This window comes from Melospiza georgiana, chromosome 29 (assembly GCF_028018845.1).
Source record: "Melospiza georgiana isolate bMelGeo1 chromosome 29, bMelGeo1.pri, whole genome shotgun sequence".
In the NCBI taxonomy this organism is placed as follows: domain Eukaryota; kingdom Metazoa; phylum Chordata; class Aves; order Passeriformes; family Passerellidae; genus Melospiza; species Melospiza georgiana.
In genome coordinates this window covers 5,681,472-5,928,360 of record NC_080458.1, presented here as the reverse complement: position 1 = coordinate 5,928,360, position 246,889 = coordinate 5,681,472, and the positions used below count along the sequence as shown (strand labels likewise).

At 59.4% G+C, this 246,889-nt stretch overlaps 24 protein-coding genes and 1 long non-coding RNA gene across 42 annotated transcripts in view; 10 read left to right on the top strand and 15 right to left on the bottom strand.

Moving 5' to 3' along the window:
• Positions 1–4,181: 4,181 nt before the first annotated feature.
• TARBP2 (TARBP2 subunit of RISC loading complex) lies at positions 4,182–11,493 on the bottom strand. The gene is given in 9 exon segments (XM_058042207.1): positions 4,182–4,401; positions 4,993–5,185; positions 6,148–6,275; positions 6,350–6,467; positions 8,516–8,589; positions 9,044–9,141; positions 9,709–9,808; positions 10,255–10,424; positions 11,438–11,493. Coding segments are annotated over 9 exon segments (1,092 nt in total). The 5' UTR covers positions 11,491–11,493; the 3' UTR covers positions 4,182–4,243.
• Positions 11,494–12,839: 1,346 nt separating this feature from the next.
• MAP3K12 (mitogen-activated protein kinase kinase kinase 12) lies at positions 12,840–22,127 on the top strand. Its single transcript, XM_058042102.1, has 14 exons — positions 12,840–12,903; positions 14,219–14,550; positions 14,965–15,148; positions 15,795–15,986; positions 16,463–16,621; positions 17,202–17,360; positions 17,567–17,675; positions 18,394–18,503; positions 18,672–18,788; positions 19,222–19,359; positions 19,845–20,283; positions 20,489–20,559; positions 20,642–20,894; positions 21,949–22,127. Exons 2-14 carry the CDS (start codon positions 14,223–14,225, stop codon positions 22,039–22,041), a joined length of 2,352 nt encoding a protein of 783 aa, XP_057898085.1. The 5' UTR covers positions 12,840–12,903; positions 14,219–14,222; the 3' UTR covers positions 22,042–22,127.
• A 502-nt stretch (positions 22,128–22,629) lies between these two features.
• On the bottom strand, positions 22,630–36,389 carry PCBP2 (poly(rC) binding protein 2). 9 transcript variants are annotated; one of them, XM_058042143.1, is made up of 15 exons: positions 36,314–36,389; positions 34,217–34,334; positions 33,846–33,869; positions 33,700–33,732; positions 33,272–33,388; positions 31,935–32,066; positions 31,242–31,370; positions 30,773–30,847; positions 29,378–29,464; positions 28,259–28,300; positions 27,212–27,284; positions 26,750–26,788; positions 25,847–25,899; positions 25,131–25,300; positions 22,630–23,144 (listed from the first exon to the last, which is right to left on the bottom strand). In XM_058042143.1, exons 2-15 carry the CDS (start codon positions 34,283–34,285, stop codon positions 23,108–23,110), a joined length of 1,080 nt encoding a protein of 359 aa, XP_057898126.1. In that variant the 5' UTR covers positions 34,286–34,334; positions 36,314–36,389; the 3' UTR covers positions 22,630–23,107. The 9 variants fall into 9 exon arrangements, with proteins under 9 accessions (XP_057898126.1, XP_057898127.1, XP_057898118.1 ...); XM_058042135.1 differs by lacking the exon at positions 22,630–23,144 and adding an exon at positions 23,771–24,423; XM_058042144.1 differs by lacking the exon at positions 29,378–29,464.
• A 1,147-nt stretch (positions 36,390–37,536) lies between these two features.
• On the bottom strand, positions 37,537–43,248 carry AMHR2 (anti-Mullerian hormone receptor type 2). Its single transcript, XM_058042130.1, has 12 exons — positions 43,236–43,248; positions 43,003–43,152; positions 41,964–42,137; positions 41,197–41,283; positions 40,645–40,757; positions 40,100–40,324; positions 39,539–39,653; positions 39,243–39,403; positions 38,854–39,001; positions 38,637–38,773; positions 38,132–38,287; positions 37,537–37,662 (listed from the first exon to the last, which is right to left on the bottom strand). Exons 1-12 carry the CDS (start codon positions 43,246–43,248, stop codon positions 37,588–37,590), a joined length of 1,554 nt encoding a protein of 517 aa, XP_057898113.1. The 3' UTR covers positions 37,537–37,587.
• Positions 43,249–44,293: 1,045 nt separating this feature from the next.
• LOC131094552 (uncharacterized) lies at positions 44,294–45,561 on the top strand. 3 transcript variants are annotated; one of them, XR_009115684.1, is made up of 4 exons: positions 44,294–45,016; positions 45,123–45,188; positions 45,255–45,320; positions 45,406–45,561. It is a non-coding gene; the product is annotated as an uncharacterized LOC131094552 (long non-coding RNA). The 3 variants fall into 3 exon arrangements; XR_009115682.1 differs by having other exon boundaries at positions 44,294–45,059; positions 45,166–45,188; XR_009115683.1 differs by having other exon boundaries at positions 44,294–45,059; positions 45,166–45,235; positions 45,298–45,320; positions 45,383–45,561.
• A 931-nt stretch (positions 45,562–46,492) lies between these two features.
• SP1 (Sp1 transcription factor) lies at positions 46,493–59,637 on the bottom strand. Of its 2 annotated transcripts, none has more exons than XM_058042103.1 (6): positions 59,598–59,637; positions 58,494–58,588; positions 56,387–57,893; positions 48,645–48,813; positions 48,080–48,279; positions 46,493–47,050 (listed from the first exon to the last, which is right to left on the bottom strand). In XM_058042103.1, exons 1-6 carry the CDS (start codon positions 59,602–59,604, stop codon positions 46,734–46,736), a joined length of 2,295 nt encoding a protein of 764 aa, XP_057898086.1. In that variant the 5' UTR covers positions 59,605–59,637; the 3' UTR covers positions 46,493–46,733. The 2 variants fall into 2 exon arrangements, with proteins under 2 accessions (XP_057898086.1, XP_057898087.1); XM_058042104.1 differs by lacking the exon at positions 59,598–59,637 and adding an exon at positions 59,001–59,070.
• A 7,768-nt stretch (positions 59,638–67,405) lies between these two features.
• Positions 67,406–68,389, top strand: SP7 (Sp7 transcription factor). The gene has a single exon (XM_058042174.1). The coding sequence runs from the start codon at positions 67,406–67,408 to the stop codon at positions 68,387–68,389; it is 984 nt and encodes a 327-aa protein (XP_057898157.1).
• A 2,363-nt stretch (positions 68,390–70,752) lies between these two features.
• AAAS (aladin WD repeat nucleoporin) lies at positions 70,753–76,975 on the top strand. Of its 2 annotated transcripts, none has more exons than XM_058042121.1 (17): positions 70,753–70,922; positions 71,116–71,251; positions 71,510–71,637; positions 71,709–71,764; positions 71,885–71,976; positions 72,258–72,304; positions 72,674–72,772; positions 73,323–73,466; positions 73,592–73,712; positions 73,838–73,962; positions 74,167–74,227; positions 74,717–74,807; positions 75,150–75,243; positions 75,355–75,422; positions 75,524–75,605; positions 76,041–76,125; positions 76,719–76,975. In XM_058042121.1, the coding sequence occupies exons 2-17, from the start codon at positions 71,129–71,131 to the stop codon at positions 76,851–76,853; spliced, it is 1,551 nt and encodes a 516-aa protein (XP_057898104.1). In that variant the 5' UTR covers positions 70,753–70,922; positions 71,116–71,128; the 3' UTR covers positions 76,854–76,975. The 2 variants fall into 2 exon arrangements, with proteins under 2 accessions (XP_057898104.1, XP_057898105.1); XM_058042122.1 differs by lacking the exon at positions 70,753–70,922 and adding an exon at positions 70,938–70,970.
• Positions 76,976–78,742: 1,767 nt separating this feature from the next.
• MYG1 (MYG1 exonuclease) lies at positions 78,743–81,282 on the bottom strand. Its single transcript, XM_058042158.1, has 7 exons — positions 81,049–81,282; positions 80,577–80,689; positions 80,354–80,513; positions 80,004–80,153; positions 79,809–79,931; positions 79,418–79,599; positions 78,743–79,341 (listed from the first exon to the last, which is right to left on the bottom strand). The coding sequence occupies exons 1-7, from the start codon at positions 81,265–81,267 to the stop codon at positions 79,161–79,163; spliced, it is 1,128 nt and encodes a 375-aa protein (XP_057898141.1). The 5' UTR covers positions 81,268–81,282; the 3' UTR covers positions 78,743–79,160.
• Positions 81,283–82,247: 965 nt separating this feature from the next.
• Positions 82,248–90,971, bottom strand: VDR (vitamin D receptor). Of its 2 annotated transcripts, XM_058042154.1 has the most exons (9): positions 90,823–90,971; positions 88,459–88,589; positions 85,564–85,748; positions 85,328–85,455; positions 84,743–84,764; positions 83,949–84,073; positions 83,254–83,405; positions 82,843–82,959; positions 82,248–82,588 (listed from the first exon to the last, which is right to left on the bottom strand). In XM_058042154.1, the coding sequence occupies exons 1-9, from the start codon at positions 90,969–90,971 to the stop codon at positions 82,329–82,331; spliced, it is 1,269 nt and encodes a 422-aa protein (XP_057898137.1). In that variant the 3' UTR covers positions 82,248–82,328. The 2 variants fall into 2 exon arrangements, with proteins under 2 accessions (XP_057898137.1, XP_057898136.1); XM_058042153.1 differs by lacking the exon at positions 84,743–84,764 and having other exon boundaries at positions 83,949–84,120; positions 85,332–85,455.
• A 9,017-nt stretch (positions 90,972–99,988) lies between these two features.
• Positions 99,989–103,432, top strand: TMEM106C (transmembrane protein 106C). Of its 2 annotated transcripts, XM_058042189.1 has the most exons (8): positions 99,989–100,049; positions 100,497–100,747; positions 100,876–100,939; positions 101,304–101,463; positions 101,544–101,684; positions 101,830–101,879; positions 102,126–102,179; positions 102,502–103,432. In XM_058042189.1, exons 2-8 carry the CDS (start codon positions 100,555–100,557, stop codon positions 102,611–102,613), a joined length of 774 nt encoding a protein of 257 aa, XP_057898172.1. In that variant the 5' UTR covers positions 99,989–100,049; positions 100,497–100,554; the 3' UTR covers positions 102,614–103,432. The 2 variants fall into 2 exon arrangements, with proteins under 2 accessions (XP_057898172.1, XP_057898173.1); XM_058042190.1 differs by lacking the exon at positions 99,989–100,049 and having other exon boundaries at positions 100,456–100,747.
• Positions 103,433–105,123: 1,691 nt separating this feature from the next.
• COL2A1 (collagen type II alpha 1 chain) lies at positions 105,124–124,798 on the bottom strand. Its single transcript, XM_058042019.1, has 54 exons — positions 124,642–124,798; positions 122,727–122,927; positions 122,028–122,044; positions 121,786–121,818; positions 121,632–121,664; positions 121,457–121,510; positions 121,179–121,283; positions 120,793–120,870; positions 120,558–120,602; positions 120,422–120,475; positions 120,278–120,331; positions 120,124–120,169; positions 119,967–120,028; positions 119,818–119,871; positions 119,621–119,665; positions 119,425–119,478; positions 119,283–119,327; positions 119,111–119,164; positions 118,932–119,030; positions 118,738–118,782; positions 118,285–118,383; positions 117,875–117,928; positions 117,275–117,382; positions 117,058–117,111; positions 116,839–116,937; positions 116,200–116,253; positions 115,448–115,546; positions 115,312–115,365; positions 115,115–115,168; positions 114,855–114,908; positions 114,674–114,727; positions 114,541–114,585; positions 113,700–113,798; positions 113,508–113,615; positions 113,366–113,419; positions 112,920–112,973; positions 112,314–112,367; positions 112,178–112,231; positions 111,934–112,041; positions 111,771–111,824; positions 111,635–111,688; positions 111,045–111,206; positions 110,845–110,952; positions 110,314–110,421; positions 110,081–110,134; positions 109,887–109,994; positions 109,519–109,572; positions 109,305–109,412; positions 109,136–109,189; positions 108,911–109,018; positions 107,729–108,017; positions 107,277–107,464; positions 106,447–106,689; positions 105,124–105,820 (listed from the first exon to the last, which is right to left on the bottom strand). Exons 1-54 carry the CDS (start codon positions 124,796–124,798, stop codon positions 105,674–105,676), a joined length of 4,533 nt encoding a protein of 1,510 aa, XP_057898002.1. The 3' UTR covers positions 105,124–105,673.
• Positions 124,799–130,076: 5,278 nt separating this feature from the next.
• SENP1 (SUMO specific peptidase 1) lies at positions 130,077–140,658 on the bottom strand. 2 transcript variants are annotated; one of them, XM_058042114.1, is made up of 16 exons: positions 139,872–140,658; positions 139,155–139,227; positions 138,948–139,044; positions 138,342–138,516; positions 136,810–136,913; positions 136,304–136,539; positions 135,923–135,977; positions 135,737–135,775; positions 135,545–135,629; positions 135,042–135,194; positions 134,296–134,427; positions 133,627–133,830; positions 132,807–132,886; positions 132,314–132,398; positions 131,906–132,001; positions 130,077–131,283 (listed from the first exon to the last, which is right to left on the bottom strand). In XM_058042114.1, the coding sequence occupies exons 1-16, from the start codon at positions 139,944–139,946 to the stop codon at positions 131,221–131,223; spliced, it is 1,752 nt and encodes a 583-aa protein (XP_057898097.1). In that variant the 5' UTR covers positions 139,947–140,658; the 3' UTR covers positions 130,077–131,220. The 2 variants fall into 2 exon arrangements, with proteins under 2 accessions (XP_057898097.1, XP_057898098.1); XM_058042115.1 differs by having other exon boundaries at positions 138,342–138,477.
• Positions 140,659–141,075: 417 nt separating this feature from the next.
• On the top strand, positions 141,076–150,676 carry PFKM (phosphofructokinase, muscle). Of its 2 annotated transcripts, none has more exons than XM_058042098.1 (23): positions 141,076–141,280; positions 142,322–142,420; positions 143,194–143,267; positions 143,360–143,437; positions 144,384–144,573; positions 145,254–145,419; positions 145,497–145,541; positions 145,626–145,734; positions 145,825–145,920; positions 146,010–146,102; positions 146,198–146,323; positions 146,592–146,656; positions 146,740–146,803; positions 146,914–147,060; positions 147,643–147,713; positions 147,802–147,889; positions 148,318–148,470; positions 148,866–149,030; positions 149,132–149,193; positions 149,395–149,506; positions 149,631–149,730; positions 150,121–150,226; positions 150,319–150,676. In XM_058042098.1, the coding sequence occupies exons 1-23, from the start codon at positions 141,151–141,153 to the stop codon at positions 150,464–150,466; spliced, it is 2,487 nt and encodes an 828-aa protein (XP_057898081.1). In that variant the 5' UTR covers positions 141,076–141,150; the 3' UTR covers positions 150,467–150,676. The 2 variants fall into 2 exon arrangements, with proteins under 2 accessions (XP_057898081.1, XP_057898082.1); XM_058042099.1 differs by lacking the exon at positions 141,076–141,280 and adding an exon at positions 141,336–141,533.
• A 613-nt stretch (positions 150,677–151,289) lies between these two features.
• ASB8 (ankyrin repeat and SOCS box containing 8) lies at positions 151,290–153,672 on the bottom strand. Its single transcript, XM_058042180.1, has 3 exons — positions 153,433–153,672; positions 152,815–152,919; positions 151,290–152,224 (listed from the first exon to the last, which is right to left on the bottom strand). The coding sequence occupies exons 1-3, from the start codon at positions 153,547–153,549 to the stop codon at positions 151,592–151,594; spliced, it is 855 nt and encodes a 284-aa protein (XP_057898163.1). The 5' UTR covers positions 153,550–153,672; the 3' UTR covers positions 151,290–151,591.
• A 592-nt stretch (positions 153,673–154,264) lies between these two features.
• RNF212B (ring finger protein 212B) lies at positions 154,265–157,225 on the bottom strand. Its single transcript, XM_058042208.1, is given in 13 exon segments — positions 154,265–154,417; positions 154,905–154,936; positions 155,246–155,285; positions 155,361–155,393; positions 155,395–155,413; positions 155,512–155,557; positions 155,666–155,722; positions 155,841–155,893; positions 156,195–156,253; positions 156,256–156,312; positions 156,409–156,483; positions 156,584–156,636; positions 157,012–157,225. Coding segments are annotated over 13 exon segments (687 nt in total). The 5' UTR covers positions 157,112–157,225; the 3' UTR covers positions 154,265–154,354.
• A 1,617-nt stretch (positions 157,226–158,842) lies between these two features.
• On the top strand, positions 158,843–162,888 carry LOC131094422 (zinc finger protein 787-like). The gene is made up of 3 exons (XM_058042018.1): positions 158,843–159,258; positions 161,086–161,169; positions 162,089–162,888. The coding sequence occupies exons 1-3, from the start codon at positions 159,099–159,101 to the stop codon at positions 162,802–162,804; spliced, it is 960 nt and encodes a 319-aa protein (XP_057898001.1). The 5' UTR covers positions 158,843–159,098; the 3' UTR covers positions 162,805–162,888.
• Positions 162,889–171,043: 8,155 nt separating this feature from the next.
• PTGES3 (prostaglandin E synthase 3) lies at positions 171,044–184,870 on the bottom strand. The gene is made up of 8 exons (XM_058042198.1): positions 184,607–184,870; positions 177,083–177,196; positions 176,171–176,240; positions 175,593–175,691; positions 174,742–174,831; positions 172,738–172,800; positions 172,441–172,465; positions 171,044–171,907 (listed from the first exon to the last, which is right to left on the bottom strand). Coding segments are annotated over exons 1-8 (483 nt in total). The 5' UTR covers positions 184,609–184,870; the 3' UTR covers positions 171,044–171,887.
• A 1,807-nt stretch (positions 184,871–186,677) lies between these two features.
• NACA (nascent polypeptide associated complex subunit alpha) lies at positions 186,678–200,852 on the bottom strand. Its single transcript, XM_058042192.1, has 8 exons — positions 200,756–200,852; positions 200,304–200,375; positions 190,878–190,963; positions 190,697–190,774; positions 189,692–189,838; positions 189,446–189,574; positions 186,898–187,020; positions 186,678–186,805 (listed from the first exon to the last, which is right to left on the bottom strand). Exons 2-8 carry the CDS (start codon positions 200,371–200,373, stop codon positions 186,791–186,793), a joined length of 648 nt encoding a protein of 215 aa, XP_057898175.1. The 5' UTR covers positions 200,374–200,375; positions 200,756–200,852; the 3' UTR covers positions 186,678–186,790.
• Positions 200,853–201,695: 843 nt separating this feature from the next.
• PRIM1 (DNA primase subunit 1) lies at positions 201,696–213,532 on the bottom strand. Its single transcript, XM_058042151.1, has 12 exons — positions 213,423–213,532; positions 212,357–212,511; positions 212,174–212,280; positions 212,019–212,092; positions 210,154–210,290; positions 209,291–209,349; positions 208,166–208,275; positions 207,162–207,383; positions 205,167–205,236; positions 203,928–204,013; positions 203,331–203,429; positions 201,696–201,862 (listed from the first exon to the last, which is right to left on the bottom strand). The coding sequence occupies exons 1-12, from the start codon at positions 213,523–213,525 to the stop codon at positions 201,843–201,845; spliced, it is 1,242 nt and encodes a 413-aa protein (XP_057898134.1). The 5' UTR covers positions 213,526–213,532; the 3' UTR covers positions 201,696–201,842.
• Positions 213,533–214,467: 935 nt separating this feature from the next.
• Positions 214,468–217,520, top strand: LOC131094525 (retinol dehydrogenase 16-like). Its single transcript, XM_058042175.1, has 4 exons — positions 214,468–214,964; positions 215,573–215,831; positions 216,822–216,985; positions 217,140–217,520. Exons 1-4 carry the CDS (start codon positions 214,643–214,645, stop codon positions 217,355–217,357), a joined length of 963 nt encoding a protein of 320 aa, XP_057898158.1. The 5' UTR covers positions 214,468–214,642; the 3' UTR covers positions 217,358–217,520.
• A 591-nt stretch (positions 217,521–218,111) lies between these two features.
• LOC131094528 (retinol dehydrogenase 16-like) lies at positions 218,112–220,820 on the top strand. Its single transcript, XM_058042178.1, has 4 exons — positions 218,112–218,433; positions 219,428–219,686; positions 220,371–220,534; positions 220,600–220,820. Exons 1-4 carry the CDS (start codon positions 218,112–218,114, stop codon positions 220,818–220,820), a joined length of 966 nt encoding a protein of 321 aa, XP_057898161.1.
• Positions 220,821–225,945: 5,125 nt separating this feature from the next.
• GPR182 (G protein-coupled receptor 182) lies at positions 225,946–228,981 on the top strand. The gene is made up of 2 exons (XM_058042160.1): positions 225,946–225,966; positions 227,630–228,981. The coding sequence occupies exon 2, from the start codon at positions 227,638–227,640 to the stop codon at positions 228,733–228,735; it is 1,098 nt and encodes a 365-aa protein (XP_057898143.1). The 5' UTR covers positions 225,946–225,966; positions 227,630–227,637; the 3' UTR covers positions 228,736–228,981.
• A 5,008-nt stretch (positions 228,982–233,989) lies between these two features.
• ZBTB39 (zinc finger and BTB domain containing 39) lies at positions 233,990–239,629 on the bottom strand. The gene is made up of 2 exons (XM_058042112.1): positions 239,575–239,629; positions 233,990–237,332 (listed from the first exon to the last, which is right to left on the bottom strand). The coding sequence occupies exon 2, from the start codon at positions 237,237–237,239 to the stop codon at positions 235,110–235,112; it is 2,130 nt and encodes a 709-aa protein (XP_057898095.1). The 5' UTR covers positions 237,240–237,332; positions 239,575–239,629; the 3' UTR covers positions 233,990–235,109.
• A 5,903-nt stretch (positions 239,630–245,532) lies between these two features.
• MYO1A (myosin IA) overlaps positions 245,533–246,889 on the bottom strand; it is a 16,819-nt gene continuing 15,462 nt past the window's right edge. For both annotated transcript variants that reach the window (XM_058042092.1, XM_058042093.1), the window contains 3 exons: positions 246,328–246,480; positions 246,130–246,257; positions 245,533–245,685 (listed from right to left, as the gene is read on the bottom strand). In XM_058042092.1, the coding sequence (XP_057898075.1) occupies positions 245,562–245,685; positions 246,130–246,257; positions 246,328–246,480 (405 nt within the window). In that variant the 3' untranslated portion in view covers positions 245,533–245,561. The remainder of the gene's footprint in view (positions 245,686–246,129; positions 246,258–246,327; positions 246,481–246,889) is intronic.

Sequence of the window (246,889 nt, the reverse complement as noted above, 5' to 3'; positions counted from 1 at the left end):
TTCCTCACCTGGGGCCGGGTCAGGGTGGGTTTGTGTTGCTGCTCCTGCTCTCCCCTTTTTCCTCTTGCTCATCCCAGCTCCTCTCCGTGCTGCAGCCTCGGGGGTCTCTTGTTGGGGTCCCTCAGACCCCCAGACCCCTTTCCCCCCCTAAAGCTGTCCCTAAAGCCCAGCCTGGGCTCCCGGGTGTCTCCAGCACTCCCCGTCCCGACCAGGGAGGGCCCAGGTGAGGCCGGGGAGGGCTCGGGGCCGTTTTGGGGGGTCCCTGGGGGTCCTGCAGCCCCTCCTGTGCTGTGGGGCAGCCGCGGTGCCCATGCGGGGCAGGGGAGGGGGAGCTGAGCTCGGGTCCCCCCTGGTTCCCCCTTTGCTCCGGGGCCTCGCTGGCAGCGCCAGGAGGGAGCAGAGGCTGGGGAATGCGGGGCGGTGTTTGGCTGGAGGGCAGCAGCTCCCCCAGCCCCGCATCTGCCCCTCGGGATGGGGGCAGGAGCAGCTCCCCCTCCATGCCCCGAGCTCCCCGTGCCCGCATCCCCATCGCCAGTGCCTTGAGAATTCTGCAAATCCGGAAAGGGAGAGCGCCAAAGGGGCCCAGGGACCGGCGGGAGCGAGCGGAGCCCGGGTTCGGCTGTGCCTGGGCCACTCGCAGCGCTGGAGCTTCCCGTGCCCATTCCCCGTGTGTTTTACCCCAAAAGCAGCAGCCCCTCCTCGCTTTGTGACCGGTTTTGGGGCAAACGCCCCCGATCCTGCTCGGAGCCGAGGGGCGGCAGCCCCGGCCCCGCTCGCTCGGCAGCGCCGGGCGCCTGCACTTTGCTCTGCCCGGGCCCCGGGAATCCCGGGGGGCCGAGCCTTCCTCCTGTCCCTTCCTCTGTCCCCTCTCCTGTCCCCTCCCTGCGAAGGGCTCCGGGCTGCGGGCCTCGGGCTTTGTGGATTTTACCGGGGTTACGGGATAGGAGCGGATGCCTGCAGACCCCGGGGAGCCCCACGGCGGGGCAGCTGCTGCTCCCTCCCTCCTCCTCCTCCTCCTCCCTCTTCAGCCTCCAAACCCCGCGGATCGGGAAGAGTTGGTCCCGTTTCCCCCCGCCCCGGTGTTTGGTCCGGGATTCTTGGCCCGGGTGGGAATTGTGACATTTTGGGGCTCCTGGACCCGTTCCCGCTCTGTTGGCCCCAGAACGCGCCCGGAGGTGCCGAAGGGACACGGCAGGAGGGTCCTGGGCGCGCCCCCCACCCCCCCAGCTGCTTTGTGCCACGAGCTTTGACGATCAATAATGGAAGAAGCCAAAAAGGACCCCGAGTACCTGTGTAGTATCTTACCAGTCCATATCGACGCGTATACGCACCCATGTATCGTAGAGCGGCCGCCGCGGGCCTGCCCCGACCCCCGCCGCCCCCGAGGGACCCCCGGCCCGCCCGGGCTCCTGTGAGCGGGTCCTCACAGCCCCGCGGGGCCCGGGGCCGCGGGGGCACCGGGGGCGCGTCCCAGCCCGCCCGCCCTCGGCCGTGTCGTACCAAACATGTAACGTGCCTTTTATTTATGCTGCAAATATAACATTAAATATTACCCAGGAGCCGCCGGCTGCTGCCCTTTGTGGGGGGCGGGCTGGGGACACCCCGGGGTCACTCACTCTGTCCCTCGGACACCCCGGGGTCACTCTGTCCCATGGATACCCCTGGTGTCCCCGGGGTTCGCGGTGTGGGTGGCACCGGACCGAAGGTGACACCGGCTGGACCCGGGACGGCGTGGGGCTGTCACCCTGCCGCGGGGGAGCTGCTTGCGGGGACACCGCAGTGTCCCGGGGCGCCCTCGGGTGCGTTTTTGGGGCGATTTCGGCTGGTTTGGGGTCGGCGGAGCCGCGGGCGCGCCGTCGGGGCTGCAGGAGCGCGCAGCGGCCACGGGGGGGCGGCAGCGAGGCCGGGCCGAGGGTGGGGGGCGCGGGGGGCGGTGGGGAACCGGGGGGGGGGGGGGGGGTCCCGGTCTGGGGGTGATTGGGGAACCGGGGGGGGGTCCCGGTCTGGGAGCGATGGGCTGGGCCGGGCTGGGCGGGGAGCAGGGGAGGCGCCCCCGTCTCAGGGGGTCCTGGCAGGCCGGGGGTCGCGGGGGTCTCGCTCCGCAGCCGCGGCGGTGCCGGTTGCGGGGCCCGGGCGGGGCGGGAGGTGCGGGGCTCCCCCGTCCGCCCATCCATCCGTCCGTGTGTTCGTCCGTCCCCGGCGGCGGCTGTCGCGGCTGCTGAATGGGTTTCATTAACGGCGGCGGGGCCGGGGCCGCTCCCGCCGTCCCCCGGGACCCCCGGCCCGGCCCCGGTGAGCCCCGGCCCGGCCGCGCCGCCGGCTCCGGTTTGTGGGGGGTGCTCGGGGCTGGGGTCGGGGGTCGCTGCGCGGTTCCAGGGCCGCTGTGAGCCCCGCTGCTCCCCCGCCTCAGGCCGCCGCCGCCCTGGGAGCGCTGCTCCGGTCCCTGCGGCGCCCCGGCCGCGCCCCCGAGGCCGCCCGGCCCAGGTGAGCGGGGACGGGGCCCGGCCGGGGGCTCCGGGGGGCACCGGGGACGGGCTCGGGGTCAGCGGGAGGTGGGGAGGGACCGGGGGGGTTTGGGGGGCCGCAGAAGGGTCGGTGGTGCGGGGATGGGGTCCCCATCTCGTGTCCCTGTTCGGCCCATTCCCATCCGTCCGTCCGTCCATCCCCGTCCCTCTGTCCCCATCGCGTCCCCGGTGCGGATGAACGGTGCCGTGTCCCCGGCGGGTGGGGCTGGGGGCTGCAGGGGGGTCCCCAGGCCCGGCTCAGCCCCCGCAGCTGGGACCCCCCGGCGGCCCCGTGCTGGACCACGGCGACCCCGCAGCGCTTCGGCCGCCGCCGCTGAGCCCGAGCCCGGCCCGGCCCCTGGGGGGCTCCATCCGCCCCCCAATAAAGGATTTGTGCCCCCGCCCGAGCCCTCGGGGGCTCCATCCGCCCCCCAATAAAGGATTTGTGCCCCTGCCCGGCCCCTCAGGGGTTCCATCTGCCCCCCAATAAAGGATTTGTGCCCCCGCCCGAGCCCTCAGGGGCTCCTTCTGCCCCCCAATAAAGGATTTGTGCCCCTGCCCGAGCCCTCGGGGGCTCCGTCCGTACCCCAATAAAGGATTTGTGCCCCCACCCGAGCCCTCGGGGCTCCATCCGCCCCCCAATAAAGGATTTGTGCCCCACCCGAGCCCTCGGGGGCTCCGTCTGCCCCCCAATAAAGGATTTGTGCCCCCGCCCGAGCCCTCGCTCTGTTTCTGCCCCTCCCGGGCCCCGGCCCCAAGCAGACACCGACTCGGGGCGTACAAACCCCCCCAGCTTTATTCTGGGGGGCCGATGGCACCCGGGGCCCTCCAGAACGGGGGGCCAGGACGGAGGGGGGCCCCGGGCCCTGAGGTCCGTCCGTCTGTCTGTCTGTCTGTCTGTCCGTGCACCCGCAGCGGGGTCGGGGCGGTGGCCGCGGGTGGGGCCGAGTCCGGGGGTCCGAGCGCTGCCCGGGGGCGGCTCCGGGGGCAGTGCCCGGGCCCGGCGGGGATGGAGTGCCCCGGGAGGGGACGGATTGCCCCGGGAGGGCATAGATTGCCCCGGGCAGGGCTGGATTGCCCCGGGCACGGCTGGAGTGCCCCCCGGCGGGGCTGGATTGGCCTGGGCAGGGCTCGATTGGCCTGGGCAGGGCTCGATTGCCCCGGGCAGGGCTGGACTGCCCCGGGCAGCGCTGGAGTGCCCCGGGCAGGGCTGGAGTGCCCCGGGCAGGGCTGGAGTGCCCCGGGCAGCGCTGGAGTGCCCCGGGCACGGCTGGATTGCCCTGGGCAGCGCTGGAGTGCCCCGGGTACGGCTGGATTGCCCCGGGCAGTGCTGGAGTGCCCCGGGTACGGCTGGATTGCCCTGGGCAGCGCTGGAGTGCCCCGGGCACGGCTGGATTGCCCTGGGCAGCGCTGGAGTGCCCCGGGTACGGCTGGATTGCCCCGGGCAGTGCTGGAGTGCCCCGGGCACAGCTGGACTGCCCTGGGCAGGGCTCGATTGCCCCGGGCAGGGCTGGAGTGCCCCGGGCACGGCTGGATTGCCCCGGGCTGGTCTGGAGTGCCCCGGGCAGCACTGGAGTGCCCGGGCAGGGCTGGAGTGCCCCGGGCACGGCTGGACTGCCCCGGGCACGGCTGGATTGCCCCGGTGGATTGCCCCGGGCACAGCTGGACTGCCCCGGGCACGGCTGGATTGCCCCGGGCAGGGCTGGATTGCCCGGGCAGCCCTCGCTGCCCCGCGGGGCTCACTTGCCGCCGGCCATGATGCGCAGGTACTGCAGCGCGTTCCGGGCCGCCTGGGCGCGGGCGCCGTCGCGGGACGGGGCCGAGCCGTGGCACACCGTGGTCGGCTGCGTGGAGAGCTCCACCAGGCACTGGTGCAGCCCGCTGAGGCTCAGCGCGTCTGCGGGCACAGCGGGTCACCCACGGCCCCGGGCACCCCCAGGGCACCCGCGGGGCACCGGGCAGGGCTGGGGGGCACAGGGCAGGGCTGGGGGGCACAGGGCACAGTTGAGGGCACAGGGCAGGGCTGGGGGGCTCCGAGCAGGGCTGAGGGGCACAGGGCAGGGCTGAGGGGCACAGGGCAGGGCTGGAGGGCACAGGGCTGGGCTGGGGGGGCACAGGGCAGGGCTGAGGGGCTCCAGGCAGCGCTAAGGGGGCACAGGGCAGGGCTGAGGGGCACAGGGCAGGGCTGAGGGGCACAGGGCACGGCTGAGGGGCACAGGGCAGCGCTGGGGGGCTCGGGGCAGGGCTGAGGGGCACAGGGCAGCGCTGAGGGGCACAGGGCAGGGCTGAGGGGCACAGGGCAGGGCTGAGGGGGCACAGGGCAGGGCTGAGGGGCTCCGGGCAGCGCTAAGGGGGCACAGGGCAGGGCTGAGGGGCACAGGGCAGGGCTGGGGGGCACCGGGCAGGGCTGAGGGGCTCGGGGCAGGTCTGGGGGGGCACAGGGCAGGGCTGAGGGGCACAGGGCAGCACTGAGGGGCTCGGGGCTCACCGATGTCCAGGTAGCTGATGGCGAAGCTCTGCTCCTCCGAGAGCTCCTGCAGCAGCGCGCAGGCGCCCCCCGTTGCGGCGGCGCTGCCGCCCCGGCCCCGCAGCTGGCCCAGCTTCTCGCCCGCCGAGTTGCGCAGCGCGTCCCACGTGCAGCCGGGGGCGCGGCCCCGCAGCCCCTCCAGCCGCGGGCACGCCTGGGGAGCGGCACGGCACGGGGGGCTCGGGGACCCGCCCAGCCCCGGCTCCGCCCCGAGCCCCCCAGAACCACCCAGAACCCCAAACACAGGGGGCCCCTCCCCACGGCCTGCAGCAGGGGGCACAGGGGACTCGGGGGGCTCTGGGTGACCCAGGGGGACTCTGGGGACTGTGGGGTGGCTCTGGGGTGGCTCTGGGGGGCTCTGGGTGACCCAGGGGGACTCTGGGTGATCCAGGGTGGCTCTGGGTGTCTCTGGGGTGACTCTGGTTGACTCAGGGGTGAGTCTAGGTGTCTCTGGGTGGCTCTGGGTGACTCTAGGTGTCTCTAGGTGATCCAGGGTGACTCTGGGTGTCTCTGGGTGACCCAGGGGTGTCTCTGGGTGTCTCTGGGTGACCCCGGGGATGGCTCTGGGTGTCTTTGGGTGTCTTTGGGTGACTCTGGGTGTCTCTGGGTGACCCTGGGTGTCTCTGGGTGGCTCTGGGTGACCCAGGGGTGTCTCTGGGTGTCTCTGGGTGTCTCTGGGTGACCCAGGGTGACTCTGAGTGTCTCTGGGTGTCTCTGGGTGTCTCTGGGTGACTCTGGGTGACCCCGGGGATGGCTCTGGGTGTCTCTGGGTGACCCAGGGTGTCTCTGGGTGTCTCTGGGTGGCTCTAAGTGATCCAGGGGTGTCTCTGGGTGACCCAGGGGTGTCTCTGGGTGTCTCTGGGTGTCTCTGGGTGACCCAGGGGTGTCTCTGGGTGTCTCTGAGTGTCTCTGGGTGTCTCTGGGTGTCTCTGGGTGTCTCTGGGTGACCCAGGGGTGTCTCTGGGTGTCTCTGAGTGTCTCTGGGTGTCTCTGGGTGTCTCTGGGTGTCTCTGGGTGTCTCTGGGTGTCTCTGGGTGGCTCTGGGTGGCTCTGGGTGACCCAGGGGTGTCTCTGGGTGTCTCTGGGTGGCCGTTTCCCCCCCAGTGCCCCCAGTACCATGTTGAACTGGTCCTCCTCGCCCTCGGCCTCGCTGCCGTCGCGCGGCTCCATGGGCACGTTGTGGATCCTCACCAGCATCTTGGCGGCCGCGTTGCGCTTGGCCAGCTTCTTGGAGGTGCCGCTGCCTGCGGGGGGCCGGGGGTGAGCCGGGACCCCCTGGGACCCCCTGGGACCCCCAGGACCCCCGCGCCGCCCTCACCGATCTCCACGAAGCGCTCCACCCGGCACGTCATGGTGAACTCCTTGCGGTGCGCCGGCCCCGACTCCTGCGTCACCGTGTACTCGGGCAGGCGCCAGCCCTTCTGCACCACCAGCTCCTGAGGGGACACGGGGACAGGGACAGCGCTGGGGACACCGCCGTGCCACGGGGGGACAGCCCCGAGCCGCCATCGGCGGGGCAACGCGCGCCAAACCTGAGACAGCCGGCCCAAAACGGGGAAAACTGGCACAAAACGGGGATAACCGGCCCCGAAACGGGGATAACCGGCCCAAAACGGGGATAACCGGCCCCAAACGGGGATAACCGACCCAAAATGAGGATAACCGGCCCCAAACGGGGATAACCGGCCCCAAAACGGGGATAACCGGCCCAAAATGGGGATAACCGGCCCAAAACGGGGATAACCAGCCCCAAAGTGGGGATAACCGGCCCAAAATGGGGATAACCGGCCTCAAACAGGGATAACCGGCCCAAAATGGGGATAACCGGCCCAAAACGGGGATAACCGGCCCAAAATGGGGATAACCGGCCCCAAAATGCAAATAACCGGCCCCAAAACGGGGATAACCGGCCCCAAAACGGGGATAACCGGCCCAAAACGGGGATAACCGGCCCCAATGGGGATAACCGGCCCCGAAACGGGGATAACCGGCCCCAAAATGGGGATAACCGGCCCCAAACGGGGATAACTGGCACAAAACGGGGATAACCGGCCCAAAACGGGGATAACCGGCCCAAAAACAGGGATAACCAGCCCCGAAACGGGGATAACCGGCCCAAAACGGGGATAACCAGCCCCGAAACGGGGATAACCGGCCCAAAACAGGGATAACTGGCCCAAACGGGGATAACCGGCCCCAAAACGGGGATAACCAGCCCCAAAATGGGGATAACCGGCCCCAAACGGGGATAACCGGCCCCAAAACGGGGATAACCGGCCCAAAACAGGGATAACCGGCCCAAAATGCAAATAACCGGCCCAAAATGGGGATAACCGGCCCCAAACGGGGATAACCGGCCCAAAACGGGGATAACCGGCCCCAAAACGGGGATAACCAGCCCCAAACGTGGATAACCGGCCCAAAACGGGGATAACCGGCCCAAAACGGGGATAACTGGCACAAAACGGGGATAACTGGCACAAAACGGGGATAACCGGCCCCAAAATGGGGATAACCGGCCCAAAATGGGGATAACCGGCCCAAAACGGGGATAACCGGCCCCAAAACGGGGATAACCGGCCCCAAAACGGGGATAAACGGCCCAAATTGGGGATAAACGGCCCAAAATGCAAATAACCGGCCCCAAAACGGGGATAACCGGCCCCAAAACGGGGATAACCGGCCCCAAAACGGGGATAACCAGCCCAAAATGGGGATAACCGGCCCCAAAACGGGGATAACCGGCCCAAACGGGGATAACCGGCCCCAAAACGGGGATAACCGGCCCCAAAACGGGGATAACCGGCCCCAAAATGGGGATAACCGGCCCAAAACGGGGATAACCGGCCCCAAAACGGGGATAACCGGCCCAAAACGGGGATAACCGGCCCAAAACGGGGATAACCGGCCCCAAAACGGGGATAACCAGCCCCAAACGGGGATAACCGGCCCCAAACGGGGATAACCGGCCCCAAACGGGGATAACCGGCCCCAAAACGGGGATAACCGGCCCCAAAATGGGGATAACCGGCCCCAAACAGGGATAACCGGCCCCAAACGGGGATAACCGGCCCCAAAACGGGGATAACCAGCCCCAAACGGGGATAACTGTCCCCAAAGGAGGGATAACCCACCCAGAGCAGGAATAACTGTCCCTAGATGGGGCGAGCAGCCCCAAAAGGGGAATGACCGTCCCTAAAAGGGGATGAGCAGCCCCAAAATGGAATAACTGTCCCTAAAAGGGGATAATTGGCCCCAAAAGGGGAATGACTGTCCCTAAAAGGGGATAATTGGCCCCAAAAAGGCGGTGACTGTCCCCAGGAGGAGGTGACTGTCCCCACAACAGGAACAATGTCCCAAAAGGGACAAGAGCCCCCAAACCCCACCGTGTCCCCCCACCCCGGCCGGGCGCAGGGGGGCTTGGTGTCCCCTCGTGTCCCCTGTGGTGTCCCCTGTGGTGTCCCCTCCCGGGGGTGGCACCCACCTGCAGAGCCCCCACGGGGTTACACTCGGCCTGGGGGGGGGACACCGGCGCCTTCATCTCCAGGGGGGGGGCCCCTGTGGGGCACAGCGGGGTCAGGGGGCACCCACGGCTCCATTGGGGGGCACAGGGGGCACAGGGGGGTCAGGGGGCACCCACAGCCCATGGGGGGCACAGCGGGGTCAGGGGGGGCACAGGGGGGTCAGGGGGCACCCACAGCCCCACTGGGGGGCACAGGGGGGTCAGGGGGCACAGGGGGCACCCACGGCCCATGGGGGGGGCACAGAGGGGTTGGCGGGCACTGGGGGGGGGGCACACAGGGGGGTCGGGGGGCACCCACAGCCCCATTGGGGGGGCACAGGGGGCACAGGGGGGGTCAGGGGGCACCCACAGCCCATGGGAGGCACAGAGGGGTCAGGGGGCACAGGGGGGTCAGGGGGGCACCCACGGCCCATGGGGGGCACAGGGGGGTCGGGGGGCACTGGGGGGGGGGGCACACAGCGGGGTCGGGGGGCACTGGGCGGGGCACACGGGGCCCCCCTTACCTGGGCGCGGGCGGGGCCGCGGGCGGGGCCGGGGGGGGCGCGGCGGGGCCGGGCTCTGTGGGGGGCTCCGGGGGGAACGGAGAGCTGGGGGGGGGGGCAGGGGTCAGAGACACCCCCACAGGCACTGCGGGACCCCCAGAGCCCCCCCTGGAACCCAGAGACCCCCTCGGCATTACGGGGACCCCCAGAGCCCTCCCTGGAACCCAGAGACCCCCACAGGCACTGCGGGACCCCCAGAGCCCCCAGAACCCAGAGACCCCCACAGGCACTGCGGGACCCCCAGAGCCCCCGGAACCCAGAGACCCCCCCGGCATTACGGGGATCCCCCCAGAGCCCCCCAGGCACCGCCAGACTGCCCAGACCCCTCCCGGGACCCCCAAACTGCCCTGGGAGCCCCCAGACCCCCCGGAACCCCAAACTCCTCAGACCCCCCGTAACCCCCAGAGTACCCAGACCCCCCCAGAGTCCCCTGGGAGCCCCCCCCGAGCTCAGCAGAGCCCTCACACCCCGCAGGACCCCCCAGCCCCCTTTGGGTACCCCCTCCCCACAGAGCCCCCCAAACCCGGGTACCCCCAGAGCCCCCCCAGCCCCCTTTGGGTACCCCCTCCCCACAGAGCCCCCCAGAGCCCCCCCAGTGCCCCCCAGCCCCACCTGTGCTCCAGGGGCTCCAGCATGGCCCCCCCCCCTCTGAGCAGCCTCAGGGCCACCTCGGCCGCCTTGTGCTTGGCCGCCTTCTTGCTGGGACCCTGCCCTGGGGGACACGGGGACACTCAGGGACAGCAGGGACAGCAGGGGACACTGGGGACACTCAGGGGACATCAGGGACAGCAGGGACAGCAGGGACACACAGGGGACACTCAGGGGACAGCAGGGACACACAGGGGACACGGGGAGGTTTGGGGTCAGTGGCACAGTGATGTCCCCAAGGGGACAAGAGGGACAGGGAGGGGACAAGAGGGACAGGGAGGCCCAGGACAGTTGTGGGAGCCCCCCAAGTGTCCTGGGGGTCAAGGGACCCACTGGTGATGTCCCCAAGGGGACAAGAGGGACAGGGAGGGGAGAGAAGGGACAGGGTGTCTGTGGGGCTCCCCAGGGTCCCACCGGTGCAGCTGATGTCCCCGAGGGGACAGCAGGGACAGCAGGGACAGCAGGGACAGGGTGGCCCAGGGTGTCTGTGGGGGCTCCCCGGGGTCGCACCGGTGCAGCTGATGTCCCCGAGCGTGACGCGGAAGGTGAAGTTGGGCTGGTGCGCCTGGCCCTCGGCCTTGAGCAGGTCGTAGCCCGGGGTGCGGCCTAGGCGAGTGCCATACTCCTGCAGGAGGCTGATGGGCGTCTTGCCGGGGCTGGCCGCCACCATCTGCTCCAGGCTGCGGGGACACCGACACCGTCAGCGACGGGGACACGGGGGCACGGGCACACGGGGACACGGGCACGGCGGGGACAGGGACACGGGGGGGACATGGGGTGGCATTTGTGCGTGATGCGGTGACACGGGGACGGGGATGGAGCCCCAGCAGTGTGAGGGGAAGCGGTGGCACTGCCACACAGCCTGGGGACACAGGGACGCGGATGGAACCCCGGCACGGCGTGGGGGTGTGGCACTGCCAGCTGGGACACACGCGAGCCACGGCCGGGACACGGGCACGGGGATGGCAGTGCCACACACCGCGGGGACACGGGCACGGATGGCAGTGCCACACACCGCGAGGACACGGACAGGGATGGCAGTGCCACACACCGCGGGGACACGGGCACGGATGGCAGTGCCACACAACGCGGGGACACGGGCAGGGGTGGCACCGTCCCACACCGCGGGGACAGGGATGGCAGTGCCACACACCGCGGGGACACGGGGACAGGGATGGCAGTGCCACACACCGCGGGCACAGGGATGGCAGTGCCACACACCGCGCGGACACGGGCACGGATGGCAGTGCCACACAGCGCGGGGACACGGGCAGGGATGGCCCTGTCCCACAGCGCGGGCACACGGGGACAGGGGTGGCAGTGCCACACACCGCGGGGACACGGGCAGGGATGGCAGTGCCACACACCGCGGGGACACGGGCAGGGATGGCCCTGTCCCACACCGCGGGGACACGGGCAGGGGATGGCCCTGTCCCACACTGCGGGGACACGGGCAGGGGATGGCCCTGTCCCACACCGCCGGGACACGGGCAGGGCCGGCACCGTCCCACACCGCCGGGACAGCCCTGTCCCCCCTCCCTCTCCCCTCCCCGCCCGAGCCCGGCCTAGGCCGCCGCCGCCCCCCGCCCGCCGCCGCCAGCGCGGGGCCCGGGCGGTGCCGGGCAGCCCCGGAGGGCCCCGGCGGTGCCGGGCGGTGCCGCAGGGCCCCGGGCAGCCCCGGGGGTCCCGGTACCTGGGGAAGGCGCCGCCGCTCCGCCGGGCCCCGCCCGCCCCCTCCTCGCTCATCCCCGCCGCTCCGGCCGCCGCCCGCGCCGCCAGGGGGCGCGCGGCATCACGGGAGCGCCGCGCCGCGCTGGGGGCGATGGGAACTGTAGTCCGCCCGCAGCGCGCCCAGCCCCCGCCAGCCCGCCGGAGGACTACGCTTCCCATAACCCCCCGCGCCAAGGGGAGGGCGGGAGCGCGGAGGAGGCGGGAAGCGGGGTCACGTGGTGCTGGAGGGGCGGGAAAGGGGCCGTGCCTCAGTTTCCCCCGAGAGGGGTCAGGGGACAATGGGGACAGTGGAGACAGTGGGGGATAATGGGGACAGTGAGGGACAGTGGAGACAGTGGGGGGTAATGGGGACAGTGAGGGACAGTGAGGGATAATGGTGGTTAATGGGGACAATGGGGGCAGTGGGGACTGTGGGGACAATGGGGACTGTGCGAACAGTGGAGACAGTGGGGAATAATGGGGGTAATGGGGGATAATGGGGACAGTGCGTAGATGGGGGACAATGGGGACAGTGCGAACAGTGGAGACAGTGGGGGATAATGGGGACAATGAGGACCATGGGGGACAGTTGGGACATGGGGACAGCGGGGACAGTGGGGCAGAGGTGGCACGGGTCAGAGTGGGAGCGCTGAGATCACACCGGGAGCGCTGGGGATGGAGGGACACCGTACTGGGAGCACTGGGACACCGTACTGGGAGCACTGGGCTGGCCCCGGTGCCCCGTGTGCTGGTGTCGGTACCGGCGGGGTCACGGCGGCACCGGCAGGGCCGGGGCTGGAGTCCCGGTGCTGACGCCGGGAGGTGCCGGTGCCGGTGCAGGCCCGGGAGCGATGCCGGTGTCAGAGCGCAGGTCCCGCTCAGAATCTCGGCCTAGTTCGGTAACCGGGTCCCGGTTCGGTATCCGGGTCCCGCTGCACTATCCGAGTTCCAGTGCGGTATCCGGGTCCCGGTTCGGTATCCGGGCCTGGTGCCAGTCTCTATCCGGGTCCCGGTTCGGTATCGGGGTCCCGGTTCGGTGTCCGGATCCCGGTTCGGTGACCGGGTCCCGGTGCGGTATCCGGGTCCCGGTGCGGTATCGGGGTCCCGGTGCCGGTCTCTCCGCTGCGGCGGTTCCCGGGGCGGTACCGGGGTTCCGGTGCGGTCCCGGCCGGGTCCCGGTGCAGCACCGCGGTGCCGGGGCGCAGCCGGGGGGGCTGCCGGTGCCCGTGCCGGTCTCTCCGGTGCGCGGGGCGGGGCCGGGGCGGGGCCGTTCCCGTCGGGCGGGGCCGTTCTCGCCGCTCGCCCCGACCGCGGCCCCGGCCCCGGTACCGGCCCCGCCCGCCGGGCCCAGCCCCGCAGCACGGGCAGCGCCGGGCCCCCCCGGCCCCGGGACCCGCCGGGACCCCCCGGCAGCAGCGGCGCCGCCGGGCAGGGCCCGGAGCCCCCCAGGTACCGGGATGGGGAGGGGGCAGGGCCGGGATGCGCGGGATGGGGAGGGGGCGGCGGCGCCGGGGGGGCGCGGGGGGGGCTCGGGACCCCCCCATCAATCACCGGGACCCCCCCCAGGCCCGGGGGGGCCGCGCCCTCCCCTCCCCCCTGGGCGCGGGGGGGCCGGGGGGACCGGGGGGGGGGGGGGAGGGGATGCGCGCGGCCTCTTGCACGCGCGTGACCCCCCCTTGCACGCGCGCGTGCACGCGCCTGACCCCCCCATTCCCATCCCCCCCCCCCGGCCGTGCGCGCGCTCGTGACCCCTTGCACGCGCGCGTGCAAACGGCGGAGGTGCGTGTGCGCGCGCCCGCCGGGCCCTGCGCGTGCCCGCGGGTTCCCCCGGAGCGCGCAACCCCCCTGTGCACGCGCGTGCCCCCCCCAGCCCCTGTCACCCCCCCCATGTCGCGACAGGGCGCCATGTCCCGACACGACGCGCCGGCGGGGGCGCTGTTCCGCCCCCGCTCCCTCCTCCCGCGCTGCGCTGTCGCGACACGGGCCCGCCGCTGTCGCCTGTCGCCAGTGCCGCCCCCCCCGCTCTGTCCCGGCCCCCCCCGGGTCGCGCCCCCCGCTCCTGCCTCAGTTTCCCCGGGGGTGGGGAGGGGGGAGGCCCCATCCCTTACCGGGATGACGTCACCGTGTGACGTGATGTCACCGCGGGGGGACACGCGCGACACCTGGAGGGGCGGGAGGCGCCCCCTCCCCCGCGGGTCCCTCGGGGTGACGCTCGGCCCCTCCCCCGCCCCAACCCCCCAATTCCAGTGATGACATCATCGCCGGCCGCGCTGTTGCCATGGCGACCGTCCCCCCCCCCCTCCCGGGGACCCCTCGTGCCTCAGTTTACCCCGAGCGTGCCCGGGGCTGGCCCGGCGGGAGGGGCGGTGGGGGGGGCAGAGGGGTCACACGCGTGTTTGGGGGTCCCGCGGGCACGGGGGGGTCACACACGCGTGCGGGGTCACCGCCATTTCCGGGGGTGCCCAGGGCCCCGCTGCCCGCTCGCCCCAGTTCTGGGGGTGCCCCGCTGCCCCCTCACCCCAGCCCCATGGCCTGCCTGCCCCATCCCCGCTGCCCCGCGCCCCAATTTGGGGGTCTCCATCCCCGCTGCCCCCTCACCCCAGCCCCATGGCCTACCTGCCCCACCCCCGCTGCCCCTCACCCCAGTTTGGGGGTCTCCATCCCCGCTGCCCTCGCCCCCAGCCCCACGGCCTGCCTGCCCCATCCCCGCTGCCCCCTCACCCCAATTTGGGGGTCTCCATCCCCGCTGACCCCTCACCCCCAGCCCCATGGCCTGCCTGCACGAGACCCGCACCCCGTCGCCGTCGCTGGCGCTGCCGTCGGACGGGACCCCCGAGCAGGAGCTGACCCCCACGCAGTGCGTGCTGCGGGATGTGCTGCCGGCGCCCAGCGCGCCCCCCGAGGCCTGGCCCCGCCGCGGGGGCGCCCGGGGCCCCGAGCTCGGCCCCGAGGCCGCGGGGCCGCTGGCGGCCGACGCCGCCCACCTGCGCTGCCAGGCCGGGGGCGGCTTCCTCGAGGGGCTCTTCGGCTGCCTCAAGCCCGTGTGGACCATGATCGGCAAAGCGTACGCGGCCGAGCACAAGCACCCGCCCGAGGGTGAGCGCCGGGGCACCGGGGGGGCAGGGGGCACCGGGAGAAAGGGGTAAACGGGTAAAGAATGGGGGGAAGGGGTAAACGGGGGTGAGGGGGCAAAGGAGCTTCAAAGCAGGGTCCAAGGGCATAAAGGGGGGGTGTGAGGGGAAAAGAGGGGGTGAAGGGCAAAACCAGGGGTGCGGGGGGCAAAGGAGGGGTGTGGGTGTGGGGGTGCCAGGGCTGGGGGTACCGGGGGGCTCTGGGTGCCATGGTGGGGGTGCCATGTGTGGGGGTTCCAGGGGGCTGTGGGTGCCATGGGTGTGGGTGCCATGTGTGGGGGTCCTGCTGAGCCATGGGTGCCGTGGCTGTGGGTGCCATGTGCTGAGCCATGGGTGGGGGTCCTGCTGAGCCGTGGGTGCCCGCCCCCCGTGCCCGCAGACCCCTGGGAGGTGCCGTTCGAGGAGATCCTGGACCTGCAGTGGGTGGGCAGCGGCGCGCAGGGCGCCGTGTTCCTGGGCCGCTTCCACGGCGAGGAGGTGGCCGTGAAGAAGGTGCGGGACCTCAAGGAGACCGACATCAAACACCTGCGCAAGCTCAAGCACCCCAACATCATCACCTTCAAGTGAGAGGGGCTGCTGGCACCGCGGCACGGGGACAGCATGGGCAGGGGGACACTGCGGGCAGGGGGACAGCACGGACAGGGGGACAGCATGGGAAGGGACAGCACGGACAGGGGGACACTGCAGGAATGGGACATGGGCATGGCATGGGGCATGGAGCACGCTAGAACATGGGCATGGCATGGGCATGGAATGGACATGGCATGGACAGGGCATGGGCACTGCATGGGCACTGCATGGACATGGAATGGGCACAGCATGGATATGGCGTGGACATGGAATGGGCACGGCATGGACATGGAATGGGTATGGAATGGACACGGCATGGACATGGAATGCACATGGCATGGACACAGCATACACATGGCATGGACACAGCATGGACATGGAATGGACATGGAACGGACACGGCATGGACATGGAACGCACATGGCACAGGCATGGCATGCACATGGAATGGGCACGGCATGGACATGGAACGCACATGGCACAGGCATGGCATGCGCATGGAATGGGCACGGCATGGACACGGTGCCCAGCATGGGCACGGCCACAGAGGTCACGGCCACCGCGGCCCGGGGCACCGTGCTGGGTGTCCCCTGTGAGCCCGGTGGCCCCGCGGGCGCTGAGGCGGCGCTGTGCCCGCAGGGGCGTGTGCACCCAGGCCCCCTGCTACTGCATCATCATGGAGTTCTGCGCCCAGGGCCAGCTCTACGAGGTGCTGCGCGCCGGCCGCAAGGTCACGCCCTCGCTGCTGGTCGACTGGTCCATGGGCATCGCCGGCGGCATGAACTACCTGCACCTGCACAAGATCATCCACCGCGACCTCAAATCGCCCAAGTGAGCCGGGGACAGGGAAAGGGGCACCGGGGACCCCCGGGCGTGGGGCCGTGCGCGGGGTGGGTGCACGGCACAGCGGTGCTGGCATGGGACAGACCCGTGCCCGTGGTGGGGCAGTGTCCATGCTGGCATTGTGCCCACGGTAGTGCCATGTCCGTTGTGGAATCACATCCATGCTGGTGCCACGTCCATGGTGGCATTGTTCCATCTGATTTGTTTCCCGTGTCCGTGTGGGTGCTGTCCCGTTCTGTGTCTGTGTCAGTGCTGTCCCCTGTCCATGTCACCGCTGTCCCTGCCCATGCTGGCTGTCCCCTGTCCCTGCCTGCCATCCCCTGCCCTGCCCGTCCCCGCCATGCCATGACCCGCTGGTGCCCGCAGCAGTTGCATGCCCGCGGCGGTGCCGTGCCCGTGCCGTTGGCGTGTCGTTGGCGTGTCATTGGCGTGTCATTGGCGTGGCGCTGAGCGCGTGTCCCCAGCATGCTCATCACCTACGACGACGTGGTGAAGATCTCGGACTTCGGCACCTCCAAGGAGCTCATTGACAAGAGCACCAAGATGTCCTTCGCCGGCACCGTGGCCTGGATGGCCCCCGAGGTCATCCGCAACGAGCCCGTCTCCGAGAAGGTGGACATCTGGTGAGGCCACGGGGACACTGGGGACACCGGGGACACTGAGGGACACCAGGGACACTGGGGACACCAGGGACACTGAGGGACACCGGGGACACCAGGGACACTGGGGACACTGAGGCACACTGGGGACACTGAGGCACACTGGGGACACCGGGGACACTGAGGGACACCAGGGACACTGGGGACACTGGGAACACTGAGGGACACTGAGGCACACCGGGGACACTGGGGACACTGAGGGACACCGAGGACACTGGGGACACTGAGGGACACTGAGGGACACCGGGGACACTGGGGACACTGAGGCACACTGGGGACACCGGGGACACTGAGGCACACCAGGGACACTGGGAACACTGAGGCACACCGGGGACACTGAGGCACACCGGGGACACTGGGGACACTGAGGGACACCGGGGACATGGGGGGGCAGAGACTGGGACACGGGACAATGGGAGTGACGTGGCAGGGCCAGGGGACATCAGGGACTGCAGGAGTGGGGACGCTGGGGACACCAGAGGGGGAAGAGGTGAGGGGACAGCAGGAGGCCTGCGTGGGTGACGGGGCCCACGGGTGCCCACAGGTCCTTCGGGGTGGTGCTGTGGGAGCTGCTGACGGGCGAGATCCCCTACAAGGACGTGGACTCGTCGGCCATCATCTGGGGCGTGGGCAGCAACAGCCTGCACCTGCCCGTGCCCTCCAGCTGCCCCGACGGCTTCAAGGTGCTGCTGCGCCAGTGCTGGTGAGTGCCCGCGGGGCCACCCCGAGGGACACCCTGGGCACCTCTGTGGGCACCCGTGCCACGGGGGACCCCGCCACAGACAGGGTGGGCAGGGCAGGGGGGGACCCCTGTGCGCCCTTCTCTGCCCCTGGTCCCCAAAACCTTCAGCACCCCCAGAACCCCCCCGAGACCCCCCAGCCCCCCTGAGCGCCGTGTTGTCCCCCCAGGAACAGCAAACCCCGGAACCGCCCGTCCTTCCGCCAGATCCTGCTGCACCTCGACATCGCCTCGGCCGACGTCCTCTCCACCCCGCAGGAGACCTACTTCAAATCCCAGGTACCGACCCCGGCAGCATGGACCCCCTTCCTCCGGCTGGGCAGGGCCCGCAGTGCCCGCAGTGCCCGCAGTGCCCGCTGCCCTGGATGCGCGGTGTGGCCAGAGCCCGGTGTGGCCAGAGCCCGGTGTGGCCGGAGCCCAGGGTGACCAGAGCCCGGTGTGGCCGGAGCCCGATGTGGCCAGAGCCCGGTGTGGCCGGAGCCCGGTGTGGCCGGAGCCCGGTGTGGCCGGAGCCTGGTGGTGACCGGAGCTCGGTGTGGCCAGAGCCCAGGGTGACCAGAGCCCGGTGTGGCCGGAGCCCGGTGTGGCCAGAGCCCGGTGTGGCCGGAGCCCAGGGTGGCCGGAGCCCGGTGCTGACCAGAGCCCGGTGTGGCCAGAGCCCAATGTGGCCAGAGCCCGGTGTGGCCGGAGCTCAGGGTGGCCAGAGCCCAGGGTGGCCGGAGCCTGAGGTGGCCGGAGCCCGATGTGGCCAGAGCCCGGTGTGGCCGGAGCCTGGTGGTGACCGGAGCCCAGGTGGCCGGAGCCTGGTGGTGACCAGAGCCCGGTGTGGCCGGAGCCCAGGGTGACCAGAGCCCGATGTGGCTGGAGCCCAGGTGGCCGGAGCCCGGTGTGGCTGGAGCCCGGTGTGGCCAGAGCCCAATGTGGCCAGAGCCCGGTGTGGCCGGAGCCCGGTGTGGCCGCAGCCCGGTGTCACGGCAGCGCTGTCCCTGTGCCGCAGGCCGAGTGGCGGGAGGAGGTGAAGCTGCACTTCGAGAAGATCAAGTCGGAGGGGACGTGTCTGCACCGGCTGGAGGAGGAGCTGATCAACCGCCGGCGCGAGGAGCTGCGGTGGGGCCGTGCTGGGAGCGCTGGGAGGGGACCGGGGGGCAGCAGGGGCTGGCGGGGCACAGGGAGGGCGCTGGGTCGCTGTCCCTGTCCCTGCTGTCCCTGTCCCTGCTGTCCCTGTCCCTGCTGTCCCTGTCCCCCGCGCGGTGCTGACGCCACGCGTGTCCCCAGGCACGCTCTGGACATCCGGGAGCACTACGAGCGGAAACTGGAGCGCGCCAACAACCTGTACATGGAGCTGAGCGCCCTCATGCTGCAGCTGGAGCTCAAGGAGAAGGAGCTGCTCAGGTGGGTGGGCAGCGCCCGAACAGCGCCCCCAAACAGCTGCCCCCACAGATAACACCCCCAAACAGAAACTCCCCTAAATAACAGCCCCAAACTTCACTCCTCCCAAAGAACACCCCCAAAGAACACCCACAAATAACACCCCCAAACAGAAACTCCCTTAATAACAGCCCCAAACTTCACTCCTCCCAAAGAACACCCCCAAACAGAATCCCTGAAATGACACCCCCAATCATAACCCTCCACAAATGACACCCCCGAACAGCACCCTCAGCACCCTCTGTGCCCATCCCATGGTCACTCCCCGCCCATGGCCAGCTCTTTGTCCCCCCCATGGCGATCCCTGACCCCGTGGCCGCTCCCCCCCGGCCGTGGCCGCCCCCCGGGCCCCGCTTGCCCCGGGCAGGGCGCGGGTGCCCACGCGTGGCCCGTGCAGGCGGGAGCAGGCGCTGGAGAAGCGCTACCCCGGGCTCTTCAAGCCGCGGGTGCCGCGGGGGCTCCTGCACGGCAACGCCGTCGAGACCCTCATCAAGAAGCGAAACGTCCCCCAGAAGCTCTCGCCCCACGGCAAGCGGTGAGCGGGGGCGGGGGTCCCTCGGGGGGGCACCTTGGGGCGTTTGGGGCGGGGGGAGATGGGGGTAAATGGGGGTGCCGGGGATTTGGGTTGGGGGGCACGGATGTGTGGGTCCAGCAGGTGGGGGGGGTCTGGGGACCTGGCTGTGGGGTCGTTGAGGGGACTGGGAGGACGGCGTTCTTTGGGGTGGGGGTGTCTGGGCTCTTTGGGGAGGGGGGAGATGCTCTGGGTGTGCAGATGTGGGGAAATCTGGATTTGGGGTCGTTTAGGGGACTGGGGGTGTCTGGGTTCTTGAGGGGAGAAATGCTCCGGGTGTGCATTTGGGACCTCGGAGTGGGGGCCGGGGTCTTTCGGGGGGGCTCCGGTCCTGCAGACCCCGGGGAGGTGTCCCGGGGAGGGAAGGGGGCTCTGCGGGGCCGCGGCTGTCCCGGGGCGGCGGTGCTGGATCCCCTCCCACAGCCTCGCCCCTGTCCCTCCCGTGCCAGCCCCGACATCCTGAAGCCGGAGGTGCTGCTGCCCAAGCTGGACGCGGCCATGGCGCAGGTGGCGCTGCCGGGGTGTCCCAAGGGCCCCCCGTCCCCCGGGCGCAGCCGCCGCGCCAAGGGCCGCCACCGCAAGGCGGGGCCGCGGGGCGGCTGCGCGGAGCCGGGGCCCGAGGCCGGGACCCCGCGGGGCGCCCCCGCCGCCGCCGCCAGCCCCGACATCCTCGGCGGCACCCTGGAGGCCGCGGGCGCGCCCCCGGCCGCCGAGCCCGACGCGGGGCCCGAGGGCGCCTCGGGCAGCCAGGGGTCGCCCCCGGCGCAGCCCCCCACGCCCGGGGAGCCCGAGCGGGAGAGCGGCGCCGGCCGGGGCGGCAGAGGCGCGGCCGGGACGCACCTGACCCCCGCGGCCCTGCTGTACCGGGCGGCCGTCACCCGCGGGCAGGTGAGACCCCCGACCCCGCGGCCCTTTTGGGGGGGGGGGGGGCGAGGAGACCCCAGGGCCGTCCCAAAGTGGGAGGGGGGATGGATCCTTGGGGGAGGGGGCGTCAGCACTGCCGGGTCCCTGGCGGGGTGGGGGCGGGTCAGCACTGGGGGGTCCTTCCTGAGGGGCTCAGGAGGAGCCCAGGACCCTCTCCGTGCGCCCCCAGAAACGGGGCGTCTCGTCGGAGGAAGAGGAGGGCGAGGTGGACAGCGAGGTGGAGCTGCCGCTGCGGCAGAGGTGGGTGCGACCCCCGCCCGGGCACACGGGGAGCGCTGCGGGGGCTGGAGCCCCCTGCGCTCACCGCCCGCCCCCTGCCCAGGTGGCCCCCGGGGATGAGCAAGCGCCAGTCGCTGTCCACCTTCAGCTCGGAGAACTTCTCGGACGGCGACGGCGACGAGGGCCACACGAGCGAGCCGTCGCACAGCGCCACGCCCGACGTGGGCAGCACCAACACGGACGAGCGCCCCGATGACCGCTCCGAGGATCTGCTGTCCCAGGGCTCCGAGATCCCGCTGGACGCGGCCCCGCCCGACGGGCCCGGCCGCCGGCACGGGGGGCTCAGCCCCACCAAGGTGAGACCCCCACCCAGGGGTGGGCACCGGGGAGTGGGGGCCCCCCGAGCACCCCAGATGGGGTTGGCGAAGGGAAGGGGGTCCACAGGGCCCCCAGGAATGGACCCTATGGGGTGGGGGGGCAAAGGGAAGGAGGGCCCTTTCCCACAGGAATGATCCCCATGGGGTGGGGGTCCCCTGAGCCCCCCAGGTGGGGTTGGCAAGGGGAAGAGGATCCACAGGGCCCCAGGAATGGTGCCCATGGGGTGGGGGTCCCCAAGCCCCCACAGTGGGGTGGCAAAGGGAAGGAGGTCCCTGTTCACCCCAGAATGGCCCCCGTGGGGTGGGATTGGCAAAGGGAAGGGGGGGACCCCTCTCCCCCAGGAACGGACCCTATGGGGTGGGATTGGCAAAGGGAAGGGGGTCTGTAGGGCCTCCCAGCAATGGCCCCCATGGGGTGGGTGGGGGTCCCTGTCCCCAGGCATGGCCCCCGTGGGGTGGGTGGGGGTCCCTGTCCCCAGGAATAGCCCCCGTGGGGTGGGTGGGGGTCCCTGTCCCCAGGCATGGCCCCCATGGGGTGGGTGGGGGTCCCTGCCCCCAGGCATGGCCCCCGTGGGGTGGGGGGGGGGGGGGTCCCTGTCCCCAGACATGGCCCCCGTGGGGTGGGTTGGGGGTCCCTGTCCCCAGGCATGGCCCCCATGGGGTGGGTGGGGGTCCCTGCCCCCCAGGAATGGCCCCCATGGGGTGGGTTGGGGGTCCCTGTCCCCAGGAATGGCCCCGGTGCGGTGGGTGGGGGTCCCTGTCCCCAGGCGTGGCCCCGGTGGGGTGGGTGGGGGTCCCTGTCCCCAGCAATGGCCCCCGTGGGTGGGGGTCCCTGTCCCCCAGGAATGGCCCCCATGGTTCGGGGGTCCCTGTCCCCAGGCGTGGCCCCGGTGGGATGGGGTTGGGGGGTCCCTGTCCCCCAGGAATGGCCCCCATGGTTCGGGGGTCCCTCTCCCCAGGAATGGCCCCCATGGGGTGGGTTGGGGGTCCCTGTCCCCTGTCCCCAGGCCGTCCCATTGCCACACGTCCCCAGGTCTCCGAGGACTCGGACTGCGACAGCGCGGAGCTCGATCACTCAGGCAGCGGCGAGGGGCCCCCCCGGCCCACCGCCCCCCCAGGCCTGTGACCTGCGTGCCCCCACAGCCCCCCCCTGCACTCCCCCTCCTCACTTGTACAGCCCCAAATATTTATATAAATATCTATCGCTCTCTACTGCGGCTGCTGCCTTGGGGGAACGGGGCAGGGGGGTCCTGGAGCCCTCCGTCTGTGCAGGCCCTACTGGAGCTGCCCCAGTTCAGACTGGGGAAAATGGGGACGGGGGGTTTGTCGCTCCTGGAGGTGCCAGGGGAGTTGGGGGCAAGAGCAGAGAGGGAACGGAACCAACAGCAGGTTCCCATTTCAAACCAGTCTGGAGGGAAATGGGAAAGATCCCCCAAAAATTCATCTGGAGGGGCAGAGCTCCCTCGCCAGGACTGGTTCGCCCCAGTCCAGTGGGACTCCAAGACCCAACTGGGCCATACTGGGAGCACTGGGTTGGTCCTCCACCCTCGGGAAGGATCCCAAACACCAGCTGGGGTGGTTCGTCCCTCTCCAGAACCAAACTGGACCATACTGGGAGCACTGGGAAGAGCCAGGGGGATTTCAAATAAAGACTGAGACAGGCAGATCCATTAACCAAAATATCCTGCAGGTTCTATTCACAAGGAAAAGCTCCAGTCCATCTTTTTATTCAGTTTTTTTTTTTGAAAAATTTCCTGACGTTACAGAACTAAACTGAAATGTTTTTTTTTTGTTTTTGTTTTTTTTTTGCTTTTTTTTCGTTTTTCTTCCACTCTTACATGTCATGACAAAAACAGAAACTTCATGAGCCGAAAAAACGGGGAAAGGAGGGGAGAAGGTGCCGGGGGGTGGGGAGAGGAGAGAGAGAAGCTTTATAAAACTAAGATTTGGGGTTCAGCAATTTTAAGAGCTGAACGAAGGAATTAAAATGCTTTTAATTTGAGAAGGGGGGGAAAAAAAATTATAACCCCGAAAAACAGAACAAAAACGAAAAAACAAAAAAAATCGAAACAAACTGAACCTGGTGAGTGGCGCGAGGCTGGAGGAACCGAAAATGTACAAACTAGTTTAAAACCTGGGTCGGTGCTAAGGGGCCGCAGATGGATGGCGAGGCGGGGGGGTCCGGGGCCCCCCTAACTGCTGCCCATGCCCCCGGTCTCCGAGGAGAGCCTGCAACGAGAAAAGGGCGTCAGAGGGACCCCCCAGCGCCGAGACGGGGCGGGAGGGACGCCCTCGGGGGGCAGGAGGGGCCCCACCGGGACCCCCCTCGGGGGGGTTGCAGAAGCAGCCGGGGAAGGGAGGAGCCCCCCGCCCTGGAATGGTCTGGGGGGTCTGGGCTGAGCGCGGTGGGCTCTGCTGCGAGGGCTGGGGAGGGGGAGATCCACGGGACCCCCCGGGCGGGGCAGGGAGGAGGCAGCACAGGAGGGGGCGCAGGGACCCCCGGGCGGGGGTGCAGGGGACACACAGACACTGCGCAGGGTCCCTGGGCCAGCAGGGACCCCCGGGGCAGCCCACCCCCCAGCCCTGCCGTGGGCTCGGCCCGCGCTGAGCTTTAATGGGGGCGTGGGTGGGGGTGGAGACCCCCGGGCGGGCAGAGGGGACCCCCGGGCCGGGCCCCGCTGCGGCACACATCTACCAGAGCAGATTCTCACCGTGGCAACTTTATTACAGGTACAGACAGTTAAGAGAGGACAGGTGAGGCCCCCAGGGCACCGGGGATGCAGTTCCCCCTCCCCAAAAAAAAATCACAGAGTCCCTTCCCTCCCTCCACCCCCTATCCCACCCCAAACCCCACAGCTGCACCCAAACTACTCAAAAAAGAAAAAAATGGGAAAAGGAGGAGAAATGGAAAAGAAAAAAAAAATTAAAAAATAACAAGCAACAACTGGAGGCAGGCAGAGAAGGAGTTGTGACCGCTCACAGGACAAGGGGACACAGTCTCTCGGCCGGCAAGAACAGCTCTGCTGCTGCCACAGCAGCGCGAGCTCGGTACAAAGGAAAACTAAAAAAAAACCCCAAAAAGAATTTAAAAAAAAAAAAAAAAAAAAGAAAAAAGAGGAAAAAACTGTTGTTCCAAGTCTCCTCTCCGGGGTCCTGGTGCTGCCACCCCCTGGAGCAGGCTCAGTACGGGGAAAACCTTTGCTTCTCGGCTTTGAGTTTGTTAGTGACACAGGGCACGGCGGGCGCCGCGGCGCCTTTGGCCGCAGACACGACATTTAGCGCCAGGAGAGGGACAGGTTTCATGCCAAGCAGACTGGAGACACAAGGGGCGGTCGGAAGAGGGTTGGGGAGGCTGGAGGGCGCGTCGGAGGCCCCCGCGGTGGCGAGCGAGGGGGTGGTGGTGGAGGAGGAAGAAGAAGAAGGGGTGGAGGGTTGAGAGAGGTTGATGCTGAGGTGGTCAGGGATCGTGACGGAGGCTGCCTGGGAGGAGGGTTTAGCGCTTTCTAAACTGTAACAGAGGAGAAAAGGAAAAACAACAACAAAAAAAAAAGAAAAAAAAGAAAAATAAAAAAGAAAAAAAAAAAAAAACAAAACACGGGTGTGGGTGGGAGGGAAGGAACAGCACAAAATGCGAAAAAAAAGCACAGGACAAACAGCGAAAACGGCGCAGGAGCCGAGCTGGGGAGGAGGAGGAGGGAGGGAAGGAGGGAGGGAGGGAGGAAGGGATGGCGCTGCCAGGCCTGGCCCAGCTGCACACGGGACCCCCACACCCCCCAGAGGATCCCCCAGGAAGGAGCCAAAGTGCAGAGGAACCTCCAGCAGCAGCTGCTGCCGAGGGAGCAGGGACACAGCCCAGGGAGCCCCAAGCCCAACAGGCGGGAGATGCCACTGCCAGCTCCGGGCAGGGAGCAGGGACAGGGGACACCAACAGGACAGCCCAGAGCGGAGCAGGCGCTGCCAGCAGCACCAGCAGCTCTGCGACGGCGGCGGGGACAGGGCTGGGCAGCCCCTCCGGGCACCCCTGAGGGTGGCACAGCAGAGCCAGGCTCCCCCCAGCCCCTTCCTCACCCTGCAGCACCCCTGGGGGAGCGGGGAGGGGACGGCAGGCAGGGGAGGGCACAGGGAGGGCACAGGAGGGAGAGGGGACAGGCGTTGCCCTCATGCGGGGCACGGGCAGGGAGGGAGGGAGGGCACGGCAAGAGCAGCGGGACTCACCTGACATTGATTAGATACTGGGCCAGGCTGATGCTCGCTGCAGATCCAGTTATGGTCACCTGCCTGTCAGTAGAGCCTTCCACGGGGTTGGCAATCTTGATCTGAGCCCCGGACATCTGGCGGATCTCGTTGATCTTGGCGCCCTGACGCCCGATGATGCAGCCAATCAGCTGGGGAGGGACAGCAAACCGGGTCAGCTCGGCCTCATCCTGCCCTGCCACCCCCGGGGGGACACTGGGCAAACTCCTGCCGGGAAAGGGCTGTCCCGGCCCCACAGGCCGCCCAGGGCAGGGGGGCACGACACCGTCCTTGGAGGTGTCCAAAAGGAATGGTGAGGATGTGGCCCCTGGGGACATCCCCTTGGGGACGTGGGGACATGTCCTTGGGGACACAGGTCAGCGGTGGGGGACAGCTGGACTGGGTGGCCTTGAAGGCCTCCTCCAACCTCGACAGCTCCAGGATTATGGGATTCCTGGGAGTGGGGTGTTAGTTGGAAAAGAGGGAGTTAAGGGATTGAAAAAAGGCTTTTTTGCCTTGAAGATCACTGGAATGGGGACAAGGGACGTGGCGGCAGCCAGAGCGGCCTGAGGAGGGGGTTTGGATCGCAGCCACGAGCCCAGCACAGCCTCAAAGGCACGGACAGTGAGCCCAGGGCCCCTGAGAGGGGACAGAGCCTGGGGGCAGCCACCCCCCAGCCCAAGGCCCGGGATACTCACATCGTTTGGAATGGTGAGTTCATGGGAGGTGGTTTGGGCAGAGGCATCCAAACCTGCTCGGAGACAGAGAGAGGGGCCCAGGTGAGGCGGGGGCGGCCGGGGGGTGCAGCACCCCAAGTGCTGCCAGGGTCAGGTGCCTGGGAGGGCTCCGAGCCGGCGGGGGCACGGCAGGCTGGGAGGGCTCTCCCGCCCGCGCTGCTCCCCGGCCCTGCCTCCCTCCGGCACCCCAGGGCTCTCCCTGCGTCCCCTCCGTCACGGCGGGACAGCCCCAGGGCAGGGGCTGGCACCGGGGGGCTCCACCGGGCACTCGCCCCACTCCCACTCCGGGCCCAGCTTCCAAAGGCCACAGCTTCCCTCATCCTCCTCCTCCTCCCTGCCGCCCTGCAGGGCTGTGCTAAGGCAGGCACTGGCTGGGAGGCTGCTCACACCCCACACGGGGCTGAGCTCGTGTGCCTGGGGCGTTCTGAACACACTTTTCCAGCTCTCCCCCCTTCCCCAGCTCGCTCCCTGTCAGAGGGAGCAGCGGTGGTGGCCTCGAGCCCTCACACCGGGGCTGTGGCAGGGGGACAACACCCAGGGCTGTCCCCCGACTCCTGGGGCAGCTCCAGCACCTCCTGGGCCGGGGGCTGCTCCCCTCTGTGTGGTTTTTGGGTGTGGGGGCCACAGCTCGGGGCCCACGGCTCGCTGGGACAGCCGAGCCTCCACCCAGTCCTGCTGCTCTCCACTATCCAGCTGTGCTCCAGGGCCCAGGCAGCTGAGCCAGGCTGCACCTCCAGCCCTTCTGGGCTCCCCTCAACCCCCTTTCCTTCCCCCCATCCGGGCAGCATCTATCAGGGAGAATGAGACCCCGGGCAGCATCAATACACAACAGAGTAACTACAGATGGTGTGTTTGGATCATTACCCCAATAGCCTTTCACCTCTGCAGAGCTGGAGTCAACGCCTGTTAAGATACAAGTCACAATGAGTTTGGCTGTCTCAAGTTTAGTTTAGAGCCCCAAATGGGTAATTTTGATTTTCCTTTTTTTTTTTTTTTTAGGTGGCTTGGTTTTTTTCCAGCCATCTTAGCAAATCTGCAGTGAATTTGGTACAGCCAGCAGCGGCCTGCAGTGGGCCTGGAGCAGCCGGAGGGGAGAGAGCGGGTGCTGCGGGCACCAGGCAGGGAGGGAGGGAGGGCAACAGCGTGGGTGGGCGGACGGACGGACGGACGGAGCCCTGTCCCTGCGGCCCCAGACACGTCCCAAGAGCAGAGGTTACCTGGCCGGGCCCGGGCAGCGTTTGGGGTTAGGTTTGTGTGAGCTCGGCCCCACGCGGGGCTGGGCTGCGGCCGCGCGCGAACGCACACGGAGAGGAGGAGTTTCCATACCACTGAATCCAGTGTTGCCATGAGACATTGGAAAGTGTGACTGTTGCATTGCCAACTGGTGCAGCTTGGTCAGCTAAAGGAGGGACAGGGGAAGACAGGGAGAGGGAGAAAGAGAGAGAGAGAGAGAGAGGCTGGCGTTAGCCATTTCCCGGGGCCGGGGGCAGCACTCGCCGCGCGCACCCGCACGGACGCGGCCCCGCGCCCGCCCCGGCCCCTCCGGCCCGGCCACTGCGGGCTGGGGGCTGTGCCCACCCCCCCCCGGTGCAGCAAGGGCTGGAGCAGCGCAGGAACAGAAGCAGAGAGGAGCGGGAGGAGGGAGCAGGTGCCCGTGGCACGGCGGGGAGCGCAGGGCCCGGGCACGGAGCGCGCTCGGCTCTGCCGCGCCAGCCCGGCCGCCGCGGAGCCCCCGACCCCCGCGCCAGACCCCCCTCGCTGCCCTACGGGTGCCAGGAGCAGAGAGCAGCCCCTACGGGATGAGGATGGGTGCCAGAGGATGGAGGTGTCCGACGGCGCCGGCCGCTGCCGGGATGGCCCCTCCGCTCCCGGGCTGGGCCGGGGCCAGCCCCCCTCCCCGACTGCCACCTGCGCCCGCCCGCCGGGCCAGCTGTCCCCTGCCCCGGGAGAGCCACCGCGGTGACACAGCCACCGTGTGCTGGCTGGGGGGGGGGCGTTCTCGTGCCAAATTGAGGGGGGGGCGGGGGGGCAAAGGAAAAGCCAGAGCTGGTGTGAAATGCCAAGCCAGGGAGAGGTGGGTTTGGAAAAAAAATATAATATAATATAATATAAGGAGGAGGGAAGTGCCAGAGAGGAGTGGGGGAGGATCCAAGGAGAGATCTGAGGCCGGATGGAGCTGGCTGCAGGAGGGCCAGCTGAGGGGGGTGAGTGTTTTTTTTTGGAGGGGGGGAGGTTCTGGGGAGCTCAGATCAGATCGAGTATTCAGCCCCAAGCTGAGCCAGCTCGAGTGGAGAAAGCACGGAGAAAATTTTTTGGAAGGTGGGGGAGGAAAAGGGTGGATTTCAAGACAAGAAGTTGTAAATAAAAACTTACATCTGGCTGTGGAATGGCATACTGTCCTTGAATGGTATAGGCCTACAAAAGGAGGAAAACAGTCCTATTAACAACCATCGGACAGCCACCCAGGGACAGACAGATTTCAACTAGCCAGGAAGTCAGAGAGCCAAGGTGGAGAGTTCTCCGGGGCGAGGGAAGTGGGGCAGGAGAGGCGGGGACGGATAAATGCTGTCACAAGCAGTTTCTAGGCTGGCGGTTACTCGAATTGGCCTGACGTGGCGGGTACGGGGAGGGGGTGGGCAGAATCGGTGCCGTCCCCCCCCCAAAAAAAAAAGGTGGCAGACAAAAAATAAGGAAAAAAAAAAAAAAAAAAAAAAGGAAAAAAATAAAAACCAACAAGAGAACGGCTGGGATCTTGATGAAGATGTTATGGTGTGGTGAGTCCGACAATGCTGCTATCCCTGCGCCCCTGCGCAGGCAGGGAGGATCCAACGCCCCCGCCGGCCCTGCTGCTGCTCCTGGCCCCTCTCTGCCCCGGCCCGGCAGCTCCCCCGCCTCCCCTCCCATCCCCAAAAAAAAAGTTTTGCCCCGTTCCGAGTCCTCTCGTCACTCCACACGCCTAGGACAACGTCGCCGGGCAAGCTACAGGTCAGTGCTGGCGCTGGCTACCACTGCTCACACGGCCCAGTGCTCGGAGGGGAACGAGGCGAGGGCCTGACCTGCCACAACTCCGTGTCCCCAGGTTACAGGGGACAGCCACACACTGCAGACTCCTCCTGAAGCTACCCAGGAAGGGCGAGGCACTGGCTGGGGCCTGGCTGGCTAAGGTTCGGGGAGGTCTGGGGGGGCCGGGCAGGTGGGGGCGGGTGGGAGAGGAGGGGGAGAGGGGGGTACACAGCCTCACTTCCAGGTCACCGGAAGAACTGCAGCCCAGGCTGGAATTGGCCCAAGTTCGTTGCCATGCAGTGGCTGCCGGGTGGCCTGCGTGAGGAGAGGTTGGTGGGCTCAGAGTCCAGTTCCCAGTGGACAGGAGTCCACAGCACAAAAAGCCACCGTTGTCGGTTTTGGGGGACGGGGACAGGGATGCCACCCTTGTTGGCAGTCTCAGAGAGGCCAAGGATTGAACGGGCCGTGGAGACTGAACTCCCCTCTCACCTCCTGAGGTGGTCCCTCCAAGTCAGAGTTGAGGCACATGGATGGGGCGGTGTGGGGGTAGCTCGCACTGCCGCTGCTGTACCTGTCCTGTGGATAAATTAGAGGACTTCAGTCTCCAGGGCTGTCAATCCGAAACCTTTCGCTAACACCAAACTCAACATCCACATTAGCTCAGTGCTGATCGAGGGCTCGCCCTGCTCTACGCGTGACTCTGAGCTGCAGACAGAGAGCGCAAGGCCCACCGGGAGCGGGGCCCGGGGGCTGCTGCGGGCCTGGGCCGGGGCCGGGGGCGGAAAGAAGGAAGGAAGGGGAGAAGAGGGGCAAGGGGAGGGAAGAGATGCGTGGCTGTGGAAGCCTGCTCCTCACTGCTCTAACGGGGAAGGCGGCCGGCTCTCGCCCCGGTGGGCCTTGCGCTGCCCCGGGAGCAGAGCGGCGGGAGAAGCTGTCGGGCAGGCGGGAGGGGGGGCTGACCGGGTTCAGGTGGGGAGGAAGAGGCAGGGAGCGGGGCAGGGGCGGGGAGGAAGGGGACGGCGGCAGGTCCGTCCCCACGACAAGCGTGGCGGGGCTGGGAGGGGGCAGAGCAGAGTCAGGCCTGGCTCTCGGGGAGGCCGGCGGCAGCTACAGCCCTTCCCTGACCCCCTTCCCTGCCTACTGAGGCCCCCACTGACAAAGCCAGGCCCTGCCCACCCCGAGGGGCGTCCCTGGCAGCAGGAAGGCAGCGGATGCGTTGTCGCCATGGTCTCTCCGAGCGTTGGGGCAGCCCCGGGGGCGCAGGGTGGGAGCAGCTGACCCGCACCCGGGCCCGTTACAGCGGGACAGGATCCCAAGGGACACCTGTCCCCCGTAAGGTGGCTCGGGGCAGGGCTCGGGCCACTGCCCAGCTCAGCGCAGGAGGGACTAAAGCCCAGTCACCTGGCACTACTCCTATCTGGCACCCTCCCCTCCTGAGAGACGAAGCCTTTGCGCACCCCAACCCTACCCACGGCACAGGCTGAGCCTTTGCACCCCGAGAACCGGTGGCAGAGAGCAGAGAACCGCCAGCCTCCGGGCCAGTCACCCACAGAGGTCACAGCGAGTCCTTGGAGCCAGCCCGAGGCAGGGGGCAGAGCCTGGGTTAGGCAGCTCGGCCCCGTTCAAACCCCCACTGCCGCCACCACGCTGCCAAACCGATTTTTTTTTTGGCTGGTAAATTCCAGGAGTGTTTTCCAGCACCCTCTCCTCCCAAATCAGCCGTTTGTTTTCCGTTCCCTGCTGCCGTCCCTCAGCAGGGGAGGGGCCGAGGGCACAGCGTGGGTGACGGGCACGCGGAGCGGCCGGGGCGCGCTGGCAGCTCGCAACGACCCTGCCCGCCCTCCCTGCCCACCCCGCACCCCAGGAGCAGAGGAGAGGCCTTACCTGGCCGCCTGCAAAGATGACGGGAGAGCTGGATGGCTTGGGTCGGTACGGGATGGTGACACCCTTCGGGGGAGACTGTGACAGGCAGGGAGGACAGGTCAGACACCGAGGCCGCTGGCACCGACAGCCCCCTCCCCACAGCCCACAGGTCCTGCTCTGCACTTCCAGCTGGCCCTCTGGTGAGCCAGGGCAGCACAACTTGTTCCTCACCCTGGACACAGGGCCGAGGGAGGACACCCAGCAGCACGGCAGGGCCGTGGGTGACACCATGAGCTGCTCTCGAGGCCCTGCTCGACCCTGGCTTTAAGCCGCTCCGAGCCTCACCTGGATGAGGCTGTAATCCCCAGCTATCCCTTTATCCCCCAGCAGCTCCTTTCTTGTCCCTCCTCAGCACTTCCACCCCTCCAAGGGCAGCGGGATCCCCTGCAGCACCCGTGTCCCCGGGCACGGGCCCAGGGAGGGGCCCTACCTCAAGCATGACGACGCAGATCTGTTTGACGCACTCGATGATGGACTGTGGGATCCCAGCGATGGTGATGGCTCGCTCAGTCGAGTTGGGCAGCATGTCCCCTGCCACCTGGACCTGTGCCCCCGTGCTCTGCCAAGTCGAGGGGTAAAAATAGCCCGTCAGACCCTGGGCAGGGCTGAGACCTCAGCGATGAACGCCGTGCATGGTTATACAGAGCCAAACCTGCCCCCCCAGCTCCTCCTGTCCCCCAAAATAAAGTCCTTTAATCCCAGCTGGATACAATTCGGTCACCAGGAGCCTGAGGCAGCAGAGGGGGACCTGGCCTCAGCCTGTCCCTGTAACCCAAGCCAAGCCAGTCTCCATGCCAGCAGAGTTAATCCAACAGCACCCAGTGCTAAATGGCATGGCCAAGGGCAGTGCTGGCCCGGAGCCCATCTCCCTCTCCAAAATCTGGGAGAGGCTGGGGAGAGGGCGATCAGGAGCCATGGAAAGGGGGGAGCAGGAACCCAGGCTGTGAGAGACAGCAGCGGGCAGAGAAGGGTCTGGCCTGAGTCTCGGTGTGCCAAGCACTAAAATACAGGCAGCACCAAAACCTGCCAGTGATGCCACATCCCTAGGGCAGGGACAACACAGGGATTTGTCCTTGGGGCCACCTGAACCCCCCATGGGTCCCCCGGGCTGGGCAGCACGCACCTCTCGGATCTCCTTGATCTTGCAGCCTCCTTTGCCAATGAGGGACCCGCACTGGCTGGCGGGCACCACGAGCCGGAGGGTGACCGGGGGCCGGCTGGCAGCTGTGCTGTTGGTCATGGAGCTGCTGATGTCCTGCGAGGAAGAGGAGGTGTTGAGGGCTCGGCCCTGCTGGGACGGCACGCGCTGGGGCCGTGCCCGGCACAGGGACAGGGAGGTGACGCTGGCACCGGTGGCCAAGGCCAAGGTGACCTCGGGGCTTTCCCAGGACTTCCTCAGCAGCCCAGAAAAAACACAGATGTATTTTGGGGAAGCAGCAGCCAAACTCTGCTGCCTCACTGGAAATGGGTTTAGGCACCGGCCCAGGCCGGGTGCCACCTCAGCCAAGCAGGAACCGGCGCTGGAGGGGGACGAGGACGGGGCAGGGGGGCTCGGGGACGCCGCGGCTCCAGGGTCAGTGCGGAGCCTCCCGCTGCACCAGGGATCAAGGCAGCAGCTCCGGGAAAAACAATCCCGGCGCCGATTACAGCGGTCATGTGCTGGCAGGGGGAGGGGAGGCACAAGGCCAGGGCTCAACTGACCTACTAAAAGCAAAGCTTCAGCTCCAAGGCCGGTGCCCAGAGCGCTGCAGAGCCCGTGGAGGACTCCGGCTCCCTGCATTCGGCACAAACAGCTCCAAGCCCTGCAGCCTTTAACACTGCAGTGAGGGCAGGGGGGTTTGGGTCAGAGCTGCCAGCACAGGCTTGTTTCTCCCTGAGTAGTGTCCCAAATCTAAAGGGCAATACAATTTGTACCCCCACAGGCAGGGTGAGAGCCACAGAGCTCTGCCCCACAGCAGATGAGGAGCACTCCCCAACTCCTGCTACCTCCAATGCAGAAATATCAACACCACAGCTCGGAGAGCAGGCTCTAACACCTGCAAGATCCAGGTTATGTAGCAGCAAAATCTCCCCTGGAAGTCACTGATTTACAGGACCAGGGACACGATGCAGCTCCTCCAGCCCCACACAGCTGCAGCCCCATTTCCTCCTTGGCAGGGCTGGGGGGAGTTGAGCCCTGGGGTGTGCTGGGGGGAAGTGACACCAGCACCAGCAGAGTCAGGGGGATTCCAAGCCCTGCTCTGCCCCACGCTGTGGGCAGGAAGTCCCCGTGGGGCCCCAGCTCCAGCAGTGCCTGGACCTTGCCCCAGCACAGCACTGGACAAAGATCGGGGCCAGGCAGGGAGACGCCGGCTGCCCGTGCGGAACAGCGGCCCTGGGCCCCCGGGGCCTGTCCCGGGGTCAGCTCTGCCAGAGAGAAAGGACAACCAGAGCAGCGACTGCAGGGGGCCATGGACACACCTCTTCCAGTTTGTCAATGATCATCGCAAAAGCTTTGAAGATGGCGTTGGTGGGTCCCGCCAGGGTGATGATCCGCTCGGGGCAGTTCCCTTCCGAGATGTTGATGCGAGCTCCGCTCTGCAGGGAGGCAAACGCCACCTCAGTGCTCCGGGATTCCTGCGGATCCCCCGCCGGGGACAGAGCCCTCCCTCCTCCTCCTCCTCCTCCTCCTCCCCTCCCTCGGCTCGGGCAGCCATCTTCTCCTCCTCGGCTTCCTGCCGCGCCTGCCCACAGCTCCCGGCATTCCCCGCGCCATGCCGCCGCCGCGCTGCCTGCGGAGCCCGCGCCAGGCCCGCCATCCTGCCCCGCTCCCTGCCGTCCTGAGCCGGCTCCTCGCCATCCTGCCCCGCTCCCCGCCATCCTGATCCTGCCCCGCTCCCCACACTCACCTCCTCACGCATCTTCTTCACGGACTCCCCTTTCTGTGAGGGAACAGAGAAGGGAGAGAGGCGTCAGCGCCGCGGTGGCAGGCAGGGAGGGAGGGGGACGGGGAGAAGGGGAAAGGGAGGGCTAGGGGAGTTTGTTCCTCACTTACCTTCCCAATGATGCTTCCCACCTCCTGGGATGGAAACAAAAGCACCGTTAGTCAGCGTTTTAAAAACTCCTGGAGCCCCAAGCCTAAACTCGGCTCTTTTCACAGTCAAAACAAGCTCCGGAGCACTTGAGCTCTGCCCCTCAGATAACTGGGGTTTATCCCAATTGTGCTGATCTTGTTCCCACCTTAACTCCCATCGGGACGTTCTGCTCCACCCCAATAATGATTTCCTTTGCTGGCTGCACCCCAGGATCTGCCCAGGCACCAGCAGCACGTTCCTGGCCCCACAGCAGCTCCAGGAGACCCCACGGAAGCTCCCAGCCCACCCCGTGCCAGGCCAGGGCTCCAGGCAGGGGTCTGGGGACACGAACCTTGCCGTGCATGAGTAGCCGGATGGTGAGCGTGACATTGAGACCCCCTTCGATGACTCCGGTGTCCATGGTGGGCAGCGCGGGGTCGGCTCAGGCTGCGGCAGCGCTCGGGCCTCGGCTGGGGGGAGAGGGGCTGCGTCAGTGGGGGGCTGTTACCTGAGGGGCTCTGCCAATCCCCCCAGCCTGTCCAGGCAGGATTCCAGCCTCCCTGTGCTGCTTCAACCCTCAAATCGCCCCCTGAAGTGTTGGGATGATCCGTGTGGTTTGGCTCCATTCCCTATGAATGTTCAGTGCTGAACTGGCCCAATCCCACCTGGATCCAGCAACTCTTGGGGTCATGAGGGTCCTGCTCAGCCCCTGCCTCGTCCCAGCCCTGCTCCTTGCTGGGCCTTCTCTGAGGGACAGCTGAATACCTCAGGGTGACCCCCGGTAGCACTGGGGACACAAACGGTTCCTGGACACAACCAGGGATGCCGAGGGGGGCACTGAGGACTAATCGTGGTCCCTACAGGTCCGGGTAAGCCACCACTCCCTGCGAGCCCCACGCTCTTCCCAGCCCAAGTCTTCCTGCAGCTGCCCGATGGGAGCGGGCACCCCACTCGCGGGGGTTTGGCCCTCTGGGCAGCCGGGATTGTGGAGAAAATAAACGGCATCGGTGTTCCCGAGCCCGCGCGGGGCCCCTCGGAGCAGGTTCCGAGGCGATTCCCTCAGACCCAGATAAGGCCACATGAGCGCACGATCAGGTTTCAAACCACCTGAGTCGGCAGCGTTGCAAAACAGCCCGCCCGGCCTCAGCCGAGCTTTTCATAGGAATCCGGTAAATAAACTCCCATTTCGGCCCCCGCTTGTGCCCCATCAAAGTTTAACCACGGCCGAGGCAGGCCCGGGGCCGCGCTGCCTCGCTGGCACCGGAGGCTCTGCCGCGGCCTCCATGAGCCCGGTGCGGCCTCCCCCTCGCAACCAACCCGGTCCGGGGAGCGGAGCCCGGGATCGCAGCCCCGGCAGCAGGGCGAGGGCAGGACGGGCCCCGAGCCCGCCCGCCCCGGGGACAAAAGGGGCCGAGCGGCCCCGCCGGGGGTGAGGCGGGCCCGGGCCGGGCTCCCGGTGAGGCCCTTCCGCAGGGAAACTTCCCCGAGCTCGGCGCCGCGCCGGATCCCGCCGTCCCTTTTTGGGAGCTGAGTCCCAAACCCGGGGCCGTGGTTCTGAAACGCGCCCGTCCCTGAGGCGGGGACGCGGCACCGGAGCCAGCTCAGCCCTGCGGGAGGGACGTGGGGGGGGAACCGGGCCGGGGGTCCCGGCTCCGAGCTGGGCAGGGGGGAGCGCAGCGGCTGTCCCGGAGCGACCCCGAGTCGCGATGGAGCCCCCGGAGGGGCCCGATCACAAGGCGGGTGAGGGGGATCCCGGGTCGGGAGGTCGGGGCTCCGAACCCACTCTAGACCGGGGATCACCGTTCGGCTCCGGGCAGGCCCGGGGGGAAGCTCCCGGATGCCCCGGGGGGGCGGCGGCCCCGCGCGGGCCCGTCCGTGCGCCCTCTTCCCGCTCCGGCGGGGGGAAAACAACAGCGCGGGATGGCGGAAAAACCGGGCCCGGGCGGGAAAAGAAAAACTACTAGAATAGAATAAAAAGAAAAAAAAAAAATCAAAAAATTAAACTCCAAAAAAGCGGAGTAGAAAAAAAGAAAAAAAAAATCTCCCCACGCCCCTCGGGGCCCCCCCGCAGCCGGCCCGGGCGGGGGGCGGCGGCGCCATGTGACGCACGCGGCGCCCCGAACCCCCCCGGCCCGGTTCCGGCGGGGGGGGGAGCCGGGGGGGGGCGGCGGGAGGCGGCAGCGGCGGCCCCCGAGCCCCCCGGGGCCGTTTGTGCCCCCGGCCGGCGGCGCGGGGCGCGCGGGCCGCACAGGCCGCACAGGCCGCGCAGGCCGCGGGCGCCGTGAGGGCGCGGCCGGCGGGGGGGCGGCGGGGGGGCCGCGCTGAGAGCACGGCCCGGGGGGGATCGGACCCGGATGGCGGCCGGGGGGGGCGCGGGGAGCCCGCGGGGAGGGCCGGGGGGCGGCGGTGGGGGGGCGATGGGGGGGGGGGGGCAGGGGGTCGGGCCTACCTGTGTCGGCGCCGGTAACGGCGTTGGGCGAAGGGCGCTCCGGGCGGAGCGGGAGGAGGGAGGGCGGGAGGGAGGGGGGGGGAGGCGGGGAGGGAGCGCGGCGGGCGGGCGCGCGGGATGGCGGCGGCGGCGGCGCGGGCGCGGCTGCTCCGACTGCGGCGGCCGCGGGTCTGGGAGGGGGCGGCGGGCGCGGCCCGATTTACACCCGCCCCGACCCGGAAACGCACCGCGCGTGCGGGGCGGGACGGAGCGGCCGCCGCCCCACACAGCGCCCCCTGGCGGCCGGGAGGTCCGGGAGCGGACTGGGGGCGCTGGGGGAGAACTGGGGGACACTGGGGGGGCAATAGGGGGCAATGAGGGAGTAATGGGGGCACTGGGGCAGCTCTGGGGGAAATGAGGGTAAAGGTGAGCCAATAAAGGTGTGATAGAATTGTGTATGGGAGACATGGGGCAACTGGGGGGCAATAGGAAGGGCTGGGGGCAATAGGGGCACAGGGGGCACAGGCAGCCCCCCTCCCTGGGAGCATTGGGGTTTGTGACCCCCCCAAGCCCAGCCCCCCTCGGCGCGAAGGAGACGCTGACGCACATTGGGGTGTCCCAGAGCTTTATTGGGGGACAGCGGGGACACCCCAGGACCCCCTCGGCAGCAGGGGATGGGGGACATGGGGACAGGATGGGGGTCCCCAAGTGGTCCCAGGCGGTTCCTGGTGGTCCCAGAGGTTCCAGGAGGTCCTGACGGGTCCCAGGTGATTCTGGGGGTCCTGGGGGGTCCTGGGGACGCCTCAGTCGGAGCTGCTGGACGAGGAGGAGGAGGACGAGGACGAAGAGCGCTAGGGGGGACAGCAGAGCCATGAGCCCTGCACCGAGGGGTCTGGGGGTGACCCCCCGTGCCCCCCCCGGGTCCCCCCCACCTTGTGCCTCTTGTGAGCCTTCTTCATCCTCTTCTTCATCTTCTTGGCCGCCTTCTTGTCCAGCCCGGGGGGGAGCGAGGGGAGCACCCCCGGGTGGGGGGGCTGCGGCAGGGGGGGACCCAAGGGGGGACCCGAGGGGGCCAGAGGCGGCCCCGGGGGGTACGGGGGGGGCCCAGCGGGGTACGGGGGCTGCCCCGGCCCCCCCAGCGGGTTGGGGGGCGCCGCGGGCGGGGGGTACACGGGGTTGGGGGGTGGGACCTGGGGGGGGTACGTGGGGTTCGGGGGGTACGCGGGGTTGGGGGGGGGCGGCTGTCCTGGGGGGGAAAAGGAGGAGATTGAGGGGGGAGTCTGACCCCGGAGGGGTCAAGGCAGCCCCCCCAGTTTGGGGTGTCCCCCTGTACCTGCACCAGGGTTCCACATGGGGGGAGACTCCAGGACCTGAGGGGGGGCACGGGCGGTGAGCGGGGACCCCCCGAACCCCGCCGGCACCCAGGGGAAACTGAGTCAGGGGTTTGGGGGGCGCCCCCCGGGACTGCATGGGGCCGGGCGGCGGGGGGGCTGCGGGGGAGTCGGAGGGTTTGGGGTGCGGGGGGGATTTGGGGTGCGGGGTGCGGGGGACTCGGAGGGTTTGGGGTGCGGGGGGGATTTGGGGTTTGGGCTGCGGGGGACTCGGAGGGTTTGGGGTGCGGGGGGGATTTGGGGTTTGGGGTGCGGGGGGGGGGGTCCTGGGACTTCGCTCCCACCTTGGCTCCGGCCGCGGCCCCTCCCGGAAGGAAGAAGGGCGGGGCTTCACCAGGGGCGGGGCTGGGCTCGGGCTCCTCCCAGGGGCGGAGTCTCGTCCTGCCCCCTCCCGCCCCGTTCCCGGTGTCCCCCTGCCCTGCCCGTGCCTCAGTTTCCCCGCACGCACCTGGCGGGGGGCGGCCCCCGGGCCGGGGTCCCCCGGGGCCGGTGCGGGCCCCGCGGCCAAGCGCTGGAGCCGCTGCAGCGCCCGCTCGGCCGAGAGCCGCGCCTCGGGGTCCGGGTCCCAGCAATCCTCCAGCAGCTCCGGCAGAGCCCCCCCGGCCTGTGGGACCCCAACGACCCCGGGGATGTCACCCGGGGATGTCACCCGGGGATGTCACCCCCGAAGGGGGACAGCCCCCGGTGCCCTCGGCACCATCGCTCCAGCAGGGAGGGGACCCCAGGGCAGGGACCCCCCCAAACACCCCTGGGACCCCCCTCGGGTGTCCTGAACCACCCCGCACCCCCCTGAGACCCCCGGGGTGACACCCAAAGCACGGGCACGGCCCCCCGGGCACCCTCAGCATCCCCGGGCACCCAGGCTGGGACCCCCCCCTCGCACCCCCTGTCCCCCCCGGGGTCACCCCTGCCCGCGCCCACCCGGGGGGGTGCCGGGGTCGCGGGGCTCTGACCTGCGGGGTGCGGTGCCAGGCCGGGGGGATGAGCGGCCGCCGCCTCTCGTCCGCGGCCAAGCGGCGCAGCTGAGCCCCGCTGGGGCTGGAGCCCAGCTCGGCCTCGTAGGCCAGGCGGAACGGCGGCACCGGGGCTCCTGCAGGGCGGGACGGGGCGGCCAGAGGGGTCAGCGGGGCCGGGGGGCCGCGGGCAGCGCGGGGGCAGCGCGGGGCTCACCGGGGCTCAGGGCCTGGCAGCGGGACAGGATCTCCCAGAGCAGCAGCCCCAGCGCGTAGACGTCGGCCTGGCGCAGCGCCCGGCCCCAGGCCCGCAGGTCCAGGCTCTCGTCCAGGATCTCGGGTGCCAGGTACCGCTGGGTGCCCGCCTGCGCCACACCGGGCCCTGAGCGTGGGGCTCGGGGCCCCCAGGGCTGCTGGGGCCACCGGGGCCACCGGGGCCACCAGGGCCAGGGATGGGCTCAGCTGGCAGCCACAGCCCACACTGCCAGTGACATCAAAGGTGCGTGCCATCCCCAACCCAGGGCTGTCACCTCCCCATCCCATCCCATCCCATCCCATCCCATCCCATCCCATCCCATCCCATCCCATCCCTGTCCCCCCTGTCACCTTGCGGATGGCCACGCTGTGCCGGCTGCCGGCGCTGTCCTGGGCACGTGGTGGCAGCGCCAGCGCCAGCCCGAAGTCGCCGATGGCGCAGGTGCCGTCCTCCCGCACCAGCACGTTCTGGCTGCTCAGGTCCCGGTGCACCACGCTGGGCTTGTACAGCCCTGGGGACACCGGGGGTCACGGGGGGACGGGGCAGGGATGGGGCAGGGGGAGGAACCCAGAGCAGAGCCCAGAGTGGGACAGTGCAGGGGAGCCCCGGGCAGGGGGACAGGGGACAGCAGGGGTGCCACCCTCACCGTCACGCCACAGCTCCTGGTGCAGGAAGGCCAGCCCGCGGGCCAGGGACAGCGCCAGGCGCACGCTGCCCGCCCAGGTGCCCACGTGCTGCCCCAGGAAGTGGCGCAGGGAGCCCTGGGGACAGCGAGGGACACGGCAGGGGACGTGGGACGCCCCCCAGAATCTCCCGCACATGTCCCCCCACCGGGCCCCCATCCCCAGCGCTGTGCTCCCCAACCGTCCCACGCACCCCCGAGCCCCCTCAATCCCTTGCACACCCTGAGCCCCCCAAACCCCCGTTACAACCGAGGCCCCTGAGCCCCCTCAATCCCTTGCACACCCCGAGCCCCCCAAACCCCCGTTACAACCGAGGCCCCCGAGCCCCCACTACTCCAGTACCCCCCGAGCCCCCCAAACTCCTGTTATCCCTCCCCGGCCCAGTACCCCCCAAGCCCCCCAAACTCCTGTTACACCACCCCTGTTGCCCCCCACATCTCCCGAGCCCCGCAACATCCTGTTATCCTGCCCCAGTACCCCCCAAACCCCCTCCCCAGTGCCCCCCAGCCCCCGGGGTGACGCACGGCCGGGTAGAGCTGCAGCACCAGGAGCCCCCCGCGGGCCCGGGGCGCGGCCGCCCGGGTGTGCAGCAGCCTGGCCACGTTCTCGTGCTCCATCAGCGGCAGCGAGTGCACGGCGCGTTCGGCCGCGAACCTCCGGCGGGCCCCGGCCGCGAACGCCTTGATGGCCACGGGCCGCTGGCGCAGCGTGCCCCGCCACACGGCCGAGAAGCGCCCGGACTGCAGCACCTGCCCCGCGGCGGGGACACGCACGGGGGACGCGGCTGGCACCGGGCGGCCCCGGCACCCCGGCACCCCCACACGGGGACCACCTCTGGGGGTCCCTCAGCGCTGTGTGCCCCCCGGACTGGTGCCCCCTCTGCCATGGGTGTCCCCACATCCCCTCCCCATGTGGGTGCCCCCTCCCAGCATCACCTCCTTCCCTGCCCTCCCGCTTGGGTGCCCCCGTTGGGTGTCCCCTGCCCCGTTGGGTGTCCTTTGGCCCATGGGTGTCCCTCTATGGGTGTCCCCCGCCCCGTGGGTGTCCCCCGCCCCGGGGTGCCCCGCACCTGCAGGAAGCGCAGCGCAGGCAGGTCCGGGCTGGGGGGCTCCGGCGGGGGGACCCCGATTCTGCGCCCGCCCCGCGGTGGCTGCCCCGTGCGGGCCCTCGTCCAGCGCAGTCCTGGATGGGGGACACCAGGGACACCCCGATCCGGGGACCCCCCCACAGGAACCCCCCAAATCAGGGACACGGCACCTGGGGGCACCAGGGACCAACAGCCCCCTGTCGCCTCGCCGGGCAGGGGATGTGGGGAATGTGGCATCCCGGGGTCCCCGGGGGACACCGCACCCGGGACACCCCTCCCGGGACTCCCCACCCGGGACACCGCACCCGGGACATCCCACCCGGGACACCCCACCAGGGACACCGCACCCGGGACACCCCCCCCAAGGGAGTCACAAGGACACCGGGGACCCCCCGCCCCAGGGACACCACACCTGGAGTCACCCCCACCTTCACCCACTCTGGGAACACCAGAGATGTGGCCTTTGGGGACACCCAGGGGACGTGGGGTAGGGGCTGGCTGTGCCCGGGGGTCCCCCCGTGTCCCCGTCCCTACCGAGGACACCGAGACAGATGAGGAGGATGAGGAGGGGGCTGGCACCCAGCAGCCACAGGGTCCCCGAGGACCCGCCCCGGCCGGGCACTGGGGACAGAGACCGAGGTGACACAAAGCCCCTCGACCCCCGGGTGTCCGGGGTGGTGGTGGGGGACACTGGGGGACCCTGCAGTTTTAGGGGACCCTGCAGCTTCAGGGGACCCTGCAGCTTTAGGGGACCCTGCAGCTGCCCCTACAGCGCCCTCAGAACCCCAGGCTCCGCCACGGATCCCCCTGCGGGGAGATATCGCGATGTCACGCTCAAGATATCGCGATGTTACGCTCAGGCAGAACCCTTCTCCTGTTGCCGGTACCGTACCGTTACCCCCTGTTATAAATCACCCTGTTCCGCCGCTGATAAACGCCATTTCCCCGTCCAGCACGTTGGTGTGTGCGTGTGCTCGGTCCGTGGGGCAGGGCTGCTGCCACCGAGCCGTGCCCGAGCCGGGACGCCGCGGCCCCAGCGGCGGCAACACCCCCCCCACCCCGCCATGGGTCCCCCGAAGGTGCCGGGGTGCCCCGTGGGTCCCCTGAAGGTCTCAGGATCCCCCGTGGGTCCCTTGAAGGTGCCAGGTGCCCCGTGGGTCCCCTGAAGGTGCCGGGGTGCCCCGCGGGTCCCCTAAAGGTCTCAGGATCCCCCGTGGGTCCCTCGAAGGTGCCGGGGTGCCCCGTGGTCCCCTGTGTGTCCCCCAGCCCCGAGTGCCCCCCGGCACCCCCCAGCCCCGTACCTGGGCCCTGGCGGGGCCCCCCCAGCCCGCCGGTGGTCGCCGCGGTGCCGGTGGCGTTGCCGTTGCAGAGGTGGCCGTGGCACAGGCACAGCAGCACGGAGCTGCCCGGGTGGCCCGCGGGGCTGGGGGCGCAGGTGGCCGAGGGACAGGCGTCCCCCCGGCCCCCCCAGCAGCCTGGGGACAGCGGCACGGTCACCCGGGCCAGGGGACAGGTGGGACCCCCGTGGGACCCCCCCGTGCGGGGCAAGGGACAGGTGGGACCCCCGTGCGGGTCCCCCCCCCAGCGGCTCCTCCCCAGCGCCGCCGCAGCCGCTGCTCAAGGCCAAGGCCAAGGGAGCCGCTGGGGAGGGACCAGAACCTCCCCAATGCCCCCGGCCCGGAGCAGCCCCCGCTCCTGCCCCCCCCCCGGCTCGGGTCGGACCCCTTTTGCCTCCCCAAGACCCCCCCAGGGCAGCACCAAAGCCCTCGGTCCTGGCCCAGCCCCTTCTATCCCTTCAAATCCCCCCCTGGGGCAGGAGCAGGCTCTCCATCCTCCCCCAAATCCCCCCTGGGGCAGGAGCAGGCTCTCCATCCTCCCCCAAATACCCCCCTGGGGCAGGACCAGGCTCTCCATCCTACCCCAAATCCCCCCCTGGGGCAGGAGCAGGCTCTCCATCCTCCCCCAAATCCCCCCTGGGGCAGGAGCAGGCTCTCCATCCTCCCCCAAATCCCCCCTGGGGCAGGAGCAGGCTCTCCATCCTCCCCCAAATACCCCCCTGGGGCAGGACCAGGCTCTCCATCCTACCCCAAATCCCCCCCTGGGGCAGGAGCAGGCTCTCCATCCTACCCCAAATCCCCCCTGGGGCAGGAGCAACCCCTCCAGCCTCCCCCATCCCCTTCTGCCCCTCCAACCCCTCCCGGAGCAGGCTCAAAGCGCAGCCACCTTTCCCCTGCCCAGGCCGGGGGTCCCGGGGGTCTCCCCCTTTCCCCTGCCCAGAGCTGTGGATCCCGGGGGTCTCCCCCTTTCCCCTGCCCGGGCCGGGGGTCCCGGGGGTCTCACCCTGCACCAGAGCGTGGCTGCGGTTCCAGATGCCCACGCAGCACTGCCCGGGGGGGCAGCGCACGGCTCCGGCCGCCGCCCCCCCCGCGTCCCCCAGCGCGCCCCGCACGCTCGGGTGCTTGTAGGACACGCACGTCAGGTTCTGGGGACCTGCCGGGGGACACCTCGCACCAGGGGGGGCTCTGAACCCCCAGAAGGGACCCCCAGCCCCGGCTGAGCCCCCCAGCACCCACCTGGGCGCCCCATGGGAGCCTCCGCGGGGCCGGTGGGAAGAGGAGCGAGCGGGAGCAGCAGGAGCAGCAGGAGGAGGAGGAGGAGGAGGAGGAGGAAGAAAAGGAGAAGGAGGAGGAGGAAGGTGCTGCCCCCGCATCAGGGAGGAGAGAGCCAGGGTGTCTGGGGGGGGGGGCAGCCAGGCCTGGCCCCCTGCCCTGCATCACCCAAACGGAGCCCAGTGTCCCCTGTACCCCCTGCCACCCCCCAAAACCGGCCGTGCCCACCAAGGGACCCCCCCTCAGACTTCCAGACAACGCCAGCGACTCGTGTTTATTACAAAAAGAACTCGTCGTTCCCCATTTACAAAGGAGCCCCCCAAAACTAACAGTTTCATCTAAGTCTTTTTGTACAAAAAAATAGCACTTTGGGACCCAAAAAAAAAAAAATCATCCACCACCCCCTCCCCCCCAAAAAAATCGGCTTTGGGGGGGGAGGTTTATGACATCAGCCACCGGATTTGTGAAAACCAACCCCCCCGCCCCTCCCCTTCCCCAAATTAAAACAACAGAGATGGGACGAGATCAAACAGGGAGAGAATTATTGCCAGTTTGGGGGGGCTGGACCCCCCAGGACCCCCCCGCTGCATAGAGAACCGGCCCCGGCCCCCCGGAATGAAGGGGTGACAGTGGATTAAAGCTGGGGGAGGGGGCAGCCCCCAGAGCCCCCCAGCCCCTCTGAGGGGCGTGGGAGCGGAGCAGGGGGGGCTCACCCCAGCCTGACACCCCCTTGTCAAGGCACGTTTGTGTTTTGTGTCCCGGGAATGGCTGGGGGGGTCTGGGGGCTGCTGGGGGCTTTGGGGTGCCGGGAGCCGGGAGGGGACCCCGGTGCCAACAGAGCCAAAATGGGGGCGGTGGGATCCAGCTGCCCCCCCCACCCCCCGGCACTGGGAGCAGCGCTGGTGGTGTGGACCCCCCCATCCCCCCCAAAATGCTCTGATCCCCCCAAAAACCGCAGGGGAGCAGCCCAGGCTCTGAGAGAGCCCCCCGGGGGTCCCTGGGGCCCCCTCCCTCCCTGGGGTCCTTGGGGACAGTCCACGGGGAGGGAGGGGACACCGGGGACCCCACCCGGGACATCCCAGCGCCCGAGCCGGGCTGGGCTTTGGCACCTGATCCCCTCCGGGACAGAGCTGGGCTCGAGGGGCGTCGGGGTGGGGGTAAAATCACCAAATTGACCATTAAATTAAGAAACCTCCTGTTGTTTGTCCCAATCCTTTGTGGATTTCGGGCTGGGGGGGTCGGGGGGAGCTCATAGTGCTTCACAGGGTTATTAAAATACAAATGCTTAAAGTTTCCTATATAAAAATATACAAATGCAAAAATAGATATCAAGAGAGAGAGCCGGGGGGGGCTGGGGGGGCCGGGCCCTGCGCCCCCTCCCCGGGGAGCTTCTGCTGCCTTTCCTTTTTTTGCGTGTTTTTTACAAAAAAAAAAACCAACCCCAAATCAAAACAAGATTCCTGCTTCCCGCCGGCTCCCGGAGCTGCCGAGCGAGCGGAGCGAAGCTCGGGATGGAGATGGGGCAGCTCCTGCTGTCCCGAGGGACCGCGGCTCCTCCCCGGGCTCCTGGCACGGCTGGAGCTTCTCCCGGGACAACCGTGGGCAGCGGGACACGGGCCGGGCTGGGAAGCACCGAGGGGGCGTGGGGTGGCTGCTCTGCACCTGCCCTGGGGGGACGGGCGACAACAGCGCGGGGCAGGTGGGGAGGGATGGCCCGGGCAGGTGGGGATGGATGGCCCGGGCAGGTGAGAACAGCCCGGGGCAGGTGGGGATGGATGGCCTGGGCAGGTGGGAACAGCCCCGGGCAGGTGGGGATGGATGGCCTGGGCAGGTGGGAACAGCCCCGGGCAGGTGGGGATGGATGGCCTGGGCAGGTGGGAACAGCCCCGGGCAGGTGGGGATGGATGGCCCGGGCAGGTGGGGATGGATGGCCCGGGGCAGGTGGGGAGGGATGGCCCGGGCAGGTGAGAACACCCGGGGCAGGTGGGGAGGGATGGCCCGGGCAGGTGAGAACAGCCCGGGGCAGGTGGGGATGGATGGCCCGGGCAGGTGGGAACAGCCCGGGGCAGGTGGGGATGGATGGCCCGGGCAGGTGGGAACACCCGGGGCAGGTGGGGATGGATGGCCCGGGCAGGTGGGATTCATGGACCAGCTCCCATGCCGGGGGCTCCCCTCTGCCCCGAGCCCAAAACAGGAGCAGGGAAGTTGTGGGTCCCCTCCTGGGCCCCTGCCCCGCTCAGGCCCTGCTGGGCTCGCCCCAGAGCTGCTGCTGGGAACAATCCCAGATTTCCTTTTGCACCCACAGCCCCGCTGGGGACGAGCCCGGGCAGGGCAGCCGGGACGGGGCTGGGGCAGGAAGAGGAGGGTGTGGGAGGAAGAACGGAAAGGACCGAGCCCTCCCCCGGCGGGAGGAGCAGGATCCTGCAAAACCCTTTTTGGGGGTTTTTCTCCAAACTGTCCCTGTTTCCAGCTCCCTTTTTTTTGTCAGGAGCCACCTCCAGCGGTGCCACAACAAAACCCTCGAGTGTCCCTCGTGTCCCTGCGGTGCTTCCCCCTCGCTCCAGACCGGCTGAGCTCCGCAGATGCTCCTTTTTCCCGATTATTACTATAATTATTATTAATTCCAATGCTGGCTGTAATAAAAAAAATCAACTTTTCTCCCCCGAGGAGGCTCCAGTTGTCCCCCCAGGGCTGCGTCCCAGCCCCTCTGTCCACGACCTTCCCATGGAGCAACTCCACTCCCACAGTACAGGGAGCCTTGCCAAGAAAACGGCTGGAAAAAACCAAGATCCGAGAAAAAAAAATAAAAACAACACCTGCCAAGGCAGGGGAGGGCAGTGGGAGTCCAAGGGTGAAACATCCAGCGGGATCTCCCCCCGAGAATGCCAAAGGAATTACAGAGTCACCTCAAAGCAAAGCGCCGACAGCCCGGGCGGGGTCGGGGGCTCTGGTGGGAAAGGGGGTCGGGGAGGGAAGGGGAGCTCGGGCTCGCCCGGCGCGCCCCAGAGGGGCCGACCTGCTCCAGGATAAGGCATCAAAGGGACCACGCCATGGTCACAGCAACATCTCTCCTCTCTCAAACGAACACATTTTATATTTTTATATATATAATAATAATATAGAATCTTTTCTCTTCTTTTTTTTTTTTTGGTTTTTTTTTTTTCTTTTTTGTTTTTTTGTGTTTGTTTTTTTTTTTTTTTTTTTGTATTGTTTTGTTGGTATTTCTGTCGTTGGGTTCTTTTTTTGTTTGCTTTTTTTTGTTTTTTTTTTTTTGCTAAAAGGACCAAGGCATGATGACGCCAAGGGACCTCGGGTTGGGGGGAGAGGCAGGAGGAGGGGAGGAAAAAGGGACAAAAAAAGGGGGGGGGAAATCAAGCCAAAATTAAAAAAAAATATATATATAGCTCTGGCCTTCAGGTGGAGGAGGCGGCCGGGCAGTGCTGGAGGTGCCGCTCAGAAGCCTCAGAAGCCGTTGCCGCTGATGTTGATGGACTGCAGGTCGGCCACCTGCATGACGTTGATGCCGCTGCTGGCCAGGCGGGCGATGCCCTCGGGGCAGATGGCCTCCATGGCCACCATGTTGGTGGCGATCAGCGCCGAGGGCGTGGCGCCGCCGTTGCCCTCGGCCGAGGCCGCCGTGTCCATGGGGACGGCCGAGACGTTCATGGCCACGCTGGCGGCGCCTCCCTTCTTGTTCTGGTGGGTCTTGATGTGCTTGGAGAGGTGGTCGCTGCGCATGAAGCGCTTGGGGCACTCCGGGCAGGCAAACTTCTTCTCTCCTGCGGGGAGGGACAGCGCCGTGAGGGACGGAGGGGAGAAGGCTGGGACTGGGGAGGGGGTCCTGCCCTCTGAGAGGGGGGGTCAGGCCCTGGAGTGAAGACATGAACGCCAACACTGCAGGAGACTGGAATTTTGGGAAAAGGTTGGGATTGGGGAGGGGGTCCTGCCCTCTGAGAGGGGGCTCAGGCCCTGGAGCGAAGAATGAACGCCAACGCTGCAGGAGATTGGAATTTTGGGAAAAGGCTGGGACTGGGGAGGGGGTCCTGCCCTCTGAGAGGGGGGTCAGGCCCCGGAGCTAAGACATGAAGGACAACGCTGCAGGAGGTTGGAATTTTGGGAAAAGGTTGGGATTGGGGAGGGGGTCCTGCCCTCTGAGAGGGGGGGTCAGGCCCTGGAGCGAAGACATGAAGGACAACGCTGCAGGATGCTCGAAATTTGGGAAAAGGTTGGGATTGGGGAGGGGTCCTGCCCTCTGAAAGGGGGTTCAGGCCCTGGAGCGAAGACATGAAGGACAACGCTGCAGGAGATTGGAATTTTGGGAAAAGGTTGGGATTGGGGAGGGGGTCCTGCCCTCTGAGAGGGGGGTCAGGCCCTGGAGTGAAGACATGAAGGACAACGCTGCAGGAGGTTGGAATTTTGGGAAAAGGTTGGGATTGGGGAGGGGGTCCTGCCCTCTGAGAGAGGGGTCAGGCCCCGGAGCTAAGACATGAAGGACAACGCTGCAGGATGCTCGAATTTTGGGAAAAGATTCCTCCCCACAAGAATGCTCAGGCTTTGGAGGGGCTCTCAGCCCCAAGAGATCAAAGCCAACACTCCAGGACGTTGAAATTTTGGGAAAAGGCTGAGACCTTGAGAAAAAGTTCCTCCCTGTGAGAATGCTCAAGCTCTGGAGGGGCTCTCAGCGCCAAGAGCTCAAGGCCAACGCAGCAATTTCAGCTCCACAGATCCCTGAGGCTGCCCCACGAGCCAGAGCAGCCAGCCCAGCGCCCCCGGAGCCCCCCGGAGCCCCCCGGAGCCCCCTGGCCCACCTGTGTGCGTGCGCTTGTGCCGCTGCAGCTCGTCGGAGCGGGTGAAGCGCTTCCCGCACAGCACCCAGGTGCAGATGAAGGGCCTCTCCCCCGTGTGCCACCGCAGGTGCGCCCGCAGGTGAGACGTCTTGCCGTACACCTTCCCACAGCCCGGCACGTGGCAGATGTGCTGCTTCTTCTTGCCTGGATCCCCAGAGCTCCTGTGGGAAGGGAAAGGTTAAACATGGGGGAATTTCAAGGGATACGGGGGTGGAGCTGCTGGACTAGGATCAGACCTGTGGGACTGATGGGTTTGGGGAGAGCCAGGTCCTGTCCTTGGCTGACAGCAGCCCCATGGGACACGGGGAATTGGGGCTGCAAAGCTGGGAAAGGACCTGGGGGAGCCAGGAGGCCACGTGCATGTGGCACTTGGGGACACGGGTGGCACTTGGGGACACGCGTGGCCTTGCCAGGGCTGGGGGAACAGGGGGAGCTGACGATCTGAGGGACCCTTCCCAACCCAAATAACCCCATGAAACGAGGCCCCTTGGGGGCGGATGGGGCGCTCCTGGCAGCACAGCCTCACCTGCCCTCTCCCTCCTTGCAGTAGGGACAGGTGCAGGCTTCCCTCCGCGTTTTGCGGCCCTGCTGGGGCTGGGGGTCGGGGCTGGTCTCGCCCTCCTCCACGGCCGTGCTCTCGTCGCCCAGCCCGTCCCCGCTGCCGCCGTGCAGCCCCAGCTGGGCCCCGTGCTCACCTGCAAGGCAAGGGACAGGCACGTTACAGCGGCTCCTCACTGGGAACCAAAGGTGAATCCCACCCTTTTCCCTCGCCTTTCCTGACACTCCCCGGCCTGGGGCTCTCCCTGGACCTCTGCATTTCCCCCATTTTGGCCCAGGTCTTTAATTTATTTCCAGGGGCTGTGATTCCAGCCCCAAATCCACCTTTTTCACCCCAATTTCCTCACAGGAAGGACATGCTGTGGTCACTGAACGTGGCAGGTTTGAGACAAGCACACCTGGGGTTTTATGTCATTCCAGGGTTGCTCTCCCAAGGCCGGGAAATGAAGCTCCAGGCAGGAATTATTCCCAAAAATCCCATCTGGGGCTTTTCCTGGTGCTGTCTCCAGCAGCTCAGTGAGGAGGAGGAGGAGGCGGCAGGAAGGCCAGTGGGGCTGTCCTGGGGCTGCTGGTCACTCGCTGCCCTTTCCAAAGCTGGCACTCCCAAACCCCAGCCCACGATCCTTCTGGGCAGCCCTGCTGGGAGCAGCACCTCGGCCAGGCAGGGAAATTTCCTTCACCATCCCGGTTTTCCCCACAGGAGCTCCGAGGCAGGAGCCCAGGGGGGGTTGGAGGGGGACAAATTTCAAATGCCCCATGAGGCACAGGCTGGGCACGCCTGGAGGTGCCAGGAGGGAGTTTCACAACCCAGAGACAGCGCTGGGAATGAGGAAGAATTCCTGGCAGGAGCAACCTCCACAGTCCCTGCTGGTGCCAGTGCCAGCAGGCGTCGGTGGCGCCTGGGCAAAGCTCCACGAGGGGCAGGAGCCACCAGAGCAGATCCCTGGGGCTCAGGAGCCACCAGAGCAGATCCCTGGGGCTCAACAGGGACGGACAGGAGCCACCAGAACAGATCCTTGGGATTCAGGAGCCACCAGAGCAGATCCCTGGGGCTCAGGAGCCACCAGAGCAGATCCCTGGGGCTCAGCAGGGACAGACAGGAGCCACCAGAACAGATCCTTGGGATTCAGGAGCCACCAGAGCAGATCCCTGGGGCTCAGGAGCCACCAGAGCAGATCCCTGGGGCTCAGCAGGGACAGACAGGAGCCACCAGAACACATCCTTGGGATTCAGGAGCCACCAGAGCAGATCCCTGGGGCTCAGGAGCCACCAGAGCAGATCCCTGGGGCTCAGCAGGGACAGGAGCCACCAGGAAAGTGAAGAAACCTTCCCTAAAATCCCAGCTGAAGCTTCCCAGCACAGCCTGAGGCTCCTCTCTCACCGGGGAGAAGAGGCAGTGGGAGGCTGGCTGCCCCCAGCCCGCAGGGATCCAGGTTCCCTGGGAAGGGCAGAGCTGGCCTGCCGGGGACGCCCAGAGCTCCAGACAGCCCCAGCGGCAGAGCCCGGCCCTGTCACACACTGGGGAAGGGCAGCAGCAGCCAGGATGTCACCTGGCACATGCACCCCAGGACTGTCCCCTCACCCAGCTCTGGGCAGCACGGCAGCGCTGGGCAGCAAATGTGCCCTGCAAAGGTGACACGGTTCGAAGGCTGGCCCTCGGTGCCACGCCGCCCAGGATCCCAGGAGCTCCCCGGGCCCTCCCTGCAGCTCCGTGACGTGTCTGCAGGCACAGCCCTGCACGCAGCCGGCCTGGGAGGGGTTTGTAAGCTCCCTAAGCCAGCACCGACAGCTTTGTGCTCCAGCCGCGGATTAGAGACTTCCCCGGATGGGAAGAGCTGCTGGGGAAATTAAAAAAAAATAAAAGCAAGAAAAAAATAAAAGGAAAAAAAAAACAAAAAAAACCACAACTTCTCTCCCCTCCAAAAATCCCAAACCAGGAGAAACAAAAGTTCTTTCCCCAAAAATACAGCAGGAGAGAACCCAGCTAGGATGCCTTGGAATGGCTTCAATCCTCCAAGAGGCAAAAGCCTACACGGTGTTTTCTGGCCTTTTGGCCAGAACAAACCCAAATCGTGCTGCTGGAGATCTGTGGCCACCTCTCAGTGAGGCATAAACCCAGGGCAGCAGATCCTGGACCTGCAGGGATCATCCCAGCCCAAGCAGGAGCTGTGAAATCCCTGGCATACGACAGGTTCAGGGGAAAAGTGGGCAGAGAGGATAATTCACGTTTATTATCCCCCCTAATGCACATCCCTACTAAGACTAAAGCTTCCCCGGAGGCTCCACACTCGGGTCAGCAAAGCCCTCAAAAATACATTATTAATAGAGCAAGAGGAGGTTTAATCCCTGGAAAAAGCCTGGGGAAAAAGAGGGATTTTGGGAAGGCAGGCGAGGGGAGCTGCCCCTGGCCCAGCTCCACCTCTGAGACCCCCCCGGAACGGGGCAGTTTCTGGTGTCCCACTAAAAAACCCCAAACCCCGGAATCTTGGCTGGGGGATTCTCTGCAGACAAGGTGCTCCTTGTGCAGGAGAAAGCTGGGGCTTGTTTGCTTTATTTAGCAAACTACCAGGAGGTGAGAAATGCCCGGCAGGGAGGAGGGAGCAGCTCTCACACCCACCCCGGCCAGCCTCAGGCAGGGGAACAGACCCCGTGTTCATTTTTAGGGGAAGAGCAGGAAATAAAACCCAAAACCGACAGACCGGCGCTGATTGTGCAAACTGTGCACCTCTGGCAGCTGTGCCTGGGCAGAGGGCGAGGGGGGAGAGCTGGCACCAGGCACGACGTGGCTTCCTGGCACGAGGAAGTTTTCGGGTGAAAATAAAGAAAAGCAAAACCCGGGGACACGCAGCCCCAACCTCTACGGGTGTGTTCCTGAAAACACCTCCAAAATCCACATTTTCTAGCTCACAACTCGAGTTCTCCCCATTTCCTGCCTGGTTTTTGGGGTCACTGCCCTGCCCAGAACAAACCCCAGCTGCTCCAGACACACCAAAGAGCTGCACAAAGGGACAAAGTGGCTTTGGAACGATGTCCCCTTGGTTTTTTCCCATCTGATTCCCTCCCTGGTTTGCCAAACGAGTTAATCTGCACCAGGAGCTCATCCATGTAAATGAGCCAAGCTCTGGCTCAGCAATTCCTTGGAGATCGGGGCCGTGGAGAGGGAACCAGGGGATGGGGCAGGCTGGAAGCTGCAGCCCAGTGAGTAACTGGGCTTTAATTTGGACTCTGATGACTCCAGAGGCCACTCCTTGGGCAGCTCCTGTAATTGCTGGAGGTTTCTGTGCATCAGCATGAGCGACCCTTCCTTTGGAGAGGGGATAAATTGGGATGGAGCCGATGGAGCGAGGGAGGGGACAGAGCTGAGGCAGGGAATCACCTCATCATCCACCTTGCCAGATCCCTGAATCCCCCGGGATTTGCCAAATGCCTCTGTTGTGCTGCAGACTGACAGACAGAGCCCCTCTGTCCTTCAAATCCCTGCCCGAATGGTCACAAAACTGGGATGAAGCCTCCAGTCCTGCCTTGGCTGGCGTGAAAGCACCCAGAGCAGCTCACCCTGCAGCACAGGCAGCTCCCACCACGGCACCCCTGCCAGCCAGGCAGAAATCCCTGTGGCAGGAGGAAAATGCATGGCTTTTTCCAAGGTAATTCCAATAATTTCCAAGGCAAAGGTAATTCCCCAGGTGGGGAACCCCAGCCGGCGGCTCCCACCTCACCCAGCCTCCGCGCGCCTCTCCCTCACAGCGACCAGGAGTGGGAGCTTTCCTGGGCCACAAATCCCAAGTTTTTGATCCCAAGGAGGAACTGACGCCTGTATCAGCCCCAGGATCTAACCCAGGACGGGGTGGGAGGGGATGAGGAGCCGTCTGGAGGCTGCCGGCCGGGCCGAGGTGGGCGCCCACGCTCTGGCGAGGAGCCACGCGGAAACTCCCCCAAAGCCGGGAGCCAGGCCGGGCCTCCCGTGTGGGGCGATAAGCACGGGGCTCCAGCAGGGCTGGGGGCTGGCCCAGATAAAAGGAAAAGGCAGATCAGGGCCCAGCAGACGGGCCTGGAGCCGGGACCTCTCCCGGGAGGAGTCACGGGGCGGGTGCCGCACGCCCGACCCGTCCGACCGGCCCGGTGCGGCCGCCAGCCCTTCCCAGCCCCGCCGAGCCGGGCCCGGAGCAGCAGCAGGGACAGCAAAGGGAGCAGCAGCAGGGCTGTCCCCTCCATGGGGCCCAGCACCCACAGGCTGTCCCCTCCATGGGGCCCAGCACCCACAGGCTGTCCCCTCCATGGGGCCCAGCACCCACAGGCTGTCCCCTCCATGGGGCCCAGCATCCACAGGCTGCCCCCTCCATGGGGCCCAGCATCCACAGGCTGCCCCCTCCATGGGGCCCGTGTGTGGGGCACAACCTCAGCCAGACACAGCCGGCACAAGGCAAGCTCTGCCGGGAGCGCTCCCCTTCCTCCCAGGCAAACCCGGCGCTCTCTGGGGGCTCGTGTCAGCCCCCAGGGAAGGACACAGAGGGCGGTCAGCCCAGGAAGCCAGAGGGGATGTAAAGTCCAGCCTGGCCGGGATTCAGAGCAGGAAGTTTCACAATGCGCCGGTTTGTGCCGTGATGTCACGGCTGCGGTGAGACAAACAAGGGCCGCGCGTCACGGCAGGCTCGGCTCCCTCCTCCCCTCCCCGTGCCATGGGGATGCCTCACCCCGGCCCTGCCATAAGGCTGCCCTTAAAAACCAGCAAACAGCACACAATCGGGGCTTTGTGCCACGGCCCGACTCTGGGAAGGGCCCTGGAGCAGGGAGCCACGAGGGGATCGTGGCACACGCTGCCGAGGGCTCCTGCGCCCACCAGGGATGGTCCTGACGGCCCAGCTCCCCCACATCCTCACCCAAGGAGCTGGAAGGGAGCTCGTGCTGCCCAGAAAATCCCAACCCCACCCGACAGCTCCATCCAGCCCTGGAATCAAACATCCCAAAAGGAGGGATATCCCTTGAGTGCCCCCAAAACAAGGGGGTTTAATTCCAGTGCTGACCTCCCTGGTGGTCACCTGTTTACACAGCACATTCCTCAGCCAGGTATGTGCCAGGTATGTGGGGACAGCAGGGCTCTGCCAGGGACAAGGACATGGGGACAGAGCCACTATAAGGACACCGAGCTCAGAACAGCCCCTCCCTAGGGCAAAAGAGGAAGAGAAACTGCGATGTCACAAAATCGCCACCATCATCCCCCTCACACAGGATGTCCCCTCCCTGGGCGGGCTGGGGTGACACTGAGGTGGCTCTTGGACCCCTCTGAGGTGTCCCAGCCCCTGGCTGAGCCCCAGACCCCATCCCACCCCAGGAGGGTTTTGGGGTGCTGCCAGCTGAGGAAATCCCCCCTGGCTGGCTCTGGGTGCCCTCCCCAGGGGCACAGCCAGGGGAGGCAGAGCCTGTTTGCCCACATGCCACCCCTGGCGGCCACAGACCTGCCCCTGCCTCTGCTCCTTCCCAGCCCGGCCAGGGAGGAGGAGGAAACAGCCCCTGAGCCACCCCATTAACACAGAGTCACACCTGCACAGAGCTGGGCTCTGCATCCCACCCAGCAAGAAAAAAATCCGAGCTTTAAAGACCTTTTCCGGTGTTGTTTTCTCCCTGAGGGATTCTTCCCCTGTCAAAAACCAGGAGAAAACCTCATTGGCAACAGAGCCGAGGGGCTGGGAGGCACAGCCCCCCATCCCTGGGGCTCAGGAGGGGACACAGAACCCTCTGGAAGGGGCAGGACACGCAGCGCCACCAGCCCTGGTGGCACTGCCTGGGCACCTCCTCCTTCCCCAGGAGCACAAACCCAAGGAAAAGCAGCCCCAGTCCCTCCCCAGCCAGGGCTCATTTTCCATCTGCCTCCCCCGGAAGCAGAGGAGCTTTTCCTGCTCCAAAAACCCTTCTCAACTCCTTGCCCGGAGCAGAAAATTCCAGCGCACGTGGAGGCTTGGAAAGCTCTCAGGGATTTGGGGAGCGTTGGGAACAAATCCCTCCCTCAAATTCCCATGGCAGAGCTCGGATCCGGCGGGACGCAGGCCTGGGGGGCTCAGCTCCCCCTGGAGAGGGGCTGGTGGTGCCTGGGGGACAAAGGGACCCATTGCCACGTCTGAGGGACACGGCCAGGGAAAAGCTGGAGGCGAACCCTGCCCCTGGACGGGCGCCAGGACGCTCCGTGCTGGCCTCAGCTCTCCCCATTCCACCCCAGGAGCCTCCCGGACCATCCCACCGAGCTGGGGCTCCCCAAACAACCGCTCTGAACCCTGCTCGGGCTTTTCTTTAAAAATGTCCCCGTGTCACAGCGACAGTGCCAGCGCCACTCAGGGCTGGGGACAGAGCCACGAGGCCCCGCTGCTGCTGCTGCTGCTGCTGCTGCTGGGGAATTCTCCACGGCAGATCAAGGGCTGAGAGCTGCTGAGCTAAAAAAAGGGAGAGAAGAAGGAGGAGGAGAAAGAGGAGGAGGAGGAGGCGGTTGCATGGGTGGTCTCTAGAACGTTCCTCCCTGTTCCACCTCCGAGGGCAGAGCCAGGCACGAATACAGGAACTGGGCTCGCCCATGCCTTTCTGCAGCGCCTTCAAAACAAGGAAGGAGCCCGGGAGCCCCAAGGAACGAGCCTGGAAGGAGCCCGGGAGCCCCGAGGAACGAGGCTGGAAGGAGCCCGGGAGCGCCGAGGAACGAGCCCCAGCCGGGCAGGAGGCGCCCCTGGTGCGGGGATGGCACCGAGGGGACCCTGCAGGTCACCCGTGTGTCCCCCCGGTGCCAGCCCTGCCTGTGGGAGCCCCCGCGGGTCCCTGTGCTCCGGGAAATCCAAGGATCAGGCTAATCCCCAGGCTAGAGTGACCCGTGGCCTGCCTGCGAGCCAAGCTGCTGTAGCAACAGCCCAAAATAATGCTGCAAAACAAGCCCGGGGGAGCAGCAGCCGCCTCTCGCGAGAGGGAAGCTCGGGCTGGATTGAGCAACATTTTCTGCTGCCTCTCAACTGTGACTAAATCCAGCAACAGCCCCTTTTAGCCAGAGCCAGAACACAAAAAAAAACCCGGAAAAAAACTCCCAAGGAAAACAGTGGAAAAGCAAGTGGAGAGCGTTCCCAGAGCCGATCCCTCCTGCGGCAGCGGCCGAGCAGGCTCCAGCTCAGCTCCCATACTCCACATCCTGCTTTTCCCAGGCGTGGGACACGGTGGGGTGGATCCCTGGGGATCCGAGCAGGGTGCCCGTGCCCACGGGACCGGCTGGGCCACGCTGAGGTCACGCTGTCCCGCACCCAGACACTTAATGAGCCCTTTCTTCCGCCCCTGGGAGGAAATTCCCCGCGGCTCCGTGACTGTGTTTGTTTTCTCGGGCTTTTCAGTTAATCCCTGTGTTTTATGGCCATGACTCCTTGCAGGCTCAGCCAAGGAGCCGAGCTGCACTCGGGTCCTCAGCCCAGCCCTGACCCGAGGCTCCTGGGTGGCCTCCAGAGCAGGACAGTGGCACAGAACCAGGAGTCCCCTTTCTTCTCCACTTTGCCCCCACTGCCAACTCCCCCCTTTATTTCCAAGACTTAAACTCCCCAAAAAGGCCTTTAGTGTCTCCTGGTGATCAACATACTCCATCCCCAGGGCCAGCACAAGCCCCACCCCGGCCACCAACACCATTTGACACCAACCACGCCCAGCCCGGCCGGGCCGAGTCCAGCGTTTCTCCTTGGCGGGCAGCCGAGCACTCACCGGGGGCGTTGGCGATGGTCAGGGGCAGCCCCTGCAGCTGGTGCACCTGGATCCCGGACGCTCCCAAGGCACTGAGGTTAATAGTCTGGAGGCCCGGCACGGAGGAGAGCTGGGCGGCGTTGACGGTGACGGTGCCGCTGGGCAGGGAGGCGATGGGGGTCAGCGTGGTGCTGGTGCTGCCCGTCTGGCCCAGCGACACGCCCTGCATGGGGGCCAGCGTGATTGTCTGCGCCTGCGGGTTCTGCACCTGCAGGTTCTGCAGCTGGATGGTCTGCCAGCTCACCTGCCCGTTGGGACCCACCGTGGGCGTGCGGATGATGATGGGCCCGGAGTTGGGCACGGCTTGGAGCTGCAGGTTCTGCAAGGTGTCTTGGGAGATGGCTTGAGTGGCAAAGGTCTGGCCGGACAGCGGGGTGGTCTGGAGGGCTTGGATTGTCTGCCCTCCTTGGACCAGCTGTGGCTGGATCAGGATCTGCTGCTGCTGCTGCTGCTGCTGCTGTGACTGCTGACTCTGATCGCCCTCCTTCTGCTGGCCCGGCTGCAGGGCCACCCCCGACACCGGGGTCTGCAGAGAGTCCGAGCTGGGGACGCTGCTGGCCCTCTGGGGGGTCTGCGCCTGCACGTTGGTGCCCACCGTGGCGCTGGTGGAGAAATTCATGACGCCCACGTTACTGGTGGTGGTGGTGGTGGAGTAGCTGTTGGCGTTGGTGAAGAAGGCGCCCGAGCTGGCCTGGGACGTGGCCGTGCTGGCCGAGCTGCTGGCAGCCCCCGAGGTGGCCGGCTGGGAGCTGCTGTCCGGCGAGCCCGAGCTGCTCAGGGTGCCTGTCTGGGACGTGGGCGCCAGGCTGGCGGCCACGCTGTTGACCGGCAGCAGGGTAATGTTGCCGTTCAGGGCCACGGGCACGTTGGCCACGTACTGGGTCTGCCCGGAGAGGCTGTTGTTGGCCAGCCCCACGCCCTGGATGGGCACGGCCTGCTGCAGCAGGTTGGGCATGGCGATGAGGTTGCTGCCGCCCGCGCGGCTGGTGATGATCTGCTGGTTGGAGCCGGGGATGATCTGCAGCTGCCCCGAGGCATCCTGCTGCACGTTCACCTGCGCCGGGGTGGTGGCAAACTGCAGCTGCTGCCCGTCGATGGTCTGAAACTGGGGGATCACCTGGTACTGGATGTTGGGGATGACGCCCGGCAGGCCCGTCAGCACCTGCTGGTTCTGCAGGCCGGACGCCGAGGTGACCACGTAGGGCCCGGTGCTGACCGGGCGGCTCTTGGAGGCGTCGCCGCCGTTGCTGCCGTTGCTGCCCGGCTCCTTGGAGCCCGTGGGGGTGCTGGAGCCCGCCGAGATGATCTGCCAGCCGTTGGCCGACTGGGTGAGCTGGGCGGCGGCCGCGTTCAGGTCCAGCTCGCCGCTCCCGCCCTGCTGGCCCTGGGAGCTGTTGGAGTTCTCATTGGGAGACTCGATGCGGCTGCAGGTGGCTGCCAGCAGGGCCAGCGGCGAGGGCTGTGACTCCTGGGGACGAGAGAGGAGGAGTTACAGAGGTTGGGAGGAGGCCCGAGGGGCAGGCCCGGAGTGAAAAAAAAAAAAAACAACCAAACGGGGAAACAAAAAAAAAAAAAAAAAAAAGAACAACTTAATAAGAGAAAACAGGGAGGAGCGTACTCGGAAAAGATAAACACTCCTTCCTGAACAAACCCACCCACAGCCGGAAAAATACAACTGCCAGGCACAAGGCTGTCAGGCCGGGACAGCCTGAACCCACACGGAAAAGCGTTTTGGGAGGGAGCCTGCCTGGGAAAGCCAAGAGAGAAGAGGGCTCCTCCACCCCCAAGGCGGGGAATCCCCCTGAGGCAGGACAAACCCCCAGGAAGGAGGCTCATTCCTGGGCTCCCCGAGCTGGAGGAGGGCCAGGGGCCCGTGGTGTCAGGGGAGCAGGCGAACTGCGTGTTTCCGAGGAGAGCCGGGGAAGCCACGGGCGCTGCTTGGCAGCGCTCACCCTCCTCTTCCTGCCCTGCTGAAACGCTTGCCTGGGCCCAGCAAACAGCTCGGCCCGGGCCTGGACTTTGCCACGGGATCCCCGGGGCCAGCGGGGCCGATCCTTCCCCCGCTCACCTGGGCCTCCCCACCGCCGGCGCTGCTCGTGCTGCTGGCGTCGCCTTCGCCCTTGTCGGGCTTCACAGCCGACATCTCCTCGGTGCTCTCTTGGTCTGCGCGGGAGGGAAGTGACAGCCCCGGTTAGGGACATTTTGGGGCAGGGCAGCGGCACGAGGCTCGGCAGGCCCGGAGGGGACACGGCGGGCTGGCTCTGGGGGGCCCGTGCGCTGCTGGCGCGGCCGGGAAGGGGCTGCGAGGAGCGGGGAGCTGCCAAGGAGGAACTGGCAGCGGGACAGGGGGGGAGGACCCGGCCCTGCTCCAGGCGCGGCTCCTCCCCGGCCGCCCGGGACACTCCCTGGCCCCCGCCGAGGCGCTCCCCGGGCCTCCCCCTCGCCCTGCCCGCGGCCCGGGGCACGCACCTCCCGCGGATCCACCCCGGGATTCCCCCGCGCGGGTCCGGCCCGCGGGACGCCCTGCCCGGGCTGCCCCTCCCGCCACCCCCGGCGCGGGGGTCCCCGCTCCCACCGAGTCCTTCCTCTCCCAGCGCTCGGGAGCCTCCTCATCCTCCGCCGGCCACCGGGGCAGCGCCCCCCGCTGCTGCCCTCGCCCCCGGCGCCCCGCACCGGGGGCTGCCCCGGGCAGGGGACGCGGAGCGCCCCCCGCCCGCTCGCTCCTTCGCACGGCCCCCCCGCTCCCGGGCCCCGCATCCGCCCCCGCAGGGCGCCGTGCCCGGGAACGGGGGAAAGCCCCCCGGTGCCTGCGCTCGCAGCCGCCCACCCCCCCGGCCTCCCCCGCCATCTCCGCGCCCGATCCCCCGGGAGCTCGCCCCCCCCCCCCGCCGCCCCCAGCCCCGATTCCCGGGGCCTCCCCATCACTCCCCGCCGCCCCCTCCTCCGCTCCAGCCCTGCCCGGCGCGGCCGCCGGTCCCTCCCCCGAGGCCTTCCCCCCTCCCCCGGGTCCCTCCCCCGGCAGGTCCCCCCGGCGCGGCGCGGCGAGGCCCGGCCCGGCGGGGCCCGGCCCGGCGGGGCGGGGCCGCCTCTGGCCCCTCCGAGCGGGCGGGCGCCGCCGCCTCTGCGTGTGCCCGGGGCCCCGCGCGGCGCTCGGCCCCGGCCCCGTCCTTACCGCTCATGGTGCCGGGGCCGGGCCGGGCGCGCGGGGCGGGGCGGGGGCGCGGGCGGGCGAGCGGCCGAACCCGCCGGTGCCGCCGAGGGGCTGCCGAGGGAGGGGCCGCGCGCCGCGGCCGCAGCCCCGCGCCCCGCCCCCCGCCGCCCCCGCAGCCAATGGGCGCCGCGCGGGCCGCGGAGCGACGGGCGGCGCGGCCAATGGGAAGAGAGGGCGGTGCGGCGCGGGGGGAGAGGAAGGCGGGCGGGCCCCGCCCCCGGCGCCCCGCCCCGTGGGGGAGGGGGAGCGCGGCGGGGGCGGCGGCCAATGGGGGCGCGGGGGGGAGGGGGGCGGGCGGCGGCTCAGCCAATCGGCGCCCGCGCGGGCTCGCAGGGAGACCCCGTATGGGCGCGGCCGCGGCGGCGCGGGCCGCGGTGTGATGAACGTGCGCCGCCGCCAATGGAGCGCGGGAGGCGGGGCGTGGGGGAAACTGGCAGCGCCCAGCACCAACCGGCAGCGCGGGCCGCGCCGCGGGGCGGGAGATGAGCGGATATTGATGGTAGCGCCGACTAATCCCAACGCGGAGGCGGCAGCCGCGGCGCGGCTCGATGCCAATCAGCGCGCCGGTCGGTCTCAAACGAGCCAATGGGCGCCACGGGGAGGCGGGGCCAGCGGCCGGGCTGCGCCCTTGGGGGGACGGCGCGGCGAATGGCGGAGCCGGCGCCATGTTGCGTTCGACTCCCTCCGAGCCGGCCGGGCTCCCCCGGGCACTCCCGGGGCTCCCCTCGGCCTCGGTACGGCGGGTTACGTGCGGCCTCTTCCCTCCCTGAGTCCCCGCTCCTTGCCGCAAGCCGGCTCGGCCGTGTCACGACAGCCGCCATGGCGGTGCGACACGTCCTCGCGGGTCCGCGGCGCTGTGTGAACACCCCAGAGCCTGTCACGACATCGCCCAGCCCTGTCCCGCCACGGCGGGCGCCACAGCGAGGAGCCCGGACCGCCCTTGCCCCGGGAACGCGGCTTGGGGAGTTTGGGGGCGTTGCGGGATTTGCGGGTCGGGGGCCAAATCCTTCATTTCACATCAAAACAAGCGGTTTGGGGGCGAACGGGGACCGCGGCCAGCGACACTCCAGGGAGGGGACAGCAAGGGACACGCAGTGGCGTTCGTTTCGCTTTCCAGCGTCAGAACCGCCCCCCCGTCCGTGACCTTCCCATTTCCCGGTGTTTTCGGCCCAATTCCCGCCCCGCAGCCCGGGAAGGCCCCGCGGCCTCGCCCCCGCACCCGAAGGGGCTTGGGGACAGCCTGTCCCTGTTCTGTCCCCGTCCTGACCCTGCCCTGTCCCGCCCGTCCCTGTCCTGCTCTCCCCAGACCCTTGGAGTCGCTCAGTGTCCCCTTGTCACCTGCAGTGGTGGCACCTGGGGGCAAAAGGGCCCAGCAGGCCCTGCCCCAGGGCTGGGGGACACCGGGAGTGTCCCGGTCCTGTCACCGGGACTGTTCCCGTCCTGTCACCGCCTTGAGCCCCGCGGCTGCGCTGGGCTGGGCAGGTCGAGGGGGGCACGGCAGGACCTGCCCCCGTTAGACCCCCCCCGTTTAAACCCCCTCACCCCGTCAGTCCCAGCAGGATCCTTGTCCCCTCCAGTGACTCCCACCATCAGCACCCAAAGCCCCATCGGGACTCCCCCAATTAACGCCCCCAATTAACCTCTCATTTTCCCCCCACCACGAGACCTCCCCCCATTAACCCCTCGCTGCCCCCCATGGGGACCCCTCCCCAGCGTTCCCGGGCGCCCCCCGGTGGTCACGGCCGGGCGGTGCCACCCCCGGGCCCGCGGCTTTGCTGCCGCCTGGCGGGGGCGCCACGGCGGGACCCGGGCACCGACTGGCACCGAGTGTCACAACAGTGTCACCGACAGTGTCCTGTCACACGCCACGGCGGGACCCGGGCACCGGGTGTCACAACAGTGTCACCGACAGTGTCCTGTCACCCGCCACGGCGGGACCCGGGCACCGACTGGCACCGAGTGTCACAACAGTGTCACCGACAGTGTCCTGTCACCTGCCATGGCAGGACCAGGGCACCAACACTGTCACCAACACTGTCACTGACCCTGTCCTGCCCCCAAAAGTGTCCCTCGCAGTGTCCCCAAAGCCGCCCTGTCCTGTCCCAATAGTGCCCCCATCCCTGCCCTGTTCTGTCCCCAGCCCTGTCCTCACCCGTGTCCTGTCCCCGGGGTGCTCACATCAGGGTGCTGTCCTGTCCCGTCTCCCCAGCCCTGTCACTGTCCCTGCTCCTTCTGCTGCTGTCCCCAAGCCTGTCCTGTCCCCATCCGTGTCCCTGTCCCCACCTCCCCCTGGCCTCTCAGGGCACACGGGACGGGGACAGCGGAACCCTCAGCCTTGGACTGGGGCAAACTGGGAGCACTGGGGCGAGCCGGGGGGGCCCAGCCTGGGGTGCGCCACCCCCGCTGCCACCCCCCGATTGTCCCTCTGGGTCCCCCCCCCCCGGCAGGTCGCGGCCGCGGAGGAATCAGGGCGACGCCGGGCGACTCCCAGCAATTTTGGGTTGGGAACCGCAGAAATGCAGCGCGGCGCGAGCCAGGGCGGACCGGCCCGGGGACAGCGGCGGGCGGGGGGGACCGGGGGGGTCACAGGGCCCGGGGGGACCCCGGCAGCTTTGGGGGGGGGGGGTCCCAGGACAATTCGCGGTGGTCCCTGGGCTTGGGGGGCTCCTGGGATACCCCAGATTTGCATGGGGGGATCTTTGGCAGCTTGGAGGGGACGCGGGGCACGGTGGCAGCTTGGGGGGGCCCTCTCGGCAACCGGGGGGGGGTCGTTCAGCAGCGGGAGGGGGGTCGGGCCCCGGTGCCGCCCCCGCCGCCGCCGCCGCTCTGATGTGGCTGCGGCACCGCAGCGCAATGGGAGCCACATGGCGGGGGGGACACGGGGGGAGCACGGACCGCCCTGTCCCCCGCGGCCCCCCGTGTCCCCCCAGGGGCACCGCTGTCCCGCGGGCTCTGTCCGGCCGGCCCGGGCTCCGTCTGTCCCCGCCGGGGTCCGTCCGGGCTCGCTGCCCGTGTCCCCCCCCGGCCCCCGCGGTTATTTCCAGGGATAATTCCGGGATAATTAAAGGGTGGGAGGAAACACCGGGGCCGTGGGCGCAGCTCAGCCCTGGGGCCACCCTGCCCTGGCTTCCCCGTGGGTGGGAAGCCCCCAGCCCCATTCCGGGCGCCCCTCTGTCCCTGCAGGTCCCTGGCTCTCATCCGTCCCCATGTCCCCACACGTCCCCTGGCTCCTCCTGCCCCGCGACCCTCCCTGTCCCGCACCTCCGTGATGCTGGGGGGGCTCCGAACACCGGGGTGCCCCCGTGGATGGTGCTGGGGGGGCTCAGCCCCGTTGCGAGCCCTCGGAGCCTCCCAGGCCCCCCCGGTCCCGCGGGGCCCGTGGGCGGCCGTGGCCGGCGCACCCAGCGCGGGGGCTGCGCTATTTCGGGGCCTCCGACCGCAAGGGAAACATCCGGGGGCCGGAGAGGGCGGGCGGGGCCGGGCCGGGCCGGGGGGGACACGGGGGGACCCCGCGCCAGGTGAGGGCTGGGGGGCGCGGGGGCACCCGGGGCCGGTTCCGCTTCCTCCCCCCGAGCCCGAGGGGCTGCGGTGTCCCCGCCGTCACCGGGGGATCGGGGGCACGGCACTGCCGGGACCCCCGCGCTGGGCTGGGGGCGTTCCTGGCCCCGGGGACCGCGGTGGGGACAGGGACACCTCCAGCCCTGCAGCCTCTGTCGTGCTGAGAGCCCCGGACTCATCTCAGGGGGCTGAGACCCCCCAAACTCGTGTCATGGTGGGGCTGAGATCCCCCAGATTTGGGGCAGAGGGGCTGAGCCCCCTCAAATTCGTGTCAGCTCCTGAGCAGGCTGATGGATGGGGTGAATGAGGCAGAGAGGGACGGAGATAAGAGAAGGAGGGATGGAGAGGAGGAGGACGGACGGACGGACGGACGGACGGACGGACGGTGGCTGGCCGGCTGCCCGCGGCCGGAGCCCCCCCGCTCCGTGTCCCCCCCGCGCTGGCGAGGTCCCGGCGTCCGGCCGGGTATAAATACCGGGTAATTGCGGGGGCCCGGCGCGGCCGCGGGGCCGTGGGCGGCCGAGCCCGGCGCCGCCCTGTAATCAGCCCCCGCCGCCGCCCCCCCGCGCGCTTTGAAGGGTCCCGGGGCACACGGGGGGGTCCCCACCGCCCCCGAGCCGGGGAGAGACCCCCGCCCCAACCGACACCCCCGGCCCGGCCCAGCCGCTCGGGCAGCGCCAGAACCCCCCGTGAGCCGGAGCTGGTGGGAGTGAAACCCCCCAAAAACCCACGGGTGCCCCCCCAGCCCACGCCGGGCTGCCTGAGCAGGAGGAGGAGGAGGAGGAGGAGGGCTGGAGTGGCCGTCCCAGTTTGCGGGCAGTGGAAGCCCCAGCGAGGGGGGGCCGGCGGTTGTGGCCCTCGGCGGCGCCGGCGGCGGCGGAGCGGAAAGCCCTGACTCAGGGCTGGGAAAGGGCCCCGCTGGCTCCGGCCGGGGGAAACGGCGACGGGGAAGGCGAGGAGAAAACGGGAACCATGGGGGAATAATACAATTTTAAAAAATGGAGGGGAGGGGGGGGGGGTAAAAGAGCAGTTGGAACAATTCCTTCATGTGGGGAAACTGAGGCACAGGGGTGTCCCCAGCCCTATCGCCAGAGCCTCGTGTGTCCCTGTCCCCCTGCACATGTCCCCTGTCCCTGACCCCAGCTCTGTTCCTGCAGAACCCAGCTCTGACCCCCATCCCTGGTCCCTCCAGCCCCATCGCCGCTCCATTCCCAACTCCTGTCCCCATCCTCACACCTCTGACCCCATTCCTGAAGCTCCAGCCCACGTCCCTCTCATCCCCATCGGTTGTCCCCTCCTGTCCCCATCCCCATCCCTGCTCCATCCTGGCACCTTCTGGGGTCACGAGCCTCTGGGTGCCCCAGCTGTCCCGTCCTGCTTTGTCCCTTTGTCCCCCTTCCCCTCCGCATCCATCTATTCCCTCTTTCCTTCTCCCCTCTCCAGCCCTTTCCCTATTCATCCTCTTCCCCTTCCCAGCCCCTTCCTCCTCCTTTTCCTGCTGTCCATCCCTTTTCCCCCTCTTTCTCCTTTCCCTCCTCTTATTTCCTCTCTCTTCTCCTTTCCTTTTCCCTCCTTTCCCTCTCCCCACTCTTCTCTTTCCTTTTCCCCACGCTGGTCCCTGTCCCTTCTCTCCCCTCCTTCCTCCAGCTCTCAGCCTCCTCATCTTCCTCCCTTCATAACTTTTCCTTCGATTTTTCTTCCATTTCCTTCTTTAATTTTCTTTCCTCTTCCCTCCCTTTTCATTTCCTTTTCAACTTTTCCTTTCCCCTTTCCTCCCCTTTCCTTTCTTCATCTCTTTTCTTTCCCTCCTTTTCTCTCTACCTTATTTCCCTCTTCCAATTCCTTGTTCTTTTCCCGCTTTCCCTTCTTCCCCCCCCCCTTTCTCTTCTCTCCCCCCTTTCTCTTTCTTTTCCCGTCTCTCATCTTTTCCTTCCTCCTTTCCTTTTCCTCTTCCCCTTCCCCTGCCCCCCTCGCCGCGCTCCCCCGGCCCCCCCGGCTGGGGCTGGGGGCGGTTCGGGGCCGGGCTCCGCTGCCGGCCCCGGTGCCGGCCCGGCCCAGCCCCGCCGCAGCGGCACAGCGGGGCGGGCGGCGGCCGCGGTGCTCCGTCCCTCCCTGTCCCTCCCTCTCCGCCCGTCCCTCCCTCCGCAGCGAGCCCCGGCATCCCGGGACACCGGCATCCCGGGACAGCGGCACAGCGCGACAGCGGCAGCCCCGCGGGCAGGACCCACCCCCGGCATCCCGGTAAGGACCCCCGGGACCCCTCGGGATGGGGGCACTGCCCGGGCACCGGGAGCCGGGAGAGAGGAACACGGGGTGGGGGATCCCCCTCTGGGACAGGGAGACTTTGGGGTGGGGGATCCCCCTTTGGGATGGGGATCCCTGCTCTGAGACAGGGGCCCTTTGGATTTGGGGATCCCCCTCGAGGGACAGGGGCACTTTGGGGTGGGGGATCCCCCTCGAGGGACAGGGACATTTTGGGGTGGGGGATCCCCCTTTGGGATGGGGATCCCTGCTTTGGGACAGGGACCCCGGCATTTGGGACCCACAGAGTGGCAGAGTCGCTCCAGGATGGGGGAGCCCCCTGGGATATGGGACCCCCCCAAGGACAGGGACCTGTGTGGGCCCTGAGCATCCCCCTGCGGTCCCTGTGCTGGGGGACACGTGTGTCCCCCGCCCCAGCAGGGACTGCCCTGCCATCCCCAGAGGGGGAACAGGGACAGGGGATGGTGCCGAGTGCCACTGTCACCCTGAAGTGTCCCTCTGGCTGGGGACAGCGCCAGTGCACAGGAGCCAGGCCCAGGTGTCCTCGGGCTCAGGGCACAGGGGGTGGCACTGACAGGGTGGGGGAAACTGAGGCAAGGGCTGTGGGGACACCTTGGGGCTAGGGACCGGGGACTGGGGACCAGGGATGGGGTTTGGGGATTCAGACTGGGGACAAGAACTGGGTTTGGGGACCAAGAAACTGCGGACTTAGGGGAGCAGGCACTGGGGGACAAGGGGACAGGGAATGGGGAACTGGAACTGAGCATCAAGAACTGGACACTGGTGGTCAGTGACAAGAGACCGGGAATTTGGGACCCAGAATTTGGGACTGGAGACCCCCAGAGCAGGGGCTGGACCCCTCCCCAGGCCGTGAGGGGACTTGGGAGGGGTCAGGATCCCCGAGCCAGCCACAAAGGGACTGTCACCCTCGTGCGGCGCTCAGCCCGCAGCTCCCGGGGCTCCTTCCCTGCTCCTTAATTTCCCGGCGCAAGCGGAGCTGATTTATGGGAGTTTGACACTATTTTAAGCGTGCGCCTCCGTTTGCCGCTCGCCCTGGTTTTAATTACCTCGGCTCTCGCGGCAGGGCAGCGTTCCCGGGGCACAGGCCTGGCCCTTGTTATCCTTGGAAAACCGGGAGCGCGCTTGCGGCCACGGCCGGGGCCGGCGTAAAAATAGGCGCAAAAACCACGGAAAAAAAAAAAAAAGGAAAAAAAAAAAGAAAGGGGGGCGAGGGGGGAACACCCTAAAAAACTCCCAAACAAACAAAAAAGCCAAAGTGGAAATGTACCAAAGTGGGTGAAGAGATTAACTTAAAATAAAATAATTAAAATAAAGGGAATGGTGGGGGTGATGGAGGTGAGGGCCAGCTCACGACACCCCGGGCCAGCCCGAGCAGCTGAAAGCCATGACGGGTATAAAAGCAGAGGAAGTCACCCGGGGAGGGGGAGGCCACAGCATAATTCGATTAAAAGGCCATAAAGGCAGAAGGAGCCGAGATTGGGGGTGGGGGGAGGCCCTGCCACCAGCACAACCCCACAGCAGCCCCCGGAGAAGCCCCTTTGGGGGGGATGCTGGGCTGGGGGGTGATGGGGTGGCCCCAACTCTGTGGGGGGAAACTGAGGCACAGGGGATTGGGAGCATTGGGGGTGGTGGGAACCGTGGGACTGGGGGTGCTGCTGGGTGTCCCAGAGCAGGGCTGACACCCCAGTACAGCTGACACCCCAGTACAGCTGACACCCCAGTTACAGCTGACACCCCAGTACAGCTGACACCCCAGTACAGCTGCCCCCTGTGCTGACCCCCAGGACGGGTACCCCCTGGCACACGGTGCCCCCTCGGAACCCTCAAGCCCCGTTCCCCTTTTCCACAGGCTGCCAAGTGCCATGGCCGCGAGCCCCCGCTGACATCGCCCCCCACGCCTCGGGGTCGCCGCTGTCGCCGCCGCAGCCATGGGTGACTCCTACGCCGCCGCCTTCCCCAGCGCCCCGGGGCTGCTGTCGCCGTCCGCCAGCCCCCAGGCGTCCCCCGGCCCCTACGGCCCCGACTACGGCCCCTTCGGGCACCCCTTCCCCGCGCCCTCGGGCGCCCAGGAGGTGCTGGGGGCGCCGGTGGTGGTGGCGGCCAAGGGCCACCCCCCGAGCGAGTGCCTGCCCGGCGTGTACCCCTCGCTGGAGATGCCGCACCCCTACGGCTCCTGGTACAAGGGCGGCATCGGCGGGGGGCTGCCGGGGGGCTCCGGGCCCGCCGCGCCGTCCTGGTGGGATGTGCACCCCAACGGGGGCTGGCTGGGGGGGCCGGCGGGCGCCGAGGGGCTGCAGGGCTCGCTGCAGGGCCAGCCCGCCCTCAGCCCCCCTCTGCCCACCTACGGCTCCGATTTCGGCGCTCTGAACCCCCCTCCTTACAGCAACGCCCCCGCGGCGCCCCCCGCCCCCAAACCCGCGCCCGGCGAGACCCCGAAGGGTCCCCGCGGCGGCTCCTTGGGGGGACGCCCGGCGTGCGATTGTCCCAACTGCCAGGAGCTGGAGCGGCTCGGGGGCCCGGCGGGGTCGCGGCGGAAGCCGGTGCACAGCTGCCACATCCCGGGCTGCGGCAAGGTGTACGGCAAAGCCTCGCACCTGAAGGCGCACCTGCGCTGGCACACGGGCGAGCGGCCCTTCGTGTGCAACTGGCTCTTCTGCGGGAAGCGCTTCACCCGCTCCGACGAGCTGGAGCGCCACGTCCGGACCCACACGCGCGAGAAGAAGTTCACCTGCCTGCTGTGCAGCAAGCGCTTCACCCGCAGCGACCACCTCAGCAAGCACCAGAAGACCCACGCCGACCCCGGCCCGCCCAAGCCGCCCCCCGGCGCCGAGCAGCCCCCCGCGTCCCCCCGGCCCGCCTCGCCCGCCAAGGACGGCGGCAGCCCCGAGGCCGGCAGTTTGTTGGAGATTTGAGCCTTTCCGCTTTCATCTTCGTCTTCCTCCTCCTCGCCGCTGGGGATATTTATTACGGGGTGCTGCTTCCCCCGAGCCCCCTCCCCCTCAGTTCCCCAGCTCCTAGTTAGCCATTCTAATTTATGTCTTAAATTATGGGCGGGGCTCTCCGAGCGCTCTGGGGCTCACGGGGGGGTGTCAAGGTGAGACCCCCCCCCGTTTTCTCTTTTCCCTTCCACCTCCCCCAGCCCTTCTTGCCCCCCAGCCCTCGCCTCACGCCCCGCACTCAGGGACAGGGTTTGCCCCCCTCCCCTCCCCCGGCCTGGTTCATCAGTGCTCATGTAACGTGTCCCCCCCACTTTTTTTAGCTGCCTGCCCCTCCTGCCCCCCTGGAAAAAAAGCAATAAAAGATTGAGAGTGGAGCCGGGCCCCTTCTGCGGCTGAGGCTGGGCAGCCTCATCACAGGGATGTGCTCAGCTTCCCCCTCTCTGCAGGGCTCCAGGGGAAACTGAGGCACGGGGGGGGCCTGCTCAGGGTCACTGTGCCCCCCCTCTCTGGGTGCGGCAGGAGCTCCGCGGGGTTGGGGACAAGCTGGGCTGTCCCCTTGTCCTCAGCCCCTGGGGTGCTGTATCTTGTGCCTCTTCCCTTCCCCAGGACCCTGTCCCCTGTGCTCCCCACAGTCTCCTTGTCCCCAAGACCCTGTCCCCATGTCTCCTTGTCCCCATGTCCCTCCTCATGTCCCCAGCCTCAGGGACAGCCAGCAGGGCCTGGCAGGATTGTCCCCTGCCCGCCTCACCCTGCCCACGCGTGTCCCCAGCAGCCGCGTCCCCACTCCCAGGGACATCGTGTGCACGGGAACACGCGTGTGCACAGCCCCGTGCCTCAGTTTCCCCCCGGCCACATCCCAGGGCCCACGTGGCAGCAGCGGGCACGCGGCGGGGCCACGTGTCCCCGAGGACACCCCAATTTTGGGCGCTGTGGGCTGGCGGGGACCCCGCTGCGCTCCCCCTCCCCCTGCCCTGGGCTCCCGCCAGCCCTTTGATGCGCTCAGCCCTGGTTTGGGGCTTTTCCTGAAAAAAAAAAAACCAAAAAGCCACGGAAAAAGGCAACAGGAGGCGGAAACGAGCTCCAGTGCCAGCACGGAGCGGGGGGGGGGGGCAGCTGCTGGCACCAGGGCCCCGCGGGGGGACAGGGACAGGGGTGGCAGCAGGTCCCGTGCCAGCCCCGGGTGAGTCACGGTGGCCACGGGCTGGCCAGGACCCAGCTGTCCCCAGGGAAAGGGGGACACGGGGCGGGGAAACTGAGGCACGGAGGCGGCAATGGAGCGGCCGGAGCTCAGCGCCACCGCGCAGAGCTGTCCCAGGGCGGCTCCCGGGGGGATTCAGAGTGGCAGTGCCACCTCTCCATGCAGCCCCCCAAGCCAGCCACATCCTCCCCGACCCAAATTCGCCGATTTCGGGGTTTCCCCCCAGAACTGCAGCCCTGCTCGCCGTGGGTGGGCCAGTGCCAAGCAGGGCAGGGAGCCACGTCCCGGAGCCAAACCCCGGCCCGGCGGCCACCGAGGGCTCGACCGCCCGGAGCCTCCCAAACCACAGAGCCCAACCCCATCCAGCGACCCCCCCAACCCCACCGGGGACCCCCCATCCGCCGCCACCGCCTTTTTTCCTGTCTCGCTGCCCCATCAGCCGCGTTTGGGGGGGTCCGAGGGACGCCACGAGGCCACGCCAGCCCTGCGGTGGCTCTGATGTCGGCGCCATCCCAAATCGTCGTCTCCTATCGAACCCCGCTCGCTCCGTAACGGGCGAGGAATGTGGGGCCCCCCGCCGCAGCTCCCCCCGCCGCCTTTATTTAATATCCTGAGAAAATTAAAATAACTCTTGCGGCCGCTAAGGAAAACACGGGGATAAACACGAGAAAAGCGGGAGCCCCGGGAGAGGGGCCGGGAGCGAGCCAAGGGGGGCACGCGGCGGGAGCGGCACCCAGGGGACACGGCGAGAACGGACAGGGGCGCCCGCGAGAGGGGACACCGGGGGAGGTGGCACCGGGGACACGGCAGCGCAGGACACCGGGATGCCGCGGGAGCCCAAGAGGGGTCCGGGACCGGGGTGCCGGCGGGACACGGGGGTGCCCGGAGGACACGGCGGTGTCCCGGGGGTCCCGGTCCCGGTCACCGGTCCCGTCCCCGGTCCCGGTCGCAGCGCAGCCCCGCTCGGCCACGCGTGACCCGTCGGCAGCACACGCCCTCTCGCCCCGCCCCTCAAAGGAGGCTCCGCCTTTCTTAAAGGGGCAACGACAGTAACAAGTGGTCCCATTTTAATCAATCCTCGTTACACCCGGAGAGCCACTAAGTCACGTGTGGAGCGCGGCTGTGCAGGGGAGGCTGATATTCTCTCTCCTCCGCCGAGGAAAATCGGGGAGCGTGGCGTTGACCCTCAGCGAGGACTCCGCGTATTTCCCACGCGAGCGGCGGCCCTTTTAATTCCCCTCCCACACGCGCCCGGAGCCGCGAGGGCGGCGCGCGGCGGCGATTGGCGCGAAGCGGGAGCTGGAAGGGGTGAGAGGAGCCAAGATGGCGCCGCCGGGGGCTGAGGGCGGGGAGCGGGTGAGGGGGATCCGGGGAGAACCCGGGGGGCACTGGGGATTGTGAGCGGGTGAGGGGCGGAGGGAGGGTCTCCGGCCTGGAGCCGGCGCACCCTGGCGGCAGCGGCGGTTTCAGCTCTCGCCCCCCGGCCCGGTCTCGCCCCCAGGCTCGGTGCCGCCATGTGCTCCCTGGGGCTGTTCCCGCCGCCGCCTCCCCCTGGGGATGTCACCCTGTACGAGCTCAACAACTCCCTGGTCTGCGGCCGCCTCAGCGAGCAGCTCCCGCTGGCCTTCCAGAGCCAGGTGAGACCCCCGGGCCAGGTGAGCCCTCCTCGCTCCAGAGCCGTGCCAGCCCCCTCCAGCCTTGGGACTGCCACATTCGTCGCTCTCAGCTGTGGCTGCAGCTCTGTCCCCTCTGCTGGGGTCTCTCCGGGCACCCTCAGGCTCCTCCTTCGCTCCTTGTGCCCCTGCTTTCCTCCCATCGCCGTTTGCCCGCTGCCCTGGGGGCGTCCCTTTGTTCCCGGGGGCTCAGGGGGTCTCAGGGGTCTCTGTGTGCTGCAGGTTCCCGACCTGCCCGTGCTGACCCTGCCCAAGGAGCCCCTCAAGGCCCACGGCCGCCTGGAGCCCAGCGCCCGCTCGCCCTTCATCCACCACCGCGAGTCCCTCTGGAAGCGCTGCCTCAGCGCCTGGTGAGTGCCCCGCTGTCCCCAGAGAGCCCAGCCTGTCCCCAGGACGGGCAGTGACCCCGCTCTCGCCGCAGGCGCGATGCCGGGCTCTGCGGGCTGCTCCGGGAGCTGGCCAGCGCCGAGGAGGAGGGTGAGTTTGGGCTGCCCGCGGGTCTCTGGTCTCGCTGCGATGCTTTGGCTGGGCCCTGCTGTCCCTGCCCTGTCCCCCTGGTGCTGCAGGGACGCTGAGGGTCCCTTTGCTCTTTGCCAGGGCTGCAGTGGCTGCGGACGGGCTCGAGCCACGCGCTGGCCGTGTGCCGCTGGCTGTCCTCGCTGCACGGATCCCTGTTCCCACACCTGTCCGTGAGTCATTCCGCCTGATCCCTGCTGCTGCGGGAGCCAGGGGCAAGGGGAGCAGCCATTCGGGATGCGGGGTGGTCCCTTCCCCACTGAACCCCCCCCCCAAAATGCTCCTCCTGATGGTGCCCAGCTCCAGACACCGCTCCTTCCTCCACTGGTGGAAAATGGACACTGAGAAGGTGTTTGGTGCTCCAAGAGGGGCCCAGATCCAGGTGGGGGAGAGGGAGAAAGGGCTGGGAACTGGGGGTCCCTGCTGCCAGCTCAGTGTTCTCCTGTCCCTGCAGCTGACCAGTGAAGACATGATTGCAGCCTTCTCCCAGGCCGTGGACTGGTGAGTCCTGGGTGTCCCAAAGTCACCGTGCCAGGGTGGGAGTACAAGGACAGGATGGCCCCGTTTGGTGGGCTCAGCAATTAAAGGCAAACATTGCCCCACTGACTCTGGCTGCCCTGCTTTGTGTGCCCTGGGTGGAGAGATATCAGGGTTAAAGGAGATCAGAGCCTGGAAAATTCCTTCCAGTTCCAACCCCAGCCCCTCAGCAGAGCCCTGTGAATAATTCCCAGGAACAGGGAATTTCTCAAAGAAAATGGTCCTGTTGGGCAGCAACAAGGAAGTTTTTATTTCTCTGAGAACTCTGAGCAGGGTCTTTGCCAGCCCAGTGGGTGCTGGGGGGGGTCTCACCCTGCCCTGTGCCCCCTCCAGGGCCGGCTGCACCATCAGGGCCTTCGCCTGGCACCCCCACACCAACAAATTCGCTGTGGCTCTTCTGGACGATTCCATCCGTGTCTACAACTCCAACAGGTGGGACTTTGCCTGGGATTTGGGCAGCCTGGGGTTGGCACTGCCCTGGGGCTGCTGCCCGTGGCCTCCTGGCCCACCTGGCATACCTGGGCTCTCACTCAGCCCCCCTGCTCCTTCCTCGCTCTGCCCCGAGCCTCAAGAGCTTTGCCTTTCCTTTCCCTGCCTGCTCTGTGCCTCTGGGGACATCCCGGGGGTCACCCAGCCCTGGGGGTGGTGACAGAGCTGGGGGGACACGGGCTGAGTGTCCTCTGTCCCCCAGGTCTCCCTGCTCCCCCAGGGAATGCCAGTCCCTGCTCAGGAGAAGACTCTGCCGGCTGCTCCTGCAGCCCCCCTGGGTGTCCCCAGGCTGGGCCCTGGCCGCACTGGGGACACCTCGGCTCAGTCACACCAGGTGTGTGACACCTGGCTCGCTCCGGTGTCACCTGGCTGGGAATCCCTGTCCCTTCCCACCCTGCTGTCCCCCCTCACTGCGCTCAGGGCTGGCAGGGGACACTGTGGCTGCACCAGGGCTCTGTGCCCCGCAGCTGTGTCACCCGTCCCCTCCCCGCAGTGCCACCGTGCCCTCGCTGAAGCACCGCCTGCAGAGGAACGTGGCTGCCATGGCCTGGAAGCCTCTCTGTGCCTCCATCCTGGCCGTGGCCTGCCAGAGCTGCGTGCTCGTGTGGCACCTGGACCCCACCTCCCTCTCCACCAGGTGACAGCTCCCACCTTCCCTTCCCTTCCCAGCCATTGTCACCCCGCTGGGGCTGGCTTTGGGACAGCGCCGCCATCCTGCCAGCAAACCCCAAATCCTGCTGGCTTCTCCCTTGTCCTGTGCAGGCCCTCGTCGGGCTGTGCCCAGGTGCTGTCCTGCCCCGGGCACAGCCCTGTCACCAGCCTGGCCTGGGCGCCCAGCGGGGAGCGGCTGCTGTCGGCGTCACCCGTGGACACGGCCATGCTGGTGAGGACCCTCTGGGGACACCCAGGGACACCCGGGCTGGACACGCACAGTGCCACCTGCGCCTGAAATGTTCCCTCTGTGTCCCCTAATCCCGCCGTCGCCATCATCCCCCGTGTCCCCTGCAGGTGTGGGACGTGTCCACCGAGACCTGTGTGCAGCTGCAGTGGTTTGGGGGTGGCGGTGTCACCTACTTGGCCTGGTCCCCCGATGGCAGCAAGGTGCTGGCAGCCACGCCCTCGGCCGTGTTCCGGTGAGCTCCTCGTGCCCATCCTCATCCTCGCTGCAGAAAATCTGGATCCCAAACATCCCCCCAGCTCCTGCTCCTGCTCCTGCTGTGGGGGCAGAGCGGGGAGTGGCTGGGGGACGGGGTTGGACACTCTGGATTCCCAGAGCAGCAGGATTGGGGCAGATTCCCAGGAATTCTGCTCCCTAAAGCCTCCTGCATCCCCTGCAGGGTGTGGGAGGCCCAGATGTGGACCTGTGAGCGCTGGCCCACCATCCGGGGACGCTGCCAGGTAGGGTGGGATATTCCCCTCCCAGGGAATCGCTGAGGCTGGAAAAGCCTTCTGGGACCACCCAGGCCAAGCCCTGGCACTGCCAAGGCCACCACTGACCCCTGTCCCCAAGTGCCACATCCACAGGGCTTTTCAATCCCTCCAGGAACAGGGACTCCACCCCAGCCTTGGGCAGCCAGCTCAAGAAATTGTGGAAATTTTCCCTGATTGTGTGGAAATCTTCCCAATATCCAACCTGAACCTCTCCTGGCACAGCCTGAGGCCATGTCCTCTTGTACCTTGGCTGTCCCCTGCCATCAGGGACTTGTGGAGTGAAAAGTCCCTCCTGAGCCTCCTTTTCTGCAGTCTGAGACGCTCCAGACAGGGTGGCAGTGTCCCACAGGCAGGTGACAGGGTGGCAGTGTCCCCAGACAGGGTGACAGTGTCCCAGAGGCAGGTGACAGGGTGACAGTGTCCCACAGGCAGGTGACAGGGTGGCACTGTCCCCAGACAGGGTGCTGGAGCCCCGATGGCAGCCGGCTGCTCTTCACCGTGCTGGGCGAGTCCGTCATCTACTCCTTGTCCTTCTCCGAGTACCGGGGTGAGTTTGTCCCACCTGGAGCTTCCCAGATGTCCCCACAGCTTTGTGGTGAGGAGCTGGGACACACAGGGAGCGTGTTGGGGTCTCCAAGCACGGAATCTCTGGGATTCAGGTTTTTCCATCCCTCACGTTGCTCCTCAGTCACAGTTGTGGGGTCTTGAAGGGATTTCAGGGAGACTCCGGTGGCTCCAGAGCCAGCGTGGGGGTCCTGGTGTTTGCTGTCCCTTGTCCTCCATCCCTGCCACTCCTGGGACACCAGCACAGCTGCTCTGAGAAAGAAATAAATGCATGATCACCCGGGGAATGCAGTGGGCTGATGGAGTGTGGGTTTGTCCCGGGCAGGGGAGATGCAGGGGCAGGTGGGAGGCTCCAAGACGGCCTCGATCGTGGCAGACCTGTCCGAGACCACCTTCGAGACCCTCTACGGGGAGGAGAGGTGGGTCTGGCTGGGGGCACAGGGGGTCCCTGCTCCTCCTGGCAGCCACCCCTGGCTGCTGGGCACACCTGGGACTCTCTGCCCCCAATTTTGAGACTTGTGCTGTTGCAGGATTGGAGGAGAGGTTCATTCCATGGTGTGGGACCCCACCGGGGAGAGGCTGGCTGTGATCATCAGAGGTCAGTCCTGCCCCGTTCCCTGCTTGGCCTGGGGCTGCTGCTGCCCTGGGAGAAGGGACGGGGGAACAGGGGAGAGCCCTCGTGCTGCTGTCCCCCCGCAGGACACCCCGAGTGCGCGGGCAGCCAGCCGGCCGTGGCCGTGTTCCGCACCCGCAACAGCCCCGTCTTCGAGCTCCTGCCCTGGTGAGGGGGCTCGGGGCCTTGGGGAGGGGGTTTGGGTGGGTTTGGGTTCATTTGGATGGGTTTGGATGGGTTTGGGTTCATTGGGTTCCCCACCTCACCCCCTTGGCTTTGAGTTGTCCTTTTCCACTGCATCCCCCTTTGAACCCCAGATACCCCCAGTCCCTGGGATGTGCTGTTTCCCCTTGAACCCCAGACACCCCCAGTCCCTGGGATGTGCTGTTACCCCTTGAACCCCAGACATCCCCAGTCCCTGGGATGTGCTGTTTCCCCTTGAACCCCAGACACCCCCAGTCCCTGGGATGTGCTGTTTCCCCTCAGACCCCAGACACCCCCAGTCCCTGGGCTGTGCTGTTTCCCCTCAGACCCCAGACACCCCCAGTCCCTGGGCTGTGCTGTTTCCCAGCCCATAACCCTGCCTGTTCCCCTGCCCCACAGCGGCTTCGTGCGGGGCGAGCGCGGCGCCCAGCCCCAGCTCATCTCCTTCCACCCCTGCTTCCCTCAGGGCGCCCTCCTGACCGTGGTGAGTCCCTCCTGGGGCACTCCCAGTCCCAGGGGACACTGGTGGCACTGGGGAGGGGGCTGGGACCAGGGTGAGCCATGGGGGGCTCCGGGGAGAGGAGGTTTAACCAGGCCAAGGGCTGGGTGCTGTGTTTTGGGGACAGAGGGGTTGGACCTTTCCTGGTCCCTGGGAAGGGACCTGGAGGGACTGGGGGACAGTGCTGCACGTGAGCCAGGTGTGCCCAGGTGGCCAAAAAGCCTGGTGGGATCCTGGCTGGGCTCAGGGGTGGTGGGGCCAGCAGGAGCAGGGGATTGTTTCTCCCCCTGGCCACACCTCGAGTGCCGTGTCCAGGTCTGGACCCCCCAGTTTAGGAAGGATTTTGGGATCTGGGTCATGTCCAGAGAAGGGAATGGAGCTGGGGACGGGCCTGGAGCTCTGGGGGGGCTGAGGGAGCTGGGGAAGGGGCTCAGCCTGGAGAGGAGGAGGCTCAGGGGGAACCTCATCAGTTCCTGTAACTCCCTGGCAGTCAGGTCACGGGCTGGGCTCCATCCCAAGGGGTTTCCCCATTTCTGTGCTGTTCGGACACTGACCCCTGCCCACCCTGTCCCCTGCAGTGTTGGTCCTCGGGGAGGATCTCCCACATCCCCTTCTTCTTCGTCAGCGCCCTGGAGCCCCGCGGCAGCCCCCGCCGCAGCCCCGCGCCCGTGCTGGGCAGCGTCCGCGAGCAGCCGCTCTTCTCCGAGCTCTGAGAGCCTCCCAGGGGCTCCTGGGGCGCCTCGGGGCCTCACGGGGCACCCCAGGGCTTCCTCGGGCACCCCAGAACCTCCTCGGGCACCTCGGGGCCTCACGGGGCACCCCAGAGCTTCCTCGGGCACCCCAGAGCCTCCTCGGGCACCCCAGGGCCTCACGGGGCACCCCAGGGCTTCATGGGGCACCCCAGAACCTCCTCGGGCACCTCGGGGCCTCACGGGGCACCCCAGAACCTCCTCGGGCACCCCAGGGCTTCATGGGGCACCCCAGAGCCTCCTCGGGCACCCCAGGGCTTCCTCAGGCACCCCAGAACCTCCTCGGAACCTCCTCGGGCACCCCAGGGCCTCATGGGGCACCCCAGAACCTCCCTGGGCACCCCAGGGCTTCATGGGGCACCCCAGAACCTCCCCGGAACCTCCTCGGGCACCCCAGGGCTTCATGGGGCACCCCAGGGCTTCCTCAGGCACCCCAGAACCTCCTCGGGCACCTCGGGGCCTCACGGGGCACCCCAGAGCCTCCTCGGGCACCCCAGGGCTTCCTCAGGCACCCCAGAACCTCCTCGGGCACCCCAGAACCTCCTCGGAACCTCCTCGGGCACCCCAGGGCCTCATGGGGCACCCCAGAACCTCCCTGGGCACCCCAGGGCCTCCTCTCCCTCCTGCTCAGCCTCCTCTCCCTGCAGGAGCCCCTCAGACCTGCCCAGGGTCTGGCAGTGTTGATCCTGCCCCAATTAAAGGTGGATTTTCTCTCCCTCCTGTCTTCTTTCCTCACACCGATGGGACTGGAGGATTTTTGGGGGTGAATTTGGGAAGTCTTGTGGGTCTGGAGGGGTTTCTGGGGGCTCCAGAGTTGATTTTGGGGTCAGGAAGAGCTTGGAGTGGACTCACAGAAGCTGTTGGTGTGATCCCACGGCAGCCCACGGGCCAGGGCTGCTCTTTTTGGGATCAAAGAGCCCCGTTTTGGGGACAGGTGATGGCTGAAGGGCTTTGGGGCGGGTTTTGGCCACGCACACAATCCCCAGCTTTGACTCGAGGGTGAACAAAAGTGAACCAAACCCCCAAAGTGAACCAAACCCCCAAAGTGAACCAAACCCTCCGGGGGCCCCCAAATCCCAGCTCTGGGGTCCCAGGGTGCTGCCCCAGGGGAGCCCCCCCGGCCCCAGAGGGGATTAACGCTGCTGCTGGCACAGTGAAATCCTGGGATTTCACTGTTTTAATCAATCCCAGGATTACAGACCCTTAATCCTGGGATTACACTGCCCTGGCAGGGAGGACTGGGGGAGCACAGGGTCCCTGCTCCCCCCACCCCAACAGCCCCAGGACCCCCCAAATCCTCCCCAGAGCAGGGGGGAGACCCCTCCCTTTCCCCCCAGAGCATCCAGCCCCTTCCTGAGGCTGAGTAGGATCCAGGGAGATCCAGGGTGACCCGGGCTCCGAACCCACCGCAGCAGCTGGGGCCAGCCGGGGGCTCCCGGTGCCGCCGCTGAGCGGCTCCTCCTCCTCCTCCTCCTCCTCGCGGTGTCGCCGGTGCGCGGCGCAGGGCAGGGCCCGCAGGTACCGCAGGTGCAGCCGCGTCTCCTCCCGGCTCCGCCGCACGAACCGGCGCACGCAGAGCAGCACCGAGCCCAGCCACCCGCCCAGGGCCACCAGCGCCACCAGGTCCGGGGCCCGCGCCGTTCCTGTGCCCGTCCCCAGCGTCCCGTTGTGGCCGCTGGGCGGGAGCGGCACCGGCGGAGCCTCCCCGGGGCACCGGGAACCGGCCCGGGGGTGCTGGGGCAGCCCCAGCAGCAGCAGCAGCAGCAGCCCGGCCGCCGGCATGGCCCCGAACGAGCGGCAGGGAGGGGACACCGTGACCCCCCCGCGGTGCTGTGACACACGGCAGGGAGGGTGACACGGTGCTGGTGACACGCAGGATGGTGGCAGTGCCAGCAGGGGGGGTGCAGTGATTGCTGTCCCCGTGCTGGGGGGGGGTCACGGCTGTCCCTGAGTCACAGCATCCCCCCCCGGGACCCCTCAAACAGCCACTCCACTGGGCACACACTGGTTTTTACTGGTGCTGGCAGCGCCTCGGTGCAGGGACGTGACAGGAACAGGGTCAAACTCCCAGGAAATGGAGCCAAAGAGTCTCTGGCTGGGCTGGCACCCATCCAGCACAGGGGGTGGGTGCTCCGAGACCCCCGGGAGGGGCTGCTGCCCCCCCAGCACAGCAGATTGTGTGAGAATCCAGGATCCAAGCGGGAACGGTCCCTGCACATCCCACACTGAGCGAGGGGCTCCCTTCTGGGGTGACCCTGCTGGGGAGGGGGCTCACGTGCTCTCTGTGCCCCCCCCGAGCTCCAGCGCCCTCCGGGCCATCTCCAGGGCCCCATCCCGGGTCCGGTTGCCCCCGATGAAGCCGCTGGCGTGGACGAAGATGCAGCCGGGGATTCCGGCCAGCTCGGACAGCGCCTCGTCCCGCAGCCCCCGCCAGGCCTCGGGCAGGGGGAGCCTGGGGGTGGACACGGGGCTTGAGAGTGACCCTGACCCCACGGGGGGGCGGGGGCAGGGCAGGGGAGGGCTCTCACCGGCTCTGGAAGCTGTGGGGGGCTGTGGGCACGCTCTGCACCCGCCACTGCCCGCCCCGGTCCGGGAACAGCACGAGCAGCAGCGGCCGGGGCAGGGCCAGCTCCCGCTCCAGCTGGAACAGGTGCTCCTTCCAGGGACAGCCGCCCTGGGACAGCTCCAGGACCTGCCCGCTGGCATCCACCTGCAGGGGGGACACGCTGGGGACATGGGGGAGACTCCCAAAACCACCCTGGGCTGCTGCCCTAGAACTTCCCAGTGCCCTCCTGGAGGGGCCGTGCAGGATACGGGGTGCAGGGCCCCCCCGGGAGGTTTCTACCGAAGGGATTTGACCTCCCCACGCCCCAATTCTCCTCCAAAATCACAGATTTCCCCAGACCAGCTCGGCGTTACCTCGAGGCGGCGCCGCATGGCCTCTTCCACCAGCGCCCGTGCCGGCAGCCAGGCCCGGTGGTAGAAATCCAGGCGCTGCAGGAACTCGGTGCCCACCAGCTCCATGGCCCTCCTGAACCCTGCCTGGGGACACGGGGGTCAGCGGTGTCCCCGAGCAGGCTGTCCCCAGGGTCTGTCCCCAGGGTCTGTCCCCACCTCGGTGTCCTGGTCGGGGTCGTTCCAGCGGGGGTTCAGGTGCCCCACGCGGGCGCTCAGGGTTGTGCTCAGGGCGTAGCGCGGCTCCCCCGCCGCCGGTGCGATCCCGTTGTCCATGGCATCGATCTCCTCCACAAAGTTCTCGTACAGCTGGGGACAGAAACATGAGAAGCAGTGAGGGGACAGCAAGGGAGGACAGAGGGGACAGCAGAGCAAAGCCTGGCTGGAAGCACAAAGGCCCCAGCCACTGCCACAGACTGCTCCCCTTTCCCCACTGAGGACAAGCCCCGGGCAGAGCCGTCACCCCGGCAGGATGACAGACCCCCTGCCACCGCTGCCACCGCTGTCACCTTGTCATAGAGCGCTGTGACCACGGGCCCGTCCTCGGGCTGCCCCAGGAGCCCCGCCAGGATCTGCGCCCCGAAGTGGCAATAGACCAGCCCGGCGCTGCTCAGCTTCGTGCTCCAGGGCTTGTCCGGCCGCAGGCTCCGCATGGACTCCGTGAAGGACCTGCGGGGCCACGCGGTCACCGCGGGTCCCCCGGGGGTGCCGCTGTCCCCGGCGGGCTCTCACCTCTGGTGGTGGTCGTAGCGGTGCCGCCCCGGGTCGTACTCGCCCCCCACGTCCACCACGACATCGCAGCCGGCCAGGCGCTGCGGGTCCCGCGTCCGCACGATCTCCGCGTCCTGCAGGGGACACGCGTGAGGGTCCCCAGGGCCACCGGGACCCCCGGGAGCGGCTCCGGGTGACGAGGGACCGCGGGGACGGACCTTGAGGAGAGGGTGGGGGAGATAAGGGTGACCCCAGGTGGGACCGGGGACAGAACAGTGACCCCCAGACGGGACCGGAGACCCGAGGAAGGACCGGGGACACGAGGGGGACTCCCAGGTGGGATCGGGGACAGAAGAGCGGCCGCTGGGTGGGCTCAAGTGTCCCCACATGGGACCGAGAGAAGAGCGACCCGGAGAAAGAGCCCGGGACCCGGCACCGCACGGTGCTCCCGTCCCGTTCATGCCCCGAGCCGGGCGCGCTGCCGGTGCCGTACCTGGTAGCGGGGCAGGAGGCGCAGCAGGAAACAAGCCAGCGCCTCGTCGCAGTGGAAGGTGCCGTCGTGGGTGCCGATGCGGGCGGCGGGCTCGGGGTGCGGCCGCTTGTGCCCGGTCCCGATGCCGGTGCTGGTTCCGGTGCCGGTGGCGGCCATGGCCACGAGCCGGGCGGCGCGCGCGGCACCGCGCATGGCAACGGGGAGGCCACGCCCCCTCATCGAAAGCGCTTCCCGCCCATTTTGTCCCCGCGCTTGCGCGGGATCAGCCCCGCCCCCAGCGAGTGCGCACGCGCACGCGGCGGGGCCGAGGAGGCGGTTTGGTGTGGAGAGCGCCCTCTGGCGGGCGGGACCGGGATCGAGGGACGCGGACACACGGACACCTCCGGGACAGACACACACGGTCCTGCGCGGCCCCCGGGGACACAGGGATGGATGGATGGATGGATGGATGGATGGATGGATGGATGGATGGATGGATGGATGGATGGATGGATGGATGGATGGATGGATGGATGGATGGATGGATGGATGGATGGATGGATGGATGGATGGATGGATGGATGGATGGATGGATGGATGGATGGATGGATGGATGGATGGATGGATGGATGGACGGACACACGAGCCTGGCGCTGAGTTGGTTTGCCCAGCAGGAGTTTATTGGCCCGAACCGGAGACCCTCCGGACACCAGGGACCCTCTTACCGCTGCTCGTGGCCCCGGGGGGCTGTCATGGCTCTTCCCAGGGCTCTGGAGCCCCCCAGCTCCCAAAGCCCCCTTGTTTTGTTTCGGGTGGGTACAAGGGCCTGGAGCCGCCTCCAGAACACGGCAGGGGAAGGAGGCCAAGCTGGAATTGGGGTCCCTGCCTCATCCCAGGGGTCCTGTCCCATCCCAGCAGTCATCACCCCATCCCGCAGAGGGGTCCCGCTCCAAAGTGGGGCTGTCTCCTGGAGATGCCCCTGCTCCCCCATTCCCAGGGAGCGCAAACAAAGCTCATCCTGCTCTTCCCTTTGAGGGTCGAGGACATTTCCCCCCTCGGGGCTTTCTCGGCTGCCTCTGGCTCATCCCAGTTCATCTCCCGGCACTTGCCCCTTCCATACATTCGCAAAAGGAAGGGATTCGGGGCAGCCCGGCCCCAAACCACCGGCGGAGATGCGGGGAAGCTGCTCCTGGAGCCGCGACCCCAGACCCCGACCCCTGCCCGGGCTCAGCTCCTCCCGCACACCCAGCGCCGGTTCCCCGTCCCGCAGCGCTGCGGGGCCGCTCCTGCCGTGCGGGCGCTCAGGAGATCTCGTTGCCGAAGACCTCGAGCAGCAGCGGCGTGAGCTGCATGCTGTGCTCGGGCTGGAAGGACAGACAGCGGTACTGCCGCGAGTGCTCCTCGTTGAGGCTGCGCAGGTCCGCCAGCTTCTGGATCATCTTGGCGTAGAGCAGGCGGCCGCCGGGCGCGGCGTGCCGGGCGCGGATGTAGCTCTGCAGCACCTCCGAGAGCCGCTCCTGCAGCGCCTCCACCCGCAGCGGCTCCCGCACGCCCGGCCGGTCTGCGGGACGGGCAGCGCTCAGGGCAGGCCCCGCTGCTGGGGGGTTTCCCTGCCTTTTGGGGCTTTTTATGGCTTGGGGGGATTCCCTCCCTTACACCCCTTTTTAGGGTTTGGGATAATTCCCTTCCCTTTTGTCCCTTTTTATGGTCTGGGGTTTTTCCCTTCCTTTCATCCCTTTTTAGGGTCAGCCGTACTGATGGGTTTTTCCCCTCCCTTTTGTGGGTTTTTCGGATTTGGAATGGGTCTGTCCCTACCTGGGGACAGGATGCAGATGGCCATGAGCAGCACATGCTCCTCCTCGTGCAGGTTCAGCTTCTTCAGCCCCACCTGGAACTTCACCAGTGGCTCCAGCAGGGCCATGCTGTGCCCGGCTGTGGAGAGAACGGGGACTCAGGGGGGCTCTGGAAAAGGCTCATTTTCCTCTGGAAGGGGATCTTTCCCTTTGGACCGGGATTTTTTCCAACACACTGGGGTGGCACTGGGGCCATTGAGGAGGTGGCACTGGAGACCCTGAGGTGCCACTGCAGACCTTGAAGCACCACTTGTCACCTCCCAAACCCCCAGAATTTGGGGCAGGACCCACCCCCGTTCTCAGCCAGGCGCAGAGAAGGCCCAGCAGGGGGAAAGTCAGGGAATTTCAGGATCTGGGGCTGGGGCTCCCTTACCCTGGGTGACGTCGCTGACCCTGTACTTGAAGTCGCTGCTGCCGCAGGTCCAGGACATGTCCTCGAGGGTGAAGGACTCGTTGGAGCGCAGCATGATCACCTCCATGGCGCTGCACTTGAGCAGCACGATCTGGTCCTCCACAGACAGATCCCTGCAGGAGGATTTGCCCTCTGGGTGGGGAGCGGGGCGCTCAGGGGGCACAGGACAGGGCCAGAAGGAGCTGCCATCCCCAGGGTGCTCAGCTGAGGCTCCTTCCCCAGGAATTCCCATTCCAAGGTTTTTTTCATGTGCATTTTGGTCCCAAATCATGGAATGAACAGAGCCTGAGGTGCCTTCTCAGGAATTCCCATTCCAGGGTTTTTTTCAGGTGATTTCTTGCCTCAAATCTTGGAATGAACAGAACCTGAGGCCCCTTCCCAGGAATTCCCATTCCAGGGGTTATTTAAGGTGCATTTTAGTCCCAAATCTTGGAATGAACAGAGCCTGAGGCCCCTCCTGGGCCCCTCGGGTGCTGCAGGAGCTCTGGGTGGAATCTGTGTGTGTTTTCCAGGGTACTGGAAAAAGGGGAGAACCCCAGGGAAGGGGAGAGACATAGAGCAGAGCTGGGAAGGGAACAGGGCGGAGGAATGGCTGGGAGGGGCAGCACGGGATTCCCAGGGGCAGGAAATGCCAGATTTGGGATCTGCAGCCTCACCTGAATCCCGGGATCATCTTGGCAAAGCCGATCACCTTCTGGATGCTGTAGCTGACCAGGTCAGCCAGGTGTGGGAGCATGGAGAGCTGGGAGAACTCCAGGTTCACCGAGGAGCTCTCGTCCTGCTCCTCCTGCAGCGCCAGGCTGGGGAACGGCGGCGGCTCCGCGGGGTCTGCGGGGGGAAAAGCGGTGAGCACCCCAGCGAGACCCCCCAAGCTCAGCAGAGGCTCTGGAAACGCTCTGAGCACCCCCGAGCTGAGCAGAGGCTCTGGAAACACTCTGAGCACCCCAGCGAGACCCCCGAGCTGAACAGAGGCTCTGGAAACACTCTGAGCACCCCAGCGAGACCCCCGAGCTGAACAGAGGCTCTGGAAACGCTCTGAGCACCCCAGAGCTGAGCAGAGGCTCTGGAAACGCTCTGAGCACCCCAGCGAGACCCCCAGAGCTGAACAGAGGCTCTGGAAACGCCCTGAGCACCCCAGCGAGACCCCCGAGCTGAGCAGAGGCTCTGGAAACGCCCTGAGCACCCCAGCGAGCCCCCCTGAGCTGAGCAGAGGCTCTAGAAATGCTCTAAGCACCCCAGAGCTGAGCAGAGGCTCTGGAAATGCCCTGAGCACCCCAGCGAGCCCCCCTGAGCTGAGCAGAGGCTCTGGAAATGCCCTGAGCACCCCAGAGCTGAGCAGAGGCTCTGGAAACACTCTGAGCACCCCAGCGAGACCCCCGAGCTGAGCAGAGGCTCTGGAAATGCTCTAAGCACCCCAGAGCTGAGCAGAGGCTCTGGAAACACCCTGAGCACCCCAGAGCTGAGCAGAGGCTCTGGAAACGCTCTGAGCACCCCAGCGAGACCCCCAGAGCTGAACAGAGGCTCTGGAAATGCTCTGAGCACCCCAGCGAGCCCCTCAGAGCTGAACAGAGGCTCTGGAAATGCTCTGAGCACCCCAGCGAGCACCCTCGAGCTGAGCAGAGGCTCTGGAAACACCCTGAGCACCCCCGAGCTGAACAGAGGCTCTGGAAATGCCCTGAGCACCCCAGCGAGCCCCCCCGAGCTGAGCAGAGGCTCTGGAATCCCAAATCTGGGTGGAGGAGCTGCCTTTCTGCCCCTCTGAGCCCTGGAGGGGTGAGGGGAGGGAATCTGGGGGCTTTTGAGGCCAGGTTCTCCACGGGATTCAGGGCTGGTTTGGGATCCCAGTTGGGGAATGTGGGATGAGGAAGAGGAGGAGCATGGCAGACCCGTGTGCTGGGGTTAATTTGGGCTCTGGCACAGCCCATCCCCTCCCCTGGAATTTGGGGCGGTTTGAGGTGTCACCTCCAACCCAAGGCAGGCTCTGGGGTCCCTCCCTGGCTGCCAATCCCAGTTTGGGGCCAGGAGGAGCTGGGGCACACCTGGGAATGTGCTGAAGGCCTCGGAGCTGAAGAGATCTGAGGAATCCTCTGAGGACAGGTCCTGGGTGAGCAGGGATGAGGATTTTGTGGCCCCTCTGCTGCTGGGTTGGCTCCTCACAGGGGGCTGGGGGAGAAAACAGAGAAAACTCCTTGAGGAATGGGGCTGGCAGAGGGGTCTGTGGATTTTGCAGGGGGAATTTGAGGGATGAAAGAGATCTTTTGGGGTCAGTACCCGAAATTTGGTGAAGTCAGCATAGGTGGGGTCGTAGGTTTTGCGATGGGCCTCGAGCAGGATGTCGATGACTTTCTGTTGCTCCTCTGAGAGTTTGGGTTTGAGGCTTTCCCTCAGGGCTTCCTCCTCCTTCCTCTTCAGGATCATCTCCCTCTTCCTCTGCACCTCCTCGTCCGTAAGGATGACTGGGAGAGGAAAAGGGGTGGAACCAGGGATTAGAATGACCCCTGGATGCCACATCCAGCCCCTGGAAAATTGCTTTTGCCACCTGGAAAATCCCTTTGTGCCCCTACAACAGCTTGGCCCCGTTTCCTCCTGTGCCCAGGAGGCTTTTGGTGCTTTCAGGGGAGGCTCTGGGGGCACCGAGGCCGTGCCAGCTGTGCCCCGTGCCCGTTCTGCTCCCTCCCTGTTTGCTCAGCCCTCTCAAATCCCCAAACCCTCGGCTCCCAGCTGCCACCAGGGGTGTCCAGCGCTGCTTCAGGGCAGATTTAATCTGATTTTTAAGGTCAAGGCACTCAGGGCTGGGGATTTATGGCTTTTATTGGGGTGGCGGCGCTCGGCAGCGGCCAAAGGTTGGGCTCCACGCAAGGCTGGGCCTGTTTGCTCAGGAAAAAGGAGCAGCTGAGGGCAATTTGGGCTCAAATCTTCACTTTTTTATCAATCACTCCAAGCCCTGAGCAGCCTCAGAGGGGCTGGGAGTGACAAAGGCAGCAGGGAGCTGCAGAAATCTCTGGGGTCACAGTAGAGCCCCCTCAAAGCGCTGTTTTGAGGAGGAGGAAAAGGAAAAAGGAGTTCCTTTTCCTCAGCCCTTTCTGCAGGGACTGGACACCTCAGGGGCTGTTTCTGAAATTTCTGGTGCAGGGACCCTGTGCTGGGAGGGCCAAGGTGGAATTTGGGGCGAGAGGTCAGCGGGAGGAGCTCAAGGCAAGGAGGCCTCAGCCTCGCTGGCTCCTTTGGCCCAGGGCGATTTTCCATTCTCCATTTTCCATTCCCCAGCCTTGCACAACCTCACAGGGGCCTGGGACACCTCAGGAGGGGCCGAAAGGTCGCTCCCACCTCTACCATCAGGGAGGAAAATCAGGATTTTGCCATTTCCCCTTGCCAGTTTTTATCACAAAAAGCATCAGATCCACAGGGGCCTGCTCGGGGTCACCCACCCTGGTGCTGGACAGAGAGCAGGAGCTGTTAAAAAATCCCATTTTTAGCGATTATTAGAGAAGGATCCAAGGAAGCCCTGACACCCCTGAGGGACAGACACCCCTCCCTCAGCTGCAGGCAGCTGGAAGAAGGCAGGGAAGGGGTAATTCCACATTTTCTGGCCACCTAGAAAGAGGGAAAGGCCAGATTTCCCAGGCCATCCTGTGAGGAGGAGACAGGCCCTGGCTAAGAATTCCCCAATCCCAAGGCCTGGAGGGGTTTTCTCTGCCCTTCTTGTCCCCAGACAGGCAGAAACCCACAAATATTTGCCCAAGCTGGGGCCTGGAAACGCCACGTGGTGACCTGGGCCTGGCACAGGGCTGGGAGAGTTGGGGTCACCAAACCCCTCAGCTGGCCAGACCCAGCTCCTCCTGCCCCAAACTGGGACAAACCCCAAATTTCAGAGGTGTGGAAGAGCCCAAATTATCCCCAGCTCAAGGCTCTGCCCTCCTTCTCTTCCTCCCTACCCCACATTCCCAGCCCTGAATCCCAACACTCTGTGGAAAACAAGGCCTCAAAACCTTCCTGATTCCCTTCTTCCACCTAAAAATAACCCCAACCCTTCGTCCTCCCTCATTTTTCCAGCGGCAAAGTCCATTTTTAGCTATTTTTAGCCTGTCTGGGTCAGTTTTGGTTAATGCAGGCAGGATTTGCTAACGGGGCTGTTTACACGTTAACTCCTGTGGGGAAAACGTGGAGAAAACGTGGAGAAAACCCCCTGGAATTGCTGCCCAGCAACTTGCCAGCCCTTCCTGGGTAATTAATTGGCTGCTGGTACAAATTAAAGCACTTCCCTCATTAGAGGCTCCCAAAAAACAGGGACAGCTCCCCAGAATTTGGGGACAGCCAGGGTGGGGTGCGGCCTTTTCCTCCCTCATCAACCTGCCAATCCCAAAGAATAAAATCCAGGGATTCCCATTAGGGTAATTGAAAATGTAAGCATTTTTGCCCTCACAAACACTCCAAATGCTGATTTTCTGGAGGCCCTGGGGTGACATCAGGCTCTATTTAGCACATCAGAGAAAGGGCCCTGCTTCCATAGCCCGAATTTCCAGCTCCATGGACACCCTGGCCACAATCTCCCAACAGAAAATGTTTGGTTGGAGCTCTCCAGGAGCACCCAGCTCCTCCCCAGCACCTCAAACATGTTTTAATTTTAAAAGCCACTTATCTCTAAATACACCCGGAGAAAACAAACATTTGGGCCACATTTGTGTGTTTGGACTGGGCTTAAAAACCGCTTTTATTCCCTCTGCTGTTGACTTAAGTCCCTGCTTTATCCCACATGGAAAAAAGGGTCAGGAAAAAAAATCTCAGAGGGAGAAGACGAAAACCCAACCCAGCTCCGTGGGGATGGGAAAGCTCATCCAGTTCTCCCTGTGGAGCATGGAACATGCTGGAAAAGAGAATTTTCAGAGCCATTGGGAGCCATGGAGCTGATTTTCCTCAAAGAAAACCCCAGGAGAATCCATGAGAACACAACTCTGGGACGGGAAGGAATCATTAAACCAGCTCCTCTCAATCATTACCTGCTGCTTCCTCTGCCCTTTGCATCCCTGGGAGGTTCCCTGTGGCACCAGGGAGGTGGCAGAGGCACAGCCAGGGCCCCATGAGCATTCCCTGGGCTGGACACTCACATTCACAGCCCTCGCACGCTCACAGTGCTTGCACACTCACTCACAGCCCTTGCACACTCACACTCCTTCATCATGCCGATGTCCAGGCAGCGTTTCAGCCGGCAGGCCTGGCAGTGCCGCCGGTTGTCCTTGGTGATGTGGCACTCCCCGCTGAAGGGACAGGTGAACATGGCCTTCCTCTTCATGCTCCTCCTGCAAAAGGGACAAAAACCCTTTTTAGGCTCCATTCCTGCTGGTTTGGCTGATGCTCCAGACATCAGCTGGGTTGGGAGCTGCAGGCGCTGCTGGGAAAGGAAAATTCCCCCCAGGGAAACACCCAAGGGTTTATCCCAAAATGGTTTGGGGGAAATGACCTTAAACCCAGCTTGATCCCTTTCCACTAAACCAGGCTGCTCTAAGCCCAGTCCAGCATGTAAGTTTAAGAAGGCTTTGGGTTTAAACAGGGATTTTTAAGGCCAGGAGGGTGGAAGGATTGCAGGATTGCAGAGAAACCCCCCCCCGGCAGCAAAATAAACCCGAGCTGGGGCCGTGTGGTTAAACCCAGCCGCCCTAAGCCCAGCTTTGCTGGCAGAACTGGCCCGAGCACATTTTGGGTGTGCAGGGAGAGGAATTCTCGCTGCAGGACACAGAGAAAGGAGCCTGAAAATGACAACCCTGAGCTGCAGGGAAACCACAGCGGAATGGGAACGTGGAGCCACCGGGACAAAGGGTCAGAGCCAAAATAACCCAGGGAAAAGGGTCAGAGCCTGCCAGCCAACGGGGCAAAGCCAAAACCTTCCAAGGAATAACGGCCAGAGCCAGAATTTCCAAGGACAAAGGGTCAGAACCTTCCAGGACAAAAGGTCAGAGCCAGAATCTTCCTGGGGTAAAGGGTCGGAGCCAAAATACCCCAAGGACAAAGGGTCAAGGGCAGAAACTTCCAAGGAAAAATGATCAGACTCTTCCCAGCCCAAAGGGTCAGAGCCAGAGTTTCCCAGGAAAAAGGTGGTAGATGGGATATTGGGAAGAAATTCCTCCCTGTGAGGCCCTGGAATAGAATTCCCAGAAAAGCTGTGACTGCCCAATCCCTACAAGTGCCCAAGGCCAATACTCAGATAAAAAATGGGTCAAAAATATCAAAACTGGGTAAAAAAAAATATCAAATCGGGGTAAAATATGTCAAATATGGGCTAAAATATCACATATGGGTAACAAAATAAAATTTTTAGTAAAATATAAAGTAAAATATTTAAAAATGGGTAAAAGAATAAAATCTGGGTAAAAATCTTCAAGATTCCCTCGCCTGCAGCCCCAGGAATTAAAAGCTGCATTTAGAAAGGGAGAGGTAAACAAAGTGGCTGCACTCTGCCCTTTCCTGACAGGAATTTGGGATTTTCAGGAATTCATCCCAGAAAAATGGATGGCAGGGCCCTGTTTTCCCCCTTTCCTCCAAAACCTTTGGAATTTTGCTGCTCCAAGTGGGGAAACACAATCCCAGCACTTGGAATTCAGCCCTGGACACCCCAAAATTCCAGATTTTGGTGCACAAGAAGCTTATTTTTTTTCCACAAAACTCCAAGGAAAGGCCGGGAATGCACAAACAACGAGGCCTTGGAGCAGGGAAAAATATTCCCAGGGCTCAGGGCGGGCCAAAATTCCAGGTTTGGAATGAAAATTGCAGCTTGGGTGGCTCCAGAGGCTCCCAGGGTGACACCGGAGCCAGGCTGGGCTGGAATTCCATGGAAACCTTCCTGAGCCACCCATTCCCAGGCGGACTTGGGATCCCAGGGGCTAAAAATAGAGAATTCCAGGCCTCATTCCTGGCCTGGAATGAGGGATTGGTGCTGGGGAGGGCTTCAGCAGGGAGTGGGGATGGGGGCAGAATTCCCAGGGTGACCCAGAATTCCCAAGGGGGACAGCAGAATTCCCTGGAAATGCTGGGTTTTGCGAAGAGCTGCTCCAGGGCATCCCCTGCCCTTCCTCGTTCCCCAGTCCCAGAAGTTTTTGAGATTTTAGGGCTGGGGATAAATCCCAATTTGTAACCCCAGGGGAGTTTTCCCACACTCCCCCCTTCTCCTGAAGCACTGCAAATCTCCCAGATCCATGAAAAACCCTGGAAAAATGGCGCAAAACCCATCCCACAAAAGAAATCAATGATTTTCCCTCCTTTTACACCACGGGAATGCAGCACCACCGGGAATTCCAGGCCTATTTCAGCACCCTGTTGGTTTCCCATTGGGACTCCCAGAGGTTTTTTGGGATGGGGGTGGGGGTGCAAAGTTCCCAGATCCATGAAAAAAACCCCATCCCACAAAAGAAATAAACAATTTCCCCCCTTTACACCATGGGAATGCGGCACCACCGGGAATTCCAGCACCCCATTGGTTTCCCCTTGGGATTCCTGGGTTTTTTTTGGGATGGGGCAGCCCCAGAGGCCCGGGCCCACCTGAAGAAGCCCTTGCAGCCCTCGCAGGTCATGGCGTTGAAGTGGAAGCCGGTGGCTCTGTCCCCGCAGACCCCGCAGACCCTGGGCACGCCGCGCTCGCACTCCCCGGCGGCGTCGGCCACCGAGGTGCTGCAGGCGCCCGGGTCCATGGCTGCGAGCGGAAAAAAAATGGAATTTGTCACCGATTTTCCGTTAATTCCACCCCATCTGGGGCAAAGTCAGGGGCTCAGTGTAAAATTATCCCTAAAATCTAGGAGTTTTCCTTGCATTCCCCCTGATTCAGGCAAGGAATTTTTATTCCCATTGGCTCTGGGCATTAAAACCACCACCCAAAAAAATTGCAATAGATTTTTGGGATTCTGGAATGCTGGGAAAGCTCTGGGGTTGGGAGAGGCTCACTTAACAACCCCAAGGCTCCTTAAAAATTCCCAGTGCCTCTGGAATGTTTTCCTTTAAAAAAAAGGAGAGTGAAAGTGCTTTTTTCCCATTCCAAACCCTCCCATTCCCAAATTCCAGCTGCACCTTTAAATCCATTAAATCCCATTAAACTCCAAATTAAATAATCCCCTCTGCTTTGGGGCTGTTTTCCAGGGATTCCTGAGGGGGATTTTGGGCCAAGATCTGGATTTGGGGAATTCCCTGGGACAGCATTCCCAGCTCTCCTCTGCCACCATTCCCAACCAAAGCCTGGATTTTCACCTTCATTCCTTTAATTCCTTTGGAATTTTGTTTTCATTTGGATTTTCCCAGCTGGGCTTTGGGGTTGGGGCTGGGCTGGAGGATCCCCAGACAAAGAATTCCCAAAACCCCACAGGAGCCGCTGCACTGGGACATTCCAGATGAATAAAAATCCATGGAAAGCCGGGAGAGGGAAGGGGTGAAAGTTTCCCAACGGAATCGGAGCAAAGAGCAGGGACAGATCCAACGCCCCTGGGAAAAACGAGCCTGGCAACTCCAGAGCTCCCAGCCCTGGCACAGGAGGGAACTCTGGGGTGAGGAATTTGGCACCCACAGATCCTGGTTTTCTCTCTATCCCATAAAAAATTGGGAATATTCCAGGTTCGCCCCTTGGATTGCCATTCCCTGGGCTCCAAACACATCCCACTGCTCCTTCTAAATGGGAAAATCCAACTGAGCCCAGCTTTTCCTGGGATTTTACCCCAAAAAAAGATCCCTCCAGCACCACTGTGGTCATTCCATGGAGAAGCCTTTCCCCTTTCCAAGGAAAAATTTTAAAAAATCAAGGAATGGGAATTTTTTTTCCCCACAGAGTCTTCCCTGGTGTCTCCTGAACCCTTCCTGGATTTCCTCCTCCTGCCCCAAATCCTTCCCCTTGCTCCTTTATTTCCTAATCCCTAATTCCAGGCTGTCCAATTCCTTCCTCTTGTGTCCCAGACAAAATCCGGGGAAGGCTGACAGGCAGAAGCTGCCCCTGCTTGTGGGAAATTCCAGAACTCCTCCGGAGCTTCTCCCTGGATTTCGAAATATTCCCAAACAGGTTTTTGCTCCGTCACCCTCCGGAGAGAGAAAGCCACCCCGGGAAAACACAATTCACAGGAATTTTCAACAGGGATTTTTATTTTTTTTTACCATTTCCAGCCTCCCTTGGGGCTTGTTTTTTTGCCCCAGAGGGAGGAAAATTCCAGCAAAATTGCAGCACAATGCTCCTGAAATCTGCCCTGAAAACAGGGACTGGGGAGAGGAGCTGGAATTTGGGGAATTTCAACCTTAATTCCCCGGATTGGAGCGAGGATTATCTGAAGCTGCTGGGACAGGATCCCTGGGAAGGTTTAGGGTGCATTTTAAGGAAAATTCCTCATCCAGAGGGTGGAAAAGCTTCCCAGGGAATGGACAGGGCCCTGAGGCTGCTGCAGCCCGAGGAGTTTTTGCAGAATGCTCGTGGATATTTGGGATTTTTGTGTCCAGTGTAGGGCCAGGGGTTGGAGGGGATGATCCCAATTTGGGATTTTCCAGGATTCCAAGGAAGAGTCTGGATTCCATGGCCTTGGGATCCCACATGGGGTCAGGGCCTTTCCAGGAATGAAACAGCCCCAAAATCCCAATTTTTGTGCCCTGTCCCAAGCAGTGTCCCCAGGGCCACCCTGGGCAGCAGCAGGACACAAATCCAGGTTTTCCTCATGGAATTCTTAGAGGGTCCCAGTCCCTCAGGAAGGGATTGTAGAGCCCAGGACTCCCTCAGGAGGAAATGGGAAAAGACCCCATAATTCCAGAAAAACTGCGCTGGGAAGGGCTCTCCCTAAGGAAAAATTCCCAAAGCAGAGGTGGAAGGGCAGCACCAGCCCCATACTGAGGAGTAAAATCCTCTTTTGTGCTGGAAACAGCCCTGGGGAGGTGCGGAGCCACACAGGCGATTCCCAGCTGCGGCAACTCCCAGGAAATCTGGGATTTGCTGTCCCCTCCCAGGTGAGCCCAAGGCCAGGGGACACGTCCTAAAAATAGAGCTGGGCCTTGTCAGAATTTTGCTGGAATTCTGCTGATTTTTGGAGCAGGGGATTTAAAACCTGGAGTTAAAAGCTGGAGCAGGGGATTTGTGGGGATGGGAGGGATATTTGGGAGGAGGAACGGATTTTAGGGAGCTCCCTGGGGCAGCAAAGAGCCCAGATCCCTGTCTGTCCCTTCTTTGGGATGTGCCCGCTGGAAAAGGGAATTCTCATTCCCCAGAACCTCGACCTGCCCAAGGAGGGAGGAGGAGGAGGAGGAGGAGGAGGGGATGATGCAGCAGCCAGAGCTGTTGCTGCCTGGAATTGGGAAATTGGAGCAGCAGCCACGCCTGGGGCACGGAGAAGGTGGGAAAACCCTCAGGAAACGGCTCCGACTTTTCCAGAGAAAAACGAGGGAGGCTCCGTGTGCCAGACATGCCCTTTTCCACCCAGGGGGGGAAGCAGGAACAGGATCAGGAACGGCTCCAGGCAAGGAGAATCCCTGCCCAGGAGAGCCCGGAGCAGCTCCTGGGGTGCCTGGGAAAGAGGAAACGCCTTCGGGCGCCCGGATAAAAATCCAGGTGTTGTTTTCCACCCTTTTCCGTTTATTAGCGGGGAAAAAGGGCGAGGGTTGAGCTGATAAGGGCCGAGATAAGAGAAATGGGCCCAAGGAGGAGCTGAGTCAGCAGAGGCTGAAAATGAGGGGGTGGCACTGGGGACATCCTGGCAGTGCCACCACCCCTGGCACGTTTTTGTTCCACTCACACCTCAGTTTAATCCTAATTTCCCTGGATTTTGCTCCCCTTGCTTTCCTCAAATTTTCCCTGGATTCTTTGCTCCTCTCACCCCTCACTTTCACCATCATCTCCCTGAATTTATTTATCTTCTTTTTAATTCCCAGAACCATTTCCATTCCCATTCCTCTCCTTTTTAGGCTCCTATTTGCATCCCAGCCCACCTCCAAGTGAGATTTTCCCTCTCTCAATCCCTGACAATTCCAGAATTTCCCCTCAGGGAGCTCAGGCCAGGCTGGCTCTGCTTTGGCTCAGCCACAAGAAGTTAAAAATTATTCTCTGGAGCAGGATTAGCCATTAAATGGGGAAAAAACACCTGGATTTTCCATTTATTCCTCACTAAACACAGCAGGATTCAGGGAAACAAACCCCAGCATGTTTTTACCTGGGAAAAATCTGATTTTTGGGATTTTTGTTATTGCTAGGACATCTCAGTCCTGATCTGGTCACGCCCTGGAGATCTGGGGCAGACATCTCCTATCACCCTCATCATCATCTGCATCATCATATCCCAGATTTTCCTTGCTCCAGGACTCCAGAGGGAACCCAATCTCACCCTGGAAATTTTTCCCCTTTATTTCACCCCATTTCCACCAGGTCCAGCCCAACATCGGGGCTTTTTTAAACTTTATTTACACCATTTTTGCTCCCCTTGGTTTCCCCGTATTTCCCTGGATTTCTCTCCATTCATCCTCGGGTTTAATCTTAATTTCCCTGGACTTTTCTCCCCTTACTGCTCGATTTCCCTGGATTTAATCTTAATGTCCTGGGATTCCTGTCCCCTTTGGTTTCCCCATCACTTCCCTGGATTTTTCCTCCCTCTTCCCTGGGTTTAAACCCCAATTTCCCGGGATTTTCGCTCCACTCACACCTTGCTTTCCCCATCACCTCCCTGGATTTTTGCTCCCCTCGGTTTCCAGGGATTTTTCCCGTGTTTGACCGCAATTTAAACCGCAATTTCCCGGGATTTTCGTGTCCCGCCGCAGCCGCGGCTCCTTCCCCGGCCGGAGGAAGATGAGTCACGGGCGGCTCCGGGGGAGGAGGAGGAGACGCCGCAAAAACGTCGCTTCTCCCGAAAACCTCTTTCCGAGAAAAAACACCCAACTTTTCTCAAAGCTCCAGCCTTGAAGAGGAGAGGAAGGAGCGGCTCAGCCGCCTCTGCCGACCCCAAACCGCCCCAAAAACTCTTTTGGGATGCCCAGAGAGGATCCCTCAATTCCTGGTGCATAAAAATCCCCCCCGTACCTTGATTTTCCTGGGGCTGGCACGGCTCGGGATCCTCCGAATTATGGGAAGGCGCTGGGGAATCAAGAAGTAAGGTGATTAATGCCGTGTCGGGGGGCTCAGCTTCCCCCCAAAACCCCCCCCAAAAATCCCGAATCGGGACCATGAACGTGGGTTTAAATGGGGTGCTTAATCATGAGAGCAGCCAAAACCCCCAAAATCAGCCTTACAGGAAACGCTAAAATCGCCTTACGGGAAGCCCTAAATTCACATTGACACCCCCACGGCAGCCAGGAACCCCAAAATCACCTTACAGGAAGCCCTGAATTCACACGAACACCCCACGGCACCCCGGAATTTCCCGGTTTCGAAGGCCCCCCCAAAAAGGGGGTGCCCCAGAGGGGGGAGGACAATGGTGCCTTTCCGGGATGTGGGGACGCCCCGGAACAGCCCAGAACTCCCGGATTACTGGGGGTGCTCGGGGCTGAGCCCCCCAAAACCAGGAGCCACCCCCAGAACGGGATGGGGACACCACAACCCCAAGGGGATCCGAATTTTGGCAAGGAACGCCCCAAAGCTCCCAGTTTAGGGAGTCACGGGGTGGGGGGGGGGCACAGGGGACCCCCGACACCTCCCGGGGCACCGGGGGGGGGTCAGACACACACGGGACCCCCAAAGCAGCACGGGAACCGCAAACCAGGAAGCACCGGGGAGCCTCAGCGCCCGGCCCGCGCCGCCGCTGCCACCGGGGACAGCCCGGCAGCTGGGAACCATCCCGGCACCCCCGGGGCCCCCGCACCGCTCCCGCACCCCCGGTTCGCCCGCAGCGGCCGCCCCCGTGTCCCGGGGAGCGCCGGTGGCTCGGCCGGGGCGGCGGGCGCGGAGAACGGCTGGGCTTGACCGGCCCCGGTGTCCCCCTGCCCGGCACCTGAGCCCCGGCCTCGGTGTCCCCGGTACCTCCGCTGTTCCTTGCCCAGTACCTGAGCCTCGGTGTCCCCCTGCCCAGTACCTGGTACCGGTACCTGAGCCCCAGCCACGGTGTCCCCTGTCCCGTACCGGTAACTGAGCCCCGGCCCCGCTGTCCCTGTTGAACCCCCTGCCCGGTACCTCAGCCCCGGTGCCCCCTGTCCGGTACCGGTACCTGAACCCCGGCCCCGCCGCCGCCCCCGGCCCGCCCGCTGCCGCCTTTTGAGGGGAACGGGCGCCCCCGGCCCCGCCCCTGCCTGCGCGGCCCCGCCTTGGCCCCGCCCACATGGGCCATATAAGGGCAGGGATGGGCGCGGTCACGGCGAAGGGGGCGTGGCGGGAATTTCACGTGGCCCCGGTAGCGCGGGGGCTTCCCCGGAGGGTCCCGGACCCCGCTGACCACCCGGTGCCCACCCGGATTCCTGCTGACCACCCGGATTCCCGCTGACCACCCGGATTCCCGCTGACCGCCCACTGTTCCCGGACCCCGCTGACCACCCGGTGCCCACCCAGCCCCGCTGCCCACGCGACCTCTCTCCCCCAGCCGGGAGCGCCCCGATGGGCAGGGCACTCTTGGGGTGCCAGCGCCCGGCGCTCCGGGGGCTGCCACCCCTCCCGAAAGCCCGGTGGGCTCGGGCAGCCGATCCAGCTCCCAGTGAGTGCCCGGTGCTGCACCGGGACAGAATGAATGCCACCGGTGCCGGAGTGCCACTCCCAGCACTCCCGGCTCTTTGCTGTCCCCTCAGAGCCCGAGGGTGAACCCAGCCTGGGGACCCTCAGGACACCTGGATTTGGCTGCTCCTGAAGGATCTGAGAGTATTTGGGATAGATCAAGAACCGACCTAGGCCATCCAAAATCCTATTATTGGTGGCTTGGAATGTGGGATTTTGGGCAGAGCCAGCTCAGCCCACCCCAACCTGGGATTGGGCACTCTGCACCCCCAGTCTAAAAAATCGGGATATTCGGCAATTTCCCAATTTCCTTCCTCAAATCCCCACCGGGGTGCAGCCACCTGCAGCACCTAATAAAGCAGCGAGAGAGCTCCCAGAGAACCCCTGCTGCTGCCGCTCCGGGGTTTATCGGGTGTCCCCTAAACCCAAAATCCCGGGAGCAAACGAGCCCCCGGCGCAGCAGAGCCCCCGCAGCCGCGGGCACCGGGTTCAGCCGCCGCGGTTTGCGTGGGGAAAACGCTTCGAAATCGCCTTTAAATTGATTTAATGAGGCCGAGGAGGGGAAAACAACGTCTGGGAAGAAATGGGAGCTCATCAGAGGCAATTTCGTGGCGCGGAAGGATTTCGGGAGAGTGGTGGAAGCTGCTCATTCCCATCCCGGTGCTTTTGGGGTTATCTTTCCATGCCAAAAAAATGTCCCAAAATCTTCCAAGGCTTTTCCCCACTGGCAAGGCCATGCCAGCGAGACGCGTTTTCCATACAAATTTTTACATTTTTCCCATCGGGAATTTGTGGCCCCCGAGCTCTGGGGAAAGTTTGTGGCCGAGGAGGGTTTGAATTCCCTCCCTCTCTCCTGATTCCCTGCTGCTTTTCTGCCCTCAATTCACCCGGCACGAAGGGTTTGGGGCCAAATCCCGGCTCTGCTCGGCATCCCCGGGACAGCCGGCACGGGCAGAATTCGGGAGGATTTAATTCCTGCACGGAATTTCATTCCTGCTTGTAAATCCCAAGAGCTGTGAGCGGCAGCCGCGGTTTTTGTGCTGCTCCAGCTTGGAAAAAGGGATCGGCGGGGCTGGGAGAGGAGGAGGAGGATGGCCCGGGGATGTGGAGTGGCAGGAAGTGGGATCTCCCGATCTTCATGGAATGGTTTGGGCTCGGAAGGGACCTTCAGGATCGTCATTGCCACCCCCGCAATTGTCCCTGCACGGAGCTTGGAGCACCTGGGAGGGCGGCACCTGTGGGACAAGCGGGGCTGGATGAGCTCCGAGATCCCTCCCAAAAAATCCTGCGATTCCACGATCCCGTTTCAGGGCTCTGAAATCCCTGAAGGACACATGGAAAGCAGGGGGAAAGCCCCAGCCCGGTATTTCCCGGTCCTTGGAGCAGTGATCCGTCATCCCGGGGCTGGGTCCGGGCTCGCCCCATCCCGGGAGAGCGGAGATTTCCCGGGAAGCGCTTCCACAATCCCGCCTGCTGGCTGGAAAAGGGGCTTTTCCCCCTTCCGCCCATTCCCGCTGGGTTTGGGGGCAGAAAAAATCTGCTAAAAAACCCAGGATCTAACCCAGGACGCGACAGGAGGCGAGGGGAGGCTGCGGGGGGAATTTTCGCTTCTTTCCCTGCTCTGGGGATTCTCTGCGGGGTCGAGCTCGTCCCAAGGGACTGGCAGGGATTTCTGCTTTCCCAATCCCTCTTCCTTCTCCTTTCCCAGCCCTTCTTCATGCCGCAGCCCCCGGGACGGTGCGGGAAGGAAGGAGAGCAGGGAATTCTCCCCCCCCCGCCTGAAATTTCGCTCCTGGGAAGGAGAGAAGAAATGATCCATAAAATTTCCATGGGATACGTCTCCCGCAGTCGGGCAGGAGGTGCCTCTGGAGCTCGCAAAATATTTCAATTTTGCCATTAAATTTATTTTGGTAGTTTGGATAATTGGGAGGGATTTCTTTTCCCATCGTTTTTCTCTGGGGTGTGCTGGGGGAAAGTCCCACGGGAGGGAATTTATTGAAGGAAAACGGACCGGGGAGCTGTCGGGGCTGGGGGGGAGGTGGGAGGGAATGGCCTGGGGGCGTTTCCCCAGAAATTGAGGGGGACTGGAGGTGATGCTGGGCTGGACCGGGACAGGGGGCTCGGACCGCTCGGGACCGCTCCGGATGGGGACAGGGGAGCTCGGACCGCTCGGGACCGCTCCGAACCGGGACAGGGGGCTCGGACCGCTCGGGACCGCTCTGGACCGGGACAGGGGGCTCGGACCGCTCGGGACCGCTCCGGACTGGGACAGGGGGCTCGGACCGCTCGGGACCGCTCTGGACCGGGACAGGGGGCTCGGACCGCTCGGGACAGTGGGCTCGGACCGCTCGGGACCGCTCCGAACCGGGACAGGGGGCTCGGACCGCTCGGGACCGCTCCGGACCGGGACAGGGGGCTCGGACCGCTCGGGACCGCTCCGGATGGGGACAGGGGAGCTCGGACTGCTCGGGACCGCTCCGGACCGGGACAGGGGGGCTCGGACTGCTCGGGACCGCTCGGTGCCGGTGTGGGCCCGCTCCGTGCTGGGAGCAGGGCTCTCCCACTGGTGCGGCCCGAGTCTGTACTAGTGTGAGGGGGCTCATACTGGGACAGCGATCCCCAAACTGCGGCTCCTGAGCGCCACACTGGTTCAAGCTTCCCCCACCGCCCACCGCGCATGCGCGCTCATGACGGGACACCCCCCCCCTTCCCCGCCGCGCGCACGCGCGCGAGTTACGTCACGCCCCGCCTTGCCCCGCCCTGCCACGCCCAACCGGAATAACGCCTTTCTTCTGCGCGTGCGCGAATCTGACCACGCCTATCACATGCAAATGAAGGGTGTGGTCACTGACCACACCCCTGACAATTGGCGCGTGCGCTTTGGGTTAAATGACGGGGCGTGGCTCTCTACGCTCCGCCCTACAATGTGACGTTTGTCTCACTAGATGGGCGTGGTATTGGTAACCCCGCCCATCTCACGTGAGGAAAAACGGGCGGGGTCATATGAGTCTCCGCCCACGCCCACCTCGCTCAGTTGCCATAGCGACGGCGGCTGCGCGCGGGGACGGGGGCGGGGCCGCGGCGGCGGCGGGAGAGGGGCGCCCCCTGGCGGAGAGCGCTGAGGGAAGGGGTCTGTGAGGGGCGCGCCGGGACACGGGGGCTCTGAGGGAGGGGGTCCCGAGGGTGGGAGTCTGTGAAGGGGAAATTCCTGAGGGAGGGCGTCTCTGAGAGAGGGGATCTTCAAAGGGCGGTTCCTGAGGGAGGGGGACCTTGAGGATGAGGGAGTCTCTGAGATGGGGTCCACAGTGGGGCCTGTTCCTCTCGGGGGTCTCAGGGGCTCTGGGCTGTTCCTGAGGGGACGCGCCGAGCCCCGGGGCTGTGTTTTGGGGCGGGGGCTGCCTGAGGAGATGCTGCTCTCAGTGGAGGAGGGGGTGCCTGGGCAGCGCTGGGTTTTGGGCAGCTGGAAATGGAGCCCATCAAGGTGTCCCCTTCTCCAAGGAAGCCCCTTGTGGATGGGGACACTTTGTGGTGGCTTTGGGACTGTGGCTTAGAAATGGCTCAAAACCCCCTTCAACAGCCCAGAGCTGCTCCTGCCGCCTGTCCCAGGTGACACAGCCGTCCCCATCACCGCCACCATGCGCTCTGTGCGTTCCCTGTCCGCCGCCAGCGCCGCCCCGAGCCGCAGGAAGGCCGAGGCTGAGGAGGAGGAGGAGGTGTTGGTCAGCCAGGAGCCCGTGCAGGACGGGGCCAAGAGTCCCTACATGGAGTTCACGGGCCAGGACAGCATCACCTGCCCCACCTGCCAAGGCACCGGCCGCATCCCCTCAGGTGGCTGCTCCTCTGGGGCCTAAAATCCCCAAAATCCAGCTCTAAACAGCAAAAAAAAAGGTCACTTTTTATGTGTTATTCCCATAAAAGGTCACTTTTTAATGTGTTATTCCCATTTTGCTTCCCAGAGCAGGTGAACGAGTTGGTGGCTCTGATCCCCTACAGCGACCAACGGCTTCGTCCTCAGAGAACGTAAGGGAGGAGTTCTTTTATTGCTTTAGGGGCTGTTTTCACCCCAAAATATAGGGTTTAAAGTGTGATTTTAAATATTTCTACCATGAGTACCACGAAGTCACTCCCACCTTCCATCCCCTCACTGGAGTTTTGGGAGCAACTGCAAAAAGACCCCAAAAATGCTGCTTTGGTTGCTCATTACCCAACCCCAAATGTGCAAAGGGAGGATTTTGAGCCATCTTGATATTAAAAATGTGACAGCACCTCTTGGATACCTCTTCCAAGGAAACCAAACAGGGGGTGGGGTATTTTAGGATCCGAACCTTGCAGAGGAGGTGAAGAATTTAATTTTTTTTTTTTTTCATTTTTTTTTTTTCCCCAGGAAACTCTATGTGCTGCTCTCAGTGCTGCTCTGCCTGCTGCTGTCTGGCCTGGGGGTTTTCTTCCTGTTCCCCCACTCGGTGCTGGTGGACGATGATGGCATCAAAGTGGTGCAGGTGTGGTTTGACAGGAAGAACTCCGCTGTCCTCCTGGCCATCACGGTAAAGTTTCCATGGATTTGGGAAAACAAACCCCCAGGGGAAGGAGCCAGCGAGGTCAGGGTTGTTTTTGTCCCCTCCAGGCCACGCTGAGGATCAGGAATTCCAACTTCTACTCGGTGGCAGTGAGCAGCCTGAGCAGCCAGGTGCAGTACATGAACACCGTGGTGGGCAGGCAGCAGCTCACCAACGTCTCCAGCATCCAGCCCCTGAGGGACAAACTGGTACTGACTGGGAGCTGTGCGAGTTCACCTCGTGATTTCAGTGCCCAGGGGCCACAGCTGCTTTTGCTCTGTGCGCTCCCTCAGAAATGGGGTTGAAAGGTGATGAAGCTGCACTGAAATCTGATTTTTTTCCGCTCTGTTGCAGGTGAATTTCACCGTGAAGGCAGAGCTGGGTGGATCCCTGTCCTATGTGTAGTAAGGATTTACTGCTCCTTGGAGATACCTGGGGAGGGAGAGGGTTGGAGCTGCTTTGATTAAAATTTGGGGAATTAATTGTAAGTCACTCACTTTTCCTGCTCAATTCCTTTGCCAGGAATTTTCTCAAGGTGCTGTGAGATGGTTTTGTTAACACCAAAGTGAAAAATACCAGCAGGAGCTGCCAAAAAATCCCAAATTCCTCAAGTTTCTCACTTGCTGACCAATTTCCTTGATCTTTTCCAGTTTTTTCTGCACTTTGCCCAAGGTGAAGGTCCACAACATCGTGATCCTCATGAGGTGGGTGCCGCTCCTGGAGCTCTTTTCCCACCTTAAAGATCCTGTTCTGCGGTTCCTGAATCCCGGGGGAACTCCAGCCACGGATTTGGGCCCTAGGGAGAAAATCCTGCTTGGATTTTCCCCCAAATCCACCTCAGGGTCAGGTTTTAATCCAGCCCAGGGTGGATAAATATGGGGTGGAGCACACGGCTCCTTCCCGAGGCTGCAATCCCCACCTTTTCACCAAAACCCGCCGGAATTTGGGGTGTTTTTTTTTTTTTTTTGAGGAAAAGACGAGTCTGTGATGAATCCAAACCTCTGAGCTGTCCCTTTGCCCTGCCAGGACCTCGGTGAGGCTCTCCTACATCGGCCACAGCGCCCAGAGCACCCTGGAGACCTTCCACTACCTGGACTGCAGCTCCAACTCCACGGCGCCGGCCCGGGGGACGCCCTGAGGGCGCCGCGGGGACCGCGAGTGGCTCTGCGGGGACACACCCGGCGCCGCCTCCGCCGCCCTGCCGGGGGTGCTCCTTCCCTTCCTTCCTGCCGAGGAATCCGCGACCGAGGGCTGAAATCCCGGAGATGTGCAGTGCTTTGCACCTGTTCTGGGAGCTTGGCACCGTCAGGGTGTTTTGGGGTGAATTGGTTTAATTTTTGAGAGTGAATGGGTTTATTTTTTTTCAGGGAAAATGGGTTTGTTTTCCTGCTCGATGGTGGCAGCACCTCAAGACCCCCAAAAAGAGAGAATTCCCACCTGGCATGAGCCTCTGTTACGCCCTTGGAAGGAGCCAAAGGAACCCAAGTCTTTGGAATAAATTTCTCCCTCGTTTTCCCCCTGTGGCTCCGACCCCTTTGGCATCCAGAGGCTCTTCCCTGGGGTTTGAAATCCGGGAATTTGCTGCTTTTTGTGCTCCACTTCCCAAAGCAGCGGGGATTGGAGGGGGTTCTGTGGGAGGCTGGGATTCCAAGGCCTCCCTGCCGGGAGCTGGACATTCCTGCCAGCCGCTATCCCGAGCAAGGCCCAGCTGCCAGCCCGGCCCCCGCAGCCCTTTGGCATTTTGCCCCTTTTTGGGAGGTTTTTTTCTGGAATTTCAGCCCTCCTTTCCCGTGGGATTCGGGAGCCAGACACAGCTACATGGGAGGGGATCCTTCCTCAATGGGAAAATTACTGGATTTTGGGGTGACAGTGGCACAAAATCCACACTCTGCTCCCTCTTCCAGCAAGAGATTCCTGCCCCTGCAGCATTTGTAGGGCTGAATTCTTCTGAAATCAATAAACCTGATTTGGATCTTTCCATGTGCTGTCCTTTATTTTTTTTTTAAAGAAAAGCTCTGGATTTGTCCTAAATCCAGTGCTCTGCTGGGGTTGCTCCTGTGGTGTTTTTTGCCCAAAAATCCCTGTTTTGCTGGTGGATTTCCGCAGAATCCCAGAATGGGTTGGGGGATGCTAAAACTCCTCCCCAGCGATGGGGAATCCTCTGGGAGTTCCATCCTGGGGCCTCCCTCCCCTCACAGGGAGAAATTCCTTCCCCGAATCCCACCCAAACCCCAGTGGGAAGCCCCTCCCCACGTCCTGTCCCTCTGTCCTTTATCCCAGGTCTGTCCCGGCTCTCCTGAGAGGTCACCCTGGAGCCTTCCCTTCTCCAGGCTGGAAAATCCCATTTTTCCCCAGCCCTTCCCAGGAATTTTGGGGGGAAAATGAGGGGGGGAAAAAACTCGACCAGGTTCCTGTTCCCAGCTGGGACCGGTGCCCAGAATCCCAATCCCAACCTCCTTCCCTGGTGATCAATTCCCACTGAGTTTTCCCTTTTTTTTTAGGAAAAGGAAGAAATCCCAAACTTTGCTTTGTCTCCATTTTCTTCCCCTCCTGGCTGGGTTTAATCCTGATTTTCTGGGGGCCTCCCCTCATTCCCTTTCCCCCTCTTTGCCCCCAGCCCCATCCCATTTTTCCAAGGACCCTGGAGGGTTTTTTGGGGGGGCAGCCCCCAGGAGGGACCCCCGAATTTTCTGCTTGGCTGCGCCGGGAGGGGAAGGATTTGACCCCAAACCCTTGGTGCAGAGCCCCCATCATTAGGAGAGCGTCTCAAAGGGCACTTTTGGGTGGAAAATCCTCTTTAATCCCCCAATCCTCCTTAATGAATTTCCCCTGCCAATGTTTTGGTGCTTGGCCACAACTGGCAGCTGCTGCACTTGAAGCTGGGAGGGTTTAAAACTCAAATTCTGCCCCAAAATGGCTTTTTTTAAAGCTGTTTTTAAAAATCTTTTTGTCATAATTTCTCCAAGAGAAGCTTTGCCATCCACAGAGGCAAAAAGAGGAGTTTTGACCCAAAAGAATTGGGGTGAAACTCAGGAATTCCTCGTCCAGGAGCTGCCTGGGGCCTCTTGCAGGAGAGATCTGAGCAGGTTTGGGCCTCTTCGGGGTCACTGGGCTGATTTTTGTCAAGATCATTAAAAAAATCCCATTTCTGAGCCTTTTGCTTGTAATGAACAGCCTGGCGAGGAGAGGAATTTCCATGTGGGATTTTTTGTGGCACAGCAAGAGTGGAGTCTCCTACTTCCAGTGCTGCAAAACAGCCCCAAAATTGAGTTTTTGCAGGTAGAAAACAGGATAAAATTTGTAGGGAGGACAGGACAGCCGCCCCTTGCCCTGGTGACACCGAGATTGTCCCAATCCTTATTATAGGACAAGAATTCCACAATTAAATCTCCTGCTTTTCCAAAAGTTTCTACTTCAAAATTTTTCACTTTCAAATTTTTCCGTTTTTTTCTGGCTTTTCTGGGGGATTTCGCCCCCCTCTTCCCCCTTAGCTTGAAGTATCCCAACCCAAAAAATGTGCAGTTTTAACCCAAAATGAGGACTTCAATAGGATTTTTTCCCAACCTAAAGAACTTTATGGTGGTTGAAATGGGGAGGAAATATTTAAATTACTGCAAACACACCCAAAAGAAAGAGACTCAACTCAACTTTTACTTTCGACCAAAAGTTTTTTTTTTTAGATTTTTTTTCATTTTATACCAACAGATGTTAAAAAATACAGACTTGTTTTACAAGAATAGCACCATTTTTTGATTTTTTTTGTGTGTTTTTTAACTCATATTATACATGAACACTCCTGCTGAGGGGAAAGGGGAAAATTCGGGGTGAGGAGGGGATTTTTGATACCTGGATTGGTGAAATCCCATTTTTTTTTTCCAGGGAAAAAGGGATCACTGACATTCCCACCTCCACCTGACCTCAAAAACAGGTCTTCCAGGAAGAGAATAAATAAATATTAATGGGTTTTTCCTTTGATTCTGGTGTTGGGATGAGGTGGTTGCTCCCTGATTCGGGGTGAGCCCTTTCAGTGCAGAACTTCTCAGCTCCTTTTTGGGGTGGATCCCGTTTCTTGTGGTTTTTTTCTTTTTTAAAGGAATCGGGCCGGGCTTTTTAAAAAAACAAAAACCAAACCAAACAAACAAAAACCACGACAACCAAAAACAAACAACCACACCAAAAAAAAAATCCTTTTTTTTTTTTACAAGAAGCAGACGGGGCCGAGGTCAACCCCAAACTCCTGCTCGGGTCCCCCAATGTCCATAGGTGCAATGTCCACGATGGGCAGGCGCGAGGTCTTCTGCGAGCGGTACTCGATGACAGTCCTGCCCCACTTCCCCGTGTGTTTCTGAGGGAAAAGCAGGCAAAATTGGGGTCATTTAACCTGTTACATCCTCACCAAACCCTTCAAATCCCAGTTGGAACCCACATTTGTCATCAGGCATAGAGAGGCCCCACTTCTTGGTGTATTTATAAGGAAAAAAATGGGTGAAAATGGGGTTATTTAATCCTCCAGAACTCAGTTTGAGCCCGAATTTATCATTAGCATTGGAAAAATTGAGTTATTTTATCCTCCATAATTTTCCTAATCTCAGTTTGTGCCCCGAATTTATCATTAGCATTGGAAAAATGGAGTTATTAAGCTCCTAGAACCTTCCCAATCTCAGTTTGAGCCCCATTTCATTGTTAAGCCAAGAAGGGCCGCGTTTCTCAGTGTATTTCTAGCGGGAAAACACTGGAAAATGGGGTTTGGAGTCCCCATCCCTGGAGCACCACAGCCAGCTGGAGGTGTTACCCAAATCCTGGCCGTGGTGACACAAGATGCTGTCCCCTCACGGGTTGGTGGCACTCGATGACAAGACGCTGTCACCTCCCAGATCACTCTCTCTGACCTCCCAGGTTCCTCCCCACGTGGTGAACCCCGCGATTTACGGATTTGCCCCGATTTGCCCTTCTCTCCCTCCCGGCACGCACCGTGCAGCCGTCCTCCAGCACGCTGTAGGTGAACCTGCTGTTGCCCTCGGCGCGGATCTCGACATCGTTGGAGCCCTGGATGAGCAGCGCCTTCCTCAGGCTGCCCGACTCCTCGTCCAGGTAGGCCACGCTGTTGCGGCAGTGGTAGGTGACGTTCTGGGAGCCCTCGGTGGACAGCAGCCTCAGGAAGGTCATCTGGATGTTGGCCGTGTTGGGTGCCAGCTCCTCAGCGCCGTAGCTGAACTGCAGGGGGCAGGGAGGTTTTCAGATGGCTTTTTTGGGGAATTTCAGGCTTTTTTTGGGGGTATTTTTGGAGAATTTCCACAGTTTGCTTTCCCAGACCTGGAAACTGTCATGGCCTGATGCCAAGATTTCCATGAAAGTCTCTAAATCAACTGGTTCTGGTACAAAACCCATCAATTTCACCTCAAGGAAGGACATCACTCTGAGTTTTCCTTAAAATCCCTAAATCCACCAATATGTGATCCAAACCCTATCAATTTCACCCCAAAGAAGGACATCCCTCCAGGATTTACATAAAGCCCACTGGATCCACCAGTTCTGATCGAAACACCCCCTATTTCACCCCAAGGAGGGACATCAACTCCAAAGTTTCAGTAAAATCCCCTAAATCAACCGTTTCTGATCCAACAACCACCAGTTCCACCCACAGGACGGACATCAGCTCCAAAATTTCCATATAATCCTCAAATCACCCAATATCTGATAGAACCACCAGAAGTTCCACCCCCAAGAAGGTAATCAGCTCCAACTCTTCCGTGAAACTCCAGGTACCCTGTTTCCCCTCCGTGCCCATCCCGGACACCCACGTGGAAGCCGCCGTTGATGGTCTCGCCGAACCAGACGTGCTTCTTCTCCTTGGCCTTGCTGCTCCACCAGTTCTTCCTGGGGATGCTGCCGGGGCTGGGGTACACGCACGTCTCCCCCGTGGCCATGTTGCAGAAGACCTTGATGGCGTCCAGGGTGCAGCCCTGGTTGGGGTCGATCCAGTAATCGCCTGTGGACCGAGGGCGTGGGGTCAGTGAGTGACCGCCCGTGGTGGGGTCAGCGTGGGCCTTGGTGGCCGGGAGGGTGGTGGAGGAGACAAGGAGGAAGAGGGGGACACAGGGATGGAGGCAGGGATGGACACAGAGGGACAAAGGGATGGACACAGAGGGACAAAGGGATGGACACAGGGACAGACACAGAGGGACAAAGGGATGGACACAGGGATGGACACAGATGGACAGGGATGGACACAGGGCCGGGACCTCTCTCTCACCGCTCTTCCAGTCGGGGTGGCAGAGTTTGATGTCTCGGCAGGTCCTGGCCGGGTTCTTGCGGGAGCCCTCGGGGCTGCGGATGCTCTCGATCTGGTTGTTGAGGGCCTTGAGGGTGGCGTCCACCTCGGCGTCGTGCGGCCGCAGCCCCGGCGCCGCCTCGTCCGCCCGCATGTAGCGCCCGGGGTCGGGGCCCTTCTCGGGCTGCCCCAGCCCCGCGAACGCCGACATGTCGATACCGGTGCCGGGGGGCCCGGGGGGGCCGGGCGGGCCGGGGTTCCCGGGAGGACCCTGCGGGAGGGAGGAGCGGTCACGGGGTGATCGGCCGGGACTTGGATCCCTCTGTTCCCTGCTGAATCCCACTGCCCCCCACAGGATCCCTCTGTGGCAGGTTCCCTCTCTCTCGCAGGATCCCTCCCCTCCTGGATCCCCTCTCTTCCTGGATCCCCTCCTGGATCCCCTCTCTCTCGCTGGATCCCTCCCCTCCTGGATCCCCTCCCCTCCTGGATCCCCTCCCCTCCTGGATCCCCTCTCTTCCTGGACCCCTCCCCTGCAGGATCCCCTCTCTTCCTGGATCCCCTCTCTCTCACAGGATCCCTCCCCTGCAGGATCCCCCCCCTCCTGGATCCCGTCTGTTCCTGGATCCCTCCCCTCCTGGATCCTCTCTCTCACACAGGATCCCCTCCCCTCCTGGATCCCCTCTCTTCCTGGATCCCTCCCCTCCTGGATCCCCTCTGTTCCTGGATCCCCTCTCTTCCTGGATCCCTCCCCTGCAGGATCCCCTCTTCTCCTGGATCCCCTCCCCTCCTGGATCCCCTCTCTCTCACAGGATCCCTCCCCTCCTGGATCCCCTCTGTTCCTGGATCCCCTCCCCTGCAGGATCCCCTCTCTCTCACAGGATCCCCTCCCCTCCTGGATCCCCTCTCCTCCTGGATCCCCTCTCTTCCTGGATCCCCTCTCTCTCACAGGATCCCTCTCCTCCTGGATCCCCTCTCCCCTCCTGGATCCCTCCTGTTCCCCACAGGATCCCTCTCCTCCTGGACCCCTCCACTCCTGGATCCTCTCTCCTCCCGGATCCCCTCTCCCCGTGAGATCCCTCTCCCCTCGGATCCCCTCCCGGATCCCCTCTCTCTCACAAGGATCCCTCTCCTCCCGGATCCCCTCTCCCCGGTGTCCCCGCTCACCGCAGGGCCGGGCTCGCCGCTCCTCCCGCGGGGTCCAGGGGGGCCGATGGGTCCGGGCATCCCATTGGAGCCGTCCTTGCCTGAGGGGCCTACTGGGCCGGGGGGACCCTGAAAAACCCCAAACAGGGCTCAGGGCACAGCAGGGATGGGGTTGCCACCTCCAGGCGTGGCACCAGTCCAGGGGCGGCTCCTTTTCCCTTTTTCCCCCAAAATTCCAGGACTTACCCTGGGCCCGGAGGGACCTGCGGGTCCAGCAGCGCCCTGGTCTCCAGAAGGACCCTGGGAAGGACGGGAGGATGGAGGATTTGGGGTCCCACGGGAGATGTGGGATTGGGGTGTGGGATGTAGGATTTGGGACCTATGGGGGGCTGTGGTCCCAAATCCCAGCACTTACGGGGGGCCCGGGCAGCCCCTGGAGCCCGGTGAAGCCCCGGTGTCCCTTCAGGCCGCGCTCCCCAGCCTCGCCCGCCTCGCCTTTGTCACCGCGCGGCCCCTGGGGACCCTGCAGGGGGGACACGGCGGGTCAGGAGTGGGGGTGATCCCAAACCAGGGTGCCAAGCTGCGATCCCAAAGTGGGATCCTAGGAATTCCAGGTGGGACTCACTCACCGGCATCCCCCGGGCGCCAGCGGGGCCAGAGGGACCCATGGGACCCTGAGCACCCTGTGGGAGAAAGGAGGGCAGTCAAAAACAGCGGGAATGGGATTTGAGGTGTGGGAATGCGGGGTGTGAGATTTAGCGTTCCCAGATGCCCAGGGCACTGCAGGTGTTCCCAGTTTTATCTCCTGGGGTGCCCAGCTCATTCCCAGCTCCAGCCCCTGGAGCTCCCAGGCAGATCCCAAACCAGGAATCCTCAGGAAGTCGCTCGGAGCTGCTCCCGGTGCCATTCCCAGATGATCCCAAACAGCTCCATGGCGTGGATTTGGGATGATTCCCAGTAATTCCCGTCTCCCCCCATCCCGAGGTGTCCCACTCACCGTCTCTCCCCTGTCTCCCTGTTTTCCAGTGGGTCCCACGGGGCCGGGAGCTCCGGGAGCGCCGGGAGCGCCGGGAGCACCCACGGGGCCGGTCTCACCACGATCGCCCTGGGAACAGGGAATGGGGTCAGGAATTCTGGCACAACGGGAATCCCCAGGAATTCCGGCCTTTGAGAAATCCAAGATGAGCTCACCTTCACTCCTGCCGCCCCATCCCTGCCCGGGGGTCCATCAGCGCCGGGATTTCCCTGGGAAAAGAGGAGGAATTCAGCTTTTGCCTTTGGGATGGGGGCAAAACTCCTTTATCCAGGCAAAATTCTATGGGGAAAACGTGCTGGGATTTTCTGGGATCAACCTAGAGGCTGTCTCCACCCAGGGTCAGCCAGGGATCCATCCTGGATATTCCAGACATTCCTAAATTTCTTACCTCCCTTCCAGGCTCTCCAGCTGGTCCAGTCAGCCCAGGGGGTCCCACGGGCCCAGGGGGTCCCCGGTCACCGGCAGATCCAGGTGCTCCCTGTTTTCCAGGCTCTCCCTAAAAAACCAGGAAACCCCACCTGTGAGTGTGTCTGGGTGGACTGAGGGCAGAAAAGCAGCAGGGAACCAGGAGAGAGGGAGGGAATCCAAACCCCCCTCGGCCACAGACTTTCCCCAGAGCTCAGGGGGCACAAATTCCCGGTGGGAAAAAGGAATGGAAAATGCATCCTGCTGGTCTGGTGCATGACCGTGTCAGTGGGGAAAAGCCTTAGGAGATTTTGGGACATTTTTTTGTCATGGAAAGAGAATCTCAAAAGTACTGGGATGGGGATGAGCAGCTTCCACCACTCCCCACCTCCCGAAATCCTTCCACACCACGAAACTGCCTCTGATGGGCTCCCATTTCTTCCCAGATTTTGGGATTTTTTTTTTTTTTGGTGTTTGGGGTTTTTGTGTGTGTGTTTTTTAGGGTTTTGCTCACCGAGGGTCCGGGCAGCCCCGGGAAGCCGCGCTCACCGCGCTGCCCCGGCAGCCCCACGATGCCGCGCTGTCCTGCCAGCCCCTGGGGGCCGGGGGGCCCGTCCGGACCCTGCGGGGACACAAGGCGAGGGGAGGGGAGGGGTCAGCGCCGCTCGGGGGCTGGCGGAGGGGCCGGGGGCGGCGTCCCCAAATCCCAAATACCGCGGGGCCGTCCTCGCCGGGCTCGCCCTTCTCGCCGGGGGGGCCGGCGGGGCCCTGCAGCCCCGGGTCCCCCGCTCGGCCCGGGGGTCCCGCGTCGCCCCGGGCGCCCTTGGGGCCGTCCTTGCCCGCGGAGCCGGGGGGTCCGGGGGGTCCGGGGTTACCCTGCAGGAGAGATCGGGGTTAGAGGGGTTTCCATATTGCTGATCCATCCCTGAGCCGTGCCTGATCCCGTTCCCGATCCATCCCTGATCCCAGCCCCGGCACTGCTCGAGGATTGGTGATGCCTCTTGGGAAGGGCTGGGTGGTGGCACCCGGGGGTGCCTTTGGTTCGGGGACATCGTGGGGAGCTGCCCGGCCCCCAAAGCTGGGGGCAGCGATCCTGGCTGATCCCGACTGGCCTGAGTGATCCCAGAGCTTCCCGAGCGATCCCGACTGCCCCAAAATGAGCTGTTCCCACATGATCTCGGTTTTTCCCCAGGGATCCCAACTGACCTGAGCAACCTCTGATCTTCCCAAGAGATCCTGGCTGCTCCCAGTGATCCCAGTTCCCCCCCAGTGACCCCAGTTCCCCCCAGCTGCCCCCAGCTCACGTTGGGGCCGGGGGGTCCGACGCGCCCGGCGGCTCCAGGGAATCCGGTGGCTCCCTGGGGACGGAGGCAAGAGGGGGTCAGAGCCGGCTCCTCCCCCACTCCCCTCCCCTCCCCCCTCTCCCCTCCCCCCACTCACCGGGGGTCCCTGAGCGCCCCGGGCTCCTTTGGGACCGGTGACACCTGTGGGACCCTGGGAAGAGGCAGAAAACCAATCAGGACAATCAGGACCTGGAGATTCCCGGGATAAGGGACCCCCACAAGGGCTCAGCCCCGATTGTGGGGGTCTCAGCTGGACCCACCTGCGGTCCAGGAGCCCCGGAAGGACCCTGAGGCCCGGGGGCTCCGGCATCACCCTTCTGGCCAGGCTCGCCTTGCTCGCCCTTGGCTCCGGGCTGGCCATCAGCACCCTGGGAAAGAGTCGTGGTCAGTGGTCAGCAGCCACTGGGGACGCTGGGATGGGCTGGGGACAGAACTGGGATGGGCTGGGGACAGAACTGGGATGGGCTGGGGACAGAACTGGGATGGACTGGGGACAGAACTCACTGGGGGTCCAGCGAATCCAGCAGGGCCGGGGGCTCCGGGCTCTCCGCGCTCTCCCTGTGGGGGAAACGGGGTGAAAATCAAGGGAATGGGGCCAATGTGGCACTGCCAGTACCAGGGCGGGACAGGTGGCACTTACGGGGGCACCGCGGGCTCCGGCGGCTCCGGACGGGCCAGGGGGGCCAGACTCGCCCTGGAAAGGAAGGAAAGGAAGGGGGAGTTGTGGGGGATGGATGGAGTCTGTCTGTGTGGGGCTGCCCCAGGGATTGGGTGGGATCTGCCCCAGGGATTGGGTGGGATCTGCCCCAGGATCAGGCGGGATCTGCCCCAGGGATTGGGTGGGATCTGCCCCAGGATCAGGCGGGATCTGCCCCAGGATCAGGTGGGATCTGCCCTAGGATCAGGTGGGATCTGTCCCAGGGATCAGGTGGGATCTGCCCTAGGATCAGGTGGGATCTGCCCCAGGATCAGGTGGGATCTGCCCCAGGGATTGGCTGGGATCTGCCCCAGGGATCGGGTGGGATCTGCCCCAGGATCAGGTGAGATCTGCCCCAGGGATTGGGTGGGATCTGCCCCAGGATCGGGTGGGATCTGCCCCAGGATCAGGTGGGATCTGCCCCAGGGATCAGGCAGGATCTGCCCCAGGGATCAGGTGGGATCTGCCCTAGGATCAGGTGGGATCTGCCCCAGGGATCAGGCGGGATCTGTCCCTGTGGGAGCACTGGTGGGGCCACCCCGGTCTCACCTTCTCGCCGTTGGGGCCAGCGGGGCCGGGGGGGCCGATGGGACCGGTCAGACCCTGTGGGGACAGAGGGGACAGTGAGGTCACCAAGGCCCTGGGTAGCCACCATGGACATCCCTCACCAACCACCATGAGGAGGAGGCCACCAAGAGCATCCCTGGCTGGCCACCAAGAGCATCCCTGGCTGGCCACCATGGGCACCTCTGGCTGGCCACCAAGAGCGTCCCTGGCTGGCCACCACGGGCACCTCTGGCTGGCCACCACGGGCACCTCTGGCTGGCCACCAAGAGCGTCCCTGGCTGGCCACCACGGGCACCTCTGGCTGGCCACCAAGAGCGCCCTTGCTTGGCCACCAAGAGTGTCCCTGGCTGGCCACCACGGGCACCTCTGGCTGGCCACCAAGAGCGCCCTTGCTTGGCCCCTTCTCACCCCGTCCCCGTCCCACTCACGCGAGCTCCGTCCTTTCCAGGGGCTCCCTCAGGTCCTTTCTCTCCAACGTCTCCCTGTGGGGTGGCACAGGGCCAGCATGAGCCCAGCTGAGCCCTGGTGGCACTGGTGGCACCCCGTGCCCCCCAGGTCACCGTCACTCACCCTGTCCCCCTTGGGACCGGCGATGCCAGCGGCTCCTCTCTCCCCGGGCATCCCCTGCAGCCCCGGGGGTCCCTGGGCGCCGTTGGGGCCAGCGGGGCCGGTGGCACCCTATGGCAGCAAAGGGACATTATTGGGGCGTCACCCCCCGCGGTGGCACCGCCATCGGCGCTGTCCCCTCCTTGTGTCACCCACCTTGGGTCCGTCGGTGCCGGGGGTGCCGGGGAGGCCGCGGGGCCCCTGCAGGCCCTGGGCACCGGGAGAGCCGCGCTCGCCGGGGAAACCGCGCTCACCCTGGGGACAGAGGGGACAGCTCAGCGGGGACACGGGGACAGGGGGACAGCTCAGCGGGGACAGTGGGGACAGAGGGACAGCTCAGTCAGGGCAGTGGGGACAGCTCAGTCAGGACAGTGGGGACAGCTCAGCAGGGACACAGGGACAGGGGGACAGCTCAGCGAGGACAGTGGGGACAGCTCAGCGGGGACATGGGGACAGGGGGACAGCTCAGTGAGGACAGTGGGGACAGCTCAGTGGGGGCACAGGGACATGGGGACAGCTCAGCGGGGACAGTGGGGACAGCTCAGCGGGGACATGGGGATGGCTCAGTAGGGACAGGGGGACAGCTCAGCAGGGACTTGGGGACAGGGAGACAGCTCAGCGAGGACAGTGGGGACAGCTCAGTGGGGACACAGGGACAGGGGGACAGCTCAGCAGGGACACGGGGACCAGCAAGGACACGGGGACATGAACATGGGGATGGCTCGGTTGGGACATGGGGACAGCTCAGCGGGGACATGGGGACACCATGGGGGTGGCACCAGGGGATGGGGAGGGCACTGTCCCATGCTACCCTGGAGGAACTGGGATGAGGATGGAACCAGCATGGATCTGGTGGCCCTGGGTGGGGACAACCAGGCCCTCCAAAGTCCCCGTGGGATGAACACATCCCCAAATGGGAGGCCAGGTGACACTGGCCCCTAAAAGCCCCCACAGGGGACACTCTGTGACCCACCCCCAGGTGACAGGTGACACTTACCCTGGGACCCACGAGCCCGGGGGCTCCGGCTTCTCCAGGAACGCCCTGTGGGAAGGGGACAAACGGGTTTGGGGTCAGACCTGAGGGATCTGGGGCATCCTGACCCCACCTGGGGGGGACTGGGGAGTCTCACCTGGTCTCCAGGTTTGCCGCTCTCGCCGGGGGGACCTGGTGGCCCTGGCAGTCCCTGGGAGGGGACAGGAGCCATGTGAGAGCAGCGACAGCAGGACCCTGGGGGTTGGGGTGGCATCACCCCAAACCCCAAACGCCAAACCCCAAACGCCAAATCCCAAACCCCAAATCCCTGAGCTCACCTGGAAGCCGGAGGGGCCGGGGGCTCCTTGCTCTCCCCTCTCCCCTGCCGGGCCCTGTGGGATGGACGCTGCTCAAGGACCCCAAAAACCTTCGGGATTTCAGACTTCCCCCACCCCAAGAGTTTGGGGATCCCACAAGGCCCCAGCACCACAGGGGCTGAGGGTTTGTGGGTTTTGGGATCCCCCAGCAGATCCAGGGGGGCTTTAGCCCAAATCTGGCGTTTTTAGCCCCAGTCCTGAGCTCGCCCAGTTGCACTCACAGCAGGTCCTGGGGGTCCGGCAGCTCCGGTCTCTCCATCCTTGCCAGGAAGTCCCTGAGGAGATGGAAAACTGAGCCCCAAATCCCATAATGCCTATTTCCCCCCTTCCCGTGCCTCAGTTTCCCCCTTTGGGGGCTTTTAGGGTGGAGTGGCACCAAAAGGTGAATTTTTGGGGTTTGTGTGACAGAAAACCTCACCCTCAGCCCCGGTGCTCCAGGAAGTCCTTTCTCACCAGCTTTTCCAGGCTCGCCCTAAACAAGGATGGAGGATTTGGGGTTCTGGCCCCAGGGAGAACTCCCGGGTGTTTTTAGAGGGAAAAGGGTCCTCACTCACATTGGCACCTTTGGGACCAGGGAACCCCATAACGCCAGGTTGGCCCCGAGCCCCCTGGGGGCCGGGGGGTCCGGGACGTCCGTCCTCGCCGGGGGCACCCTGTGGGGACAGCAGGGTCAGCGGGGCCAGGAGCCCACCCCAATCCCAAACCACCCCGAAATCCCAACCACAAACCACCCCAACCCCAACCACAAACCACCCCCAACCCCAACCACAAACCACCCCCAACCCCAAATCTCCCCAACCCCAAACTCCAAACCCCCTTTGACCCCAAACCACCCCAATCCCAAACCACCCCAATCCCAAACCACCCCCAAACCACCCCAAACCCCCCCAACCCCAACCGCAAACCACCCCAACCCCAACCACAAACCACCCCCAACCCCAACCACAAACCACCCCAACCACAAACCACCCCCAACCCCAAATCTCCCCAACCCCAAACTCCAAACCCCCTTTGACCCCAAACCACCCCAATCCCAAACCACCCCAATCCCAAACCACCCCCAAATCCCAACCACAAACCACCCCAATCCCAAACCACCCCCAGCCCCAACCACAAACTCCAAACCCCCTTTGACCCCAAACCACCCCAACCCCAAACCACCCCAATCCCAAACCACCCCCAAACCACCCCAAACCCCCCCAACCCTGAACCACCCCCAACCCCAAACCTCCCCAACCCCAAACTCCAAACCCCCTTTGACCCCAAACCACCCCAAACCCCAATTCCTTTATGGGGTGTCACTCACCGTGGGGCCGACTTTGCCTTGGGGCCCAGCATCCCCGGGGCGACCTGTGAGACCCTGTGGGGACAAAAAAGGGTTTGTGGTGTGACCATGACCCCATGGCCGTGGGGTGACCCCCAAAGGGCACCCCAAAGAGCAAGGAACCCCAAGGAGGGGTTTTGGGAACCCCAAATGCACCTTGGGAATCTCAAAGAGCGTCTGAATTAGCAGAGAGCATCTTAATTAACCACAGAGTTTCTTAATTAGCACCAAAGAGTGCCAAGAGACCAAAAAAGGTCTTAATGCCAAAGGGCATCTTGGCTAACCCCAAAGGGGCCTTATTGACCCCGAAAGCTCCTTAAACAGCCCCAAAAGCACCCTGGACAACCCTAAGAGCATCTTATCAACCCCAAAGCACCTTATCAACCCCCAAAATCTCCTTAAACCAATCCCAAAATCACCTCACTGACCCCAAAATCATCTTGACCACCCCCAAAACCACCCTTACCAATCCCAAAAGCACGTTAGTGACCCCAAACCCACCTTCACCACCCCAAAATCAGCTAATTGACCCTAAGAGTGCTTTAACCACCCTCAACCCCCCCGACCCAGAGCCCACAGGTGCCCCCCTGTCCCGTGTTTGGGGTCACTGCTGTCCCTCACCCTGGCTCCAGGCAGGCCGGGCTCTCCGGGGCGTCCGGGGTCGCCGGTGGCTCCTTTGGGGCCGGCCAGGCCGGCGGGGCCGCGCTCGCCCGGGGCTCCCTGCGGGGCGTTTGGGGTCAGTGTGGGGGATTTGGGGTCAGTGTGGGGGATTTGGGGTCAGTGTGGGGTCACTTTGGGGTTGTCACCCCCGGGACACCCCCCGGTGTCCCCAAGTCCCACCTTGGGGCCGGCCAGCCCATCCTGCCCGGGGAAGCCGCGGTTGCCAGGAGCTCCCTGTGGGGGAAGACGAGGATTCGTAGGGTCAGGGCAGGGTTTTAGGGCTGAGTGAAGGAGTTTTGGGATCGGGGTCAGTTTTTGGGATCGGGGTTATTTTTTTAGGGTCAGGGTCATTTTTTTGGGATCGGGGCCGGTATTCGAGGCTGAGGGCACCACAGACCCTCTCTCCAGGTGGCCCCAAAGGTCCAGCAGCTCCGGGTTCTCCGCGGGCTCCTCTCTTCCCTTCCTCCCCGGCCGGTCCGGGGGCGCCCTGGGGTCCTGCGGGGCCCTGAGGGCGAGGAGGAAAAGGGGTCACAAGGAGCCTTCATCGCCCCCCTGGCCCCCCCGGGAGCAAACCCCATAAACCCGAGTCCCCTCGTGCCCCCCCTGTCCCCGCTGGCGCCGGGCGCGGCGGGGCCCCATTGATGGTGGTTAATGAGGCGAGGGGGGAATGTCCCCAAGGGGGGGGACGGCCCCACGGGGGGACACCGAACACTGCGGCCATTGTCCTTCTGTCCCCCGGCCACTGTCCCCCCGCGGGGGGGCGGGGGGGACGCTGCTGCCCCAAGGGGCCTCGTTAGGGGAACGGCTCATTAGGGCCGAGAGGCACCGGAGGAGAGAGAGGGGCCGGGATGGACACTGGGGGGGACACCGGGGTGGGATGGACACTGGGGTGGATACTAGGATGACCAGTGAGGGGCTGGGACTGGACACTCCATGGACGGGGAGGGCTGGGGTGGACCCGCGGCCGGGGGATCTGGCGTCCCCCAGCCCGACTCACCGTCTCTCCTTTGGGTCCCTGCTCGCCTTTGAATCCCGCGATGCCGGGCTCGCCCTGATGAGGGGGGACAGAGTACAGTGTCCCCACAGCTGTCCCCACCCCGTCCCTGGCCTGGCCTCCAGGTCCTTGTCCCCATCCCGTCCCGTCCCATCCCAATTTCCACTCCGAGTGTTCCCTTAGGGGTCAGGGCCGGGTGACCCAGGAGTGACCCAGGAGTGACCCGGGGGTGACTCTGGGGAGGGGACACCCAAAGGGAAAAGGTGTGAAGGGGGCGTGGCCTGGGTGTAAAGGGGCGTGGTCATTCGCCGGTGGATGGGCGTGGCCAAAGGGCGTGGCGTGGGCGTGGTGAGGGTCCGGGCGCGGTCACCGGGCGTGGCCGTGTCCCCGGGGGGACATCGAGGGTCTCTCACCGTCTGTCCCTTGGGGCCCAGCGGGCCGGTGGCTCCCTGGGGTCCGGGTGGGCCGCGGGGGCCGGGGAATCCTGGAGCGCCGGCGATGCCTGGAGCGCCCTGCGGACACCGGGGGACATCAGGGACCCGCCACAGCCCTCGGTGTCTCCAGCGCCACCAGTGTCCCCACTGTCCCCATCTCTGCTGGCAGTTGCTGTCCCCCTGCAGCTCAAATCCCACCCTGTCCCTGCAGCTCCAGGGTCCCCAGTACCCCCCCAGTGTCCCCACATATCTCTGTGCCCCAGTGTCCCCCATCCCTGAGTGCCCCACGACCCCCAGGGGACCCAAATGTCCCAAAATGCCGGCACAGCCCTCCCTGGGCACCCGCTCCTCACCACGGCCCAGTCCCTGTCCCAACAGCCAGGGGCTCACTGGGACATCCCTGTCCCCATCCCTGTCCCTGTCCCCACTCACCGCCGACCCCTTCGCTCCGGGGATGCCATCGGTCCCTGGGTTCCCCTACAAGGAAACCTCGCTGAGCTCCGTGCCTCAGTTTCCCCGGATCCGGCCCCGTCCCCGCCGCTCCCAGCTCATGGGACAACGCCGGGGGACAAAGCCACCGGGGCGAGGGAGCAAAGCCACCAGGGCGAGGGGACACGGGCACTTACAGGGGCGCCGGCGGGCCCGGGCGAGCCGGGGGTCCCGGATTCCCCGCGGGGGCCCTGGGCACCCTCGGGTCCTCGCGCTCCGGTGGGACCCGCTTCACCCTGAGGGGGAGGCGACCGAGAGGCTCAGGGGTCACATCGGGACCCTGCTGTCCCCACCGGGACAATCCCTGTCCCCTCACCTTGGAGCCGGGGGCGCCGGGGAAGCCGGGGGCTCCTGCGGGGCCGACGGGACCCTGGGGGCGAGAGGAGCGTGAGGGTCCCCCCGGGCTCCGGGGGGCCTTGGGGCACCCCGCTGTCCCCTCGGGGGGGCGACACAAGGCCGGGGGTCGCGCCAACCCCCCCCGCACTTACCGGGGGTCCGGCCGGGCCCGGGAGGCCGTCGTTGCCACGAGCGCCCTGTGGGGAGACGGTGCCGGGGGTGAGGGGGGGTCCCCAGGGCGGGGGTCGGGTCCCCCCCGCCGCCCCCGGATGCCACCGGTGCCACCGCACTCACCGCAGCGCCCGAGGGGCCCGGGCGTCCTCGCTCTCCGGGCAGCCCGCGGGGACCCTGTGGGGACAGAGAGCGACACGTGAGGGTGACAGAGGTGAGGGTGACAGAGGTGAGGGTGACAGAGGTGAGGCCGGGGTTGCTGGCCCTGGCCGGGCCCACCCGGCCGTGCCTCAGTTTCCCTCTGGCAGCGCGCACTCACCATGGGGCCGGGGGAGCCGTTCTCGCCGGGGGAGCCGGACTCGCCCTGCGGGGAGGGACACAGGTGACACAGGGCGGGGACGGTCTCCTGGTGCTACGGGGGACGGCCACCAGAGCCAGGGGACTGCCACCCCAGCAGGGGACAGCCACCGCACCCCAGAACCGTCCCCAGCCCCAGGCACCGCCACCCCCTCTCACCTTGGCTCCAGGTGCTCCCGCCTCTCCCTTGGCGCCGTCCAGGCCGGGGTAGCCCTGGGGACAGCGACACGGCGGGGGTGTGACAATGACAGAGCCGCTCCGGGGGGACGCGGGGACAGGGAGGGGACACGCGGGGGACACGCACTCACCCGGTGGCCTTTGACTCCAGGCAGGCCGGGGGTCCCGGGGAAGCCACGAGCGCCCTGCGGGCAGCGGAGAAGGGACAGTTGGGGACAGGGAGGGGACAGGGAGGGGACAGCGGTGGCTTCGTGGCGGGGCCACCGGTGCCACGCTCACCTGGGGGCCGGGGGGGGCCGCGGTCACCGGATTTCCCGGGTTTGCCAGTCTCGCCCTGCGGGGAAAACGGGATTTTTTCAAGGGTTGGGGACACAAAAATGTCACTTTTTGTCCCTTCTCAGCCCGGCTGCCACCGCGGCTGAATGTCACCAGTGTCACTCACGTCGTCACCGGGTTTGCCAGGAGGTCCCGGAGGTCCCCGGGGACCCATCGGACCCTGCAGAGGACAAAGAGGCGGCGATGAGCGGCACTGGGGGCTGGCAGTGCCCGCGTTTGGGGACGTTTGGGGACGTTTGGGGACACTCACAGCAGCGCCGGGCTCGCCGGGCTCACCAGGGTTGCCTTGGAATCCTTGGGGACCCTGCGGGGACAAGGGGACATGAGCGGGGGTGGCCCCAGCCGGCCCGGCCAGCCCGAAATGTGAGGAGGGGGGCTATACTTACGGGGGAGCCGGAGGGGCCGGGGGGGCCGCGGGGTCCCATGGGGCCCTGGGGGACACAGAGATGTCACACGGCAGGGGACACCCCCGGAGCCACCAAAGACCCCCCAAAACTGGGGGTCCTGGAGGGGGGTCCCGAATGGGATCAGTTTGCACAGGGGTGGGGAGGGGTTTGGGGGGAATTGAGGGGATCTGGGGGGGTTTCATGGAAATTTGGGGGGATTTTGGGGTGCCATTACCATGGGTCCCTGCATGACGCCCATCTGAGCCCCTCCAGCCTTCTCATCAAAGCCCCCAGCCATCTGAGCCGCGAAGTTCTGCCAGGGAAAGGAGGCTCAGCATCCCGGAGACCCCCCAAAAAAAGCCCAAATTCCCCTCAGAAAAACCCAATTCTCATTAAAATCCCCCCAATTCCTATCGAAATCACTGCTACCGCACTCAAAACCCACCCAAATTCCCTCAAAACCTCCCCAAAGCTCCTCAACCCCCTCCCAAAATCCCCTCCCAACCCTCCTCAATTCCCACCAGACTCTCATGAAACCCCCCCCAAATTCCCCTCCATGCCCCCAAATCTCCTCAATTTCCCCCCAAAACCCCCAAACCCCATCTCCCCCCCAATACTCACCCCTCCCCCGAGGCCGGGGGGTCCCGGGGGTCCGGGGGGCCCGGGGGGGCCGGGGTTTCCTGGGGTTCCGGGCTCCCCATCCCTGCCCCGGGGGCCGGGGGCGCCCTAGGATGGAGAGGGGGGACAAAGAAAGCGATTTTGGGTGAGTTCTCAGCTGATTTTGGGGTTTTTTTTGGGGGGAATTCAAAGAGGATTTTAGGTTTTCACAGAGGATTTTGGGAGGGTCACAGCGGATTTTGGGTATTTGAGAGGACTTTTAGGGGTTTTGGGGGTCTCACCTTCTCACCCTTCTCGCCGCGGTCCCCTCGCTGTCCCTGCTCACCTGCGGGGCCCTGGGGGGGAGGAACAGGATGGGGGAGGGGGGGTCAGGTGTCCCCTCCCGCCCCTCCCCCGCTCTCCCAAACCCCCTCCCCCAAAAATTCCAGAGATTTCCCAGCCCGGAGCTGCTCCCACCTGCGGGCCCGGGGGTCCTGGGGGTCCTACGACCTGTGGGGACACAAAAGCGGGGGGGGGCATCAGGACTGGAGGGGTCCCAGCCCCTTTGTGGGGTCTCCCAGCCCCGCCCCTCCCACCTCAGCCCTTTTTGGGGTCTCCCCCCCCCACTCACATCTTTGATGTCACCGGGTTCGCCTTTCTGTCCCTGCAAAGAGAAGCCAAGGGTGAGACCCCAGAACCGCCCCAAAATTCCTCTCTCTGACCCCCCCCAAGGGCCCAAAACTACCCCAAGATTGCTCTGTCTGACCCCCCGTGATGAGCAGAAAACCGCCCCAAAAGCCCCCACCAAATTCCCAATTTTGGCCCACCAAAACCACCCCAAAATTCGGCACTATTGCCCCCATATTCACTCACCTTGGGGCCAGGCTTCCCTGTAGGAAATAAAAAAAAATAAAAAAAATAAAAAGAAAAGTAAAGAGAAATTAATGGGGAGGGGACACAAGAATTTGGGGTGGGGACAACACGAGGTGGCTCCATCCCGGTTGGGCTGTTGGGCCAGACTGGGGGGCACTGGGGGCTCCCCCAAAGCAGGGCCAGCAGCGAGGGGCTCGAGGGGGCTTCTCGTAGGGGTTTGGAGGCTTTTTGGGGGTGCTCAACCCTTTAATCCCCCCCAGCTGGGGCAGGGAAGGGTTAAAAAAAGGCAACTTTGGGGGTTTTGGAGGTTTGGGGGAAGTGGGTTTAGGGTTTTCTTTCACTTTGGGGTGAAATTCCACAATTGGGAACCCTGCTTGGGGCTGTCTGTGGGGTTTCCATTCATTTCGGGGTGCATTCCCACAATTTCGGGGGATTTCCACCAAAGCCCTTTTGCTAGGGGTGCAAAATCCCCTCCTACCACCCTTTCCCCCATTTTTTTCTGTCTAACCCCCCCCAAAACCTCCAAATTTTCAACCAGGGCTAAAAACCTCGATGATTTTTTCCCCTGGGGCCGATTTTTTTCCCCGTTGTTTTGGGGTGAAGTTGCCTTTTCCCTGCGCTGCCGCATGGATGGCGCCATCCATGGCCGGGTAATTTATTTATTAATTCTCTAATGAAGGGAAATAAATAAATTACAACCGCTGGGCTGCTCGGTGGGGCAAATGGGGCAGCACTCTCCGAAGGGGATCTCGGGGCTGGGGCAGTCCCGCAGCTCCTCGCACATGATCTCGTCGCACAGCACCGTCCCCGTGTCGCACACGCAGATCCGGCACGGCTCCGGCTTCCACACGTCCTTGTCGCTGTAGCGGTGCCCGTCCTGCAGGCAGCTGCCAGCCTCGGCTGCGGGGACAGCGCGGGGACAGCGTGGGGACAGCGCGGGGACAGCGCGGGGACAGCGCGGGGGAGGCGGTGGCGCTGCCAGGCTCGCTGTGAGCGCGGCGAGGAGGAGGAGGAGGAGGAGGAGGAGGAGGAGGAGGAGGAGGAGGAGGAGGGAGGGGGACGCCAGAGGGGCCCCGCAGCCCCCAGTGAGGGGGGACAGCTCGGGCACAGCTCGGGGACAGCCAGGAGGGGGTGGTGGCACTGCCAGCCCCGTCCTGCAGGCAGCTGCCAGCCTCGGCTGCGGGGACAGCGCGGGGACAGCGAGGGGACACGCGGATCGGGGGCAAGGCACTGAGCACCAGGAGGAGGAGGAGGAGGAGGAGGAAGAGGAAGGGGAGGCCAAAGCAGCCCGGCATACCCCCAGTGAGGGGACAGCGCGGGGACAGCCAGCAGGGGGATGGTGGCACTACCAGCCCCCCTCTGGGACACAGCCCCGAGCAGCGACACCCCCCGAGTGTCCCCGCAGCTCTGGTGGCACCAGTGTCCCCACGGGCTGGGGGACAAGGGGCGCTGGTGTCCCCAGGCTGAACTCACAGGTGACCCGGAGGTGCCCCGGTGCTCCTGGAGGGTCCCGGGGGTCCCCCAGGGTCCCCAGGAGGTGCCTCGGGGTCCTCGGGCTGCACACGGGAGCTCCCAGGTGTCCCCAGGGTCCCTGGAATGTCCCCAGGGATGTCCCCAGGGCTGGCCCTCAACGCACCCCCTGTCCCCAGCCTGTCCCTGCTCCAGGTCACCGCCTGCACCCCCGGCTCTCCCTCTGCCCCCTCACCGTCACCTGCTGCCCCCATGTCCCACCTGTGCCCCTCCGGCCATCTCAGACTGTCTCCTTCCTGTCCCTGTCCGTCCCCACTGTCCCTAAACTCCGTCCACGCCACACACCTGGACCCCAAACTGTCCCCCAGTGTCCCCACCATGTCCCCCCTGCCCCGCCTCGTGCCATCCTCCAGTGTCCCACGCTCCCTGCCCCATCTTGTCCCCCCACTGTCCCCCAGGCTGCCCCGGGTGTCCTCCACGCTGTCCCACTCTGTTCCACTTGATTTCCCACTGTCCCCCGACGTCCCCAGCTCCCCTCGTGCTCTCCCTCCCTGTCCCCCAGTGCCCCTCCGTGCCACCAAGCTTGTCCCACATTTCCCTGACACTTTCCCCGCTGTCCCCCCCCTCTCACCCGCGCTGCTGTCCCGGGACTGCCTCGAACCTTTCCCCTTTGTTCCGTGCCTGTGTCCCCGGGAAGCCCCCGATGTCCCCACGCAGCCCCGCGGTGTCCTCAAACTCCACTCTGCCCCCTCCCCGCCCCACTGAAACTTTCCCCGTGCGTCTCACGCTGTCCCCCGATGTCCCCAAGCTATCCCCCGATGTCCCCTCGGTGTCCTCAGGCTCCGAGCCGTCCCCCCCGCCACTCTGAAACTTTCTCTGTCAATCCCAAAACGTCCCCCAGTGTCCCCCGAAGTCCTTTGCTGTCCCCCATCCTCTTTCTGCTCCATCTCCCCTCTGTCCCCATTGTTCCCCGCTGTCCCCTCGCTGTCCCCTCGCTGTCCTCCCCTCCCCTTCTCCAACTTTCCCTCAACGTGTCCCCCTCGCCCCCCCCGGCGATGCCCCAAAAGTTTCCTATCCCTCACCGCTGCATGTCCCCTCTGTGTCCCCGCTCTGTCCCCTCTGTGTCCCCATCCCCGCCACTCACGGAGGTCTCGGTCCTGCGCGGCGGCGGCGGCGGCGAGGCAGAGCAGGAGGAGGAGCAGGAGCCCGGGCCGGGGGGCGGCTCCGGGGGCCGCGCCGGTGGCTGCGGGCTCGGGGCGGCGGCAGCGGCGCCCGCCGGGGGCCGGGCGGTGTCCGGGCATGGCGAGGCGGCTGCGCCCGATCCGCGCCCGGGGCCGGCAGTGCCCGCTCGGCCCCGCGGCCCCGTTTAAGTCCCGGCCCCGCCGCCCCCCGGAGCTGTAACCCGAGCCGGGCCGGCCCCGCCGGGCCCCCCGGACCTTCCCCCGGTGGCTCCGGACCCTCCCCCGGCCCCCGAGCGGGGCCGGCCCTCCCGAGCCCTCCTCGGGCCCCCCGGGCCCTCCCCCGGCCACCACCGGGGCCAGAGCGGGCGGAGGGACCCGGGCTCAGGGGGGCTGTGGGGTCTGGGGGATGTGGGGTTTGGGGGGATGCGGGGGGTGAGGCGGCACAGCCCATCCCATCCCATCCCATCCCATCCCATCCCATCCCATCCCATCCCATCCCATCCCATCCCATCCCATCCCATCCCATCCCATCCCATCCCATCCCATTTTCCCATTTTCCCATTATTTTCCCATTTTCCCATCCCATTTTTACTCCATCCCATCCCACTTTCCCATCCCACTTTCCCATCCCATTCCCGGCCCTGGGAAAACCGGGATACCCCCGACCCCGCCCCGGGATGGGACCCCCCCCGCCTCCCTCGCGGTGTCCCCCAATCCCCGCCCCCCTCCGGGGCCCCCTCGGGCCCAGCGCGACCCCTCCCCCTTTCGCTGTCCCCATTCCCGGCGGAATTCCCGGCGCCAATCGTGGGATCAACAGGGGGACACGGGGAAACCCCCCCGACCCCAAACCCAGCGCAGACCCCCCTCCAAATTGCCCAGCCTGGATCGGGACCATCCCCTTCCCCAAATCTCCCCAAATTCCCCCAAATGCCCCAGAAAACTCTCCCAAGTGTTTGGGAGTTAGGGCGGGATTTGGGGGGAATTTAAGGGGGCGTTAAGGGAGTTTTGGGGGAGATTCTGGGCGAGGTTGGGGGGATTTTTTGGGGCGGGATTTTGAGGGGTTTGGGAGGAATTTTGGAGGTGATCGGGGGGATTTGGGTGTTCCCAGCCCCAGCAGGTGGAAGAGCGCTCGGCGTGGCCGGATCTGGCCGGGACCGGGGCCAGGCCTTGGCTGCGGCCGCCGCTTTCCGATGGAACAGAAAATTTGGGAATGAATCAAAGCGCCAGGGAGGGGCTGCCCGACCCCTCCCCAAATTCAGGGGCGGCTCCGCTGCCGTCCCCAGGGTGACAGAGCCGGGTTAGGGGCCGGGGACGAGCCCAAATCCCCCTGAACCCTCCCCACATTCCCCCAAAAACTCCCCCAAAAGCGGGGTGGGGACAGCGGGGTGGGGACAGCGCCTCCCGCCCTGCTCGGAGCGCGGACACACCGGTGGCGCAGGTGACACTGGTGACAGCTGACAGTGGCACTGCTTGAAGGGGCAGGGACACAGGTAAGGCCGGGCGCCCCCAGTTTCCCCCCCGGCCCCTGATGGCCGCTGCAGAGCCGGGGACAGGAGGGGACAGGAGGGGACACCGGGATGGGGCGGGGGGCAGAGCGGGGGGCGTGGTTTGGGACCGAACTGGCGCAGGGGTGGCACCGCCCCAATGTCCCCACGGGATCCTGGCTGTCCCCATGCCGGTGCCACCACCCGCGAGCGCCGCCGGCCCCGTCCCGATGGGTTTGGGACTCAATTTTCTCACCCCAAATCCCCCAGTTTAGGCTCAAAATTACTCTGAGAGAGGAAGGAGAATTCCGTTTTTACCATTTTTCCCCATTTCCCCCCCCCCCCATTTTTATCCTATTTCCCCCCATTTTTACCCCTAATTTTCCCCATTTTTTACTCCACTTCTGACCTATTTTTGTCTCATTTGGCTCTTAGCTCCCTCCATTTCTGCCCCATTTTACTCCCTTTTGGTCCCATCTTAACCCAAATTTTTCCCCCAATTTCACCTGATATAAACCTCATTTCTGCCCCATTTTTACCCCATTTTGCCCTATTTTAATTCCCATTTCCCCCCATTTCTCCTAATTTCTGCTCCTTTTCCACCCCATTTTTACCCAAATTCCGCCCCACTTTCCCCCCCATTTCCCCTCCGATTTTTCCCACTTTCCCAAACCACCCAATCCCATGAAAATCCCAAACCCAGAGAGGGAACTCCTTCACTGGGGGATGAGCCAGGAATTTATTTTTCCCTTCTAAAAGGGCTTTTTTCAACACAAAAACTCCCCAATTTTAATTTTTTTTCCCTCTGGCACCTTGCAATAACCTCAGATCTGGCCCCAAGTATTCCCTAGGATCCCTTTGGGATTGAGGAGCAGAAAAACGATCTTTGTCCCCACCTAAAACTCCCAGTTTTTACTTTTTCCTCCTAATTTCACAGCTATTTCACTCCATATTTTCAATTATCCCATGACATTTCCTATTAAAAATTAAAATTTAATAATATCTTAAAAAATCATTTTTTGAGCCTCTAATTGATTTTTTTTAGGGGATGAAAAAGCCCCCAAATCCCCAATTTTGCAGTGGATTCATGTGAAAAAAGCAATTTTGAAGACCCCAAGCCATACAGAAAACCTGATTTTGGGGTGAATTTACCCGCTAAAAATGAATTGTAGGGACACAAAATTTGCTTTTAAACCCTAAAAAACCCCAAAATCCCAAATTCCTTTTTTTCCATTGAGGGTTTTCCCTTCCCCTCCTTTTCCCGGTGGGAAAATCCCCAAAATTTCCTTTTTCATCCCATTTTTGGGGTTTTGTCACACAGAGCCTCTTTGTCCCTTTTCCCCCTGGAAAGGTGGGAAGGGGCCCGAAATGGGGGAAAAATCCGGGAATTTTTGTGGGATGAGGTCAAAGCCTTCCCCCCTCACACGGCCTCTTCCTCCTCCTCCTCCTTTCCCTCCTCCCCCTTTTTTGGGATGAAAAGGCGATTTTTTGGGAAAGGTACAAAGGGATCCTTTCAGGGAGCGAGGGGGAGGGCGCTCAGGGCCTCACCGGGGATTTTTTGGGGGCTATTTTGATTTATTTTGGTTTATTTAATTTTTTAGTTTTTAATGTTTTTATTAGGGTGGGGGTTTTTTTGCAGTTTTTGGTATTTTTTAGATATTTTTTTGTTATTTTCTGTACATTTTAAAGGATATTTTTGTGTATTATTTTTATTTTTTTCCGGAGGCTTTTTTATTTATTGAATATTTTTTATATTATTTGTGTATTTTTCAAATATTGCTTGGAATTTTCAAAAGATTTTTGTGCGCATTTGTATGTTTTGGGGGTATTTTTAAAAAAATTGGGTGCATTTTAAAATATTCTTGTGTATTTAAAAATATTTTTAAAATATTTTGGGGGTGTTTTTTCTGTGGTTTTTATTTCTGGGGTACTTGGGGTGAAACATTAGGAATTGGATGAATGGGTTTGAGGGATACCTTGGGATTATTTGGTGTCCCTTAAGGGATTTTTCCCGTTCCCAAAGCTGATTTTTCCCCTGGAATTCCCAATTTTTTCCCTCGGGGTCACTTTATGTTGCAGGGGGGTCGCTTCACCCTTTGATTTTTTTAGGATGCCCCCAAAACTTGGGAGTTTTTTGCCCCCTAAATGCCTGAAATTCAGGATTTTCATCCAACTCCAAACCCTAAAAATTTCCTTTTTTTTTTTTCTCCTGTCTGAAGCGAGGAAGAGGTGAAAAAAACTCCGGGATTTTGGATCCTTTGATGGCGAATTCTCCCATCCCCCCATCCCAAAAAAATCCCTATTTGGGGTGGCACCGAGCCAGGGCCCCAAAAGCCACGGGGACAAAGCCGCCCCTGTGTCCCAGAACCGGAAAAATCCCAAAAAATAAATAAATCCAGGGGGAAAAAAAAATTTAAAAACCACCAAAAAACACCCAAAATCCCAAAAAACCCCCAACCTTAAAAGAGATTTTTGATGGGGGCTGGGCCGAGGGTCCCAGGGTTTGAAGGGAGATCAGGTTCGGGGATTTTTTTTTTGGGCACTGTTTTGGGGTGGTTTTTTTTTTTGTTTTTTTTTTTTTTTTTCTTTTTGCTTTTGGGCAAAACCAGAAAAAAAAAAAGCCCAGCAGGGCTGTGGGTTAATTAATTAATTAATGAGGGCTCAAGCCTGTGGGGGATTAATGGGGTCGGGGTCGTTAGGAGGAATTAGGATCAGGAGGCTCCTGGAGTGTGAGGACCCTGCCCCAGCTTAGGGTTAAAAATGGCCCCACATTACCCCAAGTCACCCCAAAATTGGGGTTTGGGGTGAAAAATAACCCCAAATTGCCCCAAAATTACCTTTAAAGTTACTCCAAAATGACCCCAAAATTGGGGTTTGGAAGGTTAAAGTGCCCTGCTTGGGGTTTGGGATTAAAAATGCCCCAAAATGACCCAAAAATGACCCCAAAATAACCAAATAGGGGTTTGAGGGGTGGTGTTGGGGGTGTAGCTCAGAGCTGGCTGGATTTGGGGTAAAAAAATGACCTAAAATGACCCAAAATTGAGAGCTCTGAGGGGCAGCTCTGAACTCTGGGGTCTCCCAGCTCAGAATTTGGAGTCCCAGCCCCGAATTATGAATCTGAATTTCTCAGATTTTGGGGCATTTTTTCCTGCATTTGGGGCATTTGCGTCTGATTTATTTTTGGGGGGCATCTTTTTGTGGGTGGGGCATTTTCCCTGGATTTTGGGTCGTTTTCCCGGTTTTCAGGGGGCCTTGCCCAGGCAGCATGGGGGGGAATGGGGGCTCCATGTCCCGGACTTTTTTTGGATTTTGGGATCCTGGGATTCCTGGGAAAGATGAGCTGTGCCAGGCCCAGCCACGGCCCTACAAAGGGAGCTCTTATCCCAAATCCCGGCTTTTTCTGGGAATTTTTGTAAAAATAGCAGTGGATCCTGAGGTGGGGGGGAGGCGAGTGAAAGGACCTTTTGTCACCTGGACGGGGAGGGAGGGAATTCCAGGTGGGATTTGAGGGGGCTCCCGGGGAATTTGGGGTAATTTTCCGATGGATTTTGGGGCGTCTGCATCAGATTTGGGGCATCTTGCATGGATTTTGGGGCATTCCCTCCAATTTTGGGTCATTTTCCCCCTGAGTTTTGAATGATTTTCCCTGGATTACGGGGAATTTTTCCCAGGTTTTGGGGCACCTTCTCTGATTTCTTCAGCTGAGGAGGAACCCCAAACCCTTTTCCAGAGATTCCCACTGTGAACAGGAATGGAGACAGATAAATAAATGTACAACTGCATCTGAACAACGTCACCTAGCACGTGAGGAGTTGGCAAAAAAAAATTAAATTTATCGCATATTTATAAACTCATAATTGAAATGTGTTCTTATCTACCACAAAAAGCAGGAAAATTCCTCAATTCCAGTTTTTGTTTTTTTTTTTCAGATCTTTAATTTCAATAAAAGATAAAAAAAGTAGGAAATGAATCTGGTATAAAACAGGGGAGGGAATTTGGGATCCAAAGGGACACGAAGGGATGGGAAAAACCAGGAAAAGGGGCTCCAAAAATTTGGGAATTTGGTACAAAACTTCATCTCCCAGCTCGGGAAAAATAGAAAAAATTCCCAGCTCCTGCAGGAGAGGGAAAATACAAAAACTTGGGATTTTCCCCCACTCTTCTTATTAAAAATCATCTTTTCCACCAGGAAGAGCAAATCCAGAGGCTTCGGAAGGACCAAAAAATTTGGGAATAAATTAATCCAGGGAAAGGGGTGGGCAAAGCTCCCCAAATAAATCCTGGCATTGTTCGGAAAAAATGGAAGGAATTCCAGGATTTTGGGGTTTTTCCCATGGTTCTGCAGTTCCTGCAATTTGGGAGGATTTCTTCATGGAAAACGTGGGAAAAGCAACTGGAAAAAGCAACAGGAGCTGCTGGGATGAAGCAGCCTGAAAGGGAAAGGAAAATTCCCAAAAATTCACCAAAAATCCCAGATTTTGCTCAGGTTTTGGGATTTATCCCTTGGAAAAGCAAAGTTTGGGTGTAAATCCAGAGGAATTCTGACATTCCAAAGCTTAATCCTGGAAAAATCACCCAAAAGTGGGGATTTGGGAAGAAAAAACAGGATTTAAGCAGGAATTATTCCCAGGGATTCCAATCCAAGTTTTCCTATGGGTAAAATCCACAAACTTTGGGAGTGAGGTGGAAAAAATGGGAATGATCCCCAAAAATTCCCTCCAGAACCAAACCTTTCCCCTGCTTTTCCCAAATCCAGATTTTCCCAACACAAATCCACGGAGGCTCCTCCCTTTTCCCGAAAATCCAGCTCCAAAAAGCCCAAAATTCCCAAATTTCCCCAACCCAGCAGATGGAAAAGCGGGAAAATCCATCCTGGAATCTCAAAAAAGAGGGAAAGAAACTCCCAAAGTTCCCAGCTGTGCTTCCAAACTTTTCTATTCCCCCCGAATCCGGGGGGGTTTTGGGAGGAGCAGGACCCGGAGTTCCTTGGCTGCGTCCCCAGGAGAATCCTGGGATTCTTCTGATCCAAATCTTTGGAATTTCAGGATTTTTCTGGCATCAGAGGAGCTTCCTGTGCAAGATTTCCCAGGCCATCCTCTTCCTGAAGTAGGGCATGTGTTGCTTTGGGAATTTTGGGGGAGAAAATGGGAAAAACATGGGAATTTTGGTCAGGTTTGCTCATCCAGGGGCAGATTCAGGCTTTTTTTTTTTTTTTTTCCCATGGAAAATAATGGAAAAGGGGGAAATTTGGGGCTTTGGGGTTGTGGGGAAAAAATGGGAATTTCTGGGGATTCAGGCAAAAAAAAATGGGGGAATTCATTCTAGATTTTGCTGGGATTTTGGTGAGTTTGGGGTCTTCCCAGCCCTGGGGGTCTGGGACCTGAGGGAATTTGGGAGTGCTGGGATCTGGAAATGCTGGAGGAGGGAAGTGGGATATTCCTGGAGGTTGGGAATTACCCAGGAATTCCTTGAAATTTTGGGGAGGAATCTCAGATTTTGGGGGGAATATTTGGGATTTTCCCTGGCACTGGGGCTTGGGAGCTTTTTCCAGGGACTTGGGGACAATTCCATGGGAAGGGTGGAGGGTGGCTGGGAATGGGAAATAGGGTGGGGATTCCTTGGATCGGGTGAGGAATGCTGGAATTTCCCCCAAATCCCGCTGGAATTTCGGGGTTTCTCCTGGCCCTGGGGGTTTGCAGGATGGGAACTGTGGAATTTGTTTCATCTGCAGCCCCTGGGGTACCTGAGTGAAGTTGATGGGTTTGTCCTTGGAGATGCACTCGGCGTAGCGGCAGGCGAACATCCCGCAGTCGCTGCCGTTCATCTGCTGCGGGATCTCCTGGGGGGGAAAAAACAGCAAATCAACATTCCCAAATTCCCACATCCCCACCCTTCCCTCAGCCCCCAAACCCCCAAGGCCAGGAAAAACCCCAAAATCCCAGTGAAATCTGGAGGAAGGTCCCAGAATTCCGGAATGTTTTGCATCCCCACCTTGCCCAAATCCCACCCAAACCTTTCCCCTGTGGAAAATTTCCTCTCCCAAGGTTTGGGGTTTGTTCCCTCCTTTTCTTCCCTGAGGGAAAAGGGGCCCAAAAAGGGCTGGGAATCCAAGGGAATGCTGAATTCTTTGGGAATTCTGGGCTGTCCAAACCTGGCTCTTCTTGCTCAGCAGGGCCCATCCGTTGGTGTCAAATTCCTTCCTTTTCTTATCCAAACTTTCCTGTTTCAGGTACTGCCTGTGGGAAAAGGAGCAGGAAAAGCTGGAATTCATGGGAAAATGGCAATTCTGAGGTTCTGCTCTGTCTGGCTGTTCCCTAAGGGATTCAGGGTTGGGATTCACAAATCAATTACCCCCAAAAATCTAAAATTGGATCAGGAGAGGCCGAAACCCCATGGGAAGAAACACGGAGAGAATTCTAGGGAAGAGGAGGAATTTTTCATGTCCTAAAAGGGGAGAATGAGCCTGAAAAAGGGAGCAAAAATGACCCTAAAGGAGCCTCCAAAAAATGACCCTGAAGGGACCTAAGAATGACCCTCAAAGGGCTCAAAAATGACCCCAAAAAAGCCCAAAAATGGGTAAAGTCGGTGTGTCCAAGGCTGGGGAAGCAGGAGTGGGATTTTGCCAGGGAAGGGATTTTACTCACAGCAGGATCCTGCAGGCCTCACTGTTGATCCCTCCCATGGAATCGTAGTAGGTGATGGTTTTTTTCCTGAAATCCACGACCTGCACAGAGAAAAAATTCCTTAAAATGGGAAAAAAACCAGGAATGCTTCTCTTGCAAAAACAACGTAGGGTACTTCACACCACAGGAGGATTTCCCCCCAAAAATCCCTGTTTCCTGCTGTGTTTTTAATCCCTGAATGTCTAAATGAGCCATCATCATCATCATCATCATCATCATCATCATCATCATCACCATCATCATCATCATCATCATCATTCCTCCCAAGGGTTTACAACAATTTTGCCCCATCTCTCGAGGCCCAGATTTAGGTGATTTTCAGTGTTTTCCCTCCCCATTCCCATGCCATTTTTGCTGGAAATTACCTCTTTTACATGGAATTAATTAACAATTCAAGCAGGAATTAATAAATTAAGGAGGCTTTTGCTAAAGGAGCTGAAAATCCCTGCAGGATCCCAGGAGCCAAGGCAGGGGATGGGACAAAGGAAGGGGAAAAGCGAAATATCTGTGGCCTAAATCTCTTTAACAAGATCCTGTGGCACCAGTTGGTGGGAACGGGGAAATCAGATCTTCCCAAGGGAATAAATGCCCTAAAATGACCTCCAGCCTGAATTTAAGGACTAAAAACCCCACAAAAAGCTGCTCCTACCTTTGTATTTCCCTTTAAACTCAGATTTGAGACACAAACGCAAATTTTTCCCGTCAGCATCATCCAAAACCAACAAAATTTGGGCCCTAAATCCCAAACTGAAGATTTTTTTGGGATAATTCAAGCACTCACAGCCAGGCACCAGTGCACTCCCAGGTGGATGGGCACCAGGAGCAGATCCACAGAGAAAATATCCACTTTTTTTGTCCATCTTTTCACAGCTTGGTACCCTGCAGTCTTTAATTTGGTGAAGAAAAAGGTGTTGAAGGCGTGGACTGCAGGCAAATCCTTGTCCTTGCTCCTCTCCATCAGCAAATTCATGTAGAAATTTATAATCTGGAGGGAAAAAAAAGGGAAAACAGGGTTTTTGATTTTTTTTTAGTAGATTTTTATTTATTTTATTATGGTGTTTAGATTTGTGACCCTGTGTAAAGTTGGGGAATAAACCCCCAAAAAGGAGGATTTGCATTAAAACCTTCAAAATACCCAGGTGAGTTTGCAGTAGCTCCATTGTAGTAAAACATTCCAGAGAAAACTCAAGGAATTTTAGGAATTTGCCTTTATTTAGGTCGGAATTTAAGATTTACTTACCGTTTCCCCGGTTCACACCAATCCCATCCTCCCACTATCATTAATTCCCCACATAAATTCAATTATTTTTATTTTGCGCAGCTTCCCCCACGGATTTATCAGTCCAGGGTGGAATCCCAACCCACAAACCCCCTCCCAGCACCCACCCAACCATTTTCCCCTCCCAAGGTGCTGGAAATGGGTGGGAAATGGGAACTGCTGGGCTCCCACCTCGTCGTTGAGCCAGTTGAGGTTGTTGAGGGTCTGGATGTCCTTCCTGGTGATGGTCAGGCGGAAAGCCTCGCTCAGCACCTCGTCCTGGTTCCCTCCTCGGAAAAGGCTCTTGATTTCCTTCTCCATTTCCTGGGGAAAGGGAAGGTGGAATTCCTGCTTTTCCTGACCCCAAATAGCCAAAGGTTTAATGCCCAACAGTCCCTTAAGCCATAAATTCACCACGAGGAGGGTGCAGGGTTCCATCCCCGTGCCCAAACCCCAGGAGTTCCCTGAAGCTAATTCCCTGAACTGACCCCAAATCCCTAAATCCCAGGAACTCCCTGAACTGATCTACCTCAGGTGAGGTAGAATTCCTGCTTTTTCTGCCCCAAATCCCCAAGGGTTTATTAACACCAAACTGATTCTTGAGCCATAAATTCACCGGGAAGAGGGCACGGGGCTCAATCCCTGTCCCCAAATTGCAGAAATTCCCTGAACCGAGTTCTATCTGAGGAAGAACTTTTCCTGTCCCCAGATCCCCAGGGCTTGAAAACCAAACTGATTCTTGAGCCATAAATTCACTGGGAAGAGGGCACAGGGCTCCATCCCTGTCCCCAAATCCCACAAATTCCCTGAACCGAGTTCTATCTGAGGAAGAACTTTTCCTGTCCCCAGATCCCCAGGGCTTGAACACCAAACTGATTCTTGAGCCACAAATTCACCCCGAGGAGGGCTCAGGCCCCCATCCCTGTGCCCAGCCCCACCTCGGTGATCTCGGGGAAGTCGTCGTCGCCCTGGCCGGGCCGGGCGCGCTCCAGCCCCTCGGGCCCCACGGCCACCGGGATCTCCTTCTCCAGGGGCACGCGCAGGTGCAGATCCACCAGCTCCTGCACCGAGCGCTCCTGCTCCTGCAGCCGCTGCAGGGGGACAGAGAGGGAGAAGGAGGGCTTGGGATTGATGAAACTGGGATAAACCCCCAGGATTATGGAATTAAACCTTTACAGAGCCACCCAGGCCTGTCCCCTGTGCCACATCTGCGTTTTTTTCCCCCATTTCCCTGGATTCTGACTCCTTTTCCAAGCCCTGACCACCCTCCCAGTGACAAAATTTCCTGTAGTTTCCAATGTGAGACAATATTCCCTCTTTTCCTTGCTGTTTATCCCAGGATTGAGAAGAACAAAGGCCTAAAAAAAGTTGATTTTTCCTGTTTTCCAACTGTTTTTCCCCAATTGTCCCAGTCCGGGATATTTTTCCGTGTAAGTCTCACCTGGCTCTGGAGCTGCAGGGCCAGAGCTTTCTGCTCCTCTATTTGCCTCCACCTCTCTCTGGCTCGGGAATCATAGACACTGGTCCTAGAAAAAAACAAAAATTTAATGGACAAATTCATTTAAAAAAATCAGGATTTTGGTTTTTCCACCCCAAAAATCCCAGGAAAAGCCAGCAGGGAATAGTAACTCACAGCTCTTTGATCCATAGCTCAGCCTGGAAAAAGGGGAGGCTGGAAAGAGAGAAAAAGGAGGGTTGGAAATTACCCAGAATTTCCCCAGAATTCCCTCATTTCCCAAATTCTCACCCTGTCCCTCTTCATTGTCACCTCCCCGTGTCCCTAAAAATCCTCAAAACGCCCCCATTTCACAGCCCTTACCTTGGAGCCGGAGTTCTGGAATCCTTGACCTTGAGCAAAATGACAGAATCTGACCCTAAAAATGGGAAAAATTCCTGGATTTCTGTCCTCCTTGATTCCTACCCCAAATATCTCCCAATCCTGAATAAATACCCCAGACTGGCCACAGAATTTAAATCCCTTTCCCAGAGTTTGGGGTTATTTGGGATTTGGTTTCATTTTTTGGGGGATTTGGGGGATTTTTGGGGGTATTTTCTTTGGGACTTTCTTGAGGAGTTTTTTGGGATTTTTTTTTTTTTTTGTTAATTTCAGATTTTTTGGGGGGTTTTATTTGTGGTCTTGTTTTATTTGAGATTTTGGTGGTTTTGGGGTTATATTTCTGGAATTCTCAGGAATCTTTACCTTCACTCTGTGCCTCAGCTCCTGGCTCTTCCTCCCGCTGGTGCGGAGCCGCAGAATTCCGGGGCTGGAACTCCCCAGGAAACCCTGGAGAGGGGCCCAGGGGGGGATTTTGGGAATTCTGGGGTGGCTCCGGGGAATGTGGAACAGGAGCTGGAACTTTGTGAATTTCCAGTGCCTCGGGATCATCCCTGGGAGCCTCCTGGGGCAGGGAGGGGCCAGAACGGGGACAGCGGGAGCTGCAAAAAAAAAAAAAAAAAAAAAAAAATCAAAACACCCAGTTAGGGAAATTCCTGGAAGAAGACTGGAAATTTGAGATTTGGGGAGAAGATTTAGGATTTTTTTGGGGGGGTTAGGAGAGAGGTTTGGGAGAGGTTTGGGGTTTGGGCAGGGTCTCTGATGATTTTCAGGGATTTGCAGAGGGTTTTTTGGGATTCGAGCAGGGATTTTGAGGTTCTTTGGGATCTGGGGCAGGTTTTCAGGGATTTTTTGGGATGCTTCTGACTCACAGGTGGAAGGGGAGCAGCGGGGAGGGTTTGCAGCTGGAGAACCTCTTCCCAGTCACCATCTGCAGCAGCTGCCGGTAAATCTCCCGCTCCTCCTCCCGCACCGTCTGCAGGCAAAGAGCACAGAAAAAACTCCTCTCAAAACCCTGGAATTCACTGATCCCAGGGATTCCCCCCAAATTCAGGCATCTGATGGAATCCCATGAAGGCAATGCTGAGAAAAACTCCCAAAAAAAAATGGTATTTAGGGCTGGAAAACCCCAGGAATTTGGTGTTTAACCCCAGATGTGCCCCCAGCTCTGCCGGAACACCCCAACCCCACAAACCCCTGGGATTTCTCAGGATTTCCATTCCCAGCTCTGCCAGAACACCCCAACCCCACAAACCCCTGGGATTTCTCAGGATTTCCATTCCCAGCTCTGCCAGAACACCCCAACCCCACAAATCCCTGGGATTTCTCAGGATTTCCATTCCCAGCTCTGCCGGAACACCCCAACCCCACAAAGCCCAGGGCTTCCCAGCTCTGCCAACCCCACAAACTCCAGGGTTTCCCAGCCTCACAACACCCACAAACCCCAGGTTTTCCCAGCCTCACAAAGCCCCGGGATGCCCCAGGGTTTCCCAGCCCTGCAAACCCCACAAACTCCAGGGTTTCCCAGCCCCCAAACCCCACAAACCCCACGGTTTCCCAGCCCTGCAAAGCCCCCAAACCCCAAGGTTTCCCAGCCCCCAAAGCCCCACAAACCCCTGGGTTTCCCAGCCCTGCCAACCCCACAAACCCCAGTGTTTCCCAGCCCTGCAAACCCCACGGTTTCCTAGCCCCACAACACCCACAAACCCCACGGTTTCCCAGCCCTGCAAAGCCCCCAAACCCCAGGGATTCCCAGCCCTGCCAACCCCACAAACCCCACGGTTTCCCAGCCCTGCCAACCCCACAAACCCCAGGGTTTCACAGCCTCACAAAGCCCCGGGATGCCCCACGGTTTCCCAGCCCCCAAACCCCACAAACCCCTGGGTTTCCCAGCCCTGCAAACCCCCCAAACCCCAGGGTTTCTCAGCCCCCAAACCCCACAAACCCCAGGGTTTCCCAGCCCCACAAACCCCACGGTTTCCCAGCCCCACAACGCCCACAAACCCCAGTGTTTCCCAGCCCTGCCAACCCCACAAACCCCAGGGTTTCCCAGCCCCCCAAACCCCACAAACCCCAGGGTTTCCCAGCCCCACAACACCCACAAACCCCAGGGTTTCCAAACCCCCAAACCCCACAAACCCCAGGGTTTCCCAGCCCCACAAACCCCAGGGTTTCCCAGCCCCACAAACCCCAGGGTTTCCCAGCCCTGCAAACCCCACGGTTTCCCAGCCCCACAACACCCACAAACCCCAGGGATTCCCAGCCCCACAACACCCACAAACCCCAGGGTTTCCCAGCCCCCAAAGCCCACAAACCCCAGGGTTTCCCAGCCCTGCAAACCCCACAAACCCCAGGGTTTCCCAGCCCCACAACACCCCGGCACGCCCCAGGGTTTCCCCGTCACCTCCTCGGCCGCGCTCAGGAAGCGCCGCGGGGCCTTCTTGGGGCTGCGGCGGCTCCAGGAGGGGCTCGGGGCCGGCTTCAGGGGGAAGGAGGCTCCATGGAGGGCGGATTTTCCCCCAAAAGTGCTGGGGTTCCCGCTGGAAGGAGGGAAAAACACCGCAGGTTTGTTGTAAATCCTGAAAATTGGTTTTAAAAAATCCCGAATAAAATCACAAAAGGTTGCACGGAAGGAGAAACGAAATAAAGCCCCCCAAAAAAATCCCACAAATATAAAAAAAAAAAAAAAAAAAAAATCCCTGAACCCCCCAATTAAATTGCCCAAATCCCCCCTACTACAAAATCCCAAATAAAATTTAAAAAAACCAAGAATCCCAATCCCCACCCAAAAAAATCTCTAAAAAATCCTCCCCCAAATAACCAAAATCTCAAATTAAACCCACCAAAAATCCCCCAAAAAAGAAATTAAAACCATCGAAAAATCCCAAAAATAAAACCCCCTCAAAAAAATCGACTCATCACCGTCAAATCATCAAAACTCCAAAATCCCAACTAAAATCCCCCAAAAGTATCAACCAAAACCTGGAAATCTGAGATCTGCTGCACCCACCTGGGATTTTTACGGGTCTCCAGGAAGGAGCCTCGGCTCCCCCTGGGCTTGGAGCTCCTCCACTGCCCGTTGGCTCCTGGGAATCTTTCAGGAATTTCTGAGGGGAAAAACAGTGGGAGTTCCCAGAAAAACTCAAATTTCCCCTTCTCAAGGGGTTGCTTTTAGGGAAAACACCCCCAAAACCCAAATTCCAGAGGGGAAACTCACCTGGGGTGTAGCTGAGGGAGCAGGAGGAGTTCCCAGCAGGGCAGGAGAAGCTGCTGAGTTTGGGGAGGAAAAACTGGGGGAAAAAAATGGGGAAAATTCCAATATTTTGCTTAGAAGTGGGAAAATACCAGGAAAGAATCCAGGAAAAATACAGGGAAAAGTGAAGGGTGTTCCCAGGGCTGGTTGGGAATGGTGGCAGGACTTCACAATTCCCAAAATTCACAATTCCTAAAATTAATAATTCTCCAAATTTACAGTTCCTAAAGTTTGCAATTCCTATCCATCACAGCTCCCCAAATTCCCAGCTTCTAAAGGTTACAACTCCCATATTTTGTGGAGCGAATTTATGGAGCAGCAAGAACCCAAAGACTGCTGGGAAAATCCTGAATTTCGCAGCTCTGGACCCGCGGTGGGTCCCACACTTGGGCTCCCCATTCCCGGCATATTCCAGGCGGAATTCCCACGCCGGGAACCGGGAATTCCCAAAAACGGGATTGGGATTTGACTTCTGCGGTTTCCAGGCTGCGTTCCCCCAGAGAAACCGCGGCTGGAAGTGCCCTAGGATTCCCTGGGATGGGGGAATTGTCCCGAATATTCCCAAATCCGCTTCCCGCCCAAATCCCGCGGTGGTTCCGTGAGGAAAGGAGCTGCGGCGGCTCCGGCCCGGTGGAAACGGAGCCCGGGAACGCCCCGGCCCCGCGCCCCCCCGCTCCGCACCTTGCTCTCGGCGCCGAAACTCTTGAAGGCCGGGCCGGGCCGGGCCCGCGCCGCCTCCCGGGCCTCCATCCTCATGGAGGGCAGCGCCGCCGCCTCGGCCCCGGGCAGCGGCAGGACCGGGCACGGGAAAAGGCCCAGTGGTGGCGGAGTCGGGTGTGAGGGCAGCGGGAGAGGGAAGAGCCCGGTCCGGGAGCGGAGCAGGGTCCGGAGCCGCCGCCGCTTCTCTTGCCTCAGCCGGCCCGGCCGCCGCACCGGAAGCGGAAATGGAACCCCGAGCCTCCCGAGCGCGCGCGGCTCTCCCGGGCTCCGCGGCGGCAGCGAGGGGGAAGCAGCGGAAGCGGAAGTGAGCGGCGGCAGCGCTGCCGGAAGTGCTGCCGCCAGGGCAGGGGAGGGAGCCGCGATTTGCTGGGAGCGGAGAGCGCCCCCTGGCGGCTGGGAGGTCCAGGGGGGCAGCCGGAAAGGAGGGTCCACCCTGGACGGGGGGGCTGACCCTATAGGGGTCACTCTGTGGTGGGGGGTCACTCTGTGGGAGCTGTGACCCTATAGGGGGTCATTCTCTGGGGGCTGTGACCATATGGAGGGTTCACTCTGTGTGTGAGTCCCTACCACCGATCCCATCACAGTCGATCCCGTTACAGTTGATCCCATTCCAAGTTATGGTCAGTCCTGTTACAGCTGGTCCCTACATCCAAAACTGTTGCAGCCTATCCCATAATAGCCGATCCCATTACAGTCAATCCCACAGTAGCTGGACCCTACAGCCGATCCCATTATAGCTGATCCCAAACCGGCGATTCCATAACGGGCGATCCCATTACAGCCGATCCCGTTACCCCGATCCCATAACGGGCGATCCCATTACAGCCGATCCCGTTACAGCCGATCCCATAACGGGCACTCCCATTACAGCCGATCCCGTTACCCCGATCCCATAACGGGCGATCCCATTACAGCCGATCTCGTTACAGCCGATCCCATAACGGGCGCTCCCATTACAGCCGATCCCGTTACCCCGATCCCATAACGGGCCCTCCCATTACAGCCGATCCCGTTACAGCCGATCCCATTACACCGATCCCGTCACCCCGATCCCATTACAGCGACCCCGTCACAGCCGATCCCGTTACACCGATCCCGTTACCCTGATCCCCTAACGGGCGATCCCATTACAGCCGATCCCGTCACCCCGATCCCATTACAGCGCTCCCCGCAGCCAATCCCCGGTCCCAGCCCGTGCCCCCGCGCTGTCCCCAGGCCATGGTGGCGCTGTCCCCGGGCCATGGTGGCGGTCCCGGTGGCCCCGGCTCTGTCTCGGTTCGCGGCCCCGGCCGCGCTCTCCGTGGCCGCGCTCCTCCTCCTCCTCCTGCTGTCCTTCCTCCCGCCCGGGCCGGGCCGGCGGCGCTCCGCAGGTCAGTGCTCCCGGTGGGCACCGGGACTGGCGCCACTAACGGCCCCGGGAGGGCCCCGGTAACGCCCGCGGACCGGCACCGGTAACGCCCACGGACCGGGACCGGGAGGGAACCGGAGCCGGGAGAGGCAGCGGCAGGGAACGGGGACTAGGAGCAGTAAGGAAAGCAGAGCAGATCCCACCGGGAACAGCGACCCGGGCCGGTAACGGCCCTGCACCGGGACCGGCGATGAACTGGAACCGGTTAGGGACAGGTACTGGAACCAGCACGGAGCAGGAGCTGGCACCAGTAACAGCCCTGCACAGGGACCGGCGGGGAGCTGGAACCGGGAGAGGCAGAGAATGGGGACTGGGACCAGTAAGGAAAGCAGTCTGGAACCAGTGGGGAGCACAGAGTCCCACAGGGAACACAGACGGGGACTGGTAAGGATGGACGGGGACCAGTAAGGAGGATAAACTGGCACCAGTAAGGAGGGCGGACCAATAACTACAGGGAATAGAGACTGGGATGAACAGGGAATCCAGACTGGAACCAGTAAGGACAGAGTGGCACCAGTAAGGAGTGCAGAGCAGCTCCCACTGGGAACAGGGATTGGGACCAGTGAGGACAAACTGGCCCCGCTAAAGAAGGACTGGGACCATTAAGGAGAGCAGGGCAGGGAAAACAAACTGAGACCAGTAAGGACAGACTAGCACCAGTAAGGAACAGAGACTGGCACCAGTAAGAAGGACGGAGCAACTCCCAGAGAAGAGTATGCACTGGGTCCAGTAAAGACAAACTGGGACCAGTAAGGAGAGGCTGGGACCGCTAAGGACAGCCTGGCCCCAGTAGGGAATCGAGACTGGGACCGGTAACGAGGACTCCCAGTAAGGAGTCCCCCCACGCCCCCCCGGGCGGGAGTGTCCCGGCGGCCGCAGCGGGGCTGTCCCAGTGTCGCCGCGTTCCTCCCCAGGGTGCCACTCTGCGCTGGCAGCGTCACTCAGAGGGACACAGCCGCCCGTCCCGCCTTGGGATTTGCCCGAATTTCCCGATTTTTTCCAGGCAGGAAAATGCCCCCGAGCCCCGCGGGACCCCAGCACACTGAGACCCTGGGGGTCGGCAAAGCCATCGCCGTCCTCACCTCCGGGGGGGACGCGCAGGGTAAGAGCACCTCAAAACCCCCGGGATCCAAAATCCCTAGAAATCCCCAGCCCGAAATCCCTGGAAATCCCCCCAAAACCCCCCGAATTTCTCCCCCCTCCTCCAAAACTCCGCAAATCCCCTGGGATCCCCGGAATCCCCAAGCCCCCCCCCCCAAATCCCCCACCCAAACTTCCCCCCCCCAAATCCCTAAAAATCCCCCCCCTCCCCCCCCCAAGTCCCTAAACCCGCTCATTTGGAGGTAAAAATCAGGATTTTGATGCCACAACCATCAGGGTTTTCCCTGGATTGAGGTTCTGGGAATGACCTTGGTGGGGGTTTGGGGTCGGGTGGAGCTCGAGGGGTTTTGGGATAGCAGAGGGGAACAACGGTGACAAAATTCGGGCAGGGGACTCCAAGTGGGCGCCGGTGGCACTTTGGCACTGAGCCACAATAATCAGGATTGCCCAAAATTCCAAGGATTCATCCCCAGATTTGGGATTTTTCTGGGGGTCCCAAGGATGGGGGGCGGACAGACACGGGGGGCTGCCAGGCCCCCCCCCCCCCGAGTGTCCCCTCCCCCCACCCCCGTGTTTGTCACCCATGTCAGGCGCTGCCACCAAAGGTCACCGGGGCAAAAATAACCCAGGCGGTGGCAGCTGCGAGGGGGGGGGACAGGGGGGGTACGGGGGGGACAGATTGGGGGTGTCCACTGAGGGGTGGCAGCTGCAGGGAGGTGACAGGGGCTTGGGGATGTCACCAAGGGGTGACAGGATGATGGCGGTGCCCCACAGGGATGAACGCGGCCGTGCGCGCCGTGGTGCGTGTGGGCATCTACACCGGGGCCAAAGTGTTCTTCGTGTGTGAGGTCAGTGTCAGCCCCAACCCCGAAATTCCACGGCCCCACCGCAAAATTTGGGAAAAGGTGTCCTTGAACCACTGTCCGTTCTGTCCCCACAGGGCTACCAGGGGCTGGTGGACGGTGGTGACCACATCAGGGAGGCCACGTGGGAAAGTGTGTCCATGATGTTGCAGCTGGTGAGGGACACATGGACAGGGGGACACATGGACAGGGGGACAGTGGGGAATCACCTCCTGGGCTGGGGAGGCACTGGGCATGCTTCTCACTGGTCCCAGTTTGTCCCTCACTGGTTCCAGTCTGAGCCTGGGCTCAGCAGAAAATGACCCAGAAGCAGAGCTGGGATGGAGGGAGGGAGGGAAGGGTGGACACAGGGATGGACACAGGGACGGACATGGGGATGGGATGGATGGATGGATGGATGGATGGATGGATGGATGGATGGATGGATGGATGGATGGATGGGTGGATGGATGGATGATGGATGGATGGATGGGGGATGGATGGATGGATGGATGGATGGATGGATGGATGGATGGATGGATGGATGGATGGGTGGGTGGATGGGTGGATGGATGGATGGGTGGATGGGTGGGTGGATATGAGGATGGGACAGAGATATGGACATGGGGATGAGATGGGCAGATGGACAGAGGGGTGGACAGACACAGGGATGGACGTGGGGATGGGATGGATGGATGGATGGATGGATGGATGGATGGATGGATGGATGGATGGATGATGGATGGATGGATGAGGGATGGATGGATGGATGGATGATGGATGGATGGATGGATGATGGATGGATGGATGGATGAGGGATGGATGGATGATGGATGGATGGATGAGGGATGGATGGATGGATGGATGGATGGATGGATGGATGGATGGATGGATGGATGGGTGGATGGATGGATGGGTGGATGGATGGATGGATGGATGGATGGATGGATGGATGGATGGATGGATGGATGGATGGATGGGTGGATGGATGGATGGGTGGATATGAGGATGGGACAGAGATATGGACATGGGGATGAGATGGGCGGATGGACAGAGGGGTGGACAGACACAGGGATGGACAGCCAGCCCCAAGGCCAGCCGTGCCCCACCGTCCCTCCCCAGGGTGGCACGGTGATTGGCAGCGCGCGCTGCCAGGATTTCCGCACGCGCGAGGGGCGGCTGCGCGCCGCGCGGAACCTGGTCAAGCGCGGCATCACCAACCTGTGCGTGATCGGCGGCGACGGCAGCCTCACCGGTGCCGACACCTTCCGCGCCGAGTGGGGCGGGCTCCTGGCAGAGCTGCTCAAAACCGGTATGGGGGGGACACCGGGGGAGCCCCGAAACCCCCCTGGGGTGAGGGAGAGGGAGGGGGGGCACAGGGAAAGGGTTAGGGTCAAAAGAGAAAGGTTTGGGTTCAAAAGCACACAAAAATTTGGGTTTTCGCACATAATAATGTGGTGTTCTTCCCTAATTATGGAAGTTTAGGACACTTTTGCTCCCCAAGGGGACACTTTGAAGGAGGGCAGAGAGAGAACAGGGGGTGTGGAAAGGTTTGGTTTTGAATCAGGATGTGAAACTCCAAAATTGTTTTTTTTTCCATAATTATGGAGGTTTGGGGCACTGTTCAAGATGTTTTAAAGGGGGACACAGAAGGAAAAGAGGGTGTGGTTAAAAAACACAGGGTGCGGCACTCAAAAATTTGAGTTTTTCCTGCAAAACAGAGATTTGTGGCACTGCTTCCCCCTAAGGGGACATTTTCGGGGGGGGTCTCACGTCAGGAAAGGAGGGTGTGGGAAGGTTTGTTGTTGCAGTGTGATATAAGTTTGTGATTCCAAAAAAACTTTGGTTCCAAAATCAAGGTGTCCTACACAAAAATACGGTGTTTTGTTACCCAAAGCAGAGTGTTTTTCCCCCAAACAATCCCTTTGACACCTCTACGCCCCAAGTGACCATCTGGGGACGGTGTCCCCCTCCTGCCCACCCTCTCCCCAGGTGGCATCACGGCAGAGGAGGCGCAGCGCTCGAGCCACCTGAACATCGTGGGCATGGTGGGCTCCATCGACAACGACTTCTGTGGCACTGACATGACCATCGGCACCGACTCGGCGCTGCACCGCATCATGGAGATCGTGGACGCCATCACCACCACGGCGCAGAGGTGACAAGGACACTCTTGTTGTCCCCCAGCCCCCGGTGTTCCCGTTTCGGGTGGGTGACGCTTTCTTGTCCCCACAGCCACCAGAGGACTTTTGTGCTGGAGGTGATGGGGCGGCACTGCGGGTACGTTCTGGCACCTAGGAGGGGTTCTTGTCACCCCAAAAATTGGGGGAAGTGGCTCAAAAGCAGGTTTTGGCCCCATTTCAGGTACCTGGCGCTGATCACAGCCCTGGCCTGTGGTGCTGATTGGGTTTTCATCCCTGAGTCACCCCCCGAGGACGACTGGGAGGAGCACCTGTGCAGGAGGCTGACTGAGGTGGGAGGGAGGGATGGACACGGGGATGGAGGGATGGAGGGATGATCTCCCCCTGTCCCTATCCTTGTTGACACCCTGTGATCCCCCCAGACCCGTGATGGTGGCTCCAGGCTCAACATCATCATTGTGGCTGAGGGCGCCATCGACAAGCACGGCAAGGCCATCACCTCGGACGACATCAAAGCTGTGAGTGGGGATGGGGGGACATGGGGGACATCCCCCTTTGCCCCCTCCCTTTTTGGGGCCAGTCCCAGAGCTCTCCTGTGTCCCTGCAGCTGGTGGTGAAACGTCTGGGGTACGACACCAGGGTGACCATCCTGGGCCATGTCCAGCGTGGGGGGACGCCCTCAGCCTTCGACCGCATCCTGGTGGGCACCTCCTTCCTCACCCCGGTCCCAAACAAAGGGACCTGGAGGTGACTGACAGCCCCCCTTGGGAGGTGACACCCCTGATGTCCCCTCAGGCCAGCAGGATGGGTGTGGAGGCTGTGATGGCACTGCTGGAGGGGACACCAGAGACGCCGGCCTGCGTGGTCAGTCTGTCCGGCAACCAGGCCGTGCGCCTGCCCCTCATGGAATGTGTCCAGGTGGTGAGTGGGGATGGGGGGGACGCTGGGAGTGGCCCCAGACCCAGTCTGGGTCCCTAAGATGGTTCCCATCCCTAAGATGTCTCCAAATCCTCCAGGGAGTGTCACCAAGCCAACCCCAGGGATGGATCCCACCCCAGGACACCCCATTCCAACCCAAACCCATCCAAAACACTCCAACCCTACCCAGGACACCCTGATCCCACCCCAGGACACCCCAATTCCACCCAGGAAACCCCAATCCCACCCCAATCCCCCTCTGTGCCCCCAGACCAAGGACGTCACCACAGCCATGAATGAAGGACGCTTTGACGATGCGCTGAAGCTGCGGGGCCGGTGGGTGGCACCTCCATGTCCCTGCCCCTGCAACCCCGATGTCCTCAAACCGTCTCAAAACCCCAACTTCCCTTGATTTTTAGGAGCTTTCAGAACAACTGGAATGTCTACAAGCTGCTGGCTCACATCCGCCCGCCTGCCACCAAGGTAGGGAGCGCTGGGGAGGGGGCCCGAGCTGGGACACCCCAATTCCATCCCAGGCACGGATACCACCCAATCCCACCCCAAGCCCCAGTGAGCCCTGTCCCTGTCCCCAGAGCGGGTACACGGTGGCCGTGATGAACGTGGGCGCTCCGGCCGCAGGGATGAACGCGGCCGTGCGGTCGACCGTGAGGATCGGCCTCATCCACGGGCACCGCATGCTCGCCGTGCACGACGGCTTCGAGGGGCTGGCCTTTGGCATGGTGAGGGTCCCGAGGGGAATGGGGTGGGAAAAGGGTCAGGAGAGGGACTGGGATGGGGAGATTGGCACAGGGAACAGGGCTTGGGATGGATTTGAGGGGCTGGCATTCGGGATAGTGAGGGTCCTGTGGGTGAAAGGAGTGGGGATGGGGAGATCCCTATGGGATGAAGGGGTGGCCAGGGCATGATGGATCTGAAGGGTTGGGTTTTGGAATGGGGAGATCCCAGTGGAGAAACAGGCCGGGAAAAGAGTTTGGGAAATGCAGGATGGATTTGAGGGGTTGGATTTTGGGATGGGGAGATCCATGTGGGAGAAGGGTGAAAGAAAAGGACCTGGGAAGGGGCAGTTGTGGCACTGCAGGGATGGAGATTCCTCAGGATGGGAGTGTTTAATCCTTGTCCAAACCCCAGCCCTGCTATGGGTCTGATCTGCTGCTGTCCCCAAGCCAGGGGACATTGTGTGACCTCCTGAGAGGGCCGAGGGGACATTGTGTGAGCCCAATGTCACTCTGAGAGGGCTGAGGGGGGGCATTGTGACCCCAGATCCTTCTCCCATCCCATTAAACCCCTGTTTCACCCCTCAGGTGGAGGAGATCAGCTGGAATACTGTGGGCAGCTGGACGGGGCTGGGAGGATCCAAACTAGGCACCAAGAGGTGAGTCCCCACTGCGTGTGGGGTCATTTGGGGTCCCTCTGGGGTCCCCCTCTGGTCAGGCTCATCCCAAGGAGTCTCCCCTTCCCAGGACTCTGCCCAAGAAACATTTTGAGGAGATCAGCGCCAACATCAGCAAATTTGGGATTCATGGTCTTGTCATCATCGGTGGCTTTGAGGTCAGTGCCGTGTGGGCAGGGTGTGGTCAGCGGGGTGGGGTCAGTGGGGCTTGGTCAGAGCATGGTTGGGGTGTGGCCAGGGTGGGGTCAGGGTCCCTCTGCCATCCCCCAGGCATTCACAGGCAGCCTGGAGCTGGTGGTCTGGTCAAGGTGTGGTCAGTGCCCCCACTGTTCCTCTCCTCTCCTCTCCTCTCCTCTCCTCTCCTCTCCTCTCCTCTCCTCTCCTCTCCTCTCCTCTCCTCTCCTCTCCTCTCCTCTCCTCTCCTCTCCTCTCCTCTCCTCTCCTCTCCTCTCCTCTCCTCTCCTCTCCTCTCCTCTCCTCTCCTCTCCTCTCCTCTCCTCTCCTCTCCTCTCCTCTCCTCTCCTCTCCTCTCCTCTCCTCTCCTCTCCTCTCCGCATTGTCCCCTGATGTTCCCATTGTCTCTCAGGCGTTCACAGGTGGCCTGGAGCTGGTGGAGGGCCGGGCACGCTTCGAGGAGCTCTGCATCCCCCTGTGCATCGTGCCCGCCACCGTCTCCAACAACGTCCCCGGCTCTGACTTCAGCATCGGCGCTGACACCGCCCTCAACACCATCACCACTGTGAGACCCCAGATACCTCCCCGAAATCCCCCTTGTCCCAAACACTATCACCCTGGTCGGACACCCCATCCTGTAGCCTCTGCTCCCAAACATCATCACCACAGTGAGAACCCAAATCCTGTATCCCATATCCCTCCTGATGCTAAACACCATCATCGCAGTAAGATCCCAGTGGAAGTCTCAAATTCCCCTTATCCCAAAGCACTTCTCCTACCTCTATCACCTCTCTGAGACCCTGATGGAAATCCCCCAACTGCCCTGACATTAGACCCCTTTTCCTGACCCCAAATCCCACATTTCAGACATGTGACCCGATCAAGCAGTCTGCAGTGGGCATCCCAAATTCCCTGGCCCTAAACCCCTTTTCCTGACCCCAAATCCTGTCCCCACTGCAGACGTGTGACCTGATAAAGCAGTCGGCTGCAGGCACTAAGCGCCGTGTGTTCATCATCGAGACCATGGGTGGCTTCTGTGGCTACCTGGCCACTATGGCTGGGCTGGCGGCCGGCGCCGACGCCGCCTACATCTTCGAAGAGCCCTTCAGCAGCCGTGACCTGCAGGTGGGGACAGTCTTGTCCCCAGTCCCCAGTGGCACCCGGGTGGTGTGCAATGAGTAGGTTCCCCACTGACCCCGCTCCCACCTCCATTCCCGACCCCACAGGCCAATGTGGACCACCTGACGGAGAAGATGAAGACCACGGTGAAGAGGGGGCTTGTGCTCAGGTGGGTTCCAGCCTTGGGAGGACCTCATGGCACCCCCCGTGGGGATTGGGTTTGGGATCAGGGGAACTGGGCTCTCACGGTGGTGATGGGCAAGGGATGGAAGATTTGGAGTCTCATTGTGGTGCTGCTGTTTGGGATCAGTGGAATTGTTTGGGATGGGGTGAATTATGGGATTTGGGCCTGATCCTGTCCCTGGTGCAGGAATGAGCGTTGCAATGAGAACTACACCACAGATTTCATCTACAACCTCTACTGCGAGGAGGGCAAAGGGATTTTTGACTGCCGGAAAAACGTCCTGGGGCACATGCAGCAGGTGGGAATGGGGTGAGGGTTCGGGAACTCCCCCAGGAACAGGATCGGTGTTCAGGGGATTTCCCTGGGAAGGGGATTGGGATTTGGGAGATTTCATTGGCTCATCCTGGATTCTCCTGGGGCAGGGAGGCAGCCCCACCCCCTTTGACCGTAATTTCGGCACCAAGATGGGCGCCAAGGCCGTGGCCTGGATCACCGGGAAGATCAAGGAGTGCTCCCGGCATGGTGGGTGCTGCTGGATGGGGGATCCCAAAGGGGCCCCAGAGTGACCCTACATTCCCAAACCATTCCCAAAAAGCCCTCCTGTGGATTCTGGGGGATGTTCCCCACTCCTGGATGATCCCAAACATTCCTAAACTCCCCTCCCATGTTTTTGAAAGGTCCCAGATATTCCCAACCTACCCTCCCATAGGTTTTACCCTCATGCAGCATCCCCAGCATTCCCAACCCCTGCTCCAGGAGGATCCCAAACATTCCCAACTTCCTGTCCCGGGTGTTTTCCCATCCCTGAAGATTACCAAACATTCCCACCCTTCCCTCCCACGTCCCTGGAGGATCCCAACCGTTCCCAACTCGCCTCCAGGAGGTTCCCTACCATTCCTGTGTTCCTCCCAGGCCGGATCTTTGCCAACACGGCGGACTCGGCGTGCCTGCTGGGGATGCGCAAGCGCAGCCTGGTGTTCCAGCCCATCGCTGAGCTGCGCCAGCAGACGGATTTCGAGTGCGTCTCCCTCCCTTCCCCACCCTGGGAAAGTGGGACAAAGCCTGGGATCCCTCCCCAGGGATATCCCCAGTCTGTCCCTGTCCCCTCAGGCACCGCATCCCCAAGGAGCAGTGGTGGCTGAAACTGCGGCCCATCCTCAAGATCCTGGCCAAGTACAACATCGAGCTAGACACATCTGAGACGGCGCACCTGGAGCACCTGACCCGCAAGGTCCTGGTCCCCGAGGCCACTCTGTGACAGGGACAGCAGTCACTGCCAGCCTGAGGAACCCCAAAAATCCCCTTTTCTCACAACATCCTGGGGCTTTTCAGGGATTTTGTGGGATTTTGAGAAGGGGTCCCCAAGCGGTATCAGGATAAATTGAGGATGGATGGTGGAGGTTGAGGTTTTTAGGGTTAAAAGTCATAAAGTGGAGATGTTTCAATAAATTCAGTGCTTGTCCAAGTGCTCCAGGTGTCTGTGAATCCATGGAAAGGCAAACCTGGACCCCACTGACACCAAATCCCTCCTCATCCTCAGGATTTCCCTGCCCAGCATAACACAGAGGGATAAAACAGGTAAAATTTGTGCCCCAAGTTCATCCCAGAAAACAACAATGACAGTTTTTAGCCACTTGGTTTCACCTTGGAGATCTGCTCTTCCATTGGATCCTGGAATAGATCCCAAAACCCCCCCCCAAGCCAATATCAAAGGGTGAATTCCTAGAGGGAAACCTCAGGAACCTTGAAGAGGTGGGAGGGAAGCCCTCAGCTTCATGTGGAGCTCTCTGGAAAAGATTTCTTTCACCTACAAGAATTCCAGCCCTGCAAAATTTTGGTTTTTGAGGTGGTTTCTTGATGCAGCAAAAAAGTTATGGATAAACAGGCAGAACTTCACTCTCCATGCTGGAGAAACACCTGGATCTTTGATTTTCAGCCAACCCATCCCACAGGATTACTCTGCATCCCAACCTACAATTTCTTGCCTTGGGTCCTTCCTCAAAGGAGACTTTTCCTTTAAAACCTTCCTTTTGCAAGGAAAAATACCAAAAAAAAAAAAAAAAAAAAGGGGGAAAAACAGATCAATCCAACAGCTGGGATATAATTTGCCATCAGAGGGATATTGTTCATTGCAGGAGAGTGAAACGGGGGGACAGGGAGAGAAGCAGAGGGAACAGAAAGGAGGAAATGGAGGGAGCGCGACAGAACAGGGGGAGAAAGGGAGGGGACAAAATGGAAGGGCCAAGGGGAGGAAAGGGAGGCAGCGTGAGGGGCCAGCAGGGTGCTGGGTGGCCGAGGGGAACAAAAAACCACGGAGAAGAACCTGGGAAGTGACAAAGTGAGCGGGGATCCTCCGGGGAGGGGAAGGGCAGCTGTCCCTGGCTCAGGTGAGCAGCAGCAGGTACTCCTTGAGGCAGGCGGGCAGCGGCAGCTGCTGCACGGCCTGGGGCAGGAAGCGCAGGCCGAGCGAGCGGCGCACGGCGTAGCGCGACAGCGCCTGCAGCGTGCCCGGCGCCGAGCACAGCAGCGTCAGCCGCTGGCACAGCTGCGGGTCGCGGGCCACCTCCCAGGGCAGGCTCCCGTTCTTGCGCAGCTCGAAGTGTCCCGTGGCTCTGTGCAGCAAATCCAGGCAGGAATCCTCCCGCTCCGTGCCCAGGCCCCGCACCAGCAGCGCCACCAGGCGCGAGATGGGGCTCTGGCCCTTCAGGTTGACCACGCGCACCTCGGCGCCGAAGTCCAGCAGGACGCTGACGCTCTCCAGGTTGCCCTTCATGGCCGCCCAGCTCAGGGGGGTGTCGTTGTTGTAGTCCAGGGCGTTGACCAGGGCGCCGTTGGCCAGCAGGGCCCGCACGCACTCGGCGTTGTTCTTGAAGGCCGCCCAGTGCAGGGGCGTGTCCTTGTTGCCGTCCAGGGCGTTGGGGTTGGCTCCGTACTCCAATAAAATCTCCACGCAGGTTTCATCTTTTTCTGCTGCGTAGTGAAGGGCTGTCCGGTTGTAGCCATCCAGGGCGTTCACCTGGGGGAGAAGGAAAAAAAAAAGGTTTGGGGGTCAGGGAGTGGCTCCAGCTGGATCCTGCAGCAAGGGAAGAGCTAAAGGTCCCAAATCCCAAATGTAGGGAAAAATAAGGAAGGGTTTTAGCCAAGTAGCCAGGGGAAAGTGGGGTAAAAAATCCAGCAAATGTAGGGTTTAATTCTTCCTTCCCAGCCTCCTGAAATCTCAGTGCAAAAATTTAGATTTCAATCCTTCCTCCTCTCCTGAAAATCTCAGCCCAAGAATTCCCTCCCTGTTGGAACAGTGAACCTTCCCCTGGTGCCGCTTTGTGAGGAAATACAAGCCCATGGAATATCCTGGGCTGGAAAAGACCTACAAAGTTCTCCAAATCCAAGCCCTGGCCCAGCACAGGACACTCAAAAATCCCCCCCTGTGCTGGGAGCATTGTCCAAACCCCAGTTTCCGGAGCTTGCGACACTCAGGGGGAAGAATGTTTTCCCAAAATCCAACTTAAGCACATCAGCTCCAACATCAGCTCTTAATCAGCTCTTCCTGACTTCCCTGCCCCTTATCTCGGAATTTTCCACCTGTTTTCGGTTTTTCCAAAGCTTTACCTCAGCTCCTTTTTGCAGCAGCAGCTCCACGCAGTCGGCATCAGCCACCATGCAGGCACAGTGCAGGGGTTTGAGAGTGCCGTGCAGGCAGTTCACATCGGCGCCCTGGGGAGCACAGGAACACCCCCGGTAAGGAACTCCCCATTTCCATCCCTTCAGAAAGGGTTAATTGACACAAACCCCGAGGGTTTGTAGGAACCGCCTCGGGGTCAGCAAAACCCATCCTTTCCCTGCCCTTCCCATCCCTTCAAGAAAGGCATAATTAGGAGAAATCCGGGGGTTTGTTCGCAAAACACTCCCGGTCTTAATTCCAGCTCCCGCTTGTGTTTCACTAATTCACTGTCACCAAACGGTGCCCGGAGACCCCCAGACACACCGCCAGCCCCGGGGGTTCGGAGGGTGGAAGGAAAAGCCTGGAGTCTCTAAACCAACCGGAGATGCCCTGATCTTACCCTCCCGGGAAAACCCCTCCAGGGGATCCCCACGGAAGCTCCGCAGGGAGCGGGACAGCCGGCGACAGCTCGGCACTGCCCGTCAGAGGCACCCGGAGTCCGGGCGGGACTCAAGCAGGCCGGCCCGACCGCGGAAGGGCTGGGATGTCCCGGCCACGGGCCTCACCCGGCCGATGAGATCCTCCACGTTGTCCCGAGGGAAGGAGCGGATGGCGGCGATGGTGCGGATAAGGCGCTCGGACAGCGAGTACTTGCTCTGAATGCTCTGCATGATGTACCACATGGCGCGGGCCGCGCCGCGGCATCCCCGGCCGGCCCCGCCGAGCCCCGCGCCAGACCCGGGGCGGGGAGGGAGCGGCCCGGGCCGGGCCGAGCCGCAGGAGAGTCCGGAGGTGGAGCGGCGGCTGCTCCGGAGGAATGCGGAGAGGCCCCGGAGCGGTCGCGGGGCGGTTCCGGGCGTCGCGGGGCGGTTCCGGGGTCCCGAGCCGCTCCCGGACCAGCAGCGGCGGCCGGCCAAGCTTGACGCGGAAATACCGCTAACCAGAAGTGACGTCACACCAAGGGCCCAGCCCGACCGCCTCGCCACAAATCCGGCTCCGGCTCCCGAGCTGGTCCCGCCCCCTCCATGCTGTCCTCCAATCCCCACAGCACCGATCGCTCTTAAGCCACGCCTCCCATCGGATTTTCACCAATCCGCGCTTTCCTATGATCACGAAGGCCCTCCCCCTCCTCCATAGACCCCCCTCTTCGTAACCCCCTTAATTTTCCCCCAATTTTCCCCATTTTTTCCCCAATTTGCCTCCATATCCCACTTTCCCCTTAGGCCACGCCCACACCGAGCTACCAACCAAAAGGAACGCAGCAACGCAACCTCGATGCGCCCGGGGGGCGGGGCCTCGCCGTAGAGAGGCCACGCCCCCCTAGCCCGGCCCCACAAACGGACCCAAAACGGCACCAAAATTGGAATTTTTTTTTTAATTCCTTTTTAACAACTTCTGCCCCCAGTTATTTCCAGGTATAACATCCAGGGAAGCCCCGGAGCTCCTGTTCAGGAGCCTCGGATCCCGTCAGAGATCTCTGTTTGTCCTTTATGGCCGTGGGTTGAGATCCCACTGGGAGCGCCCGCCCCTCGCCAGCCGCAGAGCAGAGCTCTAAATAAAGAAGATTAAATTCCCGGCTACCGAATATCGGAGTGGCTATCGCAGTTTGGGGGGGTGGCTACTGAATTCTGGGCGGGGCTTGGTTACAGAATTTGGGGGGGGGGGGGTTGGTCTCTGAATTTGGGGAATAGCTACTGCATTTGGAGGTTTTATCTTGATTTCGGAGGAAAAGCGTGTGGGATAAGGGAGGGTCAAGGAGGAGGGGGTGGAGCTGGGGGGTCCTCCCAGTGCTCCCAGTATCACCAAGCCCCCCTACCAGTAACCCAAACACCCCCTCCCAGTGCTCCCAGGAATCCAAATTCTCTCCCAGTAAGCAATCTCCCCTCCCAGAGCCCCCAGGTCCCTCCTGGGGCTTCCTACATCCCCCTCCCAGTCCCCTCCCAGTTTATCCCAGTCCCCACAGATTCGCCTCTCCACATCTCCCGGTTTATTCCAAGGCCCCCAATCCCCTCCCAGTTCCTCCTAGTGCCCCCAGTACCTGTACCTCGCTTGTCCCAGCCAAGGGGGGCACTGAGGGGGGAAAGGGGTATTAGGGGTTTTTTTAAGGTCACCCCCACAGATCAGGGTCAGGGGTTTCTCTGGGAGGGGCTTGGGGTCCTGCAGGGGGGTTTGGGGGAGCTCTGGGCTCCTTCCCTGGGGCTTTGGGGTCCCTGTGGGGAGAGATCAGGGGTTTGGGGTAACACCATGGGGGTATGAGGCCCTATATGAGCTTTTAGGGTCCCTCCTAAAAAGGGGGGAAAGGGGATGGTGCTTGGAGCTGAAGGGCAGGGCTTGGGACATTACCTTGGGGTAAATCCTGTAGGATTTGGGGTCACTCACCTACGCTGGAGGTCCCTGAATTTCTGTAGGCTACTCCAGCCTGTGGGGGGGAGAGCAAACCATTATGGGAACCCCCCCTAATTTGGGGTGGCCCCCATTTGGGGTGAGGTCTCACCTGCCATCCTGGGGTGCTGTGGGACTGGGGGGGGCTCCAGTGGGGCCAAGCGGCTGCAAAAGAGAGGAGGGGAAGTTTGGGGGACCCCCCCCCCCCCCTTGTGAAATTGAGGGAACCCCATCCCAAGTTAGGATGCCCCACACCCCCTTACCTGACCACTTGACTGCTGAGCTGCCGGCGGGGCTGGGGGGTGACTGGAAAGGAGACAGAAAATTTGGGAGAATCCCTAATGGGCAAGGAGGGGATGAGGAGCTGTTTTACGGCGTGGAAGACTCCCCTGCAAATTTGGGGGGGCACTTACCTGAATGTGTGGGGGGAGGGATGGGGAGTGCTGCTGTGGCTGCTCCAGTGCCAGCCTGGGGGAGAGCTGTGTGGGGGAGATTTGGGGGGGGGACAGTTTTGGCGGTGAGAGGTAAGGGGCAGGAGGGATTTGGGGGGGGAGTTTGGGGGGCCAGAGAAGGGGAAGGGGGGCTTTAGGGGCCACCTGCATGCGGCGCAGCTCCTCATTCTCCCGGCGAAGTGACTCCAGCTCCCTGGGAAGGGGGGAGGATTTAATGGAGGGTGGGTTTTCCCCCACATTTGGGGTGGGGGTCCCTCCATAGTGCAGCTGAGGGGGGGCAGAGCAAGGGGGTGGGAACTCACCAAGATGGCAGTGAATGGCAGAACATGCTGTCACCAATGTGGCAGCCAAGGGGGGGATAAGACCCTCCCAAAAAAGGAGCCAGAAGGCTGAGGACTGTCATTAAGGTGTTGACCAAGGAGTGCTGCCTCACCCACATGCCCAGAGGAGCCCAAGATGGAGGTGTGAACCCCCTTCCATAGCGTCCCCCTCACCTCCTCCTCTTCCCCAGCTCCTCTCTGGCCTTGTCCAGCTCTGCCTGCACCCCGCCGAGTTCTGTCCCCGGTGCAAGTCCACCAGAAGTTGTGCCTGTGCCGTCTGGAACTGCCACACCTGGGGGATGTGGGTCACTCCCTTGTACCCCCCCAGTGTGTGGGGTGTGGGGACAGTGGTGGAACTTCATCCTCCGTCACCCCCTGTCCTCCTTACCTGCGTGATGTGGGCAAGGTGCTTGAGGGCGAGGGCCACTGGGTTCTTGAAGAAAACCTTCTCTTCTGGGCGCATCTGTTGGGCATGGGGGTGTCAAAAGGATGGGAAGAAGGTTGGGAACGGGAAGGGAAAAGGGTAGGAAGGGGATGTGGGGAACAACATGGAGGACACTGGCCTGATTAGATATGGGCAGGTAGCGGCAGGCGGTGCCACAGACTGGGCAGGGACCTGTGGGAAGGGGAGAAAAAAGTGAGAGAAAAATATGTCCAAAAGTCCCAAAAATTGTGTTCCTTGGGGGAAATGGACCATTTCCCTTCATTTTAGGGTTTTAAATTGAGGCAGGATCCTCCATTTCCACCATGCTAAGGGTGTAAATTGAGGGGAAATTCTCCTTTTCCCATAATTTAAAAGACAGAAATCGAGGGGAAACCCTCTTTCCCCGATATTTTAGAAGTTTAAATTGAGAGCAGAGCCCTCACTTATTTATTTCCTTGAGTTGAGGTGACCCTTCCTTTCCCTCTCATTTTAAGGGGCTAAATTGAAGGAAACTCCCCCTTTCTCAGCATTTAAAGGGCTTAAACTGGAGGTTTCCCTCAATTTTACCTGAGCCCCCACAGCCCTCGCACAGGATGTGGCCGCAGCTGGTGATGGCGAAGTGGGCACCATCCTGGCGGAAGCAGCGACAGCAGTGGAACCAGTCCATGGTGGTGCTGGAGCGAGGAGCCGCCTGTGCTGCCTCCACACAGGAGAGCCTGGGAGGGAATGAGGGGGAAAGGTGAAGGGAAAAGAGTGGGAAAAGGTGAGAGGAAAAAGAGATGGAAATGTGAGGGGGAAAGGGTCAGAAGGGGAAACGGTCAGAACTGTGAGGGAAGAAGGGCTGGAAGCGTGAGGCCAAAAAGGGCGGGAAACGTGAGGGGGAAAGGGTCAGAAATGTGAGGGAAGAAGGGCTGGAAAGATGAGGGGAAAAAACAGCAGAAAAGGTGAGAGGAAGAAGGGTGGGGAAAGGGAGGAAAAAAAAAGTGTGGGAAACATGAGAGAAAAAAGGGTGGGAAATGTGAGGGGGGAAAGGGCAGAAAAGGTGATGAGGGAAATGGTGGGGGAAAAGAAGAGAAAAAAAGCAAGAAAGGGGAGAGATGAAAAAAGTGGGAAATGTGAGGGGGGAAAGCACCACCTGGATGGGGACAGGGAAACCAGGATTGGACAGCAACACCTGGACCTATGGGGGCAGATGGGGATAAGGACACCAAGATGGAGACACCAGGATCGAAACAGGGACATCAGGGCAAGCCTGTGGAGACATTGGGAGTTGCATGGGGACACATGAATGGGGGTGTCGGGATGGGGACACTGTGACAGGGATGGGGACCCCCGGTGGGGACAGGGATTCCAGAACCCTGGGGATGGGGTCCCCAGGATGGGAATCCTGGGATTTGGGCACATGGATCTGCTGATGACATCAATTAAATGTCTCTGAGCAGCCTTGTTCCACTATATGGATTTGGGGACACCAGCCAGGGGTGATGACATTGTCCAACTGTGAGATTTTGGGGTCACCCCCAGTGATCCCAGTATGGCCATGCAGAGCTTTTCCCATCCTTCAGGAACCAGTGCCTGGGGTGAGGGAAGGAGATGGAGACCCCATACTCTCACCCCAGCACCCCTAAACCCTTTGGGGGGCTTTGGGGGCATGCGGTGCAGGGGGAGCACCCCAAAACCCTGATCTTACTATTCCATGCTCCCAGAATCACAAAATTCTGCAAAATCTTTGGCTGTGTTGCATAATCCCAACAATTTTTTAATTGGGAGGTTGGGGGGTAAAAAAAGCACCCCCAGAATATCGGGGGAGGGGCTCAGCGTTCGGAGGGCACAGGAGTCACCCCAGAACCGCAATCCTATCATGACCTGATCCCAAAATCCCTCCATGCCACTGTTGATCCCTCCAGCCTCGCTGTGCGATTCCAACCATTTTTAATTATAGGGATGGCGGGGGCGGGGAGCAGAAATGCATCCCCAGGCCCTCGTGAGGGAGAATCTGGGGGGCATAGGGGCCACCCCAAAACCCCGATCCCCCCGAATCCCTCTATCTCGGGATCCCGTGATCCGTCATTGTGTAATTCCAACCAATTTCTGATTCCCGGGGGTCGGAGGGAGAGGGGCAGGAAACGCCCCGATAAAACCCTCTGAGGGATCATTCAGGGATTTGGGGGGGGCGCAGAGGACGCCCCGAAGCCCCCATCCCGCCGTTCCCGGAATCCCTGGATGCCGCTGCCGAGCCCTCCGCCCTCGTTGCGTAATTCCAACCATTTTTAATTCCCGGGGGGGGCAGGAAACGCGTCGCTGCCGTTACACAAAGCAGGAAGGGGGGAGGGAGAAGTCTGGGGGGGGGGCTCCCTGTCCTTATTCCCCTTAAACCCACCCCCCTTGCCCCCCGAGATCCATCTCCCGCTTGGAAAACACCCTCCTTTATAACAAAATAACCAAACCCCAACAATTCAGGCAATTCGCACAATTCCTCCACTCAATACCGGGCGGTTCGGGGGTGTCCCTGCTGCGACCCGCCCTTTTTTTTTTTTTTTTTTTCCCCTAGGGGTTCCCCCCGCCCAAATTCCCTTTTTCCAAGGTTTCCCCCCCACTTTTCCCAGCGTTTTTCCCCCGCTTTTTTCCCAGCGGCGCATCCGGCGGGGAATGGGATGACGGGACCTTCCTGTTCCCGGCCCCGCGCTCGCCTCACGCCCGGGGGACGCCCCCGCCACGACCCCCCCGCACCCCGGAGCCCGAGGGGACCCCCGGAGCCACCCCCGGAACCCTCCGGAACGCCCCCGGCCCCTCCCGCGCCGCGGAGCCGCCGAGGTGAGTCGGGGGGCGCGGGGGGGAGGGAAACGAGCCCGTTTTTTGGGGGGAAAAGGGGACGGGAAAAAACGGAGACACCCCCTCCAGAAAATTTGGGAGATCCCCCCCCAGTTTGGGATACCCCGATGTTAGATTTGAGATGGGGGAGGCGATGGCGGTGGGGCGCCGTTGGGGGGGCTGGAAATGAGGGAAAAAGGAGAGTGGGAGCCTTCCCACAAAAAAACCTGGGAGGACATCCCCCCCCCCCGCCTCCTCCTCCACCAACTGGAGATACCCCCGGGCATGGATTTGGGATGGGGAGGCGACGGCGGAGGCATGGCAAAAGATTTGGGGCGGGGGAGGGATGTGGATGAACGGCGGATTTTGGGGGTGGAAAGGAGAGAGAATAGAGCGGGGACTCCCCCCCAAAAAAATGTGGGAGATCCACCCCGTCCAGCTGGGGATACCCAGGGGATAGAGCGGAACGATGGATTGGAGCCGGGGGGCTGGGGCGGTGGAAATGAGGCGCCGTTTGTAGGGCTGGAAAAGACGGGAAAAGGAGAGCGGGGAACACTCCCACTCCCCCCAAATTCAGGAGATCCCTCTGCGATTTGGCATACACCCGGTCTTGGATTTGGGAAGGGGAAGGCGGTGGCAGGGGGGCGACAATGGAAGGGGAGGGGGGTGTGTGCCCCGTTTTTAGATTTGGAAAAGAGGGAAAAAGGAGAGTAGGGACCTCCCACGAAAATTTGGGAGACCCCCTCCTGCAGTTGTGGATAACCGCCGTCTTGGATTTGGGACGGGAGGGGAGATGGATTTGGGGCTGGGAGGAGGGATCAGGCTCTGGTTTGCGGGGGGCAGAAAGGGGGCAATGACAGTGGGGACCCCCTCAAAAAAATTTGGGAGTCTCCCCCCAAAAATTTGGGTTACCTCCATGTTGGATTTGAAGGGGGGCACTGTGGATGAACCGTTTTGGAAGGAGCGAAAAGAGAGTGGGCATCCCTCAAAAAAAAACCTGGGAGTCCCCCCCAGTATTCGATTTGGGGTGGGAGGTGAATTTTGGGGAAGGCTCCTGGGGCTCTCTTGTTCTTTTGTGCCCCCTTCGAAAAATTAAAGTGGGGGGGGGAGCAAACTTGAGGGAGCTGGGAGTAATTTGGGAGCACCCTGGGTGATCCTGGGTGATTTTGAGGGGCACTGGGTGACCCCCCGCTTTGTCACCCCCCCCATCTGCATCCCTCCATCCCCCTCACCCCAGGTTTTAGGGGCTGAGTCCGGAGCAGCTGCGAGACCCCCCCGCCCGAGACCCTCAGAGAGCAGGTGGGAGGGGAATTGGGGAGTACAGGGTGATTTGGGGAGACACAGAGGGATTTGGGGTCACACAGAAGGATTTGGGGGGACACAAAGGGATTTCATGGGGTGAACAAGGATATTTGGGGGGGCACAGAGGGATCTGGGACCACATGGAGGAGTTTGAGATTACACTGAGGGATTTGCGGGGACATGAAGAGATTTAGGGTGACACAGAGATTTTGGGGGGAATAGATGGATGGGGAGGGCAGAGAGGTTTTTGGGGGGATGAGACTTAGGGGGGTACGAGGCGATTTCGGATCTCCCTGAAGGTTTGGACAGGTAACACAGAAGGATTTTGGTGGGGTACATGGAGATTGAGGGCGGCAGAAAAGGATTTGGGGGTCACACTGAGAAATTTGGGGGGCCCAGCAGAAACCAAGATGCAAACAATCCTTTGGAATTGTTTTGGAATTGTGGGGGGAGGCGGTTGTGGTTTTCTGCTGCTCAGGGGGGTCCTGGGGTGTTTTGGGGTGCTCAGGGCCCCCCTTGACTCTGCAGGAGGCCCCATGGAGCAGGACGAGCCGGACGTGGTGGAGCTGCAGGACTCGGACGAGGGGGACGTGGTCCGGAGGGTCTTCATTGGTGAGGGGGGGACCCCAAAAGTGGATAGGGGGGAATGAGGGGCTCCAGATAACCCAGAAAAGCAGTACAGAAAATTTTGGGGGGATCCGAATACTTTTGGGGGGGGCTGTAGGAAAATTTGGGGGGCCCCAGGCACCCCAAGAAGGGGGTGCAGGCAATTTGAGGGGCTGTAAGCAAATATGGGGGGGCTCCAGATGCACCTAGAAGGGGGTAGAGGCATTGGGAATGGGGTTCAAGGCACTTCTGGGGGTCTACAGACATCACTGGAGAGGGGTAGAGGCATTTGAAGGGGGCTTAAAACACTCTTGAAAGGGTTCCAGACCCCCCAAGAAGGGGTTATTGGGAATTTTGGGGGCCTTCAGGTACTTTTGGGGGGCTCCAGACACTCCAGGAGGGGGCATAGCCCCTTTTTGGGGCACAGTGAGCATTTGGGGAGGGGTTGCAGCCCCTTTCTGGGGTGCACTGGAGAGGGCCACAGCCCCTTTTTGCGCCCCCTTTTGGGTCACAACAAATATTTGGGTCAGGGATCCAGCCAATTTTTGGGATCCAGTGAACATTTGGGATGGATGTCTGGCCCCTTTTTGGCGCACAATGAATATTTGGTCAGGGGTGCAGCCCTTTTTTTGTCACAATGAACATTTGGGTCAGGGGCCCAACCCCTTTCTGGGGCTCAATAAATATTTGAGGAGAAGGCCCAGCGCCTTTTTGGGTCGCGACAAACATTTTGAGGAGGCTCCAGGCACCCTTTTAGGGCGCAATGAGCACTGGGGAGGGGGCCCAGCCCATTTTAGGAATACAGGAAACATTTTTATTGGGGTCCCAGCCCATTTTAGGGTCACAGCAAACATTTGGTTTGGAGGTCCAAATGAGACCAGTGAAAGCCCTTCTGTGCTCTCACCCCCTCCTCATGTCCCCCCAGCCGACGATGGCATCGTGAGTGACGGCGAGGCCGAGGTGCTGCCGCACGAGATCATCCGCACGGTGATCCCGCACAGCCCCCTGCGCCCCCCGCCGCCCCGCGGGACCCCCGGCCCGGCCCCGGGGGGCTCCGAGGAGGGCGGGGGGCGGCGGGGTGGGGGCCGCCAGCGCCCCTTCATCTGCAACGAGTGCGGCAAGAGCTTCAGCCACTGGTCCAAGCTGCTGCGGCACCAGCGCACGCACACGGGCGAGCGGCCCAGCACCTGCGGCGAGTGCGGCAAGAGCTTCTCGCAGAACTCGCACCTGGTGCAGCACCGCCGCACCCACACCGGAGAGAAGCCGTACAGGTGCGGCCACTGCGGCAAGAGCTTCTCCTGGAGCTCCAACCTCATCCAGCACCAGCGCATTCACACCGGGGAGCGCCCGTATGGCTGCGCCGAGTGCGGCAAGAGCTTCACGCAGAGCAAGAACCTCATCAAGCACCAGCGCACCCACGCCGGGTCCGGGGCAGCGCGGCCGCGGCGCTGCGCCCACCCCGCCGGTGCCCCGAGGGCTCTGAAGGGGCCTCGGCCGGGGGGCGAGGGCGAGGGGCCCGCAGGGGCCGAGGGCGGCTGCGGGCAGGAGCCGCTGATCTGCGTGGAGTGTGGGGAGAGCTTCGCCCGGAGCGCCGCGCTCAGGAGGCACCGCCGGGGGCACCGCCCGCTCTTCGTGCCCTGAGGGGACAATGCGGGGACAGCGCCCGCTCTTCGTGCCCTGAGGGAACATGGGGACACTGCGGAGGGGGCACAGGGACAGTGGGGCACTGTCCTTGCACTGCTGGGGGCACCGCCCGCTCTTTGTGCCCTGAGGGGCACGGGGACAGTGGCACCGGGACATGGGGACACACGGATAGTTGGGGCATCACCCGCTTTTCATGCCCTGAGGGGACATCGTGGTGGGGACACAAGGACTGTTGGATAATGCTCTGGCAGTGCCTGCAGTCGGAGACCTGTGGGGACACACAGACAGTGGGCCACAGGGACTGTGCTACAGACAGGAGACATGGTGCCAACCATGTGAGGAGACACAGGGAGTGTTCCCTGGGCGGGACGTGGTGACAGAGCTGGGGTCACACGAGTTATGCCACAGGTGAGGGAATGTGACACCAAGCTGGGAGACTGTGGGGGGGCACCTGGACTGGAACAAGGACGGGACACAGTGACTCCAAGGAGGAGGATACACAGGACAGAGTGACACAGAGCTGATGTCCCCAAGCCTACCCCGTGCCCTGTGTCACCCTTGGTGCCCCTCGCTGTTCCGTGTCGGTACCACATCCCAGAGCTGTAAATAGGAGAAGGGACACGGGGAAGGGGGTGGGGGGGTAGGGGGGTGGGGAAGGTGACACCGGGACCCCCCTGTGGGGCGTGGAGAGGGCATGGACAGGGCTGGGCTGTGAATAAAGTTGTGTTTTGGGGGACCTGGGTGTTGGTTTTAGCGGGTGACAAAAATGGGGGGGATGTGGAGGGAGGGGAGAACCGTGGGAGAGAGAGTTGAAATCCCTGAGGGAGGGAGGGCAAAAAGCCCCCAGGAGGGGAGTTTGAGGGCCTCAGGGGTTTGGAGAGTCTCGGGTCAGTCTCTGCAACGCCCAAAAGGACAAGAGAAGTGACAGAGTGAATTTGGGGGTCAAAAAAGGGGTCTCAAAACTTGGAAGGGATTGCAGGGAGGTCCCAAATTGGAAGGGTGTCAGGGGGACCCCAAAACCAAGAAGGGTGTTGGAGGGGCTGTTTCAGGAGGTGGCCGCCCACTCCGGGCATATATTTTTCTTTGATTTCTTTTGCTTTTTTGGGAATGACTTTTCTGTGGTCATCAATTTTCAACAATCTGATATATTAAACTTTCCACAAACACCCCCTTCTCTGGCCAATAAATAGTCTAAAGCCAACTTATTCTGATACCCTACAGTTTTTGTTTGGCTTAGCTGACTTGATATTAAGTCTAATGCCTGGGCGGCTCCATTTGCTATCATTTCTATAACTGCTTGGAGTCTTGTAATACGACTCAACAGATAATTTGGGGTCAATACAGAGTTAAATTGCTGTGCTGGTTTTACCTTTTTGTTTATTATTTGTTTTTTTACCAAATCTTGAACCCTATCTTCAAGATTAAATTTAAAACAAATCCATCTCTCTCCCTTTGGACATTCAATTCCAAATCTATTACCACTTTTTCCTAAGTTTCTTGTAATCCAATAATTTACTCCGTTTTGCTTACAGGTTCTTAATTTGGATGGGTCATAACAGTGGCTGTTGACATAGGTGGGTGTAATAAAGGAGGAACTTTGGTTTCTTTCCATGTGATGCTTTCTGTAGCATTTGTGACACGATCTTGCTGGTATCCCTAAAGGGAAAAGACAACAAATGAGTGCCAGAAACAGGAATAACAGAGGTCCAGTATGGCTTATACTCCCACCTCCCATGCCTGTGAGGTTGCAACCCACAGCAGGTTTATTTGATCTTCTCCTCGGTGGCAAAATACAGAGGCCAATTTGGTCTTGCCCTCTATTTCCTTGTCACTTTCTCTTAACTAATTTCCAGGCAAATTGTTTTAGACACCCTTTAACTGTGGTCTCTTGCTGTTCCTCAGGTATCTCTCATTCAACAGGCACTAATAATTCCCATCCACAAAGCTAAGTTATTACTTCACCACTTTTTGCAATAAGAGCATGAATTTTGTGAACTACAATACTAATTATTCTCACAATTCAAGCATTTACTTATAACCCAGCTAGCATGTCCAGTATTGGAATGAATCAAATAAAGTTTACTGATGGAAATGGTAATTCCCCTTTTCCCCTGTACAATTCTCAGGCTAAGGTCAGAATACAAAAACAGTCTTGATCTTTCTGTCTGAAGTATTCCTCCTCGAAGGAGGTGTTTTATTCAGGCAGTGCTTGAAACCAGTGATATAAGCATTATCTTATTTCTTAATTCAGTGTTATTCTTTGTACATTTCTTGGATCATTTGGCTTTTTCCAAACTATTACCACTCAGTCCTCATTGGAAAGTCAGTTAGGTATTGCCCAGTTTAAATGTGATAGTCCATTTTTCATGTTTCTTCAGAAGTCCTTTGATTCTGCTGGCATGAATTCACCCTCTTTCCGTGATTCTGCTTGTTGCTTCGGCAGTACCTGGAAAGGACTTCTTAATAGCATAGTAATAAAAGAAAGATAATACTGCATTAACTTTTACCATTCGCTTTTCTTCCAGACTCTCTGGGTTTAGCTAAAAGCTTTTTCCACAGCAGCCCCTTCTTCTTCTTTCCAGCTGTGCTAATAGCTGCAGAGGCAAATCCTTCTTATTGTGAGTTAGAGTTAGTTAAATAAGAAAACCTGGACCAATTTTAACACGAGAGGTATTACATCTATTGCTTTTTACTTTTTGGGCAGCATTTATTGTTTTAGCCTTACAAATCCATTCTTCAGGGAAAAAACCCCACTTTTTAGGGCTAGGGTATTTTTAGGGTTTTTGAGGGAATTTTTAGGTTTTTTAGTGCCTTATCAGGGCATTTTAAGGATTTTGGGGGTATTTTGAGAGCTCTTTTTGGACTATTTAGGGTATATTTAGGGATTTTTAAAGGTTCGTTGTGGATTTTTATGGGGTGTTTTATAAAAATAGGGTATTTTCAGTGTATTCTAACAGCATTCTGAGTCTGCTTCTAGGTTTTCATGGGTTTTTTAGGACATGTTGAAGATTAAGGGGTTTCCAGGGAATTTTTAGGGGTTTTTAGGGTCTTTTCATGGCACAACACATGGAGGCTGAGGGGCAGCTTGAGGGGCACTGTGGGGGCTTGAGGATGACAGAGGCTGGGAGCTGAGGGAGGAACAGAGAGAGGGGACAGCGGGTGACACACAGAGATGCCGAGGGTGGCAGGGGCAGCTGTAGGATGACACAGAGAAGCTGGGGGCTGAGGGGCAAAGGAGAGGGGTTAAGGGTGACACACAGGAGCTGAGGGCTGGGGGGCAGAGGGACGGGTTGAGGGGTAAAGGGAGAGGGCCTGAGGGCTGGACAGTCCAGTGGAGATCAGGGGTACAGGGTACAGCTGTACCACCCCTCGCCCCAGCCTAACCAGCCCCCCTAAAAACAGCCTTTTCCCCCAACAGCAGCACAACACAGCAACCCTAAAAACGAGGCCAGACAGCAACCCTCACACAGCAGGACAATGACAGAACCCTCAGAGGACAACAGACCCACTGCAAAAAGGTAGGGGTGACATCCGTGGGCTAAACAGCAAGAGGCAGAGTTCAGAGACTGAGCACGTCATTTTGAGTTTTTTTTTTTTTTTCCCCCAGGACTTTTAAAGGTATTTAGGAGATTTTGGAAGGGACTTTTCTGGGACTTTTCAGGGTATTGTTGGGGCTTTTTCAAAGCCATTTTATGATTCTTTAGCATATTTTGAAGATTATGGTCAGGGTCAGAGGAAACACCCTCTGAAAAGGCAGAGTTTTAGGACTGCAGTGGAATGCTTTAGAAAGGGGCCAGCGGTGGCACAGCGGGTTGGATCCTACACTGCCAATCTGAAGGTTGTAAGTTTTAGACCCAGCTAAGTTGTTGTGGTTAGGGTTAGATGCTCTCAGCTTTGGTCCGGGAGAACTTCTGCACAGAAAAACTCACCCCCTGAGTTTCCTGATGCCAGTTTGCACTAGGAGGTGCTTGGCACTGCCAGGGCAGCCCGAGTTCTCGGTGGGGGCAGCTTTGCTCCTGGAGAAATCCTGCACCAGCCATCTTCCCTGTAAAACCAAACTCACCCCTGCTGCGTGTCGAGTCCGTCCACAGGAGGCACGTGGCCCCGCAAGGGCAGCGAGAGCTCTTGGTGTTGGCAGCTGCGGGCTGTGAGAAATTGATCTCTGCAGTTTTGGAGGCCGAATCGCAGTTTCGGCCATGGGCACACAGAGAGGAAAGGCTGTTAATTTCCTTCGGAAGGAAAGTCTGGCACCCCATGGTTTAAGGGGCAGACGAAGGGCTGTGTAGGGGAAGGAGCTCCTCACAGGTCCTTTCTTCACCTCCACCCCCAGTCCAAGGTCTAGCAGCGCCCCGTGTGTGACCAGCTGCTTTCAGAGGGTTACCCGGGCACAGCTGCACAGGGAGCTGCTAGGCCAGAGGGGCTAACAGGGGTATCCCAAGTGTCCCTCCAGGAACTATGGTCAGAGCATCCAGCACAGACTAGGGAGCAGCCGGACCCACCCGGGCACGGAGCATCACTGAGAAAACGCCAAGGGAAGAGCCCTTTTGCCAAGGGGCAGCATCTGAGCAGGCCAGGCAGCGTGTGGGGTTCCAGGAGAGGGCTTGCAACTTTCCCCTTTTACTGTGTCAGTCCCTCTCCAAAGCCCCAGACCCTCCAGAGCACTCCCAGAAAGGAGAGGGGTTATTAGGAGAAAAAGGGTTTAGAAAAAAGGGAAAATGCTTCCTTTTCCATTATTTTTTGTGTTCAAATTTTTAGGGACTCGGATTCCCCTGCAATTTTAATGGCGTCAGTTGAAAGAATCCCTGCCTTTTCTATGCTGTTAGGGGTGTTAATTGACAGGGAGTCCCCATTCTCTATTATTTGGCAGTTTAAAAAGAAGGGGAAAATCTTGACAATGTTTCTTATGGATTTGAATTAAGGGTAGCCACCCCCTTTTTGTTGTCCTGAGGCCCAAATTGAGAGAGAAGCCCAGCTATCCCTCCATCCTAAGGGTTTGAACTGAGGGAAAAATCCTTCTTTTTTCATCACTGGAGAGATTTATAGTGTGGAGAGCCCCTCTTTTCCCAATATTTAAGGAGAGCAAATTAAAGGGCAGAAACTATTTATTTGCCATTGTATGAATTTCAGTAGAGGTAACTGCCCCGTTTCCTCTTTTTAAGGAGTTCACTGGAAGGAAGCTCTGCCTTTTTCAGCATTTTATGGGTTTAAAACTACATTTCAGGGCACTTCTTTCTGTGCTGTAGGACCAAGTATCTCAGAGAAGGATGAGCCTGGCATGCACTTAACCCTTACACTGCCTGGGAGGCTTTTATTTTTTCTTATTTTTGCTTATAATGTAGATAGCCTAAATTAGAGGTCCCAAGGAGACTTAGACTATTCATATCATTAGAATTCTTCTCCACCCAGCTTAGTCACATGGGAAGCACTACTTAGTAGCCACTAAGGAATAATGGTGTAAGTTAACAGCAAATTACCCAATTTATCTAGTTATGCTGCCTAAACAGAAAGTTTTATTTCTTACCAGTTTTCTTCACTTGTGCTCCGAGTAGTTGTTGCAAAAAGGAAAGTGCTGTTATTATTCTGATGAGTTTTCTTCTATAACAAGCCCTTCACTCCCCTTGAATTCAAGTCAGAGAGTCCCCTTGAATTCAATGCAGCTGCTCTGAGGGCTTTTATACCCGGTGGGATTCGCCCCCTCCCTTTTCCTGGGTGGCATGGGAACGAGAGGCGGGCACCATCAGGGGTATATTAACCCCAGCTGTGGCTGAGGGGCTTCATTCCCTCTCTGGGATGTGCTGGGGAAAGAGCTCTCCTCTCATTTTGGTGAAGAGGCTCTTTCAGCTCATCGCAGCTTGTTTCCAGCAGGTGTTTCTGGGCGTCTAAAGCACAGAGGCTTTGAAGGTTCTGTGAAGTAAACAGCATGGAATACAGGGAGTATTTACATTCATGGTTTTGTGTTTAGGGGTGGTAAAGTGCATTTGTAATTTCGGATTTTGTTCTTGTTTTGTTTTGTATATTTTTTTAGGAGGAGTGCAGCTTCTGGAGATTCCTGGTTGTGTCAAGTACAACACTTTTTTCAGCAGATTCATCATGTCACAAGACAGATCTGCCCAGTGTCAAGGATGATGTTTGAGACTGAGGATTCAGGTGAGTTGAGGGTTGTGACCAGGAGAGGGAGGGTGAGCAGGTATCCAGTTAGGAATTATTGTGGGTGGGGGGAGGTTTGAAGGTAGCAGGGTGAAAAAGGATGTTTATTTGAGGACCCCCCTAAGCAGAAGCCTCGCAGAGGTATTCCCATGTCCTACAGCACACAAGGTTATCTACTGCGCTTATAGGAATGCCATTTAACTTTGCCTTTCTCTAACCCAGGTAGCACCCCTAATAAAGGCCACAGCCTTGTAATGAGGGTGAAGCTGGAGCCTGAGGGAGCCAGGCACACTCAGGAGAGGGCAAGTAGCTGACTGGCTGGGATTTGGCCCACATAACTCTGGACTCATACATTGGTTTTGGTTTTCTTTATTGTAGCTGACCAAGTAGCTCACAGGCCACCATGAGGCCCTCCAAGCCAGACTCATTTCAGGTGCAATGTGGATCCACATCGCCGATCAACCAAAAGATAAGTTGGGGCCCGTGGCTTGGAGATGGGATGATGGGAGAGTAGCAGGTTGGGAGTTGTTGGGACAGATTTAAAAATTATCAGAGGGAAAAGCAATCTTCTCCAAGGGCCTCTTAGGACAGCTAAAGGGAGAGGCTCTACTTTTGATGGCAGCTTTCAGGCGGGCAGTGCAGAACAGCTCCGGTCTGTGCCGTGTTGTCTGGTGTACCGTCCATGTCTGGTGTACCCTTGTCCTAACTTGTTTTTCAGATTCAGATGGATTAAATCTGTGCCAGAGGGCCCCATCCCGGATGAGGGGGTTGCCCCGAGCAGGTGAGGCCCCGTTTGTCTCTGCAGCAGAAGTGTGTATGGTGAGTGTGTCACAGCACTGTTTTTATCTGTCTTTTTAGGAAGTCAATCTGGATGCCAGCAGCCAAGGTGAGCAGTGGAGAGAAGTGGTTGTTATTGCTCAGCCCTCAAGCACAACAATTTTTCAGCAGATTCATCGTGTCACAAGAGGGATTTGCCCAGTGTCAAGGATGATGTTTGAGATTGAGGCTTCAGGTGATTGAGGACGGTGACTGGGAGAGGGAGGGTGAGCAGGTGTCCAGTTGGGAGTTATTGGGAGGGGGTTTGCAGGCAGCAGGGTGAGAAAGGGTGTTTGTTTGAGGAACCCCCCCACACACAAGGCTTCTCAGAAGCCTAGCAGCAGAAGGGGATCCCACTCCCCCAAAGAAGAGGATCCCACCCCAGTGACCCTCCCAAAAAAGGGGATCCCACCCCATTAACCCCCCCAAAAAGGGGATCCCACCCCATTAACCCCCCAAAAAAGAGGATCCCACCCCACCAATGCCTGCAAAGAAGGGAATCCCACCCTGCTGACCCTCCATAGAATATCCCACCCCATTGACCCCCCCCAATAAAGGGGATCCCACCCCACTGAACTCCAAAAAAGGGGATCCCACCCCACTGAACTCCAAAAAAGGGGATCCCACCCCACTGAAGCCCAAAAAAGGGGATCCCACCCCACTGAACCCCACAGAAGGGGATCCCACTCCCCCAAAGAAGAGGATCCCACCCCAGTGACCCCCCCAAAAAAGGGGATCCCACCCCAGTGAGCCCCCCAAAAAAGGGGATCCCACCCCCCTGAACCCCAAAAAAGGGGATCCCACCCCAGTGACCCTCCCAAAAAAGGGGATCCCACCCCACTGATCCCCAATAAAGGGGATCCCACCCCACTGAACCCCAAAAAAGGGGATCCCATCCCAGTGACCTTCCCAAAAAAGGGAATCCCACGCCCCTGAACCCCACAGAAGGGGATCCCACTCCCCCAAGGAAGAGGATCCCACCCTACAGAACCCCCAAAAAAGGGGATCCCACCCCAGTGACCCCCCCCCCAAAAAAGGGTATCCCACCCCACTGAACCCCACAGAAAGGGATCCCACTCCCCCAAAGAAGAGGATTCCACTGCAATGACCCTCCCAAAAAAGGGGATCCCACCCCATTAACCCCCCAAAAAAGGGGATCCCACCCCACTGAACCCCAAAAAAGGGGATCCCACCCCATTAACCCCCCAAAAAAGGGGATCCCACCCCATTTTCCCCTCCGGCGCTGAGGAATGCACAGGCCCAGGCCGAAGGGAGAGCCAGGGAGTCTTCAACAGTTTATTAGAAAGAATGCAGACATTAAAAAAATCCCAGCTGCTCTGAACAGAAATTGAGGTTTTTCAGCCCGGTTCCACGGTCCTGTCACTTGCTGCCAAACCCACAGTGCAAATACGATTTTGGTCTAAAATGTACAGATTGACAAGCAACAATGTACAGCCAACTCGCACCCCGGGCGAGGAGGAGGAGGAGGAAGAGGTGGAGAAAGGTTTGGGGGGGGGTCACACCACGGGATCAAGGGGTTCCAACACCAAAAACCAGGAAAATTTGGAAGTTTTTTTGTTTTTAAAATGAACTTTTTGTTGTTAATAGGAACAGGAGGGGATGTGCCTCGCCCTGCTGGATTTTAGTTTTGTTTTTTTGGGGGAGCCAATGATAAAAGAACTTTTAAATTTTGTGGTTTTGTTCCCAGGATAAATGGACAAAAAAGGGGGAAAAAAAAACTCATTTAAACCTCTCAGTGTTAATTCAGGGTTTTCCCATTGTAATTGGAGGCTCTGCAAACTTTATTGCAACTCTTCTCAATTGATTACCTACACCTCAATTGGGTTGGTTTGATGGTTTTTTTATCTTTCTTTATCTTTTTTTTTGGAAGTTTGGAAAACTTTTCATGCATAACTGTTATTGCCTCTCGTGGCTTTGAGACCGCCCCGTGCCATGGGACACACCTACCATCAGTGAAAGCCATTTAAAATGGACTGAAAATGGGTTAAAGGATGCAGGATCTCCCTTTAGGGCTTATCAACTCAGGAATTCTTATCTCAATTATGAAATGTTGTGATGAACTTCTTTCCCCAAAACCCTGAAGACGACACTTTGCCTTACTCCAGATCTGGCATTTCTAGAAATGAAAATAAAAAAAAAAAAAAAAGAGAATTAATTGTTTTAGGGTTGTTTTGTGGGTTTTAATTTGTTGCTTGGTTGGTTTTTAAAAGCTCTCAGGGCATTTTTATGTCACAAGGGACATGAGCAAGATGACCTGGCCTCCAATCAATTTTGGGGAATAATAATAAATTAAATAATAAATAAATTAAAGAAGATACTAAGATATCGTGATACATTCATTAAGTAAATTTAAAAATAATAATTTTATAATCATTTTATAATAATAAACAATGGAATATTAGGAGGAATTAAATAAAATAATAATACAATAATAACAAAAGAAATGCATTAAAAAGAAATAAATTAAAGAAAATATCAAGATGCTGCATGTGCTGCTCCTAAAGCCAAAGCCTGGGAAGGTCAAACTGGGATTTGGGGCTTTCCCAGATTAGATTTGTCTGGCTTTAGCTGGTGGACAGGATGAAGAACATCTGCCCTTCAGCAGGTGTGTGAGGAGAAAATAACAAAAAACAACAAAAAACAACTTACTTTCATCATCACTGTCTGGTGAGTCCTGGAAAGGAGAATAAACAATCTTTAAGTGGAGCAGACAGCTCTCATCCCACCAGCAAACATTCCCAAATCTGCTCCCAAATCTATTCCTAAATCTGCTCTCCCAAATCTGAATTTTGAGGAATTTACTGAGCTCAGTTTGGCCTCACTGCACAGAGAAGAGGGAAAGGGTCTCCCCAGCTGGCATCACAAATTTTGGGGTTATTTTTGCCTTTTTTGGTGCTCAGGGTGAGTGCAGCACTCCTGAGGTGCCACCACACCAAACATACTCACATCATCTGCCCCATCTACTTCTGGCAAGTCTACGTCGTCGTCTCCTCCCATGTTGTTCATCATCTGCTCAGAGACACAAAAATCACATTTTGGGGTGAAACCAACCCCAATTCCACCCTAAACAATCCTAAATCATCATCCCCACCTTGTTATAACAGATCAGTTGCACCCACGCAGGAATTACAAAGCACAAAAAAACTCGGAATTATTGCCAAAACTCCAAAAATTTCTCATTCCTTGTTGTTATTATCTTCTTAAAGAGTCCATACCTTCTGGCTGCTCTTCTCTGCTCCATGCTGTGCAGCTCCTCATGGTTTCACAGGGGCTCCTCCAGGGCTCTCAGCCCACCCATTTTATCCCAGTTATCTTTACTGCTGCCCAACCAAGGACTTGGCAGCTGTGGCTCATTTAGAACAGCCCAGGACCCACTGAGCCAATGCCCAGGACTCTCAGCACATTTCCCCCTTTTTCTATTAGTAACACATATATTCAAATACAATCTAGATATTGTATTTGCAGAACTGCACAGCTCCCAGGCTGCATGTTCCTCCATCACGTCGGGGTCACCAGTTGTTGCATTCTTATTGTTGTTACCATATTTCTGGAGTCCCATACTGTTGTTATAATAAAGTCCCATACTGTTGTTATTATATTCCTAAAGGCCATACCTTCTCGCTGGTTTTCTACCATGCAGTTCTTCTCTCTAGCACAGTTCCTCATGGTTTCACAGGGGCTCCTCCAGGGCTCTCAGCCCACCCCTTTTATCCCAGTTATCTTTACTGCTGCCCAAACAAGGACTTGGCAGCTGTGGCTCATTTAGAACAGCCCAGGACCCACTGAGCCAATACACAGGACTCTCAGCACATTTCCCCCTTTTTCTATCAGTAACACATATATTCAAATACAATATATTGTATTTGCAGAACTGCACAGCTCCCAGGCTGCAGAACTGCACAGCTCCCAGGCTGCATGTTCCTCCATCGCGTCGGGGTCACCAATTGTTGCATTCTTATTGTTGTTATCGTATTTCTGGAGTCCCATACTGTTGTTATTATATTCCTAAAGTCCATACCTTCTCACTGGTTTTCTACCATGCAGTTCTTCTCTCTAGCACAGCTCCTCATGGTTTCACAGGGGCTCCTCCAGGGCTTTTAACCCACCCCTTTTATCCCAGCCACCTTTATGAGCCACAGCTGCTGCCCAACTAAGACTTGGCAGCTCATTTAGAATAGCTGGGACCCACTGAGCCAATGCCCAGGACTCTCACTACATTTCCCCCTTTTTCTATTAGTAACACATATATTCAAATACAATCTAGATATTGTATTTGCAGAACTGCACAGCTCTGCAGGCTGCATCACTGCACAGCTCTGCAGGCTGCATCACTGCACAGCTCTGCAGGCTGCATCACTGCACAGCTCCCAGGCTGCAGAACTGCACAGCTCCCAGGCTGCATTTCCCTCCATCACGTCGGGGTCACCAATTGTTGCATTCTTATTGTTATTATCGTATTTCTTGAGTCCCATACTGTTGTTATTAAAGTTCCATACTGTTGTTATTATATTCCTAAAGTCCCACACTGCTGTTATTATATTCCTAAAGTCCCATACTGTTGTTATCATATTTCTGGAGTCCCATACTGCTGTTATTATATTCCCAAAGTCCCATACTGTTGTTATTATATTCCTAAAGTCCCATACTGTTGTTATCATATTTCTGGAGTCCCATACTGCTGTTATTATATTCCCAAAGTCCCATACTGCTGTTATTATATTCCTAAAGTCCATACCATGTGCAGTTCCTCCTGGTTTCACAGGGGCTCCTCCAGGGCTCTCAGCCCACCCCTTTACTCCCAGCTATCCCAGCCAAGGATTTGGCAGCTGGGACTCATTTAGAACAGCCAGGAGCCACTGAGTCAACGCACAGAATTCTCACCACATTTCAGTTGTTGGGTTCTTATTGCTGTTCTAACAATAAAATGTTCAGGCCCCCACAATTGGTTACCTCAGAAAAACGATCAAAGTTGGACATGTCTTCATCTGAATCGTCCTCCCAGTCTTTCCAGTTGTTGAAGTCCACGCTGAGCCAGTTGAGCTGGAGTCGTTTCAGGACAAGGAATTATTTCAGGACAAGGAATTATTTCAGGACAAGGAAATGTGTGGCTGTCACTTAGAACAGGTTAACCAGAGCTGCTCTGGGATCAGGAGCAGGAAAATTGACCTAAAATTGCTCCAGAATTTGAACATGACCCAAATATTCACTAAATATGATATAAAATATAATAAATATCTATTTTTAAAATATACATATTTATATATATAAAATATGTGTGTTATTAATTATATAAAAATATATATTATATTTATTTAATTATATAAATTAACTTATATTTAATTTAATTTATTTAATTAAATAAATATAACATATATAACTAATTATATATAAATATATAAATTATACATATAAATATGCCTAATTTTATATATATAATATATAATATATTATATACATTAACTATATTAATTAATTATATATATTAACTATATATAAATGTATATTTATATATTTTTATATAAATATATAAATATATAAATTATATACAAATATACAAGTACATAATGATTATTTTAAAATATATATAAATTTTATATATTTATATGTAGATTACTATAATTAATATTATATTAATTTATATAATATTATTTATAATATAAATATATAATATTAATGATATATATTAGATATTATTATATACATATTTTATATATTATAAATATAATATAAAATAAAATAAAAGATAATATAATATAAAATTAAATAGTTTTTAATTTTTTAAAAATGAAATTAAAACCCACCTTTGCCCTCTCTTTTGTTAACCTTGGCCATGCCTGACCAGATTCTCCTTTTCGTAAACAGCACAAGATGGATCTGTCTGTTCTTTTATGCTTTGATTCCTGAAAAAAAAATATTAAAAATCTTTTAATCTTTTATTAAAAGATCCTTCCTTTATCTGCACCTCTCCCCTTATTCCTTGTACCCCCTGCAGAAACTTTCTTGGATCTGATTTGGAACTTTTATGTAAGGAATATAATTCTATATATTCTTATTTTTATGGAATAACATCTTGAGAGCAGCCTAAAGAACTGATATCTTTTAGGATCTCAAAACTAAGGAATAGAATTTTATATATTTCTTATTTTTAAGGCATAAAATCTTGAGAGCAGCCTAAAAAACTGATATTTTTTAGGATCTCAAAACTAAGATTCGGTTTGAGTTGGAAATGAAATTAAAACCCAAATTGGAATGGTATTAAAACCCAAATTCCAAATTCCTGCCACCTTCCACCGGGCCAAAATGGCATTGAATAATTTTAAAAAAATGGAATATTTGCAATTTCTCTGGACAAACATCAAGAATTCAGGAGGATACTCACATTTGGATCGATATTATTAAAAAGATCGATTTCATTTAAATGTTTAAAGTTATCACTTCCTCCAAGACAACTGCAAGAGAAAAAGGAATCAGAATTTAGCTCCAAAATAAATCAGTATTTAGCTCCAAAATAAATCAGTATTAAACCAAATAAATATTTAACCCAATAAATAAATATTTAACCCAATAAATATTAAACCAAATAAATCAATATTTAACCCCAAAATAAATCAGAATTTCGCCCCAAAATAAATCAATATTTAACCCCAAAACAGATCAGTATTAAACCAAATAAATATTTAACCCAATAAATATTAAACCCAATAAATCAATATTTGACCCCAAAATAAATCAGTATTTAGTCCCAAAATAAATTCTTTAGCTCCAAAATATATCAGTATTCTCCAAAATAAATCAGAATTTAGCCCCAAATAAATCAGAATTTAGCTCCAAAATAAATCAGTATTAAACCCAATAAATATTTAACCCAATAAATAATATTTAAAATTATTGGGTTAAATAAATATTTAACCCCAATAAATAAATATTTAACCCAATAAATATTAAACCAAATAAATCAATATTTAACCCCCAAATAAATCAGAATTTAGCTCCAAAATAAATCAGTATTAAACCCAATAAATATTTAACCCAACAAATAATATTTAAATTTATTGGGTTACATAAATATTTAACCCAATAAATATTAAACCAAATAAATCAATATTTAACCCCCAAATAAATCAGAATTTAGCCCCAAAATAAATTATTTAGCTCCAAAATAAATCAGAATTTAGCCCCAAAAAATCAGAATTTAGCCCCAAAATAAATCAATATTTAACCCCAAAATAAATCAGAATTTAGCCCCAAAATAAATCAATATTTTGCTGGTTTTTGTGCCTGAATTGCTGACCTGAAGGTGAGTTTGGACTTTTCAAAATTGACATTTACATCTTTGCTGTCCTCCACACAGAACTCCACGAAGACGTAATCCCTCCGGTCGTACCACTTGGCAGAGGCAGGCTGCCTGTGGAGCACAAAAATATTCATTTTTAATTAAAAATTTAATAAAAATTATCATTTCTGCAATTAAAATCTGCATTTTGAGGTTACTGTGTTGTTTAAAGGGGGTTTGAGTTGGAAAGAGAAAGATGGAATAAAAAAGATGGATTTGGAATAAACAGAGAGAGATGGAATAAAAAAATTATTTATTTGGAATAAGTCACACAAAGAGTTAAAACCTAAATGGCTTAATTAATTAATTTATTATTTAATTTATTTAATGGATTCTGAATTCAGCCTCAAGTTTCAGCTGTTCCAGGGGCGCAAACCTCAGAGCAGCATTTCAGGGAATGTTCATTGAGTAATATCCCATTACTCAATTTATTTATTTATTATTTATTATATTTAATTTATTATTATTATTATTATTTAATTAATTTCTCCCAATATACCATTATTTAATTAATTTATTTATTAATTTATTACTATTATTTATTTTCTCCCAATATCCCATTACTCAATTTATTTTATTTATTATTTAATTATTACTATTATTTAATTTCTCCCAATATCCCATTATTAATTTATTTTATTTATTATCTAATTTATTATTATTATTTAAATAATTTCTCCCAATACCCCATTATTAAATTTATTTATTTTATTTAATATTTATTATTATTATTTAAATAATTTCTGCCAATACCACATTATTCAATTCTAATTTTATTTATTTAATTTCACCTAATATTCCATTATTTATTAATATAAAATGATTACTTCTTAATTTACTTAATGAATGTATCACAATATCCCCTCTCAGTATCTTCTTTAATTTATTATTTGAATTATTTCATTTATTATTATTTAATTTATCCCAATATCCCATTATTTATTTAATTAATTTTATTATTGTATTATTATATTTAATTTCTCCTAATATTCCATTATTATAAATTTTTTTTGTTTTGAATTTACTTAATGAATGTATCACAATATCCCATCTCAGTATCTTCTTTAATTTATTTATTATTTAATTCATTATTATTTAATTTATCCCAATATCCCATTATTAATTAATTTATTTTATTATTGTATTATCATATTTAATTTCTCCTAATATTCCATCATTATAAAATAATTATTATTATTATTATTATTATTATTAGTAGTAGTAGTAGTAGTAGTAGTAGTAGTAGTATTGAAGTTACGTAATGAATGTATCACAATATCCCATCTTAGTATCTTCTTTAATTTAGTTATTATTGAATTTATTTAATGTATTATTATCATTTAATTAATTTCTCCCAATATCCCAGTTTGGGGCACTTGGGACCCTGTCCCAGCTCTGTTGGTGACAGGAATCTCGGTGTCCCCGCCTGGGTGACACCGGGACGGGTGGGGACAACAATTCCCAGCTCTCAATGGGGACACGGGGACACGGAGAGATGGGGACATGGAGAGATGGAGAGATGGGGACATGGAGAGATGGGGACATGGGGACATGGAGAGATGGAACATGGAGAGATGGGGACATGGAGAGAGGGGGACATGGAGAGAGGGGGACATGGAGAGATGGGGAGATGGGGAGATGGGGACATGGAGAGATGGGGACATGGGGAGATGGGGACATGGGGACATGGAGAGATGGGGACATGGGGACATGGGGAGATGGAGATGGGGACATGGGGAGAGGGGGACATGGGGAGAGGGGGACATGGGGAGAGGGGGACATGGAGAGATGGGGACATGGAGAGATGGAGAGATGGAACATGGAGAGATGGAGAGATGGGGACATGGAGAGATGGGGACATGGAGAGATGGGGACATGGAGAGATGGAGATGGGGACATGGAGAGATGGGGACATGGAGAGATGGGGACATGGAGAGATGGAGAGATGGAACATGGAGAGATGGAGAGATGGGGACATGGAGAGATGGGGACATGGAGAGATGGGGACATGGAGAGATGGGGACATGGAGAGATGGGGACATGGAGAGATGGGGACATGGAGAGATGGGGACATGGGGAGAGGGGGACACAGAGAGATGGGGACACGGAGAGATGGGGACATGTGGAGATGGAGAGATGGGGACACAGGGACATGGGGAGATGGGGACATGGAGACATGGAGAGTTGGGGACATGGGAGAGATGGAACATGGGGAGATGGAGAGATGGGGAGATGGAGAGATGGGGACATGGAGAGATGGGAACATGGGGACATGGGGAGAGGGGGACATGGAGAGTTGGGGACATGGAGAGAGGGGGACACAGGGACATGGGGAGATGGGGACATGGAGAGTTGGGGACATGGGAGAGATGGAACATGGGGAGATGGAGAGATGGGGACATGGGGACATGGAGAGAGGGGCACATGGAGAGTTGGGGACATGGAGAGAGGGGGACATGGAGACATCTCCAGCCTGCCCAGGGAGGAGATTCCATCCCAGCTGGGACCTCGGCAGCGCCAACGGGATCGGGGATTTGAGGCACCAACAGAACTCTGAGTGGTCCCAGAAACCTCACTCGGCTCACACATCCAAGCTGCAGAGCACAGGGATCCCAAACAAGTCTGACTCGGCCAAAATTCACATTTTTGAACCTTTATCTGTGCTGTTTTCCTGGGAATTAACCCCAAGACACTTGGTGACCTCAGGAGCTCCACCAGGAATTTGAGGCAGCAGCAGAACTGACAGCAATCCCAGAAATTCCCACTCAGCTCACAGGTCAGAGCTCCAGAGCAGAGATCCCAGATGAGTCTGACTCTGCCATAATTCTGGTTCCAGGTTTCAGGAAATTAATTTTCATAATTCCAAGTTTCTGAACCTAAACCTGCCCTGCTTTCCTGGGAATTCACCCCAAGACCCGTGACCTCAGCAGCTCCACCAGGATCAGGGATTTGAGGCAGCAAGAGAACTCTCAGGGCTCCCAGAAATTCCCACTCAGCTCTCACATCCAAGCTGGACAGCAGCACGGTCCCAGATGAGTTTTACTCAGCCATAATTCACATTTCTCAACCTAAAACTGTGCTGTTTTCCTGGAAATTCACCCCAAGACTCGTGACCTCAGCAGCTCCACCAGGATCAGGGATTTGAGGCACCAACAGAACTCACAGCAATCCCAGCAATCCCATATCTGAGCTGCAGAGCAGAGAGATCCCAGATGAGTTTTACTCTGCCATAATTCTGATTCCAGGTTTCAGGAACTTCATTTTCCCAATTCCAAATTTCTGACCCTAAACCTGGCCCTGCTTCCCTGGGAATTCACCCTGAGAGTGCTCAGAACCTGTGACCACCCAAAAATCCCACTCCAGGCTACACACACACATCCAAGATGCAGAGCAGAGAGATCCCAGATGAGTTTTACTCGTCCATAATTCCCATTTCTGAACCCAAAGCTGCCCTGCTTCCCTGGGAATTCACCCCAAGACACTCAGTGACCTCAGCAGCTTCACCAGGATCGGGGATTTGAGGCACCAACAGAACTCACAGCAATCCCAGAAATTCCCCCTCAGCTCACACGTCCAAACTGCAAAGCAGAGAGATCCCAGATCTCTGCCATAATTCTGGTTCCAGGTTTCAGGAACTTCATTTTCCCAATTCCACATTTCTGACCCCAAACCTGCCCTGCTTTCCCAGGAATTCACCCCCAGAGCACCCAGAACGTGCTGGAGCTGCCTCTCCTCTTTTATCTCCTTTTCCAATCTCACCCTCCCAAAGGGAGGAGGTGAAACCCTCCCAGTGAGCCCCATCAGGACTCACCAGTTCAAACCAGTAAGGCAGGACCTGCTGGAGAGCTCCTTCTGAATTCTGCCCACACAGAGATTCCCAGGAGAAGGAGCCCTGCACGTGCTCCCAGTGAAAAATCTCCTGTTTTAGTGAAATTCTCCTGTTCTGGCACCTTTAGAGCTCCAAAATGCTCATCCAAACCCTGAGGGAGCTCAGCTTGTCAAGGTTATCCAGCACCCATCCATGGGATTTGGGAAAGAAAAGGGAATTTGAAATTTGGGGGATTTCCTCTGTCCCATCCACCTGTGATTTTTGGGATTTCTTGAAAGGGAATTTAGAGGATTCATTCTGTCCCATCCACCTCTGATTTTGGGATTTCCTGAAAGGGAATTTAGAATTTAGAGGATTTCCTCTGTCTCATCCACCTTTGATTTTTGGGACTCCCTAAAAGAGAATTTAGAGGATTTGTTCTGTCCCATCCACCTGTGATTTTGGGGACTTCCTGAAAAGGATTCCCAGGAGAGAAGGAGCTCCCAAGGGGAGCCCTGCACGTGCTCCCAGTGAAAAATCTCCTGTTTTAGTGAAAATCTCCTGTTTTAGTGAAATTCTCCTGTTCTGGCACCTTTAGAGCTCCAAAATGCTCATCCAAACCCTGAGGGAACTCAGCTTGTCAAGGTTATCCAGCACCCATCCATGGGATTTGGGAAAGAAAAGGGAATTGAAATGTTTAAAAGGGAATTTGAAATTTAGGGGATTTCCTCTGTCCCATCCACCTGTGATTTTTGGGATTTCTTGAAAGGGAATTTAGAATTTAGAGGATTCATTCTGTCCCATTCACCTGTGATTTTGGGGATTTCTTCAAAGTAAATTTAGAATTTAGACGATTTCCTTTGTCCCATCCATCTGTGATTTTGGGGATTTATTGAAATTAAATTTAGAATTTAGAGGCTTTTCTCTGCCCCATTCACCTGTGATTTTTGGGACTTCCTGAAAGGGAATTTAGAATTGATGAGATTTCCTCTGTCCCATCCACCTGTGATTTTGGGGACTTCTTGAAAGGGAATTTAGAGGATTTCCTCTGTCCCATCCACCTGTGATTTTTGGGATTTATTGAAAGAGAATTTAGAATTTAGAGGATTTCCTCTGTCTCATCCACCTGTGATTTTTGGGATTTCTTGAAAGGGAATTCAGAATTTAGAGGATTTCCTCTGTCTCATCCACCTTTGATTTTTGGGACTCCCTAAAAGGGAATTTAGAGGATTTCTTCCGCCCATCCACCTGTGATTTTGGGGATTTCTTGAAAAGGATTTTAGAATTTAGAGGATTTCCTCTGTCCCATCTACCTGTGATTTTGAGACTTCCTGAAAGGGAATGAAGTAATTTAGAATTTAGAGGATTTCCTCTGTGTTATCCACCTGTGATTTTGGGGATTTCTTCAAAGTAAATTTAAAATTTAGAGGATTTCCTTTGTCCCATCCACCTGTGATTTTGGGGATTTTCTGAAAAGGAATTTAGAATTTAGAGGGTTTCTTCTGCTCATCCACCTGTGATTTTGGGATTTCCTGAAAGGGAATTTAGGGAATTTCATCTGTCCCATCCACCTATGATTTTGTGGATTTCTTGAAATTAAATTTAGAATTTAGAGGCTTTTCTCTGCCCCATCCACCTGTGATTTTTGGGACTTCCTGAAAGGGAACTCAGAATTTATGAGATTTCCTCTGTCCCATCCACCTGTGATTTTGGGACTCTCCCAGTCCCCACATTCTGATGGGAATTGTTATTGTGGGCCAGGTTCTAGAAGGTTCCCAGCAATGTGGAGGCTCAGCTTCACCACAGAGCCCTCAAGGATATCCCTGGATAAATTCTGGTTTCTGGCACCACTGGAATCTCAAATTTCCCCATCTGTGGCACTGAGGAAGTTCCCAAATCTCTTTTCATGTTTTCTCTCTATTCTGTGCCTTTGGAATCCCATTTTTATCTCCTGACAGCTTGAGGGCATTGCAGAAATCAGGCCCTCAACAAGATTTTCCCCTCCTAGACAGCAATAAAGCCTGTTTTACAAAATAATTTTTTCCTTTAATTTTTACACATTGAAAATGTGCTTTTTTTAATCATTACAAAATCCTCATTTTAGATTTCAGACCATCCCATGCAGATGCAGTTTCAGGGTGATGAAATCTACGGAAATTACACCAAAAAACTCCAATTTGATCACAGTTTTCTCACTTTCACTCACATTAAGATGAAGCACCTCCACTGTTTTAAGGTTTCAGAAGAAAAGTAAAAGCCTGGCTGAGGAAAAGGCACCAAAAAACTCATCAATTAATCCTCAATCACAATTTCTGACCAAACAAAAAGTGCTGCTGCCTCCAATCCTTCAAGCCAGGCATGGAGAGGTCACAAAATCCTGGAATGGTTTGGGTTGGGAGGGACCTTGAAGCTCATTCATGTGCAGGGACACCCTCTGGAAAATCCATCCCAGTGCCTCATCACCCTCAGAAAGAGGAATTTTTTTCATTTTTTTCCCCCAAAATCTGGTTTGAAACCCTTGTTCTGCCTGCAGCTTTTCCTTCCCAGCCAGTTTTTCCTCCTCAGTGTTACCCTGGACACACAAAACTCTGCTTGTTCTTGAGGGAACATTCACATCCAGCAGAGCTTTGCTTTTGGGTGGCCCCTAAATTAAATTCCTTGGAGAATTTTAAATAAAAATATTAATTAAGGAGCATGGGATCCTGCTTGGGGCTTTCTGCGCTTCTCCACCCATTCCTCAGAGGTTTTTTTTGTTATTTTTCATGGAATTCTGGAATGGTCTGGGTTGGAAAAAACCTTGAAGCGCATTCAGCCCCCCTGCCATGTGCAGGGACATCCTTTGGAAAATCCATCCCAGTGCCTCAGCACCCTCAGAAAGAGGAATTTTTCCATTTTTTTCCCCAAAATCCCATTTAACTTTGCTCTCTGGTGGTTTGTTCTGCCCACTGGAGCTGCCTGCAGCTTTTCCTTCCCAGCCAGTTTTTCCTCCTCAGTGTTACCCTGGACACACAAAACTCTGCTTGTTCTCGAAGGGAACATTCACATCCACCAGAGCTTTGCTTTTGGGTGGCCCGTAAATTAAATTCCTTGGAGAATTTTAAATAAAAATATTAATTAAGGAACGCGGGAAGCCGCTCGGGATGCACGTGGAGACAAATCCAGCGGCTCACCTGCAGCACCGCGCCTGCCCCGGGGCTTTCCGTGCTTCTCCACCCCTTCCTGAGGGTTTTTATTCGTTTTTTCTCCGTTTTTCACGGAATTCTGGAATGGTTTGGGCTGGGAAAAAAACCTTCAAGCCCATCCCGTTCCAAGCCCTGGCCTTGGACGCTTTCACGGCCGGCGCAAAAGGCAGGGACGGATTTTAGGGTGAAAATCCCAAGTTTACAAACAGATTTTCTCGCTCTGGATTGTTCCACGCGTTACTTACCGGGAGTTTTGGCCCGGTACCGGTGGGCACCGAGAAACGCGTGACACCCCCCGAACACCCCATTATAACCCACAGCGGCACATCCCGCCCCATCCCGGCACACCCGGTAACCGGGCCCACACGGTGACCGGGACAAACCCCCTCAGAGCCCAAGGTCAGCCCGCGCTCGGCGGCGCCGGGGCGGCTCCCGCGGCAGCGCCGGGGCCTGGCGGGGCCTTCCCGCGCCGCTCCCATCCCCGGGCCTCACATGGCGGATGGCGACGGCTCCGGCGGGCGCTCCTGAGGGGGTGCGGAAGGCTCCGGGCGGTGTCGCGGCTCGTGCTTGGGCGGTACCGGGAAGGTTCCGGAGGGAGGGGGGGGGGGGTTCCGGTGGACGCTCCGGTGGCGGCTCCGGGCGGGCTCGGGGGCTCTGGCGCGGCCTCGCTCCCACAATGCCCCGCGCAGCGCTCGGCCCGTGGTGACGCAGCAAAATCCCCGCGCGCGCCGCCGCCGCCGCCGCCTCCTCCTCCTCCTCCTCTTCCTCCCCTCCCCTCACGGCCCTCCCGCCGCCGCCGAGCGCGCGTGCGCGGGCCCCGAGCGCGCCCCCGCCCCCCCGCGCGCGCCCCCGCCCCGCTGCCCTTCCAGCAGCTTCTGGGCGCGCATGCGCAGTGAGGCGCGGCGACAGCGTGAGCGGGAAGGGAGCCCCGGGACTCGCCCACACTGGGACCCCCTCACTGGGACTCCCCCATTGGGACCACCTCACTGGCACCCCCACGGTGGGAACCCCGGGACCCCCACATTGGGACCCTCCCATTGGGACTCCCCACATGGGATCCCCCCACTGGGACTCCCAGGACCCCCCTCCCAGTTGGACCCCCAGGACCCTCCCCACTGGGACCCTCCCATTGGGACCCCCAGAACCCCTCCCCACTGGGACCTCCGGGACCCCTCCCCACTGGGACTCTCCCCCCCCCAACTGGGACCCTTCCACTGGGACCCCCAGCACCCCTCCCCACTGGGACCTCTGGGACCCCTCCCCACTGGGACCCCCAGGACCCCTCCCCACTGGGACACCCCCACTGGGACCCCCAGAACCCCTCCCCACTGGGACCCCCCCATTGGGACACCCCCATTGGGACCCCCTATGGGGACACCCCCGCTTGCCCCACGGGAGCACAGCCCAACCCTGTTGTCCCATCAGGGACTTGTGGGGTGAAAATTCCCCTCTGAACTTCTTTCCTCCAGGCACTTCCAAAGCCTGACCACCTTTTCCATGAGGAAATTCCGTCTCATGTCCATCCTGAACTTCTCCTGGAGGAATTTGGGGCCATTTCCTCTTGTCCTGGTGTCCCCTGGGAGCAGATTTTGATCCCACCTGGCTCCACTCTCCCATCAGGGAGTTTTGGGGTGAAAATTCCCCTCTGAACCTCCTTTCCTCCAGGCAGCTCCAAAGCCTGGCCACCTTTTATTCCTCCTGAAATTCCACCCTGACCCTCTCCTGGAGGAATCTGGGGAGAAGTGCCAGCACAGGGGGACAATAGATAATATATATCATAAAATAATAAATCAGCCTTCTGAAACATATAAATATTGTACATAGTTTTTAGTATAAAAAACTAACAGCACCCCAAGGGCCGGAAACAATCACCAGATTTGTGTGAGGAGTTACAAACCACAAGAGCTTGAGTAGAATGATAGTGAATTAATCACTGGGTGAAAATGTAGAATTTTGGGGTTTTTAGAATGGAGGTTCAGGAGGCAAGATGGAAGAATCTAAGTGTGTCCAGCCTTTCTCTTTCTTCTTCTTGGCCTCCATCTCCTGCCATGATGTTGGCACTTTTGGGTTGGTTTAGAGTGGAAGCTCACTGTCTAACAGGTGATAGGTATTGGTAAATTACTGTAAATATTTTATACATAATTTTTAGTATAAAGACCTAACACCACCCTGGGGCCAGGCAGAGTGCCTGGAATTGTCCTGCTGGATGGACCTGATGGGCAGGAGAACATTTTTTATAGATAAAACACATTTAAACAACCTTGAGACTGAGAAATGAAGAGCTCCAACTCATTCCTCAAGCGCTCAGGCTGGGAAAAGAGATTTTTAAATCTTGGGGTCTTCAGTGATCCAAAAAGCCCTGAGAGAGCCCCCCTGAAGAGACCCTGAGGGGATAAAGGGGTGACCCTGCAGCTGGGCTGGTGTCCAGCCAGGCTGTGGGACAGGAAGGAAAGGCAGGTGCTGTTCCAGGATGGGTTATCAGCACCAGCATCTTCCTCAGGGTGGAGGAAGGCTCCACCCTGAGGCCACAAACCCCAGGCAGCAAAGCACCCCAGAGCAGAGATTTCACCAACAATAAGCCACAACTTTATTAACCGATAGAAATAGTACAAATTTTAAATTTAGCTGTATTTTACTCTTCTCTGAAACACCAAAAAAGGCTGCTCCCTCCGGCGGCTACATCGTCAGTTCCTGTGGGGAGAAATGGAGTCAGGAGGCAGCTCAGAGGCAGCAGCTGCACCCAGGGACCCCCCAAAAAAGCTGCTGCCCCCCCCAGGACTCACCATTATCGCGTTTACAATGTCGTTACTGTTGTTCTTGAGGGCTCGCACGGCCTTGGCTCGCGACACGTTCGCCTGAGACATCACCAGCTCGATGTCCTTCACCTCCACGCCGGTTTCATCAACCTGAGAGAGAAACAGAGACCAGGACTGGTGTGAAGGAGAAACAGAGCCCAGGATTGGTGCCATTTTAGCTTTGAAGGAGAAACAGAGACAAGGATTGGTGTGAAGGAGAAACAGAGCTCAGAACTGGTGCCATTTTAGCTTTGAAGGAGAAACAGAGCCCAGGGTTGGTGTGAGGGAGAAACAGAGCTCAGGAATGGTGTGAAGGAGAAACAGAGACCAGGACTGGAGCCATTGCAGGCCTGAAGGAGAAACAGAGCTCAGGAATGGTGTGAAGGAGAAACAGAGCCCAGGATTGGTGCCATTTTAGGTTTGAAGGAGAAACAGAGCCCAGGGTTGGTGTGAGGGAGAAACAGAGCCCAGGACTGGTGTGAAGGAGAAACAGAGCCCAGGACTGGTGTGAAGGAGAAACAGAGACCAGGACTGGTGCCACTGCAGGACTGAAGGAGAAACAGAGCTCAGGAATGGTGTGAAGGAGAAACAGAGCCCAGGACTGGTGCCATTTTAGGTTTGAAGGAGAAATAGAGCCCAGGATTGGTGCCATTGCAGGATTGAAGGAGAAACAGAGCCCAGGAATGGTGTGAAGGAGAAACAGAGCCTAGGACTGGTGTGAAGGAGAAACAGAGCTCAGGACTTGTGTGAAGGAGAAACAGAGCTCAGGATTGGTGCCATTTTAGGTTTGAAGGAGAAACAGAGCCCAGGACTGGTATGAAGGAGAAACACAGCCCAGGATTGGTGCCATTTTAGGTTTGAAGGAGAAACAGAGCTCAGGATTGGTGCCATTGCAGGACTGAAGCAGAAAGAGAGCCCAGGGTTGGTGTGAAGGAGAAACAGAGCCCAGGACTTGTGTGAAGGAGAAACAGAGCTCAGGATTGGTGCCATTTTAGGTTTGAAGGAGAAACAGAGCCCAGGACTGGTATGAAGGAGAAACACAGCCCAGGATTGGTGCCATTTTAGGTTTGAAGGAGAAACAGAGCTCAGGATTGGTGCCATTCCAGGATGAAGCAGAAACAGAGCCCAGGATTGGTGTGAAGGAGAAACAGAGCCCAGGATTGGTGTGAAGCAGAAACAGAGCTCAGGATTGGTGCCATTCCAGGATGAAGCAGAAAGAGAGCCCAGGATTGGTATGAAGGAGAAACAGAGCCCAGGATTGGTGCCATTCCAGGGCTGGGATTGGATTTGGAGCCAGGAGGTCAGGCCTGCATTGGTAACACCCCCAGCGCAGGACCTTGTGCTCTCCCTTTGATGAAGGAGAGGAATTTGTGGATTGACCATGTCGCAGACATCTTTTCATGAAAAATCCTTTCCCTAGGATTTTTGCTCCTGAGAAGCTGAGAGGCCTCCGGAACAAAATGTAAACATTGATTATCTGCTGCTGTGGAATGCAACAGGTGGATCTTTAATTAGTCTGTGTTAGATGTTTCTAATTAATGGCCAATCCCAGCCCAGCTGCCTTGGACAGAGAGCCCGAGCCACAAACCTTTGTTATAATTTTTTCCTATTCTATTCTTAGCCAGCCTTCTGATGAAATTCTTTCTTCTATTCTTTTAGTATAGTTTTAACGTAATATATATTATAAAAGATATATTTTATAGTATATATTACATTTGATATATATATCGCATTATATATATCTTTATAGATATTCTAGATGTATAAAAGATATATTTTATAATATATATTATAATATATAAATATATTATAGGTATAATATTAATAATATATATTTTATAATATATATTACAGTATACATAATATAAAATATCTATTATAAATATAATATATTTATAAAATATATAACATTATATTATAATACTGTATAATATAATAACACACACAATTATAATATATTAATATATTACTATATTATATTGTATTATATTATATCATATTATATATTATAATATACAATATTATAATATAACATAACATAATACAACATAACATAATATAATATAACATAACATAATAATGTTATAACATCATATTATATTATATTATATTATATTATATTATATTATATTATATTATATTATATTATATTATATTATATTATATTATATTATATTATATCATATTATATTATATTATATTATATCATATAATATTGTATTGTACTATATTGTATTGTATTATATCATATCATGTTTTATTATATGATATCATATTATATCATATTATATAATATAATATTACATTATGTCATATTATATATCTTATTATAATATAATATTATAATAAAATAGAATATATAATTACAACAATATATAAATATAAATATATTATATGTCTAAATATAAATATAAATATATAAATATATGTAAAATATTATAAAATACATGGACTTAGATCCTCATCTCTCCCCTCAACACAAGACCCCTGTCAACACAATCACATAACCCCACTGAGAGGCTGAGGAAGGCCTCACCTCCTCTTCCTCGCTCTCCTCCTGCACCGTGGGGGTCTGTGTGTTTTCCTGGATGTTGGACACGGGTTCTCCTTGCACTTTGAACTTTTCAGCAGCTGCCAGCTGAGCCTGCTGGGACAGGTCTTCGATCTGCAGGAGGGAAGAGAAGAAAAGGAGAAGTGATGCCAGTGCTGGGCAGTGCCAGCACATTCCCGGGCAGGTGGCAGGAAGGAGAACCCTGCCCTGCTGGCACCAGGGCGGGCTCACCTTGGCCTCTCCAAAGACAATGTAGGTGTCTGACGCCGGGCTCTTGTACACGTCTGGCTTTGTGATGACAAACAGGATGTTCTTGGATTTCCGGATGGTGACTCTGGTCACTCCTGTCACCTGGCGAAGGCCCAGCTTGGACATTGCCTGCAAAACACCAGGGAAAGGTCAGTGAGGGGAGGAGAGCTCTGGAGCCAGCCCAGATGTGCCCAATCCTCTCTCCAGACTCCAGATCCAACATCTGCTGCACGGATCCACATGGGAACTGCCATGGAGCAGCACTCCAGCTGGAGGGAACACCTGAATCCAGCACTGGTGAGATCCCCACAGTGATTCTGAGCCCTGGGGTTGCTCACCAGGTCTCCATTCTCAGCCTGTTGTCTCTGCCCAGTGAGGCACAGGATGGCCTTGGGACAGCCCGCGCTCCAAAGCACGAGTGCACTCCTCAGATTTTTATTCTTCAATATTGTGTATTATTTCTTATCTACAAAGTCGTCTCCCAGCCTGACAGAGGTCTGCCCAGCAAGACAGCCACGGGCACACTGACCTCCCACTGGGAAGTCGTCTATTTTTATACTAAAAACTACCTGTAATATATTTACCTTTACCTTCCAGTACCTTTTACCCTTATTAACAAGTGCAGATTAAATATGAACCAATCCCAAAGTGCCAGCATCACCACCAAAGATGGATGACAAGAAGAAGAGAAGGACAAGACACGCCCTAATTCCTCCATCTTGTCTCCTAAAAACCCCCCTGTACCAAAATCCCAAACCCTGTGTTTTCACCCTGTGAATCAACAACTCCTTCACCACTTATCCCCAAGTGATTCTCTTGTCCTCATACAGGTGGCACATCCCGTGCAGGGTCAAAATCCAACCACCAAGCACTTCTGGCAACATTCCAGGATTTCCGAGCCCCCCCGGGGGTTATCTCGGCAACTCTGGACATCAGGAGTGATGTGCTGAGTTCCCACAGCCAGGGGGACAGCTGAGGCCTCCTCACCTTGCGAGCTTTCTTCTCGCTCCGGCTCTGTTTTGCTTTGCTGACGGGTTCTTCGTCTATTTCGGCTGCTGCCGCGAGCTGCAGGGAGGGGAAAATCCATCAGTGACAATGCTGGGGTGACACCACAGGGACTCTGATCCACCACGTGCCACCAGGGACACCACTGTGCCACCTCCCCTACCTGTGCCTGCTGCGTCGTGGCCTGTGTGGAGTCCTGCTCTTCAAGCTCTGGTACGGATTCATCGCTGTCAGACTCTGTGCCAGACCCTGCAGAGACACACAGCCCACCTCAGCCAGCTCCAGGGCACCAGTTTGGCACCAGTTTGGCACCAGTCAGCCCAGTGAGGTGCTGGATGGAGCACAGATGGCATTCTGTGCGCTCTGAATGCCACCAGCAGGGTGGCACGCGTGGGTTCTCAGCCTGGCCATGGCGGGAGCAGCGTGGCAGAGCCCCACAGGTGTGCCCAGAAGCTCTGGAATGAATCCTGAGGGAGCTCCAGCCTGTGGCACCAGCATGAGGAGGAGATGGGTGGCACTTTCAGGGTGGTGAGGTGGGCAGTTCAGTGTGACAGTGCCTCTCCTGAGTCCCCTCAAAGCCACAGCACCAAGACCCCACTCACAGAGCCCCCAAGGCTGCTGCACATCCATGGCTTCACTACAGGGATGATTTGGGATAACCCCAAACCCTCCTCAGGGCACCTCAAGGCCACCAGAATGATCTGGGATTACCCCAAACTCTCTTTAGGACGATGTGGAATAACTCCAAGCCCCCCTCAGGGGACCTGAGGGCCACCAGGATGATCTGGGATAACTCCAAACCCCCCTCAGGGCCACCAGGATGATGTGGGATAGCCCCAGACCCCGCTCAGGGCCACCAGGATGATCTGGGATAATCCCAAACCCCCTCAGGGCCACCAGGATGATCTGGGATAATACCAAACCCCCTCAGGGCCACCAGGATAATCCCAAGCCCCACTTAGGGGACCTGAGGGTCACCAGGATGATCTGGGATAACTCCAAACCCCCTCAGGGCCACCAGGATGATCTGGGATAACTCCAAACCCCCCTCAGGGCCACCAGGATGATGTGGGATAATCCCAAACCCCCTCAGGGCCACCAGGATAATCCCAAGCCCCCCTTAGGGGACCTGAGGGTCACCAGGATGATCTGGGATAACCCCAAACCCCCCTAGGATGATCTGGGATAACCCCAAACCCCCCTTCAGGTGACCTGAGGGCCACCAGCTGCAGTTGTGACCCACAGCACTGACCACACCAGTTACTGAAGCACAGCTGGGTGTCCCCAACCTCGGAGGACACCTGGAGGTGACCCTGATGCTCCTGTGCAGCCATTACCTGCATTCAGCCCTCGTGGCACACACAGGAACCTTGGCAAACCTCTGTGCACGTGTCCAGGTGGGTGTGCCAACACTTCAGGCATAGCGTGGGGACATCCCAGTTTGCCACCACGCACAGCGGTGCCAGGCAGGTGGCATCTCCTCCGTGTGAAGCCAGCTCAGATTATCTCATTTTTGCAGTGCCCATGCCACAAACAAACCACAAAACACCCCACCAACCAGCACGCCGTGCTCCGTGCCCGAGGACACGCGTTAGTGACCGCTGGCACCGCCGTGCCCGCCGTTAGTACCCCGCGGGCATCGCCCAGTGACACTCCATGCACGCACAATACCCTTGTCATTCTTGAGGACGGGCTGTGGTGCCAGCACCCCCGTGGCAGGGGACAGCTCCAGCAGCACGGGTGGCTCTGGGGGGAGCAGAGGTGGCAGCTCCTCGTCATCGTCACCGGGCGCGGCTTTCGAGGGGGGCTTGCCCACCACCTTGGCATTGCTGGGGGGCTGCTGCTGCTGCTTCTTGGCAGGGCTGGGGGGCTTTGGGGGGGCACCAGGAGCTGGGGCAGGAGGTGGGGTGGGGGCTGCTGGGGTTGGAGTGGCTTTGGAGGGGCTTTTTGGGGGTGCCTTGGGCTCTGCGGGGCTTTTTGGGGGTGCCTTGGCTGCAGTGGGGTTGGTTGGAGGGGGAGTGGCTTTGGCAGGGCTTTTTGGGGGTGCCTTGGCCTCTGTGGGGCTTTTTTGGGGTGCCTTAACCTCAGTGGGGCTTTTTTGGGGTGCCTTGGCCTCAGTGGGGCCTTTTGGAGGTGCTTTAGCCTCAGTGGAGCTTTTCTGGGGTGCCTTGGTCTCACCAGGGCTCTTTGGGGGTGCCTTGGCCTCAGTGGGGCTCTTTGGGGGTGCCTTGGCCTCACCAGGGCTTTTTGGGGGTGCTTTTGCCTCAGCAGGGGTAGATGGAGCTGGGGTTGCTTTGACAGGGCTTTTTGGGGGTGCCTTGTCCTCAGTGGGGCTCTTTGGGGGTGCCTTGTCCTCAGGAGAGGCTGGGCTGGCTTTGGCAGGGCTCTTTGGGGGTGCCTTGGCCTCAGCAGGGCTTTTTGGGGATCCTTTGGCTGCAGCAGGGGCTGCTGGAGCTGGGGTGCCTTTGGCAGGGCTTTTTGGGGGTGCCTTGGCCTCAGGAGAGGTTGGTGGAGCTGGGGTGGCTTTGGCAGGGCTTTTTGGGGGTGCCTTGGCCTCAGTGGGGCTCTTTGGGGGTGCCTTGGCCTCAGCAGGAGCAGCTGAAGGTGCTGGAGCCACAGGAGAGGATGGGGCAGGGACAGAGCTGCTGCTCTTGGGAGGTTTTTTGGGTGCTCCAGGGGAAGCTGGAGCTGGGGGGGCTTTGGCAGGGCTTTTTGGGGGTGCCTTGGCCTCAGTGGGGCTTTTTGGGGGTGCCTTGTCCTCAGGAGAGGCCGGGGTGGTTTTGCCAGGGCTCTTTGGGGGTGTTTTGTCCTCAGCAGAGGCTGCTGGAGCAGGAGTGGCTTTCACAGGGCTCTTTGGGGGTGCCTTGTCCTCAGCGGGGCTTTTTGGGGGTGCCTTGGCCTCAGGAGAGGCTGGTGGAGCTGGGCTGGCTTTGGCAGGACTTTTTGGGGGTGTTTTGTCTTCAGTGGGGGTGGCTTTGCCAGGGCTCTTTGGGGGTGTTTGGGCAGCTGGAGCTGGAGGAGCTGCAGGAGCTGGGGTGGCAGGGGAAGGGGTGGCAGGGGATGGGGTGGCAGGGGAAGGGGTGGCAGGGGAAGGGCTGGCACCACCAGGACTCTTGGCAGCACTTTTGGCTGCAGGTGGGGCGGCTGGAGCTGAGCTGGGAGGAGCTGGAGCAGCAGCTGAGGCAGCAACAGAGCCCTTGGTGGCATCTTTGGCTGAGGGAGGGGTGGCTGGAGGTGCCAGGGGTGGTGTGACAGGGACAGAGGGGACAGCTGGGGCAGTGCTCGGGCTCCCAGGTGATGGTTTGGCCACAGGAGGGGTGGCTGGAGGTGCCAGGGGTGGTGTGGCAGGGACAGCAGGAGATGGTTTGGCCACAGGAGGGGTGGCTGGAGGTGCCAGGGGTGGTGTGACAGGGACAGAGGGGACAGCTGGGGCAGTGGTTGGGCTCCCAGGAGATGGTTTGGCCACAGGAGGGGTGGCTGGAGGTGCCAAGGGTGGTGTGGCAGGGACAGCAGGAGATGGTTTGGCTGAGGGAGGGGTGGCTGGAGGTGCCAGGGGTGGTGGGACAGGGACAGAGGTGGCAGCTGGGGCAGTGGTCGGGCTCCCAGGAGCTGCTTTGGCCACTGGAGGAGTTGCCAAAGGTGCCAGGGGTGGTGGGACAGGAGGAGAAGGGGCAGCAGTTGGACTTGGAGGAGCTGCTTTGGCCACTGGAGGGGCAGCTGGAGCCACCACGGGCGGTGTCACCGGGGCACAGGGGACAGCAACTGGACTTGGAGGAGCTGCTTTGGCTGCAGGAGCCACCATGGCTGGTGTGACAGGGGCACCAGGAGATGTTTTAGCCACAGGAGGGGTGGCTGGAGCTGCCAAGGGTGGTGTGACAGGGGCACCAGGAGATGTTTTAGCCACAGGAGGGGTGGCTGGAGGTGCCATGGGTGGTGTGACAGGGACAGAGGGGACAGCAGGCGCTGCTGCTGGCAGCACTGGGCTGGCTGGAGAGCCTGGGACAGAGGTGGCAGCTCCCAGAGCAGGTGGGGACAGGGCAGGTGGCACAGGAGCTGCTCGAGGTGCCATGGGAGAGGCCTTGGCAGCAGAAGGAGCAACTGGGAGCAATGGTGGCACTGGGGAGCCAGGGGCTGAGCCAGGGGACATGCCAGCTGGCAGCAGAGGGATGGGAGGTGACAAAGGAGCTTTGGGGGCAGCCAGGAACACGGGGGGAGAGATGGCACCCACCAGGGCTGGAGCAGCAGGAACTGCAGGAGAAACTGTGGCATGTGGGGGTGACCCTGGGCTCTGGGGGGACACTGCCACCAAACTGGGGGGCACTGCTGGGGGAGATGCCAGAAGGGGACGGGATGGGGGAGGAAGAGGAGCTGGGGCTGCTCCAGAGGCTGAAGTTGGAGCAGGTTTCATGGCAGAGCTGAGAGCAGCTGGGAGAGCACTGGGGCTCACTGTGGGGACAGCAGGAGCCACTGTCACTGCAGCAGCAGCAGCCAGGCCAGGTGACACAGGTGACACAGGTGACACAGGTGACACTGGGGACACTGGGGACACTGGGGCAGAGCCTGGAGACCCCGGGGCTGCAAACACCACGGGGCCCTGAGGAGCTGCAGGAGGGGCAGCGGTGGCCGTGCCCAGCAGAGCTGGGGCAGGGGGCTGGGGGGGCACAGAGAACACGGGGATGGCAGCAGCTGGCACCACAGGGGGGGACACAGGGCCTGGGGGGCCCTGCAGGGCCTGGGCAGATGGAGATGGAGTCAGAGGTGGGGAATGAGCAGCATGGAGAAGAGCTGAAGGAGAGAAACACAGCGAGAGCAGAAATGAGAGCAGGGACAGGAGGAGGGGGCACGCAGCCAGCCTGGCATTCCTCTGGCTCCTGGCCCAGCGGGCACTGCCAGGCTCAGCACGGAGCAGGACGTTCATCCCCTTCTAGGACAGAATTTCCTGAGAGCCCTCAATGGCAGGAGGCACCACCAGGAATGCAGAAATCCAGCTCTGCCCAACCAAAGGGGTGTCACAACACCTGAGGAGCCCCAGAAATCTGTCAGGACACCCAGGGCTGCTCACCAGCCTGGGGACACAAAGACCCACCTGAGAAGAGGAAGGGAAAGTCAAATATAACCCCAAAAAATAAATAAAATATATAAATAAATATAATATCATTCCACTGACATGTAGAGAGTGCTCTGGGAGCCCCCTCCTTTCAACCAGGGGGACAATGACAGTCCCCCTTGGGGTGCAGGGGGAATAAAAACCCACCAAAAAACAGGAAGGGAAAGTCAAATATAACCCAAAAAAATAAATATAGGAATAAATAAAATATCAAAATAAATATAATATCATTCCACTGACATGTGGAATTACTCCTGACATTCCCAATGAAATTCCCAATGAAATTCCCAATGCCAGCAGCAATGAAGGGGCACTGTTTAGGCCATGAGAGGGTTCAGCTTCCAGTCCTGAGAGCCCTGACATTCCTGACAAAACTCCCAATGAAATTCCCAGTGCCAGCAGCAATCAAAGGGCACCATTTAGTGAAGAGGCCATGAAAAGGATTCAGCTCCCAGCTCCTGAAGGCCTGCAGAGCCCTGACATTCCCAGTGAAATTCCCAAACCTAATCAGCAACCAAGGGGCACCATTTAGTGAAGAGGCCAGGAGAGGATTCAGCTTCCAGCTCCTGAACCAGAGCTGAGAGCCTGGAGAGAGCCCTGACATTCCCAATTAAATTCCCAACGAAATTCCCAATGCCAGCAGCAATCAAAGGGCACAGTTTAGTGAAGAGGCCATGCCAGGGCTGAGCCGGGAGAGAGCCCTGACATTCCCAATTAAATTCCCAACGAAATTCCCAGTGCCAACCAGTAATCAAGGGGCACTTAGTGAAGAGGCCATGAGAGGGGTCAGCTCCCATTGCCTGAGAGCCTGCAGAGCCCTGACATTCCCAGTGAAATTCCCAACGAAATTCCCAGTGCCAAGCAGCAAATCAAGGGGCACTGTTCATGCCCATGAGAGGGTTCAGCTCCCAGTCCTGAGAGCCTGGAGAGAGCCCTGACATTCCCCATTAAATTCCCAATGAAATTCCCAGTGCCAAGCAGCACATCAAGGGGCACTGTTTAGGCCATGAGAGGGTTCAGCTCCCAGTTCCTGAAGGGCCCTGACATTCCTGACAAAATTCCCAATGAAATTCCCAATGCCAGCAGCAAATCAAGGGGCACCACTTAGTGAAGAGGCCATGAGAGGGTTCAGCTCTCAGCTCCTGAGGGGCTCTGACATTCCCAGAGTGATTCCCAGCAGCCAGAGGAGCTCCAAGGGAGGGCAGAGCCCAGCAGAGCTGGGCAGGGCAGGGCTGGTCCAACCAGCAGAACCAGCCCGGGCACGGCGCCGCCCTGGGGAGCTGCAGAGCCCAGAGCCAGCCCTGTGCCAAGGATCCTGTCCCTGTGCCACCTTGTGCCCAGCCCTGTGCCATGGATCCTGTCCCTGTGCCACCCTGTGCCATGGATCCTGTCCCTGTGCCCAGCCCAGAGCCAGCTCTGTGCCATGGATCCTGTCCCTGTGCCACCTTGGGACCAGCCCTGTGCCATGGATCCTGTCCCTGTGCCACCCTGTGCCCAGCCCAGAGCCAGCTCTGTGCCATGGATCCTGTCCCTGTGCCACCCTGTGCCCAGCCCAGAGCCAGCCCTGTGCCATGGATCCTGTCCCTGTGCCACCCTGTGCCTAGCCCAGAGCCAGCTCTGTGCCATGGATCCTGTCCCTGTGCCACCCTGTGCCCAGCCCAGAGCCAGCTCTGTGCCATGGATCCTGTCCCTGTGCCACCCTGTGCCCAGCCCAGAGCCAGCCCTGTGCCATGGATCCTGTCCCTGTGCCACCCTGTGCCATGGATCCTGTCCCTGCCAGGTGCTGTGTCCCTGTCCCACCCTGGCATCAGTGTCACAGTCGTGTCCTGCTCTCTCTGTCACCTCTTGCAGTGCCACATGCAGGGAATGCCACCCCTGTCCCTGCCCCAGGAATGGGGTCCTGAAAGGTGCTGCCAATGCCCCATTTTACCCCTTTTTTACCCCAAATCAGGGCAGCCTGGAGCTGCACAGCAGTGCCAGGACATCTCCTGCTCCAAGGAACTGTTCTGGTGCCTCCCAAAGGCACAGAACGTGCAGAGCCACCTCTTCCAGAACAATCTTTCATTCCTGTCTGCTCTCCCTGTTCCTTCTGAGCACATTCCTGATGGACACAATTATTCCTGATGAACACAATCATTCCTGATAAAAACAATCATTCCTGATGAACACAATCATTCCTGCTTCCCCCCACAACCCCACCTTTGCTTGCTTCCTTCTCAAACATCCCAAGCTAAAAGATTCCCCAAAACCAAAAGATTTCTGCCCAGAATCCCTCGGGATCAGCATTGACCAGCCCCACATCTCTATAAAGTTTTTCCAAGGAAAAAGATGAAAATCCAAGGAGGAATCTCGAGGAAGGAATCCCAAAAATCAGGGGATCTGGGGATCCCCAAATCCTGCCTGAGGAATATCCCAAGGAAGGAATCTCAAATAAAGGGATCTGGGAATCCCAAAATGCTGCCTGAGGAATCCCAAAATGCTGCCTGAGGAATCCCAAAATGCTGCCTGAGGAATCCCAAAATGCTGCCTGAGGAATCCCAAAATGCTGCCTGAGGAATCCCAAAATCCTGCCTGAGGAATGCCAAGGAAGGAATCTCAAATAAAGGGATTTGGGAATCCCAAAATCCTGCCTGAGGAATCCCAAAATCCTGCCTGAGGAATCCCAAGGAAGGAATCTCAAATAAAGGGATTTGGGAATCCCAAAATCCTGCCTGAGGAATCCCAGGAGCAGCAGAATTTTGGGAGCTGCCAGCTGAAAACGACAGGAGGGGCCCCAAAAAGGAATTCCAGCCATGCCGGGAGGGATAAGGAGCTCAGCAGCTCCTGGGAATTTTCAGTGCAGCTGTCACAGCAAGAGCCATCACTCAGCTCCCTCCTTGTGTCCCCTCTCTGTCACCAAACCTCTGTGGTGGTCCCACGATGGGACAGATACCAAATCCTATGAGGAACCCCCAAATCTGACAAGAGAGACGTTCAAAATTCAGCGTGACACCCTCAGATCCAATGGGGCAGACCCCTAAAGCCAAAGGGACAAACTCCAAATCCCAAGGCACAGATACACAAAATTCAGTGAGGAAACCCCAAATCCAATGGGACAGAATCCCCAAATCCAACAGGACAGGACCCCAAAATTCAATGGACGACCCCCAAATCCAGAGGGACAGATCTGCAAAATTCAATGAAAGACCCCAAATCCAACCGGGCAGAATTTCCAAATCAAGGGGAGACAGAATCCCCAAATCCAACAGGACAGGACCCCAAATCCAACAGGACAGGACCCCAAATCCTATGGATCAGAATCCCCAAATCAAGGGGGACAGAATCCCCAAATCCAACAGGACAGGACCCCAAAATTCAATGGATGACCCCCAAATCCAAAGGGACAGATCTGCAAAATTCAATGAAAGACCCCAAATCCTATGGAACAGAATTTCCAAGTCCAGGGGGACAGAATCCCCAAATCCAACAGGGCAGGACCCCAAATCCAACCGGGCAGAATCCCCAAATCAAGGGGGACAGAATCCCCAAATCCAACAGGACAGGACCCCAAATCCAACAAGACAAACCCCCAAATCCAACAGGGCAGACCCCCAAAATTCTATGGACGACCCCCAAATCCAGAGGGACAGATCTGCAAAATTCAATGAAAGACCCCAAATCCAACCGGGCAGAATCCCCAAATCCAACTGGGCAGAATCCCCAAATCAAGAGGGACAGAATCCCCAAATCCAACAGGACAGGCTCTGAAACCCGGTGGGACAGGACCCCAAATCCCACAGGACAGGACCCCAAATCCAACGGGACAGAATCCCCAAATCCAGAGGGACAGGACCCCAAATCCCACAGGACAAAATCCCCAAATCGAAAAGGACCAGACCCCAAACGCAACCCCCCGACCCAGCCACGGCCGCTGCTCTCCTCTCCTCTCCTCTCCCACCCAAACCGAGCTCGGACCATCCCCGGTGCCGCTCCCGGGACTTTGGCACACGAGGAGTCCCCGCTCCCGTTCCCCCGGTCGCGTTCCCCGCGTGCTCCGGCACAGAACCGGCCCGGTTTGTTTTGTTCACAGCGATACCACGGCACGGACACCCCAAAAGCCCCGCGGGGGACGTGACAAGGCTCAAACCGGGGTCACACAACCCCCGCGACCACCGGGTCCCGGTGGAGCCTAACGGGGAAAGCGCAGCTTCCCCCTAAACCGGCTGAGGATCCCGGGAATCGCCCCCAAAACCATCCCAGGAATCGCCCCCAAAACCGGCCCGGGATCCCCGGGAATCAGCCCCAAAACCACCCCGGGAATCAGCCTCAAAACCGGCTCGGGAAGCCGGGAATCACCCCCAGAACCGCCCCGGGAATCGCCCCCAAAACCGGCCCAGGATCCCGGGAATAACCCCCAAAACCGCCCCGGGAATCGCCCCCAAAACCGGCCCAGGATCCCGGGAATAACCCCCAAAACCACCCCGGGGCACCCCCCGGTCTCACCTGTCTCCGCCTGCGGCTGCGGCAGCTCCTGCTCCGTGGCCGGGACGGTTTCTGTGGCTTCGCCGGGCATTTCTACGGGAATGGATAAACCGACAGGACCGGGCTCGCCGGGGCTCCGGTACAGCCCCGGGGCCACCACCGGGAACTCGTCCTTCCCACCCCGTTCGGGCACCGCGAGCTTCCCTCTACCGGGAAAATCTACCGAGACAGCTCGGCCACACAGGCAGAGCCCGATCCCAATCCCGATCCGGGTCCCGGTGCCGGTCTCGGTCCCGGTGCCGGGCCTAGGCCGCCTCCTCCCCGCCGCCCCCTCTGCCCTGCCCGGCGCTCCCACGACCCCATCGATGGCCTCAACCGGCTCCTCCCCGCCACCCGCTCATCCCGCTAGCGGCGAGCGGCGCCCCGAGCGGCGGATGGCAGTGGATGGCGGCGGATGGCGGCGCGGGACTCACTGTGCGGGGAGCGGGGCCCAAGATGGCGGCGGAAAGAGACCGAGAGGGCAGCGCGACTTCCGGGAGCGCGACTTCCGGGGCAGGGGGAGAGCCCCGGGAACAACGGTCCGGTCCGGTCCGGTCCCCGCGGCCACGCTGCGGAGTTCCGGGATCTGTTCGGGCCCCACCGTGAGGGCGGGGAGACCCCGGGAGGGGTTGGGGTCCTCTGGGGGGGGGTCCAGGTGGGATCAGGGGGTCAGGGCTGGGTTAGGGGGTCCTGGCAGGGTTATGGGGTCAGGACAGGTGGTTCAGGCAGGTTTAGGGGGTCCAGGCAGGATCCAGGTGGGGTTATGGGGTCCAGGTGGGGTTATGGGGTCAGACAAGGGGTCCAGGCAGATTTAGGGGGCCAGGGCCAGGTTATGGGGTCAGGGCAGGGGGTCCCAGCAGGTTTAGGGGGTCCAGGCAGGATTATGGCATCACACAGGGGGTCCAGGTGGAATTAGAGGGTCAGGACAGGTTTAGGGGGTCAGGACATGGTTATGGGGTCCAGGCAGGGCTATGTGGTCAGGACAGGTGGTCCAGGCAGGCTTAGGGGGTCCAGGCAGGGTTATGGGGTGCAGGTGGGATTAGGGGGTCAGGGCAGGGAGTCCATTCAGGATTAGGGGGTCAGGACAGGTTTAGGGGGTCCAGACAGGGTCCATTCAAGATTAGGGGGTCCAGGCAGGGTTATGGGGTCACACAGGGGGTCCCAGTAGTGTCAGGGCAGGGTTAGGAGGTCCAGGGAGGTTTAGGGGGTCCAGACAGGATTCGAGGGTCCAGGCGGGGTTTTGGGGTCAGGACAGGGGGTCCAGGCAGGGGGTTGGGGGCAGTGACCCCACACTGCACATCAGGGACCCCCTCCCCACCTCCCCCCACACTGAGGGGACCCCCACCCTCCTCAGCACAGCCCAGCCCAAAGCCGACAGAAACATTTAATGGCTTTTGTGTAAAAAAACAGTACAAAAGGTACAAAAACAGGGCAGGGATGGGGGCCTGGGGGGCTTGGGTGCTCCATGGGACCCCCAGGGCCAGGGGAGGTGACAGTGACAACACTGGCAGTGTCCAGGCCTCAGAAATCTCCTTGGAGATCTGCAAAGAAAAGGAGAAATTGAGAGGTTTTTCCAGATAAAATAAAAATATCAGAGCAACAACCACTGCTCAGCTCCTTCCTCGTGTCCCTGTCTGTCACCAACCCTCAGGGGTGGCCCCACAACGGGACAGACCCCAAATCTAAAGGGACAGGCCCCAAAATGCAATAAAATAACCAAAAATCCAGAGGGACAGACCCCAAATGCAACAAAACAGACCCCAAAATTCAGCGAGAGACCCCCCAAATCCAACGGGGCAGACCCCAAAATTCAATTAACACCCTGAATCCAATGGGAGGCCCCCAAATCCAGAGGGACAGACCCCCAAAATTCAATGAAAGACCCCAAATGCAGAAGGACAGACCGTAAATCCAACAGGACAGACCCCAAATCCAACGGGAGGCCCCAAATCCAATGGGACAGGACCCTAAATCCAGAGGGATGGACCCCAAATCCCACAGGGCAGACCCCCAAAATTCAATTAAAGACCCCAAAATCTAAAAGGACAAACCCCAAATCCAGAGGGACAGACCCCCAAAATTCAATAAAATATCCCCAAATCCCACAGGACAGACCACAAATCCAACGGGAGGCCCCAAATCCCACAGGAGACCCCCAAGCCTGCTCTCAGAGGCAGAGGTCCCTTTTGGGGTGGTTTTGGGGCAGTTTTGGGGTGGTTTTTGGGTTGGTTTTAGGGTGGTTTTGGGGTGGTTTTTGGTGTGGTTTTGGGTTGGTTTTTGGGATGGTTTTGGGGTGGTTTCTGGGGTGGTTTTGGGGTGGTTTCTGGGGTGGTTTTGGGTTGGTTTTTGGTGTGGTTTTGGGGTGGTTTCTGGGTTGGTTTTTGGGTTGGTTTTAGGGTGGTTTTTGGGGTGGTTTCTGGGGTGGTTTCTGGGTGGTTTTTGGGATGGTTTTTGGGATGGTTTCTGGGTGGTTTTTGGGGCGGTTTTTGGGGTGGTTTCTGGGGTGGTTTTGGGGTTGGTTTTGGGGTTGGTTTTTGGGGTGGTTTTGGGGTGGTTTCTGGGTTGGTTTTGCAGTGGTTTTTGCGGTGGTTTCTGGGGTGGTTTTTGGGGTGGTTTTGGGTTGGTTTTTGGGGTGGTTTTAAGGTGGTTTTTGGGGTGGTTTTTGGGGTGGTTTCTGGGGTGGTTTTGGGTTGGTTTTTGGGGTGGTTTTTGGGGTGGTTTTAGGGTGGATTTTGGGTGGTTTTTGGGTTGGTTTTAGGGTGGTTTTGGGGTGGTTTTTGGGGTGGTTTTTGGGTGGTTTTTGGGGTGGTTTCTGGGTTGGTTTTGGGGTGGTTTTGGGGTGGTTTTTGGGGTGGTTTTGGGGTGGATTTTGGGGTGGATTTTGGGGTGGATTTTGGGGTGGTTTTTGGGGTGGTTTCGGGGTGGTTTCTGGGTTGGTTTTGGGTTGGTTTTTGGGGTGGTTTCTGGGTTGGTTTTGCAGTGGTTTTTGGGGTGGTTTTGGGGTCCCACCGCTGCGGCGGATGCGCTCTCCCCGCCGGGCGCTCTCCAGCCCCTCCACGAACTGCTCCAGGAGCCGCACGAACGGGGCCAGGCTGGTCCTCCTGTAGTCTGGAGAGATGGGACCCCAAAAACTCCAGCCATGACCCCCAAAACCACAGCCATAATCCCCAAAACTCAATCCCTAACCCCCAAACCCCATCCCTGACCCCCAAAACCACCACAGCCCTGAGCCCCAAAACCACAGCCCCAACCCCAAAACCACAGCCCCAACCCCAAAACCCCAACCCTGACCCTCAAACCCACAGCCATGATCCTCTAACCCCATCCCTGACCCCCAAAACCACAGCCCCGACCCTCAAAACTCCGTCCTCGACCCCCAAAACCACAGCCACGACCCCAATCTCTGATCCTAACCCTCAAAACCACAGCCATGACCCCCAAAACCCCAACCTAGACCCCCAAAACCCCAACCTAGACCCCCAAAATCCCATCCCTGACCCCAAACTCCAACCCTGACCCCAAACCCCAACCCCCGACCCCAAATCCCAACCCCCGACCCCAAATCCCAACCCATTAACCCAAATCCTGACCCCAAACCCCCCTCACCCCTCATGCGCCGTTTGGGCTCAGTGTCCCCCCCGTCCTCCTGCTCGCCATCGCTGCCCGCCGCGTCCAGCTCCTGGCACAGGGACCTGGCACAGACAGACACAGGACAATCGGGACAGACGGACAGGCAGGGCAGGGGCAGGGTTAGGGTGAGGATTAGGGTCAGGGTAGGATTAGGGTCAGGGTCAGGATCAGGGTTAGGATTAGGGTTAGGATTAGGGACAGGGTAGGATTAGGGTCAGGGTCAGAGTTGGATTTAGGGTCAGGATAAGGGTCAGGATTAGAGTTGGATTTAGGGTCAGGATAAGGGTCAGGGTTAGAGTTAGGGTTGGGTTTAGGGTCAGGTTCTGGGTTAGGGTTGGGGTTAATGTTAGGGTTAGGGTCAGGATTAGGGTCAGGGTTAGGGTTGGGGTTAGGGTCAGGGTTAGGATTAGAGTCAGGGTTTGGTTTAGGGTTAGGTTTAAGGCTAGAGTTTAGGGTTAGGGTCGGGGTTAGGGTGAGGATTAGGGTCAGGGTGGGGTTGGGGTCAGGGTTAGGGTTGGGATTAGGGTCAGGGTGAAGTTCAGGGTGAAGTTCAGGTTTTGGTTTAGGTTTAAGGTTAGGGTTAGGTTTAAGGTCAGGGTCAGAGTTAGGGTTAGGGTCAGAATTAGGGTCAGGGTAGGGGTTGGGGTCAGAGTTAGGGCTGGGATTAGGGTCAGGGTAGGATTAGAGTCAGGGTAGGATTAGGGTCGAGGTTGGGGTCAGAGTCAGGTTTCGGTTTAGGGTTAGTTTTAATGTTACAATTAGGGTTTAGGGTTTTGTGTTAGGGTTTGGGTTTCAGTTTAGGGTTAGGGTTTGGGTTTAGGGTTTTGTGTTAGGGTTTGGGTTTCAGTTTAGGGTTAGGGTTTGGGTTTAGGGTTTTGTGTTAGGGTTTGGATTTCATTTCAGGGTTAGGGTTTGGGTTTAGGGTTTTGTGTTAGGGTTTGGGTTTCAGTTCAGGGTTAGGGTTTGGGTTTGGGGTTTTGTGTTAGAGTTTGGGTTTCATTTTAGGGTTAGGGTTTAGGGTTTTGTGTTAGGGTTTGGGTTTCAGTTTAGGGTTAGGGTTTGGGTTTAGGGTTTTGTGTTAGGGTTTAGGGTTTTGTTTAGGGTTAGGGTTAGGGTTTAGGGTTTTGTGTTAGGGTTTGGGTTTCAGTTTAGGGTTAGGGGTGTTCTGTGGGGCTCTGGCAGCCCCAGGACCCCCCAGTGCCCCCAGTGACGTACGTGATGGTGGGCACTGAGAATGGATCAAACTCATCCAACTTCTGCAGGTCCAGGGGGACTGAAATGCGCCCTGAGACACAGAGAGAAAATGGGGTTTAGGGTTTTTTGGGCTTGGACATGGGGTAACTGACAGGTGGTTTAAAAATTTGTGTTTTGTTTTTAGTTTTATGTGAAGAGTGGGATAATACAGGTGTCATAATGTATAATTAGAATAATAATTGCAATTAATAAAAATATCAATATTTATGAAAATCAGATTCACAATCTATAGTAATTTATAATAATTATCATATAATAGTAATATAATAAATAAAAATATTCATGTTAGTATAGTATTAAATAATTTAATATATTATTTATAATTTATACCTAATTTATATATTATTTATAATTTATATATAATTTATATCTGATTTATATTTATATATTTATATCCATATAAAATATCTATGATTTTACATAAATATGTATATTTTATATATATTTTAATATATACTTTGAAGCATTATAAAGTATATTTATATTGCTATATATATTTAAAATACATACTATATATACAAAATTTTATATAAATTTTAAATGAATTATATATTAAAATGTAATTATATATAGATTTTTTACATTTTTGATAAAATTTATATAAATTATATATTAAAAATAAATTATATTTAGATGTATATTAAAATTATTTTCTAAATTAAGAAATTATATATTTAGAATAAATTACATATACATTTATTATATATTATTATATATTATTACTAGTTTTATATAATATATTATAACATAAGATATATATATTATATTATATTATATTATATTATATTATATTATATTATATTATATTATATTATATTATATTATATTATATTATATTATATTATATTATATTATATTATATTATATTATATCATATTATATTATATCATATTATATCATATCATATTATATCATATCATATCATATATATCATATTATATTATATCTAAAATTTATAACAAATTTTAGATATTTTATATATACCCAAATACATATATAATTTATATCTATTATACAGAGTACAATATAAAATAACAAAATAATTAATAACAATAATAATTATAATTTATAACAATTATTAAAGCCAGAACCTATTTATTCCTTCATTATAACACATTATAAGCACAGACCCTACACCATCCTCTATTATTAATAAAGCCACATTTAAAACCTATCCCCTTTTATTTATAAATTAATTTTTTAAAAGCCATCCTCTTATTTATAAAGCCCTTTTTAAAACACTTTCCCAGCTCCATTTCCCTTTCCCCAACCCCACCCACACCCTCCCACCCCATTTCCCCCATGCCCACCTGTTTTGGGGTGCCCACCTCTTTTGTGGTCCCACCTGTTTTGGGGTGCCCACCTCTTTTGGGTGCCCACCTATTTGGGGTACCCATCTGTTTGGGGTGCCCACCTCTTTTGGGGTGCCCACCTGTTTGGGGTCTTACCTGTTCTGTGGTCCCACCTGTTTTGGGGTGCCCACCAGTTCTGGGGTCTTACCTGTCTGGGGTGCCCACCTGTTCTGTGCTCCCACCTGTTCTGTGGTCCCACCTGTTTTGGGGTCCCATTTACTTGGGGAGCCCACCTGTTCTGTGGTCCCACTTATTCGGGGTGCCCACCTGTTCTGTGATCCCACCTGTTTTGGGGTCCCACCTGTTCTGGGTGCCCACCTGTTTTGGGGTGCCCACCTGTTTTGGGGTGCCCACCTGTTCTGTGGTCCCACACCTGTTTTGGGGTGCCCACCTGTTTTGGGGTGCCCACCTGTTCTGTGGTCCCACACCTGTTTTGGGGTGCCCAACTATTTGGGGTGCCCAACTATTTGGGGTGCCCACCTGTTCTGGGGTGCCCACCTGTTTTGGGGTCCCACTTACATGGGGTGCCCACCTGTTTTGGGTGCCCACCTGTTTTGGGGTGCCCACCTGTTCTGTGGTCCCACACCTGTTTTGGGGTGCCCACCTGTTTTGGGGTGCACGCTGAAGGGGCTCTTGAGCAGGTGGCCGAGCCCTTTGCTGACGTTGCAGTCCAGGCGGGGGAAGCAGAGCTGCAGCATCACCTCCCACTCGGGGTGCCCGGCCCGGCCCCGCTCCCGCTCGCGCTCGGCGCGGGCCCGCAGCAGCTCCCAGCGCTGCACCGAGTCCTTCTTGCGGGGAAACTCCGCCTGCAGCGGCTCCCGCAGCTCTGGCGGCCGTCAAGGCTCAGACGGGACCACTTTTACCCTTCCAGGACCCCATTTACCCTTTCAGGATCACATTTACCCTTCCAGGATCCAATTTACCCCTCAGGATCCCATTTACCCTTCCAAGACCCCATTGACCCTTCTAGGATCGCATTTACCCTTCCAGGATCACATTCACCCTTCCAGGACACCATTCACCCTTCCAGGCTCACATTTACCCTTCCAGGACACCATTCACCCTTCCAGGCTCACATTTACCCTTCCAGGACACCATTCACCCTTCCAGGACCCCATTTACCCTTCCAGGACCCCATTCACCCTTCCAGGACATCATTCACCCTTCCAGGATCACATTTACCCTTCCAGGATCACATTTACCCTTCCAGGATCTGTTTTACACTTTCCAGGACCCCATTCACCCTTCCAGGATCTGTTTCATCCTTTCCAGGGTCTCATTTACCCTTCCAGGACCCCATTTTAACCTGTGCTTCAACCCCCATCTTAAACCTCGAGTTTTAATCCCATATTTTAATTTTAACCCCATGTTTTAACCCCATATTTTAATTTTAACCCCATTTGGAAGGATACCCTCGGGGAGCAGGGCCAGCACCTTGTCCCATTTCCTGGGCAATTTTAATCCCACGTTTTAACATCATATTTTAACCCAATATTTTAAACTTTAACCCCACATTTTAACCCCATATTTTAATTTTAACCCCATATTTTAACTTTCACCCCACATTTTAACCCCGTATTTTAATTTTAACCCCGTCTGGAAGGATACCCTCGGGGAGCAGGGCCAGCACCTTGTCCCACCTCTCGGGGCTGCCCAGGATGTCCTGTGCCAGCAGCGCGTGCTGCTCGAAGTACTGCTGCACCACGGCCACCGAGCGCCTGGGGACACAGGGACAGAGGGCTCAGTGCCACCAGGGACAGGCTCAGTGCCACCGAGCGCCTGGGGACACGGGCACAGAGGGCTCAGTGCCACCAGGGACACCAGGGACAGAGGGCTCAGTGCCACCGAGCGCCTGGGGACACGGGGACAGAGGGCTCAGGGACACCAGGGACACCAGGCACACCAGGGACACGGGCACAGAGGGCTCAGTGCCACCAGGGACACCAAGGACACAGGGCTCAGTGCCACCAGGGAGGGCTCAGTGCCACCAGGGACACCAAGGACACAGGGCTCAGTGCCACCTGGGAGGGCTCAGTGCCACCAGGGACACCAGGGACAGCTCAGTGCCACCGAGCACCTGGGGACATGGGGACACAGGGCTCAGTGCCACCAGGGACACCAGGGACAGAGGGCTCAGTGCCACCAGGGAGGGGTCAGTGCCACCGAGCGCCTGGGGACATGGGGACAGAGGGCTCAGTGCCACCAGGGAGGGCTCAGTGCCACCAGGGACACCAGGGACACAGGGCTCAGTGCCACCAGTGCCCATGGGGACAGGCTCAGCGCCACCGAGCACCTGGGGACAGAGGGACAGAGGGCCCAGTGCCACCAGTGCCACCAGGGACAGAGGGCTCAGTGCCATCGAGTGCCTGGGGACACGGGGACAGGGGGCTCAGTGCCACCAGGGACATCAGGGAGGGCTCAGTGCCACCGAGTGCCTGGGGACATGGGGACAGAGGGCTCAGTGCCACCAGGGACAGAGGGCTCAGTGCCACCGAGCGCCTGGGGACACAGGGGACAGAGGGCTCAGTGCCACCAATCCCACAGGAACAGGCTCAGTGCCACCGAGTGCCTGGGGACACAGGGACAGAGGGCTCAGTGCCAGCAGTGCCACCAGGGACAGAGGGCTCAGTGCCAGCAGTGCCACCAGGGACAGAGGGCTCAGTGCCACCAGGGAGGGCTCAGTGCTCTGGGTCAAAAAAAAAAGCAAAACTCCTCTGCCAAATGCTCACCCACCTGATGAAGGGGTGCACGGGCTGGGACAGGCTCACCTTCTTCACCGTGTCTGCTCCGCCCTGGGGGACAGGGGGGTCAGGTTTGGGGGGTGGGCAGGGCACCCCAAACCCACCCGCTGCAGGGTGAGGGGGTGCTGGGCACCCCAAACCCACCTGCTGCAGGGTGAGCGGGTGCTGAGCACCCCAAACCCACCTGCTCCAGGGTGAGGGGGTGCTGGGCACCCCAAACCCACCTGCTGCAGGGTGAGCGGGTGCTGGGCACCCCAAACCCACCTGCTCCATGGTGAGGGCGTGCTGGGCACCCCAAACCCACCTGCTGCAGTGGCAGGGAGTGCCCAAACTCCCCCAAGTCCACTTTCACCCAGATCAGAGGTACCCAAAGCCCCATAAATCCATTTGCACCAGGGTCAGGGGTGCCCAAATCAACACAAACCCACCTTGACCAGGGTCAGGGGTACCCAAACCCCCCCCAAACCCACCTTGACCAGGCTCAGGGGGTACCCACACCCCCCCAAACCCACCTTGACCAGGCTCAGGAGGTGCCCAAAAACCCCCAAACCCACTTCCACAGGCTCAGGGGTGCCCCAAGCCCCATAAATCAAATTTCACCAGGCTCAGGGGGTACCCAAAAACCCCCAAACCCACCTTGACCAGGCTCAGGGGTACCCAAAAACCCCCAAACCCACCTTGACCAGGCTCAGGGGGTACCCAAACCCACCTTGACAAGGATCAGGGGGTACCCAAACCCCCCCAAACCCACCTTGACCAGGCTCAGGGGTGCCCAAACCCACCTTGACCAGGCTCAGGGGTGCCCAAACCCACCTTGACAAGGATCAGGGGGTACCCAAACCCCCCCAAACCCACCTTGACCAGGCTCAGGTACTCCACAGCCGCTGCCCTCAGGGCTGGGGACCATTTCCTGACGTGGTCGTCGCACACCCAGCAGTGCACGCCCCTCCTGCCAGAGTACACCCACAGGCGGTGCCGCACGCCCAGGTCCTCTGTGGGGGCACACAGGGGGTTTGGGGGGGCACAGGTGGGTTTTACGGGGGGCACAGATGCGTTTTGGGGGGCACAGGTGGGGTTTGGAGTGGGCACAGATGGGTTTGGGGGAAGCACAGATGGGTTTTGGGGGGCACGGATGGGGTTTGGGGCAGCATAGATGGGTTTGGAGGAGGAAATATGGATTTGAGGGGGGCACAGATGGGTTTATGGGGGGCACTGATGTGTTTGAGGGAGCACAGATGGGTTTTGGGGGGCACAGGTGGGGTTTGGAGTGGGCACAGGGGGGTTTGGAGTGGGCACAGATGGGTTTGGGGCAGCATAGATGGGTTTGGAGGAGGAAATACGGATTTGGGGGGGCACAGATGGGTTTACGGGGGGCATTGATGTGTTTCAGGGAGCACAGATGGGTTTTGGGGGGCACAGGTGGGGTTTGGAGTGGGCACAGGGGGGTTTGGAGTGGGCACAGATGGGTTTGGGGCAGCATAGATGGGTTTGGAGGAGGAAATACGGATTTGGGGGGGCACAGATGGGTTTGGGGGAAGCACAGATGGGGTTTGGAGGAAGAAATACGGATTTGGGGGGAGCACAGATGGGTTTTGGGGGGCACGGATGGGTTTTGGGGGGCATAGATGTGTTTGTGGGAGAACAGATGGGGTTTGGGGCAGCATAGATGGGTTTGGAGGAGGAAATACGGATTTGGGGGGGGGCACAGATGGGTTTACGGGGGGCACTGATGTGTTTGAGGGAGCACAGATGGGTTTTGGGGGGCACAGGTGGGGTTTGGAGTGGGCACAGATGGGTTTGAGGGAGCACAGATGGGTTTTGGGGGGCACAGGTGGGGTTTGGAGTGGGCACAGATGGGTTTGGGGGAAGCACGGATGGGGTTTGGGGCAGCATAGATGGGTTTGGAGGAGGAAATACGGATTTGGGGGGGCATAGATGGGTTTGGAGGGGCACACGTGGGCTTAGGAGGGGCACAGATGTATTTGACGGAGCATAGATGGGTTTTGGAGGGCACAGATGGGGTTTAGGGGGGCACAGATGGGTTTGAGGACCACACCAGGACAAGCTGTGGTGACCATCACAGATGGGTCTGGGGGCACAGATGGGTTTTGGAGGGGGTACAGATGGGTTGGGGTGGGCACAGACGGGTTTGGGGTGGGCACAGATGGGTTTTGGAGGGGGTACAGATGGGTTGGGGTGGGCACAGACAGGTTTGGAGTGGGCACAGACGGGATTTGGAGGGGGTACAGATGGGTTGGGGTGGGCACAGACGGGTTTGGGGTGGGCACAGACGGGTTTGGGGTGGGCACAGATGGGTTTTGGCGGGGACACAGAGGGAGGTGGTGGAGTCACCATCCCTGGATGCATTTAACAAAAATTGGACGTGGCACTCAGTGCTGCGGTTTGGTTGAGACGTTTGGGCTGGTTTGGGCATGATGACCTTAAAATTCTCTTACAGCCTGGTCATTCTGTAAATTCTGTGAATTCTGCCAATTCCCAGGGACCAGGGAGGTGGTGGAGTCACCATCCCTGGGTGTGCTTAAAAAATGATTGGACGTGGCACTGGGTGCTATGGTTTAGTTGAAGTATTGGGGCTGAGTCGGACTTGATGACCTCAAAATTCCCTTCCAGCCTGGTCATTCTATAAAATCTGTGAATTCCTTGGGGTCTGGCATCACTGTGAGACCCGGACAGGCCCCGTGTGCCCCCAAGCCCCTCACCCACGAGCGCGCGGTCGATGATGCGGACGGCGATGGTCATCAGCGTCCAGCACTTGGAGCAGATATCAGCCGAGCTGGGGGCAGAGCGAGGGGGCTCAGGTGGACACCCCACACCCCTGAACCCCCTCCCAGCCCCACAACCCCCCCCAAAAAACCTGCAGCACGTCCTGACGTCGTCGTAATCCGTCATGTCAATGTCAAACACCAGCTCCTTCTCCTGCGGCTGGAAGGCTCCCAGGTGCACCGTGTTGTGCTGGTTGGGCTGCACGAGGGATGGGATGGGCTCAGCGCGGCCGGAGACCCCCGCAGACCCCCCCAGCCCGGTGGTCGGGACTCACCCGGTGGGAATAGACAGCGCCGATGTCGATTTTGTAGGGGTTGATCTTCTGCAGTTCCCGCTCCAGCTCCTGGGGGCTGCCGAAGGACTGGAAGCGCAGGTAGACATCGTCCCGCAGGGTGAAGGAGAATTCCCGCAGCTGGAAGTAGTTCTTCACTGCAGGCATGGAGAGGGTCGGGGGGGGGGTCAATGCCATCCTAAATCCCCCCATTAGAGTCACCCCCAGACCCCCCTTTCCCTGCTCCTCCCGGTGTCCCGGTCAGAGCATCCACGCACCGCCCGTCCCGGCATCCCAAAGTGCGCTGGGACCGGGCATCGGGCTGTTGCTGTCGGGTATGGGTGCCCCCCGCCCGGTATCGGTGCCCCCCGCCCGGTATCGATGCCTCCGCTCGGTATTGATTCCCCCAGCCCGGTATCGGTGCCCTCCACCCGGTACCGGTGTCCCCGCCCGCTACTACGGTCCCCGGTAGAGCCCCCCCCGTCCGGTATCACGGTCCCCGGTGAAGCCCCCTGCCCGGTATCACAGTCCCCGGTGAAGCCCCCCTTCCGGTACCGGTGCCCCCGCCCGGTATCACGGCTCCCGGTAGAGCCCCCCGTCCGGTATCCATGCACCCCGTCCGGTATCACGGCTCCCGGTAGAGCCCCCCGTCCGGTATCCATGCACCCTGCCCGGTATCACGGCTCCCGGTAGAACCCCCCGCCCGGTATCCATGCACCCTGCCCGGTATCACGGCTCCCGGTAGAACCCCCCGTCCGGTATCCATGCACCCTGCCCGGTATCACGGCTCCCGGTAGAACCCCCCGTCCGGTATCCATGCACCCTGCCCGGTATCACGGCTCCCGGTAGAACCCCCCGCCCGGTATCCATGCACCCTGCCCGGTATCACGGCTCCCGGTAGAGCCCCCCGTCCGGTACCGGTGCCCCCGCCCGGTATCACGGCTCCCGGTAGAGCCCCCCGCCCGGTATCCATGCACCCTGCCCGGTATCACGGCTCCCGGTAGAGCCCCCCGTCCGGTATCACGGCTCCCGGTGAAGCCCCCCCCGGTACCGGTTCCCCCGCGCTCACCGCCGCCGTAGCTGAGCCAGCGGCCGTAGGGGCCGTGCGGGAAGAGCCGCCGGTAATAGACCGGGAGCAGCTCGGGCAGCGCCGCCGGATCGAACCCCGCCATGGCGGGAACGGAGCGCCGGGAGGCGGCGGGAAACGGCGGCGCCGGGCCCGGGGGCTGCCGGGAGTTGTAGTCCGGCCCCGGGCCGAGGGGGCGGGGGCACCGGGAACCGGGGGAGTGGGGGCAGAGCAAAGCACCGGGGAGGTCCCGGGATCCGCGGGGGCCGGGGGGTCCCGGGACCGGGAGGGTGGCGGGGTGCTGAGGTCCGGGGATATCCCGGGGTTCGAGGGGGTCCCGAGGCGGGTGGGAACCGGGGGGCCGAGGTTAGGGAGGATTTTGGGGGTCCTGAAATGCCCCGGGAGCGCGGAGGTCCCGGGATGTCCCGGTGGTCCGGGGGTATTCCGGGACCCGGAGAAATCCGGGGGCGTGGGGGTCCGGGGTTGTCCCGGGGTTCGAGGGGGTCCCGAGGAGGGTGGGAGTCGAGGGGCTGAGTTTAGGGGCGATTTTGGGGGTCCTGAAATGCCCCGGGGTGGGTGGGTCCGGGAGCGCGGAGGCCCCGGGATGTCCCGGTGTCCGGAGAAATCCGGGGGCGTGGGGGTCCGGGGGTGTCCCGGGGTTCGAGGGGGTCCCGGGAGGGGCTGTCCGGGATTGTCCCGAGGTCCCCGGACACGCGGTCCTGGTTTGTCCCGGTGTCCAGTAGACCCGGTGGTGCTGAGCTCCGGGGTGGTCCCGGCTTTCGGGGTGATCCCAGGATCTGGGAGGGTCCCGGGACAGCCCCGCGATCAGGAGGGCACCCGGGGATGTTCCGTGCCCCGGGATGGTCCCGGGCTCCGTGGGTTTCCCGGGACGGCCCCGCACCGATGCGGGAACCCGCGGGCGCTGCCCCGCTGCCGTTAACGATTCCCCGCAAGAGCGAAGCCCCGGGACACATCCCGGGACAGCGCCCGCAGCCCGGCGGGCTCCAGGCGGCAGCAGCGGGACGAGCCCGTGAGAGGACGGGGCGGAGCCGCTCCCGCATCCCGGTAGCGCCCGGAGGCCCAGCGGTATCACCGCGATCTGCCCCGGGATCCTCGAATTAATTATTAACAGCGCCCGGAGGGAAAGGCCAAGGTCAGGACAAACGTCTCCCGCTCGCGTCCTACTCGCCATCCCGTTACCGGTCCCGGTGCCACCACCGAGGATGTGGCTGTGCGCGGTGGCGGCGGCCGCGCTGCTGGCGCTGCTCCTGCTGCGCCGCTGGCACCGGGAGCGGCAGACGGTGCCGCGGCTCTCGGAGAAGCACGTGCTGATCACGGGCTGCGACAGCGGCTTCGGGAAGCTCCTGGCGCGGCAGCTGGACCGGCGCGGGCTGCGGGTGCTGGCCGCCTGCCTGACGGAGAGCGGCGCCGCGCAGCTGCGGGCCGGCACCTCCGAGCGGCTGCAGACCGTGCTGCTGGATGTCACCTGCAGCGACAGCATCGCCCGGGTCACCGCCTGGGTGCGGGAGCGCGTGGGGGATCAAGGTAAAAAGGGGTCGATGTCCTTCTTGTCACCCTGTTGTCCCCTCTGGCTTTCCACGCCACACTGCGGAGTCTCTGTAATTAATTCCTGTCCCTTCTCTGGCGACATCCATCTGCCGTCGGGTCCTGCAGGCAGAGAGTTCACCTTGCCCACTCAACACAAGCGAGGCTGGCACAGGGCTGTGGGCTTTGGGACTGTTGCAGGCGTCTTTTATGAAAAATCCTTTCTTTAGGATTTTTCTTGCTGAGAAGCTGAGAGGTGTCAGGAACAAAATGTGAGCAGTGGTTATCTGCTGCTGTGGAATGCAACAGGTGGATCTTTAATTAGTCGATGTTAGATGTTTCTAATTAATGGCTAATCACAGCTTAGCTAGCTCGGAGAGAGTCCGAGACAGAGCTTTTATCATTCTTTGCTATTCCATTCTTAGCTGGCCTTCTGATGAAGTCCTTTCTTCTATTCTTTTAGTATAGTTTTAATATAATATATATCATAAAATAATCAATCAAGCCTTCTGAAACACGGAGTCAGATCCTCTTCTCTTCCCTCAACCTGAGACCCCCGAGAACACCGTCACAAGGCACAGCCCCAACTCACCCCATCCCCTCTGCAGGGCTCTGGGGGCTGGTGAACAACGCGGGCATCGCCATCCCCACCGCCCCCAACGAGTGGCTGAGCAAGGAGGACTTTATGAAGGTGCTGGACGTCAACCTGGTGGGGCTGGTGGAGGTGACCCTGAGCCTGCTGCCCCTGGTGCGGCGGGCGCGGGGCCGCGTGGTCAACGTGTCCAGCGTGATGGGCCGCCTGTCCTTCTTTGGGGGAGGCTACTGCATCTCCAAGTACGGCGTGGAAGCCTTCTCTGACAGCCTCAGGTAAGGCTGGATCAGCAGACTTACAAGTTCTACATCATCATTTCCCAACTTGTTTTTCTGGACTCTGTCTGGCACAGCTGCCAGGTCCCACCCTCACACAGCTGTGACCGGGCACAGGTCGGTCTTGTCTCTGCTGCTGAAGTGAGCAGCTCCTGAAATGGAGCCTCTCCTGTGGACCTTGCTCCTGTCCAAGATCCTGCAGGACGTGACCCTGCTGCCCTGAGCTTTGCTTTGTTCCCTGCATATCCAGATGGGTGGCAAACATTTGCTGGCACAGCATCTCAGCCACGTGCCAGGCTGGCACAGAGTCCACTGGTTCTGCTGCACACCTCTGGCATGATGCTCCATGCCATGGGAGATGTGGGCATGGAGCCTCACCCGTGGACATTGGCCCTGTCCAAGATCCTGCAGGACGTGCCCCTGCTGCCCCGAGATTTGCTTTGTTCCCTGCATATCCAGATGTGGCAAACATTTGCTGGCACAGCATCTCAGCCACGTGCCAGGCTGGCACAATGTCCACTGGCATAGGCAGGCTCAGCTCCACACCTGTGGCACGAGGGAGATGTGGGCATGGAGACTCCCCTGTGGACATTGGCCCAGCTGCCCTGAGCTTTGCTTTGTTCCCTGCATATCCAGATGGGTGGCAAACATTTGCTGGCACACCATCTCAGCCACGTGCCAGGCTGGCACAGAGTCCACTGGTTCTGCTGCACACCTCTGGCATGACGCTCCATGCCATGGGAGATGTGGGCATGGAACCTCCCCTGTGGACATTGGCCCTGCCGCCCCCAAGTTTGCTTTGTCCCCAACCCATCCAGCTGTGCCAAATGTTTACTGAATCACCACCTCAGCCACGTGCCAGGCTGGCACAATGCCCACTGGTCAGGCTCTGCTCCACACCTCTGGCACGAGGCTCCGTGCCATGGGAGATTTGGGCACCGGCACCCTTGGGTGCTGCTCCCACGTCCCACAGGGCTCAATCCCTTCCAGGATCGAGATGCGCAGCTTCGGGGTGAAGGTCAGCGTGATCGAGCCGGGCTACTTCAAAACCATGATCACCAACGTTGAGAACCTGGGGAAGAATTTTCAGGCCTGCTGGGAGAAGCTTCCTGCAGAAATCAAAGCGAGTTATGGGGAGAGTTACTTGAGGGGCTGTAAGTACCTCCCCCAAAAGCCGAGTGATCATTTTGTCTCCTGACACAAGGAGTCCCATGGGGGTCCCATGGGGGTCCCACTGCCCCAAACCCCCCTGGAGCCACCTGGCTCTGCCCAGCTCCAGGATCTCAGTGGTATTTTCTGCCTCTGCAGTTGTTTCCCTGCTCAAGCTGATGCAGAAGGGCTACAACAGTGACCTGTCCCTGGTCACCAACTGCATGGAGCACGCTCTGATCAGCCGGCACCCCCGCAGCCGCTATTCTGCTGGCTGGGATGCCAAGCTGCTCTACCTGCCCCTCAGCTACCTGCCCTCAGCCCTCAGCGACGCCCTGTTCACCACGCTCTACCCCAAACCTGGTGGGAAAGCCTGAGGTGGGCTTGCAGCTGGCAGCCAGATCAGAGTAAGATCCAACAACGCTGAGCTGGATCCAGAATTGGCTGCAGCACTGAATTTGTAACTGCGTTTATGTCTGACCCTCTGTGCCCTGCTCATAGATGGGTTTGTCCTGAATAAATTTTGTCCTGTCCCCTCCTGGCTGAGCGTGGTGTGTGTCACTCAGGCTGTGCCTGGAGGCTCTGGTGCTTTGAGCACCTGCTGCGTTCAGGATCCAGCCCTGGAAAGGTGCCAGGGGACTTGCCCAGACTGGCACATGCCAGGTGTTGGCACATGCCAGTAAAACTCAGACCTGTTCCAAGCTGAGCAGATTTCCCTCGAGGCAAAGAACTGGGCAGCTTCTTACAGAATCCTCCTCCTCCTCCTCCTCCTCCTCCTCTGCTTCCTCCGCCTCCTCCTGAAGCTGGTTGGGGGACACTGTGCTGCTCCACCACCACATTTGGGGACACCGCTGCCCACCAACGCTGGGTGAGAGGGAAAGACCCAGGGCTGGCGCTGCTGGCGGTGTCTGGAAGGTTCCAGCACCAGGATGGATCCATCCAGGATGGATCCACCTGCTACGGGCACAGCAGAGCCCCAGGCACAGCGACAACGCCGCAACGCCAAGCCGGGAATTACCCAGACCACAAATCAAGAGGACAAACCTCCCCTCGGGCGGGGAGCTGCCGCAATCCCGGCTCGATAAACGCGGCCGGAGCGCGGTTCGTCCCCGAGCGGTGCCGCCACCGAGGATGTGGCTGTGCGCGGTGGCGGCGGCCGCGCTGCTGGCGCTGCTCCTGCTGCGCCGCTGGCACCGGGAGCGGCAGACGGTGCCGCGGCTCCCGGAGAAGCACGTGCTGATCACGGGCTGCGACAGCGGCTTCGGGAAGCTCCTGGCGCGGCAGCTGGACCGGCGCGGGCTGCGGGTGCTGGCCGCCTGCCTGACGGAGAGCGGCGCCGCGCAGCTGCGGGCCGGCACCTCCGAGCGGCTGCAGACCGTGCTGCTGGATGTCACCTGCAGCGAGAGCATCGCCCGCGTCACCGCCTGGGTGCGGGAGCGAGTGGGGGATCAAGGTAAAAAGGGGTCGATGTCCTTCTTGTCACCCTGTTGTCCCCTCTGCCTTTCCATGCCAGGCTGCGGAGCAATTACGGTTCTGTAATTAATTCCTGTCCCCTTCTCTGGCGACATCCATCTGCCATCGGGTCCTGCAGGAGCGCTGCCCACTCAGAGAGTTCAGCTTTCAGTCCTTTCTCCCTGAAAATCAGCTAATTAAGACATGATTACCCCAACAGCTCTCCTGCCACCTTGCCCACTTGTAGGAGCCTAATTGAGAGATGTGGGGCTCCAGCGGCTCTCCAAAATGCGGTTTAGTCCATCCAAGAGGTTACAGCAGTCCAGGGTCATGGGTGACAGAGCTGTGCCTACAGCTGTCAGCTCCAGCTGCAGGCAGGCCTGGAGACCCTTTGGTTTTGGTTCCATTGCATTTTATACTTTTCTTTTGGTTACATTGCATTTTATACTTTTCTTTGCTAAGCATCTTAATACAGCAGAACCAATCTACACCTTAACTATTTTCTATAGCCTATCATAACTACTGTAATTACCATATTCATGTTACTGTTCTCCAATCACTAAAAGTCAGTACATTACAGTTAAAGCTAGAGGTTGTTTTTCAGTTTTCTTGCAGTGGAAGATTCTGAGATCTGTTTTCTACTTGCAACTTTGCTGCCTTGCTTGCCTGTGCTACCTTCCTGCTTGGTAAAAACTTCTTGTTTGGGGTGAGTTTATCCTTTGCTCTAAGCCATAAAAATCCCTTCTAACTAACAAACCCTTTGACTTCTTGGTTATCCTGTGAGACTGGCTCAGCAATTCTTCTATATCAAAATCTGCTTCCATCTCTATTCCTTCATCAGACTCTACGTTTTAAAATCTTTCTGCTAAGCACACATATCTGTGGGACTTTCTCGTCAAAACTTTCATCCTTCCCAACACCCACTCAACACAGGCGAGGCTGGCGCTGGGCTGTGAGCTTTGGGACAGCCCCAACTCACCCCATCCCCTCTGCAGGGCTCTGGGGGCTGGTGAACAACGCAGGCATCGGCAGCCCCACGGCCCCCAACGAGTGGCTGAGCAAGGAGGACTTTGTCAAGGTGCTGGACGTCAACCTGGTGGGGCTGGTGGAGGTGACCCTGAGCCTGCTGCCCCTGGTGCGGCGGGCGCGGGGCCGCGTGGTCAACGTGGCCAGCGTGATGGGCCGCCTGTCCTGTTTCGGCGGAGGCTACTGCATCTCCAAATTCGGCGTGGAAGCCTTCTCTGACAGCCTCAGGTGCGGTTCTGTCAGCCCCCGCAGCTCTCCTCGCTGTCCTCTGGCGGGGTTTTATTTCTGTGTTTACTCGCGGTTACATTTTCCCCAGAGAGGTTGTGAAACGCTGGGCACAAGTGGGGTTGGGAGCGTGGGCAGGGCTGTGGGTGTGAAACCAGGGCAAGGATTTCAAGGAGATCTGGATGGACCAGTCCAGGAGGTCCTGGGGTGACCAAGGGTCCGGGGTTTTGGTGTTCAGGGCAGTCTCGATGGGCTGAGATTTTGGGAGGTCCCGGGATCCAGAAATGTTCTGGGGTGGTCTTGAGGCACTGAGGTTCAGGGGGATTCCAGGATCCCGGGATCCAGAGGAGTCCTGGGGCGCTGAGAATATGAGGGGTCCTAGGATACGGGAATACTCCAGGATCCCGGGATCCAGAGGGGTCCAGGAGAGCCCCGGGGCGCTGAGATTCAGGAAAGTCACAGGATCCGGGAATTCTCTGGGGTTTGGGATGATCCTGAGGCACTGAGGTTCAGGGGGATTCCAGGATCCCGCCATCCAGGGATGTCTCGGGATCCGAGAGGGTCCCTGGAGCAAGGATAAGATTCCCCATGGCCCATGATGGAACGCCTGGGGTGTGCCACAAACTCCCCCCCGATCTCTGTCCCCCTCGGGGCAGCAGCTCCCGCTGACGCCCCCACCTCGGGCAGGCGGGAGCTGCGTCCCTTCGGGGTTCAGGTCTCCATCATCGAACCTGGAGGCTTCCAGACCGGAATAATCGACCCCGGCCCGCTGGTGAAGGGCTTCGTTCGCCTCTGGGAGCGGCTCCCTGCAGAAACCCAGGCAGCCTACGGCCGCCACTACGTGGACAAATGTGAGTCCATCCCCGCGTCCCCCTGATCCCTCCTCCATCCCTCTGACCCCCCTGTGCCCACCCAGATGCCAGGAGCACCGCGCTGCTGCACCGCCTGAGCAGCTGCCGCCTGTCGCCTGTCACCGATGCCATGGCACACGCGCTGCTGTCCCGCTGTCCCCGCAGCCGCTACGCCGCGGGCTGGGATGCTCGGCTCATCTTCCTCCCCCTCAGCTACTGCCCGGCCTGGCTGTCCGACGCCATCATCGGCTTCTTCCTGCCCATCCCGGCCAGCGGGGTCCCCTGATGGCCGCCGGAGCGGGGACGTGGCCCGTGGGTGTCTCAGGATCTCGGGAAGGTGCTCAATAAAGGCGGTGCAATGCTGGAGGTGTCCCATGGTCACTTGGCCACGGTGCCGGTGACCACCGGGGAATCCCGCGGCACGATCCCGGTCTCTGCCTGTGCTCAGAGCAGCTGCGTAACCCGGGATATCCCGGCTCGGCTGCAGGGAACGGGCTGAGAAAGGCAGAGCCGTGTTCATCCATCCCCTGAGCACAGCATATCCCGGGATATCCCGGCTCGGCTGCAGGGAACGGGCTGAGAAAGGCAGAGCCGTGTTCATCCATCCCCTGGGCATATCCCGGGATATCCCGGCTCGGCTGCAGGGAACGGGCTGAGAAAGGCAGAGCTGTGTTCATCCATCCCCTGGGCACAGCATATCCCGGGATTTCCCGGCTCGGCTGGCAGGGAAAGGCAGAGCCGTGTTTATCCATCCCCTGAGCACAGAATATCCCGGGATATCCCGGCAGGGAAAGGCAGAGCCGTGTTTATCCATCTCCTGGGCATATCCCGGGATATCTCGGCTCGGTTGGCAGGGGCAGAGCCGGGAAAGGCAGAGCCATGTTCATCCATCCCCTGGGCACGGCGTATCCCGGGATATCCTGGCTTGGCTGCAGGGACTGAGCTGGGAAAGCGATGTTTTTCCATCCCCTGGGCACGGCATAACCCGGGATATCCCGGCTGAGCGGGCTGGGAAAGGCAGAGCGATGTAGAGCGGTGTTTATCTATCCCCTGGGCACGGCATATCCCGGGATAACCCGGCTGATCTGCCAGGGAACGGGCTGGGAAAGGCAGAGCCGTGTTTATCCATGCCCCGGGCTCGTGGGCGGTGATCCCTGCGTCACTCATCGGGCTAATTAAGAGCTGATTAGCGATCAGTACTCAGGGCAGGTCTCTGAGGTTGTGCATTTTCTTGCGGGACCGGAGCAGCACCAGCTCAACCCCCCCAAGCTCCGGCAAGGACCGAGCCCACGCTGGACCGGGACCCCGAAATACGACGGGGAGGGCGGGAGGGATGAGGATGAGGAGGAGCCGGGACCTTGCTCAAGCCGCCTCCAGCCTCGCCGAGCTGCTTCCCCAGCCAAGGAAGCTTTTCCCGAGTGTTTTCCTTGGCTTAGAAAATTCAAACGCGCCCTGCAGCCCCCGCAGGTCGCGACCGGGGCCGGGATGTCCCCAAGGGTCGGAATGTCCCCAAGGGTCGGGATGTCCCCAGGGTCGGGATGTCCCCAGGGTGGGGATGTGGTGTTCCAACCCCCCGGGATGTGGCTGTACCTGCCGTGAGACACCAAATTGTGCCCAAATCCCTCCGGCTGCCAGGGGAGGGAAGGATTTGGAGAACTGCAGATCCCCAGCGCTGCCTCTGCTTGGAGCCCCCCTCTGCAGCTGCACATTTGGGGTGCTGAGAGCCTTGGGGCACCCCAATATTGCGGCAGGGATGGGCAGAAAGGGCTGAGCTGCTGTGACGGCGTTCACAGGGCCCCAGGATGAGAGAAGAGACGAGGATCTGACTCTGTTTCAGAAGACTTGATTTATTATTTTTAATACAATTATTAATAATTTAATAATATTATTTATATAATTACATATTACATATAATATATTTATAATATATTTATATAATATAATATAATATAATATAATATAATATAATACAATATAATATAATATAATATAATATAATATAATATAATATAATATAATATAATATAATATAACATAACATAATATAATATAATATAATATAATATAATATAATATTATATTATATTATATTATATTATATTATATTATATAATATATAATATATAATATATTCTTAATATAATATATAATATATTCATAATATATTTAATATATTATTTTAAATTTTATCATTATAATGGCTATAAATATATTTATATTTTAATTAATATTTAATTTTATTTTTATTTTTATTTAATTTAATTTATCATTTATTTTAATATATTATTTTTAATAATTTAATTATTATTTAATATATATAATATAATATAATATAATATAATATAATATAATATAATATAATATAATATAATATAATATAATATAATATAATATAATATAATATAATATAATATATATATTGCTTTATTATATTATATATAATATAATATATATATTTTATATACTATATTATAATAAATCTATACTAAAATAATAGAAGAAAGGATTTTCATCAGAAGGTTTAAAGGAAGAGAATAGGAATGGAATGATAATAAAATCTTGTGACTGACCCGAGCGTGAGACAGCTGGACTATGACTGGCCATTAATGAGAAACAACCAACCAATCGCATATCAAACTGTTGCATTCCACAGCTGCAGATAATCATTATTTACATGCTGTTCTTGAGGCTTATCAGCTTCTCAGGAGAAAAAAATCCTAAGAAAAAAAAAGAATTTTTCAGAAAATATCACAGCTACAAGCTGCCTGTCCCAACCCCTCTCAGCTGGCTTGGAAATACAACCAGCCCCCAAACCTCGCTGTTCCCACCAGGATCAGAACCCCCGCACAATCCTTGACGGCAGAATTCTGCAAAGAATAAAACAAAATAAATCATAACTGGTGGGATGTGATCTTTGGGTGGTCACCAGCTGCAAATGGAATCTTTAATAAGTTGTCGTTTTGTTAATATCAGTTGGAATAAGTTTAGGATTATCCATTATATTGCTAATTTGGAATTGGAGGATGCTGCAGTGAATAGCTGCGTTATCCTCCTTATCAAACATGCATGGTAAAGCACTAAAGCACGTTTATTGTCACAGGAATTTGCATGAAGTAAAAGAATTTATTTATTCCTTTTAGGAAAAGGGGGGAACGAGGCAGAGTGGAAATTTTCCAGGGCAGAAATCCATTTTGATTTAGGCGCAATGTACATTTTTCGAGTTAAGTCTGTAGCTCGCTGTTTAGTCTGGCTGCTCAGCCCCAGAATTCGGCGTGAAAATCGCCTGACCTGTTAAATAAAACCAGCAGAGCATCTCTTCCCCTTGGGGTGGGACAAACCCCCGCAGCCCCTCACCACCGCCACGACCCCAAATGACCCAAAACGTGCCCGAAAATGCCGAGTTCCTGTTTGGAAGCCGCTCCTGCCGGGCTCGGTACCCGCACACGAGGTCAGCAGCGCTGGGTTTGTTGTTGTGAGCCCCCCACTTATCAGCGCCCTGGCGCTTCCCCGCTCCCCGAGCCTTCCTTCCGAGCTGATTGTTGATCCCGCAGTCTTGGCCGCGCTTGGGAAAAAAAATGAGATTTCCTGCAATTGTTTCGCAGGGCTTTGCAAAAGCCGTTTTGCAGCACGATGCAAAATTTGCTGCCTATCAGCCCCCATCCCCAGCGCCAGGGCAAGGCTTGAGCCCCTTGGTTTCCCCTGCCAGAGCACAGGGCAATCAAGGCTCTGTGATTAATTACTGCCTGGCCAGAGGTGCTTCTCTGGCGACATCCATCTGCCATGGGGCAGAGAGTTCAACTTTCAGCCCTTTCCCACTGAAAAAAAAAAACCCTGAGCTTGGTAGTAAAAGGTTTTAAAATCATAAAATTCGGGGAATTAGAAAGAAGCTGGACTTAGTGGGGCCCTGGAAAAATGTTTAAAGTAGGCTCTGAAAATGTTAGGCCAGATCATGTGAAATTGCACCTGTGCAAGCAGTATATGATAAATGATATAATTGTTAGGTGTGATGATTGTTTAGTAATTAAATATAATTATTGTTTAATCGTAGGAAGAATCATGAGAAACTCTGTCAGAAATTTGAGGGGGCCCACGTAGAGCAGGATGAAATCTATGTGTACAACAGAACAATATAAGTTTAATCATTAACATAAAAGTTATAGAACGATAGAATATAAAAACATGTTCATCCCTAACCCATGTCGGGGTCAGATTTGGGTTTGTACCCCTGACACCCAGAGCTCTCCTTTCCAAATCTAAAGCACACTCTGGGCACTCCTGCATCCTCCCAACACCACGTTTGTGTCCCTGAGGTGCCTCCAGCTCTTCAATAAAAGCCCTGAATAGAATCATTCTCGTGATTTTGCGTTTCTGAACGCTGACAAGCTCACCCTGATACCAAGGTGGCATCAAGGGCAGCTTTGGTGTTTTTGTTCTAACCCAACCCCTCCGAGCTGTGGGATGGATTTTCCCCATCCAGGCAGGATCCAACCTCTTATCACAGTGGGGTGACAGTGGAGGGGACACTCAGGAAGCCTCGGGGACCCCCATCCCTCCCCGGCAAGGGGGGCTATTTACAGACCACCAATGGGACAGGGCTGCTGTGGAACTGCCTTGAGCTGTTTTATTTTTATTTACAGACACAAACAAGACGGGGCTGCTGTGGAACGCGCCTCGAGCTGTTTTATTTTCCAGCATCGCTCTCATTACATGATGATGACAATGGGAAGACGCCCCCAGCTCACATCTCAGGCAGCAGACCCAGAATTTAACGTTACAACTTACTTTATAAGTTTTTTGACCAATCACACAAAGCAAAAGCACATTGACAGTGGTTCTATCCAGCCACTATAAGCACAGGTACCTTTGGTTAAACAATGCTGCTTATTTCCAATACAATACCTGCTTGTAAGCCTTAAAGCACAACACACAGAGCTCCATTATTAAGCTTCAACCTTCCTAATATCTTGCTAGATAAACTTTTCTGTAGCTTAGGGAGTTATTCTAAACAAGCATTAATACACGGACCGTTGTTCTATTTGTCTTTGCTTTTCTACAGTTTAAATAATTTTTCTGCTGATTTATCTCATGGCTGCTGCTTAGCTCTAATCACAGCTCTGCTGTCTCCAAGGCCTGCCTGCCTTTCGCAGCTTTCCCAAAATTCAATAATTTTGTTGGTTCCCGCACCATCCATCCCCAGGCACCTGCGGCTCCCGCACCGACACCTCCCCGCTCCCATCCCCAGCCTGCGGTGAAATCAAAGCGGAGCGGAGTCCCGGCGCTGGAAATGCCGTGAAATGTCCCCGAGCCCGGGCTCAGGATGTTGAACCACGCCGCTCATTTCCTGCCCAGCGAGCGGCCCCCGAGCCCACCCCGGCTCCGTGCCCAGAGGAGCCCGAGCGGCCGAGCCGAGAGGATCCCCCCGCTCCAGGCAGGTGAGGCAGCAGTGTCCCTGCTCCCTCGTGTCGCTTCTGTCCGTCTGTCCTCTCTCCCATCCGTCTGTCCTCTCTCCCATCCTTCTGTCCTTGCTCCCATCCGTCTGTCCCTTCTCCTGTTTGTCTGTCCCTTCTCCTGTCCGTCTGTCCCCTCTCCCATCCGTCTGTCCCTTCTCCTTGTTTGTCTGTCCCTGTCTGCCCGTTTGTCCGCCCAGTCTGCTGTCCCTTCTCCTGTCCGTCTGTCCTCTCTCCCATCCGTCCGTCCCTTCTCCTGTTTGTCTGTCGCTGCTCCTGTTTATCTGTTCCTGGTCCTGTCCGTCTGTCCCCTCTCCCATCTGTCTGTCCCTTCTCCTGTCCGTCTGTCCCCTTCGCTATCCATCTGTCCCCTTTATTATCCATCCATCCATCGCTTCTCCTGCTTGTCCCTTCTCCTGTCTGTCTGTCCCCTTCTCCCGTCCACCTGTCCCCTCTCCCATCCATCTGTCCCCTTGCCCATCTGTCCGTCCCTTCTCCCATTTATCTGTCCCTGCTCCTGTCTGCCTGTCCCTTCTCTGTCCGTCTGTCCCCTTGCCCATCTGTCCGTCCCTTCTCCCATTTATCTGTCCCTTCTCCTGTCCGTCTGTCTCCTTTACCATCCATCTATCCCCTTGCCCGTCTCTCTGTCCCTTCTCCCGTTTGTCTGTCCCTTCTCCTGTCCGTCTGTCCCCTTTACCGTCCATCTGTCCCCTCTCCCATCCGTCTGTTTCTGGTCCTCTCTTCTTGCCCCTTCTCCTGTCCGTGTGTCCCCTCTCCCATCCATCTGTCCCCTCGCCCATCTGTCCATCCCTTCTCCCATTTTTCCGTCCCTGGTCGTGTCTGCCTGTCCCTTCTCCTGTCCGTCTGTCCCCTCTCCCGTCCATCTGTCCTGTCTCTCGTCACCCCCAGCAGCCTCTCAGGACCTGCAGGACAGAGAGAGGACGGGATGTCCAGGATCCCTTGGGGTGGCATCTCCATCCTCCCCTGGCTTTGGGGCCGGTGGGTGCCAGCCTGGCTGGGTGCCACAGGGGTGACACTCACGGGTGACACCAGCTGGGTGCCAGCCTGGCTGGGTGCCACAGGGGTGACACTCACGGGTGACACCAGATGTGCCTCATCTTGGCTTGCCAGGCTCCAAACGAAGCAGGGAAACCCCACTGGGAGGGCGGAATCCTGCAGGATTCCCAAGGGAACGGCGGCTCCCGGGCACATTCGCAGCCTCTTCGCTATGCTGGGATCGGGGCTCTCGCTTGGGGCATTGGGAGGATGTTCAGGTCTGCATTTTCCCAGAAATGTGTAATTTTGTCACCTGTTTGGGTGTCCTGATGGCTCCTGGCAGGGTGAGGGTGGCTGATTAATGATCACACCCCGAGAGCTCGGGTGGGAGCGGTGGCTTTCCTCTGTGACAGTCACCAACACCTCTCTGTGTCTCAGGCCAGCCTCCGGGACAGGGCACAGCCACCACATGTGGTGACTCCCCTTCGTGGCTGGAATTTATGTGAGGGAATCACCTGGGTGGACACGGCATCTTTTGAGGGTCGATGTAGGGAGTCACCGTGGGAGTAAAAATTGGGTTGGAAGCTTCCAGAAGGATCTTTTTGAGCCCCACACAAGGGCTCTCAGCTCAGTGTTCTCCCTTTCCCTGCAGCCACCAGGATGGCCGAGGAGGTGACCACTGTCCCCATGGAGACACACACTGTCCCGAGTGAGTACAGCGACTACCACAACCTGTCCGAGCTGTTCTACCTCCTGAACCACACCTACACCTTCTGCGAGTTCAGCCTGGACGAGAACATCAAACGAGTCGTTCTCTTCATCCTCTACCTGGTCATCTTCGTGGTGGGCTTGGTGGAGAACCTCCTCGTCATCTGGGTCAACTGGCAGACAAGGGGCACCAAGAACTTGGTCAACCTGTACATCATCAACATGGCCATCGCCGACCTGGGCGTGCTGCTCTCGCTGCCCATCTGGATGCTGGAGGTGATGCTGGATTACACCTGGCTCTGGGGCAGCTTCCTCTGCCGCTTCACCCACTACTTCTACTTCGGCAACATGTACGCCAGCATCTTCTTCCTCACCTGCCTGAGCGTGGATCGCTACGTGACCCTGACCAGCTCCTCTGTCTTCTGGCAGCGGCACCAGCACCGCGCGCGCCGCGCCGTCTGCGCCTGCTGCTGGCTCCTGGCCGCCGCCGTCCCCGTGCTGGAGGTGGCCCACATGCAGCTGGTCAACACTGGGGAGCCCATCTGCATCTTCATGGCTCCTTTTGAGACGTACGACGAGTGGGCTCTGGCGGTCAGCTTGGCCACCACCACCGTCGGCTTCCTCATCCCCTTCCCCGTCATCGCGGCGTTCAACGTGCTGACGGCGCGCTTCATCCGGCGCGCCAAGCCCGAGAGCCGCAAGCACTGCCTGCTCATCTACGCCTACGTCGGGGTGTTCCTGCTCAGCTGGCTGCCCTTCCACGTGGTGCTGACCCTGCTGACCCTCGAGGGCAACCACCTCATCCTGCACTGCACCTTCGCCCACCTCCTCTACTTCTTCTACGACATCATCGACTGCTTCACGCTGCTGCACTGCGTCGTCAACCCCATCCTCTACAACTTCCTCAGCAAGAACTTCCGCAGCAAACTCATCTCCGCCGTGGTCAAGTACATCCCCAAGGACCACGGTGGCCAGAAGGGAGCTGGGAATTCCTCCTCCAGCACGCAGCACTCCATAGTCATCGCCAAGGACAACAGCCCTCCCAGCTAAAGAGGGTCAGACTCTCCCGACTTCCATCCTGGTGGCTCCATCCTGGGGACAGTGGGATTGGTTTTCCTGTTGCTGAGGACACGATTTGCTTGGGCACCTCCCGTGCCAGGCTTGAGGAGAGCTGGGAGCTATGGACATCTTGCCCTGGAGCGCTGTTGTGTTCAACCTGAAGGAAGGATAAGAGAAAATTATATTCCCCGTTTGATAAGAACATTACATTCCCTTGCAATAATAAAGTTTGTTACTCCACTCAGTGTCTGACCCAGCCCCAAGACCAGAGCCCCATCCTGTGCCCCCAAGCTGTGGGGTTGGGGTGCAGCATCTGCCCCACCAAGGGTGTTCCTGCACCCCCAAACTGCCCTGGGCATGGCACTGCCTGGTTTGTGCCATCCCGAGTGGGAGAGGAGGAATTTGGATCACAAACCTCCCTCCACAGTGCCCAGCAACACCCAGAGCCTGATTTTTTGAGAGATGAAGGCCAAGCAGCCCAAGGGGCTGAGCAGGGCACAGACCTGAGGGAGGGGAGGAACAATTTGGATTGGAGATCAGCCACTCCTTCAGAGCAGTTTTGCAAACCCAGCTGTAAATTTTTTACCAATTTTAAATTAGCGATGGCTAAACTGGGTTTTACTGGGAAAGGCTGCTCACACTAACTTTGGGTCCCCCATCCCATTAACTCCTCTGGAGCATCCCCTGGAGGGTTTTCATGGCCACTGGGTGGATTCCTCAACCCCAACAAGCCCCAAAAATCCCTTCCCCTTCCACCAAAGCCGCTGTTGGGAGCACAGGGATGTGCAGAAATCCTCAGAGCTGGGTTTGTGCCGTGCAAGGAACTGGAGAACGCGGAGAAAGTTCATCCTTGTGTGGATGCTGATCTCAGTCACGCGCTGGGGTCAGGCCTTTGCTGGGGGAAGGTGACAGAGGGACCATAAATCTCCCAAAGGCCTTGAGCTGCTGGAGGAACTCTTGGTGGGAAAAGAAAAGCGGAGCATCAGCAGTTCTGGGGACAGGATGCTGGCTCAGGGCTGGGAGCAGGATGTCCCCAGGAGAAGCCCATGACCAGGATGTGGGGTTATCACAAAGCCACTTCCAGGGGTCCCTGATGGGGGGAAAAAAACCACGAAATTCCTCAGAATTCCTTCTGCAGGGATGTTCCTTTTTATCCCACTGGGAATAATCCAAATCCAGGCTCCAGCAGGGTCAGAATTCCCTGCTCAGGAATTCCCTGCTCTGCTCCTGTGACACCCCCAGGCTGAGATCTGCACCCCACCACCTTCATTCCCTCATCCCAAATTCCCCCTGAGCTTCCTTTTGTTAATTCCCTCCCATTCCCAATGAAGAAATGGATGATAAACCCAAAACCAGCCACTCACCAGGGCAAAAATATATTCAAGACATTTCAATGTGTAAAATTTGGTATTTCACCTAATAAACTTGATTTTTTAACTGTCTGAATTTCTCTGCACTTTTGTCCGTAAACTTAAGGGCCAGAGTGGCCTCCAATAAATTGTTCTCACCTCCACGGGAAATTCTTCCTTGTGTTGAGGTGGAATTTCTTGTGGTTTCATTTATGGAACTGTTGTTCCTTGTCCTGTCACACCACTGAAAAGTTTGGCACCATCCTCTTGGCACCCACTTTGAGATATTTTTATGGATTGATGAGATTCCCTTACAAATGAGATATTTGTATGGATATCTGAGATATTTTTATGGATTGACGAGATCCCCTCTCAAATGAGAAATCTGAGATATTTTTGTGAATTTAAGAGATCCCCTCTGAGATATCTGAGGTATTTTTGTGGATTGATGAGATCCCCTCTCAAATGAGAAATTTCAGATATTTTTAGGGATTGTTGAGATCCCCTCTGAGATAATTGAGATATTTTTATGGATTAAAAAGATCCCCACTCAAATGAGATATTTATATGGATACCTGAGATATTTTATGGATTGAGATCCCCTCTCAAATGAGAAATCTGAGATATTTTTATGGACAAGATCCCCCCTCAAATGATTTATATGGATACCTGCTCCTCAGGCATTCCTGTGAGGAAAACACTTTATAAAAAAAAACCAGCTACAAGGGATCAATGTTTTCCATTTTATTATTCTAAATAAAAACCACACTTTGTGCTGAACAATGGAGTAGAAAAGAACCCGATGTACAACGATTTTAGACATCTACGATTCGGGGGAGGGCAGGGGGGGAAAAGTTTACAAAATATACAAAACTTTACAGCAAATAGATAGTAAACACTTAAATAGCAGGAGGTCAGTACCTACGATTAACTTAACAAAAAAAAGGTTAGACAGCAAATCCAACTCTTGTTCTTTCTTTCCTTTTCTTTCTTCCGCTCAATTTCTCTGCTGACAGACCTGGATCCACTGAGAACAGGGGGAAAAAAAGTGAATTTTGTGTTTGGGGTTGGGAGTGATCACTTGGAGATCGGAGATTCTCTGTTTGGGGAAGGCTCCATGACCTGGATGCTGCCAGAATTTCCCCCTCTCCTACCCCAGGGATCCCAAAGCACTTTGCAAACACCAGGGGAGGTAGGTCGGTGTCCCCGGAGCCACCAAGGGCAGTGGGGACAGCAGAAAGCCACGTTTTGCCCATGGAACGAAATCCAAATTGGTTTTGGCTCTCCCCACACTGAGCTGGAGCAGGCTGGGGACAGGGGTGACATCCCTGCCCACCCCAAGGGCTCAGCAACAGCCAGGACCCCCATTCAGGGCTCTGAAACCTCAGGGAATCACCCCCAGGAGCAGCAGCAGGGTCAGACCCACCCCTGCAGCCCCTCCAGGGCAGATTTGGGGTGCTCCAGGTGGCAATGATCTGTTTTTAACCCAAGAAATTCCCTGGATCAGAACCAGCAGCAATGGGGGATTCCTGCTTTCCCCACCAAAACCAGAATGATCTGGTTTTAACCCAAAAAATTCCCTAGATTTGGGGTGTTCCAGGTGGGAATGATCTGTTTTTAACCCGAAAAATTCCCTGGATTTGGGGTGTTCCAGGTGGGAATGATCTGTTTGAACCCAAAGAAACAGAAATTCCCTGGATCAGAACCAGCAGCAATGGGGGATTCCTGCTTTCCCCACCAAAACCAGAATAATCTGGTTTTAACCCAAGAAATTCCCTGGATTTGGGGTGTTCCAGGTGGGAATGATCTGTTTTTAACCCAAGAAATTCCCTGGATTTGGGGTATTCCAGGTGGGAATGATCTGTTTTTAGCCAAAAAAATTCCCTGGATTTGGGGTGTTCCAGGTGGGAATGATCTGTTTTTAACCCAAGAAATTCCCTGGATTTGGGGTGCTCCAGGTGGGAACGATCTGTTTTTAACCCAAAAAATTCCCTGGATTTGGGGTGTTCCAGGTGGGAATGATCTGTTTTTAACCCCAAAAATCCAGAAATTCCCTGGATCAGAACCAGCAGCAATGGGGGATTCCTGCTTTCCCCACCAAAACCAGAATGATCTGGCTTTAACCCAAAAAATTCCCTGGATTTGGGGTGTTCCAGGTGGGAATGATCTGTTTTTAACCCAAGAAATTCCCTGGATCAGAACCAGCAGCAATGGGGGATTCCTGCTTTCCCCCTCCAGGCAGGAGCAAGGGCTGGCTGTGCCTGTTTGGGTGTAAAATCTTCACTTTTTGGTTTATGCGCACAAAAAGGCTTCTGCTTTTTCAGCAGGCCCTCCCTGAAGCCCAGCACGGCTTCTGGAACGTTCCAGGAGGGTCTCAAGGCTCTCCCAGCCTCCACAGCCACCTCCAGAGCAGCGCAGGTCGCGTCCATCCCTGTCCCCAGTTTGTCCCCAGTTTGTCCCCAGCCATGAGGGGGTGTCTGGGTGACCCCCAATGGTCCCCCCCAGCCTCACCCACCCCAAAATCCCACGACAGGAACCCAGAGAGCAGCTCGGGGGCGCCCACAGCAAAGCCCCACCACTCCCAAAATTCCCCCATTTCTCTTGTAAAACCTCAACACAGCCCCACAGCGACGCCAGGCCCGCGAGGCCGGAGTTCAAAACTCAAGAGCTGCAGCAACCCAGAGCTGAATTTGGCTCTGGGCGCCTCCTTCCCACCCTCCAAATCCAGGCTCCAGGCACCCTCCCCTGCTCCTGGAGGTAGCTCAGTACCACGGGAGGTACCACCCTCATTTTACAGATGAGGAAACTGAGGCAAAAGAGGTGAAGTGACTTGCCCAAGGCCACGGTGGAGCTGGGAGAGAGAAACCCTGGCGTGGCTCTGAGCTCTCTCTGAGATGGCCCTTCCTGGGTGTCTGTCCCTTCCCTGTGTCCCTTCACAGCAGGGTGAGTTTCCAGGGTTTGCAAATCACTAGCTTAGTTTTAGTTTTTTTAGTTTTTTTTAGTTTTAGTTTTGTAACAGCAAAACTGGACAGAAGCGCAGGAGCTGATCCAGGCTGGAAAAAGCCCCGAGCACTTCTTTGTTTGTGAGGTAGAATTGAGTTACCCGAGGGCAATCCCAGCTTGGAAAGATCTGTTTGTTCCTTCCCCACCTCTGCCCCCACACAAAAAAAAAGCTGGAAAACAACAGGGAGAAGCCAAGCCATGCCCTTCCCTGCGTTAACACTGCTGGCACCTCGCTGGGGTGGCCAGGAGAGACCCCAGGAGTGACCCCAGGAATGGGCAGGAGAGACCCCCAGGAATGGCCAGGAAACACCAAGGAATGGGCAGGAGAGACCCCAGGAATGGGCAGGAGAGACCCCCAGGAATGGGCAGGAGAGACCTCAGGAGAGATCCCAGGAGTGGGCAGGAGAGACCCCCATGCTGAGGTGGACCTGACACAGGGCCAAGAGAGACCCCCCCATGCCCAGCAGAGCCCCCCACACCCAGGAGAGCCCCTCCATGTCCAGGGGAGCCCCTCCACAGCCAGGGGAGCCCCTCCATGTCCAGGGGAGCCCCTCCATGTCCAGGGGAGCCCCTCCATGCCCAAGAGAGACCTCCAAACCCAGGAGAGCCCCTCCATGCCCAGAGAAGCCCCTCTATGCCCAGGGGAGCCTCTGCACACCCAGGGGAGCCTCTCCATGCCCAGGAGAGCTCCTCAAACCCAGGAGAGCCCCTCCTATACCCAGGAAAGCCCCTCCATGCCCACTCCATTCCCAGCAGAGCCCCCCACACCCAGGGGAGCCCCTTCATACCCAGGGGAGCATCTCCACAGGCCAGGAGAGCCTCCCACGCCCAGGAGAGCCCCTCCATGGCCCCCCACACCCAGAAGAGCCCCTCCACGCCCACTCCATGCCCAGGGGAGCCCCCCAAACCCAGGGAAGACCCCCTCAGAAGTGCCCAGCCATCGCCGTGGCTCCCACTCCACGAACAAACAAACTCACATCACTCCAAGCACACGGGGTTTGCCACAGGAACACGTCCAGGGTGTGGGAGGAGAAGGGTCCTCCCTCCTCCTCCTCCTCCTCCTCCTTCCAGGGAGTTAAGGCAACAGCTTCATCCTGACTCACCTGCCCAGGGCACTGCCAGGACAGTCCTGGCTCTCTGTGGCCGCCACAAATCACCCCGAAAAGGAGCAGGGAGGCTTCCTCCCCTCCCTCTCCAATCCTGCAGGAGATCTCCGTGCTCGCACAGCCACCTCTACCTCTGCACGGAGGTCCTGGGGCTCCTTCAGCTCCTCCTCTCCAAGGTGTCAGGGCACAGCAGAGCAAACGTGGGAATGTGTGAATTCCCTGCTCCTGATCCCTCCTTGTTTGTGAATTCCCTGCTCCTGATCCCTCCTTGTTTGTGAATCTCCTGCTCCTTGATCCCTGCTGGGATCCCTCCTTGTTTACACACACTCAGGTGCTTCCTGCTCCTCTCCCCAGAGCACACTTTGCTCCTCTCCTGGCAGTAGCAGCAGAGCACCAGGGATGCCCAGAATGTCTTTTTTTCTTTCCTTTTTTTTTTTTTTTTTCCTCTTTTTCCTTCTCTTTTGTTCCTTTCCTTTCGAGTCCAGCGCCTGCTCTGGCTCTTGTCCCTCTCCACTGAGGTCAGGTGTGAAAATCTTAGCAGCATCAGTTTGTGGACAAGCTTAGCCTGGTCAAGTGGGCTAAAAGGTTTTAAAAAAAAAATAGAATCTAGGCTCAAAAACTAGTGAGAAATGCTAATAGCACAGATGGCCTCTAACAGGACCAGAGGTAAGTAAACACGACAGACTCCTTGAAACAGTGATGTACCTCACGTGCTGTTAATTTGTACAACTCCACCAATCTAAAAAGCCCTAGGAAGGCCCAAAAATAATAATTAAAAAAAAAAAAATAAAATCAAACCAAAACCAAAATTCCATCCATGATGCCTGACCATTAAATAAAACGAAACGACTTGCTTTTTTTTTTTTTCCTTTCCTTTCCTTTTTCCTCCTCCATCTCTTCTTCCCCATCAGCTATCCGTGTTTTTCTCAGCCTCTTTGGAATGGATGATGTACATGAAAGTCTGCTCGATGGTGAAGTCGGGCGGGAGGCTGCCCTTGTGCACCCCTATGTGCTTGCTCATCAGGTTGAGCGTGGAGCTGTAGTGGCCACACACCGTGCAGCGATACATCAGGGCCCCCGAGTGTGTCCTCAGGTGACACTTGATGGTGGAACGCCCTCGGAAGAACTTGTGGCACACCTTGCACTGGTAGGGCTTCTCCCCGGTGTGGATGCGCCGGTGGTAGTTGAACTCGCTGGTGTGGGCAAACCTCTTGCCACAAACCTTGCAGCTGTACTTGCTGTTCCCCGGCTGGCTCTGCAGAGCCAGATCCTCGCTCAAAAACTCCTCGGGCAGCTTCCTCTTGGGCAGCCCCTGCGGCTGCAGGCGCTCCCCAAACCCTGCCCTGATGTCCAGGCTGCCCCCACATTTGTGCTGGCTGACGTGGTAGCGGTAAGCGGCTTCCAGCTTGAAGCTCTGGCTGCAGAAGTGGCACTGGAAAAGAGCCTCCTCCACGTGCTGGTGCACGGCCAGGTGCTTCTCCAGGAGCTGCCTGTCCACAAAGCTGCTGGCACACACTGAGCAGGAGAAGACAGAGATGCCCAGGTGGGACAGGGCGTGCCACAGCAGGCTGCAGAGGCTCAGGTGCCGCTGGTCGCACACGCCGCACGTTTGGCTCTTCAGGTTCACGTGCTCCAGCAGGTGGTTCCGCACCGTGTGGAAATCTTTGGCCAAGGGCTTCCCGCAGGCAGCACAGGCCAGCTCAGGGCCGGGCCCTCCCCCAAAAACAGCCACTTTCCCCGGGAGGGGGTCACTGGGGTGGACGATGACGTTGTTGTCGAAGACCCCGTCCCGCCGGTGCAGCGTCAGCTGCCACTGGGTGAAGAACTTGGTCTCGCACATGTCACAGGAGAAGAGGAAGATGCCAATGTGGGACAGCACGTGGGTCACCCTGGAGTTACGGTCCTGGAAGTGGGTCTCGCACACCTTGCAGTTCCCTGTGAGCAGGTCCACGTGGTCCCGGGCGTGCTGGCGGATCAGCTGGATGTTGGGTTCCAGAACCTTCTTGCACACCTGGCAGGGCATGGCCTTGCTGTCCCGGCTGTCGCTCTCAAAGGCCAGCTCCTCCTCGCTGTCATCACTGAGCTCAATCACCTCTTCAGATGGCACCAGCTCTTCTCCAGCATCCTCAAAATGCAGCTCGGCCTCCCCCAAATCCTCCAGCTGGAGCTCATCCATCTGCTCGAATCCCTGCTCTTTGGAGTGGTCGCTGTTGCTGGGGCAGGAATTGCTCCCCGTGGAGACATCCAGGGAGGGGTCAGTGGGGAAGAAGCCACCCTTGCTGTAGTCACCATTGCTCTGGGCCTTGAACTGAGGGCAGGAGCTGCCAGTGGTTTGTGCCACGGCATTCCCACCAGGCTGAGCCCCCAGACCCGTGACTGGTGTGAATTGTCCTCCATCAGACTCCTGCTCTGTCTTGGGAGGCTGCTGCGGGTGCATCAGGGGAAGAGCCTGGCTGGCCTCACCCACAGCACTCCTCTCATCCTCTTTGTAGCTTCCCACCACGTCCCCGTGCAGGAGATAACTCCTCTCGGGGCCAAAATGCTCCACACCACCCCGGATGTCCCCCAAAGGGTGGCCCTGCTCCGAGGAGGTGCTGCTCAGCACCCCAGCCCTGCCTTCCCCCACCGACAGAGCAGGCTGCTTGGTGATGGCCGAGCTCTCCAGGTCAGGGAAGGTGGAGTGACAAGCCTGCAGCAGGTCCTCCATGCCCAACCTCTCCGCCACCTCGTAGATCACCCCCACGTTGATGAGGTCGGTGAAGAGCTCCGAGGTGTACACAAAGCTCAGGATCTTCTCAAAGTTGGCCGGCGTGATGAAATCCACCACGTAGGTCCTGGCAGCGTCCAGCCCCGTGTTGAGGAAGAGGTTCTGGAAGTAGCCAGCAGCACAGGCCAGCACGGCCTTGTGGGCAGCGAAGGAGCGGGAGCCCACCAGGATGGTGACGTCGCACATGGTCTCGGAGAGGCGGCACTTGTTGAGTTCCTTCAGCAGGTTGTTGGGGTGGTTGGTGCTGTGCAGCTTGATCCTCATGCCCATCTTAGCAGCTGCTTCAAGAGCCCTTTCTGCTCGTCAGCTCGGCCTTCACGCTCTCATCCGCGGCGGGAGCAGGAATTGGCAGGGCAAGGGGCTCTGCAGAGGGGAAGTGTTAAAAAAAAATGTTATTTAACAATCAAAGCAATGTCATTCTGGTCACTTTGCACCCTTCTGGGGAGCCACAGAGCAGCTGCTCAGCTGGAGATGGACTAACCCTGTCCTGTCACCTCAGTTTTGGGAAGCAAAAAGCTGGATGTGCAAAGCAGCAAAGTCAAAACAAAAAGGCTCTCAGAGGCAGCCTGAAGGTCTCACTGCTACAGGGGCAGGGACAGAGATCCTGCTGACCCTGAGACCAAACCAGAGCCTGTTCCTGACATCTCCCTCCTCCTGAGCTGGGGATGAGGCTCCTCTCCAGGGAGATGTCACACACCAGTTGGATTCAACTCCAGGTCTCCTCCAGCTGCAGCCACTTCATTCATTCACTTCAGATTCCAACTGGACCCACAAGGAGACTTCAGGCTCCCAGGTGGGACTCTCTGCATTCCAGCCTCTGGATTTCCCTGGGATGGATTCCCCTGGATGGATTCTCCTGGGATGGATTCCCCTCGATGGATTTCCCTGGATGGATTCCCCTGGATAGATTTCCCTGGGATGGATTCTCCTGGATGGATTCCCCTGGATGGATTCCCCTGGATGGATTCCCCTGGGATGGATTCCCCTCGATGGATTTCCCTGGATGGATTCCCCTCGATGGATTTCCCTGGATGGATTCCCCTGGATGGATTCTCCCTGGATGGATTCCCCTGGATGGATTTCCCTGGATGGATTCCCCTGGATGGATTCTCCTGGGATGGATTCCCCTGGATGGATTCTCCCTGGGATGGATTCCCCTGGATGGATTCTCCCTGGGATGGATTCCCCTGGATGGATTCCCCTGGATGGATTCTCCCTGGGATGGATTCCCCTGGATGGATTCCCCTGGATGGATTCTCCCTGGGATGGATTCCCCTGGATGGATTCCCCTGGATGGATTCCCCTGGATGGATTCCCTTGGGATGGATTCTCCTGGATGGATTCCCCTGGATGGATTCCCCTGGATGGATTCTCCTGGATGGATTCCCCTGGATGGATTCCCCTGGATGGATTCTCCTGGGATGGATTCTCCTGGATGGATTCCCCTGGGATGGATTTCCCTGGATGGATTCCCCTGGATGGATTCCCTTGGGATGGATTCCCCTGGATGGATTCTCCTGGATGGATTCCCCTGGGATTTCCCTGGATGGATTCCCTTGGGATGGATTCCCCTGGATAGATTCCCCTGGATGGATTTCCCTGGGATGGATTCCCCTGGATGGATTCTCCTGGGATGGATTTCCCTGGGATGGATTCCCCTGGATGGATTCCCCTGGGATGGATTCCCTTGGGATGGATTCCCCTGGATGGATTCTCCTGGGATGGATTCCCCTGGATGGATTCTCCTGGGATGGATTCCCCTGGATGGATTTCCCTGGATGGATTCTCCTGGGATGGATTTCCCTGATGGATTCTCCTGGATGGATTCTCCTGGATGGATTCCCCTGGGATGCATTCTCCCTGGATGGATTCTCCTGGATGGATTCTCCCGGGTGGATTCCCCTGGGATTTTTTGGCAGCACCTCTCAGATTCCTCAGCTGCCACCACCACACCTGTCCCACAGCACCGACCATTCCTCCCAGCTTGTCCCGCTGCCTTTGTCCCTCTGTCCTGCTCACGGACACCCCACCAGCTCTTGGGATTTCACGAACTTACCCAGGCAACTCTATCCTTAATTCCCCTATTCCTAATTCCCTGCATTTTCCCCGTCCTGAGAGAGGGAACAGCGAACCCAGAAGGCAGCAAAGAGAGGGAGTTTGGAGGGGTTGGAGCTGCCTCTGCCCCAGCTCCGGGAAAACCCAAAACCCATCCCCGGGGATGGGAGGGATGCGGGAAACACCACCGGCAGCTGAGGAGGAGGATGAAGATGGAGAGGAAGGCTCTGGAAACGCTGCCCAGCCGAAAAAACACCTGGGCAATTGGGGATCCCTGCGGAGGGGATGGGGCAGGAGGGGAAAGAACCGGAGGGAAGGGGGCAGCGGGAAGGGGGGATCCCGGAGCTGCTCCGGGAGAAACGGGAGGAGATGGAGGGGAGGGACAGCGGCGTCCCCGGTGGGCCCGGGGAGCGGGGCACGAAGGGACCCCGGAGGGAGCCACCAAAGGCGGCGGGAGGCCCCGGGGAGGGTCGGAGAGGGTCGGAGCGGGGCTGGCGCGGCTCGGGGGACCTGCGGGGGCCGGGGGTGGCGGGCGGGGGTCGCTCCTTACCCGCCCGGCGCCCCGCACCATCCCGGCCCGGCTCACACAAAGGCGCCGACCCGCCCCGCGCCCGCCCCGGCCCGCGCCGCCTTCCGGGAGCCGCCGCCGACAGCGCCCCCGTGCGGACAGGAGGAACCGGAGCGGGGGCGCCGGACGGACACACGGACACATGGACACGGAGATGGGGCGGGACACGCGGACACGGACACAGGGACACGGGGAGGGACACACGGACACGGGAAAGGACATACGGACACGGACAGACGGACACGGGGAGGGACACACGGACATGGACACGGACAGACGGACACGGGGAGGGACACACGGACATGGACACGGACACATGGACACGGGGAAGGACACACGGACACGGGGCGGGACACAAGGGCACACACGGACACGGGGAGGGACACATGAACACGGGGAGAGACACACGGACACACGGACAGGGGGAAGAACACACGGACACCGGTGTGGGACACACGGACACAGGGTGGGACACATTGACACGGATACGGGGAGGGACACACGGACACGGACACTGGTGTGGTATTTACACACTGACAAGAAGGGATATGGAGACGGACACGGGAGGGGACACGGCCAGGGGCACGGACACACGGACACGGACACACGGACACGGGAAGGGACACGGACAGCGGCACGGACACACGGACACGGGAAGGGACACGGACAGGGGCACGGACACACGGACACGGGAAGGGACATGGACAGGGGCACTTCTCCAGTTACGGGGCTGCCGTGGGGAAGGCACAGGGCGCTGTAGCCCAACAGCCCACGAACCCCGGCCCCGGTGGTCCCGTGGGCTCATCCCCGTGGGCTCATCCCCGCATCCCCATCCCCGCATCCCCATCCTGGCGGGTTATTCCCGCATCCCCGTCCCCCGGTCTGTCCCGAGCGGGTCCCGGAGGGCGCAGCCAAGACACGGAGCCGCATTTTGCGCGTGTCCCGCGCAGACACGGGTGGGTGTATAACGGGACACGTCCGGGTGTACACAGGTGCACGGACACGCGCTCGCGGGGCGGCACCGCCGCGCTCCCCACGGCTCCGTGGGCGCCGGGACGCTCCGGTCCCACCATCCCCGGGACACCGGGCACGGCCCCGTGCGGGGCTCGCTCCGCCGCTCACGCCGCCCGCAGCGGGGCCTCGCCGGGAGCGGGGGGTCCCGGGGAGCACCGGGGGCCCGGGCTGCCGTTCCCCCGCCCCGCCGCTCGTTTCCCCATGAGCCCCACGAAGAAATCGTGCATGTCTCCTGCGGAGAGACCGGCCGTCAGCGGCACCGGTACCGGCGCCGGCACCGACACCGGCACCGGGCGGGACTTACTCTTCTGCGGCGCCGCGGGGGGACCTGGAAAAGACCGAAATGGGTGAGTGAGCGCCGGGCGGACCGACCCCTTTCCCATCCGAGCCCTCCCGCCCCTCACCGGCGCCTTCCTCCCGCAGCAGCTCCAGCGCGGCGGCGGCGGCGGCGGCCCCGGGGCTGCCGCGGGGGCTCCACGGCAGCGGCTCCGGGCCGGGCATCCCCTGCGGGAATGAAGCAGGTGGGAAGGGGTCTGGGAGGTCCCGGGGATCCGGGATCCGCCCGTTGCTTCCCCCACCGACGGCCGTACCGGAGCGGGGCCCGGCGGGGCGGCGGGGGCGCGGCGGGCGAGGGCGAGCGGCAGCGCCAGGAGCAGCAGCACGGCGAGCACCGGCCGGTTCTTCATCCTCGGGGGGACGCGGGGGCAGCGATCAGCGACGGAGCTTCCCGGGGCTGTCCCGAGCCGGCCAACCCTCGATGGGGCGGCCCGGGATGGGTCTGGAAGCGAAGCGGGCTCTGGGGAGGGAAAGAGACGGGAGACGGGGGGACCGGGGGCGGCGGGACCCCCTCTCCGGTGTGGGGAGGAGGGATCGCGCCGCTTCCCTGGATGCCGGTGTCCCTTGGACCCCCGGGGGTGCGTTACAGGGTTGGGGAGGGTCCTTCCGGGCCGTGCGGGGGGACACGGCCCCGCTGTGGCCGCTCGTGTCCCCCCGCTCGTGGCCGCGGTGCCACCGTTGTGCGCTCGCACACGAGCCGTGCAACCGCGAGGGTGGGGCACGGACACGGCTCGGGCTCCGTCCTGCACGTTCACCCGGTCCCCTGACACACTCCCTGGCACACTGGCATCCCCTGGCACGCTCCCTGGCACACTGGCATCCCCTGGCGCGCTGGCATCCCCTGGCACGCTCCCTGGCACACACATGCTTGCCCACAGCTCGATTTGCTTCCAGAACCCCCACCAAACCCTCCGCAAATTCAAACAACACCCTCACCCCATCTCTCCCCCTTCCTGTGCCCCTCCCCAGCGCCATCCCAACCTCCTCTTCCTCCTCCTGCCTTCCCCGAAGCCCAGCGGGGTGAGCACAGGGCACAGGGAGCCTCGGGAAGCCCCCAGGGTTGTGGGGGACACAGGGACACAGACCTGCCGGTGGAGTCGAGGGATGAGGGACCCTCGGAGAAGGGACCTCTCGGGGCGTGGTGATGGATGGCAGCGATGGTGGTGGGCAGCGATGGTGGGCAGCGATGGTGGGCAGCTCCCCCGGCCCGGGCTCAGCCGGGAGATGAAATACTGGGGCAGCAGCTGCTGCACGGCGCTAAATAAGGGGCTCTGCCCATGGCACGGCGTGGGTGGGCAAGAGGAGAGCTGCCAATGGGGGCCGGGGGGAGGTGGTACCCCCACCCTGCAGCTTCACGCCCACGCAGCACTCGTGGCACACACGGAGTCACACAGCGGCACACGCGTGCCCACGCAGGGGTGGGGGTCAGCACACGGGCACCGTGCCCACGCAGGCACCCCAGAGTGGGGGGTCAGCACAGGGGCACTGTGCCCATGCAGGAACCCCAAAATCAGGGGTCAGCATATGGGCACCGTGCCCACGCAGGGACCCCAAAATGGGGGGTCAGCACACGGGCACCGTGCCCACGCAGGCACCCCAGAGTGGGGGGTCAGCACATGGGCACTGTCCCCATGTAGGAACCCCAAAATCAGGGGTCAGCATATGGGCACCGTGCCCACGCAGGGACCCCAAAATGGGGGGTCAGCACATGGGCACTGTGCCCATACAGGTACCCCAGAATCAGGGGTCAGCACATGGGCACCGTGCCCACCCCAGAGTGGGGGATCAGCACATGGGCACCGTGCCCACGCAGGGACCCCAAAATGGGGGGTCAGCACATGGGCACTGTGCCCATACAGGTACCCCAGAATCAGGGGTCAGCACACGGGCACCGTGCCCACCCCAGAGTGGGGGGTCAGCACATGGGCACCGTGCCCACCCCAGAGTGGGGGGTCAGCACACGGGCACCGTGCCCACCCTGGGGTGGGGGTCAGCACACGGGCACTGTGCCCATACAGGTACCCCAGAATGGGAGGTCAGCACATGGGCACCGTGCCCATGCTGGGGTGGTGTTGGGATCGGCAGGAGAAATGCGGCACACAACATGATTGATCAGGAAATCTCCAACTTTATTGATAGGTACTCATCTCTATATCGGTGTTAACGAGGCTCATACAAATTGCAAAGGCGAGCTCACCATTGGTTAGTTACTTATCAGCCAACTACGCCTACTTCTGCATTCTTGTGGATATTTTATTGAAACTATTCTTCATTTTTCTGCCAAAGATGTTCTCCCCTATCCTGTTGTTGCACCAAGGGCACAATGTCCTTGCCTGTCATTGGACACTGACTGCTGACTCCTAAACTTGTCCCCTTCCAGCTTAAGACGTGACCTTTCTCGGCAAACCAACTGTCCACAAAGATCTCCACAGGGTGGGGAGGTGGGCACCATGCCCACGCAGGCACCCCAGGGTGAGGGGTCAGCACGTGGGCACTGCACCCATGCAGCCCCCAGCCCCTCGTTGCGGGCGTCAGCAGATGGGCACCATGCCCACCCTGGGGTGGGGAGTCAGCACATGGGCACTGTGCCCACACAGGAACGCCGGGATGAGGGGTCAGCACATGGGCACCGTGCCCACCATGAGCATGCCCACGCAGCCCCCAGCCCCTCATTGTGGGGACGTCACCACGTGTCTGTTGGCACGTGTGGGGACACGCGTGGAGGAGTGGTCCCGGTCAGATTCTGGGTGGTGCAGACAGGATTTGGGGGTCTCGGGGGTGAAAGGGGATTGACCAGGCTCCCACACACGTGTTCATCTGCACACACGAGCACAGGTGTGCCCGCACACTCACACCCTGCCCCACTGCAGCACGCCCGGCCTGCCCACTCTCATGCCACGACCAAGGTGGAAGATGGGGAGGAAAATTTGGGGCAAAAGCAGGAAAGAGGGAAGGACTGGGCCAAAAATGACATCCAAGGACTCCATGTCGATCAACAGGCAGCGGTGACTGCTCCGGTGGCTGCGGCAGCCCCTCGGGAAAACAACTCACGTGGCAACACAGCCCGGGGCAGGGCAGCATCTGCAGCGCCGGCAACGTTAATTAAATCGGAGCCTGGCCAGAGACGGCCTAATTAATTAATAACACCTACTTGTGAGATGCCAAGTGCGACGCAGCTGTGAAGAGCCGCGCTGCCCCGGGCTTGTTTACGGCGAGGGGGAAGGTCCCTGGTGCTGGGACGTGACAGAGCGGGGGAGCTCTCGGTGCTGGGACACGGCCAGGCCACCAAAAGTGCCACCACCGTGCACACGCACGTGCCCCGCCAACGTGCAGGAGCTGCTCCGGGGCCCACCTGGGAGCTGGTGCTGATGGTGACGTGACGGGGAGTTGGCAGCTCCCCGAGGTAACGCGGGTGATGTGTGGGGACAGGATAAAAACCCTCGTCAAGAGCTTGATGAGTGCCGGGGGGGGAAAGGCAGAAAAGGGGGGGAGACCCTGTCGTGAAGGATGTGGGGTTCAGGGGGCTGCAGGAGTCGTGGCAGTCCTGAGGGTTCAGGGGAACTGGAGGATTGATGGGGATCTGGAGGGTTCTGGGGGCTGGGGGGGTCCCATGGATCATGGGGGGTTGAAGGAGTGATGGAGGTCCTGAAGGATCTGGGGGCTGCAGGAGTGGTGGGAGTCCTGAGGGTTCAGGGGGCTGGAGGGTTCTGGGGGGGGTCCCATGGATCCTGGGGGGTTGAAGGCCTGATGGAGCTCCTGAAGAACGTGGGGGCTGCAGGGCTGATGGGGTCCTGACGGTTCTGGGGGCTGGGGGACTGACAGGGGGTCTGCAGGTCCTGGGGGGTTGTAGTGCTGATGGAGCTCCTGAAGGACCTGGGGGCTGCAGGGCTGATGGGGTCCTGAGGGTTCTGGGGGCTGGGGGACTGACAGGGGGTCTGCAGGTCCTGAGAGCTGCAGGATTGGTGGGGGTCCAGAGAGTCCTGGGCACTGCAGGACTGATGGGGGTCCTGATGGGGGTCCTGATGGGGGTCCTGGGGGGTGCAGAACTGATGGAGGTCCTGCGGGTCCTGCAGCATCACTGGGGCTGTGCATAACCTCCCTCTATCCCATTCTCCATGTTCCTGGTCCCTAAACGCAGCTCCAGCACCCAGCCAGGGTGTCCTGCAGCAGGGTGGGGGGACCCTGGGCAGGGGCACAGGGACATCCAGAGCGGGCAGGAGTATGACAGGGACCTCACATGCAGCCACCCACGGCTGCCAAGAAATTGCCTCTGAGGCAGCGTGAGCCTGTGAGCCACTTGATGGGAAAAGTGGCCACAATTTGGAGCCTCTCCAATCACCACAAGCTGAGCGCTGGCTGCAATCAGGCATCAGGAAAAGTCAGGAAAGCGGGGGGCCAGGCTGAGGGGCTGCATCACCAGGCTGGGCTGTGCCCCCCACAGCTTGGGCATTGTCCCCTGAGGTCCCACCCCAAAATGAGGTGACACCACCCCGGCACCGACGCCTCAGCATCCTTTTAATGAGTTTGGAGCTGTGCCTGGGTGCTGCCAGCACTCACAGGGGTGGGGGATGACACAAGGGGGGTGTCAGTGTGAGGGTGGGGGTCCTGTGAGGGTCCCCTCAGTACACCAGGACCTCCATCTTGTTGCTGCCCTTTTTCTTGCAGACGGGGCCGTTGGTGCTGGCCTTGGGGGACTCCACCACGGTGATGGACACGTCGCCCTTCGGGAAGCGTGTGGAGAACCTGGGAGGGGAGGAGTCAGGATGGAGAGGTGGGAGGGGGACATGTCCACACCCATCTCATCATTGCCCAATGAGCTGCCTTGGTTACACCCCCTCCTCAGCAGCTTCCTGCTGCAGCCAATCAGGTCGCTCACATGGTGCCCCACCCTTGGAGGCTCCACCCACCTCAATCCCACCCTGAGCACCACCCTGTCCCGCCCACAATAACCCCACCCATTGCAGCCCCACCCTCCAGTGCCCACACCCACATTAGCCCCACCCTCCAGTGCCCACACCCACATCAACCCCATCCTTCTGGTCCCACCCAAGTTAGCTCCACCCACTGAAGCCACGCCCTCTGTGCACCCAGCCCTGTCCTGCCCTACCCATTGTAGTCCTGCCCTTCAGACTCCACCCACCGCGACCACACCCACTGTAACCACGCCCACCAAAGCCACGCCCACACCTGTCAGTGATGTGCAGGGGCAGCGCCTGCCCCGTGGTGGCCTCGAAGGTCTGGTACAGGCGAGTCACCAGCTCGATGAGGTGGTCACTGACCAGCAGGAAGTCACCCTTGGCCCCCACTGTGGAGACCTGTGGGGTAAACAGGGGGTCAGCCCCGCTGGGGACCCCCTGAGCCCCCAGGACCCCCCTCCCCAGGTACCTCCTTGAGGTGCAGGGCCAGGAAGCCGTCGGAGAAGCGGGTGACGGAGACGCCGCGGATGTCACCGAGGCTGAGCACGGTCTTGGGCTGGGCAGCCTTGGGGTCAGCCAGGACCAGGTGCTCGGTGGTGAGGAGCAGCAGGCGTGGCACGGTCTGTGGGTGGGGGTCAGCGTGGGCAGGTGGTCAGCATGGGCAGGGGGTCAGATGGGCAGGGGGGTCAGCATGGGCAGGGGGGTCAGCATGGGCAGGGTGGTCAGATGGGCAGGGGGGTCAGCATGGGCAGGGGGTCAGTGTGGGCAGGGGGTCAGTGTGGGCAGGGGGTCAGCATGGGCAGGGGGTCAGTGTGGGCAGGGGGTCAGTGTGGGCAGGGGGTCAATGTGGGAAGGGGGTCACCAAGAGCAGGGGGTCAGCATGAGCAGGTGGTCACCAAGAACTGGGGGTCAGTGTGGGCAGGGGGTCATTGTGGACAGGGGGTCAGCATGGGCAGGTGGTGGTCAGCACGGGTAGGTGGTCACCAAGAGCAGGTGGTCACCAAGAGCAGGTGGTCAGAGCTGGGGGTCAG

Excerpts from the sequence above, each read along its gene's own strand:
- PRIM1 (XM_058042151.1), bottom strand. The coding sequence starts at position 213,525 with ATGGCGGGGTTCGATCCGGCGGCGCTGCCCGAGCTGCTCCCGGTCTAT. Across the intron at positions 204,014-205,166 it reads TTCTCAGTGCCCACCATCAC|GTCCCTGTGCCAGGAGCTGG; the intron begins GTACGTCACTGG and ends TGTCTGTGCCAG. Across the intron at positions 201,863-203,330 it reads AGAGCGCATCCGCCGCAGCG|ATCTCCAAGGAGATTTCTGA; the intron begins GTGGGACCCCAA and ends TTTTCTTTGCAG.
- SENP1 (XM_058042114.1), bottom strand. The coding sequence starts at position 139,946 with ATGAGGATGGAGGCCCGGGAGGCGGCGCGGGCCCGGCCCGGCCCGGCC. Across the intron at positions 136,540-136,809 it reads CCGCTGCTCCCCTTCCACCT|CTCCCGCTGTCCCCGTTCTG; the intron begins GTGAGTCAGAAG and ends TTTTTTTTGCAG. Across the intron at positions 133,831-134,295 it reads TCAACTGGCTCAACGACGAG|ATTATAAATTTCTACATGAA; the intron begins GTGGGAGCCCAG and ends TTTTCCCTCCAG.
- ASB8 (XM_058042180.1), bottom strand. The coding sequence starts at position 153,549 with ATGTGGTACATCATGCAGAGCATTCAGAGCAAGTACTCGCTGTCCGAG. Across the intron at positions 152,920-153,432 it reads TGGAGGATCTCATCGGCCGG|GGCGCCGATGTGAACTGCCT; the intron begins GTGAGGCCCGTG and ends TGTGCTCCCCAG. Across the intron at positions 152,225-152,814 it reads TGCTGCAAAAAGGAGCTGAG|GTGAACGCCCTGGATGGCTA; the intron begins GTAAAGCTTTGG and ends CTTCTCCCCCAG.
- SP1 (XM_058042103.1), bottom strand. Across the intron at positions 57,894-58,493 it reads CCGGCGGTGGGGAGGCCCAG|GAGTCACAGCCCTCGCCGCT; the intron begins GTGAGCGGGGGA and ends TCTCGTCCCCAG. Across the intron at positions 47,051-48,079 it reads GCACAAGCGCACGCACACAG|GAGAGAAGAAGTTTGCCTGC; the intron begins GTGGGCCAGGGG and ends CCCTCCCCGCAG.
- ZBTB39 (XM_058042112.1), bottom strand. The coding sequence starts at position 237,239 with ATGGGCATGAGGATCAAGCTGCACAGCACCAACCACCCCAACAACCTG.
- LOC131094422 (XM_058042018.1), top strand. The coding sequence starts at position 159,099 with ATGACGGGACCTTCCTGTTCCCGGCCCCGCGCTCGCCTCACGCCCGGG. Across the intron at positions 159,259-161,085 it reads CGCGCCGCGGAGCCGCCGAG|GAGGCCCCATGGAGCAGGAC; the intron begins GTGAGTCGGGGG and ends TTGACTCTGCAG. Across the intron at positions 161,170-162,088 it reads GGTCCGGAGGGTCTTCATTG|CCGACGATGGCATCGTGAGT; the intron begins GTGAGGGGGGGA and ends ATGTCCCCCCAG.
- VDR (XM_058042153.1), bottom strand. The coding sequence starts at position 90,971 with ATGGACCCGGGCGCCTGCAGCACCTCGGTGGCCGACGCCGCCGGGGAG. Across the intron at positions 85,456-85,563 it reads CTGACTTCACCAAATTTCGG|CCCCCTGTGAGGAGCCAACC; the intron begins GTACTGACCCCA and ends TTTCTCCCCCAG. Across the intron at positions 82,589-82,842 it reads CATCTGCATCCTGTCCCCAG|ACCGGCCGGGCGTGCGGGAG; the intron begins GTAGGGACAGAC and ends CCCGTCCCGCAG.
- LOC131094528 (XM_058042178.1), top strand. The coding sequence starts at position 218,112 with ATGTGGCTGTGCGCGGTGGCGGCGGCCGCGCTGCTGGCGCTGCTCCTG. Across the intron at positions 218,434-219,427 it reads GGAGCGAGTGGGGGATCAAG|GGCTCTGGGGGCTGGTGAAC; the intron begins GTAAAAAGGGGT and ends TCCCCTCTGCAG. Across the intron at positions 220,535-220,599 it reads CCGCCACTACGTGGACAAAT|ATGCCAGGAGCACCGCGCTG; the intron begins GTGAGTCCATCC and ends GTGCCCACCCAG.
- GPR182 (XM_058042160.1), top strand. The coding sequence starts at position 227,638 with ATGGCCGAGGAGGTGACCACTGTCCCCATGGAGACACACACTGTCCCG.
- AAAS (XM_058042121.1), top strand. The coding sequence starts at position 71,129 with ATGTGCTCCCTGGGGCTGTTCCCGCCGCCGCCTCCCCCTGGGGATGTC. Across the intron at positions 71,977-72,257 it reads CCCTGTTCCCACACCTGTCC|CTGACCAGTGAAGACATGAT; the intron begins GTGAGTCATTCC and ends CTGTCCCTGCAG. Across the intron at positions 73,467-73,591 it reads CCCACCTCCCTCTCCACCAG|GCCCTCGTCGGGCTGTGCCC; the intron begins GTGACAGCTCCC and ends TGTCCTGTGCAG.
- TMEM106C (XM_058042189.1), top strand. The coding sequence starts at position 100,555 with ATGCGCTCTGTGCGTTCCCTGTCCGCCGCCAGCGCCGCCCCGAGCCGC. Across the intron at positions 100,748-100,875 it reads CACCGGCCGCATCCCCTCAG|AGCAGGTGAACGAGTTGGTG; the intron begins GTGGCTGCTCCT and ends TTTGCTTCCCAG. Across the intron at positions 101,464-101,543 it reads CTGTCCTCCTGGCCATCACG|GCCACGCTGAGGATCAGGAA; the intron begins GTAAAGTTTCCA and ends TGTCCCCTCCAG.
- MYG1 (XM_058042158.1), bottom strand. The coding sequence starts at position 81,267 with ATGAGGGGGCGTGGCCTCCCCGTTGCCATGCGCGGTGCCGCGCGCGCC. Across the intron at positions 80,514-80,576 it reads CGCTACGACCACCACCAGAG|GTCCTTCACGGAGTCCATGC; the intron begins GTGAGAGCCCGC and ends GTGGCCCCGCAG. Across the intron at positions 79,600-79,808 it reads CCATGCGGCGCCGCCTCGAG|GTGGATGCCAGCGGGCAGGT; the intron begins GTAACGCCGAGC and ends TCCCCCCTGCAG.
- MAP3K12 (XM_058042102.1), top strand. The coding sequence starts at position 14,223 with ATGGCCTGCCTGCACGAGACCCGCACCCCGTCGCCGTCGCTGGCGCTG. Across the intron at positions 15,987-16,462 it reads CGCGACCTCAAATCGCCCAA|CATGCTCATCACCTACGACG; the intron begins GTGAGCCGGGGA and ends GCGTGTCCCCAG. Across the intron at positions 20,895-21,948 it reads GGGGGCTCAGCCCCACCAAG|GTCTCCGAGGACTCGGACTG; the intron begins GTGAGACCCCCA and ends ACACGTCCCCAG.
- PTGES3 (XM_058042198.1), bottom strand. Across the intron at positions 172,801-174,741 it reads ACTTTGATCGTTTTTCTGAG|ATGATGAACAACATGGGAGG; the intron begins GTAACCAATTGT and ends GTCTCTGAGCAG. Across the intron at positions 171,908-172,440 it reads ACCAGACAGTGATGATGAAA|AAATGCCAGATCTGGAGTAA; the intron begins GTAAGTTGTTTT and ends TTTCATTTCTAG.
- COL2A1 (XM_058042019.1), bottom strand. The coding sequence starts at position 124,798 with ATGCCCGGACACCGCCCGGCCCCCGGCGGGCGCCGCTGCCGCCGCCCC. Across the intron at positions 115,547-116,199 it reads AAGGCAAAGTCGGCCCCACG|GGTGCCCCCGGCGAGGACGG; the intron begins GTGAGTGACACC and ends CTGTCCCCACAG. Across the intron at positions 111,825-111,933 it reads CCGGGGCTCCTGGACCGCAG|GGTCCCACAGGTGTCACCGG; the intron begins GTGGGTCCAGCT and ends GCCTCTTCCCAG.
- SP7 (XM_058042174.1), top strand. The coding sequence starts at position 67,406 with ATGGGTGACTCCTACGCCGCCGCCTTCCCCAGCGCCCCGGGGCTGCTG.
- PFKM (XM_058042098.1), top strand. The coding sequence starts at position 141,151 with ATGGTGGCGGTCCCGGTGGCCCCGGCTCTGTCTCGGTTCGCGGCCCCG. Across the intron at positions 147,890-148,317 it reads TCATCATCGGTGGCTTTGAG|GCGTTCACAGGTGGCCTGGA; the intron begins GTCAGTGCCGTG and ends ATTGTCTCTCAG. Across the intron at positions 150,227-150,318 it reads CGCCAGCAGACGGATTTCGA|GCACCGCATCCCCAAGGAGC; the intron begins GTGCGTCTCCCT and ends CTGTCCCCTCAG.
- PCBP2 (XM_058042135.1), bottom strand. The coding sequence starts at position 34,285 with ATGGACACCGGAGTCATCGAAGGGGGTCTCAATGTCACGCTCACCATC. Across the intron at positions 32,067-33,271 it reads TCATTGACAAACTGGAAGAG|GACATCAGCAGCTCCATGAC; the intron begins GTGTGTCCATGG and ends TCTTCCTCGCAG. Across the intron at positions 28,301-29,377 it reads TGGAGGGACCACCTCAGGAG|GCCTATACCATTCAAGGACA; the intron begins GTGAGAGGGGAG and ends CTCCTTTTGTAG.
- NACA (XM_058042192.1), bottom strand. The coding sequence starts at position 200,373 with ATGCCCGGCGAAGCCACAGAAACCGTCCCGGCCACGGAGCAGGAGCTG. Across the intron at positions 190,964-200,303 it reads GCAGCCGCAGGCGGAGACAG|GGTCTGGCACAGAGTCTGAC; the intron begins GTGAGACCGGGG and ends GTGTCTCTGCAG. Across the intron at positions 189,839-190,696 it reads GCGAGAAGAAAGCTCGCAAG|GCAATGTCCAAGCTGGGCCT; the intron begins GTGAGGAGGCCT and ends GGTGTTTTGCAG.
- LOC131094525 (XM_058042175.1), top strand. The coding sequence starts at position 214,643 with ATGTGGCTGTGCGCGGTGGCGGCGGCCGCGCTGCTGGCGCTGCTCCTG. Across the intron at positions 214,965-215,572 it reads GGAGCGCGTGGGGGATCAAG|GGCTCTGGGGGCTGGTGAAC; the intron begins GTAAAAAGGGGT and ends TCCCCTCTGCAG. Across the intron at positions 216,986-217,139 it reads GGAGAGTTACTTGAGGGGCT|TTGTTTCCCTGCTCAAGCTG; the intron begins GTAAGTACCTCC and ends CTGCCTCTGCAG.
- AMHR2 (XM_058042130.1), bottom strand. Across the intron at positions 42,138-43,002 it reads CAGCCACGCTCTGGTGCAGG|GCTGCTGGGGGGGCCGGGGG; the intron begins GTGAGACCCCCG and ends CGCTGTCCCCAG. Across the intron at positions 38,774-38,853 it reads CTGCCAGGCCCTGAGCCCCG|GAGCCCCGGTGCCGCCGTTC; the intron begins GTGAGCCCCGCG and ends CCCGCCCTGCAG.